General features: G+C 33.1%; 3 protein-coding genes across 4 annotated transcripts; 1 reads left to right on the forward strand and 2 right to left on the reverse strand.

Moving 5' to 3' along the window:
• The first annotated feature begins 22,053 nt into the window (after positions 1-22,053).
• LOC134709993 (uncharacterized) lies at positions 22,054-184,813 on the forward strand. The gene is made up of 24 exons (XM_063570122.1): positions 22,054-22,468; positions 26,567-26,658; positions 66,841-66,956; positions 91,752-91,829; positions 93,057-93,228; positions 93,594-93,899; positions 96,361-96,415; positions 103,960-104,030; positions 104,828-104,884; positions 106,579-106,629; positions 108,584-108,811; positions 113,692-114,318; positions 119,854-119,972; positions 133,122-134,306; positions 150,015-150,063; positions 155,829-155,927; positions 158,169-158,321; positions 160,392-160,694; positions 164,786-164,889; positions 169,306-170,538; positions 171,639-171,669; positions 172,486-172,775; positions 181,732-181,759; positions 182,370-184,813. Exons 4-24 carry the CDS (start codon positions 91,794-91,796, stop codon positions 182,702-182,704), a joined length of 5,532 nt encoding a protein of 1,843 aa, XP_063426192.1. The 5' UTR covers positions 22,054-22,468; positions 26,567-26,658; positions 66,841-66,956; positions 91,752-91,793; the 3' UTR covers positions 182,705-184,813.
• Positions 184,814-194,885: 10,072 nt separating this feature from the next.
• On the reverse strand, positions 194,886-204,850 carry LOC134709887 (uncharacterized). Its single transcript, XM_063570015.1, has 4 exons — positions 204,809-204,850; positions 203,306-204,191; positions 200,222-202,999; positions 194,886-199,768 (listed from the first exon to the last, which is right to left on the reverse strand). Exons 1-4 carry the CDS (start codon positions 204,848-204,850, stop codon positions 194,886-194,888), a joined length of 8,589 nt encoding a protein of 2,862 aa, XP_063426085.1.
• An 18,556-nt stretch (positions 204,851-223,406) lies between these two features.
• Positions 223,407-254,187, reverse strand: LOC134709994 (E3 ubiquitin-protein ligase DZIP3-like). Of its 2 annotated transcripts, none has more exons than XM_063570123.1 (5): positions 253,969-254,187; positions 236,842-237,200; positions 235,270-235,496; positions 234,242-234,448; positions 223,407-227,223 (listed from the first exon to the last, which is right to left on the reverse strand). In XM_063570123.1, exon 5 carries the CDS (start codon positions 226,850-226,852, stop codon positions 224,237-224,239), a length of 2,616 nt encoding a protein of 871 aa, XP_063426193.1. In that variant the 5' UTR covers positions 226,853-227,223; positions 234,242-234,448; positions 235,270-235,496; positions 236,842-237,200; positions 253,969-254,187; the 3' UTR covers positions 223,407-224,236. The 2 variants fall into 2 exon arrangements, with proteins under 2 accessions (XP_063426193.1, XP_063426194.1); XM_063570124.1 differs by having other exon boundaries at positions 226,313-227,223.
• Positions 254,188-279,570: the final 25,383 nt, after the last annotated feature.

Raw genomic sequence — 279,570 nt, forward strand, 5'->3', positions numbered from 1 at the left:
CTTTTTCTTTTAATTTTTTATGTATTTTCCTTTAACTGGTTGCATAACTACAAAAGTACATTGATGTCACATTTTTGTTATCAAAAAGTTCGTCAGACACGCTCCTGTGTTATCGTAATAAATCCTTCAACATGTTTGATTCAAGTTGATATTAGCTTATCATCTGCGATTCCATACACCAAACTTCAAAAGGATAAAGCACACCTACAAAAATCAAAACAAAGTTCAATTACTATAATTCACACAAAAACTTTGATAAGTCATACAATACAAGCTTTTATAACAAATAAACTAGTTTTGAAGTTAGATTATCAAGTAGCCAATAATGCTATGCAACATTGGCTCTGTAAATATTATGTTAATAGAACTCCAGTATGTATTTTTATGTTACATGTAAAAAAAAAAAAAAAAAAATTGTTTATTTTGTGTTTAGCTTAAAGTTATGTGTTTTTCTATAAACTATCTCTGTATATATTTTGCTATTGATTGTATTTTATGTATGTTTACAAATTTAATGAGTACAAAATTATTTTTTTTGACACAGATGAGTCTGTATCTGAAGTCACATTGTTGACCCAAATCATGACCTATATATTGAGGTCAATAATTGAAACGTTGTGTTATGTTTACACATTTATAATCATGATTATTATACATGTACATGTAATTGTACAAAGATGTAAATATAGAAAGAATTTAATATTGATAAAGATATCATATAAAAAGAAAAATCCACAAAGTAAGGATAAAGATAAAATCTCAAAATCAAAATTTTTGCTGATTTACAAGTTAAATATACTTTCAAACACAACAGAACTCTGTAATTATCTGACTTACCCTCCTAAAATTATACAAAATGACAAACACAAACTGTATCCATGTCTGCACTGTAAATACCAACCGGTTACAAAAATTGGAAAAAAGAAATAGAATTATTAAATGGGCTAATCAACAAAAATGTGATATAGTATTCCTACAAGAAACTCATTTCACTCAAACCTTAGAACCAAAGATAAAACAAGAATTCAAAGGTGAAGTAATCTTTAGTAACCGGTTAAGTAATGCAAGAGGGTTTGCCATATGGATAGAAAGCAGATTAAACTTTAAGATTATTGACCAATATAAGGATTCAGAAGGTATATTCATATTTTAGTTAATATAGAAATAGATGACCATATATATACATTAGTTTACCTATATGCAACTAATAATTGTAAAAAAAGAAACACCTTTTTTAAATCAGTAAAACAATTAATTGAAAATCACAGTATTGGCCAGTTAATAATTGGGAGTGACTTCAACGATATATTATCTATAAGAGATACAAAGAAAAAAGTAGGAAATAAAAAAATTGATAAACCAGTTCATAAACTTAAAATGTTAATCAAGAATCATATACTAACTGATGTTTGGAGAATGAAAAACATAAGTAAAACCAAATTTACCTGGAGAAGGAAATAATTATCAGAATCTACAAGAATTGATTACTTTTTAATAGGTGATGAAGTTAATAAAAATTGCAATACATGCGACATAAGACCAATAGTTCTACAACACACTGATCATTACGCTGTTTCATTAAAAATCATCATAAATAGAAACTCAAAAGGGTGATGTTACTGGAAATTAAATAGCAGCATCCTGGATGATGAACAGTATCAAAAAATTATTTCAAAATTGATTGATAAATATAAAACAAAACCAGAAACATCTCTCAACCTAGATATTTTATGGGATAACTTTAAAGTTGAGGTAAGGGATAATACCATCCAATACTGTAAATTAAAGGCGAATATTAAAAAGGTTACTATTGAAATCTTAGAAAATACATTAAAAACCCTATCTGAAGAAATTGATTGGGATAATTATATAAATGAGAAGAAAGTCAACCAAAAAGAAAACATTCAAAAACAATAAGCAAGTTTATATAATAAAAAATAAAGGAAATCAAATTAGATCACGTGTAAAATGGCGAAGAAGGGGAGAAAAACACATCTTTTTTTTTCTTGGTCTAGAAAAAACACGGCAAAGCAAAAAATCTTTAACTCAACTGTAAGATGACAATAATCAAGTATCATATGACCAAAACAAAATACTAAATTTGGAAGTCAATTATTATACTAAATTATATACTTCAACAAAACCCAACACAGAAAAGATAAAACAATACTTCAAAACTATCAAAAAGGCGAAATAATAAATGAATCTGAAAGTAATTCATGCGAGAGAAAAATCACTATAAGTATATGCATAGAGGCTACATGTAAGATGAAATTAAACAAGGCCCGAGGGCTGGACGGACTGAACGTTGAGTTATATAGAAAATTTTGGAAGCAAATTAAAGATTTCATTGTACCAGTTTTCAACTATTGCTATAAAAAAGGAGAATTAACAAACTCCCAAAAAATTGGAGCCATATAGTTTTTGTTTTAAAAAAAATGATCCCCTCTCCCTTGACAACTATAGACCTATTACATTATTAAACTATGATGTTAAACTACTAGATTATGCCTTAGCGCAACGACTTAAATCAGTACTACCAAAAATCATTCACTCTGATCAAAAAGGTTACATAAAAAAACCAGATACATAGGTTTTAACATAAGACAAATCCAAGACATTATTGATTATTCTGAAAAATTTAATGTAGATGGTGCAATTTAATTTTTAGACTTAACTAAAGCTTTCGACTCACTTGAGTGTTGCTTTCAGTTTGAATATTTTTGAAAAAATTTGGTTTTTGAAGAAGAATTCATAAAATGGGTTGGAACTATGTATACAGACATAAAAGAATGTATTTTAAATAATGGATGGGTGTCTACCCCCTTCAATACATTTCGTGGGATAAGACAAGGATGTCCGTTATCTTCGTTAATTTTTGTCTTGTGTGTTGAAATAATGGCAATTAAATTAACAGAAAATAAGGAATTAAAAGGATTTGACATCAAATAAGATGGAAAATCTTGCTCACTAAAAATATGTCAACTGGCAGATGATACTCAATTGTTTTTAAAAACACGTAAAGAAATAAGTATTTTCCTTAATATCATTGAAACTTTTGAAAGCGTTTCTGGGCTCAAACTGAATAGAAACAAAACAGAAGGCTCGTGGCTTATGGCTTGGCAAACTTAAAAAGTCAAAAGATAAATTTGAAAATATAAACTGGAAACAAGACCACATTAAAAGTCTAGGAATATATTTTGGATACAATTATCAAGAATGTCAAGAATTAAACACAGAAAAACAAATAAATAAATGTGAAAAATTGATTGAAGGATGGAACAAACGAAACTTAACATTAATAGGAAAAATTACTGTTGTAAAGTCCCTAATTTTACCAAACCTAACATACACAGCATCATGTATGACAATAACACATGAAATAAAACATAAGTTAAAAAATTTAGTATATAATTTTATATGGAGCGAAAAAAAAGATAGAATTAAACGCTCTATATTAAGAAAACCATATCTTGGTGGAGGATTAAAAATGATTGATTTAGATTCCTACACAAAATCCTTGCAAATGAGATGGAATCAAAATTAATATAAAACGAAAACGATAACTGGAAAATTATTCCAAGATATTATCTTAATAAATTTTGAAAATATTTTCTTTTATTCAGAATGAATTTAACAAATGTAAATTTGCTTAATAAAATAGATTATAAATCCTTGCCTGAATTCTATCAACAATAATTAAAACTTTAGGAGAAGTTAAAGGAGGTCAAACTATCACTCAATAAAACTTTCTTGAAGTTAGAAAACAAATTATATATGGAAATAATCTTATCAAAGAAAATGGGAAATGTCTAGGTTTTTTTCAAAATTGGATTAGCAGTAATATTTTCTACATCAAAAATATAATAGATTAAAATGGACACATCTCATCAAAAACTGTATTTAAAAATTTAAAGAACAAACAAGATTGGATTAGAGAATTTTCTTTAGTTCAAATTGCTATTCCAAAGCACTTGCAAAATATTTTAAAACAGGCAAGCTCTTATAAAACTGTTGATAATATAAAGAAATCAGTGAACTTAAATATCCTACAAAAAAATGAAATTTCACCAGACACGAGCAACAAAGAAATATACACTTCCTTACAAAGTCAATTTACAAATAATAAATCAACAGAAAGTTTACTATGGGAAAGAGTTCTGCATAAAAAATTTCTACAAAATTTAAATCCACATTCAACTTTATTTTTAACTACCTAGAAAATAACAAATTCAAAATGTTTAAATGGAAAATAATGCATTATATATTAGCCTGTAATGAATTACTTTATAAATGGAAAATAGTACCGAGTAGTTTGTGCTTCCATTGTAAACAACATGATGATTATAAACACTTCTTTTTTTCCTGTTCATATAATGTTAAGTATTGGCACAAAGTTCACCATGCAGCTATATATTCAGTCTTGAAAGTCTAGTAACTTACTACAAAATTGAAGAATTTGATAAAGACTATTTTGAGATGAACCATTTATTAACTTTAATTTACTTTTGAATTTATAAAGCATATTACATGTCGGACAAGAAAGACAAGATCATTGATATTTTTTAAATATTCCAAAATGAAATCAGGGATATGATTAACATAAACAAAATTAGAGAAAAAAAAAATAAGAGAATCATACTTAAAACTTTGGAATGTTTCGAATTTCTATAATTGCGATGCAAATTGCAAGCTGTGACTTATTTAATTCATGACTGAACATGTGTCCGGTCAAGTGATATGCATCAAATGAAATTCGCTATTTTACTCTTTTGTCATGTTTACATATAATTTATCATATATATTATAGCTACACTGAATTAGTATTGTTATTAGTCTACACACTACAATGCTTGGATACTGCATTCATGTATCGTTAATTACACCACGTGTACTTTCGATCATTTTTGATTTTTGGTTTGATCGCAAAAAAATACAATTCACTGAAAAAAAATTATGTTTTTCATATAATGTGTGAAAAAACAACTGTGTTACCTAATCATTTAAGACTCCTTTTTAAAATTACACGGAGTAAACTAACAAAAAAAAGAAATTCTACTGTCGGCTGTCAGTATCAAGGATCATCATCAATTTCACGGTTCAGTGTAGCTGCGGTATCGTAGCTTTTTAGGTCCTTTTGTTATTTTTTGACTATTTGCGGACCATAGAGCCACGGATTTTTCCTATTTCAAAACGTTCGGACTTGCGACTCATGTTTAGGTCGCACTTATTTTCCTAAAATTTATTCTTTATAATCCATGCAAAGCTTGTCAATATATCTAGTTCGTTTCGTTAGATATTTTTCTAGGATATGACGTACCTATTTATGTTTGAATATTCATTTCCTTAACACTATTATCTAATTATTTCCAAATGTATACATTCTCCGCCTATTTTGTTCGGCCATATTGAATCTCGTGGTGACAAGAAAAGATAACTCTTATAGGAAAGCATGTGTTAGTTTGTTTATGTGTCTTTTATTTTATTTTCATGACTTTTTGAATGAAAGTACGTTTAATTAAGGTTAGACACTAATGGAAATAATAAGTCTTTCATGGAATTTAAATAGTTAGTATGAATAAATGTTTTAAAGTCTTTTAAACATTCGATTCTTGCTTAGAAATAAGTAAACAAACCAACACATGTTTTTCTATAAGAGTTATCTGTTCTTGTTTTTCGTAGGCTTTCCTCACCTCCAACATAGGAGATCGAGGATATTTGAGTTATCTTTTCTTGATTTTCGTGACGTCACCACGAGATTCAATATGGTCGAACAAAATAGGCGGAGAATGTATACAACTAACTTAATAAATACACTTATTGAATATTTTTCCTTAAATATTCATTGACTTATTTAAGGGATACTTAATTGAAGCTGTAGATTGAGTAAACTGTTAACAGCTAAAGTGCAATAAAACTTTGATTAATTTAGAATGAAAAAAAATTTGCTCCCAACAAACTACAACCAAGGCAAATATAAGTGGTTTCTGTGTGTAAACCAAAACATAGTCTCAGCAAATCCTACTAACTTAAAGCAGAAAGACAGTTAGAATTAATAATATTATTAAAAATTCATTTGATTTTGGCTCTTGAGAAACATTCAGCATACAAACAGAATTTTGAGTTCCTGCCTGATCAAGTCAGATGCAACCTTCAGTGTTAGGAATAACCTGCCTGCCCGACAATGCGCCAGCTGGAGAATGTGAAGCGAGGGTCTGCACTTAGGTGAAGAGAATAGGCGTCTCATCGGCAGCCAGGTAGTGCAAGGTTTTCCCGGCGGGGAATAGCCCATGTACTAGTATAGTAGCAGGGGTATATCAAACTGGCACTGGAAAAAAATGTTAAAATTTGTCCACGAAATGCTTCGGGATGAATGAAATTTTAGAAATGTCCAGTAATAAAATTTCATTATGGTCCAAAAACTCAGACGGAAACAGATGGAACCAACAAGGTTTTAGAAGTTTGGATATTCACCTTCAATAAAGTCATGAGAAACAAATAATTATGAAAATATATGTTTACATACTGATTCATAATAATGCTACTACATTTATTACTAATGATATTTAGTATTTAAACATTAGAAATTAGGTTAAAATTTCTTAACAAAACTGCATACTTGTTGGGAAATCGAACATGAGAATATTATAAACAATGTTATTCAGTTTTCAAGACAAGAGATGCTATTAAAATAGAAATCGGTATCCAAATTTTGATAATGCTATAAAAAATGATATTTAGTTTTCAAACAAGAGTATGTTTTAAAGTAATGTTCAAATTTCAAAAATAAGAATTCTATTACAAAAAAAATTAAAAACACCTAATAATAATGATAACGATCAAAGTTCTACATGTTTAAAGATCAAGCATGAGAATACTATCATGACTATAGAAATGATATTCAGTTATTCATGATCAATGATGATTATGATATCGATAGGATATTCAGTATTCAATAATCAGAATTTATAAAAATGATATTCAGGATCCAATGATGAGAAAGCAATGAAAAGGATATTCAGTATATTCAATGATGAGAATGATGTATGCTAACATTGCCCATGTGAATTTTTTTAATTGTTTGTATATACATTGAACGACAAATATATGTGACGGATAACATTTTCTGACGTCAGACACGCGAATCAATGAATGTGTTTGAAGAAAGATGTTTGTTGTGTTCTGTTAAATTGTTCCTTTTGAAATTGTTACACGATGATGACTGCTGTACCCATATTTTGACTATTTTATTTATTATCTCTGTTTAGTTCACGCATCATGGTAAATATAACGGAAAATGATGAGACTGTCATCAAAGTGTGAGGTTTAGCGCTATAAAACCAGGTTAAATCCACCATTTTCTATATTTGAAAATGCCTATACCAAGTCAGGAATATGACAGTTCTTGTCTATTCGTTTTTGATGTGTTTTGTTATTTGATTTTGCCATATGGTAATGGACTTTCCGATTAGATTTTCCTCTAAGTTCAGTATTTTTGTGATTTTGCTTTCTATAAAAACGATATTCAGTATATTCAATGATGAGAAAGCTTTAAAAATGTTTTTTTGCTATATTCAATGTTAACAATACTATAAAAAGGATATGCAATATCAGTTTCTGAAATGCGAAAGCTGCACCAGATTGGTTAATAATAATTTGAACATTATAAGAAACGTATATAGTACGCAATTCAGAGTGGGGGAGAAACTACTTGTATAACAAAACAAAATTGTGTATAAAATTCCACTCTGTTTAGTTAAGGCAATTATAGTATAATCCATTTCGAGCTTAAAAGCTCTTATCATTGAAAACAACTTTATTATATGCAGTTATATATTTAATAATTCTTTCAAAGTGTTTGTCAAATTTCACAGCTATAAAGTAGTTAGATTTTGGGGTACATGTAGTATTAAATGCTTATGTATACTGATATCTGCAATTTTAACATTGTTTGTCTAAATAAAAGTTTAAGATACATTTCTACTCTACAGTAAACATCACTATATTCCAAAGTATTTATATTTTTAACATCAATAAGAAGACGGATGGAGAGTTGTCTCATTGACACTCACACCACATCTTCCTATATCTATATAGTACAATATCTATTATATCTTAAATTAATAGGAAAACTATATGGTTCCTTGGTCCTGGCATATTTTAAATGTCAAGTTGTCTATTTAAAAAGTGTATGTTGTCCAATTCTAAGGGTTCAAGTTGCTGGAAATAGCAACATCCCGAGTTAGTAGTAGGTTTACAATCAGGTTTGCTATAACATACATCTGGACTGCTTGGGCACTCAGATGAGGCTGTAATTTATCCTATATGATACATTACGAGTTACGGGAGAGGTTTTCAATTTGGTTCACAATCAATAACATATTTCTGGTCTGTTGGCACGGGCACTGATGAGGCTGTACTACTGCCTTGTTGTCAATAAGCTTTATTGTCCCATATTATCTGATTAAAAGGTTGGAGAAAAAATATGTCCACACAGATAAAGAACCTTATATACACTTAGGTCCTTGTTGAAATGCAGTGAGTCTCATATCAAAACAGTTGAATTATCGGCCATGTCTGTTGTAATCCTGTTTGAAACATAGGAACATCTGAACTTGATAAATGGAACCAGTTGCTGAATGTGCTTAAAACCACAGATAAGCTGGTGATACTAAGATAAGAATAATGGCCATATTGATGCTCCGTATATGTAGGTATGACTGAGCTACAGTTGAATAAATGTAAAGTTTAATAAACAAGAGTGGAAATTATTTGTTCCATGACATATAAGTCAAGCTGTTACATGCCACATCTAAGGTAAAATGAATAACTGATCATGTAGATAATGATTAAATCTGATGAAACCAAAGTGCATACAGGAGGTGCCTTATGTCTCAATTTCCTCAGTGTAAAAATATACAATATAAGAAATGAAGAAAGGTGTCAGTAATAGGCAATATCAAAAGCTGTACTTATGTAATAATTCTATAAATGTAAACTGTATAACAAGAAAAAAACTTTTTAACTTATTAAGAATCATTAAAATTCTGGTTAAAGTTATACTAAAAGTCAACAAGTGTCAACTTGAGTCATTCCTCAACTTTCTGAATCAGTTACGTATAATATATGAGATGCAAAAACATCTGTATTAAAGATCTCTGTATTATAGGAGAATAACCTAAATGTGATAGTAAGAATGATTAGTGTCTCTCATTCATGAAAAAACAAAATGTTATATGGCCAGCTTTTAAATAAAAAAAAAACTAAAAATAACTTTATCTAATATCTATCTTAGGATAATGAAACTACTATAATGATTATTTTGCAGAATGCATGAAATGCAGGGTATATTATGAAGAAAGCAAGCAAAAATAATATAAAAGAAGAAGTAAAAATTAAAATAAAATATTGATCACTATATGTTTAATCCAATAATAAAAAGAAATAAAAATAATCAGGATAGGTAAAATTTCAAGTGGCTGTTTTCTGAATAATTATGTAAATTGAAGAAAGTGAATAATTTGTTCAATCTCGTCTCTAATTGCCTTCAGATAATTATAATTTGCAAAGAAAACTCAGAGCACTATACCCCTGTGTATAAGAAATAAAAGTTTAAACAGTAATACTTGCCTAGAACAGTTGTATAAATGTTAAATCAGTTAAATAACACTCATGGAAATCTCTGTATGGTCACAAATATATAAGGATCTGATGATATAGATTCTGCTTCATCACATAATACTCTCTAACACAGTTAACATGGTTATTACTCCATATGAAAAATACTACACAAGTTTGCAAACATTATAAACTCAGCTGTATATAAGTTAATAAGATCCAAAGGTGAAATAAACAAGTTCATGGCGCAAGAAGTAAATATCTGAAATTCAGTATGGTAGCAGTTCAAACATATTGCAGCCACATTGTGACATTATAATGGTAAAGGTTAAAAAATTAAAAACAATTAAAACATGAAGTCCAGTTGAATAATGAATTGAATAATAGCACTGTAAACCGAACCAAGAAACCGATTATACATACATAAGACCTTTGGTTTTCCCGTTTGAATGGTTTTACACTAGTAATTTTGGGGGCCTTTATAGCTTGTTGTTCGGTGTGAGCCAAGGCTTCGTGTTGAAGGCCGTACTTTAACCTATAATGGTTTACTTTTTAAATTGTTATTTGGATGGAGAGTTGGCTCATTGGCACTCACACCACATCTTCCTATATCTATTATGGCTTTACACACAGATTAGGTACATCTAACATCCAGGGGGAGGAGACTGATCTACTGACCCTAAAATAATATACTAATTATTGTGTAATCAGTATGAACAAATTCTGGTATCATATCCAGCTTTTTCTCTCATACAGTGATTGTTTGTGACATGTATCAGATTAAGAACAGATTAGTGTGCCTCCTAGTGAGATTCCAGTTGTAACTTCAAATTGTCAATGTAGACAAATTAACCTCAAAATATAACAAGTGGTCTGTGTGTGTTAATTAATGCATCCATAATGTCAGCAGCATCTTTATCATTAAATTAATTCCTTGTAAACTGAAATGGCTTTTCTGTTTGCATAAACATTTCTGATATTACATATAAGTTAAATTTAAAAATTTCACTAATATGTCAATGAAATACCACTGGACAAAGCATATCAATAAACTATAATTGTTGACAAAATTGAAAATTGAAATGGGGAATGTGTCAAAGAGACAACAACATGACCAAAGAGCAGACAACAACCGAAGGCAACCAATGGGTCTTCAATGCAGCGGGAAACTCCCGCACCTGGAGGCGTGTGTTAGCTGGCCTCTTGACAAAAATGTATTTTAGTTTAGTGGTAATGGACATCATAGATTAGCCACTGTATGTTTCATTGTAGACAGATTTGTGTTGTGGTAAATAAAGGCAACAGTAGTATACCGTTGTTCGAAATTCATAAATCGATAGAGAAAAGCATATCCGGTTATAAACTAAAACTAAGGAAAACGTATCAAATATAAGAGAACTACGACACAACAGAAACACAACATTAAAATGTAACACACACAGAAACGAACTATAATATAACAATGGCTATTTTCCTGACTTGGTACAGGGCACTTTTACGAAAAAAATATGCAGGTCTGAACCTGGTTTTGCCAAACCACCCGCTTTAATGGCAATGTTAATTATAACATTAAAATGACAACATTACAAGACAGGACTACGATACAAATATATGGGAGAAAAAATAAAACAGAGAAACAAACGAATATTAGCCAACAAAAGGTACCAGGTTGAAAATCTAATACGCCAGACGCGGCGCGCCACGTTCACACAAGACTAACCTTCGACGCTCAGATGAAAAAAGTTTAGAAAGCCAAAAAAAAGCACAAAGTTGAAGATTACAGAGGACTAAAGGTTTCAAAAAGATGTGACCAATACAGCCAGGGTAATCTGCCTGGGACAAGAACATCCTTATTATTTAGAATAATTCATACTTTTGCAAACAGTAAATTTTATAAAATGACTATATATAATAACTATAAATAGCCATTTCATTTTACAACAAGTTAAAATTTAAATTTCAACATATAATATTGCTATTCCTAGGTTAAAGTTTGGTTTTTCATATGTGATTAGGTGTTTTGAGGTAAATTTAGACACTATGATCTATTTTTTCCAACATAATTGTAGAATTATTAGTTTCACATTGTATCAATGCTTTTATTTATAATCTAGCAAAATGTACTAGTCAATATTTTTAAACTACCGTATACAAAGCATTTATGCATCTGTAAAAAATATATATTGAAAATGATAACTTCTAATTATTTCCCAGGTTATTCTTTTCTTATGATATTTATGATATTAGTGGATCCTTTTTAAACGGTATTTAGAACATAGTGCAGTGGACTTCATTTCATGCTACTTTTATTTTTACAGTTAACAATATTTTTGTGACGAACCCAGGAGTTTTTTTTTAAACTAGAGGCTCTAAAGAGCCCGTGTCGCTCACCTTGGTATATGTGCATATCAAACAAAGGACACTCTCAAACATTGTACACGAGAATAGACTTCATGACAAATATCTCTATTTTGTTTATCTTTTATTTCTTATCTTTTCAACAAGTCTGCTCAAAACACAAATGAGGGTAAACTAGACGTCATTGAGATAGGAGACATCTCTCTGGGTCCCACTGTGAATAACGTGTGGTAAAAACATATTATCTTTACCATGGGACATATGGTTGTCAACTGAAACCAATGTTTTTGACCTTGACCTTTGAACTAAAAAGGAGACCGAAAATGTTGTTGCAGGGCGAACTCAAAATTAACCACAAAGAATTTTTGATTCATAATCATTCTTAACCCAACTATCAAAATAATCATGCAAGAAATAACAAGCGCAAAACTATGCTATCGACTGGTAAATACTTTATTTGCAGGCGCTGATGAAAAATCGCGAAAAAAAGCAATATTCACAATTGGAAAGCTAATAGGACCTTCATTGTCGTAAAGTTTTATTCTCAGCTACCGTTATTGTCATTTGCATCTAAATTGAAATATAGAGCAGACTTAATTTTATCTTAGTTATCTCTTATCACAAGCACGAAGTAGTAGAACTACACTTTTAAACTTGTATTTGGTTTGCTGCATCCAATGTATGAAATATCATTGAACATAGGTTTAACTAACCGGACAATCACTAACCGCTAATGGACATGGACGACTAAAAATGATAATTCAGACCCTCAAGTGATAAACAGTCGTTGATTGGAGATGACTACATGTAGAATTCGTGCTACTTTTAAGAGTAGGGTTTAATCAATGATTTTATCAAAGGTTCATTGATATATTCCCGAAATTGTGTAGTTATCATTGTACTTAACTAGGTTTGACATCATAACCAAATATACATATTAAGTAGAGAAAAAAAGACGTACTAAATTGAAACCTTGTGTCCTTAAACAGTTTAAATTTTTGTATTGCAAATATTCAGAGTAATGACCAGTAAAGGACTTAACACAAAGTTATGTAGATTTACATGGTTTTTTTTGCATTTGATAGACAATGCTGACATTTAAATGAGTTTTGACTTTGAATTTGGTAGGCTCATTCTAAATTAGTGAACAAAGATAGAGATGTAACTCACACTGGCAGTAAACAATGTAGGAACATGTTTAAAGAACATTCATGTATTGAAATAATAGTTTTGTATTTTGATTAAAAATAAGATCAAATGTGTTAGAATTTGATGTGTTGACATCCGTTTACGAAATTACAATTTTCATAATATAAAAAAGGAGATGTGGTATGATTGCCAATGAGACAACTATCCACAAAAGACCAAACTGACACAGACATTAACAACTATAGGTCACCGTACGGCCTTCAACCATGAGCAAAGCCCATACCGCATAGTCAGCTATGATAGGCCCCGATACGACAATGTAAAACATTCAAACGAGAAAACTTCTTTCACACTATCCCCCCTTCCATCTCCAAAAAAATCCCAGTTGATATGTATTACCATTACATATTGTTTTCATCTTCCTGTGGTGTTGTTATATTTAAAAAAAGTCTTAGGTTACATGCAACGATAAATGAACAATAGCTGATAGATTTATTTACTGCTTGTTAATTTGTTGTATAGGATATTTGAATGATAAAGAAAAAAAAATAGCAAAAGGAGGAAACTATTCGGTTTTTCCTTTCTTGAATATATGCAATGAAAGAAATGAATTAATTTAGTTTATTTCAGCAGACCAAGTGATAAACGTGGTTAAATGAAAAAACAAAACACGTTCAGATTTTGTACAATTGTCAAATACAGTCTAATCATCAATAGTCATTTGATATTTTGATCATAAGTGAAGCTGATGGGACACTCGCAAACCGTGGACATGGACGACCAAAAATTATCTTTGACACCATCAACTGATTGACAGTGGATGATTGGAGTTGACCACATGTAGATTTCGCGCTAATTTAAGAATAGACTTTAATCAATAATATTTAGCTTTAGTTATAAATTCCTGAAATTGTACAGTAATCATTGTACTTAAGTAGGTTTGAAAATTAAGACCAAATCGATATATTTAACAGTTATGGTGTACCAAATTGAAGCCTTGCATCCTTAATGAGTTTAAATAAGTGTATTTGAAATATTCAGTTTAATTACCCTACAGAAAAGTATTTCACACAAAGAAATGTAGATGTAAAATGTCTTTGCATTTGATAGACAATGCTAATATTTGAATGAATTTTGACTTTGTTTTTGGAAGGCTAATCGCAAGCTTGTAAACATGGATAGCGATGTAACACAATTAAGCAGTTTTCAATGTAATATAATGTTTAAGGAAGGTATGGAAATAATAGTTTGGTATTTTGATTAAAAATAAGACCAAGTGTTGGAATTGATGTCTTGACTTCTGTTTACGCAAAAACAATGTTCATTGATTCTATAACATTTTCCCCCTCCCAAAGAAAACCAGTTGATAACCATCTATAACCATCAAAGATTGTTTTCATTTTCCTATGGTGATTACTTTCAACGATAAATTAACAATAGCTGATAGATGTATTCACTGCCTTGTTAATTGTTGTATAGGATATGTTCGTGATAAAGAATACAATCAATAGCAACTGGAAGAAGGTATTCGGTATTTCTTTTCTTAATGATGTACAAAGAAATAATTATCATTTTTAATTTATTTCAGCAGACCAAGTGATCAACGTGGTTAACTTAAAAAAACACTTTCAGATTTTGTACAATTGTCAAATACAGTCTAATCATCAATAGTCATTTGACATTTTGTTAAAAATTTTGTTTGTTTTTAAATTCAGATCCGATCACGCATGTCAAATAATTTGTTTTAGTTCACATCAAAGTGGAAAAAAATGGGACTAGAAATACTGTGGTATTTCAAATATAATTGAATAATCGTTTGTTTTAAATTATGGTGTTGTTCTTTTTTTTAAACAGTCTTAAATTACTGTCAACGATAAATAGTTGATAGATTTAATTACTGCCTTGTTCATTGTTGTATAGGATATTTGCGTGATAAAGAATAAATCAAAGAGCAAAAGGAGGAAGGTACTCGGTATTTTGTTTTCTTAAACACGTGCATTAAAAAAATTAATAAATTTAGTTCATTTTAGCAGGTCAAGTGATAAACTATACATTCTTCCAAATAATGTTTGGAAAATAAAGTGATAAAAAAAACTTTGTGTTGAGTTGTAATATAAATTTACCTTTCCAACTCTCCCTACCTAAACATAAAATGTCCATCAAAGTCTTAGCAAATTATATGCGACTGCCATACAAATGAGATGCTTAGCTACATACAACACCAGGTTTAATCATCAATTTTCTACATAAGGAAATTCCGGTACGAAGTCAGGAATGTGGCAGTTGTTTTCCATTTGTTTGATGTGTTTAAGCTTTTGATTTTCATCATTAGATTATTTACTTTCCGTTTTGAATTTCTTTGGAGTTCAATATTTTTGTTACTAGTATATTGTTGGGGTTTTTTTTAAACGAAAGACGCAGACAGACCAGTTTGCATGACCTATTTTTTACTTCAATGGAATACGTTATAATTGGGAAACATGAGTAGTAGAAATGGACCTGTACTTGAGTTGCTGCTTCTCATGCTGAGAATAGCATTGATAATAAAAATGTATCACAAAAATACTAAATTCCGAGGAAAATTTAAAAGGAAAGTCCTTATTCAAATGGCTAAATCAAAAGCACAAACACATCAAACGAATGGACAACAACTGTCATATTCCTGACTTGGTACAGGCATTATCGTGTGTAGAAAATGGTGGATTGAACCTGTTTTTTTAGCACTAAACCTCTAACTTGTATGACAGTTGCATCAAATTCCATTACTTTAACAACGATGGTTAAATTAGACAAACAGACATAAAAGGTGAAAATGTCAAAATAGGGGTACAGTAGTCAACACCTTGTCACGATCTTAATCAGAACAAAAACAAATGAATATAAAACAAAGAGGCACAAAAAGCATACATCGCATTGAACAGCCACGTTCATTAGTTACTTTTTTTTAAATTTTATTTAAGTATGTCAAATCAACTCATATAGGATCGAGAGATTTTAAGCACTTTGACCGAATCGTAATTTAAACATTAACTCTGACATAGAATCGCATGTTTGACGTCAGAATATAAACGTCACACAGGTAGAGATATCAAATAATTCAATCTTATGGGACAATCACCAACCGGATATGAAAATGGAGTACCAGAAATGCTCAGTGAGTGATCAAAAGAGAGCCTGAAGTGATTGACAGTGACTGGTTTCATATAGAACCAGATATTTTCAAGAATAGGCTGCGTTCAAGACTTTCTTCACAGTCTCAGTTATTATATCAACGATTTGGTGAGTTATTTATTTTGTAAACTAGACTTGACCTTCTGACCATATAAATTTCGGGCAATGATTGTTTCTGACTTGAACAAAAAAAAGTGAATGATAAAAAAAAATCGACCTAAGACCGTGCGGAACCCCATGTTACTATCATGTGAAACTGTACTAAAAAGAAAAGAAATGAAGTTTTCAATGCAAATATCATAACATATTATTTGAAGGTATTTCACCATATATGTAAACCATTTTGAGGAGAGTTTTGTGATAGTTGTTTGTCCACACGTATGCGTTTTTGAAACCGTGACGGCATTTCTAGATAAAACTTTCAAATGGCTGGAAAAGGGTGAAAACAATGCAAAAAATAAAGAAGGAAAAACAAAGGCAATAAAATCAACATTATGAGATAATTAAAAAGAGGAAATGGAATATGAATAGCTCTTTTTGAACTATTATTATTTTGACAGTATGGTGATAAAACACATCTCAAACGAATAAATACACTTATTGATTATATGCTATATTATTTCAAAATACTAGATTACAACCAACGATTCATTAACAATAGATGACAGTGTTAGGTTTGTGCGTCTTCTTTATTCTATACAAAACTTGAACAATTTTAAAGAAAAGACGACAAAGAAGCATTTAAATAGTTGTTTCACGTCAGAATATAAACATCACACAGGTAGAAATATCAAATAATTCAATCTTATGGGGCAATCACCAACCGGGAATGAAAATGGACGACTTGAAATGATCAGTGTCAGTAATCAAAAGAGACCCTCAAGTGATTGACAGTAAATGATTTCATATAGAATCAGCTTTTTTCAAGAATAGGCTGCGTTCAATACTTTCTTCACAGTCTCAGTTATTATATCCACGATTTGGTGAGTTATCAATTTTGTTAACTAGACTTGACATTCTGACTATATAAATTTCGGGGCAATGCTTGTTTATGACTTGTACGACAAAAAATGAATGATAAAAAACTAGCTAAGACCGTGCGGAACCCCATGTTACTATCATGTGACACAATAAGTTCCGTTTAACTGTACTAAAAAGAAAAGAAATGGGGTTTTCAATGCAAATATCATAACATATTATTTGAAGGTATTTCACCATATATGTAAACCATTTTGAGGAGAGTTTTGTGATAGTTGTTTGTCCACACGTATGCGTTTTTGAAACCGTGACGGCATTTCTAGATAAAACTTTCAAATGGCTGGAAAAGGGTGAAAACAATGCAAAAAATAAAGAAGGAAAAAACAAGGGCAATAAAATCAACATTATGAGATAATTAAAAAGAGGAAATGGAATATGAATAGCTCTTTTTGAACTATTATTATTTTGACAGTATGGTGATAAAACACATCTCAAACGAATAAATACACTTATTGATTATATGCTATATTATTTCAAAATACTAGATTACAACCAACGATTCATTAACAATAGATGACAGTGTTAGGTTTGTGCGTCTTCTTTATTCTATACAAAACTTGAACAATTTTAAAGAAAAGACGACAAAGAAGCATTTAAATAGTTGTTTCACGTCAGAATATAAACATCACACAGGTAGAAATATCAAATAATTCAATCTTATGGGGCAATCACCAACCGGGAATGAAAATGGACGACTTGAAATGATCAGTGTCAGTAATCAAAAGAGACCCTCAAGTGATTGACAGTAAATGATTTCATATAGAATCAGCTTTTTTCAAGAATAGGCTGCGTTCAATACTTTCTTCACAGTCTCAGTTATTATATCCACGATTTGGTGAGTTATCAATTTTGTTAACTAGACTTGACATTCTGACTATATAAATTTCGGGGCAATGCTTGTTTATGACTTGTACGACAAAAAATGAATGATAAAAAACTAGCTAAGACCGTGCGGAACCCCATGTTACTATCATGTGACACAATAAGTTCCGTTTAACTGTACTAAAAAGAAAAGAAATGGGGTTTTCAATGCAAATATCATAACATATTATTTGAAGGTATTTCACCATATATGTAAACCATTTTGAGGAGAGTTTTGTGATAGTTGTTTGTCCACACGTATGCGTTTTTGAAACCGTGACGGCATTTCTAGATAAAACTTTCAAATGGCTGGAAAAGGGTGAAAACAATGCAAAAAATAAAGAAGGAAAAACAAAGGCAATAAAATCAACATTATGAGATAATTAAAAAGAGGAAATGGAATATGAATAGCTCTTTTTGAACTATTATTATTTTGACAGTATGGTGATAAAACACATCTCAAACGAATAAATACACTTATTGATTATATGCTATATTATTTCAAAATACTAGATTACAACCAACGATTCATTAACAATAGATGACAGTGTTAGGTTTGTGCGTCTTCTTTATTCTATACAAAACTTGAACAATTTTAAAGAAAAGACGACAAAGAAGCATTTAAATAGTTGTTTCACGTCAGAATATAAACATCACACAGGTAGAAATATCAAATAATTCAATCTTATGGGGCAATCACCAACCGGGAATGAAAATGGACGACTTGAAATGATCAGTGTCAGTAATCAAAAGAGACCCTCAAGTGATTGACAGTAAATGATTTCATATAGAATCAGCTTTTTTCAAGAATAGGCTGCGTTCAATACTTTCTTCACAGTCTCAGTTATTATATCCACGATTTGGTGAGTTATCAATTTTGTTAACTAGACTTGACATTCTGACTATATAAATTTCGGGGCAATGCTTGTTTATGACTTGTACGACAAAAAATGAATGATAAAAAACTAGCTAAGACCGTGCGGAACCCCATGTTACTATCATGTGACACAATAAGTTCCGTTTAACTGTACTAAAAAGAAAAGAAATGGGGTTTTCAATGCAAATATCATAATACATATTATTTGTAGGTATTTCACCACATATGTTAACCATTTTGACGAGAGTTTTGTGATAGTGGTTTGTCCACACGTATGCGTTTTTGAAACCGTGACGGCATTTCTAGATAAAACTCTTAAATGGCTGAAAAAGGGAGAAATCAATGCAATAGATAAAGAGGGAAAACAAAGGCAACATTATGAGATAATTGAAAAGAAGAAATGGAATATGAATAGCTCTTTTTGAACTATTATTATTTTGACAGTATGGTGATAAAACACATCTTAAACGAATAAATACACTTATTGATTATATGCTATATTATTTCAAAATACTAGATTACAACCAACGATTCATTAACAATAGATGACAGTGTTAGGTTTGTGCGTCTTCTTTATTCTATACAAAACTTGAACAATTTTAAACAAAAGACGACAAGGAAACATTTAAATAGTTTTTTATTTTGAATAAATTTGATTTATTTTAACAAGTTTATTTTTATGTATCCTTAGTAGTGTTTGTCAACCAGTTTGAGCCCCAAAACTCGGACATCGGGACACCAACTCCACATTTAGACCTGAAATCGGGACGCAAGCGCTATATTTGTACCTACTACGCTATATTTGGGCAAACACGCGGACATCAGAGTTTGACTTGACATCGGGATGCATACCTAAGGATATGACTCGCACGAACGTCGTATTTTGGCGCATGCCCAACCTCTCACTTAAAAAGCAATGTTAGTTAAAACATTGAAATGACAACATGACAAGACAGGACTACGATACAAATATATAGGAGAAAATATAAGACAGAGAAACAAACGAATAATAGCCAACAAAAGGTACCAGATTAAAAATCGTATACACCAGACGCGCGCCACGTTCACACAAGACTAACCAGCGACGCTCAGATGTAAAAAGTTTGGAAAGCCAAAACAAGCACAATGAATATATAACTACCGAGGACTGAAAGTTACAAAAAGTCGTGACCAATACAGCCAGTGTAATCCGACTGGGACAAGAACATCCTTATTATACAGAATAATTTATGATTTTGCCAACAGTAAATTTCATATTATGACTATATAAAATAGTTATAAATAGCCATTGCATTTCAAAACAAGTTAAAATTTAAATGTTAACATATATTATTGCTATCCCTAGTTAAGGTTTGTTTTTTCATTAAACTAGAGGCTCTAAAGAGACGGTGTCGCTCACTTTGTTGTATGTGCATATCAAACAAATGACACTCTCAAACATTGTACACGAGAATAGACTTCATGACAAATATCTCTATTTTGTTAAACTTTTATTACTTATCTTTTTAATAAGTCTGCTCAAAACGCTAAAGAGGATAAACTAGACATCATTGAGATGGGAGCCATCTCTCTGGCTCCCACTGTGAATAACGTTTGGTAAAAAAATTGTATCTTTTACCATGGGATATAGGGTTGTCAACGGAAACCCAAGTTTTTGACCTTGACCTATGACCTAGAAAGTTGAACATACGTTATGACACTTCCTATGTTGTTGTACGCTTCAAGTATACACTTTGAAATCAGAGCGATTCTCAAGATATAGATGGGACACGATCTTTACCGTAAGACATGAACTTGTCAACCAAAATCAAACATTTTGATCTTGACCAATGATCCTGGAACTTGTACTTACATATTGACAGACCATCTTGTTTTGGTTAATAGACATGTATACATTATGAATTCATCACGGTTCTCTAGATATAAAGGGGGCACAATTTGTTACGAACAAACGGACTGACGGACAGACTGATCTCTATAGGGCGACCTGCCATTCAACGAGGCCCTAAAAAATCGTCATTGTAAAGCAGTCATTCCTATGAATAGTGACAATCTACTAACTATATCAGCAAACTTTCAATACATCTTGCCTTGCTGATAATGTTTGTGCTTTGAAGTGTTTATTTAAATATCATAATTTAAATCATATAAGGCAACACGGAAAAAAATGTTTCTCTCTATAAAAAAAATGAAAAAATCATAGTTTTTATGATAATAGGCAAAAAAGAAAAAAAAAGATAAATTTGTCATTTATGGATAATAACTCCTGTAAGAATTTGTCTAAAGGTGCATTTACACGATACGATTTTCCATTCGATTTTCATTCGATTTTTACCTGTGCACCTGCTTTCGACTAAAATCGTATCGTGTGAACACTAAAATCTGAAGTCGAATGTCAAGTCGAAACGTCGTTTTGAAATCGAAACGTACGCTATTTCCATCCGACGTTTTTGCTGGAATCGGACCGTGTGAACGTCAAATCGACTTAATTTATCAGTCGATTGAAAAAATCAAGCTTATAAATTTAATCGACAAATTTAACATTTTCGCATCATTCTAAACGTTTTTAAGTCGTACGGGAAACAAAGTCGATTTTATGTGATATCTATACAAATGTGGATCTGTTTTGAAAGGTGTACTTCACTATTTCAGAAAATAAAACAGATACATGCATTTTTTTTCGATTTTCAGTTACAGTCGAAATTATGTGCAGAATCTATCTAAGTTTCAAATTTAAAAAATGCTTGGCATGAGTAAAGTTTTATCCTTTCCAGAACTACATGTATAGACAAAAGTTCACATGACATTTCATTGCATATTAAAAAAAACATCAATGGAAATTAACCAATCAAAATTAACCTCTTTTTTTCCCTGTGTACAAGCTTTACATCACTGCACGCACGGACATAACGAACGAGTTCTGATATATAAATCCGTATGATGCTTGTTTACAATTTGACTCTCTGTGCAGCGTACGGGCCTGAACGAAGAAGAATTGATAATACATGTATCGCGAAGAACCTCATTTAATGTTTATACTAGACAACGAAACAAATAAAAAGAACCAGTTTTAATTTTGTTATGATCTCAATAGCCCGATATTTCTTCTCAAAATTACAAAAAAAAACCAACATAAATTAAAACAATGTATCGAACCCTTTCCCCCCTTCCATTTAATATACAGTTCAAGTATTTGTGGTTGAGGAGTTCCAAGCACTATGCAAGTAGACAGACGAAGAAATAAACCAATATCTATGGAGTCTTCCGAGTTAACAGTACGTCAGTACTTTTATATTGTCTCGTTTTCACTAAATGTTTTCTCTTCCTGTGTTTATTACTCATCGAGCTGAGGCCTTTTATGCAGCAAGGCGTATTTCTTACGTGCTGCTCATAAAGGTAAATATGATATTAAGTTGTATGACAGCATGATCATTTTCCTTCAAAATGCTCAGAATTTTTTTTTCAACTTTTAAGAACCATGCTTAAATGCCTTTTCCAACCGTGGGAAAATTAGAACTTTAAAAATTTACTAGTATCAAAAGTTTTTAAAGAAGGACTCAACATAGGATGGATCATAAAACGGATTTCTAAAGAAAATATGTAAATGAAATAAATATTATAATGATTTTTGAAAAACACAAAATCACAATGAAAACCGGAAGATTCCATTGGCGACAATATGTCAGGAAAAGAATGACTTATTTTGCTGAAGTCTCTCCTATCGGGGAAGGCGGAAATCAATTAGCTTTAATCTTATAGTTTTGAAAACTTATAGTTACATGATTGTCAAAAGTTTTTTTCAGTTATAAAAATTTGTTTAACTTTAATTCATGACATATAGAAAAGAGGTAAATGTCGGAGAAGCGGAAACCTCTCATCATACACATAGTAACATGTAGAAAGACGGAAATTGAATCTTAAACTTTGAACTGTGTTATCGTTTTACATCATTAAAACGGAAATATATGTATCAAAAATATATAAATTTTGAGAAAAATCTATGCATTGATAATTGGCGATTCAATTATTTTATGACAAATTTACGTACGTTTTCGTCTATTTAATGTGGTTTCTATACAAATGTGCATCTTTTTTAAAAGGATAACGTTCGTAATGTTTCAGAAAATTAAACACATAAATGCTTTACTTTTTTTCCATATTTAGTTGTAGCTAAACGAGCCAACCTTTACAAAAATCTGTGACATAGCTCATTTACTTTAACTTGACCTTAATGTATTTTACTGTTTATGAAAACTGCATGTCGACAGAGAATTGCGTATTAGTAATTGAATTGTATTATATAGTCTTTTTCAAAGTCATTTCTTAAATTGCAACGAAAATAATATCGTAATGGATAACTCATGTGCTCGATTTTTGACTTGAGTAAAACGGTAACGTTCCTCAGTATGGTGTCACACCACTAATTCATTCAATTAGCATTTAGAACATGTAAATAAAATTATACGTGTATCTAAAGAGAGAAGTTGTATTAGAATTAAATTCTACACCGATATCAATAAGTTGGGTGTAGAATCTATTTTCAAAACTGTGTTTATTTAGAAAACAGAGATAACATGCCGAAAATTTTTCAAGGTAACCTTATAACTCATACTACACTCTTTATTGTGATAAATATTTCGCCAAGTTTGGATCTTATTAGTCTTAACGGAAATTACAGGTTTGCGAAGAAACATTTATTACGGCCAGTACGATCCCTATGGTAGTGCAATATGTATTAAAGATAATAATAATAAAGAAATATAAAATATCTGATGAAGTAATAAAAGGTTCAGTTATACATAAAAAAAAAATGGCTAGACGAAACAAATATTTTGGAGAATTTAGGAATAGTCCTTGGAAATTCATTATCAAATCACCATTCAATAAATAACTCAATAATATTTGTTAAAACTTTAATAATACTTGCGCATTATGATAATTTCGGAAGTTACTGCGTTTAGAAACATAAAAAACGCACTTGTTCAAATCTGATGAAAATCGAATGGAAAATCGTATCGTGTGAACAGAACGCTGTACGATTTACCTGTGCGACGGTGCCAAGTCGAATGGAAAATCGAACAGAAAATCGTATCGTGTGAATGCACCTTAACAGTTTTGACGTATATGGACAATAAGTAGAAATAATTTTTTTAACATATTTGCTCTTTTCAGATTTTTTCTATTTATAATGGTACCCCCTATGTTCTATAATTATCGAAGGTACCAGGATTATAATTTAGTACACCAGACGCACATTTCGTCTACATAAGACTCATCAGTGACGCTCATATCAAAATATTCATAAAGTACAAAGTTGAAGAGCATTGAGGATCCAAAAATTCCAAAAAAATGTGCCAAATACGGCTAATGGTAATCTATGCCTGGGATAATAAATCCTTAGTTTTTCAAAAATTCTAAGTTTGGTAAACAGGAAATTTATACAAATGACCACATTACTGATATTCATGTCAACACTAAGCTGGGCTGGTGATACCCTCGGGGACGAAACGTCCACCAGCAGTGGCATCGACCCAGTGGTGTAAATAGTTATCAAAGGTACCAGGATTATAATTAGGTACGCCAGACGTCCGTTTCGTCTACATATGACTCACCATTCTATGTTTAGCCATGTCATCCATGTTTGTTGGTAGGCGGGGTCATCCGCCACATGTGTAAAAATAAATACCCCAGTGATGATTGTCACCAAGTTTGGTAACATTTGTCTCAGTAGTCTCAGAAGAGAAGATTTTTGTAAAAGATTGAATAAATTTACGACAAACTGATAAAGATTGATTATAAAGACTAGAAACTCCATATTACTTATTAATAAGTGGTTTATTGCACATTTTGGTCTTGATAATTATTTGTAGATCTTACTTTAATCCAATAATAAATAAACAGCTGCACCACGAGCGCATGATACGCCCGTCTTCTTGTAAAAAAACATAATACATGATTTGGAATGACACGGATGTTGTACAGGAAGTCATGCTAAGTATATCCTGACTTATCCTTATTCCTGCTCAATAGAAAGTTTATATAAGAGACAGACAAAAAAATTGCTCACAACATGTTTTATATTATACCAAATTAAAGCTCAATAAAAATTCAATAACTCAAAACGAAAATATAGAATCATCACCAAAAAGTATACAGATCTTCAGATTAATATAAGTAACAAGTGTGTGAAGTTCAATGCAATAAGGATAAATAGTTTCTGAGATACAGTGTGACATATGGAACCTCACCCTTTTTATATAAAAAACTCAATTACTCTAAAATAAGATTTTGAATCATCACCTAAAAGTATACCGATCTTAAGATTACTATAAATAAAGAAGTGTGTAAAGTTTCAAGCAATAATCATGAATCGTTTTTGAGATACGAATGTGAAGAAAAAAAACCACCCCTGAGGCTGTTTTAGTTACAAAGTCCCGTAACTCAAAAAGTTTTAATCTTATTTTCACCAAAAAGTACACAGATCGTTTGACCATCATAAGAAACAACTACATGTATGTTGAGGTTCATGAAATTTGGATGAGTCGTTCTGAAGTTATGTTGCGACATGTTAACGCCGGACAAACAGATAGACGCTGGACATTGTATACCATAATAAGTCCAGACAAAATTATAGTCGGGCGTATAAAAAAGCACACAGACACTTAATCTGCCCCTTTGTTATCCCCATTGACAATAAAAAAAATAAAAAATCTTACATACTTAAAATTGAAACTTATATTTAATCAGTTTAAGCAATATAAAGTGTAAACTCGGCCGATACATAATAACTCGGCCAATATAGATTTTTTTCTGTATTGGCCGAGTTATTCTATATTGGCCGAGTTGACACAAATACCGAATTTCGGAACGTCTCTAGTTTTTACATCGAAAGTCACGATAAAAAGATTATATTCAATCGAAATAAAGTGGTAACACTCGGAAAAAAAACACGATGCTAGCCGGACACTATAATTACCGTGAACCATGGCCATCCATATTTTGTAAAGTGCACAACTGATGAAGCATCCCGTGAAAGGTTAATGGAGTTTTTGCCATTGGAAAGAATAAATAATCACCAGCCCAGTAGCCAGCACTTCTGTGGTGACAGGAATTACCATTGATATTGTCATAAATTTAAATTAACTGAACTTTTCTTTAACATTTACAAATTATTTTTTTTTTTTAAATACTTATTAAGGCTTTTCTACCTGAGGAATATATTACCTAAGCTGTATTTGACAAAACTTTTTAGGAATTTTGGTCCTTAATGCTCTTCAACTTCGTACTTATTAGGCCTTTTAAACTTTTTTTTTCAATTTGAGCGTCACTGATGAGCCTTTTGTAGACGAAACGCGCGTCTTACGCAAATACTTAATTTTAATCCTGGTAACTGTCATGAGTTTATTTATTGATTATGTCGTATTAATCAATCTAAATCTTGGATTTTGACACGTAGTATCACACAAGTTTTCAAAAACATTTCATATGTTTTAGGTCAGATATATGAAGAAGTCGAGATGTAAGGAAGTTTCAATTAGACAGTAACACAATAATAATAGAAGGAAAGATATTAAGAAGAAGTTTGAGTAAGTAATTTCTATTCAAAGTTAGATATTTCTAATATCTTAAGAACCCTATTCAAATTAACTGAGAGGGCACCAGTCTTTAACTTTAGACAGGTGTCTTAATTACAATATTTTCAAATAATAAATGTGTCTCAGTCTAGAAATGTTATGAACACCCCGTATAACCCCAATACAACTGAATCCAGACGTTGACGCGTTCGAAGCGATAATCGGAAAACAGTTTGGACGACAACAATTTCGAATGCCTCTCTAGAACTTATCTGGGTATATATGCATATGTCTATGTGCATGTTAGTTTATTTATTTAATTATACAGGTTTTGTAAGTTTTAGATATTGCATACAACGTTTGATAAAACTGCTAGATGCTAAACGCACAGACATGGTACAATTTCGTATGTTTTATGAGACAAACAATGCTGATTATCTTTTCGTGCATACACCTTTGCGTATTAATACCATAATCATTAATAAATAACTATACGTTGAATTACTACGTGCCTTCAAATGTTCCTTAGAAGTTAGAATAAACGCACTATCTTACTAAATAAGTTTTCTCTTACTGTATTGTTCGTTCCACCAAATATGTCTCGTTTGTTGTGCGTTTTTAAATAATCACTGTACAGTTCGTTGACAAAAACCGTCACAAATCACTTTCTTGTCAAGGTATTCGAGATGGTGTTGGCGACCCTTTTTCTTTATTTTATTGTAAATGTTTATCTGATAACTTAGTCAAACTAGTTGAACTTAAAATATTAGTCACCCGAAGCCAAAAGTTGCAATGTTTAACCAGCGTAAATCTGATAGGAATGTTTCTATTGAAAATTGGGACTTCCAACGTTATTCCAGATGAAATGAACAATTAATAAATATATTTCAGAAGAAACAAAGTTTCAAAAAGTATAGTTACTTTCAATAAAACTTTAATGACTTACTTTTCACTTTTTGAGGCTCTTCCAAATGCCGATGTTGGTCCAAATTCGCCTACACGAAAGTAGACATAGAAGCTTGTTGAACTTAATTTGCCGAATGCCTAAGATGGCATTTCAACTGTTTGATTTTTTATTCTTTTTTTACATATAAAGCTTTGTAGACGTGGTGTCTGACCAGTAATACAACTTTCAACCAAAGTTTCAATGAAGTGGGTTTATAAAGCAATTATTATAGTCCAAAGTACAACATTTAACAATGAAAAAAACCTTTATCGTATAGTCGGCTAAAAAGACCCCGATATAAAATAAAAATGTGAAAAAATTAAAACGAGAAAACTAACGGTTATATATTTATAACTTATGAATTTTGTATTTGTGACGGGGTTGCTTCCTTTAGAAAAACTTAGTAGATACTTAGTCAGCCGTAAGCGGTTGAGCTAAGGAAGTACTTCTTTAGCTCAGTCGGTTAGCGCGCTGCCTTGTAACACAGAGGTCCCGGGTTCGAGTCCCGGTGGAGACAAGCAATTTTGTTATGAAATTCGTGCTCTCCGGTTACATTGGCGCCCAACAAGAATAACCCACGGTTAGAAATATTACCTAGACAGGTTGAAATATAAATATAAAACAAGTTGCTTTAAAAAAAAAAAAGTCAATACGTGAACCTTAGAACTTTTTTTTAATTCTATTTTTTATTTTAAATGAATGGTAAATTATATTTCAGTGTTTCATTGTCATGTTTGTGGAGGACAATATTTTCTTTTTATTGTAAAAAAAATTGTATATAATGAGAGTGGTGTAAAATATGAGGAGATAATGTTTTTATTTCGATACTATTTTTACCAACGTGGAAGTTCAAACTACTACCAATGGATGACACTTCTAGGGTTCTCATTGGTAGAGGTAATATTTCACCTACATGTAGGTCCCTGAGTCATTTTATTTACTTTTCTATTAAAAAAAATATTGAATAGATTAGGAAGATGTGGTGTGAGTGCCAATGAGACAACACTCCATCCAAGTTCAATTTATAAAAGTAAACCATTGTAGGTCAAGTTAAGGCCTTTAATACAGAGCCTTGGCTCACACCGAATAGCAAGCTATAAAGGACCCAAAAAAATACTAATATAAATCCATTCTAAAGGGAAAACTGACGGATGAACTACTTAAGCAGATGACAACTACTGTACATCAGATTCCAGACTAAGGACAGCTGCAAACTTTTGCAGCGGGATTAAACGTTAAAGTAAGATTATTTTATTTCATAGAATGTGGAATGTTTATTCCCTACCAATAAGACAAAAGCTACTTCCTAATCATTTGTTTTATGCCATAATAACCATGTTCCACATTAGAAATGGGTTTGGATCCAGCTAATACATTCAATTTGCTGCTTACACATGTATTATACCTGACCGAAATCAGGAGCATGTTTTTTTGTTTGTTTGCATGCCTATTATCGTGTCTGTTTTCCGTTGTTTAGTATAAAAATTGGCAGTAATCAGACTAAATATTCAACGCCTTATTCATTGGAAAGTCCTCTCATTGGCAAGCATAGTTTACCAAATATTGTATAATCACATCAGTAGCAGGATAATTCGATTATTATGGCTGTTCCTTCATCAGATATCTTATACCCTACCCTCCCCCTTCTTTAATTCATAGCCAAGTCCCTATGGCAAAGCTTTTAACCACACTAGGTACACTCGATAGTTAATTGTCAAAGCTTGCCTGGGCCCAAAGATCTAGGTGGGTAAAGTTACGGATTTTTTTTCTTCGGAGGTCCAAAGTTAGGGTCGGGTGACCCTACCCTCCCTCTTCTTTATTTCATAGCCAAGTCCCTATGGCAAACCGTTTAACCACACTAGTTACACTCAATAGGCAATTGCATAAACTTGCCTAGGCCCAAAGATCCAGGTGGGTAAAGTTACGGAATTTTTTTTTCGGAGGTCCAAAATTGGGGTCGGGTGACCCTACCCTTCACCTATTTTAATTCATAGCCAAGTCCCTACGGCAAAGCTTCTAACCACATTAGTTACACTAGATAGGTAATTGCATAAGCTTGCCTGGGCCCAAAGATCCATCTGGTTAAAGTTTCGGATTTTTTTTTCGGAGGTCAAAATTTGGGGTCGGGTGACCCTACCCTCCCCTTGTTTAATTCATAGCCAAGTCCTTACGGCAAAGCTTTTAACCACACTATGTACACTCGATTGGCAATTGCCTAAGCTTGCCTGGGCCAAAAGATATAGGTGGGTAAAGTTACGGATTTTTTTTTCGGAGGTCCAAAGTAAGGGTCGGGTGACCCTACCCTCCCCCTTATTTAATTCATAGCCAAGTCCCTACGGCAAAGCTTTTAACCACACAAGGTACACTCGATAGGCAATTTCATAAGCTTGCCTTAGCCCAAAGACCCAGGTGGGTAAAGTTACGGATGTTTTCGGAGGTCCGAAGTTGGGGTCGGGTGACCCTACCCTCCTCCTTCTTTAATTCATAGCTAAGTCCCTATGGCAAAGCGTTTAAACACACTAGGTACACTCGATAGGCAATTGCATAAGGTTGCCTGGGCCCAAAGATCCAGGTGGGTAAAGTTTCGGATTTTTTTTTTCGGATGTCCAAAGTTGGGGTCGGGTGACACTACCCTCCCCTTTCTTTAATTCATAGCCATGTCCCTACTGTAAAGCTTTTAAAAACACTAGGAACAGTCGATAGACAATTGCCTAAGCTTGCCTGGGCCCAAAGATCGTGGTGGGTTAATTTACGGAATTTTTATTCGGAGGTCCAAAGTTGGGGTCAGGTGACCCTACCCTCCCCCTTCTTTAATTTATAGCCAAGTCCCTACGGCAACGCTTTTAACCACACTAGGTACACTCGATAGGCAATTTCCTTAGCTTGCCTGGGCCCAAAGATACATGTGGTTTAAGTTTCGGATTTTTTTTTTGGAGGTCAAAATTTGGGGTCAGGTGACCCTACCTTACCCATTCTTTTATTCATAGCAAAGTCCCTACGGCAAAGCTTTTAACCACACTAGGTACACTTGGTAAGCAATTGTATACGCTTGCCTGGGCCCAAAGATCAAGGTGGGTAAAGTTACGGATTTTTTTTTGGAGGTCCAAAGTTGCGGTCAGGTGACCCTACCACCCCTTCTTTAATTCATAGCCAAGTCCCTACTGCAAAGCTTTTAACCACATTAGGTAAACTTGATAGCCAATTGCCTGAGCTTAACTGGCCCAAAGGATCCATGTGGGTAAAGTTACGGATTTTTTTTTCGAAGGTCCAAAGTTGGGGTCGGGTGACCCTTCCCTCCCTCTTCTTTATTTCATAGCCAAGTCCCTACGGCAAAGCATTTAACCACACTAGGTACACTCGATAGGCAATTGCATAATCTTGCCTGGGACCAAAGATCCAGGTGGGTAAAGTTACAGATTTTTTTTCGGAGGTCCAAAGTTGGGGTCGGGTGACCCTACCCTCCCCCTTCTTTAACTCATAGCCAAATTCCTACTGCAGAGCTTTTAACCACACTAGATACTCTCGATAGGCAATTGCCTAAGCTTGCCTGGGCCCAAAGATCATGGTGGGTTAAGTTACGGATTTTTTTTTCGGAGGTCCAAAGTTGGGGTCGGGTGACCCTTCCCTCCTTCTTCTTTAATCCATAGCCAAATCCCTACGGCAAAGCTTTTAACCACACTAGGTACACTCGATAGTTAATTGTCAAAGCTTGCCTGGGCCCAAAGATCTAGGTGGGTAAAGTCACGGACTTTTTTTCTTCGGAGGTCCAAAGTTAGGGTCGGGTGACCCTACCCTCCCTCTTCTTTATTTCATAGCCAAGTCCCTACTGCAAAGCTTTTAACCACACTAGAAACACTCGATAGGCAATTGCCTAAGCTTGTCTTGGCCCAAAGGTCCAGGTGGGTAAAGTTACGATTTTTTTTCGTAGGTCCAAAATTGGGGTCGGGTGACCCTACCCTCCCCCTATTTTAATTCATAGCCAAGTCCCTACGGCAAAGATTTTATCCATACTAGGTTCACCCCATAGGCTATTGCCTAAGCATGCCTGGGCCCAAAGATAATGGTGGGTTAAGTTACGGAAATTTTTTTCGGTGGTCCAAAGTTGGTGTCAGGTGACCCTACCCTCCCCCTTCTTTTATTTATAGCCAAGTCCCTAGGGCAAAGCTTTTAACCACACTAGATACACTCGATAGGCAATTGCATAATCTTGCCTGGGACCAAAGATCCAGGTAGGTAAAGTTACAGATTTTTTTTTCGGAGGTCCAAAGTTGGGGTCTGGTGACCCTACCCTTCCACTTCTTTAATTCATAGCCAAGTTCCTACTGCAAAGCTTTTAACCACACAAGATACTCTCGATAGGCAATTGCCTAAGCTTGCCTGGGCCCAAAGATCATGGTGGGTTAAGTTACGGATTTTTTTTTCGGAGGTCCAAAGTTGGGGTCGGGTGACCCTACTCTAACCCTTCTTCAATTTATAGCCAAGTCCCTACGGCAACGCTTTTAACCACATAAGGTACACTCGATAGGCAATTGCATAAGCTTGCCTTGGCCCAAAGATCCATACGGTTAAAGTTCGGATTTTTTTTTCGGAGGTCCAAATTTGGGGTTGTGTGACCCTACCCTCCCCCTTCTTTAATTCATAGCCATGTCCCTACTGCAAAGCTTTAAAGAACACTAAAACACTCGATAGGCAATTGCTTAAGCTTGCCTGGGCCCAAAGATCATGGTGGGTTCATCTGCGGGATTTATTTTTCGGAGGTCCAAAGTTTGGGTCTGGTGACCCTACCCTTCCCTTTCTTTAATTCATAGCCATGTTCCTACTGCAAAGCTTTAAACAACACTAGAAACACTCGATAGGCAATTGCCTAAGCTTGCCTGGGCCCAAGGGTCATGGTGGGTTAAGTTGCGGAATTTTTTTTCGGAGGTCCAAAGTTGGGGTCAGGAGACCCTACCCTCCCCCTTCTTTAATTCATAGCCAAGTCCCTATGGCAAAGCACTTAACCACACTAGGTACACTCGAAAGGCAATTGCATAAGCTTGCCTTGGCCCAAAGATCCAGGTGGGTAAAGTTACGGAATATTTTTTTTCAGAGGTCCAAAGTTGGGGTCTGGTGACCCTACCCTCCCCCATCTATAATTCATAGCCAAGTTCCTACGGCAAAGCTTTTATCCACACTAGGTACACTCCATAGGCAATTGCCTAAGCTTGCCTAGGTCCAAAGATCCAGGTGGGTAAAGTTACGGAACTTTTTTTTAGAGGTCCAAAGTTGGGGTCGAGTTACCCTACCATCCTTATTATTTAATTCATCTCAAAGTCAATACGGCAAAGCTTTTGTCCACACAAGGTACACTCGAAAGGCAATTACCTAAGGTTGCCTGGACCTAAATACCCTGGTGGGTAAAGTTACCGAACTTTTTTTTAAGAGGTCCAAAATTGGGATCGAGTGACCCTACCATCCCTCTTATTTAATTCATAGCAAAGTCCCTACGGCAAAGCTTTTGTCCACACTAGGTACACTCGATAGGTAATTGCCTGAGCTTGACTGGACTTAAAAACCCAGGTGGGTAAAGTTACGGAACTTTATTTTTAGAGGTCCAAAGTTGGGGTCTGGTGACCCTACCCTCCCCCATCTATAATTCATAGCCAAGTTCCTACGGCAAAGCTTTTATCCACACTAGGTACACTCCATAGGCAATTGCCTAAGCATGCCTAGGCCCAAAGATCCATGTATTTAAAGTTACAGATTATTTTTTTCGGAGATCCAAATTTGGGGTCGGGTGACCCTACCCTTCCCCTTCTTTAATTCATAGCCAAGTCCCTTCGGTAAAGCTTCTAACCACATTAGGTACACTCGATAGGCAATTGTCTAAGCTTGCCTGCGCCCAAAGATCCATGTGGGTTAAGTTACGGAAATATTTTTCGGAGGTCCAAAGTTGGTGTCAGGTGACCCTACCCTCCCCCTTCTTTTATTTATAGCCAAGTCCCTACGGCAAAGCTTTTAACCACACTAGGTACACTCGATAGGCAATTGCATAATCTTGCCTGGGACCAAAGATCCAGGTGGGTAAAGTTACAGATTTTTTTTTTCGGAGGTCCAAAGTTGGGGTCGGGTGACCCTTCCCTCCCACTTCTTTAATTCATAGCCAAGTTCCTACTGTAAAGCTTTCAACCACACTAGATACTCTCGATAGGCAATTGCCTTAGCTTGCCTGGGCCCAAAGATCATGGTGGGTTAAGTTACGGATTTTTTTTTCGGAGGTCCAAAGTTGGGGTCGGGTGACCCTACCCTCACCCTTCTTCAATTTATAGCCAAGTCCCTTCGGCAAAGCTTCTAACCACATTAGGTGAACTCGATAGGCAATTGCATAAGCTTGCCTGGCCCCAAAGATCCATACGGTTAAAGTTTCGGATTTTTTTTTCGGAGGTCCAAATTTGGGGTTGTGTGACCCTACCCTCCCCCTTCTTTAATTCATAGCCATGTCCCTACTGCAAAGCTTTAAAGAACACTAGAAACACTCGATAGGCAATTGCTTAAGCTTGCCTGGGCCCAAAGATCATGGTGGGTTCATATGCGGGATTTATTTTTCGGAGGTCCAAAGTTTGGGTCTGGTGACCCTACCCTTCCCTTTCTTTAATTCATAGCCATGTCCCTACTGCAAAGCTTTAAACAACACTAGAAACACTCGATAGGCAATTGCCTAAGCTTGCCTGGCCCCAAAGATCCATGTGGTTAAAGTTTAGGATATTTTTGTCGGAGGTCCAAATTTGGGGTCGGGTAACCCTACCCTCCCCCTTCTTTAATTCATAGCCATGTCCCTACTGTAAAGCTTTCAACCACACTAGATACTCTCGATAGGCAATTGCCTTAGCTTGCCTGGGCCCAAAGATCATGGTGGGTTAAGTTACGGATTTTTTTTTCGGAGGTCCAAAGTTGGGGTCGGGTGACCCTACCCTCACCCTTCTTCAATTTATAGCCAAGTCCCTTCGGCAAAGCTTCTAACCACATTAGGTGAACTCGATAGGCAATTGCATAAGCTTGCCTGGCCCCAAAGATCCATGTGGTTAAAGTTTAGGATATTTTTGTCGGAGGTCCAAATTTGGGGTCGGGTAACCCTACCCTCCCCCTTCTTTAATTCATAGCCATGTCCCTACTGCAAAGCTTTAAAGAACACTAGAAACACTCGATAGGCAATTGCTTAAGCTTGCCTGGGCCCAAAGATTATGGTGGTTTAAGTTGCGGAATTTATTTTTCGGAGGTCCAAAGTTTGGGTCGGGTGACCCTACCCTTCCCTTTCTTTAATTCATAGCCATGTCCCTACTGCAAAGCTTTGAACAACACTAGAAACACTCGATAGGCAATTGCCTAAGCTTGCCTGGGGCCAAGGATCATGGTGGGTTAAGTTGTTGAATTTTTTTTGGAGGTCCAAAGTTGGGGTCAGGTGACCCTACCCTCCCCCGTCTTTAATTCATAGCCAAGTTCCTACGGCAAAGCTTTTATCCACACTAGGTACACTCCATAGGCAATTGCCTTAGCTTGCCTAGGCCCCAAGATCCATGTATTTAAAGTTACAGATTTTTTTTTCGGAGATCCAAATTTGGGGTCGGGTGACCCTACCTTTCCCCTTCTTTAATTCATAGCCAAGTCCCTTCGGTAAAGCTTTTAACCACATTAGGAACACTCGATAGGCAATTGCCTAAGCTTGCCTGGCCCAAAGATTCATGTGGTTAAAGTTTCAGATTTTTTTTTCGGAGGTCCAAATTTGGGGTCGGGTGAACCTACCCTCCCCATTCTTTAATTTATAGCCAATTCCTTACGGCAAAGCTTTTAACCACACTAGGTACACTCGATAGGCAATTGCATAAGATTGCTTGGGCCTAAAGATCCAGGTGGGTAAAGTTACGGATTTTTTTTTTGGAGGTCCAAAGTTGGGGTCGGGTGACCCTTCCCTCCCACTTCTTTAATTCATAGCCAAGTTCCTACTGCAAAGCTTTTAACCACACACGATACTCTCGATAGGCAATTGCCTAAGCTTGCCTGGGCCCAAAGATCATGGTGGGTTAAGTTACGGATTTTTTTTTCGGAGGTCCAAAGTTGGGTCAGGTGTACCCTACCCTCCCCCTTCTTTAATTTATAGCCAAGTCCCTACGGCAACGCTTTTAACCACACTAGGTACACTCGATAGGCAATTGCATAAGTTTGCCTGGGCCCAAAGATCCATACGGTTAAAGTTTCGGATTTTTTTTTTCGGAGGTCCAAATTTGGGGTTGGGTGACCCTACCCTCCCCCTTCTTTAATTCATAGCCAAGTTCCTACTGTAAAGCTTTCAACCACACTAGATACTCTCGATAGGCAATTGCCTTAGCTTGCCTGGGCCCAAAGATCATGGTGGGTTAAGTTACGGATTTTTTTTTCGGAGGTCCAAAGTTGGGGTCGGGTGACCCTACCCTCACCCTTCTTCAATTTATAGCCAAGTACCTTCGGCAAAGCTTCTAACCACATTAGGTGAACTCGATAGGCAATTGCATAAGCTTGCCTGGCCCCAAAGATCCATACGGTTAAAGTTTCGGATTTTTTTTTCGGAGGTCCAAATTTGGGGTTGTGTGACCCTACCCTCCCCCTTCTTTAATTCATAGCCATGTCCCTACTGCAAAGCTTTAAAGAACACTAGAAACACTCGATAGGCAATTGCTTAAGCTTGCCTGGGCCCAAAGATCATGGTGGGTTCATATGCGGGATTTATTTTTCGGAGGTCCAAAGTTTGGGTCTGGTGACCCTACCCTTCCCTTTCTTTAATTCATAGCCATGTCCCTACTGCAAAGCTTTAAACAACACTAGAAACACTCGATAGGCAATTGCCTAAGCTTGCCTGGGCCCAAGGGTCATGGTGGGTTAAGTTGCGGAATTTTTTTTCGGAGGGCCAAAGTTGGGGTCAGGAGACCCTACCCTCCCCCTTCTTTAATTCATAGCCAAGTCCCTATGGCAAAGCACTTAACCACACTAGGTACACTCGAAAGGCAATTGCATAAGCTTGCCTTGGCCCAAAGATCCAGGTGGGTAAAGTTACGGAATATTTTTTTTCAGAGGTCCAAAGTTGGGGTCTGATGACCCTACCCTCCCCCATCTATAATTCATAGCCAAGTTCCTACGGCAAAGCTTTTATCCACACTAGGTACACTCCATAGGCAATTGCCTAAGCTTGCCTAGGTCCAAAGATCCAGGTGGGTAAAGTTACGGAACTTTTTTTTAGAGGTCCAAAGTTGGGGTCGAGTTACCCTACCATCCTTATTATTTAATTCATCTCAAAGTCAATACGGCAAAGCTTTTGTCCACACAAGGTACACTCGAAAGGCAATTACCTAAGGTTGCCTGGACCTAAATACCCTGGTGGGTAAAGTTACCGAACTTTTTTTTAAGAGGTCCAAAATTGGGATCGAGTGACCCTACCATCCCTCTTATTTAATTCATAGCAAAGTCCCTACGGCAAAGCTTTTGTCCACACTAGGTACACTCGATAGGTAATTGCCTGAGCTTGACTGGACTTAAAAACCCAGGTGGGTAAAGTTACGGAACTTTATTTTTAGAGGTCCAAAGTTGGGGTCTGGTGACCCTACCCTCCCCCATCTATAATTCATAGCCAAGTTCCTACGGCAAAGCTTTTATCCACACTAGGTACACTCCATAGGCAATTGCCTAAGCTTGCCTAGGCCCAAAGATCCATGTATTTAAAGTTACAGATTATTTTTTTCGGAGATCCAAATTTGGGGTCGGGTGACCCTACCCTTCCCCTTCTTTAATTCATAGCCAAGTCCCTTCGGTAAAGCTTCTAACCACATTAGGTACACTCGATAGGCAATTGTCTAAGCTTGCCTGCGCCCAAAGATCCATGTGGGTTAAGTTACGGAAATATTTTTCGGAGGTCCAAAGTTGGTGTCAGGTGACCCTACCCTCCCCCTTCTTTTATTTATAGCCAAGTCCCTACGGCAAAGCTTTTAACCACACTAGGTACACTCGATAGGCAATTGCATAATCTTGCCTGGGACCAAAGATCCAGGTGGGTAAAGTTACAGATTTTTTTTTTCGGAGGTCCAAAGTTGGGGTCGGGTGACCCTTCCCTCCCACTTCTTTAATTCATAGCCAAGTTCCTACGGCAACGCTTTTAACCACACTAGGTACACTCGATAGGCAATTGCATAAGCTTGCCTGGGCCCAAAGATCATGGTGGGTTAAGTTACGGATTTTTTTTTCGGAGGTCTAAAGTTGGGTCAGGTGTACCCTACCCTCCCCCTTCTTTAATTTATAGCCAAGTCCCTACGGCAACGCTTTTAACCACACTAGGTACACTCGATAGGCAATTGCATAAGCTTGCCTGGGCCCAAAGATCCATACGGTTAAAGTTTCGGATTTTTTTTTTCGGAGGTCCAAATTTGGGGTTGGGTGACCCTACCCTCCCCCTTCTTTAATTCATAGCCAAGTTCCTACTGTAAAGCTTTCAACCACACTAGATACTCTCGATAGGCAATTGCCTTAGCTTGCCTGGGCCCAAAGATCATGGTGGGTTAAGTTACGGATTTTTTTTTCGGAGGTCCAAAGTTGGGGTCGGGTGACCCTACCCTCACCCTTCTTCAATTTATAGCCAAGTCCCTTCGGCAAAGCTTCTAACCACATTAGGTGAACTCGATAGGCAATTGCATAAGCTTGCCTGGCCCCAAAGATCCATGTGGTTAAAGTTTAGGATATTTTTGTCGGAGGTCCAAATTTGGGGTCGGGTAACCCTACCCTCCCCCTTCTTTAATTCATAGCCAAGTTCCTACTGCAAAGCTTTTAACCACACACGATACTCTCGATAGGCAATTGCCTAAGCTTGCCTGGGCCCAAAGATCATGGTGGGTTAAGTTACGGATTTTTTTTTCGGAGGTCTAAAGTTGGGTCAGGTGTACCCTACCCTCCCCCTTCTTTAATTTATAGCCAAGTCCCTACGGCAACGCTTTTAACCACACTAGGTACACTCGATAGGCAATTGCATAAGCTTGCCTGGGCCCAAAGATCCATACGGTTAAAGTTTCGGATTTTTTTTTTCGGAGGTCCAAATTTGGGGTTGGGTGACCCTACCCTCCCCCTTCTTTAATTCATAGCCAAGTTCCTACTGTAAAGCTTTCAACCACACTAGATACTCTCGATAGGCAATTGCCTTAGCTTGCCTGGGCCCAAAGATCATGGTGGGTTAAGTTACGGATTTTTTTTTCGGAGGTCCAAAGTTGGGGTCGGGTGACCCTACCCTCACCCTTCTTCAATTTATAGCCAAGTCCCTTCGGCAAAGCTTCTAACCACATTAGGTGAACTCGATAGGCAATTGCATAAGCTTGCCTGGCCCCAAAGATCCATGTGGTTAAAGTTTAGGATATTTTTGTCGGAGGTCCAAATTTGGGGTCGGGTAACCCTACCCTCCCCCTTCTTTAATTCATAGCCATGTCCCTACTGCAAAGCTTTAAAGAACACTAGAAACACTCGATAGGCAATTGCTTAAGCTTGCCTGGGCCCAAAGATTATGGTGGTTTAAGTTGCGGAATTTATTTTTCGGAGGTCCAAAGTTTGGGTCGGGTGACCCTACCCTTCCCTTTCTTTAATTCATAGCCATGTCCCTACTGCAAAGCTTTGAACAACACTAGAAACACTCGATAGGCAATTGCCTAAGCTTGCCTGGGGCCAAGGATCATGGTGGGTTAAGTTGTTGAATCTTTTTTGGAGGTCCAAAGTTGGGGTCAGGTGACCCTACCCTCCCCCGTCTTTAATTCATAGCCAAGTTCCTACGGCAAAGCTTTTATCCACACTAGGTACACTCCATAGGCAATTGCCTTAGCTTGCCTAGGCCCCAAGATCCATGTATTTAAAGTTACAGATTTTTTTTTCGGAGATCCAAATTTGGGGTCGGGTGACCCTACCTTTCCCCTTCTTTAATTCATAGCCAAGTCCCTTCGGTAAAGCTTTTAACCACATTAGGAACACTCGATAGGCAATTGCCTAAGCTTGCCTGGCCCAAAGATTCATGTGGTTAAAGTTTCAGATTTTTTTTTCGGAGGTCCAAATTTGGGGTCGGGTGAACCTACCCTCCCCATTCTTTAATTTATAGCCAATTCCTTACGGCAAAGCTTTTAACCACACTAGGTACACTCGATAGGCAATTGCATAAGATTGCTTGGGCCTAAAGATCCAGGTGGGTAAAGTTACGGATTTTTTTTTTGGAGGTCCAAAGTTGGGGTCGGGTGACCCTCTCCTCCCCTTCTTTAATTCATAGCCAAGTCCATAAGCAGAGCTTTAAACAACACTATGTACACCCGATAGGCAATTGTCTAAGCTTGCCTGGACCCAAATACCCAGGTGGGTAACGTTACAAAACTTTTTTTGGAGGTCCAAAGTTGGGGTCGGGTGACCCTACCCTCCTCCTTCTTTAATTCATAGCTAAGTCCCTATGGCAAAGTGTTTAAACACACTAGGTACACTCGATAGGCAATTGCATAAGGTTGCCTGGGCCCAAAGATCCAGGTGGGTAAAGTTACGGAATTTTTTTTTGGAGGTCCAAATTTGGGGTCGGGTAACCCTACCCTCCCCCTTCTTTAATTCATAGGAATGTCCCTACGGCAAAGCTTTTGTCCACACTAGGAACACTCAATAGACACTTGCCTAAGGTTGCCTGGAACCAAATACATTGTTAGGTAAAGTTATGGAACTTTTTTTTTAGAGGTCCAAAGTTGGGGTCGGGTGACCCTATCTCCTCCCTTATTTAATTCATAGCAAAGTCCCTACGTCAAAGCTTTTGTCCATACTAGGTACACTCGATAGGCATTGCCTTAGGTTGCCTGCACCCAAATACCCAGGTGGGTAAAGTTACGGAACTTTTTTTTAGAGGTCCAAAGTTGGGGTCGAGTTACCCTACCATCCTTATTATTTAATTCATATCAAAGTCAATACGGCAAAGCTTTTGTCCACACAAGGTACACTCGAAAGGCAATTACCTAAGGTTGCCTGGACCTAAATACCCTGGTGGGTAAAGTTACGGAACTTTTTTTTAAGAGGTCCAAAATTGGGATCGAGTGACCCTACCATCCCTCTTATTTAATTCATAGCAAAGTCCCTACGGCAAAGCTTTTGTCCACACTAGGTACACTCGATAGGTAATTGTCTGAGCTTGACTGGACTTAAAAACCCAGTTGGGTAAAGTTACGGAACTTTATTTTTAGAGGTCCAAAGTTGGGGTCGGGTGACCCTACCATCCCCTCATTTAATTCATAGCAAAATCCCTACGGCAAAGCTTTTGTACACACTATGTACACTCGATAGGCACTTGCCTAAGGTTGCCTGGACCCAAGTACCCAGGTGGGTAAAGTTACGGAACTTTATTTCAGAGGTTCAAAGTTGGGGTCGGGTGACCGTACCACCCCCTTTTTTAATTCATCGCCAAGTCGCTACAGCAAAGTTTTTAACCACACTAGAAACACTCGATAGGCAATTGCCTCAGCTTGTCTCGGCCTAAAGATCCAGGTGGGTAAATTTACGATTTTTTTTTTTCGGAGGTCCAAATTTGGGGTCGGGTGATCCTACCCTCCCCCGTCTTTAATTAATAGCCAAGTCACTAAGGCAAAGCTTTTATCCACACTAGGTACACTCCATAGGCAATTGCCTAAGCTTGCCTAGGCCCCAAGATCCATGTATTTAAAGTTACAGATTTTTTTTTTCGGAGATCCAAATTTGGGGTCGGGTGACCCTACCCTTCCCCTTCTTTAATTCATAGCCAAGTCCCTTCGGTAAAGCTTCTAACCACATTAGGTACACTCGGTAGGCAATTGTCTAAGCTTGCCTGCGCCCAAAGATCCATGTGGTCAAAGTTTCGGATGTTTTTTTCCGGAGGTCCAAATTTGGGGTCGGGTGACCCTACCCTCCCCCTTCTTTAATTCATAGCCAAGTCCCTACTGCAAAGCTTTTAACCACACTAGATACTCTCGATAGGCAATTGCAGAAGCTTGTCTGTGCCCAAAGATCATGGTGGGTTAAGTTACGGATTTTTTTTTTCGGAGGTCTAAAGTTGGGGTCTGGTGACCCTACCCTCCCCCTTCTTTAATTTATAGTCAAGTCCCTTCGGCAAAGCTTCTAACCACATTAGGGACACTCGATAGGCAATTGTCTAAGCTTGCCTGGCCCAATGATTCATGTGGTTTAAGTTTCGGATTTTTTTTTTCGGAGGTCCAAATTTGGGGTCGGGTGACCCTACCCACCCCCTTCTTTAATTTATAGCCAAGTCCCTACGGCAACGCTTTTAACCACACTAGGTACACTCGATAGGCAATTGCATAAGCTTGCCTGGGCCCAAAGATCCATACGGTTAAAGTTTCGGAATTTTTTTTTCGGAGGTCCAAATTTGGGGTTGGGTGACCCTACCCTTCCCCTTCTTTAATTCATAGCCAAGTTCCTACTGCAAAGCTTTTAACCACACTAGATACTCTCGATAGGCAATTGCCTTAGCTTGCCTGGGCCCAAAGATCATTGTGGGTTAAGTTACGGATTTTTTTTCGGAGGTCCAAAGTTGGGGTCGGGTGACCCTACCCTCACCCTTCTTCAATTTATAGCCAAGTCCCTTCGGCAAAGCTTCTAACCACATTAGGTACACTCGATAGGCAATTGCCTTTGCTTGCCTGGCCCCAAAGATCCATGTGGTTAAAGTTTCGGATATTTTTGTCGGAGGTCCAAATTTGGGGTCGGGTAACCCTACCCTCCCCCTTCTTTAATTCATAGCCATGTCCCTACTGCAAAGCTTTAAAGAACACTAGAAACACTCGATAGGCATTTGCTTAAGCTTGCCTGGGCCAAAAGATCATGGTGGGTTAAGTTGCGGAATTTATTTTTCGGAGGTCCAAAGTTTGGGTCGGGTGACCCTACCCTTCCCTTTCTTTAATTCATAGCCATGTCCCTACTGCAAAGCTTTAAACAACACTAGAAACACTCGATAGGCAATTGCCTAAGCTTGCCTGGGCCCAAGGATCATGGTTGGTTAAGTTGCGGAATTTTTGTTCGGAGATCCAAAGTTGGGGTCAGGTGACCCTACCCTCCCCCTTCTTTAATTCATAGCCAAGTCCCTATGGCAAAGCACTTAACCACACTAGTTACACTCGAAAGGCAATTGCATAAGCTTGCCTTGGCTCAAAGATCCAGGTGGGTAAAGTTACGGAATATTTTTTTTCGGAGGTCCAAAGTTGGGGTCTGGTGACCCTACCCTCCCCCGTCTTTAATTCATAGCCAAGTTCCTACGGCAAAGCTTTGATCCACACTAGGTACACTCCATAGGCAATTGCCTAAGCTTGCCTAGGCCCAAAGATCCATGTATTTAAAGTTACAGATTTTTTTTTTCGGAGATCCAAATTTGGGGTCGGGTGACCCTACCCTTCCCCTTCTTTTATTCATAGCAAAGTCCCTTCAGTAAAGCTTCTAACCACATTAGGTACACTCGATAGGCAATTGTCTAAGCTTGCCTGCGCGCAAAGATCCATGTGGTTAAAGTTTCGGATGCTTTTTTCCGGAGGTCCAAATTTGGGGTCGGGTGACCCTACCCTCCCCCTTCTTTAATTCATATCCAAGTCCCTACTGCAAAGCTTTTAACCACACTAGATACTCTCGATAGGCAATTGCCTAAGCTTGTCTGTGCCCAAAGATCCATGTGGTTTAAGTTACGGATTTTTTTTTCGGAGGTCCAAATTTGGGGTCGGGTGACCCTACCCTCCCCCTTCTTTAATTTATAGCCAAGTCCCTTCGGCTAAGCTTTTAACCACACTAGGTACACTCGATAGGCAATTGCATAAGCTTGCTTGGGCCCAAAGATCCAGGTGGGTATAGTTACGGATTTTTTTTGAAGGTCCAAAGTTGGGGTCGGGTGACCCTCCCCTCCCCTTCTTTTATTCATAGCCAATTCTATACGGCAGAGCTTTTTACCACATTAGGAACACTCGATAGGCAATTGCCTGAGCTTGCCTGGCCCAAAGATCCATGTGGTTTAAGTTTCAGATTTTTTTTTCGGAGGTCCAAATTTGGGGTCGGGTGACCCTACCCTCCCCATTCTATAATTTATAGCCAAGTCCTTACGGCAAAGCTTTTAACCACACTAAGTACACTCGATAGGCAATTGCATAAGAGCGCTTGGGCCTAAAGATCCAGGTGGGTAAAGTTTTTTTTTTGGAAGTTGTGTTCGGGTGACCCTATCATCCCCCTTATGTATTTCATAGCAATGTCACTACGGCAAAGCTTTTGTCCACACTAGGAACACTCAATAGACACTTGCCTAAGGTTGCCTGGAACCAAATACATAGTTAGGTAAAGTTATGGAAATTTTTTTTTTAGAGGTCCAAAGTTGGGGTCGGGTGACCCTATCTTCTCCTTTATTTAATTCATAGCAAAGTCCATACGGCAAAGCTTTTGTCCACACTAGGTACACTCGATAGGCACTTGCCTAAGGTCGCCTGAACCTAAATACCCAGGTTGGTAAAGTTCCGGAATTTTTTTTTAGAGGTCCAAAGTTGGGATCGGGTGACCCTACCGTCCCTCTTATTTAATTCATAGCAAAGTCCCTACGGCAAAACTTTTGTCCACACTAGGTAAACTCGATAGGCAATTGCATGAGCTTGACTTGACCTAAAAACCCAAGTTTGTAAAGTTACGGAACTTTATTTTGAGAGGTCCAAAGTTGGAGTCGGGTGACCCTACCATCCCCTCATTTAATTCAGAGCAAAATCCCTACGGCGAAACTTTTGTACACACTATGTACACTCGATACGCACTTACCTAACGTTGCCTGGACCCAAATACCCAGGTGGGTAAAGTTACGGAACTTTATTTCAGAGGTTCAAAGTTGGGGTCGGGTGACCGTAACATCCCCCTTTTTAATTCATATTGAAGTCCATATGACAAAGCTTTTGTCCAAACTAGGTACACTCGATAGGCACTTGCCTAAGGTTGCCTGGAACCAAATACACAGGTGGGTAAAGTTACAAAACTTTTTTTAAAGGTCCAAACTTTGGGTCGGTTGACCCTACCATCCCCCTTATTTAATTCATAGCAAAGTCCCTATGACAAAGCTTTTGTCCAAACTAGGTACACTCGATAGGCACTTGCCTAAGGTTTCCTGGAACCAAATACACAGGTTGGTAAAGTTACGGAACTTTTTTTTCAGAGGTCCAAAGTTGGGGTCGGTTAATCCTACCATCCCCTTATTTAATTCATAGCAAAGTCCCTACGGCAAAGCTTTTGTCCACACTAGGTACACTCGATAGGCACTTGCCTAAGGTTGTCTGGACACAAATACTCAGGTGGGTAAAGTTACGGAACTTTTTTTTCAGAGGTCCAAATTTGGGGTCGGGTGACCGTACCATCCCCTTTATTTAATTCATAGCAAAGTCCCTACGGCAAAGCTTTTGTCAACACTAGGAACACTCGATAGGCACTTGCCTAAGGTTGCCTGGACCCAAATACCCAGGTGGATAAAGTTACGGAACTTTATTTCAGATGTCCAAAGTTGGGGTCGGGTAACCCTAACATTCCTCTTATTTAATTCATAGCAAAGTCCCTAAGGCAAAGCATTTGTCCACACTAGGTACACTCGATTAGCACTAACCTAAGGTTGCCTGGACCCAAATAGCCAGGTGAGCAAAGTTACGGAACTTTTTTTAGTGAAGTCCCTACGACAAAGCTTTTGTCCTTACTAGGTACACTCGATAGGCACTTGCCTAAGGTTGTCTGGACACAAATACTCAGGTGGGTAAAGTTACGGAACTTTTTTTTCAGAGGTCCAAATTTGGGGTCGGGTGACCGTACTGTCCCCTTTATTTAATTCATAGCAAAGTCCCTACGGCAAAGCTTTTGTCAACACTAGGAACACTTGATAGTCACTTGCCTAAGGTTGCCTGGAACCAAATACTCAGGTGGGTAAAGTTACGGAACTTTATTTCAAAGGTCCAAAGTTGGGGTGGGTAACCATACCATCCCCCTTTTTTAATTTATAGTGAAGTCCCTATAACAAAGCTTTTGTCCAAACTAGGTACACTCGATAGGCACTTGCCTAAGGTTGCTTGGAACCAAATACCCAGGTGGGTAAAGTTACAAAACTTTTTTTAGAGGTCCAAAGTTGGGGTCTAGTGACGCCACCATCCCCCTTATTTAATTCATAGCAAAATCCCTACGGCAAAGCTTTTGTCAACTCTAGGTACAATCAATAGGCACTTGCCTAAGGTTGTCTGGACCCAAATACCCAGGTTGGTAAAGTTACGGAACTTTTTTTTCAGAGGTCCAAAGTTGGGGTCGGAGACCGTACCATCCCCTTTATTTAATTCATAACAAAGTCCCTACGGCAAACTTTTGTCAACACTAGGAACACTCGATAGGCACTTGCCTAAGCTTGCCTGGACCCAAATACGTAAACTCAGGTAGGTAAAAGTTCAGATGTCCAAAGTTGGTATCTGGTGACCCTATCATCCCCCTTATTTAATTCATAGCAAAGTCCCTACGGCAAAGCTTTTGTCCAAACTAGGAACACTCGATAGGCACTTGCCTAAGGTTGCCTGGACCCAAGTACCCAGGTGGGGAAAGTTACAAAACTTTTTTCAGAGGTCTAAAGTTTGGGTCGGGTGACCCTACCACCCCCTTATTTATTTATAGCAAAGTCCCTAAGGAAAAGCTTTGTCCACACTAGGTACACTCAATAGGCACTTGCCTAAGTTTGCCTGGACCCAAATACCCAGTTGGGTAAAATTACGAAACATTTTTTTCAGAAGTCCAAAGTTGGGGTCGGGTGACCGTACCATCTCCCTTTTTTAATTCATAGCAAAGTCCCTACGGCAAAGCTTTTGTCCACACTAATAACACTCGATAGGGACTTGCCTAAGGTTGCCTGGACCAAAATACCCAGGTCGGGAAAGTTACAAAACTTTTTTAAGATGTCCAAAGTTGGGGTCGGTTGACCCTGCCATCCCCCTTTTTTAATTCATAGTAAAGTCCCTACGGAAAAACGTTTGTCCACACTAGTTACACTCGATGTGCACTTGCCTAAGGTTGTTGGACCCAAATACCCAGGTGGGTAAAGTTACGGAACTTTTTTCAGAGGTCCAAAGTTGGGGTCGGGTGACCGTACCATTCCCTTTATTTAATTCATAGCTAAGTCCCTACGGTAAAGCTTTTGTCAACACTAGGAACACTCAACAGGCACTTACCTAAGGTTGCGTGGACCCAAAAACGTAAACTCAGGTAGGTAAAATTATGGAATTTTTATTTGGAGGTCCAAAATTGGGGTCTGGTGACCCTACCATCCCCCTTATTTAATTCAAAGCAAAGTTCCTACGGCAAAGCTTTTGTCCACACTAGGTACACTCTATAGGCACTTGCCTAAGGTTGCCCGGACCCAAATATCCAGGTGGGTTAAGTTACGGAACTTTTTTTGTGGTCCAAAGTTGGGGTCGGGTAACCCTAACATTCCTCTTATTTAATTTATAGCAAAGTCCCTAAGGCAAAGTATTTGTCCACACTAGGTACACTCGATTAGCACTAACCTAAGGTTGCCTGGACCAAAATAGCCAGGTGAGCAAAGTTACGGAACTTTTTTTTAGAGGTCCAAAGTTGGGGTCGGATGACCCTACCAGTTCCCTTATTTAATTCATAGCAAATTCCCTACGGTAAAGCTTTTGTCATTACTAGGTACACTCGATATGCACTTGCCTATGGTTGCCTGGACCCAAATACCCAGGTGGGTAAAGTTACGGAACTTTTTTTTAGAGGTCCAAAGTTGGGGTCGGGTGACCCTACTATCCCCTTATTTAATTAATAGCAAAGTCCCTACGGCAAAGCTTTTGTACACACTAAGACCACTCGATAGGGACTTGCCTAAGGTTGCCTGGACCAAAATACCCAGGTGGGGAAAGTAACAAAACTTTTTTTAGAGGTCCAAAGTTGGGGTCGGTTGACCCTGCCATCCCCATTTTTTAATTCATAGTAAAGTCCCTACGGAAAAACGTTTGTCCACACTAGTTACACTCGATAGGCACTTGCCTAAGGTTGTTGGACCCAAATACCCAGGTGGGTAAAGTTACGGAACTTTTTTTTCAGAGGTCCAAAGTTGGGGTCGGGTGACCGTACCATTCCCTTTATTTAATTCATAGCTAAGTCCCTACGGTAAAGCTTTTGTCAACACTAGGAACACTCAACAGGCACTTACCTAAGGTTGCGTGGACCCAAAAACGTAAACTCAGGTAGGTAAAATTATGGAATTTTTATTTGGAGGTCCAAAATTGGGGTCTGGTGACCCTACCATCCCCCTTATTTAATTCAAAGCAAAGTTCCTACGGCAAAGCTTTTGTCCACACTAGGTACACTCTATAGGCACTTGCCTAAGGTTGCCCGGACCCAAATATCCAGGTGGGTTAAGTTACGGAACTTTTTTTGTGGTCCAAAGTTGGGGTCGGGTAACCCTAACATTCCTCTTATTTAATTCATAGCAAAGTCCCTAAGGCAAAGTATTTGTCCACACTAGGTACACTCGATTAGCACTAACCTAAGGTTGCCTGGACCAAAATAGCCAGGTGAGCAAAGTTACGGAACTTTTTTTTAGAGGTCCAAAGTTGGGGTCGGATGACCCTACCAGTCCCCTTATTTAATTCATAGCAAATTCCCTACGGCAAAGCTTTTGTCATTACTAGGTACACTCGATATGCACTTGGCTATGGTTGCCTGGACCCAAATACCCAGGTGGGTAAAGTTACGGAACTTTTTTTTAGAGGTCCAAAGTTGGGGTCGGGTGACCCTACTATCCCCTTATTTAATTAATAGCAAAGTCCATACGGCAAAGCTTTTGTCCACACTAAGACCACTCGATAGGGACTTGCCTAAGGTTGCCTGGACCAAAATACCCAGGTGGGGAAAGTAACAAAACTTTTTTTAGAGGTCCAAAGTTGGGGTCGGTTGACCCTGCCATCCCCATTTTTTAATTCATAGTAAAGTCCCTACGGAAAAACGTTTGTCCACACTAGTTACACTCGATAGGCACTTGCCTAAGGTTGTTGGACCCAAATACCCAGGTGGGTAAAGTTACGGAACTTTTTTTTCAGAGGTCCAAAGTTGGGGTCGGGTGACCGTACCATTCCCTTTATTTAATTCATAGCTAAGTCTCTACGGTTAAGCTTTTGTAAACACTAGGAACACTCAACAGGCACTTACCTAAGGTTGCGTGGACCCAAAAACGTAAACTCAGGTAGGTAAAATTATGGAATTTTTATTTTGAGGTCCAAAATTGGGGTCTGGTGACCCTACCATCCCCCTTATTTAATTCATAGCAAAGTTCATACGGCAAAGCTTTTGTCCACACTAGGTACACTCTATAGGCACTTGCCTAAGGTTGCCCAGATCCAAATATCCAGGTGGGTTAAGTTACGGAACTTTTTTTTGTGGTCCAAAGTTGGGGTCGGGTAACCCTAACATTCCTCTTATTTAATTCATAGCAAAGTCCCTAAGGCAAAGCATTTGTCCACACTAGGTACACTCGATTAGCACTAACCTAAGGTTGCCTGGACCCAAATACCCAGGTGGGTAAAGTTACGGAACTTTTTTTTAGAGGTCCAAAGTTGGGGTCGGGTGACCCTACTATCCCCTTATTTAATTAATAGCAAAGTCCATACGGCAAAGCTTTTGTCCACACTAAGACCACTCGATAGGGACTTGCCTAAGGTTGCCTGGACCAAAATACCCAGGTGGGGAAAGTAACAAAACTTTTTTTAGAGGTCCAAAGTTGGGGTCGGTTGACCCTGCCATCCCCATTTTTTAATTCATAGTAAAGTCCCTACGGAAAAACGTTTGTCCACACTAGTTACACTCGATAGGCACTTGCCTAAGGTTGTTGGACCCAAATACCCAGGTGGGTAAAGTTACGGAACTTTTTTTTCAGAGGTCCAAAGTTGGGGTCGGGTGACCGTACCATTCCCTTTATTTAATTCATAGCTAAGTCTCTACGGTTAAGCTTTTGTAAACACTAGGAACACTCAACAGGCACTTACCTAAGGTTGCGTGGACCCAAAAACGTAAACTCAGGTAGGTAAAATTATGGAATTTTTATTTTGAGGTCCAAAATTGGGGTCTGGTGACCCTACCATCCCCCTTATTTAATTCATAGCAAAGTTCATACGGCAAAGCTTTTGTCCACACTAGGTACACTCTATAGGCACTTGCCTAAGGTTGCCCAGATCCAAATATCCAGGTGGGTTAAGTTACGGAACTTTTTTTTGTGGTCCAAAGTTGGGGTCGGGTAACCCTAACATTCCTCTTATTTAATTCATAGCAAAGTCCCTAAGGCAAAGCATTTGTCCACACTAGGTACACTCGATTAGCACTAACCTAAGGTTGCCTGGACCAAAATAGCCAGGTGAGCAAAGTTACGGAACTTTTTTTTAGAGGTCCAAAGTTTGGTTCGGGTGACCCTACTATCCCCTTATTTAATTAATAGCAAAGTCCCTACGTGAAAGCTTTTGTCCATACTAGGTACACTCGATAGGCACTTGTCTAAGGTTGCCTGGACCGAAATACCCAGGTGGGTAAAGTTATGGAACTTTTTTTTGAGGTTCAAAGTTGGGGTCGGGTGACCCTACCATCCCCCTTACTTTAATTCAAAGCAAAGTCCCTACGGCAAAGCTTTTGTCCACACTATGTACACTCTATAGGCACTTGCCTAAGGTTGCCCGGACCCAAATACCAAGGTTTGGAAAAGTTACGAATCTTTTTTTTAGAGGTCCAAAGTTGGGGTCGGTGACCCTACCATCCCCCTTATTTAATTCATAGCAAAGTCCCTACGGCAAAGCTTTTGTCCACACTAGGTTCACTCGATAGGCACTTGCCTAAGGTTGTCTGGACACAAATACCTAGGTGGGTAAAGTTACGGAACTTTTTTTAGAGGTCCAAAGTTGGGGTCGGGTGACCCTGCCATCCCTCTTATTTAATTCATAGCACAAATTTAGGTCCCTACGGCAAAGCTTTTGTCTACACTAGGTACACTCGATGGGTACTTGCCTAAGGTTACCTGGACCCAAATACCCAGGTGGGTAAAGTTACGGAACTTTTTTTGAGAGGTCCAAAGTTGGGGTCGGGTGACCCTACCATCCCCCTTATTTAATTCATAGCAAAGTCCCTAGGTAAAGATTTTGTCCACATTAAGAACACTCGATAGGCACTTGCCTAAGGTTACCTGGACCCAAATACCAAGGTGGGTAAAGTTACGGAACTTTTTTTAAGATGTCGAAAGTTAGGGTCAGGTGACCCTACCATCCCCCCTTATTTAATTCATAGCAAATAGGTAAAATTATGGAACTTTTTTTAGAGCACCAAAATTGGAGTAAGGTGAAAAGCAAAGTTGCGCACCCTACATTGATAATATAGTTCTCATTCATTTAACAAAAAGGAGGATTAAATCTGCGTTTTCGACACAAGTAAGTTTTCAGAATCGTTTTTGTTGAAAGGATATCGTCTAAATAGTTTATACATTGTCTATAAGTTTAATCTACAGAAAATGTTATTTTATGAACTATTTGACAGGATGCTGAAAGTAAGGAAAGCCATTTCACACAGCACATATTATCTAGTTGAAAAGTTATAAAATAATAGGAACACTGTTAACACTTCAGATGATTTAACATAACAAAGAAATGTATCAACACAATATAAACAGTCAACTGACGACAATAAATACTAAGTTGAGCGATTCATTTTTGAGGAAACTACTTAAGTCTTTTGTAAACAAATGTCGACGGTGGACGACTACGGATTACAAACGACAGACATCAATGTTCGTGAAAAGTTAACACGCACCCTGTAGGGCAGGTTAGAAATGATAGTGAATGTGTATTCATTAATACACAATATTACTTTTAACTATTATTTTCCACTAAGCAATCCTAATAACCCCGTATAGTTTAATAAGCATTCTTGTTACTGAAAAAAAAAACATGTTGTTAATGAAGCTGATAATAACAATTTGTTTTTCTTTTCTAGTATGGGACTGTAGATTCATGTGACATAAATTGTTATTTTTTAAAAAATAAAGTAGTAGGGGACATCAACAAATAAAATTGAGAATGGAAATGGGGAATGTGTCAAAGAGACAACAACCCGACCAAAATAAAAAAAATACAAAACATGTTTTGAAACTTTCCATTTATGTTCTACTGGTAAAATTATTAAGGCAGGGATTTCTTTACCACAAATTACCTGTACGCAATTCTTCCATAGATATAAAGATTTGGTTTTGAAGTTTTGCTGTACCTGTAGAAACTTATTTCTAACGGGAAAACACATCCTTATTTATGGAAATATTGTTTACCGTGTCCGGAAATTAAGAAGAGATCCTGGTAAACTTATCGATCCGCCAACTAAACTTGTTCTAAAAGTTTACCAAATCAACACTGTAATTAGATCATTGTATATTGTTTTTATTGGTTTCAATATCGACTTTGTTATCTGTAAATTAAAGGGAAACTAAATATTACTATTATGTTATATACATATACACTTTCATGAATCTACAATCTATCGATACCCTTATCTTGGCATTGCACAAGGTCATGTTTTTCTCTGACTGTTTATGACATCTTTATACTAAATAAATTTGCTGTCGGGTGTGTACTGATTGATAATTTAGTCTTAGATACATGCTTTTTTTTATCAGTTGTTAGTGGCTTTGGACTAGCGTTCAGTACTGCGAGTATTATAAGATCTGTTCTCAGTGTCTTTTGTTTTTTTTGTTTTTAGGATGTACAAGTACCAGACCACATTCAATTGTATTGTTAGTATATGTATTTGTATCTATCTGATGAGTTAAGCCTTTTTCAACTGATTTTGATAAATCGTTCTAATATTGTTTTATCTTTGTTAGTATTGTATTGTTTTAATTTTAGTTTCTTGTGTACAATTTGGAAATTAGTATGCCGTTCATTATCACTGAACTAGTATATATTTGATTAGGGGCCAGCTGAAGGACGCCTCCGGGTGCGGGAATTTATCGCTACATTGAAGACCTGTTGGTGACCTTCTGCTGTTGTTTTTTTTTCTATGGTTGGGTTGTTGTCTCTTTGACACATTCCCCATTTCCATTCTCAATTTTATATAAAACATCAAGAGATATATATTCCAAAAGGTCCAAAAAGTATAGCCATATCCGTGAAAGGAATCAGAGCTTTGCATGAGGGAGATGCATTTCTTAATTTATAATAACTAATAGTCATGTCATCTATAAATGCTCTTATTGGTTGTTGTCTTCTACCTGATGACATTAATGGTCATCTTCCTGGTTTTTCAACTGACTTCATAATGAGGATTCACAGCTGCTGTAAACAAAACTAGGACAATGCACATCCCATTAATATTCCTTCTTATAGTCTCGGCCAAGCTGTGTTGAAATCTCCTACTGTAAATACTATCTCTATGTGATCAAAGTACTCCTGTAGTGTTGTGGTTGTCACAAAGTACCTCTACAATGTAAACAAAAGCAAGGTCTAGCCAAAGTCGCTTTTTCTTTTCCTTTGATTCTCTTGAGATCTGAGTCAAAACACTAGTATGGTCAATACATCCGGATACCTCTGTCATGCCTCATTTATGAACCGATAGGTCTATGCATTATTCATTACTTAGCAGGAACCTTGTTGTTGTTTGATAAAGCTGGTAGGATTTTACCCTCGATGTTCAGTATAGAGATGGTTCAAAACAGCTAAACTTTCATGGAGTTCTCTCCCTTCGGAAATAAACTATCTATCTGTTTTAAATCATGCATCTATCATCTTTCTTCTTCTCCAAACTACTCTCAAAAACTTCTAGAATTGTCTGGTTAGGTTGGAACATATACTGTATGGCACTGCTACTGCTCTTGTTTTCTTCAAAACATCCTGCACTTTGTTAACCTTCAGTTCTGACTCATCAATTGCAAAAACACATGTAGTTATATTGGTTCCTCTGGCGTTGCCAGTTTTTTTACATTTTTCCTGATCTTCCTCTCGCCTTTCATCACTTTGTGTGTTTTTTTAAATTTTCTTTGACGTCATCCTTTGAGTTTTCCAATTAACCAGATCATCTGGCGCCAAATAATCTCTTCATAGACAGAAACAGTTGTGTTGTGGATTGAACTCGTTCATTTGCCCTTTTATTTCTGTATATATGTTACCAGTATATGTGTTATTGCTATTGTTAGTGTTTTAAATTTTCCCCAGGTTTTTTTCCTTAACTGTAACAGTGTCTAGTTGTAGAGGTAATTTTTCCTACTCCATAGCATCTCTTTAACTATTCCTAAACCTTCTGAAGTCCACTCACAGATCCCTGTTCTTCTACTGTCTGCGGTTACTCTGACTTCGTGTTCTTTCTCTTTTCCCAGATGTAATCAACCCAAAATATCTCCTTTCCTACGAAGTAAATAATGGACGTCACTGTTCTCAAATTTTCCTGCTAATTTTGCTTCTAAGATGTTTTCAATGAGATCATCATCGAAAGCTTTCCATATCACTTTGTTTGCTTTAAATGGCTACTTAATATTTTCCTTCCTTGGCGGTAACATTTCTCTATTAACTGTTGGTTTTACCAGATTTATATCTTCTCCTTCCGTGAGATGTTATATCTCTGTAAGCTGATATATGTGTGCTATCCCAACCCCACTTCGCATGAAGGTCATGATAACTGCGGTTTGCTTTCTGAATAGTCTGACCAAATATATCTGTGCGTTGTTTGCCAAAATGTGTCGGCACACATTTCATTCCACTTTAATGGATCTTCAAATATCCAGCCTTCATGCAATATCGAAATATGGTTATGTGATGGATGTATAGAGAAAGCTTCGATATCAAATCGAAATCGATTCGACTTTGTCTTATGAAAATTGTTGATATTTACATCCGGGTATGTTTTTGGTAAGGCTCCAGGTATTGACAGCATACAAGCTGAACTGTTGAAAACTGATGTAGGCACAATAGCAAAAGTCTCTTGCCATTTATTTACAAAAAAATGGAAATTATATGCTACTAACGGTTAACGAGGCCGGGATAAGGTACCGGTATTTGATGTATCCACTAACAAATGTAAAAATATCAAAAAAGTATGATTACTTCAAAAAAAAAAAAAAAAAAAAAAAAATTGGAACAGGGAAGAAATACCAACAGACTGGCAAAAGGGAATTATAATCAAACTCTCAAAAAAAGGAAATTTTGAAGAGTGTGAAAACTGGAGAGGAATAACCTTCCTATCTGTACCTGGGAAGGTCCTCTGCAGAATCATCATCAACAGAATTAAAGATGCTATTGACAACATACTGCGTAAAGAACAAGCTGGGTTCCGAAGAGGTCGAGGCTGTATCAACCAAATATTCATCCTTAGAAATATTATAGAACAATGCATTGAATGGAACAGCCCCCTATTTATCAACTTTATCGACTTAAGAAGAGCATTTGACACTATCCATCGAGAAACCTTAAAAAAGATCATGGAAAACTATGGAATCCCAGGTAAAATACTCAGGATGGTACAAGCATTTTATGATCACTTCAGTTGTGTAGTCGAACATGAGGGTAAACATTCGAAATGGTTCCACATTAAATCAGGAGTCAGACAATGGTGTGTAATGTCTGGATTCCTTTTCTTACTGGTTATAGATTGGACAATGAAGCAAACAACATAGAAAAAGCGAGGTAACAACTGGGGAAGACTAGAGGTATTAGAAGATCTTGATTTTGCAGATGAAATTGCTCTCCTATCAGCAACAAGAACACAGCTGCAAGGTAAAACAGATGATATACAAAAGTTAGCTAAAACAACTGGCTTAGAAATAAACAAGAAAAAGAGTAAAATAATGTGTGTAAAGGCAACCAATATCCAGCCGTTTACATTGAACAACGAAGAACTAGAGATAGTAGACAGCTACACATACCTTGGATCGGTCATAGATACCAACGACAATGCAACATCTGACATAAGGAATAGAATTAAAAAAGCAAGAGCAGCATACTATAAGCTAAGAATCAAAGAGCTGAAAGCTCTGAAGAAAAATGACGCCACTGTCTCTAATATTGGGATAGTTTTTATGCAAGTCTTGATTTTCACATACCGTAATTAGTTTAACAATGCAACATGTATCGTAAGCATATAATTGATATTCGTATATGTGTGTGTGTGTGAAGTGAAGGTGACAACTGGCTAGTTTTTTAAGACAAATGAATAGGTCAAGACTAGCTGAATTGTACAAATAAATACCGTAGAAAGGCTTGTATATTTCTCACTGGTACATAGTCTGAATCTGAGTCCGTTCGCTTCCATTCACGTTTGCGCCCACTCATTTTCACCCCTTTCTCTTTCACACCCTACATGTTCGCACCCAATCTTAAATGGTTTTGTGTTTAATAACTATGTAAGCAAGTGTTTTCTTATAAGTATAATTGTTGTCATTGTCTCAAAATAAAGTGAGACAGCAATTTTTTTTTGTGTTGAATAAATCTTAATTATGTTTTGGATTTTAAAGGTATTGCTAAAAATAATAATAATCCTTTCTAAATAAAGTGGTATTTTGTCAACGTTTTATTTTGTGTTGAATAACTCTTAATCATGTTTTGGTTAGTGTATTGCTATAACTTGTTTCATTGACTTGTTTCAAAATGAAGTGAGATTCTGACTATGTTTGTTTCTGCGTGTTGAATAAATTTTATCATGTTTTGGTTATATTAGTGGATTGCTATATTTTGGTTTCTATGTTTTATTGTTTCGATGTTTCAGATCAATGGGACCAAGCTGTTAAAAACAATTATCTTTTGTGTTTTTTCCTTTAAAATCTTCAATGTTTTACTCATACCAAGCTATAAATACATTCAGTATTTACACCAAAGCAATTTAAAACAACAACCATAATTTTCCAATTATTCAACTTGAATTTGAATTAAAATTGGGCGTGAATGAGTAGAGTGTGAATGTGCGAACGTGTAGGGTGCGAAAATGTATTGGGCACAAACAGACCTGATGCCACACAGTCTGAACCCCCTTCTCCCACAAAATATTAAGTAAATAATCTTTTTGTTACTGCTATCAAAGGTCTAATGAAACTCAGATAGTTTCAAACATTTGTCAAAGAATTCTAGTCAAACTGGCACCTAGTTAAATTGGCACCTGAACGTCGTAGGAAGGCGTCCCAGAAAAATAATAAAATAGCCTTGCCAGACGTCATAATTATTTGGACTAATACATGAGATATTGTGTATTTTTCTGCATTATTTTAACCAGTTGAGCATTTTACAGGATTGTTGGTTTAATGCTGTTTAAACTTTACTGAAAAACAAACACCTTTTAAAAATTTGCTAATTATTTGGCATGAAAGTTTGATTTATTGAAAGGGACTCATAGTTTTCTATTTTATTTTAATAATTGACTTGTTTTTACAATTACACAAATTGTCTAATTGTTAAAACAACAGCTTTGGTAAGGGCTTCGTTGTTTACCTTTATACACTACATATTCACTTTCGTTCCGTGGTTTACCAAAATACACAACAACATATTCACTATGTACTTGGTAACAGTAATTAATTAATTGAATAGAAAATATTATATCAAATATTATTGGATGCCGAATTGACGTCGAATAGGTGCCGATTTGACTAGATGCCAATTTAACCAGGTGCCGACTTGACTTGTACGTTTCAATTCCTCTGCGATCGTTTGCGGTATTTTCTTGAGAAAACCTATTTTCCATCATCAAAGAGAAGAAGAAACTGCTTTAAAATGATTCTGGAACGCTTCATGATTGTTAAAATAAGTTTAATTCACTCAAAAACAATTTTAAAACTTGCGATTAAACAGGAAGTTTCCAAAGCACGTGTAAAAGAAGAAATTAACCGGTGAGAGTGGAAATCCGTATATGACAGATATCCCTATAGTACGACTTTGAAAGTAAAACAGTTCAATCCTTTTGTAAAACAATCTTTAATATACCTATCACATTAATGTTTGAATAGTCTTAAGCTTATTCAAACCATATAAGTCGGTATGAAACACCAAAACGGAATGAACAATAACCGATAACGTTTTGTAGTTTACAAATTCTAAAACTGGTTCCCGTCAAACTACAACACTTTGTTCGAGTGTAGTGGAATACAAGCAAAAACCAGTGTAAACTGGGTCCTGGCTGTTTTAATACTACACAATGATGCATAATGATAACACAAGCAGATTCCAGTTTGTTTGGAAAATAGGAAATACGAAACCAAGCGCGGTAGGCAGAGCAATGTAATGAAGTTCAGGTCGGCAGTTATGGAACAATGACTGCGTCATTTTCCAAAAATATGGACATCAAACCAATACAGTAGAAACACCAAAATGAAATTTATAAAAGCAATGTGATATCAGTGTTGCTATATGGGGCAGAATGTTGGAAGATAAGCAAGAGAGATGGGGATAGATTTAACACCTTCAACACCAGGAACTTGCGTAGAATCTTTAAGATATTTTGGCCAACTATGATATCCAACACAGAACTGCTACAAAAAGCCAAAATGCGCAGCATAACCAACACCATTAAGATCAGGAGATGGAGTTGGATAGGTCACATCCTGAGGATGGACCCTTGGAATGATTGTGGAATCGCCTTGACATGGACACCACCAGGAAAGAGAAATGTAGGAAGACCAAAAAAAAACTTGGAGACGAATGGTAGATAAGGGAAGAACATAATTTGGATGGAGAACATGGAGAGAAGCACAACAAGCAGCAGCAGACAGACTCAGATGGAAGGCTTCCATTCCCGCCCTATGCGACACATGGCGCTAACGGGAGTTGTAAGTTGTAAGTAATGTTTGTTTGTGTCATGGATGTTTGAAGCAAACATTGATATCGATATAATATCATGTCAGCATTGCCTATATCGAAGATATTGATTTATTGTTACATCTTGGACATGATTGACTCACATGGCGTGACACGGTACTTGTCTATCCCAAATTCATGTATTTGGTTTTCATGTTATATTTGTTATTCTCGTGGTGTTTTGTCTGATGCTTGGTCCGTTTCTGTGTGTGTTACGTTTCGGTGTTATGTCGTTGTTCTCCTCTTATATTTAATGCGTTTCCCTCGGTTTTAGTTTGATACCCCGATTTTGTTTTTTGTCCATGGATTTATGAGTTTTGAACAGCGGTATACTACTGTTGCCTTTATGATGCATCATCTAATCAGGTAAACTTTGTGCTATTCAATTGTATATGTATTTGGTGAGGTTCAAAGCATTTTGGCATACAGATTTTTTTTTCACGAATTAAAGCTTTGCCGTAGACACTTTTGTTTACCTAATTTGGACAAATGTTTTGTCGTAGGGACTATGTTATGAATTAAAGAAGGGGGGTCGTAAGGTCACCTGACCCCAACTTTGAACACAATAACACAAAATCCGTAACTTTACCCACCTGTGTCTTTAGGTCAAGACAACCTTAGGCAATTGGCTATCGAGTGTACCCAGTGTTGACAAAAGCTTAGCCGAAGGGACTTTGCTTTGAAATAAAGAAGGGAGATGGTAGGGTCACTCGACCCAAACTTTGGACCTAAAAAAAAAGTTCCGTAACTTTTCCAACTTTGGTCTTTGAATCCAGGCAACCTTAGGTAAGTACCTATCAATTGTACCTAGTGGGGACAAAATCTTGGCCGTAGGGTATTATTTTATGAATTACAGAAGGGGGATAGTATGGTCACCCCACCCCAACTATGGACTTCAATTAAAAAAGTTCCGTAACTTAACCCACCTGGGTTTTTAGGTCGAGGAAACCATAAGCCGTGCCTATCAATTGTACCTATGTTTTTATGAATTAAAGAAGGGGATAGTAGGGTCATCCCATTTCAACTATGGACCTCATTTAAAAAAAAAATGCGTAACTTTACCCACCTTGGTCTTTAGATCCAGGACAAACATTGCACCTCAATTAAGAAAGTACAGTAACTTTACCCACCTGTGTCTTTGGGGCCAGACAACCTTGGGCAAATGCCTCATATTTGTACTTAGTGGGCAAAAAAGCTTTGCCGTTAAAAAAATTATATGAAGGAAAGAAGTGGGATGGTAGGGTCACCCTACCCAAATTCTGGACCTCAATTTGAAAAGTTCCGTAACTTTACCTTCCTGTGTATTTGGGCCCAGGCAACCTTGGGCAAGTGCATATCATTTGTACATAGTCGGGACATAATCTTTGTCGTGGGGATTTTTTAATGAATTAAAGAAGGGGGATAGTAGCGTCACCCGACCCAACTATGGACCTTAAAAAAGTTCCGTTACTCTACCAACCTAGTTCTTTTGGGTACACGCAAACTTAGGCAAGTGCCTCACTTTTGTAAGTAGTAGACAAAAAAGCTTTGCCGTAAGGAACATTTTATGAAAGAGGGGAGTGAGATGGCAGGGTATACCTTCACTAACTTTGGTCCTCAACTATAAAAGTTTCGAAACTTAACCCACCTGGGTCTTATTACCCGGGCAACCTTGGGAAAGTGCCTAGCATTTGTACCTAGTGGTTAAAAAAGCTTTGCCGTAGGGAAATTTTATGAAGGGAAGAAGGGGGATGGTCGGGTCACTCTACTCCAACATTGAACCTCAATTAAGAAAGTTGGAAAAACGTTACCAACCTGGGTGTTTGGGACCAGACAACCTTGGCCAAATGCCTCACATTTGTACCTAGAGGGCAAAAATGCTTTGCCGTTAGGAAAATTTGAAGAAGGAAAAGGTCACCCTACCAAAATTTTGGACCTCAATTTAAAAAGTTCCATAACTTTAAAAACCTGGGTCTTTTGGCCCATGCAACCTTCGGCAAGTGCCTATAATTTGTTCCTAGTAGACAAAGAAGCTTTGCCGTATGGAAAATTTTATGCAGGAAAGAAGGGGGATGGACGGGTCACTCTATCCAAACTCTGGACCTCAATTTACGGTTCCGTAACTTTATCCACCTGGGTATTTGGGCCCAGGCAACCTTGGGCAAGTGCCTATCATTTGTACTTAGTGGGTAAAAAAGCTTTGCCGTAGAGAATTTTTTTATGAATTAAAGAAGGGGGATGGTAGCGTCACCCGAACCAACTATGGACCTTAATTTAAAAAGTTCTTTTACTCTACCAACCTGGTTCTTTTGGGTCCAGGCAAACTTAGTCAAGTGCCTATCATTTGTTCCTATTGGGCAAAAAAGCTTTGCCATTAGGAAAATTTTATGAAGGAAAGAATGGAGATGATAGGGTCACCCTACCCAAACTTTGGACCTCAATTTAAAAAGTCCTATAACTTTATCGACCTGGGTCTTTTGGCCCATGTAACCTCAGGCAAGTGCCTATCATGTGTTCCTAGTGGGCAAAGAAGCTTTGCCGTAGGGAAAATTTTATGAAGGAAGGAAGGGGGATGGTAGGGTCACCCTTCTCCAACCTTGGACCTCAATTTAGAAAGTTCGGTAACTTTACCCACCTAGGTCTTTAGGGCAAGACAACCTTGGGCAAGTGCCTATCATTTGTTCCTAATGGAAAAAAGAAGCTTTGCGGTAGGGAAAATGTATGAAGGAAAGGAGGAGGATGGAAGGGTCACCCTTCCCAAACTTTGAACCTCAATTAAAAAAGTTCCATAACTTTAGACACCTTTGTCTTTTGGCCCATGCAACTTTGGGCAAGTCCATATCATCTGTGCTTATTTGGCAAAAAAGCTTAATTTGCCGTAGGGAAAAGTTTATGAAGGAAAGGAGGGGGGTGGAAGGGTCTACCTACCCTAAATTTGGACATCAATTATAACATCATCTTGTAACAGTATTAAAATATTTGACTTTTCTACTCTTTACACAAGTATTCCACATTCCAAACTAAAAGACAAATTAAAAGAGTTGGTATTTCTTTGCTTCATAAAAAAGAATGGCCAACGTAGATACAAGTATCTTGTCTTAGGAAGGGATAAATCCTACTTTGTAAAGAATCATTCTGATTCAAACAAAAAATTCTCTGAAACCGATATTATCAAGATGCTTGATTTCTTGATTGACAATATATTTGTTACGTTCTGAGGACGTGTTTTTCAACAGACTGTCGGCATCCCAATGGGAACAAACTGTGCCCTTCTACTTGCTGACTTGTTTCTTTATTATTATGAGGCTGACTTCATGCAGGAACTTCTTAGGAAGAAAAATAAGAAGTTAGCAATATCCTTTAACTCTACTTTCCGCTATATAGATGACGTTCTTTCACTAAACAATTCAAAATTTGGTAACTATGTGGATCGCATCTATCCCATCGAATTGGAGATAAAGGATACTACAGATACAGTTAAGTCGGCGTCATATCTTGACTTAAATCTCGAAATTGACAATGAGGGTCGGTTGAAGACAAAACTTTACGACAAAAGAGATGATTTCAGCTTTCCAATTGTGAACTTTCCATTTCTAAGTAGCACCATTCCAGCAGCACCTGCATACGGGGTATATATCTCCCCATTGATACGATATTCCCGTGCTTGCGTTTCCTATCATGATTTTCTTGATAGAGGGTTACTGCTCACAAGGAAGCTATTAACCCAAGAGTTCCAAATGGTGAAGTTGAAATCATCCCTTCGTAAATTTTACGGACGCCATCACGAGTTGGTTGACCGTTATGGAATAACCCTTTCACAATTGATATCGGATATGTTCCTTACGTCGTAACTACAATCCCCTTCCCTTTCATGAATTTGACCTACCGAATTAGACTTTTTACCGGATTTGTAATCACATAAGCAACACGACGGGTGCCGCATGTGGAACAGAATCTGCTTACCCTTCCGGAGCACCTGAGATCACCCCTAGTTTTTGGTGGGGTTCGTGTTGTTTATTCTTTAGTTTTCTATGTTGTGTCATGTGTACTATTGTTTTTCTGTTTGTCTTTTTCATTTTTAGCCATGGCGTTGTCAGTTTGTTTTAGATTTACGAGTTTGACTGTCCCTTTGGTATCTTTCGTCCCTCTTTTATAAAAGTTTTATAACTTAACCCACCTGGGTCTTTGGGCCCAGGCAACCTTTGGCACATGCCTCACATTTGTACCTAGTGGTTAAAAAAGCTTGCCGTAGGGGAAATTTTATGAAGGAAAGAAGGTGGATGGTAGTGTTACGCTACCCAAACTTTGAAACTGAATTAAAAAGTTCCGTTACTTAACACAACTGGGTCCTTTTGCCCAGGCAACCTTGGGCAAGTGCCTATCATTTGTACAAAGTAGGCAAAAAAGCTTTGAGTATTGAAATTTTGTGAAGGAAAGAAGGGGAATTGTAGGGTTACTATACCCAAATTTTGGACCTCAATTCAAAAAGTTCCTTAACTTTACCCACCAGGGTCTTTAGGCCAAGGCAATCTTGGGCAAGTGCCTATCATTTGTACCTAGAGGCCAATAAAGGTTTGCCGTTGGAAAAAATTTATGAAGGAAAGAAGAGGGATGATAGAGTCACCCTACCCAATCTCTTGACCTCAATTTTTAAAAGTTCCGTAACTTTATCCAACTTGGTCTTTGGGTCCAGGCAACTTTAGGGAAATGCCTATCAATTGTACCTAGTGGGGAACCTAGTTTACCGTACGGAAGATTTTATGAAGGAAAGAAGGGGGATTGTAGGGTCAGCCTGGCCCAACTTTTGCTCCTTATTTTAAATGGTCCGTAACTTTACCCACCTTGGTTTTTGGGTCCAGGTAACCTTAGGCAAGTGCCTATCATTTGAACCTATTGGGCAAAAAAGCTTTGCTATAGGGAAATTTTATGAAGGAAAGAAAAGGGATTGTAGGGTCACCATATCCAAACTTTTGATCTCAAGTTTAAGTGTTCCGTTACTTTATCCACCTGGGTCTTTGGGCGAAGGCAACCTTGGGCAAGTGCCTATCATTTGTACCTTTTGTGCAAAAAAGAAAGCTTTGCCATAGGGAAAATCTCATGAAGTAAAAGAAGGTGATTGTAGGGTCACCCTTTCCCACATTTGGACCTCAATTAAAAAAGTTCCGTTACTTTACCAAGCTTGGTCTTTGGGCCCAGGCAACCTTGGGCAACTGTCTATCATTTGTACAAAGTTGGCAAAAAAGCTATGTCGTAGGGAAAATAATATGAAGGAAAGAAGAGGGATGGTAGGGTCACCAAACCCAAACTCTGGACCTCAATTTAAAAAGTTCTGTAACTTTACCCAAATGGGTCTTAGGGTCCAGGCAAGTTTAGGCAAATGCCTAACAATTGTACCTTTTGGGCACAAAATCTTTGCCGTAGGGATTTTTTTATGATTTAAAGAAAGGGGATAGAAAGGTCACCCTTCCCTTACTTTAAACTTGAATTAAAAAAGTTCCGTAACTTAGCCCACCTGGGTCTTTGGGCCTAGGCAACCATGGGCAAGTGCATATCATGTGTACCTAGTGGGTAAAAAAGCTTTGCGTAGGGTTGTTGATTCAGGGCCAGCAGCTATTGGTCTAACTGAGACAAGTGCTTTGATATTTTCATCATAATTTGTTCACATATCAATGTTCAAATTTCATTTATTTGACCTTTCTCCTGCATTACTGAAACAACGTTTAAAAACATTGTTTTAACCTTTCTCCTACATTACTTCAACATTTCAGTTTATGAAGTACAATCAATGTATATGTTCCGGACCATATGAGTATTTGAACTATTCGCGTATGGTCATGACCATATTGGTATATACTCATATGGGCGGGGTAATTAATATATTTTCTTAAAATACTTTTTATAATCTTCATAAGGTATGACCCTTCGAGTTGTTACGTCATTAAAAATGTCATTTTATTATATTTCAATAAAAAAATAAAAAAATATAAAAAATCATAACAAGCAGTTTCACACGGTTAATTTTACTCAATATTGGTAAGTACAAAAAGAAGATGTCAAACTCAATGCACATATTGTAAAAGGAAGTTTTGTTACTTTACCGAGTCTAGTGATTTGCCACGTTTATTGTAAAAAGTAGATAACATCAACGGCAAGGACCATAGCTTGTTTAATTTGATATGTGAATATGATGTACTGCAGTTATGTCACGATATTGAAGATCTTGAGCTTCTTCAAAACACCGTAGACCCATCGGAATGGCCCAAAACCTCAATATCACTGCACGCAGCTGCAAGGAAAACTAGCTTGTCACTCGCAAGCAAAAGGTGTAACTGGAAACGTTTCGTGTTCAACCAAGACGTGCAAATTCTAAGCATACATGCAAAAATACAATTAACGATGGAAACTCAGTAAGATCAACTGGCTGTGGTTTCTATATTTAATGTTTATGTAGCCTTGGAAATGTAAAATTAATACATTTTTATGTAAGGTTATTGTATTACTGAAACGTTTCTATATCAGGAGCTCTGGCCTTTGTTAGTCTTGTGCTATTTTAAATTTTAGTTTTTTGTGTTCAATTTAAAGTTTAGTATGGCGTTCATTATCACTGAACTAGTATATATATTTGTTTAGGGGCCAGCTGAAGGACGCCTCCGGGTGGGGGAATTTCTCGCTGCATTGAAGACCTGTTGGTGACCTTCTGCTGTTGTCTTCTCTGTGGTCGGGTTGTTGTCTCTTTGACACATTTCCCATTTCCATTCTCAATCTTATTGAGAAAAAAATACCTATATGGTCCAAATACTTAAATGGTCGGCCCGTTAATAACCAAACGAGTATAATACTCGTATGGTCCGACCATGCGCGTACGGTTGACGCGTATGGTCCAAATATTCATATGGTCCGGAACATATATAAAGACTTGTGACTTTCAACGAATATTCATTCATGATAAGTATAGCCAAGGATTTGTATAGTAAGAAGGACTTATGTCTTACTATACAAGTCCTTGGTATAGCAGACTGAACATTTCGTGCGAACTCTTGTTTAAAAGATTAGTTGACGAAAACGGCCCACGTCCAAATATACATGAATAAAAAAAAGAGTACTTTCACCTTTATTTATAAATAATATTTAAGAGGCAACACATGAATTCATTAAACGATTATGAAAATAAAAATATGTCGTAAATGAAGATATGAAACCTATTGGGATAGACATTTATTTTTAAATTTCATAGATGAAAAACACGTATCGTAATACATGACTGTTTACCGTTTTGTTTCTTGTTTTTAAATTCTGTAAATGGAGATAAATTTTTAACTTGTATTGTGACAAAATGGTAGGAGCTCAAATTATTAAAAAAACTAAAAGGATTTAACACCCGCATTACGACCTTCTGTTTATTAACTTTATTGTGCGAGTCTGTTTTAGTTTATTTGAACAATTTATTCCTTTTTCTAATCAGTGATTTTATCTCTTTATTAATCCATAGAAGTTTTTGTTGTGTGTTGTTTATCATTTTTGTTTTGAAATGATCCCAAAGTTCATTCATTTTAAGTTTTTCTAGGTTCGTAATATCGTTAAGGTTTATGTTATTTAGCTTTTCTAAAACTGTTCAGAGAGTATTTTCCAGGTATTTGTATGTTTGCTTCTTTATTTTTTAAGGAAAATGCAATACAAAAAAAATCGTGATCGGAAATTCCAGGAATGGCTTTAGTTTTATTTGCTAGGGAGCTGTTATAAGGGAAAAAAAGAGATCAAGTGTGGACAGATGTTTCTGTGTAATGTGTTGGTTTTGTTACAATTTGTTCCAAATATTTGTCTTGGCATATGTCTATAAGTTGTCGACATTGTTTTGAGTTGTATGCCTTTTGTTTTATAGAGAAGTTATTCCAACCAATACCACCAAGGTTAAAATCACCACTTAGTCAAAGGCTTAATTTGTACTACGCCTTTTTTGGAGAAAGATTTTCCTTATTGTGTTAAATAGTCCTCCTCAGTTTTATTTGGAGGTTTATGAAAACTACCTATGTATTAATCAGTTGACCCTCGATCCATAGTTGTTCGCTAGTATCATCAGATTTTAAATCAAGTGTTTCTGAGCTGATATATTTGTCGGGTATAAGTATGAATACACCGCCTTTAGCGTCTGTTTTACGGTCTTTTATGTATGCAGTGTACCCTTTTGGGAAAACATCAGAATAACTTATATTTTTATGCAACCTTGATTCGTTACCAATCATAATGTCTGGTTTAGCTGTTTCAATGAGATTATCACTGTCATATTTGTTATTCCTAATTGACTGACAATTTACCACTGTGATGCTTAAAGGTAATTCTGACCTTTTATTTCTTGAATATTTGAATGACTGTTTGGTTCTTGTTTAATAGGTGAGATGCGGCTGATGGGCTCCCTTCACTGCTTTCACAAAAGGATGAATTGATAGATGACTCAAAATTACATGTAGTTCTAACCACGTAACGAATAGAAAACGACTGTCATAAAGGTATGACTTCAATACATTTTTTTTTCATAAACTGTTTTGTGACCAATATTATATTAGAATATTTCAACATTTTGTAACGCATCCGCTATTGACAGTAACTTATAACCTTTGCCATGAGTAGAAATTATGCTAGAAATAAAATACATTGTTAAAATTAAAAAGAAAAAGAATGAAACAACTACAAAACATCAAATACTCGTTGGGTTCGTGTTGCTCAGTCTTTATTGTTGTACTGTTGTTTGTATGTTTGTCTTGTTTCATTTTTAGCAATGGTGTTTTTATATACTGATGAGTTGGAATGTTCTTTTGTTATCTTTCGTCTCTCGCTTTTTCTGACACACAGCAAATTGTTTCTCTTAATAATAATCACTGCTAGTTACAGATGGGTGCGGTCCTAACCTTGACAAAAGTTAACTTAGAGTTAACTTGTTGACTGATTTCTAAGTTAACTTGAGAATTTTTAAGCAGTCAAGCAAGTTAACTTCGTCGTTGGTGGACCAGACCTACGGTCTGCTTTTTTAGGACTGCTGCAGACCTATCGACAAGTCTGCTCCAGACCAGACCTGTGGACAAGTCTGCTTTTGATCAGTCCTGAGGACAGGTCTGCCCCAGACCAGACCTGTGGACAAGTCTGCTTTTGACCAGTCCTGAGGACAGGTCTGCCTCAGACCAGACCTGTGGACAGGTCTGCTCCTAACCAGACCTGAGGACAGGTCTGCTTTTGACCAGACCTGTGGACAAGTCTGCTATTGACCAGACCTGAGGACAGGTCTGCTTATGACAGATTATCGTTATAAGACTTTTCATATCATATTTGAGCTTTCATTAAAATATGTAAACAACATTCGCATTGTTTTTCCACAGATATCATTTATTATTTACTCGCTAGATTCTACTAGATATTATACAAATGCTCTCTTTTATTTGATATACATGTATTCTTATATAAATCAAAAATGACTATACGATCACAGAGTTTTTTTTCATTAGAAGGCGGATAGAAAGGTTATCCAACGCATCGGAACAGTATTCTTATATCACGGGATATCGGCAACATTGTCTACGTTACTTCGTTCCCCGTTGTTTACCTGTCCCTTCCTAAATATTACTTAATGCATAAATTTATACTTGCATGGATATTTCATGTCCGTAAGCATACGGTGTGGTAAAACTATCAACAATCTCGTCAAATTTGTCAGATTTATCGAGAGATTTGTCATTGCCGATATTTATATGGGACGTCCTTAAATTATACTCAATGCGCACTTGAATGAAATAGTTGCCACTTGACGTTTAACTATAAACAAAATCAATCAACCGACATAATAGATTCCAAGAAGAGAACCTCGTATACTTTTTTTTATTAAATCATTGTAAATAGTACAAATGAATTCAGACATGTCAGTGTTGGTACTTTGATGATGTGGCATGATAGTTTTGTTTTACACGTACACCATCATGAACTCCTATATATGATGTGACTGTTATTATGAATAAAGAGATGAAATTCTGACATTCTCAATTTATTCAGAATATTTTTTGCATTATTGCGAAGCCTATCACAGTTTTCCACAGATTCACCTGCAAGTTACCTGTCGATTTAAACTTTTGTAAGTTCTATTGTCCCATCTAACAGATACAGCAGGTATTGTTCTCTGTATAGTTTATTCACTGGGACCTTTAAATTTCTTCTAGGAGAAATATATCACTCATTGATTAATTTACCTGAACAAAAAATTGAACTGACAATGCTGGAAATATATGTACAAATAAGTATTTATAAAACTGCATATGATGTTGTATTTATTCAATCAATAACACATTTTCAATTTGTTTGATAGAAACACTGATTTAAAAATTAAAAATTGATTTCTGATCAAATTTCAACATTTTACCTATTAAAATTTGCAATTTTTTAGTCTGTTCACAAATAAAAACTTAAAATGAAAATGTTTAATTAAAGGTCTTCATAAATGTATTCTTTATAACTGAAGAATCATGAAAAACATGCAGATTCTTTGAAACATAAATGCATGCAGTACTTAAAAAAAAATCAGAAATAAACTTTTTATAATTAAATCAGTGCTTATATTTATTGAACAGATTGAAAATATGTTATTGATATTGAATAAATACTGTATCACATGCAGTTTATGTGAGTTTATACATGTATTTCAATCAACAAAGAAGATATTTTTTTGGTCAAGCAAATTAATCAATGAGTGATAGATTTCTCCTAGAAGAAATTTAAATGTCCAAGTGGATAAACTTCACCAGGAACAATAGCTATTGTATTGATTCAATGGGACAGGTAAACTTGCAAAAGTTTAAATACCTTGGTAAAGAGCAGACGACTCTGTGGAAAACTTTCATTTGATTCGCTATAATAGTTTTCCAATATTATTGATTACATGTACATTTACAGTCCTACTAAAATGTGAACAGGAGCCCCAGGAGAAGACATTAAGGCGCTCGGTACAATGGTATGCGGGTATATAGATTTGCAAATAAAAGTGCACACATGATCAGTTTTGGTCAAATAGTTTTGTTTTCCAAGTCAGCATGAGGTATTAAAACTACTGAAATGTTATCAATATTTTGAATAAAAAGAGAACAAGCTGGTATCCTAAATTTATGCGAACAAAAATATTTTGTTATTAAATTGCAATATTGCTGTCCATTGTCATGATTATATTAAATATTGATTCCTGACATAAAAAATATGGCTGAGTCATACTATGCAGGTACGTCATGGTGTATATAGATTTACAAATTAAAGTGCACATATTGTCAGGTCAAATAATTTTGTTGTACAAGTCAGCTGGAGCTATCAAAACTACTGAAATTTTGTTACGTATCAATATTTTGAAAAAAAATGAGGACATGCTGGTATATCCTAAATTTATGCAAACAAAAATTGTTGTTATTATATTGCAATATTGCTGTCCATTGTCATGATTGTATTATACATTAAATCCTGACATAAAAAAAATGACTGATTTACTGTCCGGGTATATAGATTTACAAATTAAAGTGCACATATGGTCAGTTTTGGTGGATGCGGTCAAATAATTTTGTTGTACAAGTCAGCTGGAGGTATCAAACTACTGAAATTTTGTTACGTATCAATATTTTGAATAAAATGAGGACATGCTGGAATTCTAAATTTATGTGAACAAAAATATGTTGTTATTATATTGCAATATTGCTGTCCATTGTCATGATTGTATTATACATTGAATCCTGACATTGAAAATAAGGCTGATTTACTATAGATTTACAATTTAAAGTTCATATATGGTCAGTTTTGGTAATGCGGTCAAATAATTTTGTTGTACAAGTCAGCTGGAGGTAACAAAACTACAGAAGTTTGTTACGTATCAATATTTTGAATAAAATAAGGACATGCTGGTATCCTAAATTTATTTGAACCAAAATTTGTTGTTATTATATTGCAATTTTGCTGTCCATTGTCATGATTATATTATACATTGAATCCTAACATAAAAAATATGGCTGATTTACTATGCGGGTATATAGATTTACAAATAAAAGTGCACATATGGTCAGTTTTGGTGGATGCGGTCAAACAATGTTGTTGTACAAGTCAGCTGGAGGTATCAAAACTACTGAAATTTTGTTACGTATCAATATTTTGAATAAAATGAGGACCTGCTGGTATCCTTAATTGATGTGAACAAAAATTTGTTGTTATTATATTGCAATATTGCTGTCCATTGTCATGATTGTATTATACATTGAATCCTGACATAAAAAATATGGCTGATTTACTATGCGGGTATATAGATTTACAAATTAAAGTGCATATATGGTCAGTTTTGGTGGATGCGGTCAAATAATTTTGTTGTACAAGTCAACTGGAGGCATCAAAACTACTGAAATTTTGTTACGTATCAGTATTTTAAGTGAAAAGAGGACATGCTGGCACCCTTTATTTAGGCGAACAAAAATTTGTTGTTATTATATTGCAATATTGCTATCCATTGTCATGATTGTATTATACATTGAATCCTGACATTAAAAATAAGGCTAATTTACTATGCTGGTATATAGCTTTTACATATGGTCAGTTTTGGTAATGCGGTCAAATAATTTTGTTGTGCAAGTCAGCTGGAGGTATCAAAACTACTGACATTTTGTTACGTATCAATATTTTGAATAAAATAAGGACATGCTGGTATCCTTAATTTATGCGAACCAACATTTTTTGTTATTATATTGCAATTTTGCTGTCCATTGTCATGATTGTATTATACATTGAATCCTCGGACATAAAAAATATGGCTGATTTACTATGCGGGTATATAGATTTACAAATTAAAGTGCATTTATGGTCAGTTTTGGTGGATGCGGTCAAATTATTTTGTTGTACAAGTCAACTGGAGGCATCACAACTACTGAAATTTTGTTACGTATCAGTATTTCAAGTAAAAAGAGGACATGCTGGCACCCTTAATTTAGGCGAACAAAAATGTGTTGTAATTATATTGCAATATTGCTGTCCATTGTCATGATTGTATTATACATTGAATCCTGACATTAAAAATAAGGCTGATTTACTATAGATTTACAATTTAAAGTTCACATATGGTCAGTTTTGGTAATGCGGTCAAATAATTTTGTTGTACAAGTCAGCTGGAGGTATCAAAACTACAGAAGTTTGTTACGTATCAATATTTTGAATAAAATGAGGACATGCTGGTATCCTAAATTTATTTGAACCAAAATTTTTTGTTATTATATTGCAATTTTGCTGTCCATTGTCATGATTATATTATACATTGAATCCTTAGTAACATAAAAAATATGGCTGATTTACTACGTATGCGGGTATAAAGATTTACAAATTAAAGTGCACATATGGTCAGTTTTGGTGGATGCGGTCAAACAATGTTGTACAAGTCAGCTGGAGGTATCAAAACTACTGAAATTTTGTAACCTATCAATATTTTGAATAAAATGAGGACATGCTGGTATCCTAAATTGATGTGAACAAAAATTTGTTGTTATTATATTGCAATATTGCTGTCCATTGTCATGATTGTATTATACATTGAATCCTGACATTAAAAATAAGGCTGATTTACTATAGATTTACAATTTAAAGTTCACATATGGTCAGTTTTGGTAATGCGGTCAAATAATTTTGTTGTACAAGTCAGCTGGAGGTATCAAAACTACTGAAATTTTGTTACGTATCAATATTTTGAATAAAATGAGGACATGCTGGTATCCTAAATTGATGTGAACAAAAATTTGTTGTTATTATATTGCAATATTGCTGTCCATTGTCATGATTGTATTATACATTGATTCTGGCATAAAAAATATTACTGATTAACTATGCGGGTATATAGATTTACAAATTAAAGTGCACATATGGTCAGTTTTGGTGGATGCGGTCAAATAATTTTGTTGTACAAGTCAACTGGAGGTATCAAAACTACTGAAATTTTGTTACGTATCAATATTTTGAATAAAATGAGGACATGCTGGTATCCTAAATTTATGCGAACAAAAATTTGTTGTTATTATATTGCAATATTGCTGTCCATTGTCATGATTGTAATTATACATTGAATCCTGACATAAAAAATATGGCTGATTTACTATGCGGGTATATAGATTTACAAATTAAAGTGCATATATGGTCAGTTTTGGTGGATGCGGTCAAATAATTTTGTTTTACAAGTCAACTGGAGGCATCAAAACTACTGAAATTTTGTTACGTATCAATATTTTGAATAAAATGAGGACATGCTGGTATCCTAAATATATTTGAACCAAAATTTTTTGTTATTATATTGCAATTTTGCTGTCCATTGTCATGATTATATTATACATTGAATCCTAACATAAAAAATATGGCTGATTTACTATGCGGGTATATAGATTTACAAATTAAAGTGCACATATGGTCAGTTTTGGTGGATGCGGTCAAACAATGTTGTTGTACAAGTCAGCTGGAGGTATCAAAACTACTGAAATTTTGTTAAGTATCAATATTTTGAATAAAATGAGGACATGCTGGTATCCTAAATTGATGTGAACAAAAATTTGTTGTTATTATATTACAATATTGCTGTCCATTGTCATGATTGTATTATACATTGAATCCTGACATAAAAAATATTGCTGATTTACTATGCGGGTATATAAATTTACAAATGAAAGTGCATATATGGTCAGTTTTGGTGGATGCGGTCAAATAATTTTGTTGTACAAGTCAACTGGAGGCATCAAAACTACTGAAATTTTGTTAGGTATCAGTATTTTAAGTGAAAAGAGGACATGCTGGCACCCTTAATTTAGGCGAACAAAAATTTGTTGTTATTATATTGCAATATTGCTATCCATTGTCATGATTGTATTATACATTGAATCCTGACATTAAAAATAAGGCTAATTTACTATGCTGGTATATAGATTTTACATATGGTCAGTTTTGGTAATGCGGTCAAATAATTTTGTTGTGCAAGTCAGCTGGAGGTATCAAAACTACTGACATTTTGTTACGTATCAATATTTTGAATAAAATAAGGACATGCTGGTATCCTTAATTTATGCGAACCAACATTTTTTGTTATTATATTGCAATTTTGCTGTCCATTGTCATGATTGTATTATACATTGAATCCTGACATAAAAAATATGGCTGATTTACTATGCGGGTATATAGATTTACAAATTAAAGTGCATTTATGGTCAGTTTTGGTGGATGCGGTCAAATTATTTTGTTGTACAAGTCAACTGGAGGCATCACAACTACTGAAATTTTGTTACGTATCAGTATTTCAAGTAAAAAGAGGACATGCTGGCACCCTTAATTTAGGCGAACAAAAATGTGTTGTAATTATATTGCAATATTGCTGTCCATTGTCATGATTGTATTATACATTGAATCCTGACATAAAAAATATGGCTGATTTACTATGCGGGTATATAGATTTACAAATTAAAGTGCACATATGGTCAGTTTTGGTGGATGCGGTCAAACAATGTTGTTGTACAAGTCAGCTGGAGGTATCAAAACTACTGAAATTTTGTTACGTATCAATATTTTGAATAAAATGAGGACATGCTGGTATCCTAAATTGATGTGAACAAAAATTTGTTGTTATTATATTGCAATATTGCTGTCCATTGTCATGATTGTATTATACATTGAATCCTGACATAAAAAATATGGCTGATTTACTATGCGGGTATATAGATTTACAAATTAAAGTGCATATATGGTCAGTTTTGGTGGATGCGGTCAAATAATTTTGTTGTACAAGTCAACTGGAGGCATCAAAACTACTGAAATTTTGTTACGTATCAGTATTTTAAGTGAAAAGAGGACATGCTGGCACCCTTAATTTAGGCGAACAAAAATTTGTTGTTATTATATTACAATATTGCTATCCATTGTCATGATTGTATTATACATTGAATCCTGACATTAAAAAAAAGGCTAATTTACTATGCTGGTATATAGATTTTACATATGGTCAGTTTTGGTAATGCAGTCAAATAATTTTGTTGTGCAAGTCAGCTGGAGGTATCAAAACTACTGACATTTTGTTACGTATCAATATTTTGAATAAAATAAGGACATGCTGGTATCCTTAATTTATGCGAACCAACATTTTTTGTTATTATATTGCAATTTTGCTGTCCATTGTCATGATTGTATTATACATTGAATCCTGACATAAAAAATATGGCTGATTTACTATGCGGGTATATAGATTTACAAATTAAAGTGCATTTATGGTCAGTTTTGGTGGATGCGGTCAAATTATTTTGTTGTACAAGTCAACTGGAGGCATCACAACTACTGAAATTTTGTTACGTATCAGTATTTCAAGTAAAAAGAGGACATGCTGGCACCCTTAATTTAGGCGAACAAAAATGTGTTGTAATTATATTGCAATATTGCTGTCCATTGTCATGATTGTATTATACATTGAATCCTGACATTAAAAATAAGGCTGATTTACTATAGATTTACAATTTAAAGTTCACATATGGTCAATTTTGGTAATGCGGTCAAATAATTTTGTTGTACAAGTCAGCTGGAGGTATCAAAACTACAGAAGTTTGTTACGTATCAATATTTTGAATAAAATGAGGACATGCTGGTATCCTAAATTTATTTGAACCAAAATTTTTTGTTATTATATTGCAATTTTGCTGTCCATTGTCATGATTATATTATACATTGAATCCTAACATAAAAAATATGGCTGATTTACTATGCGGGTATATAGATTTACAAATTAAAGTGCACATATGGTCAGTTTTGGTGGATGCGGTCAAACAATGTTGTACAAGTCAGCTGGAGGTATCAAAACTACTGAAATTTTGTAACCTATCAATATTTTGAATGAAATGAGGACATGCTGGTATCCTAAATTGATGTGAACAAAAATTTGTTGTTATTATATTGCAATATTGCTGTCCATTGTCATGATTGTATTATACATTGAATCCTGACATTAAAAATAAGGCTGATTTACTATAGATTTACAATTTAAAGTTCACATATGGTCAGTTTTGGTAATGCGGTCAAATAATTTTGTTGTACAAGTCAGCTGGAGGTATCAAAACTACTGAAATTTTGTTACGTATCAATATTTTGAATAAAATGAGGACATGCTGGTATCCTAAATTGATGTGAACAAAAATTTGTTGTTATTCTATTGCAATATTGCTGTCCATTGTCATGATTGTATTATACATTGATTCTGGCATAAAAAATATGACTGATTAACTATGCGGGTATATAGATTTACAAATTAAAGTGCACATATGGTCAGTTTTGGTGGATGCCGTCAAATAATTTTGTTGTACAAGTCAACTGGAGGTATCAAAACTACTGAAATTTTGTTACGTATCAATATTTTGAATAAAATGAGGACATGCTGGTATCCTAAATTTATGCGAACAAAAATTTGTTGTTATTATATTGCAATATTGCTGTCCATTGTCATGATTGTATTATACATTGAATCCTGACATAAAAAATATGGCTGATTTACTATGCGGGTATATAGATTTACAAAATAAAGTGCATATATGGTCAGTTTTGGTGGATGCGGTCAAATAATTTTGTTTTACAAGTCAACTGGAGGCATCAAAACTACTGACATTTTGTTACGTATCAATATTTTGAATAAAATGAGGACATGCTGGTATCCAAAATATATTTGAACCAAAATTTTTTGTTATTATATTGCAATTTTGCTGTCCATTGTCATGATTATAATATACATTGAATCCTAACATAAAAAATATGGCTGATTTACTATGCGGGTATATAGATTTACAAATTAAAGTGCACATATGGTCAGTTTTGGTGGATGCGGTCAAACAATGTTGTTGTACAAGTCAGCTGGAGGTATCAAAACTACTGAAATTTTGTTATGTATCAATATTTTGAATAAAATGAGGACATGCTGGTATCCTAAATTGATGTGAACAAAAATTTGTTGTTATTATATTGCAATATTGCTGTCCATTGTCATGATTGTATTATACATTGAATCCTGACATAAAAAATATTGCTGATTTACTATGCGGGTATATAGATTTACAAATTAAAGTGCATATATGGTCAGTTTTGGTGGATGCGGTCAAATAATTTTGTTGTACAAGTCAACTGGAGGCATCAAAACTACTGAAATTTTGTTACGTATCAGTATTTTAAGTGAAAAGAGGACATGCTGGCACCCTTAATTTAGGCGAACAAAAATTTGTTGTTATTATATTGCAATATTGCTGTCCATTGTCATGATTGTATTATACATTGAATCCTGACATTAAAAATAAGGCTGATTTACTATAGATTTACAATTTAAAGTTCACATATGGTCAATTTTGGTAATGCGGTCAAATAATTTTGTTGTACAAGTCAGCTGGAGGTATCAAAACTACAGAAGTTTGTTACGTATCAATATTTTGAATAAAATGAGGACATGCTGGTATCCTAAATTTATTTGAACCAAAATTTTTTGTTATTATACTGCAATTTTGCTGTCCATTGTCATGATTATATTATACATTGAATCCTAACATAAAAAATATGGCTGATTTACTATGCGGGTATATAGATTTACAAATTAAAGTGCACATATGGTCAGTTTTGGTGGATGCGGTCAAACAATGTTGTACAAGTCAGCTGGAGGTATCAAAACTACTGAAATTTTGTAACCTATCAATATTTTGAATAAAATGAGGACATGCTGGTATCCTAAATTGATGTGAACAAAAATTTGTTGTTATTATATTGCAATATTGCTGTCCATTGTCATGATTGTATTATACATTGAATCTTGACATTAAAAATAAGGCTGATTTACTATAGATTTACAATTTAAAGTTCACATATGGTCAGTTTTGGTAATGCGGTCAAATAATTTTGTTGTACAAGTCAGCTGGAGGTATCAAAACTACTGAAATTTTGTTACGTATCAATATTTTGAATAAAATGAGGACATGCTGGTATCCTAAATTGATGTGAACAAAAATTTGTTGTAATTCTATTGCAATATTGCTGTCCATTGTCATGATTGTATTATACATTGATTCTGGCATAAAAAATATGACTGATTAACTATGCGGGTATATAGATTTACAAATTAAAGTGCACATATGGTCAGTTTTGGTGGATGCCGTCAAATAATTTTGTTGTACAAGTCAACTGGAGGTATCAAAACTACTGAAATTTTGTTACGTATCAATATTTTGAATAAAATGAGGACATGCTGGTATCCTAAATTTATGCGAACAAAAATTTGTTGTTATTATATTGCAATATTGCTGTCCATTGTCATGATTGTATTATACATTGAATCCTGACATAAAAAATATGGCTGATTTACTATGCGGGTATATAGATTTACAAAATAAAGTGCATATATGGTCAGTTTTGGTGGATGCGGTCAAATAATTTTGTTTTACAAGTCAACTGGAGGCATCAAAACTACTGACATTTTGTTACGTATCAATATTTTGAATAAAATGAGGACATGCTGGTATCCAAAATATATTTGAACCAAAATTTTTTGTTATTATATTGCAATTTTGCTGTCCATTGTCATGATTATAATATACATTGAATCCTAACATAAAAAATATGGCTGATTTACTATGCGGGTATATAGATTTACAAATTAAAGTGCACATATGGTCAGTTTTGGTGGATGCGGTCAAACAATGTTGTTGTACAAGTCAGCTGGAGGTATCAAAACTACTGAAATTTTGTTATGTATCAATATTTTGAATAAAATGAGGACATGCTGGTATCCTAAATTGATGTGAACAAAAATTTGTTGTTATTATATTGCAATATTGCTGTCCATTGTCATGATTGTATTATACATTGAATCCTGACATAAAAAATATTGCTGATTTACTATGCGGGTATATAGATTTACAAATTAAAGTGCATATATGGTCAGTTTTAGTGGATGCGGTCAAATAATTTTGTTGTACAAGTCAACTGGAGGCATCAAAACTACTGAAATTTTGTTACGTATCAGTATTTTAAGTGAAAAGAGGACATGCTGGCACCCTTAATTTAGGCGAACAAAAATTTGTTGTTATTATATTGCAATATTGCTGTCCATTGTCATGATTGTATTATACATTGAATCCTGACATTAAAAATAAGACTAATTTACTATGCTGGTATATAGAATTTACATATGGTCAGTTTTGGTAATGCGGTCAAATAATTTTGTTGTGCAAGTCAGCTGGAGGTATCAAAACTACTGACATTTTGTTACGTATCAATATTTTGAATAAAATAAGGACATGCTGGTATCCTTAATTTATGCGAACCACCATTTTTTGTTATTATATTGCAATTTTGCTGTCCTTTGTCATGATTGTATTATACATTGAATCCTGACATAAAAAATATGGCTGATTTACTATGCGGGTATATAGATTTACAAATTAAAGTGCATTTATGGTCAGTTTTGGTGGATGCGGTCAAATTATTTTGTTGCACAAGTCAACTGGAGGCATCAAAACTACTGAAATTTTGTTACGTATCAGTATTTTAAGTGAAAAGAGGACATGCTGGCACCCTTAATTTAGGCGAACAAAAATGTGTTGTAATTATATTGCAATATTGCTGTCCATTGTCATGATTGTATTATACATTGAATCCTGACATTAAAAATAAGGCTGATTTACTATAGATTTACAATTTAAAGTTCACATATGGTCAGTTTTGGTAATGCGGTCAAATAATTTTGTTGTACAAGTCAGCTGGAGGTATCAAAACTACAGAAGTTTGTTACTATCAATAATTTGAATAAAATGAGGACATGCTGGTATCCTAAATTTATTTGAACCAAAATTTGTTGTTATTATATTGCAATATTGCTGTCCATTGTCATGATTGTATTATACATTGAATCCTGACATAAAAAATATGGCTGATTTACTATGCGGGTATATAGATTTACAAATTAAAGTGCACATATGGTCAGTTTTGGTGGATGCGGTCAAACAATGTTGTTGTACAAATCAGCTGGAGGAATCAAAACTACTGAAATTTTGTTACGTATCAATATTTTGAATAAAATGAGGACATGCTGGTATCCTAAATTGATGTGAACAAAAATTTGTTGTTATTATATTGCAATATTGCTGTCCATTGTCATGATTGTATTATACATTGAATCCTAACATAAAAAATATGGCTGATTTACTATGCGGGTATATAGATTTACAAATTAAAGTGCACATATGGTCAGTTTTGGTGGATGCCGTCAAATAATTTTGTTGTACAAGTCAACTGGAGGTATCAAAACTACTGAAATTTTGTTACGTATCAATATTTTGAATAAAATGAGGACATGCTGGTATCCTAAATTTATGCGAACAAAAATTTGTTGTTATTATATTGCAATATTGCTGTCCATTGTCATGATTGTATTATACATTGAATCCTGACATAAAAAATATGGCTGATTTACTATGCGGGTATATAGATTTACAAAATAAAGTGCATATATGGTCAGTTTTGGTGGATGCGGTCAAATAATTTTGTTTTACAAGTCAACTGGAGGCATCAAAACTACTGACATTTTGTTACGTATCAATATTTTGAATAAAATGAGGACATGCTGGTATCCAAAATATATTTGAACCAAAATTTTTTGTTATTATATTGCAATTTTGCTGTCCATTGTCATGATTATAATATACATTGAATCCTAACATAAAAAATATGGCTGATTTACTATGCGGGTATATAGATTTACAAATTAAAGTGCACATATGGTCAGTTTTGGTGGATGCGGTCAAACAATGTTGTTGTACAAGTCAGCTGGAGGTATCAAAACTACTGAAATTTTGTTATGTATCAATATTTTGAATAAAATGAGGACATGCTGGTATCCTAAATTGATGTGAACAAAAATTTGTTGTTATTATATTGCAATATTGCTGTCCATTGTCATGATTGTATTATACATTGAATCCTGACATAAAAAATATTGCTGATTTACTATGCGGGTATATAGATTTACAAATTAAAGTGCATATATGGTCAGTTTTGGTGGATGCGGTCAAATAATTTTGTTGTACAAGTCAACTGGAGGCATCAAAACTACTGAAATTTTGTTACGTATCAGTATTTTAAGTGAAAAGAGGACATGCTGGCACCCTTAATTTAGGCGAACAAAAATTTGTTGTTATTATATTGCAATATTGCTGTCCATTGTCATGATTGTATTATACATTGAATCCTGACATTAAAAATAAGGCTGATTTACTATAGATTTACAATTTAAAGTTCACATATGGTCAATTTTGGTAATGCGGTCAAATAATTTTGTTGTACAAGTCAGCTGGAGGTATCAAAACTACAGAAGTTTGTTACGTATCAATATTTTGAATAAAATGAGGACATGCTGGTATCCTAAATTTATTTGAACCAAAATTTTTTGTTATTATACTGCAATTTTGCTGTCCATTGTCATGATTATATTATACATTGAATCCTAACATAAAAAATATGGCTGATTTACTATGCGGGTATATAGATTTACAAATTAAAGTGCACATATGGTCAGTTTTGGTGGATGCGGTCAAACAATGTTGTACAAGTCAGCTGGAGGTATCAAAACTACTGAAATTTTGTAACCTATCAATATTTTGAATAAAATGAGGACATGCTGGTATCCTAAATTGATGTGAACAAAAATTTGTTGTTATTATATTGCAATATTGCTGTCCATTGTCATGATTGTATTATACATTGAATCTTGACATTAAAAATAAGGCTGATTTACTATAGATTTACAATTTAAAGTTCACATATGGTCAGTTTTGGTAATGCGGTCAAATAATTTTGTTGTACAAGTCAGCTGGAGGTATCAAAACTACTGAAATTTTGTTACGTATCAATATTTTGAATAAAATGAGGACATGCTGGTATCCTAAATTGATGTGAACAAAAATTTGTTGTAATTCTATTGCAATATTGCTGTCCATTGTCATGATTGTATTATACATTGATTCTGGCATAAAAAATATGACTGATTAACTATGCGGGTATATAGATTTACAAATTAAAGTGCACATATGGTCAGTTTTGGTGGATGCCGTCAAATAATTTTGTTGTACAAGTCAACTGGAGGTATCAAAACTACTGAAATTTTGTTACGTATCAATATTTTGAATAAAATGAGGACATGCTGGTATCCTAAATTTATGCGAACAAAAATTTGTTGTTATTATATTGCAATATTGCTGTCCATTGTCATGATTGTATTATACATTGAATCCTGACATAAAAAATATGGCTGATTTACTATGCGGGTATATAGATTTACAAAATAAAGTGCATATATGGTCAGTTTTGGTGGATGCGGTCAAATAATTTTGTTTTACAAGTCAACTGGAGGCATCAAAACTACTGACATTTTGTTACGTATCAATATTTTGAATAAAATGAGGACATGCTGGTATCCAAAATATATTTGAACCAAAATTTTTTGTTATTATATTGCAATTTTGCTGTCCATTGTCATGATTATAATATACATTGAATCCTAACATAAAAAATATGGCTGATTTACTATGCGGGTATATAGATTTACAAATTAAAGTGCACATATGGTCAGTTTTGGTGGATGCGGTCAAACAATGTTGTTGTACAAGTCAGCTGGAGGTATCAAAACTACTGAAATTTTGTTATGTATCAATATTTTGAATAAAATGAGGACATGCTGGTATCCTAAATTGATGTGAACAAAAATTTGTTGTTATTATATTGCAATATTGCTGTCCATTGTCATGATTGTATTATACATTGAATCCTGACATAAAAAATATTGCTGATTTACTATGCGGGTATATAGATTTACAAATTAAAGTGCATATATGGTCAGTTTTAGTGGATGCGGTCAAATAATTTTGTTGTACAAGTCAACTGGAGGCATCAAAACTACTGAAATTTTGTTACGTATCAGTATTTTAAGTGAAAAGAGGACATGCTGGCACCCTTAATTTAGGCGAACAAAAATTTGTTGTTATTATATTGCAATATTGCTGTCCATTGTCATGATTGTATTATACATTGAATCCTGACATTAAAAATAAGACTAATTTACTATGCTGGTATATAGAATTTACATATGGTCAGTTTTGGTAATGCGGTCAAATAATTTTGTTGTGCAAGTCAGCTGGAGGTATCAAAACTACTGACATTTTGTTACGTATCAATATTTTGAATAAAATAAGGACATGCTGGTATCCTTAATTTATGCGAACCACCATTTTTTGTTATTATATTGCAATTTTGCTGTCCTTTGTCATGATTGTATTATACATTGAATCCTGACATAAAAAATATGGCTGATTTACTATGCGGGTATATAGATTTACAAATTAAAGTGCATTTATGGTCAGTTTTGGTGGATGCGGTCAAATTATTTTGTTGCACAAGTCAACTGGAGGCATCAAAACTACTGAAATTTTGTTACGTATCAGTATTTTAAGTGAAAAGAGGACATGCTGGCACCCTTAATTTAGGCGAACAAAAATGTGTTGTAATTATATTGCAATATTGCTGTCCATTGTCATGATTGTATTATACATTGAATCCTGACATTAAAAATAAGGCTGATTTACTATAGATTTACAATTTAAAGTTCACATATGGTCAGTTTTGGTAATGCGGTCAAATAATTTTGTTGTACAAGTCAGCTGGAGGTATCAAAACTACAGAAGTTTGTTACTATCAATAATTTGAATAAAATGAGGACATGCTGGTATCCTAAATTTATTTGAACCAAAATTTGTTGTTATTATATTGCAATATTGCTGTCCATTGTCATGATTGTATTATACATTGAATCCTGACATAAAAAATATGGCTGATTTACTATGCGGGTATATAGATTTACAAATTAAAGTGCACATATGGTCAGTTTTGGTGGATGCGGTCAAACAATGTTGTTGTACAAATCAGCTGGAGGAATCAAAACTACTGAAATTTTGTTACGTATCAATATTTTGAATAAAATGAGGACATGCTGGTATCCTAAATTGATGTGAACAAAAATTTGTTGTTATTATATTGCAATATTGCTGTCCATTGTCATGATTGTATTATACATTGAATCCTAACATAAAAAATATGGCTGATTTACTATGCGGGTATATAGATTTACAAATTAAAGTGCACATATGGTCAGTTTTGGTGGATGCCGTCAAATAATTTTGTTGTACAAGTCAACTGGAGGTATCAAAACTACTGAAATTTTGTTACGTATCAATATTTTGAATAAAATGAGGACATGCTGGTATCCTAAATTTATGCGAACAAAAATTTGTTGTTATTATATTGCAATATTGCTGTCCATTGTCATGATTGTATTATACATTGAATCCTGACATAAAAAATATGGCTGATTTACTATGCGGGTATATAGATTTACAAAATAAAGTGCATATATGGTCAGTTTTGGTGGATGCGGTCAAATAATTTTGTTTTACAAGTCAACTGGAGGCATCAAAACTACTGACATTTTGTTACGTATCAATATTTTGAATAAAATGAGGACATGCTGGTATGCAAAATATATTTGAACCAAAATTTTTTGTTATTATATTGCAATTTTGCTGTCCATTGTCATGATTATAATATACATTGAATCCTAACATAAAAAATATGGCTGATTTACTATGCGGGTATATAGATTTACAAATTAAAGTGCACATATGGTCAGTTTTGGTGGATGCGGTCAAACAATGTTGTTGTACAAGTCAGCTGGAGGTATCAAAACTACTGAAATTTTGTTATGTATCAATATTTTGAATAAAATGAGGACATGCTGGTATCCTAAATTGATGTGAACAAAAATTTGTTGTTATTATATTGCAATATTGCTGTCCATTGTCATGATTGTATTATACATTGAATCCTGACATAAAAAATATTGCTGATTTACTATGCGGGTATATAGATTTACAAATTAAAGTGCATATATGGTCAGTTTTGGTGGATGCGGTCAAATAATTTTGTTGTACAAGTCAACTGGAGGCATCAAAACTACTGAAATTTTGTTACGTATCAGTATTTTAAGTGAAAAGAGGACATGCTGGCACCCTTAATTTAGGCGAACAAAAATTTGTTGTTATTATATTGCAATATTGCTGTCCATTGTCATGATTGTATTATACATTGAATCCTGACATTAAAAATAAGGCTAATTTACTATGCTGGTATATAGAATTTACATATGGTCAGTTTTGGTAATGCGGTCAAATAATTTTGTTGTGCAAGTCAGCTGGAGGTATCAAAACTACTGACATTTTGTTACGTATCAATATTTTGAATAAAATAAGGACATGCTGGTATCCTTAATTTATGCGAACCACCATTTTTTGTTATTATATTGCAATTTTGCTGTCCTTTGTCATGATTGTATTATACATTGAATCCTGACATAAAAAATATGGCTGATTTACTATGCGGGTATATAGATTTACAAATTAAAGTGCATTTATGGTCAGTTTTGGTGGATGCGGTCAAATTATTTTGTTGCACAAGTCAACTGGAGGCATCAAAACTACTGAAATTTTGTTACGTATCAGTATTTTAAGTGAAAAGAGGACATGCTGGCACCCTTAATTTAGGCGAACAAAAATGTGTTGTAATTATATTGCAATATTGCTGTCCATTGTCATGATTGTATTATACATTGAATCCTGACATTAAAAATAAGGCTGATTTACTATAGATTTACAATTTAAAGTTCACATATGGTCAGTTTTGGTAATGCGGTCAAATAATTTTGTTGTACAAGTCAGCTGGAGGTATCAAAACTACAGAAGTTTGTTACTATCAATAATTTGAATAAAATGAGGACATGCTGGTATCCTAAATTTATTTGAACCAAAATTTGTTGTTATTATATTGCAATATTGCTGTCCATTGTCATGATTGTATTATACATTGAATCCTGACATAAAAAATATGGCTGATTTACTATGCGGGTATATAGATTTACAAATTAAAGTGCACATATGGTCAGTTTTGGTGGATGCGGTCAAACAATGTTGTTGTACAAGTCAGCTGGAGGTATCAAAACTACTGAAATTTTGTTACGTATCAATATTTTGAATAAAATGAGGACATGCTGGTATCCTAAATTGATGTGAACAAAAATTTGTTGTTATTATATTGCAATATTGCTGTCCATTGTCATGATTGTATTATACATTGAATCCTGACATAAAAAATAGGCACTGGCTACGGTTACATGGAAATGTAACAATAATAAAAATATTATTGTTACATTGGAGACTAATTGCCGGAATGCAAAGTTGGGTAAGGAACTGATTAATTACGAATGTAACAATAATTATTGAGGCTACAGTTACATTGCGTTATTGTTACATGGAAAACAGCAATGGACGTTATATTGACTAAACTTAAATCTTCGAATAGATTCCTATTTCCAATTTTGTATTGGGTGAAAACATTAAAACTTGGGATGCGTTTGAAACGAAACTGAAACAATATCAAGACACAAACCTACAACTTCATATATACATCAAAAGCAAAGTTTTCTAACTGTGAAATTTAACAATATTATGTACTTCTGTATGTACATGTTACGATGATGTTTCCATTCCGGGCTCAATCTCGTCCATGGAGGACGTAATTTCATTTCAAAATCAGATGGAGCTCACCCAAACCAAAGTATTGTTTTTTCCCCTTTTTTAACCAATATACCTATATACGAATATTGCTTGGAGTTTTTCATCAAAAATTTGTCGGACTTGAACATGCTCCAAAAACCACTTCAATGACTGGATATGTAGAAACTTTCATTGTAAATAAAAAAAATCAAGAAATTGTATATAAAATAAGTGTCTTACTTTTATTATCATTAGTACATATTACTAGCCCCATCATACATTGCTGTTTTTGAATTTCATGTAACAATAACGCCATGTAACCGTAGCCTCAATAATTATTGTTACATTCGTAATTAATCGGTTCCTTACCCAACAATGCATTCCGGCAATTAGTCTCCCATGTAACAATAATATTTTTATTATTGTTACATTTCCATGTAACCGTAGCCAGTGCCTAAAAAATATGGCTGATTTACTATGTGGGTATATAGATTTACAAATTAAAGTGCATATATGGTAAGACAGTTTTGGTGGATGCGGGCAAATAATTTTATTGTACAAGTCAACTGGAGGCATCAAAACTACTGAAATTTTGTTACGTATCAGTATTTTGAGTAAAAAGAGGACATGCTGGCACCCTTAATTTAGGCGAACAAAAATTTGTAGTCATTATTTAAATGAATTAAACTATTTCTGATTGTGGCTGCATAGTTCAAGGATGTATAACTAAAAAGGACGTATACACCTAAAATCAAATATACTTCTTTTCAAAAATATACATAATATGATTGAATTTGATCTCGGAATATATATATTCAGTGCCTGTTATCATTGTAACCGAGATAGTTTTTATAATAGATAGATTGTCAGATCACAGATAAATACGTGTTACGTTCTGTGCGTACTTATTTTCAAACATTTGTATTTAATCCTGTTCATAAAACGGAAGTATTAATTTTCAAATTACTTTGTTTTCGATGTTAATACTACGAAACAAAGATATTATTTTTTTTTAAATCAACGAAAAGCGGTCCTGGTTACAAGTTAACTTAGTGTTGAGCAGACCAGTCAAAAGTTAACTTGGGAACAGGTCTGGTTTTGATCGTATTTGTACAAGCAGAAGTTAACTTTGTGGCAGGACCGGTTTCCAAGTTAACTTATGTTAACTTTGTGGCAGGACCGGTTTCCAAGTTAACTTATGTTAACTTTATGACAGGACTGGTTCCGAAGTTAACTTATGTTATCTTATGACATGACTGGTTCGAAGTTAACTTATAACAATAGCGGACCTGTTTCCAAGTTAACTTTTTGGCAGACATAAAAACAGTCCTAGGACCAAGTCCGCTTTTCAAGTTAACTAGATTTTGGTCCTAGGACTGGTCAGAGCAGTCCTATATTCGGTCACAGGTTAACTTTCACCAGTCCAAATGACTGGTTATCAAGTTAACTTGCTGTACAGGTTAGGAGTGCACCCATCTGTATATATTATCAAACTTCATTAAAAAGATAAAGAGGAGTAATCTATAATGACCACATCTATTTGACATAAACTCGTGTAACACATACGATTACAGTGATGTCTGAGTTTGTTTAATAGCTATGCTTTGGGTTGATGAGGACTTCTGAATTTGAATAACTGTGCTCCTCCTGGCACGATTTGGTCGTAAGTATGCAGATAATTTGTCAAAAGATTTTTTATTTTTTTTATTTTGCACATTTCTTTTTGCAATGCATATTGAATATTTATCACGGGAAGATGCGTACATATGGATGCAATCTTAACTAAACGATTGAAGTTAATCGAATAGCATTAGTTATTACTTGTGGACTGTGTTGATGGAATATCAAAACAGCTAGAAACACAACTTGTTGTTATGTTTTATAATATGATCTATAAATAAAAGCAATAGTAGTATATTGCTGTTTGATATTTCACATAAATCGATTTAGCTGAAACATATCAGGGTCACAAGTATTGATTGATTTTTGGTGTTATGGGCTATTTCGTGACGGCCAGTTTTTATTGGTGGAGCAAACCGGAAACTCCGGAGAAAACCACCCCGTTTCGAGGGTCACAGTTAAATCATTATCTTATGTGGTAAGGAAAAACACTTTGGAAACACAATTTTGACATTATAGTTACTGGTTTTCTTTAATAAACTTAATTTCTTCAAGAAAAATATCAATCAAGACCAGACAGGTAAACTGGGGTTCAATGTTTATTGAATAAGATCAAGACAGTTGCAATCCCTGAACACATCAGGAGATAAAAACATTTAAACTTGAATGAACATAATTACACAGGTATATAAGCATATCTCTATTGATATATTGATAGTATATATGGTGATTGTCAAGATGGACCGTTTTTTAAACAATTTTAATATGAATAGGAAAACCAATAAAAAAAAGAGGATAACAAATTTAATTCATTTAAAATTAAAAAAAAAACATATTCCATTACGAGGTACACGTCTAATAAAAGAATCTGTCATGCCTGCCAAGTTTGCATATGATACATTGTTGAATGTTTGTATAAAGAATTGCGACAAATTACTAAACAAACGTATGTGCGGTCATAGATCAGACATTAACCTCATTTCAAACGACATTCTTTACCAGCATTTTAATCAGCCCGATTATTCCATCGTTTCTATGACAGTTTGCATTATCGAAAAAATATACCATTGCTCTAATAATCCTAATCTTGCGACGCCTCTCCGTAGACAAAAAGAGGACTACTGGATTAGACAATTGGGAACTGCGACACCATATGGTTGCATTGACAAAATTGATGGTAAAGGTATTCTAGTACCCTTCATGTAGTTCGGTGAATGTGATGAATATTTCAACTCTACTCCTCGACGTAGACGCAGTCATGGTCATCATCATTATATATCACCTACTCTGCATGATGTCTCTATTAAAGACTTGTGCCATTTATACAAAAGCCATTAGAAATTCATCACATTCGCACTAAACTGTATTCATTATCCCTTTATAAACTTCATGCTTTATTCAATTTATGTTTGGAAACCACTGTTACAAACCCTCATTCAAACCAATACAAAATTACAGCTATAATTTCGGATATTGCAAGTCATAGACCTTTCAAGCTAGTCTGCATGGGAAAAGACGAAAAAGAGAAAAGATCTTTCCGTAATCTTTCTTTTGCCAACAAAGGTCTCGATGGCCTCAACTTGGGCAATATCCTTCATCATTAATTAGTTCAATCGCAAATACCTCCTTCTCTCAAAGATCAGTCTGTACCAATCCTTTCTTATACTTATTGCAAATAAAATTTTCAATTACAAGAAGGCTTTGCAGGATCTCAATATTGACGACTTCAAGTCTGAACCTCCTGATTGCACTTGTGCTAGTTCCCAATTCATATATAATCCGGCTGGCCACGTTATTACCGGTGATCTCAACATTGTTAATAACACTTTCCTACGAAATGTGTTATCAAAAGGTCCGAAATATCATCCATTAATTGAAAATACAACTTTAAAATTTTGATGGATTCAGTTGAGGATTATGCCAGGCAATGGGCTAAGCGCGAGAAAGAAGACGTAGACACTCTTTCAGAATGGATTAAGGCATTGAGGTTGTTGATACAAATCAGAATTAAGAAACTGAATGGGTCTATCAATGCCCATGCTACGTCAATGTTTTAAGACCCAAATGGTGCAAAACACTTATCCTACATCCATGAAAAACGTATTGTTGCCCCCGCAGATAAAGCCTCAAACAACATCGTTGTTGGGTGTAAAACTCATTACATTAACTGCTTGATAAACGAATAAGGTATTGACAATTCACTTTGAAACTCAACATATACCCTCACGACACTTACAAAAAAGGAAATCATGGATACTAGTAATCATAGGCCTGTTCTATGTTCCTTTGGAATTTCAACCAAAGATGAAAAACTGTATCTTCCTTCTCTGTATTGGATACCAAAACTACATAAGTCTCCTTACAAACAACGGTATATTGCTAGGTCTTCCAAGTGCCCAACGAAACCTCTTTCTAAATTAGTAACATCTATTTTATCAGCAATCAAAGACGGGTTTTAAAGTTATTGTGAAACTGCCCATTCTAGAGGTGGCGTGAATCAGATGTGGATACTTAAAAGTTCCAAAGATCTTTTAGAGTACATACAATCTAACTCTCTTTCATCTTTAATAATGAGGCTGATTTCATACAGGAACTTCTTAGGAAGAAAGATAAGAAGTTATTGATATCCTTTAACTCTACTTTCCGATATAAAGATGATGTTCTTTCACTAAATAATTCAAAATTCGGTGACTTTGTGGAACGGATCTATCCCATCGAACTTGAGATAAAGGATACTACAGATACAGTTAAGTCGGCCTCATATCTTGACCTACATCTAGAAATTGACAATGAGGGTCGGTTAAAAACAAAACTTCACGACAAAAGAGATGATTTCAGCATTCTTATTGTGAACTTTTTATTTCTAAGTAGCAACATTTCCTATCATGATTTTCTTGAAAGAGGGTTACTGCTCACAAGGAAGCTATTAAGCCAAGCGTTTCAAATGGTGATGTTGAAATCATCCCTTCGTAAATTTTACGGACGCCATCACTAGTTGGTTGACCGTTACGGAATAACCATTTCACAAATGATATCGGATATGTTCCGTACGTCGTAACTACAATCCTCTTCCTTTTCATGAATATGACCTACCGCGTTAGAATATTTACCGGATTTGTTATCACATAATCAATACGACGGGTGCCACATTTTGAGCAGAGTCTGCTTACCCTTCTGGAGTATCTGAAATCACCCCTAGATTTTGGAGGGGTTCGTGTTGCTTTTTTTTCAGTTTTCTATGTTGTGTTATGTGTACTGTTGTTCGTCTGTTTGTCTTTATCATTTTTAGCCATGTCGTTGTTTGTTTGTTTTCGATTTATGAGTTTGACTTTCCCTTTGGTATCTTTCGTCCCTCTTTTATAAGCCCCCCTTTTGGGCTATTACGTGGCGGCCAGTTTTTATTGTTGAAGAAATCTAGAGTGCTACCAACCTCGATAGAGAAACTGACAACCCTAGTCAGTGTAGGTTTGAAGCGAGTGCACCCAACTACTAATACCACTCGGCCTCCAAGGCCCCTGAAAACACAGAAAACTATATTGAGCTTGTAGTAAATGTCCCGTTGGTATGTTTCTTTATTAGCCATGGCAGTTCATTTTCGACTTTTGAATTCGAATGTCACTTTGTTATTTTTTAATTAATTGCTTTATATATGTAAAACGTAACTCATTCTTCTACATTTGTAGGTTAGAATACTTATAAAACGACAACTTTTTGAGATTATTCAGTAATACATACCGGTGTGGTATAAAACAGGGACGAAAGATACTAGAGGGACAGACAAACTCATAAATCGATCGTAAATAAAAACTGACAACGCCATGGCTAAACATGAAAAACAAAAGTACACATGACACCACATAGAAAACTACAGAATAAACAACACGAACGCCACCAAAAACTAGGGGTGGTCTCATGTGCTCCGTATAAAATTCTGAATAATTTTTGATAGTATGTACATGTCATAACATAGTCTGATATTTCGTTTGTTAATTTTAGTTGAAATACAGTGCGTTCATGCAGAAACAAATATGATAAATAATGATAAAGTATTTAATAATTCTGTCGGCTTTTCAGGTATGTATGCTTTATATTTGTTTTTTATACACTTGTTCGAAGATTTCAAATTTAGAAAAAATAAGTTCCTTTTCTATTTTGATATCATTATAATTGGTTGACACAGGCTTGTTATTTTTCCACTCATATGATGCATGTATATCAATGTTAATCAACACGTCAACAAGTAACGTACAACAATAAGAGAAGGTTAACTGATTTTACTGTAAAACAGTGTTAATTTTTCCTTAGTTAACGTTATGTATTAGTTAATTTTTTTAATTTATAGAAAAGAAAATATATCATGATTGCAAATGAGGCAACTCTCTAAAAGAAACTAAATAATACAGAAATTAACAACGATATGCCTCAGTACGGCCTTCATCAATGTATTAAACCCATACCAAATAAACAGCTATAAAATGCTCCGATATGACAAATATAAAACGATTAAACAGATAAACCTAACGGACTGATTTATGTACAAAATTATGAACGAAAACCAAATATTATAACAACTGAATTAAAGGTTCCTGACTTTGGACAGGCACATACAGACGGTTTTGTATAAGAAAAAGTTGGACAATTTAAAATGTAACATTGAAGTAATGACAATAGAGTGAAACGACGTGTTTAGTTTGGTGTGTCTGATATTTTGTTTGGTTGGCTGTTTGATTATTCTCATTGTGTAGATTGACAGTCGTGATATCATGTAATACCGCTAAAACATTTTTTATCAAACACAGTGACGCTTTTCCTGTATACTAAATATCTCTACTGTACTTTGTCATTTTTACTGAAAATATATAAATGGTCTATTCATAAGTTGATACTAGGTTTCAAATTAACTGACCTTAGTTACTTTCTCCATATTATTATGTTTGACACTTTTGTGAGGTCATTATTAGAAGCAAAATTTAATCAAGCAATACCGATTGAATTATTAAACACAGAGGTAAACTGTAACTGTATGGCAGTACAAACTATATGACTCCTTAAAAATATAAATGTATATTTGAAAATAACAAATACCCTGAAAACTCTTAATAGATATTAAATACAAGATGTGTTAAACCTTCATATTTAGGAGTTCAACATGTGCAAATGGCAATTAAACAGTCTTTAATTAAATTAAATATTTTTTTGGTTTTCTTGATTTTTGTTAATGAGACAATCCTGACAGTCATTTTAAAAATCGTGAAAATATATTGAAATAAATGCCTTTATTATTTTATTCCTTTCTTTTAGGTCTTTTCTTTGTGTGACGCCTATGACTTTGCATGTCCTTCCCAGGCACACTGGGATCTACGGGCAACATCCATGTGCCTGCATCAAAGAAACTACAGTTGCTTATTTGATGTGAATCTTCAAATTAATGTTTATAGAGATAAATGTATTAGATCCAGAATTGTAGGAAAAGGTTTACCATTTAACATGTTTAATATTTCTTAAATTTGTATTTCATCATTGTTTTAATAATTTTAGTCGTATTTATCGAGTATTTTTTGATATTAACAACGATTAATATGTAAACATATATTTTTAAATTGAAATTTGCTTATTGCAGCATTGTAAATCATCCATCTTTAAAATCGTGTTTTTCTTCAATGAAATCCAGGATGCTTACAAGGACTTTATCCATTAGAATTTTTTATAATCACGAGATAGCAAATTTCGTGTCCCATTTTTAGTCAACATTATATATGTATAAACTTTGCATTTAATAATAATGTTCAATAAACTTACTTATCTAATCGAACGAATTACACCTATTCGTAATTGCAGGTTATAAATACGTCTTTCAACCAAATCCAAACAGACAAAGTTGCAGTCGTTCACGATTTCAGCCTTTCATTTTTAACACAACTGGTTACAGTGACTGTGCTTTTCTTAAATCACTTTGTTCCGGCAATGGCCAGAAAATCCATACAGATGGCACTACAAGATCCGACAGAACCTGTTCTTGTAATACAGAAAAAGGCTTTACCTTTGTGCACAGTCCCAAAAATGGATGCTACTGCAATTTATATGGTGAAGATAGTGATGATTGCTCTTGTTATTTAAGATTCAACAGAACGATTATCCGGAAAGGTGCAGTAAAATTATTGTTTTCCAAATCATTTTATGGTTAAAAGAATCAATAAAGACAGGATGTCTGAACAAAAGTACTAATTACTGCTTATGATAGTAATATATATTTAGATATGTTTTAATTTCTAGAAAAAAAATCCAATGCTTATCCCGATTAAAACAATATTAAACATTTTACAACGGTTTTTAATTGATAACCTTTAAGATAAAATAAAGATTCAACGATTAATAATTTACCATAATTTAGCTGTAACAAATCCCTAACTTAATAATATACCAGTTTATTCAGGTTACCTTTATTGTGTATAAACTATGAATGCAAAGAGCTAGTTAACAGGGCATGGGATATATTCTTGGTAAACAAGTATGCGAATACCCTTTGAATTGACTGTACATCGTATCAAAACTGATTATGTGTGATGCTAAAAATATATATATATATATAGGGTTAAAGAACATCAGTTGTTCGACCTGTTAGTCAAATGCGTTTTGTTTAAATATACTTTTTCACTTTTTTGGTCTTTTGGAAAATGTTGTTTGTAATATTCACCAAATATATATATATATATATATATATATTTGGTGAATATTACAGAGAGGTAAGAACATGTCTGTACCAAGTCAGGGATGTAACAGTTGTTTGAGCTTTTTGATTTTGTAATTTGCTTAAGGAATTCCGGTCTTAACTTTTTCTCGGGTTTCGGTATTTGTTGTTATTTTACTTGTTTCGGTGGATGTTGCCACAAGTCAAGTTTACAACTTTCACATCTAAAACTTGATTGTTAAAGATTACACTATAAAAAAAAATGTGTATTTAAAAGTTTCTGAAGAAAAAAACACATAATTAAAATCAATTCAAAACGGCACACAATTACATTGAATTTTATAGGAACTTTTGAGTTTAATGATATTTTAAGAGAATATGGCCAGTGAGCCCTATTTTTAACTAATGTTTCAGAAGCACTTATGAAATGCAAATTTTTATTTACTTTTTTCCGATTTTATTGTTAAATGTTTCCAAAAAATAGAGAGAAAAAAATCCCCATTTAAAAAAAAACTATGTGATTTTGTGAATGTCTTTGTATTCTAATGCAACAACAGGCTTAATAAACGAAGTTTCTAATATATCAAAATTTGAAAGTGCATTGACCCAGAAGTCTTTAACTCAAATTTAAGAAAAATCGTTCATAAAACAGCTAGATATCCAATTTACCTTATGATATGTGTTTTGGAGATGGCGTCCATTTCCAATGAACTAGTACATGATACTTTTATTAAGGGGCCAGCTGAAGACCACCTCCGGGTGCGTAATTATTTTACCGTGTTGAAGACCCATTGGTGGCCTTTGGCTGTGCTCTGCTTTTTGGTCAGTTTGTTGTCTCATATATTACCAATTAAAATTTTCAATTTTAGTCTTATTTACCTAATAGATATAGGAAGATGTGGTTTGGGTGGCAATGAGACAACTCTACATCCAAATTATAATTTATAAAAGTAAACAATTATAGGTCAATGTACGGCCTTCAACACGGAGCCTTGGCTCACACCGAACAAAAAGCTATAAAGGGCCCCAAAATTACTAGTGTAAAACCCTTCAAACGGAAAAACTAGCGGTCTTATCTATATAACAAACGAGAAACGAGATTTGATAAAAAAAAAATAATGCACATTGAACGACAAATCTATGTGACGTATAAAATTTTCTGACGTCAGACACACAAATCAATGAATGTGTTTGTAGATAGATTTTTTTGTGTTCTGTTAAATTGTTCCTTTTAAAACTGTTATCCGATAATGACTGATGTACCCATATTTTGACTATTTTATTTAGTGTGTCTGTTTAGTTAACGCATCAATGTAAATATAATGGAATTTGATGAGACTCTCATCCAAGTGAGAGGGTTAGCGCTGTAAAACCAGGTTTAATCCACTATTTTCTACGTTTGAAAATGCTTGTACCAAGTCAGGAATATGTCAGTTCTTGTCCGATGGTTTTGATGTGTTTTTTTATTTGATTTTGCCATGTGATAATGGACTTTTCGAATTGATTTTCCTCTGAGTTCAGTCTTTTTGTGATTTTACTTTTTTTCAAATGAAATTGATCGTAAGTTATACTCGAATAGTCGATATTTCGGATAATTTTTTTTTGTTAAAGATCTTCTGGTGAATGAGTCGATTCGCTATATTTTTGTATTTCCCGAAATCAATTGACCACACAGTTGTCCGAATGCAAAAAGATGACAAATGGACACAGGGTTATTAAAAGGAATTGAGAACGAAAGTGAATATGCATTTACCATGTTTACGAAAAAAACACATTACAAAAAAAACTCACGATAAGAATGAGAAAACAAACAAACACAAAATATGAAAAGAAAATGAAATAAAACAACAACATAAACACATCGTTCAAAGCAATACACAACAGACATTTTTTATTTTATCGTTGTTTTTTTTTTAGATCTAAGATGCTTTGAAACAATAAACATTGTATCCAGCCGTTCAGATGAAGATGCGTAAGTCTTTTCTTGTACACTTTTCATTTACTGTTTAATTTTTGATCATTTGATATTGATATTATTTAAAGTAAAAATAAGTAAATGTGGAAGTATTGCCAGTTATACAACTACTCACAAAATAATTGGATGTTAGAAACTATATACAACCATACAGCCTTCAACAATGAGAAGAAACATAAAGCCGTATAGTCAGCTATTAGGTGTAAAACCACTTATTTGGGCCCGATAATAAAATAGTACATCATTAAAACTAAATAGTTCTTCGCATGGGTGTTAATTTCAAAACAATTAGAATATATTAGTAATTTTAGGATCAATTTAAAGCTGAATGTCTTGTGAACATTGCTGACATTATATTTTTGACTTTGATTTTAAATAATAAAAACAAAATGCATGACAATGAAAAAGGAAGTTTCATTTTGCCTGTTCGTCAGATCTGGAGTTCCAAAGTTCCAGGAACTAGTTCTCTTTTATAGGCAAGTAAATGTCACTTTGTTTAGTCAATAAAAGACAACAGAATGTGTTGCTTTGACATGCAACGATTGTAATTTCATTTGCACGTAAGAGAGAAAAGTAGCCTTATACTATATAAGCAATTAGTATAAAGTCATATTAGAATTCCAGAAAAAAAACCTAAGTGACGGGATAAACTAGTTAGATGGCACAAAACCCTCTTTCTACGCTGGGACACTGGTGCAACAGTACAACAAAAGAAAACTATAAAAAAAAAACACTTAATAAAGGCTTAACTCATCAGATCGATACAAAGCAGAAAACAGAAAGAAACACAGATCGGACGTTGCAGCGTATCTTTACAAAACAAAGCAAACAAAAACGATAAGTTGATATCTGGGAATATTCGCAGTAACTGACAGCTCGTTCAAAGCAATACTAGTATGTTATATACATATACATTTTCATGGATCTACAATATGTTGATACCTGTAACCTGGCATTGCACAAGGTAATGTTTTTCTTTGGCTGTTTATGACGTCTTTACACTAAATCCATTGGATGTCGGATGTGTACTGATTGCTGATTTAGTCTAAGATGCTTGATTTTTTTATTAGTTGTTAGTGACTTTGAACTAGTGGTCAGTACTGCGAGTATTATACGATATGTATACTCAGTGTCTTTTATTTTTGCTATTAGGATGTACAAATACCAAACCACGTTCAATTGTATTTTGAGTATTTGTTTTATCCATCTGATGAGTTAAGCCTTTTTCAACTGATTTTGATAGTTCGGTCTTTATTGTTCTGTTATACCACTGTCCCATAGTAGGGAGGGTTGGGATCCCGCTTACATGTTTAACCCCGCCACATTCTGTATGGATGTACCTTTCCAATGTCAGGAGCCTGTGATTCAATGGTTGTCGTTTGTTTATGTGTTTCCATATTTGTGTTTCGATACTTTTGGACATACATCAGGTCGTTAGTTTTCTCTTTTGAATTGTTTTACATTGTCAAATCGGGGCGTTTTAAAGTTGACTATGCGCAATGGGATTTTCTCATTGTTGAAGGCCGTACGGTAACATATAGTTGTTAATTCTTGTGTCATTTGTTCTCTGGTGGAGAGTTGTCTCATTGGCAATCATATAACTTCTTCTGTTTTATATTTTCAAATGTACAACACAATGTTTAGCAATGCAAATAATCAAACTACTGTTAATATTAACAACTTTGATTGAAAATCCGCATGTTTGTTTGGCTAAGGCCATGTTCACATTGACTAAAATTCGGTATTGTGTTGGTGTAACTCACACATAAACTAAACATAATTACGTTCCAATTGATAAAACTAAATTTTTACATGTAGTTTAAATCATGTTTTGTCTACATGTAGTCGATAGTCGATGAAGGCCTTGTGTAGGTTAAGTGTACACAAAATAGGCATTCAGAACTTAAACTTTCCCATGTATATATTTTTTTAAATTGATACTAATAGCACTAATTTATTAAGTTCTTTGGGCCCAGGCAACCTTGGACAAGCGCCTATCATTTGTACCTAGTTGGCATATAAAGCTTTGCGTAGGGAAATTTTTATGAAGGGTAGAAGGGGGATGGAAGGGTCACTCTTCCTTAACTTTAACCTCAATTCAAAAAGTTCCATAACTTTTACTAACGTGGGTCTTTGGGCCAAAACCACCGTGGGCAAGTGCCTATCATTCGTAGCTGCTTATGAACAAAAAAGGCTTTGAAATAGGGAAATTTGATGAAGGAAAGGAGTGGGACGGTAGGGTCACACTACCCCATTTTCGGACCTCAATTTAAAAAGTTCCGTAACTTTACCCACCTGGGTCTTTGGGCCCAGGCCACTTTGGGCAAGTGCCTATCATTTCTACCTATTTGGTAAAAAAAGCTTAGCCGTTGGGAAAATATTATGAAGGAAAGGAGGGGGATGGTAGGGACACTACCCCATCTTTGGAACTCAATTCAAAAAGTTCCATAACTTTACCCATATGGACAAGTGCCTATCACTTGTACCTAGTGGGAAAAAGGGTAGCCGAGGGAAATTTTATGACAGAAAAAAAGGGGGTCTAAGGGTCACTCTACCCAAACTAAACTCAATTTAAAAAGTTCCATAATTTTACTATCGTTGGTCTTGGGCCCAGGCAACCTTGGGCAAGTGCCGATCATTTGTAACTCATGGGTAAAAAAGCTTTGCCGTAGGGAAAATTTATGAAGGAAAGGAGGGAGATGGTAGGGTCACCCTACCCCAACTTTGAACCTCAGTTCCTTAACTTTTGGGTCTTTTGGCCGATGCAACTTTGGGCCCAGGCAACTTTGGGCAAGTGCCCATCATTTCTACCTATCTGGTAAAAAATTTTATGAAGGAAATGAGGAGAATGGTAGGGTCACCCTACCCAAAATTTGGACCTCAATTTAAAAAGTTCCGTAACTTTACCAATCTTGGTCTTTGGGTCCAGGCAACCTTTGGCAAGTACCTATCATTTGTACATATTGGGTAAAAAGCTTGGGCATAGGGAAAATTTTATGAAGGAGCAGAGGGAGGCGTAAGTAACCCAACACTTAATTTTGGCCTCAACTAAAAAAGTTCCGTTACTTTACCCACTTGAATCTTCGGCCAAGGCAACCTTTGGTAAGTGCCTATCATTTGTTCCTTGTGGGCAAAAAAGCTTTGTCGGAGAGAAAATTTATGAAGGGAAGGAGAGAGATGGTAGGGTCACCCTAACCCAACTTTGGACCTCAATTTATAAAGTTCCGTTATTTTTCTCACCTGGGTGTTTGGGCCCAGGCATCTTTTGGCAAGTGCCTATCATTTCTAACTATTTTGTAAAAAAGCTTAGTCGTTGGGAAAATATTATCAAGGAAAGGAGGGGGATGGATGGTAGGGTCACCCTACCCAAAATTTGGACCTCAATTCAAAAAGAACCGTAAATTAAGCAACCTGAGTCTTTGGGCCCAGGCAACTTTGGGCAACTGCCTATCATTTCGACCTGTTTGGTTTAAAGCTTTGCTGAACGAGAAATTTTATGAAGGAAGGGAGGGGGATGGTAGGGTCACCCTACCCTAACTTTGGACCTCAATTTAAAAAGATCCGTAACTTTACCCACCTTGGTCTTTTGGCCCAGGCATCTTTTGGCAGGTGCCTATCATTTCTACCTATTTGGTATAAAAGCTTAGCCGTTGGGAAAATTTTATGAAGGGAAGGAGGGGGATACTAGGGTCACCCTACCCAAAATTTGGACCTCAATTCAAAAAGTTCCGTAACTACCAACATGGGTCTTTGGGCCCCGACAACCTTGGGCAAGTGCTTATCATTTGTACATAATTGGCTAAAAAGCTTTGCCGAATGGGAAAATTTTATGAAGGAACAGAGGCAGTGTAGGGTCACCCAACCCTGAAAAAGTTCCGTAACTGTACCAACTTGGATCTTTTGGCCCAGTCAACCTTAGGCAAGTGCCTATCATTTATTCTTTTTGGGCAAAAAAGCTTTGCCGTAGGGTAACATTTATGAAAGAAAGGAGGGGGATGGTAGGGTCAACCTACACTATCCGGGTTTTTGCCATAGGGAAATGTTGACGGATTATAGTTATTTTATATAGGCTTGAATCTAAAAAAAAATTGTTTAGATTAACCAAATTATTCATGTCAAATCGTTTTCGTTCTATTTAACGTGTGTTATTCTTACACTTATCGCTTTTTTAATCAAAATGTAATAAATAAATCACTAGAGTGACTATTTACTTTCGAATAATTACGTGAACTAGCTATTTCTTAGTCGAAAAGTGAATATAATGGTTATCAGCTTTTCTTTTCAATCGTATAAAATTCTATCAGTTTCTGTAAGTTTGAAGATCTGTTTGTATCGCTACACTAAGTGAGTGTAACCTGTTGTTATCAATTGTCATTATTATTATACAGACAATAACCCATCCATTATCAGAGAGAAAGGAGACAGGGTTACTTAGCTAAAAAAAAATCAGATTCCCGGCTTTAAAAAGAGTTGTATGTAATATACGAATAAATAATTAAACTTTGTCTGTGTTAAAACTAAAATACATTTCATCTTCCTGCTGGAAATGATTTGTCATCATATTTATAAGTACGTTTCGTATTATTGCAAGTCTTCGGTTTAAAGGCATAATCAGTTTGGCGCATTTTCCTTATTGTTCGCTGATTTATTGTTCGCTTGCTTGATGCACCTTATTGTTCAGTGGCTTATTGTTCGCTAGCTTGAGTTTGGTCACAGCAGTTTTACAAAATTGTTACAATGTAAACTTTTAGTTATTTATTGGACAGAAGAATGCTTCTGCTACATAAATATGGGCGTTTTTGATAATACAATGCAGATATTTTGGGTGCTAGCACCATTAAGTCATGCTGAGTAACTGAAATATTCACACAATTCTAGAATTTTAGTTAAATTTTAGACATTTTTTTTCGTGTAAAACGGAAGTGGCCGCATTCGTGTTCATCCTTAATATTGAAATGTAAGTTGTGTTTAATGATAATAAATAACATGTATAAAGGTGGAGGATGAACACAGATGCGGCCACTTTCATTTTTGACAAAAACCATCTAAAAAGTGGCATTTTTCGGCATATTTGGTGGATTTTTCATATTTGAGCTTGAATCGGATTGTTTTTAGCTCAACTGACCCGAAGGGCCTGGTGAGCTTTTCCAATCGTTTTGCGTCCGGCGTCGTCGTTAACTTTTACAAAGATCTTCTCCTCTGAAAATGCTGGGCTAAATTAAACCAAACTTGGCCACAAACATCATTGGGTATCTAGTTTTAAAATTGTGTCCGGTGACCCGGTCAACCAACAAAGATGTCCGCCATGGCTAAAAATAGGACATTAGGGTAAAATGAAGTTTTTGGCTTATAACTTAAAAACAAAAGCATTTAGAGCAAATCTGGCAGGGTTAAATTGTTTATCAGGTCAAGATCTAATTGCCCTGCAAATTTAAGATGAATCGGAAAACCCGTTGTTTGGTTGCTGGCCCTGAATTGGTAATTTTGAGGAAATTTTGCTGTTTATGGGTATTGTCTTGAATAATATTATAGATAGAGATAAACAGTGAACAGCAATAATGTTCAGGAAAGTAAGTTTTTCAAATAAGTAGAAATGACTGAAATGGTCAGTTGACCCCTTTAGGAGTTATTACCCTTTATAGTCAATTTTTAACTATTTGTCGTAAATCTTAGTAATCTTTTACAAAAAACTTCTCCTCTGAAACTACTGAGACAAATTGAACCAAACTTGGCCACAACAATCATTTAGGTAATTAGTTTAAAAATTATGTCCGGTGACCCTGTCAACCAACCAAGATGGTCCAAATGGCTAAAATTAGAACATAGGGGTAAAATGAAGTTTTTGGCTTATAACTCAAAAACCAAAGCATTAAGAGCAAATCTGACGGGGTTAAATTGTTTATCAGGTCAAGATCTATCTGCCTTACAAATTTCAGATGAATCGATCAACCCGTTGTTGGGTTGCTAACCCTGAATTGGTAATTTTAAGGAAATTTTGCTGTTTTTGGTTATTATCTTGAATAATATTATAGATAGAGATAAACAAAAAACAGCAATAAAAGAGGGACGAAAGATACCAAAGGGATAGTCAAACTCATAAATCTAAAACAAACTGACAACGCCATGGCTAAAAATTTAAAAAAAAAACAAACAGAAAAACTATAGTACACATGACACAACATAGAACACTAAAGAATAAACAACACGAACCCCACCAAAAACCAGGGGTGCTCTCAGGTGCTCTGGAAGGGTAAGCAGATCCTGCTTCATATGTGGCACCCGTCGTGTTGCTTATGTGATTACAAATCCGGTAAATAGTCTAATTCGGTAGGTCACATTCATTAAAAGGAAGGGGATTTTAGTTACGACGTAAGGAACATATCCGATATCATTTGTGAAACTGTTATTCCATAACGGTCAACCAACTCGTGATTGCGTCCGTAAATGTATTCAGCAAAGTATGATTTACAAATAAATGAACACGAGTGATATGGGCAGTTGACCCCTTTAGGAGTTATTGCCCTTTACAGTATTTTTTTTACATTTTTCATAAATTTTGGAGATTTTTAGAAAATATTTTCCACTGTAATTGTAGCATCAAGAATTTTCAGTAAAGTTAGATCTACAAACACACCACCATCATCAAAACACAATTTTGTTATGATTTTATCTGTATCCATTGTTTAATATGCACATAGACCAAGGTGAGTGACACAGGCTCTTGAGAACCTCTAGTTAATGACAAAATCAGATACATTCTTTCACATTAACTAATTGAATCAAATGAAATAGACACTTAAGTGTTTAAAAAGTGGTCAAAATCTTCCGTCAGATGAACCTGAAATTTGTGGCTAAAATCGGTCCTTACCGTACATACTCCTTATGTGTTATATTTTTTTATTTGTAACCTTTACTGTTAAGTACCATTTTTGTTTATATCTCTTTGGTGTGGCTCTGTATTTTTACAACCCGCCATTATGTTATCATGCTTTGATCATGTTTTCAATTCTTGTCTTCCATTTCGCTTTTAGCATTGAACGTTAACAACAACGTTATAGAACTGCGTTTGCTTACATCAATTATAGTATGTTTATTCATATTTCTATAGATTTTTTTTGCCGGTGACATAGTTGTTTATAAATAGTGATTAGGCTTTCATTATTGACTACTGTACCACAATTTTTTACTTTACCTTTTATGTCTGTTTTGTTTTGTCATATATGTTTGTCATTTGGAATTTGAAGTACATTTACCAATTCAGGAATATGACAGTTGCTTTCCGTTCGTTTGAAAAGTTCCAGCTTCTGTCATTTGTGAAGTGACTTTCATTTAAAAATTTCATTTAGATTTCTTTTTAGTTTAGTTATTATTTTAGTTTTAGCACATCTTTGTCACGACTTTCCGACGTCCAAAAATTCAGCAATGAAACTCAATGCTATGAACAGAACAACAACATCAAAATCAATATTATATAGACTTGCATACCATTAAATCGGTAAATTAAGAAAGTCAGCAAATAAGATTTTATATGTTTTTAATAGGTTGAATAAATCAGAAGTATTAAAGAACGACGACTTTGACAACTTCAAATACAACATAGCTTGTCCTACAAGTAAGTTAAAAGTTGATAACAATCAAGCAATATTTTATATTTATACAAAAAATAACAACAGTTCAAACATTTTATTTCTGACGAATTTTCTTGTATTGTTATAAAAATGAATAGATGTATAGAACATGTGTCAATCAATTGTATACTATGACTTGCCTAATTGGTCATTTTTTCCGGTAACCTATTTCAATATACTTGTTAACAGTAACCAGAAATATTTTACCAATCAGATTTCACAGTTAAATGGTCTGGAAATCGATCAAAAATTTTCTTCAAAAGTTTTTCAGTTAGGGGGCCACATGTGGAGCTGAAGCTGTTACCCTTCAGGAGCACTTGATATCACATCCAGTTTTTTGTGACAATTTTATGACTCATTGTCCTTAAAAACACTGTCTGTCAGTTAGAGCGTTTACTTATTTCTTTGAAATTATATAACATGGAACCTGTAAACACAGTTCTTAATCAGTAGTACAAAAAATATAAAGAGGCTGTTTCTTTGAAAGAATTAAGACTCCTTTTACAAGTGTTTCTTCTGTTAAATAGTTTCAGAGACAAACAACTTTAAGGTTGTATTTCTGTAAATATTGACAATGCAATTTCCCATAGGAACTCCTTTTACGGCTAAAACTGTACCACTTTTACTATGAAGTTTTGAAAAAAATATTATCCAAGAATTGAAAGTTCATATGCACCACAATATTTAGGTCAACATATAGGGCTGTGCAGCATATTTCAACGTTTATACGCCCTGAACTTTTCAGAGTTTAAACTAACACTGTTTTAAAATGTCATTACAGATGAATATCGCACCAAAGCAGTCGTGTGTGTTATAATAATAGTAACATTCTATCTTCGTAAGTATATGAAGTACATTCACTGTAAACCTGATATTGAATCAATATTTGATGACTGTAAAATAATACTCCATTGTATAATTTAGAATCAGAACAAAGTATCGACAGTTCAAATATCTGCAATCCTTCGATTAACAGAACATGTCAGTTGCTGTACTGCATAAAGCATGTAAAGGTTTGCTTTAAGATAAATTTTGAGTTACAGTTTGAGAATGTATACATATGCAATCTTTAAAAAAAAATGAAAAAGTCTATCATCCCAGTCTGTTTTCGTTCAATGGTATCGGTTAATAACAAGTGAATAATACAACGGGTAATTATGAACTAATGGAAACGCCAAATGCATCTCTCTATCTATAGTAAACTTAGTAATATTGATATTATGCTTTGTTTCACAAGATAGTTTAAGAAAAGTATATTAAAAATCATTCCAGTAGCAAGCCACTGACGGACTACAAACTAGAGGGTACATCTCTTTGATTTGTTATGATGTCTTTCTGATTTGTATCAATCTGATGAGTTAAGGTGGTATGGGAGTCTAAAAAAAATGAAAGAATTTGTTCATACTTTGCCAAAACGTAGTATCTATTGATATATGTTGAAAAATATAATTAAAGTGATAGGTCACCGCGCAATTTCTCAAGCTACATGATGTGACAAAATGACACATTTTATATGGATTATACAGGAAAAAACACCATTTTGTGATTAGAAACTAAACAAAATGATAGAATTGTTAAATACTTAAGGAAAAGATAGCTTTCATTCATTGAGAATATCAAAAGAAAAGATAGGGTCACCGTACGTAAATTTATTCCGGCTAAAATACAAAATAGGAAAATTCCTTGTAGAATCCTTCAGAAAATGCTATGTTTTAGAGTAAACTCCCCTTAAAATGCCAATTAAAAAAAAAATCATATTCTTATAAACTGGTTCTTTTAAAAGAGAATTCATATTAAATATCTGCATTCCTGCTTCAAATTTTGATAACTTGATAGAAAATCTGGACCTTTGGTTCTCTGTTTTTTACAATCCAAGATGGAGGAAGACATCCATACCACCTTAAGACATATTCAACTTATGATGTTAAAGTTTGTTCTTATGTTTGTCATAGGTTAAAGGAGGGTTAACATTCATCAACATGTTTATCCCAGATACATTCCGTATGTGCCTGTCCCAAGTCAGTAGCCTGTAGTTCATTGGTCGTCGTTAGTTCATGTCTGTCATATTTGATTTTCTTTAATCTATTTCTTATAAATCAGGTTCTTTATTTTCTCTATAAAATTGTCTCATATTTTTTCTTGTCGAGACTTTTAAAGCCGACTAAACGGCATCGTTTTTTCTCTCTCATTTTGATAAGAGCAGAAAAAAATACAGTTTGAATAATACAGGTAAATCTTGAAGTTTATATAAATGTAGTACGAATAAGTGAAAATTAGAAGATATTCCAAATAATCAAAGCTGGTATATAGACATGTTTATTTACTGGTAACATTCCCAAGTTATGTCTCTGTGAAATAGAATACAGAAACCATAGCTGGGAACCAGTATGTAAACAAAATTAATTTTCTATGCATATTCCAGATCTCACCAAAAGAGTCGTGGTTTGAGAACAGTTGTATTTACAAAGTGCAGTCTAAATGCATTTACAAACATGTGCCAATCTTTACATAATAATGTGATTCCCTTTTCAGTTGTGATAGGAATTTATATTCCACAAAGATTTAAACGACAAAAGTTGAAAAGTAAGTTCATTATGTATGTTTACAGTGGATATGACAATTTGATTAATATTTTCATAAGCTTCAAATATTTGATGCAACATAAAGTACCTTTAGTTTTTAGATATTAAAAAATACATACGTGCCCATGCTAAAAATGTGTCGAAGGGTTAATCTCATCTCAATACATACTCATATATATTGGTATACGTGAATATAAGAATCTTGCTCAAACAGGGAGCCTTTTTGAACTTGAATTTGTGTGTGATCGTTTGCTCTGTTTTACAAATGATACGAATATGTTCCCAAATTAGTTACTATATCCCCGTTCTCTATTCACGATGTGATCTCCCGAATTAGTTTTTTACCGTGTTTGCAATAACATAAACAACACGACGGGTGCAACATGTGAGGCATGATCTGACTACCCTTCCGCTGTACATAAATTCACCCAAAGTGTTTGATAGGGTTTGTGTTGCATGTTCTTTAGAATATTTTGTTGTATTTTGTAAACGGTTGTTGAAATTGCTGAAATGGTTGCTGTATTGTTGAAGTCTTCCCTTTAAACACATATATCAAAGTCAAGTCAAAGAGGGTACCAATAAAGATTCTATTTTCAGTGTTCCTTACAATTCTAATGAAAAATTGTTCTGAGAAATGACCTAACCCTCCCCCCTCTCCATTAGAACCCCTTTGAGAGCAACATTAATACAAAATTATCACTGTGGTCATCCAGTGTTATGACACCATAATTTTATAGAAAAAAACACAAACTTTGTGTCTTTGATGCTCTAATGCTTTAAATTTAGCATCATTTGCACGGTTCACCACTTATTTGAAAATTAGCAGGAGTGATGTCACAGATTTGACCATCATTTTAGGTATTAATAGTAATTACATTAAAATTATACAATAAATGGCTTGTTCATAAAAAGACCAAGACCATCCCCTTCTTGAAAATAGACGGTCCAACATGATGTTTGAGTTTAATGGAATTGAAAATTTTCGCTTAGACTCAAAATTGGTTAAAATACATAAAATTCATTACGGAAGACATGCTCATTGTTTAAATATAGAGGACCAAAGATAAGAAATTGATACAGACAGACAAGGATAATTTCACACTTTTTTTTATTTTGGCAGATTTTTTTTCACTTTTATTTTTTTTCTTTTCCTAGTCATATCTTTTTGTTTTTCTCTATTTATTTCAATGTTATATTAACTACTGTTGTTGAAATACAATCAGATAAGACTACAATATTTGTCTTATGGTCAGTTATTAACTGCTAGACAGGTTTCAAGTTATGATTGGCACATTAGCTCCTCCCAAACGCCTATATATTTATGCAGAATAAGAGGGGTGCAATAGGGGGTCTGTTAACATGTTAACACCTCGATTTTGTCAAAAACAGTTAACAAAATATTCAAAAATTATGATAACAGTTAACAAAGTGGGTTGAAAACGGTTAACAGATTATAAGTGAGCTCGGATAACAGTCATCAACACATTGAAAAGGTTCATATTAGGTTAACACAAAAAGGTATTACCCCTCCCCTCCCGAAACATACTTACTTTTGAGTTATGTGATAAACAATTCTTCAAAAAACCATTGTTAAACTGTACCTTAAAACCTGAACGCATTTGAGAAGAATATTTCACTTTAGTGTGGTCCTTAGATAGAATGCTTATTCTGCACATCTTTGTCGAAAAAAAAAAATTTTGACAGTCGGACACTCATCTGTGTGTTCTACGACAGGAAGAGCCTTAACATATGCATTATCTATAACATATTATAGTCATTATGGTAGGTTATTATCTGTGATGTTCCATATAGATTTGTGCCTGGTTTACGGTGCTTTTTTTCTTTCTATATTTGCTGCAACTCTCATTTTATCGTGTGGCAATCCAATCAATTTTCATCATGTTTGATCAAATACCGTAATGCATATGATTGGATTTTTGTTTTTGTTTTACAAGACGAAACAAAGAACCAATGCAACAGATTAATGCAAAGCAATGAAACTACTGAAAAAAGGCATTTTGTAAGAATTATGATAGTTGGAAAGCAATCTGCTGGAAAAACATGCTTAATGAGAAGATTACTGAAGGAAAGTACCGATGGTGTATCTAGTACAGATGGAATTGACATTGTTGTTCGTAGATGTAAAATCAACATGGAAACTGGTGAATGGAAAATCGGCAAAAGTAAGTGGTATATGGAGTTATTTTTGTTATGATTGTCCTATACAGAAAGACAATTGTAAGTCGAATACCCTGTTGCAACATAAACAAGTTAATTGAAACAGTTAGTTAGGATAATAATGATTAACAGATTTTAAACTTTTATAAATTGATTAACAAAAGTATTATTAAGATAATAACAAACACTGAGGGAATCGCATAAGTTACAAAGGGAACAATACCAGTGATGCATATATACTCAAAATTGCTTACGCAAGACATGTGTTTAGCAACAGGAGACTCATCAGTGACATTCGGATTAGAAATGTTTGAAGGCGAAATAAAGTACGAAGTTTAAAAGCATTGATGATCAAACTTTCAAAAATGTTTAGCCTAAAAAGTCTAGCGTATTAAATTATAATCCTGGTACCTTTGATAACTATTAATCTGCTTGTCAATTATATTCCTTAAACTAAGGATTTTTTTTTATCCCAGGCAAATATTATCTTAGCCGTATTTGGCACAACTTTTTTGATTTTTGGATCATCAATGCTCTTCAACTATTCACTTGTTTGGCTTCACAAATATTTTGATATGAGCGTTCTGGTGAGTCTTATGTACGTACTTATCCTTGTACCTTGATAACTTTTACATTATTCAAATTACTTTAAGACTTGGATAACCGTTATTGTCATGCCCCCGTTAAACATTTTCTTACCGTCAATATGATTTGTCTTCGTCGTAGTATATGTAACTTGCATAAAGCAGATTCAATCATTATCGATTGCAGTTCTGTTAAATACCTCTAAAAACCATTACAGGATAAATACATTTAGTCTTGATATTATTGAAGGGTATTCTGAAACTGTTCACTTAAAAACTGAAAAAGTAGAAATATGAAGTTTTAAGTCAGCGATTACATTTAAAATGAACAATGTGTAGAAAAATAATGCTTCCCCAATTTTCAAACCTAAAGAATTGCGATATGTATTTAATAAATTTTTATTTGGATACTATTTTCCATCAAATACAAAATTAACAAATCGTAACTACGAAGTTTGCTGCAAATTAACTTTCTGAAATCCATCAATATATGATTAATGCAATAGAATAACAGCTACATAAATCAAAACCCTTTTAATTATACATTATCTGACTTTTAATCGAACACGTATAGAGAAAAGTTTCAGCTTGAAATGTTTCATACTTATGACGTTTGATGAATACAAAAATAGTATAACGCTGTTCAATAGTCATGAATCGATTATTCAAAAGCAAATCCGGGTCATAAACAAAAACAGAAGGAAACCCATTAAATATTAGAGGAAAGCAACGGAAAAAAACCCAGGATATTTCAGGATATTTTTTGTAAGTTTTCACAGATCGTTTATGCGCCAACTTAATTTGTGACATTTCATGCAGTCTTATTTCATTTGTAATACATTTTTCCAAGCCTCCATGCGTAAAATGACAACTAAGATAGTTATAAGCCAAGAAACCACAATATGAAATTCCCCAGCCCATCAACTGGAAAAGAACGTCAAGTTACTGATGGATACAGATAAGGACTATGCAAGACAATGAGTATAGCGCGAACCAGACGAACAAGAACTGAACACTTTGTCTGAATGGATCATAGCAATGCAATCATGCATTTAGAAGCGCATTCTAAAACTACAATGTCCTATGGGCAAGAAGGTTACTTACCATTTTAATAATGCGGAGGTCGTGGACGCTTTAAGATTTTCTTTTTAATATGGAGAGGTTTGCCAGCCACAAAACTAGGTTCAACCCACCATTTATTCTAAAAGTCCTGTATCAGGTTAGGAAAATGACAAATATATTCTTAAAGTTCGTTTACATGTGTGTCGCTTTTGCGTTATGTTTTTTGTTGCACTTTATCGTGTCTGTTGTTTCGTTGTTTTCCCCGTATATTTTATGTGTTTCTCTCTGTTTTAGTTTTTCACCCGAATTAATGTTTTATTCATCGATTTATGACTTTCAAACAGCAGTATATACCGTTGCCTTTATTTAATCCAAATATTAGAGGTGGCTAATGTTTTCAACGTTTTAATTCAAACGTTTTTCCCGGAATGTTTCACTTAAGATGATGATTCCAATTTAAAAATGATTCCAAGATGGCACTTCAATATTGAAGCTGACGCAACTGTCTAGAATAGTTTTAATCGTAATCCTATCTTCAACAAATGTCTCTACTTATCTAGACTGAGACTTGGTTAAATAGTGTAGAATAAAACAATGATATTATTCTAATATCAAAAGGTGATTACGTCCGTCGCTAATTATTTTTTCTTGTACTTCATGACGGTTGATTTTTATAAAAAATATGATGTGTATAGTATAGGAAAAAAGATACTAAAAGGAGTAGGTTCAGTAAGACTCCTTTTTGGCCCCAAAATATAGAAGTTTTACAAAATTGTGAAAATGTAATCGTTAAGCTATTTTTTGGAAAGTAAAATGATTCTGCTACATAAATATAGGCTGTTTTTGACAATACAATGTGCATACACCCGATAGTAGCACATTAAGTCATGCTAAATTACTGAAATCTTCACAATTTTAGCATTTTAGTTAAATGTTAGACGGTTCCCGTCTTAAATGAAAGTCGCCGCATTTGTGTTCATTCATAATATTGAAATGTAAGTTGTATTTAATGATAATGCATAAAATATATAAAGGTTTAGGATGAACACGGATGCGGCCACTTTCGTTTTTGACAAAAACCATCTGGAAAATGACGATTTTTGGCATATTTGATAGATTTGTCATATTTAAGCTTGAATTGGAGCGTTTTTAGTTACTTAATTTGTTAAAATCTGTCACATAAACTTATTAAATCAATTGAAATAGACACTTAATTGTTTAAAAAGTGTCTAAAATATTTCGTTCGATGAACTTGAAAATTGAGGCCAAAATCGGCCCTTACCGGACTTAATCCTTTGTACGCAATGTTTAAACATTTCACTTTTTTTCATGCACTGTGATCTGCAATTAGTCGTTTCAATTGTCACATATATTTTTAAAAATGAAAATAGGGGAACAGTAGCCAACATTGTGTCATAATCTTCATCACTATTAAAAAAAGAGATATGACATAACACTTAAAGGCATATAGACAAAGCACATTAGCAAAAACGAAAGACAAAAACACTGGATATTCTATTTTCCATGAAATGATTTTTTTGGCTGTAGGAGTAACGATAAACATTTTACAATTTCTTAACAACTTTTACATCTCACCATTCGTAGGTCTTAATTACATTAATGGTATTTTTGAAAACACATTGTGCAGAGAACATTTGAAAGTCGTATCACCCAAGTTCCATTAAGTTAAGAAAATTTGAAACAAAATACTGTATGTCTGGTTCTATAAGATCATACGCTCACTGATTTCAAAAACAAAATGTGTGAAAAAACTTTTTTTCAAAAATTTAAAGGTATACTTACATGATTAAGGCTCTTACGGTTTGATTATGCGTAGACATTCCATTGTTATCGTGCTGTTTTATTACGGTCAATTGTCAATAATTAAATATTTTCCTCCTTTCATCAAGGTTTCCCGTCTTGGATTTGCTCATTTGTCTTTTTCATTGCTATTATCAACTAGTTCTTTATACTATGACATGTTGTCGATCGAAAATATGACGTTTCCCCTTTAGACTTTAGAAAAATAAAATTGTTGAAGAATACTTTCCACTGAAAGAAACATACTCTGAGACATATGCTCTTTCCGCGCCATTAACATTCCATATTACTTGATAATTTTATTTATTACGAAATCAGTTGGATCATTTGTTAATTCCTAGCTGATTTACGACTGACCGAGAATTTAGTAATATCTACGAGTACAGGTTCTATTCCCTTCCACTAAAAAAAAAGTAATCAGCATCAAGAATTTGATCAATAAAATAATCCGATGTCCTTTTTCAAAAAGCTGCATATATTTGAATAACTGTCTAAAAAGCAGAACTATAATAAATGAAGAATACAAAAGCATATACAGTGTAGATGTAAAAATAAAAATTAGTTTAAGCCGGCCCTTTAGATATATCAAATCAATAACAAACCTTTGCATTTGTTAATAATTATTCTTTGGTGTTGCAAATGTACTTGAAATGTTCATGATGACACTTAACAAAACTAATCAAAACCAGTGGCCATCTGTAAGTTTAAGGATTTTAACTTGTCATGTTTTGAAATTTTTGTCAGATTTTTGGAATCCTTTCGTTTTATTCATTCAAAATAATGTCAATGGACCCCATTATTCTTTTTATAAATCTTGTACATGTATTATTATAAGCCATCTGTGAAAGTCACCAAACTAGTATATATATTTGTTTAGGGGCCAGCTGAAGGATGCCTCTGGGTGCGGGAGTTTCTCGCTGCATTGAAGACCTCTTGGTGACCTTCTGCTGCTTTCTGTTCCATGCATGGTCGGGTTGTTGTCTCTTTGATACATTTGAATTAATTTTTTTTTGAGAACTTAAATTTGCCAGTGATAAAGCTATGAATAGTCTACAGAGATATGTTGTCCCACCGTAGTTTCAAGCGCTAATATCTCAAAAACAATCACATAGAGCGATATAATGTGTTTGCTCTGTTGTTTCCTTTTTAATCCCCTATTTATATGTACTAGTGTTATGAAAAAATTATTATTTTGAAACTGAGTAGCCAACTTCCTTAAGACATACAACAAGGATTATTTGTATTATCTTCATATAACAAAATGAAACTAAATTAAAAGTGGCATGCAAATTTAAAACACGTATTAGTCGACTAAATGGTCTTTTATAACATGTACTTTTAACTAAGTGTTTGCTTTAGAATTTGATTTCCTGTGGTAAACACATTTGAATATAAAACAAAACTATATGTTTTGCTAGATATTGGTGATGATAAGGTTAACCGGATACTGAAAGCACACATTTCAAAGGAACGAACAACCACAGAACGAAATCGTAGCGGAAACAGTGAAAGCAATAAAGAGACAGTATACGATAAGGATGTTACTAAAGCGGATGCAGCAACTGATGAGACTGAAGAGGACAAGCAAACTAAATCCTCTGTTTCTGAAAATGTTCTCCAACATAATGAAAACCATAAGGATATCGAAGTAAAACATACTGCAAGTTTACCTGATACAGAAATCAATGTGGAAGTAGTCCAAAACATAAATACAGATCAGACACCGGAAGGGAATACTAGTTATCATGATACCAATACAGACAAAGATTTGGAAGAAAATAAAGAAAAATGTGAGTCTTCATCCTTAAAATTGCCTGCTGAATTAATGGACAATTATTTGTCTCAGACTACTGGAGATATTCCATCAATTCATTATGCCTTGTGTGAGTTATGGGACTTCGCAGGACAACGGGAATTCTATGCTACACACCAGGCTTTTTTGACAAGTAAAGCAGTATACATTGTAGTTGCAGATATGGAGGATACTATTGATAAACAAAACATCAATCAATATATTAGTTTTACAGATTATAAGAACGTTGGAGGTATGTGATCATAATTAGAAATATAACTTTTGATGATTGTATAATAGGTAATATATATGTTATGCTTCATTATGATAGACTTTCACCTGAATACATATTATAATATAGGGTGTCGATCCTACTGCACCAAAGTAGAGTTCTTCTTTAAGGACACAGAATCAAACACTTCGTCATATTCAGAATATATATAACATCACAACCGAAAAATGAAGATTAAAAGAAACTGTATTTTAAGTCTATAAGATACTGCTACTGGATTAAAGACAAAAGTAGTATGAATTTCTTGTAACTAGTATTTATAACTTGACAATTTCTTTAAATGCATGTGGCTATAACTAAATTAAATATTGATCTTACAAAATCCAAGTTGATTTGAAAAAGTCATTAAAAAAATTCAAGTGTACTTTCACTATTTTGTCCAAATTGCAAATCCTAGCTTTTTTTTACCGAAATGACTTTAATTCTTAAGGAAGCTGGCTTGTCATTTTTTGGATTTTTTGTCAGATTTTCGGAATCCTCTGGTTTTATCCATTTAAATGCCTTGAAAAAATTTGCCCGGTTACCCCCATTTCTCTTTTTGAAATTCTTTAACATGTATAATGATAAGCCATCTGTAAAAGTCTTATAAAATTTTAATTACTTTTTAACAGTTTTTGAGAACTTTAACTTGTCAATGATAAAGCTATGAAAAGTCAAGAGAGAATATTTTCCCGCCAAAATGTCAATGGCTCATATCTCGAAAACAAGCACGGTGACCTATATATTTTTTTTTTGCTTTTTGGATTCCTTTATTAATTCCTTATCAATATAAACTAGTGTTTTGAAAAGATAATTACTTTGAAACTGAGAAGCGAGCTCCCTTAAATTTTACAGCAACACAACAAAAAAGTAAATGAAATGGGATTCAGTAAGCTTGATATATATCTGAGATAGCTGCCTAGTTTGATGAAATTCCAAGTTGATTTGAAAAAGTTATTAAGAAAATTAAAGTGTACTAGCTCTATTTTGTCCGAATTGCAAATCCTAGCTTTTTTTACCGAGATGACTTTAATTCTTTAATTTTAAAGCAATACAACCAAAAAAGTAAATAAAATGAGATTCAGTAAGCTTGATATATATATGAGATAGCTGCCTAGTTTGATGAAAATCCAAGTTGATTTAAAAAAGTTATTAAAAAAATTAAAGTGTACTATCTCTATTTTGTCCAAATTGCAAATCCTAGCATTTTTTACAAAGATGACTTTAATTCCTAAATTTTACAGCAATACAACAAAAAAGTAAATGAAATGGGATTCAATAAGATTGATATATATCTAAGATAGCTGCATAGTTTAATGACAATCCAAGTTGATTTGAAAAATGTCATTAAAAAAATTTAAGTGTACTTTCACTATTTTGTCCAAATTGCAAATCCTAATTTTTTTTACAGAGATGACTTTAATTCTTAAATTTTACAGCAATACAACAAAAAAGTAAATGAAATGGTATTCAGTAAGCTTGATATATATCTGAGATAGCTGCCTAGTTTGATGAAATTCCAAGTTGATTTGAAAAAGTAATTAAGAAAATTAAAGTGTACTAGCTCTATTTTTTCCGAATTGCAAATCCTGGCTTTTTTTACCGAGATGACTTTAATTCTTTAATTTTACAGCAATACAACAAAAAAGTAAATGAAATGGGATTCAGTAAGCTTGATATATATCTGAGATAGCTGCCTAGTTTGATGAAAATCCAAGTTGATTTGATAAAGTTATTAAAAAAATTAAAGTGTACTATCTCTATTTTGTCCAAATTGCAAATCCTAGCATTTTTTACTGAGATGACTTTAATTCTTAAATTTTACAGCAATACAACAAAAAGGTAAATGAAATGGGATTCAGTAAGCTTGATATAAATCTAAGATAGCTGCATAGTTTGATGACAATCCAAGTTGATTTGAAAAAGTTATTAAAAAAATTAAAGTGTACAAGCTCTATTTTGTCCGAATTGCAAATCCTAGCTTTTTTTTACCGAGATGACTTTAATTCTTAAATTTTACAGCAATACAACAAAAGAGTAAATGAAATGGGATTTAGTAAGCTTGATATATATCTGAGATAGCTGCTGCATAGTTTGATGAAAATCCAAGTTGATTAGAAAAAGTTATGAAAAAAATTAAAGTGTACTATCTCTATTTTGTCCAAATTGCAAATCCTAGCATTTTTTAACAAGATGACTTTAATTCTTAAATTTTACAGTAATACAACAAAAAAGTAAATGAAATGGTATTTAATAAGCTTGATATATATCTAAGATAACTGCATAGTTTGATGACAATCCAAGTTGATTTGAAAAAGTCATTAAAAAAATTAAAGTGTACTATCACTATTTTGTCCAAATAGCAAATCCTAGCTTTTTTTATTGAGATGACTTTAATTCTTTAATTTTACAGCAATACAACAAAAAAGTAAATGAAATGGGATTCAGTATGCTTGATATATATCTGAGATAGCTGCCTAGTTTGATGAAAATCAAAGTTGATTTGATAAAGTTATTAAAATTATTAAAGTGTACTATCTCTATTTTGTCCAAATTGCAAATCCTAGCATTTTTTACCGAGATGACTTTAATTCTGAAATTTTACAGCAATACAACAAAAAGGTAAATAAAATGGGATTCAGTAAGCTTGATATAAATCTAAGATAGCTGCATAGTTTGATGACAATCCAAGTTGATTTGAAAAAGTCATTAAAAAAATTAAAGTGTACAAGCTCTATTTTGTCCGAATTGCAAATCCTAGCTTTTTTTACCGAGATGACTTTAATTCTTAAATTTTACAGCAATACAACAAAAAAGTAAATGAAATGGGATTTAGTAAGCTTGATATATATCTGAGATAGCTGCTGCATAGTTTGATGAAAATCCAAGTTGATTTGAAAAAGTCATGAAAAAAATTAAAGTGTACTATCTCTATTTTGTCCAAATTGCAAATCCTAGCATTTTTTAACGAGATGACTTTAATTCTTAAATTTTACAGTAATACAACAAAAAAGTAAATGAAATGGGATTCAAAAAGCTTGATATATATCTAAGATAACTGCATAGTTTGATGACAATCCAAGTTGATTTGAAAAAGTCATTAAAAAAATTAAAGTGTACTATCACTATTTTGTCCAAATTGCAAATCCTAGCTTTTTTTATTGAGATGACTGTAATTCTTTAATTTTACAGCAATACACCAAAAAAGTAAATGAAATGGGATTCAGTATGCTTGATATATATCTGAGATAGCTGCCTAGTTTGATGAAATTCCAAGTTGATTTGAAAAAGTTATAAAAAAAATTAGAGTGTACTATCTCTATTTTGTCCAAAATTGCAAATCCTAGCATTTTTTACCAGTATTACTTTAATTCTTAAATTTTACAGCAATACAACAAAAAAGTAAATGAAATGGGATTAAGTAAGCTTAATATATCTAAGTTAGCTGCATAGTTTGATGACATACAAGTTAATTTGAAAAAGTTATGAAAAAAATTAAAGATGCCTATGGCTATCTGAATTTATATACATGAAATTATTTTTATTTTTACCTATTGTAAAAAATTTTTTTTTATTTCACAGCCAGTAATCAAACTACATAATAAGCTTGAATTTTGTAAGATCAATATTTAATTTAGTAAGATGGGCTTCTTTATACTAGTCAAAACTAAATTTGAAGGTCTAGACTAGTCGAGACAGGTCGAGACTGGTTCAGACTGAGTCGAGACTAGTCGAGACAGGTCGAGACTGGTTCAGACTGAGTCGAGACTGGTCGAGACAGGTCGAGACTGGTCGAGACAGGTCGAGACTGGTTCAGCCTGAGTCGAGACAGGTCGAGCTTTGGTCAAGACCATTTCAGACTTATTAAGTAAAGTCGAGACCTAGTCGAGTACACTTAAGTCCAGTCGAGACAATGTCGAGACTAGTCGAGTAAAATGTGTGCTCGATTTTACTGGTCGAGCACAAAAAGTGGTCAATTCAGACTCTGAGCAGTTTGTAGTGTTTGTTATCATCATCTTGGTGTCTCTTTTACAATGCATGGATATTCAAATCACCTACGTTTTTTGTCCCAATGTAAAGATTGCCTTAGTCGTATCAAAAATCCTGTTTGCTAATTCAGTAATGATTTAAATTCTAATTAAATTTGATCTGGCCTTCCAACTTGTTAGTCTTATAAATAGATAAAATCGCCCATTTAGTGTACCAAGTTGTAAGTCTGGTATTTGACTTTTGTTTATCATCCTTCCAGAAATGGCTCACAAACTGACACTTTGCCGCATAGCTTTTGATAGGCAAACGAAATATATAGTAGTAATAAAGTATTCGAAGTAGCAAAATTAGAACACAATGTTCTTTAAATTAAAATAATAGTTGGACGATCGCTGATGCAAATATATCGAGTGAACAAAACATTTATTAAGTGTTGTATACACTCATTGAATAAATGATTAAATATGACAAAACGTATGTATTTTTATACTTTAATCTAACAAATTCAAAAGAGAGGCGAACCATTCAAACGGAATCTTCTAATAAGTCAACAACAAACTGACAATGACATGGAAACAAGCGACAAACAGCCAAATGACAACTAACATTCAACAAAACCAACATTAAAATATGTTACGCAATTAAAGTACCTGTAAAAACTATATGCCATATTGAGAATTTGTATTCGTGAACAGTATTCTTTATTGGTATAGTCTATAATGAAATATTTTTTTAAACTTCGGTAATTTAATTGAAATGTTAATCAACAACTAAACATTTCTTAAACAGAACGTTGCCATCATTAACACCTGGCTGTATCCATCATTTCACCGTTAACTATAAATAAAGGCAACAGTAGTATACCGCTGTTCAAAACTCATAAATCCATGGACAAAAAATAAAATCGGGGTAACAAACCAAAACCGAGGAAAACGCACCAAACACAAGAGGAGAACAACGACACAACACCGAAACGCAACACACACAGAAACGGACCAAGCATCAGACAAAACACCACGAGAACAACAAACATAACACCAAAACCAAACACACGAATCTGGGACAGACAAGCACCGTGCCACGTTAACATCATTTCATGGTTATATCTGTCTAAAAAGTATGATTTACCTATAATTTTTTAGAAATGGTGTCACAATTTGACTTTTTGTCGCTCAATACTGAATAGGCGAACGTTTTGCTTGAAAGATTTATTTCTATTAATCAGGAATCATCGAAAAGACACTAACAAACAATGAGAAACAAAACATCTTTTTAATCTGATGATAAATTGAAGATTATAGTTGTCAAATCATCGATTGACATTAAAAAAAAATATGAAAATATCGCCGAGATATCTTTGGATTTACAAACAAACGTTGGATGTTTAAAAATATTGGACCTATTTAAATTTTTAAATACCATATAAATTATTACTTTCATTATTGTCTACTGTTATGTACAGGTTGTTGAGTTTAACTAATATATTTATATTTTGACTTAACTTTTTTGAATTTTCATATGTTTTAGAGTATGTGGATTTTTGGTATGATTCTATACACTGTTATCGGACAAATGACGAACTAGAAAATGATCAACTCAATCCTCCTATTTTATTAGTTTTTACTGGAGCAGATAAGTATAATAAGGTACTTACATTTTAGAATACGTTTCATCATGTTTTCTTAATATTTACATATCTCCCAATTAATACGATATTCCCGTGCTTGCATTTCCTATCATGATTTTCTTGATAGAGGGTTACTGCTCACAAGGAAGCTATTAAACCAAGAGTTCCAAATGGTGAAGTTGAAATCACCCCTTCGTAAATTTTACGGACGCCATCACGGGTTGGTTGACCGTTATGGAATAACCGTTTCACAAATGATATCGGATATGTTCCTTACGTCGTAACTACAATCCCCTTCCCTTTCATGAATTTGACCTACTTAATTAGACTATTTACCGGATTTGTAATCACATAAGCAACACGACGGGTGCCGCATGTGGAGCAGGATCTGCTTACCCTTCCAGAGCACTTGATATCACCCCTAGTTTTTGGTGGGGTTCGTGTTGTTTATTCTTTAGTTTTCCATGTTGTGTCATGTGTACTATTGTTTTTCTGTTTTTCTGTTTGTCTTTTTTTTCATTTTTAGCCATGGCGTTGTCAGTTTGTTTTAGATTTACGAGTTTGACTGTCCCTTTGGTATCTTTCGTCCCTCTTTTACACAGATGAACGACTTCACACTAGAATCTATGACAAACAGGACGATTTAAACTTCTCAATTCTCAATTTCCCAATCCTCTGCAGTAATGTAACCTCTGTCCCAACGTATGATGTTTACAAATCTCAGTTGAAATGGGATGCTCGTTCCACTATAAGAACTTCATTAACAGGAATGTACCCCTTACGAGTAATAAGAAGGACAGATTAAAAATGAATTCCAAAAATTAAGGAGACACTCACGAACTAGTTCATCTTCACGATATGTTTGTATCTTAACTGGCTTATTACATTTTACCAAGTCTCAGATTGTTGTGTACCATCTTTGTCGTCTGCTAAAATACCGAACATTACCTATTCCAGAATATGACTGTTTTGTCGAGCGTGAATTCGTTTTGCTCTTAGACTTGCCTCGGTATTTATACACCGCATTTATGTATTTACTTATGATGTGTCTTTCGAAAGTCTGATTAGATATTTTATTCTGGCTTATCGATTGTTGTTTGGATTCTATTTTTATTTTGTATATGTATGTTAATACAGTTGAGATAATTAATCAGCTAGTTAATTTACATTATCTTAAGTTCAGAGCAAATTAACTATATGCATAAGATATATTTGTATTTACAAAGGTTTTATGAAGAAAAAATTGATATTCTCATAAAGTACAACTACAAACTCCATTTCTAACACCATAATGTATATATATTTTTTTAATTGCTAAAAAACTATATACAATAACACCAGTACAAACTCAGTCCAATGAATTTTATATTCCATTTATTACATCTACCTGTAACATCAACTTTTGTTGCTTTGATATATTAGTGTGACGCACAATTCATTATTCTTTTATGGTGTCGGTCGTGTACTGGCGTAAATAAGTTGAAAAAGGGGAGGGGGATGAAATGTACAGTAAAAGAAAATTCAGAGCAGTGATTTCGTTTAGGCTTTGATTCTGAAAAGTGATTATTTATGTGAGAAAAAGGTGTTTTTAGAGAGTTTTTTTATTTAAGGTGGTACCCAACACTTTCCCTAAAATTAATTTGGCTCGTTTAATTTTCATAAAATTTTGACAAAGTATTTACTTTGACCTTTTAACAAAAATATAAAAATTTCTAAAATTTTTAACCAACCGTTTTGTCAGAAAAAATACACTGGTTATATAGCAGTTTGACAAACACCAATTTTGATCATTGAGAAGCTTTATATTCCCTTTACAACACAACGTAATTAAAACGTTTAAGTGATTTTACAGAGTTATCTCCCTGTAGTGTTAGGTACCACCTTAAGTAAATGTTTGTTTAAGCTACACTTTGTAAATACAGATGTTATTCAAAGCACGCCTCTTTTGGGGAGAAATGATAATTGATTTTGTTAACATACCTGTTTCCAGTTCTGATCTGAAGGTTATATCTCACATAACTTGGGAACGTAACCAGTAAATACACATATGAAAATTGTTTATATTGAAATATGTGGCATCTATAAAGTCGAGGTAGTGGTATTAAAGCAATTTAGTGTTAGTTTAAACTCTTAGAAGTTCGAGGCATATATACTTTGAAAATATGCTGCACAGCCCTATATTTTGACATTTGAAAACAAATAGTAGTGCATATGAACTTTCCTTTCTAGAATATGATTTTTTTCAAAACTTTATAGTGAAAGTTGTACAGTTTTAGCCGTAAAGGGAGTTTCTATTGGAAAATGCATTGTCAATATTTACAGAATTGCAACCTGTACAACCATGGACAATTTGTTTTTAATATCTTTTTCAGTCAAGCTATGTGACCAGCATAGGCTTAAATGACAACATAGAAAAAGAATGGCTTAATTAAGATGTTATTCCTCATAATTCATTATGCGATCGATATGACAACAAGGAGCTATATTAAATGATTAATTATATCACATCTATTTCTTTAAGCATTTTGTAATATTTTCGTCTAATAGAGCTTTCTTACAAATTGACGAAAGGTACGTATGCTTGACGAATCATACGTAAGACTCGTTTTAGGGATCCTTTATTTTGACATATTTAAATAATATTCGTGGAATTTCGGACAATTATCCTACATGCAACGACACTTATTAAATTGGACGTTTCTTGAGATATATTTAGAATTTCGGGACTTACGATAGGTTAAAATATGATACCACCAGGTCGGAGGAGATAACACTACAAGATATCCTAAATACATCTAGTAGTCAGACGAATAATATGTCCCTAAAAGACTAAAAAACGACCCCTCCCCTACTCTTTAATATTCCACTGTTGCACTGTTTAACCTCAGAAAATGTGAAAGCAAATACATTGTCTTCTTCCCTTACAGAAATTAGAAAAAATTAAAACACAAATACTCCTTGATTCAAAATTTGCAACGCTCAAAATACTAAAATGAAAATGAATAAAAAAGATGATCTTCATACTTTGCGATATACCGGTGCTCGTTTGATAATTTATGAATCATCGCCTCTCCTCCAGTAATATTCATTGCCCCCCTAAATATGAAAATATGATACACCGCAGCAATGGAACGAATATTTAAGCGTATAATTACGTTTTGCCTATAGTCCTGAACATTCATGAAATATTAGCCACTGGACGATAAGTGACAACTTCGTGTCTATCTTAAAATCTTAAAGTCAAATTTAATCCTTCGTGAATCTATCTCCTAGATATCCCAAAACATGATACTTAAATCGTATATTTTAAATGGTACTTCACAGCTGGCAAAAGAAGCTAATTTTTTTCCTTTTTGCAGATATGTGTGTTCTGTTTCACAAGTTGATGTTCGATCTGTATTTGGCACGACAGTATGCACGACTTCACCTTTCTTACTTTTTTCTCATATCAAGTTGTCCTTGTCAATATGTAAATTGTCATTATATTATTATATACTTCTGATTTGTATTTCTATTCTTATACAAAGATAAAAAAAGAGAACTTAAGCACAACATAGAAAACTAAAGACTGAAGAACACGAACCACACCATAAACTAGATTATAATGATGTAATAGACGACAATTTGCGTCTTTTTAGGAAAGACATTTGTATGGCCCCGCAACGAAGTTGTCGGTGCCGTATAGTTTTACCCTTATCCAAAGTTCCGTCATTCCGCAACAAACCATTATACGGAGTATTTTTCTATACGCCTTCAGATATTGGGCTGATTTTTGGTTTGTGAGTTAACCATAATGAGTTACAGATCAAGTTTTAGTTTGGGTCCGCTCCGCTAATTTTTGCCGAAATTACGAGAGTTTAATAAATTGATGAAAATAACAGTTATACGGACTTCTTTTTCTGAACTCTTTCAGATATTGGGCTGATTTTTGATGTGAGTCTACCATGATGAGTTACAGATCAAGTTTACGTTTTGTTCCGCTCCGCTAAGTTTTTGCCTAAATTAAGAGTTTACAACTTTGAAAATTGTTGAAAATCACAGACTGTGAAGACTGTTTTCCAATACGCCTACAAATTTTGACCTGAATTTTTATATGTGAGACTACAATCTCGTTTGTGTCCACGTGTGTTATTGAAATTGCAGATTTTTTTAAACTTTTTGAGACGGGTGGTTTTTGGTATTTGAGTTCACCATGATGAGTTACAGATCAAGTTTAAGTTTGGTTCCGCCCCAGTATTTCTTGCCAAAATAACGGGACATTGATAAATTGATGAAAATCACAGATATACAGACTTTTTTTCTAAACTCCTATAAAATTTTGCTGATTTTTGGTATGTGAGTTATACATGATGAGTTACAGATCAAGTTTAAGTTTTGTTCCGCTCGGTTATTTTTTGCCGAGATTACGGCCTATGAACTGTGATAAATTGTTGAAAAACACAGTTATACAGAATTCTTCCAGATATTGGGTGACTTTTGGTATGTGAGAAACTCATGTTAGTTACAGATTAAGTTTAAGTTTTGTTCTGCTCCGCTAATTTTTGTCTAAATTAAGGGTTTTCAACTTTGAAAATTGTTGAAAATCACAGTAACTGTTATAAAGTCTTTTTTTCTAACCGCTTCAAGATTTTGAGCTGATTTTTAATATGTGAGACTACCATCATGTTTGTGTCCACACGTGTTATTGAAATTGCAGATTTTTCAACTTTTTGAGAGGAGGCCATTCGTGTCGCTTTGACACATCTAGGTTTTTTTTAAATTTCAATTGGGTGGGGAAAAAACGTGAACACAAGTAACTTTTGAAGTAAGCGTGGATTCACCTTATACCTACAAAATAAGCGCCTGTTCAACGATATAACAATTCTATACAATTTATCAGAGAAGTATTCAGTTCCTTAATTATACTTGCATGTAAGAGTCGTGCAATTACGGTTATCTCAAGCGTTTGGGTATTTTTCTATGCATGCGTTGTGTTTCCGTTGTCTCGGGGTGGACTTGTAGTCAAACTTGTTGCTTTCCGTTATCAAATTAAATACATCTTTGGAATACCTCGCCAATCAACTATTCAAGAATTGTATTCAACGCAATTATTTGTTAATGGGTTTGAGTCCACGTCATCCACTGTGTGTATATATTGATTTTGGCCTCACATTTCAGGTTCATCTGACAAAAGATTTTGGACACTTTTTAAACACTTAAGTTACTATTTCAACTGATTTTATTAGCTTATGTGAAAGATTTTAACTGATTAAGAGAGAGGAGTTATGTGCCCTTGATGTGCCAAGTCCAGGTTTTCAGAGCTCTGAGTAAAAATATTGAATTTCCATTAATTTACTCATCTTGTGGCAGATATTTGTGGATTATAATAGTGGTAATGACTTTGTCTCTTGAATCCATAGATTTATTTGCTGGAACCTTATAACTTGAGAAGATATATTGTGTTTTTTGTGAGTAACCCGTGAGTTGTTTACATGTTTTCATAATGGCGGTAGACGCTCATAAAGCTCAAATCAAACGACACTTATCTATTCACTTTGGTATTAGTTTCACCAAGGGTATTACACATACTGATGTATTAAATGAACTAAAAACTCTGGTAGACCAAAACGAAATACAAACCATACAAATTACGGAGAAAGAATGTATAGTTACAGTACACGACCAGAACACAAAACATACATTACTTACTCGGGGGATAAACTTGAAAAACCGTTACATCAGAATGGTAGACGTAGAACAGCAAGTTACTAATGTGACTATAAAAGATGCCCCGTGTGAAATGAGTGATGTAACAATATGTGGCCATCTTTCAAAATTTGGTGATGTTGTGCAGGGGTCCCTCCGCAGAGGTCTAATTAAAGATACGAATATCGAGACCGGTACACGCTATGTGCAATTAACAAACTGTATCCCAATTATTCCAACCGCAACCAAATTCGGGAGATTTAGTGTCAGGATGTTCGCAGACAATAACAGGACAGAGTGTCCGTACTGTACGAGAACTGATCATCCTTCTTATAGATGTGCAAACAAACCCTCCCGTCAAAATCAAGCGGCACGCAAATGCTATAGATGTAATAGTACCACACATACAATAAAAGATTGTCCCCACTCCGAAAAACTATGTTATCGGTGCGGGAAAGAAGGTCATATACAAAGGGATTGTCAGACTGATGACAAAGAAATGTATGGCGAATATGTACACGACATTCAGGAAGGTAGAGACGCCAATAAAAACGACTCGTTTACCGAGGAAAACAACTCAGAAGAATTAATTGTTGAATTAAACAAAACAACTGAAACTGTGTTTGAACAAAAAAACGGTACCCTCCCAATCCCTCAGACAGTAATATTTGGTGCATCAAATTGCAGTCGCATTAGAATTGAGGACCCAAGTATTAATAATATAGCGGTATCAGGCACCACCCTTGATCAAATCGATAAACTTGTTTGTGAATCTGACAGTATAGTAAATTCTGACTATGTTACTAATGTGATTTTATCATTAGGGACAAATGACATCAGTAAGCACAGAAGTGACACCGAGCAAATAACGGCAAACCTTAGTACATGCATAGATAAACTAAAAACCAAATACCCAAATGCACGCATTGGTATCTGCAGCATTCTACCCAGAAGAGGCAAGGGCAGCTCTATACAAGCATTAAATACAGCAGCGAGGTCTGTAAATAGCTTTACACAAAAACTCTGTGTAAAAAGTCAAGTGCTAAAATATATTGATCTATGGGACGAATTTGCTCCAAACAAAACACCGTTCCGTACACTGTTTGACTTGAATGACCCAAGTGGGGTTCATATCAGCAAATCCGGTACAGAATTGATGGAAAATATTTTTGAGGACTTTATAAATTCAGAGTGTGAAGGTGATTATGAAACCCCGAGTAAAAAACGTATTCGAAGTTCTAGTTCCACTCCTGGCTCAAGCGAGAAGCAAGTTACCAAGATGCCCAAATCATATTAACTATCTATTCACAATATATATAGTACATGATTTTTTTATTGTTGCCAAAATCTAAATTGCTATAATGCATCTGTATAATTCAAGTTTGTCAATAACTTTCAAATCAATGCTATTTTTAAACAGTTTGTAAATTCCTATGTTTTTTTTATTTACATGGACACACGTGGGATATGTCATGAACTACGACCCTTTAATGTAAAATTGATTAATATTTCAATGAATTGTTGTAACTTGTGTATGTTCACCAACGTTAACTACACGATGAAACTGCAAATATGTTGTCAAAAACATGAAAAAGTAAAGTATACAACATGTTTATTTTCTTTTTTGATCGAAGAAAACAAAATTTCCATGATTATTTTTAGAAACCCATGGGGGCTTCGGCCTAGTTCACAAGTTGGAAAAAAGAATAAAGTGGTTTACTTAATTATAGTTGAAAATAACGGTTACGGGTGTATGGTCACCCCAGTCAACTGTGACGGTGTCATATGTAAGAAAAGAATATTACGATTGTAAATTTGTTGAGACTTTCTATTCATATATTTGTGTATAAATATTTTTTTATATATGTATATTATATAGCACGTAAAATGAATGAACATAAGAAAGCATTATTTCACTATATAACTTTGTATTATGTCGATATCTATTGTTAGTTTAAATGTCAATGGTATGGTAGACAATAAAAAACGAAATGCCGTTTTTTATTGGTGTAAAAAGAAAAACATTGATGTAATATGCTTACAAGAAACACATAGCTCTAGCGATGTCGAAACGAAATGGAAAAATGAATGGAAGGGGGAGAGTTTTTGGAATCATGGATCAAGTAATTCAAAAGGGGTAGCTATTCTTTTCTCTGAAAAATTTAAATTTGAAATTAATGAAACCGGACGGGATAGTATTGGTAGAACAATTTCTGTGCATGTTAAAACCCCAGGTAATAACGGGATTTTTATTTACAATGTTTATGCTCCTAATCTAGCGGGTGACAGAAAATCATTTTTTGAAAAAGACATACTTATTGATAACAATAATAGAAATATCGTTCTTGGAGATTTTAATTGTGCGCTTATTAAAAATTTAGATCGAAAACCAGTGCCTGTACGAGACGACATAGGATCACATGAATTAAAAACTTTTGTTGAACATAATGAGTTAATAGACGTGTGGAGAAAGCGATACCCTAAAGAAAAACAATATACTTTTTGCCGGGGTAATTCAAGGTCACGAATTGATTATATATTTATAAGTAGTGAGCTTCAAAATAAATCACAACAAGTAAAACTAGTTTATTTTCCGTTCAGTGACCATGATGGTGTGTTCATGAAATTAAAAACAAATGAACCAGATCGCGGTCCCGGAACGTGGAAAATGAACTCATCAGTTATTCAATCGGATTTATTTAGAAATACGTTCGAAAGTTTTTGGGGGAACTGGAAATTAAAAAAAAATCAGTTCGAAAATAATCTAGAATGGTGGGAGGAAACTAAGATAAAGATAAAAAGTATAACCATAGAAGTTGCAAAGCAATTAAACATAACAGAAAAACAAGTAAGGGAGTGGGAAAAAAGGTTAGATAATATTACGGGAACCCATCCTATCAAAAATGAAAACGAATTAAATAATTTGAAAGTAAAAATTAAAGATTATTATGCCCAAAAAGCTGAGGCAGCCAGAATTAGGTCTAAGGTTAACTGGTACGAGAAAGGCGAAAAATCAACAGGGTACTTCTTTAAACTCGAAAAAAAGAGGGGTGCTGAAAAATTATGGACTAGAATAAAAGGTTCAGACGGAAGGTATAAGGACGATATAGAATCTATCCTAGAAGAACAAGTGTCTTTTTACAAACAATTATTTACATCCGAGGGGTGGGATAGGGATGCTGCAGAAAATCTATTACAAAATATAGATCATAAACTAAGTGAGGAAAATAAAAAAATGTGTGAAATGGAAATATCTTTAGATGAAATAAGTAAGGCCGTTAAAATTTTGAAACTTGATAAATCCCCTGGGGAAGACGGAATTGTGAATGAATTTTACAAAACGTATTGGTATTTGATAAGCGACGACTTCGGGGCGGTTATTAAAGAAATTTTTGACAACAATTTGCTCTGTGAATCCCAATACAGAGGTATGATAACGCTTATGTTTAAGTCTGGGGAGAGAGAAGACATAAAAAATTGGCGTCCTATAACGCTTTTGAACACGGATTATAAAATTATTTCAAAAGTACTCGCGGAAAGGTTAAAAAATGTATTACCGCAAATAATTGATTTCGATCAAAAAGGGTTTGTCAAAGGGCGCAACATTTTTCAAGGCAATAGATTATTACAAGATGTTATAGATTTTTGTGAGTTAGAAGATGAGGAGGGTGCGATATTATTTTTAGATCAACAAAAAGCATTTGATAGGGCGGAATGGGAATGGATCGATTTTTGCTTATTAAAATTTGGGTTTGGGGAAAAATTCAGGAGTTGGGTAAAAATGCTTTTCATTAACGCTAAGACGTGCATTCATACGAATGGGTTTACGTCTAGATTCGTAGGCATAACCCGTTCAATTCGTCAAGGATGCCCAATAGCCCCGATGTTATATATCCTGCAAGCAGAACCACTTGCAGCATCAATTAGAAACAACCCTAATATAAAAGGAATAAAACTTCCTACTAGAACTGGGGACTTTATTGAAACAAAGCTAAATATGTTTGCTGACGATACTCAACTCTTTAATAAAAGCGAGGAGTCTATCGAAGAAACATTTAAAACTTTAAAACTGTACGAAAATGCTTCGGGGGCTAAAATGAATATGGATAAGACAGTTGGCATGTACTTAGGCAAGTGGCGAAATAAAAAACCAAAATTTAACAAAATTAAATGGTCTAAGCGTCCTGTGAAAGCACTAGGGGTACTACATGGATACGGGGTGGATCAAATTTGGTTAGAAAAAATAAATAAAATAAAAAGCTGTATGGAAGTTTGGAAATCAAGAGATCTCACATTTACGGGAAAAGTTTTAATTATTAAATCCTTTGTACTGTCCGTCATTGGATACGAAATTGAAATGAGAGGTATCCCGGATATATACGAAAAACAAATAAATAATATTATATGGTCCTTTATATGGGATGGGAAAACAAACCAAATCGCTAGAACAGTGTGCTGTTTACCGAAAGAAAAAGGGGGGATAGGAATGATAAACTTAAGAGACTTTATTAAATCAAAACAAGTGAAAAGTATGTACAGTATTGTCAACTCAAAAACACAAAAATGGAATGCAATAGGAAAATACTGGTTAACGTCACTAGACGAAAAATATGATACAGATTTTTTTATATGTTCTTGTTCGGACACTACATGTTTTAGGCAAATACAAATGTCCAAATATTATAAAGAACTCTTAATTTCCTGGACTGACTTACAGAAAATCCAAAAATCGGTCACGAAAGAGGACATTTTAGAAGAAAATATTTTCGGCAATTGTAAATTTAAGTTCAAGGGACATGCATTATATTATGCAAACTTTGCCTCCAGTGGAATAAAAAAAATTAAAGATATATGGGACTTAAACAATAAATCCTTTAAAACTTCTTTTGATATTTTTAAAAGTCTTAAAGATAAAAGGAATTGGATTGCACAATATAGTCGCATTAAATCTTCGTTAACACCTCAACAAATTGACGTTTTAAAAACAGATTCTAGCATACAAAGTCATTCTGATAGACCTATAAAAATAATAAATTCTTGTCAATTTATAAAAAATGGAGTTGTCGTTGATGCCAAAAAATTATGCCTTAAAGATATTAGATATTTTTATGAGAATAAAACAGCTCCAAATAGTCAGTTGAAGTGGAATTTACATTTTGGGAAGGAACTACCATGGGATTACATTTGGGAAACTTTGAATAACAATTTAGCTAACAGGAAAATTAAACAATTTCAATGGAAGTTACTACATAATATAATTTACACTGAAGAAAAATTACAAAAAATGAATCGCTCAAACGGGAAGTGTCACTTTTGCAATGAAAAAGAATCACTATTTCATCTTTTTATTTATTGTAAACTGGTGGAACACGTTTGGCGGGAAATTTTTGAGAAAATAAGGGAATTTTGTTCAAAATTAAATATCCAAAAATTACAAAAATCGGAAATAAGTATAATATTTGGGGTCATTAATGCAGATGCATCCTATACCCAAATTTTAGATACGGTGCTTATAATCACGAAATGGGTTATCTGGAAAACTAGAAATATCGCAAAATATCAAAAGAAAGGGATAAGTAAAGCGATGATTTTAAATATGATAAAACATGAAATGCAGTTTTTGCACAAATATCTTAAAACGAATACGAAGATAGAAGCCTTTTCCACTATGTGTGACATTTTTTGTATATAAATATATATTTTGCGTGGTCAGGTCAGTGTAATGACCTCTTTGATACTGATTGAACAATAATATGTACACTGCTCTCAACTCCCTACATGTAATTATTTCTGTTGTGTATGTATTCATGTATATCATCTAATTGTAACAAGACATGATGTATCATATTATAAACAAATATTTACTCACCATATCTTTGAAACTAATCCTTATTGGGAATCAAAATCATTAATCCATTTTATTTATGAATGAACTACACATGTATCCCTTTAACAAATCGCACGTGGTAAATGATCACTCGACCAGAAATTTAATGTAATTGAAATTAACATAACAAAAGACGTGATGTACGATAAAATTGAAACTGCTTAATAAATACAGGTAGCCTTTGTGAGAAATAAATAATGATAAAAACATACTTTATTCAAATAATTATATATGGTGAGAGGTATAGATATATAGATCGATAAGGACTACATGTACAGGTACATTTGTACAAGGATAGATAATATTTATAAAGGTGGATGTTAATAAATTATAGTGGGAGTTTTTTTTTCTCATTTGCTTTTTCCCCGACAAATGAGTCTGTAAAAATGGGGCCCCCTTAGTTGTTCCCTGGGCAACTGAGGGTTGATGTAACAGGTGATTATTAATAAAATATGTTAAATATTCCAAAAAAAAAACAAAAAAAAAAAAAAAAAAAAGTCGTTAAAAACGTCCCGATTCGAGCCAAATATGACAAATCTATCAAATATGCCAAAAAAACGTCACAATTCAGATGGTTTTTGTCAAAAATGAAAGTGGCCGCATCCATGTTCATCCTCAACCTTTATATATGTTATATATTATAATCAACTACAACTCACATTTCAATATTATGGATGAACACGAATGCGGCCACTTTCATTTAAAATGGAAACCGTCTAAAAAACTAAAATTCGAAAATTGTGAAGATTTTAGTTATTTAGCATGAATTAATGATGCTAGTACCCGATATATGTGCATTGTATTGTCAAAAACAGCCAATATTTATGTAGCAGAAGCATTCTACTTTCCAGTTAATAGCTAAATGATTACATTTTCACAATTTTTTAAAACTGCTTTATTTTGGGGCCAAAAAGGGTCTTACTGAACCTACTCCTTTTTAAACGGTTCTGGTAGACATCATTTCTTTAAATAAAATTATTCTAAAAGGTTACTAATTGAACACTGTAATAATTATATCATTGAAGATGTTTTTATTGGTATTTATATTGATTTTGTTATCAGTCAATTAAACTCAAAAGAAATATTATTGGTATATATACACATACACATTCATGGATCTACAATCTTTTGATACCGGTATTTTCGCATTGACAAGGTCATTTTTTCTCTGACTGTTTATAACTTCTTCACCCTAAGTGTATGAGATGTAGGATGTGTACTGATTGATAATTTAGTCTCAGATGCATGATTTTTGTATTAGTTGTTAGTGGCATAAAACTAGCTGTCAGTAACTGCAAGTACTCTCAGATCTGTACTTTTTGTTGTTTAGATATACAAGTAACCGACCACGTGCAATCTGTGCGGTATTTATATTTGTATCCATCTGATGAGTTTAGCCTTTTTAACAGACTGTAATAGTTCGTTTTTATGTTGTACTGTTACACCACTGTCCCAGATTAGGTGGTGGGTTGGGATCAAGCTAGCATGTTAAACTAAACAATAAATTACGGGTTCATATTTTTTTTTTAAAGCAACTATTTCTCGTGAAAGTCATTATAATGATTAACTGTGCTTTGTTGTTTTTATAATTTTTAGGAACAGCTAAAAGAACGAATATCAGAACTTGACGCACAGCTTAACAGTGTTTTAGGAGGGCAAAACAAATATAAGCACTACCGCGACAAGTTTTATTTATCAAATACCAAAGGCTTTGATGAAGATTTTGAAAAGTTAAGAACTTCTATCTTCGAGGCATCTACACAAATCGATGATTGGGGTAAATCTTTTCCGCTGAAATGGATACTTTTAGAACATTCAATAGAAATTATTAAGAACAGTGGAAGGAATTTCATTAGTCTAAAAGAAATGTTCCAGATGGCTTCACATCCAGAAATCGAAATCACAAAACCTGATGATATGTCATTTTTTCTTCGATTTCAGCATAATGTGGGAAATATTATTTTCTTTGAAAACATACCGGATTTGGTAATTTTGAAACCACAGTGGTTAGTTGATGCTTTCCGATGTCTAGTCTCACATATTAATGATGAAAAATTGCACAACCATAAAGACTGGACACAATTAAGCAAACATGGCAAAATAAGTGAATCGTTAATTACACAACTCTTCCAATCTAAACATGGAACTCATTTTTCAGGACAAAAAGTGAATTTGAAAAAAATAATGGAAAAACTTGATATACTGGTTAAAATTAGGGATTCGGATTTTTATATAATGCCAAGCAAAATGCCATCTTTCCCATTTGATACGGTATGCAATGATATCGGCATTCACAGCTGTAGGAGATCTTCGTGGCTTTGTTTGAAATTTCAATTTTTACCCCCTTCCTTCTTTAATCATGTCTCTGCATGGTATATAAGAAAGTACGAATCTAGCGAAATGGACAAGGATAGAGAATCATTAGCTTTATGTCGTGGAATATGCGTGTTTGACTTCGATGAATTGAGATGTGAAAAGATTCTGTTAACAATGTCGACAAATACAATAGCTCTCCAAATTTTGTCATTTTCCAAGCAACAAAAAGAATTTGGAGGCACGTGTAGCGCTGTCTACAATGAACTGAAGCTATGTATTCAAGACATAAAAAAAAAATATCCATTGAAAATATCTTTTGAACTCCATTTTAAATGTAGTACAGGCCATTTTTATCAGAATACAATGTTATATCAGGACTTGAAAAGAATTTCAGAGTGTTACTGCCCACAACACAAATCCACACATCAATCTGAAGAGATTTACTTGCCTTGGATGGAAAATAAGGTAATGTTTTGAAATTACATAAAAATCTTGTTATTTAATTTTTTCTTACTGTACTATTTAAAAGTTACGTTATTTCGTTTGATGAGCACAATAGACATAAGGAGATTTGCTATGAGTGCAAATGAGACAACTCTCCTTCGAATTCATAATTTGTAAAAGTAAACCATTATAGCTCAGGGTACGGTATTCAACACGGAGCCATGTAGGCCACATTTAAGACTTTCCTAGCAAAGAGTGTTAGGGTTTAGGATTTCGAATGTCGTCTTGATATTGGCAGGTCGCATTATCTTTACTGACGATGGTTACATATACTGTTCATTATAAGACTTTTTGAATTACAGGTCTGTATAACTAATACAGGGAAATGATTTTTCGAGCTGTATCTAAAAAACATTTTCTGTTTATTGCATTAAACTTCACACTTCTTAATTATATTAATCCAAAGATCGTATACTTTTTGGTGATGATTTAAAAATTTTATTTTAGAGTTATTGAGCATTTTTAAATGTCGCGCTAAACACTTCTCCCACAAGACGAAGGGCGTATCATGCGCTCATGTTTATTTATGTCATGTATTCGTAGACAATAAGAGCTCGGCCAGAAATTCTGTTTCTAGACAATGAGGAACGGGAAGTGTATCTTGATTTATTTCAAGCCAGGGAAATAATAGAAATTTTTGATACTTAAATGCTCAGATAAACAATATCACAGCCCGTGTGCTTGTACTCCATTATCATTTACATATAGAATAATCTTAATTAAGGATGTTTGCTTGTCATGTTTTAGAATTTCTGTGAGATTTTGGGAAACCTCTGGTTTTATTCATAAAAATGCCTCCAACAAATTGTGCAATAACCCCCATTTTTTTACCCCGTGTCTTTTTCGCCAGTTAACACAATAAAGGTGAACTGTATTGAAGTGATGGAAGATTTAAAAAGTGTGTAAGAAATATTTATGTGGATCATACATTTCATAATTGACTCTTTTTTTATTCATAGTCTTTTTAGAACCATTAAATTCTTAGATGTGTAGGGCATCCTTTAAAAAAGACTACCCTCAATTTTAAACATATTGCATATAAATTTCCAAAATGTCTAAACTGATGCAAATATTTTATTTATTTTAATTTGTAGGTATGTTGCCGTCTGTTTATTGTTTGGGTAATAAGAAACAATGAATATGGTGTATAAATTCAGGACTCAAAATTTCATCATTTGTACTTAGATGCTAAGATTTGATAAATAAATTTGTACCTGTAGAAAACGTCATAAAACGTTATGTTACTTCCCAAATTTCACGGTAATATTGTACTTAAACCAGAAAATCACTATGTGATCCATGAAAACTCATCACACCTGTAAACAAACTAATAAAAGTGTCAAACTAATCTTGCTATAAAATCTCTTAATATTGTAAACATTGGCAGTACCATCAATTTTGACATATTTTTTTTTTAATATTTAGAGATTGCCGTGTCTATATACAACACGATACATGTTCATTATAAGATTAATTCCTATTGTCCTTCTGCCTGTAAATACTTTCATTCTTGTATTGCTCTAGTTATCAATTATTTGACTCTCTATGACGGTAAAACTAAACATTTTAGCAATCATTTAGCTTTCTGTAACTGCGGGTATCCTCAAACTATACTTTATTGTATAGTTGCAAGCTGACTTAATATGTTAAGTAGTCAGCACTTCGGTGTTGACATGAATATCAATTATACGGTCGGTTTTTTTTTTATAAATTTCATGTTTACAAAACTACGGATTCTCTTACCCCAGAAATAAATTACCTAAGCCGTATTTAGCACAACTTTTTGGAATTTTGGGTCCTCAATGATCTTTAATTTGTACTTGATTGGCATTTTAACTATTTTGATCTGAGCGTCACTGATGAGTATCATATGGATGAATCGCGCGTTTGACGTTTTTTTATTATAATCCTGGTACCGTTGATAACATTTACACCACTGGATCGATGCCACCACTGGTGGACGTTTCGTCCCAGAGTGTATCATCATCCCAGTAGTCAGAACTTCGGTGTTGATATGAATATCAATTATAATATCATTTTAATAAATTTCCTGTTTATAAAACCTTGTATTTTTCAAACAACCAAGGATTTTCTTATCCCAGGAACAAATTACCTTATTTTCTATGCAGGAAATATCCTGCAATCTGATTGGTTAATTACTCCGGTGTAAATAACACCCCACCCTTTTTCACCCCTGGATAAATAAAATTTTGCCAGTTATTTTTTTTTTAAATTGCCGGATTAAAAAAAAATGTCAGCAACGGTGTGAAAATCCGTACACCCCTGATTACACCAAGATGACGAATTTATTTCATAGGAACAATTACTTTACTTATTTTTAAACCAGGACGAAAAATTGAAAATTGGTAATGAAAAATTCAATGACACTTTTTTTGTACTTCGATGTTGCATCGCGTTATCAAATTTATACTTTTTTTTTATTGAGGGAAAAATTCATAAAAAAAATGTGTGTTCTTTTGAATTTTCAGGTAAAAAAAAAAAAAAAAAAAAAAAAAAAAAAAATACATCAAGATAACAAAGATTAGCCTTAGTTGGCACAACTTTTGAAATATTGGGTACTCATTGCTCTTAAACTTTGTACTTGTTTGGTTTCATCATGCTTATACCTCTTTTGATCTGAAAGTCACTGAATAGAGGTTTCCAGATTTGCTACGTATCGGGTACGGTTGGTACGTAACACAACCGTTGGTGTTGTTTGGGAGGTTTCATTTAATGCATGAGATTATTGTATGTATCTTGATGAAAATAAAGAGTGAAAATTGCATATCAGTGATAAAACCTTAATATTTTATTTTATTACGATTTCTCTGCTTCTAGAAAACCTTGCACGTGATTTTATCATGTGTTTATACGATAAAATTTATTTTGTGCACAAGAGAATGAATCAAACAGTACTTACAGGAACTGAGTTGCCTCGACCTTTATATTCTAAATATAGATTTGCGTTTCTGTATGGCTATTGTTTTCTGTATATATTAAGAAAAGGATTTGAATAAAGAATGTTTTCTAATACTCAAATATTAATTGGAATGATAAGAAATTACTTATTAATAATATCTTACTTGTACCTTACTGGTGTCGTTAATGACTACAAAAACGAATCCAGGGGGAGGGAGCTTGGGGCCAACCCCCTTTCGTGGCAAAAATTTGGTTGATTATATAGGGAATCACTGAAGCATGAATGGAGCGCCCCCCCCCCCCCTTTTATGAAAAGTTCTGGATGCGTCACTAAACTAGTACACGTGATTATGGCAAAAATGAGTTCACAATTGTGTTGATTTCTCATTAAAATAAAAAAAAAAAATTAAGCTATTTTTTCGATCATTGCAGCAACATTTTTTCATAAAACGCAACACACATTATAAAACCATCGATCTATTTTTTCCTTATATTTTGTCACCGAACTTTTCAATAAAAGTGTTGATTATATTAATTACTTAAAGATAAATTCTAAATTTTATGACACTAACGAAAACCATTTTTTTTAGTCGAAATATTTATCATCACGATGTTACTTCATCGTGTTCGCTATTATTATTTTTATGTCACTAGATATTGTTATTACATTAATATTTGTAAATATTGTCGCGAGTAAAATTGTGTATTGCACGACTGTCGTGCCTGGGAGTAGTATAATATAATATACGAGGGGTAATGTTAAACCAATATCCATCCATTAATCCTTTTGTCGTACACCATTGCCAAAAAAACTTCATACAACACAGCGTATTTTGTTCACTGATAACGGCAATAATTTGACGCTATATTTACACTTAGTCTAATGCAATGTGAATATGTCTTTCTAACTCTTCGTACTGTTGTACGGGAAATACTATGTTGCTATATAATGTTTTTTTGCACCATTTACAACTAATTTATGGACTCAAAATTAAGGATCATTTTCATCGGTTGGTAAATGTTTCCATGTAATTTTTTCAGGTTTATATGTACTAGTATCATTAATACGATACTACTCAAAATATTTTTTTTATAAAGAAAAACTTTAAGCCCGACGGTAAAGATAATTGTCCAAAAAGGAAGGTTGTCAAGTAAATACGATATCAGCCATGATATCTCTATGCAAAATTGTTCAAATTGAAGATGTAAACGACCTTGTATTTTTTTATAATTTCTTTCCGGACGTTTGATTTTTTTTTTATCTTTATTTAATTCTCCAACATATATATACAACAGATATACAGTACTACCTGTGACTTTATCTTACTAATGGTGGCCATAAAAAATCTGTTCACCATGGTGGCCCTATATGTTCATCATCATACTGTTGCTCTTTTAATACTCATTACACAAGGTATTAATCAAAAACTAGTCAAGGATAAAGGGAAATCTTGAATGCATTGAAGTGTTAAATTATATAACTTACAGGTCATGTGTCTCAGGTAAAATATGTATGTGTTTGTCAAATTTAATAACTGTGATTATGACAAGAAATTAAAAAATAAAATGAAATAAAATAAAACTAGTTGAAATTAACAGCTTAATAAAAAAAATGTTTAGTTGTAATATTTTACCTTTTAAATAATTTTTAATCAATTAAAGTTATTTTTTTATATTTAAAATCTACTTTTTGGTAAGTGAAAAATAAATGAATATCATTTTCAAATATAACTGCAAACATTTACAGTGCCTGCTTTTTTGCTATTGACAAGGTATTTCTCAAATTATTTTTTTTAAATCAAAATGGTTTATTATTGTTGATAGACTGCATTCAACATTGTTTAACATATGTTTAAAATTGTATTTATGACTTATGCTAAATAAAATTTAGGCAATTCATTATTTCTCTAAATATTAAATAAAATATAAATATTCATTACAGCAAAATTTGATAATATTTTTATTGTCATATGGTATTTTAGACATGATCATTTTTTTAGAGGTTAGGCATTTCTTTTACTTTTTGTTTCTGGATAAGCCACATTATTATGAGAAGGTAAATAATTTTCAAAACATTATCTTAAGATGTTTTGTTAATTCTAAAATCAAGGAATATGTGTTCTTCATTGACCGATAAGTGGCAGTTTACATATCGTATCCTTTCTAGGAGATTTATACATGTTATATTGTCCACTATTTTCTATTTTTAAATTATGCCCAAAAATTCTCTACCTATTGACACAATCAAGTTCACAGTTTTAATCATAAGTTTTTATTCTTAGATTTTTCTTTAAATTACTTTAAAAGTCTTAATTCATCTTATTCCCTGCAATTATTAATTTTATCTAAAAGGCCTAGGTTGAGTGAAATATTCTTTGCAAATGTATACCAAGAATATGTATCATGCCAGTCCAGCACTATCAACAATATATTACACTGGGGGAAAAAATAGTATTTAATTAATAGACCATAAAAGTGTCACCATCTTTAGATTCACTTTATTCAAATATATACAGGATACATGATATATAAGAACATTTTTCATTATGATTAGCATTTATAATGAACATTTATCAAAATTTGATGATAACTAGGTGGGAATTTGGAAAATAAGTCTTTTCAGTGATTGTTTGTGCACAACTCATATTTTAAGATTTGAAAAAAAATTTAGATAAACAAAATTAGTTTTTTTCTTAAACCATATAATGTTACTTGAAGTTTTCCTGAGTAGTTTTAGACATGTTAGATGTTATCATATACATTTATATAAACCTTAAAATTATTAAAAGTCTCTGTTTTTCAAATGCTAGTTAATAACTTATTCTTTGACTTTTTGCCATTTTTACTCAAGATTCTTACCAAGAAGAAATTAAAAGAATACGAAACAAAAAAGTACTGAAAAAACAAATACACAAATATTTTTTTTAAATAAGATTAAAGACAAAAAAAAATTAACAGACTTAAAACAATATTTTATTCTACAATCTCAAAAAAAGGTGAAATGTCAATTTTAAAAGAAACCTGAGTTACCTGTACAGGTAAATATTAATGTACCATACCAGCTGAAAACTTCAACCCTGATTTTTACAGGTAACATAATAAGATAAAACATCAACCCATGTTTTATGACCCCCAATAAATGGCCAACATCTCAAGATTGAATACCCCAATAAATGTTCACCATTGGATGTTGACCATGCAAGAGGGTGGACATAACTAAGAGAATGTCAAAGGTTGTACTGTATTACATATAACACAAAATTATCACATGGCAATGTTATTTAAAAGTATAATGACATACATGATCAGTACAATAATTAGAAATCAAACGTTTTGACACCTTCGGTTTTTTGTAACAGAGTATTATTTTTTATAAAGTATGTCTCCCTGGTCTTTTTATTATCTTGATTCAATAACCATTGACAAGGGTTTTAGACCTCACGCGTACAGACTATACAACGATTTGGTTTTTATATTAGTTTTTTTGTGTTTTTTTTGTTATTAAGGTGGTACCTAACACTACAGGGAGATAACTCTGTTAAATCAGCTTAACGTTTTAATTACGTTGTGTTGTGAAGGGAATATTTAGCTTCTCAATGGTCAAAATTGTTGTTTGTCAAACTGCTATATAACCAGTGTAATTTTTCTGACAAAACGGTTGGTTCAAAATTTTTGAAAAATTTATATACTTGTTTAAGGGTCAAAGTAAATACTTTGTCAAAATTTTATGAAAATTAAACGAGCCAAATTAACTTTAGTGAAAGTGTTGGGTACCACCTTAAGGTTAATTTATTTTGTTCAAATTGATTTTATTTGATCATGATTTCTAAAAAATTACCAAAACAAATACAAAACTTTAACATTTTTACAATGATACATAAAGTTATAAAAAACAAAATTTATAAAGTTTTAAATTTGTTTTGTAATTTATCTTCTTTGTATCTATGTAGTTTCACGGGGAAATAACTATAAACCTTTCGTACCAACGATTACTTGCAACGGTTGCTTGAAAGCATAATCGAGGGCACACACTATTGTTTCCTACGAATACAAGAAGAAATCACATTAAATTAATCTCAAATTACAGCTAAAAATTCTCAAAACAGTTCTGCATATGATTCCTAAAACATGTGTTGATATAAAGTGTATACATCAGTAATTTTCAGAAATTAAATGACGGCTCCCACTTCGTACTACAGTTGGTACAATAGCAAATCTGGAAACCTCTAGTAAGACGAAACGCGCGTCTTGCGTATTTAATTATAATCCAGGTACCGTTAATAACCAATTAAATTTATTTTTCTTTTCAATGATTTTTTAGTTTGTGATATATTTCGTCTTGCTATTACTTATATTTACCACCTTTGATACGTATTAATATGTCGATAAATTTTCACTTCTGTACTTGTACTGGTTACAACAAATGTGTTTATTTGTGAAAAATGTTTTTGTACTTCTAATAATTTAATACAGCTAAAGGATATAAACCATTTGGATTTCAATATCTCAATAACATCGCAGTACCGTTTTTCTTGTCATTAAAAACTGATAGTGCACAATATTTTTTTATTTTTTCTTGGGGTAATGGCGGTTAATAAATCCTGAAAATACATACGTTACACGAAGTTGATAAAGCATACACTAGGGTGGTTTTATACGCCTTTCGAAATTCTGCCTGGACGTATTATGGTATACAAATGTCCGGTGTCCGTCTACCTGTCTGTTTACCTGTCCGGCTTTCACATGTCGCACCGTTACTTGAAACCCGCTTATCCAAAGTTAAAGACACTTAACAAAGTTGTTCCGTATGATGGTCAAACAATCTGTATACTTTTTGTGATAATAGGATTTAAACTTTTTGAATTACAGGTCTGTATATAACTAATACAGGGAAATGATTTTTCGAGCTGTATCTAAAAAACATTTTCTGTTTATTGCATTAAACTTCACACTTCTTAATTATATTAATCCAAAGATCGTATACTTTTTGGTGATGATTTAAAAAATTTATTTTAGAGTTATTGAGCATTTTTAAATGTCGCGCTAAACACTTCTCCCACAAGACGAAGGGCGTATCATGCGCTCATGTTTATTTATGTCATATATTCGTAGACAATAAGAGCTCGGCCAGAAATTCTGTTTTCTAGACAATGAGGAACGGGAAGTGTATCTTGATTTATTTCAAGCCAGGGAAATAATAGAATTTTTTGATACTTAAATGCTCTGATAAACAATATCACAGCCCGTGTGCTTGTACTCCATTATCATTTACATATAGAATAATCTTAATTAAGGATGTTTGCTTGTCATGTTTTAGAATTTCTGTGAGATTTTGGGAAACCTCTGGTTTTAATCATAAAAATGCCTCCAACAAATTGTACAATAACCCCCATTTTTTTTACCCCGTGTCTTTTTCGCCAGTTAACACAATAAAGGTGAACTGTATTGAAGTGATGGAAGATTTAAAAAGTGTGTAAGAAATATTTATGTGGATCATACATTTCATAATTGACTCTTTTTTTATTCATAGTCTTTTTAACGTGTACCAGAAACACGTACGTGTAGAACCATTAAATTCTTAGATGTGTAGGGCATCCTTTAAAAAAAACTACCCTCAATTTTAAACATATTGCATATAAATTTCCAAAATGTCTAAACTGATGCAAATATTTTATTTATTTTAATTTGTAGGTATGTTGCCGTCTGTTTATTGTTTGGGTAATAAGAAACAATGAATATGGTGTATAAATTCAGGACTCAAAATTTCATCATTTGTACTTAGATGCTAATATTTGATAAATAAATTTGTACCTGTAGAAAACGTCATAAAACGTTATGTTACTTCCCAAATTTCACGGTAATATTGTACTTAAACCAGAAAATCACTATGTGATCCATGAAAACTCATCACACCTGTAAACAAACTAATAAAAGTGTCAAACTAATCTTGCTATAAAATCTCTTAATATTGGCAGTACCATCAATTTTGACAAATTTTTTTTTTATTTATTTAATTACACATTTAGTTTTTTTTTTAATATTTAGAGATTGCCGTGTCTATATACAACACGATACATGTTCATTATAAGATTAATTCCTATTGTCCTTCTGCCTGTAAATACTTTCATTCTTATATTGCTCTAGTTATCAATTATTTGACTCTCTATGACGGTAAAAACTAAACATTTTCGCAATCATTTAGCTTTCTGTAACTGCGGGTATCCTCAAACTATACTTTATTGTATAGTTGCAAGCTGACTTAATATGCTAAGTAGTCAGCACTTCGGTGTTGACATGAATATCAATTATATGGTCGGTTTTTTTTTTATAAATTTCATGTTTACAAAACTACGGATTCTCTTACCCCAGAAATAAATTACCTAAGCCGTATTTAGCACAACTTTTTGGAATTTTGGGTCCTCAATGATCTTTAATTTGTACTTAATTGGCATTTTAGCTATTTTGATCTGAGCGTCACTGATGAGTATCATATAGATGAATCGCGCGTTTGACGTTTTTTATTATAATCCTGATATCGTTGATAACTATTTACACCACTGGATCGATGCCACCACTGGTGGACGTTTCGTCCCAGAGTGTATCATCATCCCAGTAGTCAGAACTTCGGTGTTGATATGAATATCAATTATAATATCATTTTAATAAATTTCCTGTTTATAAAACCTTGCATTTTTCAAACAACCAAGGATTTTCTTATCCCAGGAACAAATTACCTTATTTTCTATGCAGGAAATATCCTGCAATCTGATTGGTTAATTACTCCGGAGTAAATAACACCCCACCCTTTTTCATCCCTGGATAAATGAACTTTTGCCAGTTATTGTTTTTTTTAAATTGCCGGAATAAAAAAAATGTCAGCCAAGATGACGAATTTATTTCATAGGAACAATTACTTTACTTATTTTTAAACCAGGACGTAAAATTGAAAATTGGTAATGAAAAATTCAATGACACTTTTTTTGTACTTCGATGTTGCATCGCGTTATCAAATTTATACTTTTTTTTTATTCTGGGAAAAATTCATAAAAAATTTGTGTGTTCTTTTGAATTTTCAGGTAAAAATAAAATTATTAAAAAAAAATTAAAAAAAAAAAAATTACATCAAATTAAGGGGGCTCCTGGGTATAAATGATTTTTTTTTTCTAATATAGGATTTGGCTATATTTTTTCATAAATGAACTTTATCCTATACTTAAAAGAAAAATGAAATAAAAAAATGGGGTCACCGTTCATTTAAGCTAAAATCTGCCTCTGGAATAAGCATACATTTTTGTTAATGTCCTTTTTTTCTGTTGAACTAATAGGAGAAAAAGAGGAAATATCGAAATAAAAAAATAACCTAATATAAGAAATCGCTTAAATTTTACAATTATTTAGTTTATGTATAGCTTATTTGAAAACAATAATAAAAAATGTAGGTCACCGATGAGTTAAAAAAGATATTTCAAATTCAAGGCAAAAAAATGGCATTTTTGCACCAAAGGGAGATAATTTGGAGCTTTTTCAATTTTTAAAGTCATCTTGGGCGAAACCAAATCATTTTTTTGGGTTGTTTTTGGTACCATATCATAAAGTAACAACTAATAATGTAATAAATAAAATTTGTAATGAAAAAATTAAGGTTTAAGTTTTTGCTAAAATTTTTGTACCCACGAGCCACCTTAACAAATATTAGCCTTAGTTGGCACAACTTTTGAAATATTGGGTACTCATTGCTCTTAAACTTTGTACTGGTTTGGTTTCATCATGCTTATACCTCTTTTGATCTGAAAGTCACTGATGAGTCTTAATAGAGGTTTCCAGATTTGCTACGTATCGGGTACGGTTGGTACGTAACACAACCGTTGGTGTTGTTTGGGAGGTTTCATTTAATGCATGAGATTATTATATGTATCTTGATGAAAATAAAGAGTGAAAATTGCATATCAGTGATAAAAACCTTAATATTTTATTTTATTACGATTTCTCTGCTTCTAGAAAACCTTGCACGTGATTTTATCATGTGTTTATACGATAAAATTTATTTTGTGCACAAGAGAATGAATCAAACAGTACTTACTGAAACTGAGTTGCCTCGACCTTTATATTCTAAAAATAGATTTGTTTTTCTGTATTGCTATTGTTTTCTGTATATATTAAGAAAAGGATTAGAATAAAGAATGTTTTCTAATACTCAAATATTAATTGGAATGATAAGAAATTACTTATTAATAATATCTTACTTGTACCTTACTGGTGTCGTTAATGACTACATAAACGGATCCAGGGGGAGGGGGCTTTGGCCCGCCCCCTTTTCGTGGCAAAAATTTGGTTGATTATATAGGGAATCACTGAAGCATGGATGGACCGCTCCCCCCCCCCCCACCCCCCCACCCCCCCATTTATGAAAAGTTCTGGATGCGTCACTAAACTAGTACACGTGCTTATGGCAAAAATGAGTTCACAATTGTGTTGATTTCTCATTAAAATAAAAAAAAAAAATTAAGCTATTTTTTCGATCATTGCAGCAACATTTTTTCATAAAACGCAACACACATTATAAAACCATCGATCTATTTTTTTCCTTATATTTTGTCACCGAACTTTTTAATAAAATTGTTGATTATATTAATTACTTAAAGATAAATTCTAAATTTTATGACACTAACGAAAACCATTTTTTTTAGTCGAAATATTTATCATCACGATGTTACTTCATCGTGTTCGCTATTATTATTTTTATGTCACTAGATATTGTTATTACATTAATATTTGTAAATATTGTCGCGAGTAAAATTGTGTATTGCACGACTGTCGTGCCTGGGAGTAGTATAATATAATATACGAGGGGTAATGCTAAACCAATATCCATCCATTAATCCTTTTGTCGTACACCATTGCCAAAAAAACTTCATACAACACAGCGTATTTTGTTCAATGATAACGGCAATAATTTGACGCTATATTTACACTTAGTCTAATGCAATATGAATATGTCTTTCTAACTCTTCGTACTGTTGTACGGGAAATACTATGTTGCTATATAATGTCTTTTTGCACCATTTACAACTAATTTATGGACTCAAAATTAAGGATCATTTTCATCGGTTGGTAAATGTTTCCATGTAATTTTTTCAGGTTTGTATGTACTAGTATCATGAATACGATACTACTCAAAATAGTTAACTCCAGTTTTTCTGAGTTTTCTCTGTCGGCTTACTGCGAAAAAGATATATGAACAGTTGTGTTAATAAAAAGGGCTTGTTTCTAAAATTTATAGAGCATTTTGATTGTATGAGGGTTTTTTTTATAAAGAAAAACTTTAAGCCCGACGGTAAAGATAATTGTCCAAAAAGGAAGGTTGTCAAGTAAATATGATATCAGCCATATCTCTATGCAAAATTGTTCAAATTGAAGATGTAAACGACTTTTTATTTTTTTATAATTTCTTTCCGGACGTTATATTTTTTTTTTTTATCTTTATTTAATTCTCCAACATATATATACAACAGATTTATTACATATAACACAAAATTATCACATGGCAATGTTATTTAAAAGTATAATGACATACATGATCAGTACAATAATTAGAAATCAAACGTTTTGACACCTTCGGTTTTTTGTAACAGAGTATTATTTTTTATAAAGTAGGTCTCCCTGGTCTTTTTATTATCTTGATTCAATAACTATTGACAAGGGTTTTAAACCTCACGCGTACAGACTATACAACGATTTGGTTTTTATATTAGTTTTTTTTTTATTTTGTTAAGGTGGTACCTAACACTACAGGGAGATAACTCTGTTAAATCAGCTTAACGTTTTAATTACGTTGTGTTGTGAAGGGAATATTTAGCTCCTCAATGGTCAAAATTGATGTTTGTCAAACTGCTATATAACCAGTGTAATTTTTCTGACAAAACGGTTGGTTCAAAATTTTTGAAATTTTTATATACTTGTTTTAGGGTCAAAGTAAATACTTTGTCAAAATTTTATGAAAATTAAACGAGCCAAATTAACTTTAGTGAAAGTGTTGGGTACCACCTTAAGGTTAATTTATTTTGTTCAAATTGATTTTATTTGATCATGATTTCTAAAAACTTACCAAAATAAATACAAAACTTTAACATTTTACAATGATACATAAAGTTATTAAAAACAAAATTTATAAAGTTTTAAATTTGTTTTGTAATTTATCTTCTTTGTATCTATGTAGTTTCACGGGGAAATAACTCTTAACTATAAACCTTTCGTACCAACGATTACTTGCAACGGTTGCTTGAAAGCATAATCGAGGGCACACACTATTGTTTCCTACGAATACAAGAAGAAATCACATTAAATTAATCTCAAATTACAGCTAAAGATTCTCAAAACAGTTCTGCATATGATTCCTAAAACATGTGTTGATATAAAGTGTATACATCAGTAATTTTCAGAAATTAAATGACGGCTCCCACTTCGTACTACGGTTGGTACGGTAGCAAATCTGGAAACCTCTAGTAAGACGAAACGCGCGTCTTGCGTATTAAATTATAATCCAGGTACCGTTAATAACCAATTAAATTTATTTTTCTTTTCAATGATTATTTAGTTTGTGATATATTTCGTCTTGCTATTACTTATATTTACCACCTTTGATACGTATTAATATGTCGATAAATTTTCACTTCTGTACTTGTACTGGTTACAACAAATGTGTTTATTTGTGAAAAATGTTTTTGTACTTCTAATAATTTGCTTCAGTGATTTACCTTACAACGGACGAACACTTGAATGTTTAAAATGTTTATACCAGTGCGGTTATAATCCCTTCGTAAATTTTACGGACGCCATTACTAGTTGGTTGACCGGTTCGAAATAACCGTTTCAAATGAAATCGGATATGTTTCTTACGTCGTAACTACAATCTCTTTCCCTTTTCATGAATGTGACCCACCGAATAAGACTATTTACCGCAGCATATGAGATAACCCCCCCGAATTTTTGTTTGGTTTGCGTTGCTAAATCTTTAGTTTTCTATGTTTTTTCTTGTGTACTATTATGTGTCTGTTTATCTTTTTCATTTTTATACGTCCGTCGTCTTTTAGACGGGGCGTATTATGGTATACCGTTGTCCGTTCGTCCATCGTCCACACTTCGGACAATAACTCAAAAAACACTTTCACCAATTTCCATGAAACTTAAGTGAATTGTTTATATCTATTGACGTAAGCTCCCTTTCGTTTTTTTTAATTTCAGATTTTAAGTTTTGGATATATGGGGCTTTATTCATAAAAAAGGGGGGACTTTTAACACTTCGGACAATAACTCAAAAAGTCTTCCACCAATGTCCATGAAACTTTGATGAATTGTTTATATCTATTGATGTAAGCTCCCTTTCAATTTGTATAAATTTCAGATTTTAAGTTTTGGATTTATGAGGCTTAATTCATAAAAAAAACTGGGTATTTTCAACACTTCGGACAATAACTCAAAAAGGCTTTCACCAATGTCCATGAAACTTTGGTTAATTGTTTATATATATTGATGTAAGCTCCCTTTCAATTTTTATAAATTTCAGATTTTACATTTCCGTGTTATGAATTTTTATGCTTAAAAAAGGGGGGTTTCCAATTTTGGGACAATAACTAACACTTTCACAAAATTTTATGCAACTTTGATAAATTATTTATATCTATTGACCTTAATAGTGCAAATTTTTTGTGCATTTTTATTTATTATTTGGGGGGGGGGGGGGTATTTGACAGGGCTCACACTATTTCTGGTTGATCATATAAATTCATTTAAAGCATAAAAGGGAAGTTTTAAAAGAACAACGGGCGTATCATGCGATAAAGCGCAGCCCTTTATTACCCATGGCGTTGTCAGTTTATTTTCGATTTTTGAGCTTGACTGTTCCTCTTGTATCTTTTGCCCCTCTTTGATGAAAATACAAACCATAGTGTCAAGTTAATAATTTACAAAGTAATTTTCGTATGTGGGTTGTTTACATATATTATCACTGGAAGAAAGTGGATATAGTCATTTTAATCTAGCTCATAGTTATGAAATATCGTGGGAAGTATTATTTTGCCGGATACATATATGCCGATATTAAAGACATAGCCTTTCAGACTATAACTTGATTATAATACACCATATGACTTGATTAAAGTTGCGTGCAATCTTAGTAGGGGCAGTATGTATTTGTTTAGATATCGAATAACACTTGAATATCTAAAGGTGTATATCAAAACACTTTTTTTGAGACCATCTTTTAGTTACATATGGTTCTAGTTTTATATCCAAGATAATTCTTGGGCGCACTTACAATTCCTACAGAATACGATAAATTCAGGTTTAACCAACCATGTTTTCGCAAAATGCCCTGTACCATGTCAAGAAAATGACCATTGTTACATTATAGTTCGTTTATGTGTTTGTTACGATTCGGTTGTGTCGTAGTTCACTTATATTTGTTACGTTTTCGTCAGTTTTAGTTTGTAAGTCGGATTTGTTTTTCTCTCTCGATTTATGATTTTTGAACAGCGGTATACTACTGTTGCCTTTATTCGTCATAATAATCAGTTAGATGTAAACGTGTATTTCTCTTGTAAACATTATGGACTATGATTGCCACAAATTACATGGATAACACACACTTTCTTTGTCATTCCTCATTTATTGTATTTTAATAATAAATTAAAGCTTACTTTTAAACTAATTCAGCTTAATTTATGACTATTGTCATAATTTCATATGTTTTAGGAAGCGTCTGGTGATTCCTACAGATTAAACAATACAGCAGAAAAAAAAGGTATGTGTAGTGAATCAACGGTTCATTGTTTCTACTATGTTGTTGGAAATTAACATACTCTGTAAAGTTGTCAAAAGAACCACCATTACAACATAGACAGAATATGATAATTTTATCAAATGTGATTAGTAAAATAATAAGATTCCATGGCATATCTGGGAAGTTCAGTTCTTCACGTTCTGTCATTCAAATAATTTCCTTAATCTAAGTTTATCCAATGAATCATGTTTAATACGTGTTTGCCAACTTATATAGAATTACACTAAACATACCAAAAGATATAACACTTTCACCAATGTGTTGTTTTCCATTAACTAAAATAAAATTGCTTGACTGTTATAATAAGAACTACAGATGCCTTACATTTTCCGTTAGAAGAAAATATAAACAATTCATAGGCAGATTTGAATGCAGATTAATATTTGTAATATAGATTGTGTCACAGTTTAGAATATATTTTCCCTGAAATAGCATAATCATTGATTGTTGGTCATTAATCCGAAATAGAAATGAACGATTTAGAAATTTTATTGGTCCTATTTGGCAATTTGAATGCTGAATGTAATATCAAAATGTTTAAGTACAAATTAGTGCAGCGGTTTCAATCATATTTCAGACGAATTGTAGACATCCTGCTACAAACATTAAATTTGGCATATACCTCCCTCCACTATAACTTTTTTTAATTCAGATAGGGAGGCATTTGAAAAAATATTTTCACTTCCGGTAAAATCAAAAATGGCATATATCATACTTAAAACAGCCTAAAATCAAATGCTGGTATGTAAAAAGGTGTTATTATTATGCTTTTATCCTAATATTTGGTACAAACCTTTGTTATGTACTACTTTTCAATGTATTATATAGATTAATTATCTCCAAAAACCCTACTTCCGATAAATCTAATATGTACTAAAATAAGCGTATTTTTTAAGTAGGGTAATTGAAATGTGTTTAAATGTATTGCTAATAACATTGTATTGTGCAGTAACCTTTCTTTGGCGATTCTGATGGATACAATATATATAACATATGTCTTTAACCCCTTTGTCCGGTAATATCCAATATGGCGGACATAAAAACATCAATTTTTAATTTTAATATTCAACTTTTTCAAAATGTAAAAAATAAATATTTTTGTGCTGTTCATTTATTTTGTTGCTTTAAGTTATCCTGAAAACCAGTAGTTCTCTATAATATTTTAAAAAAAATAAGCAAAATTATAACACTTCCTTTAAAAAAACTATATGGCGTAAATTTCAAAGATGAGTCCTAAATACATATCCTCGATGTATAGATTTGCATAGATTGATTGAAACGAAATAAAGTCACTATTCAGGTTTAGTTTTCTGTAATTAGTTAATACTTCAGTTTCTTTGTGTATATCTCTTTCATATTCATTCGGTAAAATTTACTGTTTGCAATAGCATGAATTGTTCTATATAATAAGAATGTTCTTATCCCGGGCATAAAAACAATGCCGTATTTGGCGAAACCTTTTCAACTTTTGATCTTCAGTGCTGTACAACTTTGTACTTTTTTCACTTTCGATCTTTTATATCTGGGCGCCACTGGTGAGTCTTGTGTGGACAAGGCGCGTTTTTGGCGTATTGAACTTAAACCTGATGCTTTTTGTTATCTATTAATCATGTTTTCTTTGTCTCATATGTTCTCCTATTTATTTGTATTGTAGTCCTGTAATATTATGTTGTCATTTCAATGTTATATTTAACTTTGCCATTAAAGTGCGAGGTTTGGCATGCCATAAAACCAGGTTCAACCCACCACTTTTATACCCCTTTAAAAGTGTCCTGTACCAAGTCAGGAAGATGGTCATTGTTATATTATTGTTCGTTTCTCTGTGTGTTGCATTTTAACGTTGAGTCGTTTGTGTTTCCTCTTATTTTTGAGATATTGAGATAAGACGTGGCACGGTACTTGTCTATCCCAAATTCATGTATTTGGTTTTCATATTATATTTGTTATTCTCGTTGTGTTTTGTCTGATGCTTGGTCCGTTTCTGTGTGTGTTGCGTTTCGGTGTTGTGTCGTTGTTCTCCTCTTATATTTAATGCGTTTCGCTCGGTTTTGGTTTGTTACCCCGATTTTGTTTTTTGTCCATGGATTTGTGAGTTTTGAACAGCGGTATACTACTGTTGCCTTTATAAAGTACTAAAACATTTCTTTAATCACTATTACTTTGACACAAACACATGGTTGTTGTTTTTCATAAGGGTTTCTCGTTTCTCGTTTTTATATAGGTTAGACCGTTGGTATTCCAATTTAAATGATTTTTAAGGAGAGGGCTTACATAGGCTATATAGCCTGTTGCCCAATCCAATTAAATTCATTTGAATAAAATATTGTTTAAATTAATTACATTGAATGATTTTACTAAAGTAATTGTTGAGGCCTGTTATAGCTTACTGCTTCATGTGAGCCAAGGCTCTGTGTTGAAGGCTGTACCTTAACCTATAATGGTTTACTTTTATAAATTGTTACTTGGATGGAGAGTTGCCTCATTGTCACTCATACCACATCTTATTTGATTTTTTCATGTGATTATGGACTTTCCAAATTGATTTTCCTCTGAGTTCAGTATTTTTGTGATTTAACTTTTTCCTATGTCTAATTATTCACAATTATCACCACAAACACTTGAGGCAGTGCACGGGAGACCCGCTTTTTCACAATTACATCGACCGGGGCATCCTTTCTTACAGCCACAATGTACAAGCTACTGACAAGATGCTGAGGCATTAGGAAAAAAAATATTAAAGAGGGTTCTATTGGATCCTTTTGTCCCTTTGCCATCCAATAGCGCCTAGATAAGTAGCTTAAGAGCCAATTTCATGCTCGTCCCCCTTAACTCCCGCCTACGTATTTTGCATGTTTTACATGCTGGAAAAGACTTATACCAAATTGAGGGAAAAGCTTCAATTACCCTCCTGTTTGTGCAAATAATTATTTTCGTGTTAGCTGCGTTAACCAAATCGGACAACTTTGTGCGATCTTACAGTAAAACCACCGTGATTTAGTGTAATAAATCATCATTCTTAATGTAAGAGTCAATTCGTCAAATGCCATCGATGACTTCCATGCAGTCTTTTTTTTTTTATCTTTTCAAGCAAACAGAGAACCGTATCACAATCGGTAAATGCATGGATCACAGGAAGTGAGTGTGTGAGATTCTTTATTTCCTAGTGCATTCGAAAGATCATGGATAGATATTTATCCATAGCTTTTTCCCCTACAAAACAAAAGCTTTATTTCGTCTACCACGATGTCACGGAATAATTTACAGTAATGACACTATCATCATGTAGTGGATAATATAGAACAACCTAGGCATGTGTTGCTACAACTACCATACGCATCTAAAACATCAACCATGTTACAGTTTCAATGTGTTTCGTAATGTAGGGATATAATACCAAATCAGCATACTCGTTAGGAATCACCTTGAAACTGTACCAACAGTGGATTTAGTCTCGGATGCGTACATAGACAATAGTTTAAAGGCTGCTACAAGAAGCTAGGAGAAAAGGAAACCGAACGAGTCCAGGGTCAAAACAAATTTCTCAAAATGTTTCGGAAAGATTTCGAGAATAAGAACGAAGTTTTTAGTTTTAATTCATAGCAGCTTGTTCAATAACATTTTTAGGAGTTGTAGCAACAAATGCATATATATAGTATGTTCTGTGTTATCCATCACATAATGAAGTTTAGTACCATGTTCACAGTAAGAGGCTGACACTAGAATCATGATGCATGTGTCTGATGCAAAACACGGACTTAAATGAGTCATGAATCAAACAGTCAATACTTATGTTGCTGTCAGTGCTGTTTTGCTATTCCATGACATAGGGGCAGACGAACTTTGGCTTGCTATAGAGATCCGGAGTGGGACAAGCTTTTGATATATATAACAACCTTTCAAAATTAACTAGGCATTGAGTGATTACATGTTTGCTGGAAAAGGAAAAAAACTGTGTGCGTTACATGGGTGGCGTTTGAAGATGTGACTTCAGCATTAAGAATGATGATTGATCAGCCAACACCACCAGATATGGGTTTGATTCTGTCATTGGCAGAACGATACATGGTTTTACTGTCAGATCGAAAAAACTCATCAGATTGGGTTAAAGAAGTGATAAAACATCTGTTTTGGAAGAAAAGACTTATTAAGGCTTCTCCACGACTCAGTGCAGTCTTTTTCAGCATGTCAAACATGCAATATACCATGGCAGGTGTGAATGCGTAGCAAGCTTAGAAATGGATCTTATTTTATCTAGTCCAGACGCTTATAAATGGCAAAGGGACAAACATGATCCATGTGAACCATTTTGGACAACTCTGTGGGAGTCCTCTTCATCTTGTCAAGACCTTGTATATTATGGATGTCACGGTCTTTCAAAATCAGAAAATAAGACCTATCGTGCACTGTTTTATGCGGTTGTGGTGGTGATTGTGAATAAACATGTATTTCCTGCCATACATTAGTAATTCTTAACATGTTATATTACTTAAGTGACCTAATTGTGTTTTCATCAATCTATCCCAATCTCTACATCGAGGATACAGATTGAGGAATCATCTCTGAAATTTATGCCTTATGTGCTGGGTTTTTTTACCGGAACTTCTGTATTTAAACATTTTATACATAATAGTCAATTTATTTTTTTTGAAGATAAATTCGAGCCAAAAGTTTAGTGACCGGCGCAAATAAAAACTCTTTTTTTTTACATTTTGAAAAAAGTTGAATATTAAAATTAAATGCTGGTATATATATATATATATATCCGACATATTGGATATTACCGAAAGAAGATGTTTTAAAGACATATTTCCTATATATTGTTTCCATAAGATTCATCAAAGAAAGTTCCTGCACAATATAATGATAGTAGCAAAACGTTAAAACACATTTCAATTACCCTCACTAAAAATACGCTTGTTTTAGTACAATGTGCACCATGATAGATTTTACCGGAAGTACAGTTTTAAAAGTCTTGTAATCAATAAACTAAGTAGCACATAACAAAGATGTGTGCCAAAAATAATGATAGTAGCATGATGTTAATAACCTTTTAACATATCAGTCGTCAATTTTGGGCGGATTTAAGTATAATATCCGCCGTATTGAATTTACCGGAAGTGGTGCATTTTTTCCAATTGCCTCCCTATCTGAAAAAAAATAATTATACTAGATGAAGCTTTTTGCAAAGTTGCATGCTTGAATCGGGATGTTCACAATGGTTCACGAATCCGCCGTACTAATATAATGAAGCTGTTGGAATATGATGTCAACCAGTAATATTAGGTCGAATAAAATACTTATATCATATTCAGTTGGCATTGATTCTATGTCTGTTACTTATTCATGTTTCAATTTCTCTTTTATTGATCCTATATTATTTTATTTTCTTACACGTTGGTGTTAATTTAATTGAACCTATACATGAAAGTAGAACTATAATGTATTTGTTTTGTTTCTTAATATATGTTTTTTTCAGAATGAATCAATAGTACGATTTTGTCTGCACTTTTTATTATATCATTTGTCTAATGCATAAAAGAAGCGAATGAGAACGGATGAAACATACGTTTTCCTATCAAGGTAGATATGGCTATCCCATAAACGGTGTTTATAATTTTGTTTTTATAGATCAAGGAATTTCGTTTGTGGCATATCTTTGGTTATCTGCTAAATTAGTTAAATTTAAACTTAATATATATTTCGTTTTATGTTTTATTTTTTTTCAGACAAGGATATTCAACTGCCTTGGCAGGTTGACGGTGATGAATTCCAGAGAATGTTGTCACATGGGACATATCTGTCTTACGACAATCGCTTAACTTTAGGTAGAAAATATATAAAATAAATAATTTGAGAATTTATTTCACGTCTGTCAGATATTTCATACAGCAATAAAGAGTAAGACATCAGTGATAAACAATGTGTGCAACACATTATTTTTTCAAACTGCAAGGACGTCCCTACCTGTTGAATCCGCTTTCTTTTTCGGTCACCACCATGAACTCGTTGATTGATACAATTTGTCACTTTGTCAAATTGAGAAAGACGTGTGTTCGCACTCATAGATCAGGAAAGGACGTCTAATCTGTTAAATCGTAGGGTGAAAAATATATTTTGACCAACCATTCAAACTTTTAAACATCGTCTTCGAAAACCAGTATGTTCGATCGATTATGTACAAGTAAAGGCAACAGTTGTTTACCGCTGTTAAAAATTCATAAACCGATATAGAAAAAAAATTAATCCGGGTTACACACTAAACTGAGGAAAACGTTTCAAATATAAGAGAACTACGACACAACAGAGACACAACACCGAAACGAAACACGCAGAAAAACTTTAATGTAACTATGGCCATTTTCCTGCCTTGGTAGAGGGCAAACAGTACAAACAATTATTTCATTCGAATCTACCTGTAAACATTATATTATTTGACGCCATTTTATACAAGGTAAGAGTTGTCTCTGTGATATTGTTTTACATCATATTTTACTAGTATTGTTTTCGTATTGTGTCACAGATCAAATGTATTCGTTAAGTGCAGTGTATGTTTATCTGGTGTTTTTTTTTGTTTATATGTCATTTTAATCAAGTTAAACCATTTCAAATTATATTTAGAATTGTTACACTACTTTTTCAAGTTATTTTGAAAGTTAGCGCCCGCTGCATTTATATGCATTTTCCTAAGTAATAAGTCTGATGTTCAGGGGTTGTCGTTTGCTGATTTGGTACATAAACGTTTCTCACTTCTTGTTTTTAAATAGAGAAGACCGTTGTTTATCCTGTTTGAATTATTTTACACTTGTCATTTTTGGGCCTTTTATTGCTTGCTGTTCTTTGTGAAACAAGGCTCTGTGTTAAAGACCGTACTTTGACCTGTAAATGTTTTTGGTTTTTTTTACATATTTTGACTTGAATGGCGAGTTGTCTCATTTGCACTCATGTCACATCTTCATATTCGGATAAATCATATTTTTTCTCTTTGCTCTATTTGTTCTCAATCAGCTTAAAATATTCTTAGGTATACAATTTACAAGTGTGTTGCCATTTTATAAGATCAACTGTATTTGAAAACTTTATGTCTATTTACCTCTAAAAACATTGGTCACAGTCTACGACTAATATGAATTTGTTTTAAAAAATGCTTTTTGCCATTGATGTCCGATGTATGTGTTTTGTTTTACTGTACGGGGTAATATATAACTACATTATTATTGAAATACTTCGAGTCTTGTCAGTTTACATACTTAAATTATCAAATTGCGATGCTAGAAACTAACATTGTAATTTAATGAAAAAATAGGCTCCGTTTTGACAATTCGTTTACTTCCTCCTTGACCGATTGTTTCCTATTATCATGATTGTTATAAAATAGGTTTAAGTCATTTTCACATCGTTAAATCAAACTCTTATTTCGTTAATCTACCAAACGTGTTTGCGTCATTAGTAAAAATATAATACTTTATGATTACCGACCCAATTAAGGTCTACATAACGCTCAAATACAGTTAGTATAAATACAAAGTATTAGTGGTCAAATAATGGTTGCGTTATGTTTTTAGTCATGAATTATACAATGTAACTCTTGTGTAGTTTTGTAAAATGAAGTGCAAACCAAAAGTACCGATGAATGTGCCAAAAACAACTAAGATGTTTAAGAGTAGAAATCTGATAATTCAATATTTTGTAACAAGATATTAACCAAAATATATCTTACACGAAACATATGCGTTTCGTATGATTAAAAGAGGGACGAAAGACAAAAGAGGGACTGCCAAACTCAAAGATTGAAAAGAAACTGACAACACCATGGCCAAAACGACTTATCTGCCTAAATGCTTAGCCAACAATCTAATCATAGATTAGCGACAGGTTTTCCTGTCTTTTCAGTTTATTTTGTTTGATGTATCATGCTTTCATTATTCCTTTCATACATAAAAACTTCCTTTTTTGCAGTTCTTCAATTTACCGATTGAATATAATTGAATAATATAAACCATTTTGTTGACATTATACTTGTCTTTATATTTAGATGTTATATACCTTATTTTTTCTGTATGTCAAAGGTGGTCCATGTGAGGCTGGGAAAAGTTCTTTAGCAAGCTTGCTTATTGGCAAAGAAATTCCTCTAAAAAGGAATTTAAAAGACGGAATCGGTATATATTTTGGGAAGAATGGTATTGATATTGAAAAGAAGAAAATGGTTCGACTTCACGGGGGTATGTTTGCCATAAGGTTTATCGTGTTCCTTTTCAGATTTTTGTTTGTTTATTTTGCAATAATATTAAATAATCTATCGTTTTTCTTAACTCAACTTATTATCTGTCAACCAAGAGGGTTTAAACAAAAATTCGAAAAGGATTAAGACCTATCACAGAACGTATCTCTAGTTATACATTATCTGCCAAATAAATGATGACTCAGTCATAAAATAAATGATGACTCAGTCATAAAATAACAGCAGAGAAAATAATGAAATCTTGATTTGATGATTGATGTTTGATGTTGATTAACGGAAAGCGGTTTTTTGGTTGACCAAAAAAGGGTACGTCAATTTTGGCGGTTTTTATTTTCACAGATTCTTAAATTGAAATCAAATAATTAAGAGAACACTGAAATGGTTATATTTGTAAGTTTTGAATTTTGCCATTTGATTACGGTCTTTCCGTTTTGAATTTTCCTCGTAGTTCAGTAGTTTGTGATTTTACTTTTGTCTTTGTACAATGATGGCTTTGTCTGATTGAAGGCTAATGTATTTTAGTAATTAAATGTTGATACAGATTAGGACTACCGGCAACTTAGATATTTGTCATAGGTGTATAATTCCATGTACATGTTACGATTGATTAGTTACGAAATTGACTGGACCTTAACTGTACTATGTACTAATTATTTTATTAAAAAAACGAAACTGACTTTCAACTCTTATAATGATTTGATCATAGAAAAATAGATTGTTGTATTACAACACTGCTTCATCTATTAGAAAATACCATGCTTTAGCACACATTTTTTGTGGATTTTCATTTTTCCTACTTTTTTTTTATTTGTCAAATTAACAAATGATTAATCAAAAATAAATGTCAAACGGAAATTACCCGCTATGCGGTATGTTGTTGTCTTAAGATTTCAACTCGATAAAAGACTCTCGTGATCATCATGTTGTGTGGTGGTAATCTTTCACCTTACTTTCAGGGTTAATGAAAGAAAACATTCAAATACTACCCTCGCAATGAAATGTATTACAGGTACTAGAACTTGGGACAGGCACATACAAGCCTATTACGACAAAAAAATCAATTTTGATTATTGTGCAATGGAATAAATATTTGGAGAAAAAAAAACCAAGCAGTTGTAGATTTTTCGTAGTAATTTTCGTTTCTATATAAAAATTAAAGGTGGGTCCAAAGATACGAGAAATCACAATAATGAAACACATTTTTTGTCCCTCCTTCAACAATTACAATTATAAATACCCGCCAATATACAAATAGTGATTTTTTTTCAATAAGCCTACACATAATTCAATTGCTTTACAGTAATTTGTATATTTAAACATGTATTTTTTTGTACCATATCGATTTTTACATTTCGCCATTGCACAATTCAAAACTGAAAGTTCCTAATCAAATTGCAAAATCAAAGGATAAAATCCATCAAACGAATGGAAAACAATAATAGAGTTTTTAAGCTAATTGGATATGTACTGATTGGTATTAAATGATTTTTTTGTTAGTTTTATAAAGCTTTGTGATATAGTTTTGTTTTCAGTAATTACTAGATTTGATATTTCTGTCTTATAAAAGGCAACGGTAATATACCGCTCAGTAGAAATAAATCGATTAATTGAAAACAAGGTTCAACACTTTAATAGGTACAAAAAAAATGTATGAGCAAATAGTTCACATATAATTTGAAAAGAGTTGATGTGAAACAAATTTATTTTTATGATAATGGAAATAAATTGATATGTTAGATTTTGGAAGGTGTGTACTTTATCGACGAGATATTTTTTTCTGACAAAAAAGGAACATGTTTCCTTATAGATTGCTCAAGCGCACCCTTATCTCAATATTAAAAAGGGACGACGACAAAAACTTTTTTTATTAGAGGATTAATAATCTAATGAATTTCAAATCAAAAGTATAGTAATGACCACATTTTTTGACAGTTTCTATAGAGTAAATAGTTGGTCGTTGAAACTTACCAATGAACAACATTGAAAGGTCTTATGATTTGAATAAGGTTTTTAAATTTCCAATTTGTTCAAATTTTAACAACTATTTTAGGTGAACATAAACAGGAGGTTTTGGCCAAAATACTTCTACCTACGCTTTTTGACAATAAGGAGTCTGAACGAATTACAAAACAGGAAACAACACTTCAATCAGAAATTTTAGAAGAAGTGAGAAATGGGAGATATAGTACTAAAATAGCATCGTCAGACCTTATCGATTTTGGTGGGCACATATCATATGATTTGACAAATCAACTTAACATGCCACACCGGGGTTCATTTTTGTTGATGTTTGATGGCAGATTCGGACTAAATGATCAACTGGACGAATATTCAAAAGGGGTTACAGCTGCAGGTAAGTAGATTCTAAAAGTGGAAATGATCTCTCTTCTTGTATATACGTTGCTATTGGGTTTTCATGCTTCCTTAAAAAAGTCAGGCCATTATTAATCATTAGTTAGATAGTATTAGCTATGTCTTTGGAACGCCACAGCTGTTTTATGTAGAACTGTGTATTACTTTATGTTGTTTTGTTATTACTTGATGATAGTTTGTCTTTACTTCATATGGTTTAACATTACGTAATGATGTTATGATATCACCTACAGAAGAAAAAAAAATTGTTTTTAACGATAAATGTATCTATAAATGTACAGCCTGTCAATATTACGTTTACACTGACAGCAGCAATATAAGGCGAGACACAGGGTTCCGCGGAATAATTTTTAAAAACCTCTATACGACTGATTCTATTCGAGAACTAAGGGAAAACTACTGCAGGACCAAGCGGTTATTATCGTCTGCCGTTGCTCTTTTTCATACCAAATAATTCTGAACTACCACTCGAACTTGAATTTGAATTTTAACTCAATTGATAGCGATACCCATTCATATCACATAAAACAAACGCGAAATTTAAATCTGTTAAAAAAAAGATCAGGCTTTTTTCACAATGGTCATGTGATTTTACTTCATTAAGTAATGGGACATCAAATAATGAAACAAACACATCATTTAGTGTAAAATCGCCAAATTTTGAAACACTATTACGTAATGTTTAAACCTTGTATAAAATAGGCAAAACATCATCACAAAAAACAAAACCACATCATATAATGACCCAACAACATAACGTTTAGTCACAGTCACATCAACTAATGTTAAAACGACATTGACTAATGACACAACCTCATTAAAATAATGGTGAAACTACATCGAGTAATTACAAAAACCATATTGAGTAATGACAACACTACATCAAGTCAATACGAAACCATATCGTGTAATATCGAAATATCATTAAGTATTGACTATTCAATATTGAGTTATATCAAAATATCATAACGTAATGTCAAAACCATATCAACTAAAGACAAAACATCATTAAGTTATAGAAAAACAATAACGTAACATCAGAGTTCCACATTAGACAGCTTTGACATTCTATATATGTCCGTCATTCCACTCGCCCGACAATCAATCCTTCTTTACGCCCTTCACTTTATCCTTCCGTCCGCTCGTTATTAATTTTGTCTATCTTTGACCAGTCAATCTAGCATAAATTTGACCCTTACCTTGAAGTATTGCAACAGAAGATTTTAAAGTTTTAATCTTTAGCATTATACCCAAAATGTTTACAGAAAAAAGTCAAATAAAGTCTTACCTGAGGAAAATAAAAATTCATACAAAATCATAACTTAACTGCTTCTGTGCTACATAATGTGTTGCTTTTTGACATTGTAGCCATCTATTTAGTATAACAAACAACTCTGAAGGTGTTTTCATATCTTTTATCAAGCTACGACCTAGATTTCATAATTCATTAGTTGACCATTTATTAAATTTTTCACCATGTCAAGGTAAAGAATCTTAAATTGAATAATAACTAATTAAGTATATATTCTTCTTTTTGTGGTGTTACGTTTCTTTAAACAAGGTAGATGCTGAACAAACAAACAAATATAAACAATACCAAATATTTACATTATTTTTTTAAATTGGTCTCAAAGCCATAAATGTGCAATTTCTTGAATGGAATATGTGACAAAAAGAAGACCCATAATACTTTGGTTTTGTATCCTTTATGAGCAGACAATTATATAATATAGTCAATAACGAACTAATTACGAACTTATAACGCCATCAAAGTATCATACTTTACATGGATTCCAGACAATCAACCAAAAACTGACAAAAACGTCTCAATTGTGCGGAGTTACCATCATTTCCAATGTTAAATTAAATACTGATTTTGATTTTTCCTCAAGTTAGATTTTATGGGACTATTTTGTGTGTATTTGGGTCTAGATGCTATAGATTAGAACTGAAATTCTCTCTGTTGCAATTAGCTTGAGGTTCAAACTTAGATTGACTGGACTATCTTTCTGCTGTGTCCGCAAAAAATGTTCCTTTATATAAATGTTACTCTAATCTAAACATATTTATTTATAGTGGATTGGGAAACAAGTTTTACAACTTATATTAATCCCTTTCCACTTTGCGGGTGCGAGTGCTGCCTTGTAGCGGCATTAGCCTACTCTTTTTCGAAATCTACAAGGGTGTCTTTAACGTGCAAGAGATATGGCTCTCTCTTAACACGGGCCAGCCATTTATCGTCCCCGTCCGACGGACTATCATCGTTTCCTCAAGACCATACTCGCAAATGGTGTCAAGGGAGAGCCGAAAATTGAGTTCCTGAAATTTTCATCCCAAACGGGAATCGAACCAGGAACCTTTGTGTTAGTAGTCCGATGTACTTACCACTACACCACGGCTCCCCTGTTAAATGTTGAAGTATCCTGTAATGATTTGAATAAAATTATATTGGGTAAAGCTATTTGCAGAAATGAATGAGTCTATTATTCTTTAGAAAACAATTCACTGTGAATAAATTTATACATAGTATTTAAATTATACTTTCAGATGAATGATCTGCAATAATAATAATAATATATGTTTGATAGTTAATTGTAGCATATTTATGTGTTAAACCATTAATTTTGGAATATATTGTGCATACTTGGGAGTTCCAGTTGGCAGTGCTAGCTTTCTATTTGTTCCATTCCGAGACTGGATTATTAGTTTAAGATTTGCAAACATTTAGTAATGTCGTTGATTTTTTTTCCGTGGTTGACCAGTATTTAAGAAGAGAAAAGAATCTGAATTAGATAATGGGTGTTTTGTTATGTTGGACGGTATTGGAATTACATAATTTGTTAACTACGGAATCAATTGCGATACGAAGCGTGAACGGAGGGTTGAAACACAAAGCAATTTAAATATCGTAACGGCGTCATGTTAAATTTTATTTTTTTTTTTTTTTTCATTGATTTTATCTTTTTATTTTTCATACATCATTCATCGTCAGTTGATTTAGACAGCAAACAACTTATTTCTTTTAACCGCATATCATTCAAAAGAATGTCCACAGCCATAAAATCTGCTATAATATCGGTCAAGTACGTGTGTTTTGTTTTGATTTTGGTTTCAATTGGGTGTTTGTTGTTAGTTTCTTAAAATGAAATTCAAAATTTTTTCACAGCTTTGGGAATAACAAGTTCCACTTTCTGTCATGGATAAAAAATCATCTGGTTTTTAATTTGTTCTAGAATTCATATTTTAAACAATTTATTTATCCGAAAAAGAGAGAGCTAATTTAATTTTGGATGAGTCGTAAATAGAAATTAAAAACCAATTCTTCAAAGAACAATTGAAGGTCTTTCCACCTGGATAATAAGAATGAAATTTAAAAAAAGATCTTAGAAAAGGTCACTCCTTGTTGATATAATTTGGTACCTCAAACTGATATAAATAATAAAATAAGATTAATAGGTATATGCAACCTTAATTGTCTTATATAGAACAAGAAAGAATTTAAAGCAAAGGTCAACTTCTAGAAAGTCAGGTTGACCTTTGACCTTGACCTCAATATCAAGGTCATAGATCAGTTATCTCAAATCAAAAGACCCCAGGTCAATCACTTGTATGGTTGTGGAAAAATACCGACTTCAAATTCAAAAGGGGAGAAAACTCCTATAAGGGTTGACCAAAACACTTCGACTTAAATGGGTTGAAGTTGCCCCTTATTGTAAACAGTAATTTGGCAAACACATCATATCATTAACTGTTACAGTTTCTATTGAATATAGATTACAAGAAAAATCCAAAATTTATGATATGACCCTGACCTTCAACCTTGACCTCAAATTCAAGGTCATAGGTCAGTGAACTCAAAACCCCCATTACTCTACAACATCATTGGCCAAACGTCCATTCCATATGTTGTAAAACAAAAAAGCATCTCAGACGGCAGAAGAAAACAAAAATATGAAAATAAAAACAAAAGGTCTTTCCACGAAAACAGGATAGACCTGAAAAGCGAGGCTAAATTAAGGTAGTACCTGAAAGTCATACAAGATCGGTAAATAGTTCCATGTTCTATTTCAGTCATATTTACACGTTGGGTTGATTCTGTTTTGAACAACACTGAAGATAATGAAGAAAACATGCCAATGATTCTGTTCGCAGCAACACACAGAGACCTATGTAAGGTAAAACAGCAATTTAAAGAAGAAAGAATGTCTCACGCGCGTGTAAATTATGTAATAATGAACATAGAATTATCAAAACAAGTTTTGTCAAATATCAATATTAAAATATAACACGCAGATACTGGATATATATCATAAAGATCTACATATACTGGCCACAGAACAATTACACTGACTATATGGTCAACATAGACCAGATACAGGATTAGATAAACCGGCTTCAGGTTTATATACACTGTCTACAGTAACGGATCCAGGGAAAGGGTCCATGGGTAAAACCCACCATTTTAGACAATCAAAGCAATTGAATATGGAAATATGGTTGGACCCCCCCCCCCTTTTGCCCCTTTATCCTGTGTATAGACATGGCTACAGTTCTACATATACTGGTAATATGTTTATAGATACTTGTTATAGGTCTACATAAACTGAACCAGGGTATGTAGATAATGGACATAAGTCTACAGATACTGGCTACACGTCTATTGAAACTGGTTATATGTCTATAATTTAGATACAAATCTTTAGATGCTGTCTAAAGGTCTGAACATGTCTATATATATGTTGGACTAGGAACCGTGATGGTTTCGCTGAAATGCGTTGATCTACGCTGAAGTGCGTTGGTTTACACGCTCAAAGAGGGACGAAAGATACCAAAGGGACGGTAAAACTCATAAATCGAAAAATAAACTGACAACACCAAGGTCAAAATTGAAAAAAAACAAACAGACAAACAATAGTACACACAACATAGAAAATTGAAGAATAAGCAACACGAACCTCATTAAAAAACTAGGGGTGATCTCAAGTGCTCCGGAAGGGTAAGCAGATCCTCCTCCACATGTGGTTACCTTCGTGTTGCTTGTGTTATAACAAATCCGGTAAATAGTCTAATTCGGTAGGTCAGACTCACATTCATGAAAGGGAAGGGTGTTGAAGCTACCACGTAAGGAACATATCCGATATCATTTGTGAAACGGTTATTCCATACTGGTCAACCAACTCGTGATGGCGTCTGTAAAATTTAAGAAGGGATGATTTCAACTTCACCAATTGGAACTTTTGGTTTAATAGCTTTCATGTTCGCAGCAATCCTCTATCAAGAAAATCATGATAAGAAATGAAAGCGCGGGAATATCGTATCAATTGGGAGATATATACCCCGCATGCAGGTGCTGCTGGAATGTTGTTACTTAGAAATGGAAAGTTCACAATTGGAAAGCTGAAATCATTTCTTTTGTCGTAAAGTTTTGTTTTCAACCGACCCTCATTGTCAATTTCTAGATGTAAGTTAATATATGGGGCCAACACAACTGTATCTGTTGTATCTTTTATCCCTAGTTCAATGGGATAGATGCGTTAAACATAGTCACCAAAATTTATATTATGTAGTGACAGAACGTAATCTATATTGCGGAAAGTAGAGTTTAAGGATAATGCTAAGTTCTTATCTTCCCTCCTAAGAAGTTCCTGTATGAAGTTAGCCTCATAATAATAAAGAAACAATTCGGCAATAAGAGAGATACAATTGTTACCAATTGGAATGTCGACAGTCTGTTGAAAAACACGTCCTCCGAACGTTACAAATATGTTGTCAATCAAGAAATCGAGCATCTTGATAATGTCAGTTCCGGAGATTTTTTTGTTGAAATAGAGCGATCATTTACAAAGTCAGATTTATTCCTCCCTAAGACAAGATACTTGTATCTACGGTGACCATTCTTTTTTATGAAACAAAACAATACCAACTCTTTCAATTTGTCTTTTAGTTTGAAATGTGGAATATTTGTGTGAAGTGTAGAAAAGTCAAATGTTTTAATACTATTGCAAGTAGAAAGAAAATCAGAATGTATGTACTAAAAGATCTTTGGGAATTTAAAGTATCCAGATCTTATTCTCTCCCCTTCTAGAATAGGCAGTTTCACAATAACTTCGAAGCCTGTCTTTGTTTGCTGATAAAATAGATGTTAATAATTTAGAAAGAGGTTTCGGGGAGCACTTGGGTTACCAAGCAATATACCATTGTTTGTATGGACATTTATGTAGTTTAGGTATCAAATACAATGATGGAAGATCTAGTGCATCATCTGTGGTTGAAATTCCAAAGGAACAGAGAACAGACCTATGAATATCTAGGATTACCTCTTTGGTAAGTGTCGTGAGGGTATATGTTGAGCTTCCAAGTGAATGTCATACCTAATTCATTTATCAAGCAGTTAATGTAATGAGTTTTACACACAAAAACGATGTTATTAGTGGCTTTATCTGTGGGGACAACAACATATTTGCCATGGAGGTAGGATAACTGTTTTGCAATATTTGGGTCTTTAAAGATTGATGTATCATGGTAATGGATAGACACATTCAGTTTCTTAATTCTAATTTGTATCAACGACCTCACTGCCTTCATCCATTCGAAAAGAGTGTCTACGATTCTTTCTCGATTCGATGGTGACATTGTGACTCTAATTTGTTGAGTTGCGACTTTCTGCCCATGTGAAATAGAGTAAGAAGCAAAATGTTCCTGAAATATCTAAATGAAATAACATTATTCAGATTTGACAAAGGTAGCTGCTAGCCTCGCATTCGAAAGATTTTTTAATTTCTATCGATTTAAACCAAAGACTTCAAAATCTTCATTTTGTTTTAATTTATTTTTAAATTGCCAATTATTAGAAAGGTAGACAGTGGTATGGTGTCAGAAAATATATCGTAGTCGAGACGTATAAAGGTCTTTATCATATACTTAGACAAAATAATGATAAAAAAAGTTTATTACATGCTTCGACTGTTATCACATGCTTTTCCGCAACGTTGTCGCATGGCTTTCCAATGATACTCATCGAATTCCGGGAAATACACCTTAATGCTACGTTTGCAGTAAAAACATTACAAAGTAGTCTCAAAAGTAATTATAAAATTGAGAATGGAAATGGAGAATGTGTCAAAGAGACAACAACCCGACCGTAGCAAAAAAACAACAGCAGAAGGTCATCAACAGGTCTTCAATGTAGCGAGAAATTCCCGCACCTGGCGGCGTCCTACAGCTGGCCCCAAAACAAATATATACTAGTTCAGTAAAAATAAACGCCATACTAATTTCAAAATAGTACACAAGAAACTAATATTAAAATAATATAAGATTAACAAAGGCCAGAGGCTCCTGACTTGCGGCGGGGTTAAACATGTTTGTAAGATCTCAACCCTCCCCCTATACCTCTAGCCAACGTAGAAAAGTAAACGCATAACAATCCTCACATTAAAATTCAGTTCAAGAGAAGTCCGAGTCTGATGTCAGAAGATGTGTATAATGGAAAGTACATCGTGTCAAATAATATATAAAAAAAAAAAAAAAAAAAAAAAATATTAAATAAATGCATTTTAGCAGTTTCAAACATAATTTAAAAAGTTACTTTAAAAAAAGTTGACTTTTACAAACAGTGTTCATTACGTATATTTTTTAATTACTTTTTTGTTGATTCGTCCATATCAGAATGTTTTTCTTTTTTTTTTGTAATTGCATATGAAAAAAAGATTGCATATCGAATTTACTAAATGTGGGTTCCAACGTCCGTGAACGTTCACTCTTTGAACTTAAACCACGTAAAAGGATCATTATATTAATCTTTAATTTTTCTTCATTGTTGAAGCATATGATATAAAGATATTAACATGTCATCTTTTATATCGCATGTAATATCAGCGCTCGGGCCATACGGATTTTGGGCTGATATTGAAACTACAGCTGATAATACATGCCATATAAAAAATGCCATCTAAAAAAAGAAGTGCATCTTATCTGATCTTCTTTGAAACTGCATATCAAATTGACCAAAATTTGAAATCAGCATGGTATACATGTATTACATCTTCATAAAACAAAGCTGTACATATATATCCGAAGAATTTTTGTAGAGAACAGAAATTGCAATGCCGTACACATTGTTTAGTAGCTCCTTGAAACCTCAGTGAAATTCTACAATAAAATTCTGCTCAGAGATTAAAATACAAAACTGTGTTACAAACTGCTGCTGAAAATCTACATTGTATTAAAATGATTGATAAACGTGTTTTGAATGTACATCGGATCAATTTAATCTAAAGCATGCACTGCTCGTGAACTGTGATCAAAACGTCAATGACATATAATGACAAAACAAATACATTGTGGGTATTCCGTCGCTAAATATGGCCCCTTTAAAGAAACACAGAATTGATTTATAATTTGTAAAGCTTTTAAAATGCAAATTTCTTTTCATTTAACTTTCCATCCTGTATAAGCACTTTTTGAAAAAGAAAAAAGGATACTCTGACATCCACGAATTTATTTCAAACTCATTTCAACCTTCATTTTGTATACCACCACACCTTTGGTGCACCATAAAACAACGTTTGGTATTCATTCTATTTTCCCAGAAAGACGTTGCAGAGTTGAAAGGAGGTTTCATCAGGGATATCAAACAGATATTCTCTCTACACAAGAAAAGACACCATATATACCTGGATGATGTGTTTTTTATCAACGGAATTGATCAAAGCGACCCCGAAATACAACGAATGACACATCAGGTCGTCATGTTTGCAATGCAGCAATCATCCTGGGGCCAGCGACAACCTATGCAATGGGTTCCGTTAGAGCTTCAAATTTCCAATATGAGAATGAATAATATCATATTTATAACAAAGGACGACCTATTTAATGTCAATATGCTGAATGGCAACCTGGCCTTGACTGATAATCAACTGAACGACTTTCTTTTAACCCAACACTCCCTTGGTAAATTAGTGTATTACCATCTTCCTGGTTTAGACAACTTCATCATCATTCAACCTCCTGCATTGGTTAACATTTTAAGGTCATTCGTGACAGATGAGAAGTGTTATCCGGACGACCCACATATTGAGTCCATACTACAAACATTGAATGAGACAGGGAAAATCTACCACAGAGATCTTTTTAAGGTTTGGCAGCAAGAAAATTTTCATCAATACATGCAAGATGCTTCCGTCAAAGAATTTGTCTTAAAGCTTCTAGTCCATTTAAATATTCTGATAATCTCTAAGAAATTAAAGCAATCTCCTAATGATATGTACCTTGTACCATGCATGATCAAAACCATCCGACCTGACTTTGATAACATGAAACACAAAGAGAATAAAACAATTTGTCTTGAATATTCATTTACCAAAAATTCCATTCCAAATGCTCTAGCTTACAAAGTGATAGGAGCAGTAATGATGGCTTGGCCACTGAAAGAAGAAAATAAAAAAACGTGTCTATACCACATGGCGGCCATTTTGAACGTTAGTGAAAATGATGAACTCCGTATATGGTCAGAAGACAACCGAATTAAAGCAAACTTAACAAACCAAAGATCGTTACTCAACATTTCACCAGACGTTGCAGCAAGTATACAAGAATGCTTAACGAAAATTATTGAGTCGTCCCTGTTGTTATATTTAAACAGTCTCGGTAAGAAAATTAAACCAACAGCAGTTTCAGAACTGTACACCTTGAGCCTAGGTGTTCCGTGTGGCAAAAGTGTTTGCTTCAAATCTATACACGATGTCAAAAAAGCTGATTCTTGGAAATGTGACAGGGACAAAACGCATAACACAAAATATTTACTGTACTGGATCTTTGATAAGGTAATGCATGTACCATACGGAAGGGTGAATTATATTTAGAAAATTTTTCTTTCTTAGTCATTACGAGTAACTTCGTGTTAATTAGTATACACAAAACTTCTAGTATAACGAAAAATAAAAGCTTTCAATCTTTCGAAAGAGGAAAGAACGTAAACCGCCGATGAAAGTTATCAGTACAGTTTCAGCATTTAAACTTTACTTTTATCATATATTTTTTTTAAAAAATCATCTACATGACTTATACATATACATATATATACAGTAAGATATATTTACACTGAGGAATTTGGAAAACAAGGTTTGTCTTATATTAATCCGTCTCCCTGAGCATATAAACTTTGTTGAGAACAAGCATCTGCTGTGCCCTTCTCTTCTTAATCATACCGACTTCAAATTTAATTAACTTTGATGCACCCTTTATAAAACTTTTAACTCTATTTTGTTACACACATGTTGCTTCACGTTTTTAAACATACCTGTGTGACGTCAAACGCGCAATTCTTCGTAAGAGTAAATGTTAATCTACCCACGTGTCAGTCAGAGTAAGGATTCGGTTACAGTACTTAAACTCTGTTAATCATTATTGTCGGAATTAACAAAGATAAATAAAAAAGTATAACAAAAAAGCAATGAATTAGGTTGTTAAGTAATTTGATGTATGCCTTGTTGTGCTTCTTCGTTACATTTGTTTGTTTTTATTGTGATTAAGATGATAACACAATGTTGACGGCTGTTCCCCTATTTCTAACATATTTACCTTTTGTGTCTGTTTGTGTTTTCACCCATCGCTGTCACTATAATGGAATTTGATGCAACTGTTTCACAAGTAAGAGGTATAGATACCTATAAAACCAGGTTTAATCAACCATTTTCTACATTAGAAAATGACTGTACCAAAACAGGAATATGATAGTTGTTATCCATTCGTTTGATGGGTTTGAGCTTTTGATTTTGTCATTTGATAAGGGACTTTTCTTTTTCAATTTTCCTAGGAGCTAAATATTTTTGTGAATTCTCTGTTCACATCTTTCTTGTAGTATCAATTATCGATGTTTTACTCATGCTCATCAAACTAATGTATAGTTAAATCTACTTTTCAGTCTCAAAAGATGTGTGCAGCTGATTGTAAAGGTGAAGTAACAAAATAAAAGATATTATATGTTGTTACAAATTTGTACGATAAATGCAATTAAAACAAAACTTCTAATTAAACAAAAAGAACAAGAAAAAAGTAATAATCAATATAAATTCACATCAGTCACCGTCAATTCTATGTGTTTGACTGGAATACAATTTTTAAGCTACATTTATATAGATATTGCAAGTAATAGTTATGTTTAATGCAGAATCTTTAGATACATTTAATATTTCATTTCTCCTTATTTGTATAATTGATTTGATCATTATATCATTCTGATTTTATGCAATCAATTTCAAATTAGAATGTTCCTTACACTTTGAGTACAAGCAATCAATCTTGGTTGACTTTAAAACAATGCTTTTGAAAATGTATTAACAAAGGTACATATATATTTAAAAGAAGGAATTCCAAAAATAAATGAAACAATTAACGCTCGACTGTATAAACCAACAGAAAATAAAAGGTTTTTTTCTGAATTGGTACATGCATTTTTAGAAAGCAAAACATGTTCACAATAAAAGAAGGCGAAATAGTTCCGAGAGACAGCCATACTCATAGATCGAAAACAAACTGTCAACGCTATGGCTAACAATGAAATAAACAAACAAACAACTAATAGTACACAAGACACAACATAGCAAACGTAATACTAAGTAACACGAACCCCACCCAAAAACTATGGGTGATCTCTGGTGCTCGAATTCCTAATTATCCGTATTGTCCTAATTATCGTTGAAATAAGTTCAATGAGTTGAATTTAATCTTGTTCTTTAGATCGCTTATTACAACATATGTTTCTATTTCAGGTCTCAGTAATGATGAATTGAGAACACAACCAAGTAACAAGCATCTTGTTAGACTGGGAAGTCAGATAGATATGTGTGTATTTAAAGAGTTCTGCATACATTTGGGAATGGCAATAATACAATGGGAAAACACTGTTGATATGTATGGTAGTCACGGTAGAGAAGGGATAATGTTTATGGCACTTTTTAAATGGAAGTTGTCAAAATTATATAACCTTGAGGAACCTTCTTTGAAAGATATTGAAGACGCCTTGATAGCAACGGGTTTGGACAAGCATTTGATTTGTCAGGTATAGAATATATTTGTTGTATGACTTTTATATCTTCAAACTATTTACTGATGCAATCTTAAGTTATTGTTTTATTTGAAAATGCTTTAATTTTTTGAAAGGATGCATTTATAACACATAATGTTAGCTATGTGTAGATACCTATTGATTTACCAAAAGGTAGTTGCAATGAACTGTTATTGCCATATAAAAGTATGTATTTTTTAAGTTAACATTTGGTTTGTGTTCATAAAGAATAAGATTAATCGATAACTCTCTGCACTTTTTAACTACCGATATCAATATAAAGCAGTGTCTCGTTAAAATGTAAAAAAAATATTGTTGTATAATAAAGACAGGGATTTAATATATATGTTCCGGACCATACGAGTATTTGGACCATACGCGTATGGTCATGACCATATGGGTATATACTCATATGGTCCGACCATACGCGTATGGTCGGACCGTACGCGTATGGTCGGGGTAATTAGCAGGTACATTTATGCTTATCTCTTTATATAACCCTTCTAGTTGTCACGTCATTCAAAAGACACTACCAAAGGTCATTTTTTCATTAAAAATTTGTAATATCAAGATTAACAAATAAAATAGGCAGTTTTACACAATAAATTTCTTCACTAGTCAAAACTTTAGTAAACACATTTTTTTCATTACCGTTTCGTATTACGAGTGAATGGCAAAATGTCGACCTGGGAAGATAACTTCCAAAAATAGCTTAATGAAATGTGACACAAGAAGTGTTACTATATACTGACGTAAAAGTCGACAGGATACATGTAAAGAGTCTAATAAATTGCTTACTTTTGAATCTTGATATTATTAGCATTATCAGTGCAATATTCATAATTTTTTATACTTATACGTGTTTTGTTTTAATAAATGAATGACGTCACCGGCAAGGACATTAGTTTATTTTTCAAGTTAAATTTGTCTGGTAATATGAAGTACTTCAGTCATGTTACGATATTGGAGATTTAGAGCTTTTTCACCGTAGACACATTGAAATGACTCATGACCCAAGAACATTGAATCAGTCAGTGTTGATCTCAAAAGTACAAAGTAATCTTTATATTTAAAACGCCTCGTTTCTTGAACGACAGTGTAGAGAAAAGAAATTTCAAGACATTTAATGAAAAAAATATAGCGTACTTTTTTCATGTCTATGCTGTTACCACCAGTTTTGATTAAATACACCAACAGTATACTTGTAAAAAGTGCAATAACGTGTTGGAAACCAAATTCACAATAGAAAAACATAATCACTTCACCAAATGGAGTAGTTATTTCACAACATCAATCAAAAACGAAGAAATTTGTCTATCCTGTTATGTCTATCCTGTTACTATGGTTGCTATGGTTACAGTAACAGGATAGACAATTGTAGACAAAAAAGTCGTTATTTTTTTTTATCTAAACATATAGGTGCAAAACGAATGAAATATTTCGTTGTTTGAAGTCATCTTAAGGTTATAACGTCTTAATATTGAACGCCAAAACTGTCTTGTTATGACCATTTTCATTATATGATGTGCATTTACCTTTATTTGATGTGCATTTACCTTTATATGCTGTGCTTTTACCTTTATATGATGTGCAAATATCCTTATATGATGTGCACATATCCTTAGATGATGTGCAAACATCATCATATTATGTGCAAACATACTTAAATGATGTACAAATATACTTATATGATGTGCAAACATTCTTGTATGATGTGCAAACATTATTATATGATGTACAAATGTACTTATATTATGTGCATAGATCCTTATATGGTGTGCAAATGTACTTATATTATGTGCAAAGATCCTTATATGATGTGCAAATATACTTATATGTTGTGGAAATTTCCTTATATGGTGTGTACATATCCTTATCTGATGTGCAGTTTCCCTTATATTACGTGCAAACATTTTTATATGATGTGGTTGTGTCATTATATTATGTGCTTGTAATCTTATATTATGTGGTTAGGTTTACTTCATTTTATAATGTCGAAACGTCATTATATGGTGTGCTTTCATCGTCGTTATGGTCAATGAACATGATTACGATTAGAATGATTACTGTTTACGTCATAACTGATTCCGATCTGCTTCTGTTAACTATCAACCCGGCTCAAGTATGTGTCTATCGCTAGCGAAAGTGCGATTTATAGGAGAAATGAGACAAAGCAATTTAACAAAATCAGCGTTTCAAACATTTCGGTTGAAGATTATTTAGATCAGTTAATACAGGAGCTAGATGAAGAAATTCCCGGCTATGGTGAAATTGATAACAAATTTAAGAGCCTTTTATAGCTTGCTATTCGGTTTAAGCATAGGCTCCGTGTTGAAGGTCGTACTATGACATATAATTGTTTCCTCTTACAAATGGATGGTAAGTTGTTTCAGTGGCTCTCATACCACATCTGCTTATTAATATTCATTGCAAAAGACACCATTGAAATCACAGTCTGTTTCAAAAATATTTCATAACAAAAGCTATAAAATTATCTAATGATGCATAATATGGCGAGATGGTTTGTTTTGTAGAATGTTATTGAATAATGATTATCTGTAAATGGTAAGATGTATAATGTAGTATTGAATATGTACAATGATATTAAATCTAGTCTATCATATAATCTATGCTTCTAAAGGAATAGACCGATTTCTTTGAGCCGCAACTCCTCTAAAACCATACCAAGTCGGAAATATTTGTGATATGACGTTTACATGTAGTGTTTTTTACTTTTACTTTTTCTTTGAACCAATCTTTTTTTCCACAGAAAACGCCAATTATGTGAGAAAATACCCAATTTCGAAGACTGCAAGCTTATATATATAATAGTCGACGTAGAGCCCGCGAAATGCGAAATGGCAATGTGGGTAATTATAAAAAAAGAAAAAGTGGTATCTTTGTTAATGAGACAACTCTCCACAACAGACCAAATGACACAGAAATTAATAATTATACATTGTAGGTCACCATACGGTCTTCAACAATGAGCACATATTGGCATATACAGATTGTTTATTTTCAACTTATTTAAATGGAGATTTTTTTAATTGCTAATAAAATTCTGAAAGATGAGTACTAGTATGTCAACAGATTCGGAGTAGCGTCAACGATTTCTGAGAAACAAGGGGTTAATTCCTGATGAAGTGTTTAAGATTTAATTTTCGTCCGATTAGATAGGATTTTCACCATTGTGGTACATGTACTTATTTTTCGTAGACGATACAGTTATTGAGTTAAAAGGGTAAATTTAGGTTATTTATTATTTTTATTTTCCAACCGAGATGAATGGGGTGACGCCCGTCTTTTGCATTTTGTTCCTCTTTTTTGTCTCTTTAAAAAAAATTAGAATAAAAAGCATCAACTTTGTCATTACTGTGTCCACCTTATTACTGTGTCATGCTAGTTCACCCGAAATGGATTAAAGGAGATATTGAATGAACCTGAATTCGGTGCATTACATTTACGTGCAGTTTTTTCTCATGTTTTTGTGCATATTTCACAGTTTCAACTATAGATGATTATGGGTGGATTCTTGAGGTCCAGTGGGAAATTGATGTGTGCATATTCGTACAAGAACATATTAATGTGATATGAATATTAACCCTGTTTTGTACTAGACTGACACCCTGAGCCGGATTTTTTAACATGCTAGTTCAAAAGGTAGCATTCCGAAGGAAGACATTTATATCACCTTACCCGGACACAATTTTGTGATTCCGAGCCGACCAGCTTTTGCTCTTAATCCTTAATCCCGCGTGCTTATATAATTAGCTGGGAAGCAGCATGTACATATACATTTTAAAGTCTTTGGTTTTGACAGGGTCGCAGTTCGAACCCACGACCTCTCTCACTCAAGGTGAACATGCTGCGACGAAAGTACCAGCCATGCAGTAACCCGCAATATAAAAGGTTTCGAGGGAAGCCGCTCATATACTAGTATACACTTTAGACTCAATTAAACAGGGCTAACGTACCGACCATTGTTTTTTTTATGTGAGTGGGGGGGGGGGCAAGTTGTTTTGTAAATGTTTGATTCTAAATTTCTTGAAATAGATTTTATCTTTTGTAAATGTTTGATTCTAAATTTCTTGAAATAGATTTTATCTATTACAGAAGGGAAGCGAAATAGTTTGTTTCCATTTGAAATGAGGAAAAAATAAAACAATGATGAAACTTAAAAACAAAACATGTTTTCAAACTAGAGTTGGTGTCTAACTCATTTATTTATTAATATAAAATGTACAAATCATCTGTTTAAGCTTTGGATATAAGGATCTGACAACACGTCATTTTATTTTCTGTCCTTGTATATCAATCTAATTAAAATATAGATCTCCGATTTCGTTATACTACGTTACTACATATGTAGTTACGTAGTATAACGAAATCGGAGATCTATATTCTAATTAGATTGCTTGTATATATTACATCAGCCAATGAAATTTCAGCCTTCAAATTTTTGAAGGTGTGTATCAATCCAACAAAACCAGAGAATTGAGCGTTTTTAATCTGGTGTCTAAATGAACTTATAACACTGTATTTTTTTTTTTTACTGAGACCTGTTGTTCTCTTACAGATAGAGAGTGGTGTTTTGAATTTTTCAAAGTGAAGATTTACGGCAGCGGCTTTTAATATATTGCGTTTATCCTGGAAACATAATAGATTTTAAAAAAAACAAATACTGCAATGTGTCTGAATTATACTCTATAGTAAAGGGTTTTTTTTGGACAATTTTGGCTTTTCAGAGTTTTGTTGTTTTATTAGCTATTATCTTGATAACTAATAATAGAGAAAACTTTTCTTGCAAGGTATAGACAAGAACATATATAATCAAATTACTCAAGTATGAAAGTTGTTTGCGACTTCAGGGAACTTAGTTTGGATTTGCCGTTTGTGGTTTCATTAATATTTACCACACCTTCATTCAATAATAGCATCAGATGACAAATTCTCTGCGAGAAGAAATTGTTGAAACTAAATTTTCAGGTTTTAACAATTCATGTGAGCGAAACGAGGCGAAAAGATTGATGCCTACGGTTGACGAAGAATTCGCCCAAAAATTATACTGCGGCAAATTTATAACTAGATAAAATTGAATGCCACTTTTCCATTCCAAAAATGATAAAATGAAAGGCCCCCTTTATTTCTTCCTATCTATCCCCTCATTTTTTTTGGTTACAAATGACCGGTTTCTTATATGAGCCATTACTCTATCAGAGTCCGATTTTTTCCCAATTGTTTGTGTCTATCATGAGAATATATAAAGAAAAACTCGAACAGCTAAAATGATCAGAAAGGCAATATTTACATAAATGAAAATACTAAACTTCGTGTATTATTTTCTTATAGAAAAAATGCTAACGTTAGAAATACCAAAATTGACAAATATAATGCCTTCCCTCGTTAAAACGATCATAGAGCATGACATAAAAGAATTATTTATTAAATTTAATAACCGTAACCGTATTGTACACTTCGTATGTTTATTATTAAAGACCCGTCGATTTAAAAAAAAACTTTGCAATTCATATATACATTTTGTATTTTAACAATTTTCCAACAGTATCAGATGTGTTTTTTTGCATCTTAAAACGAGGTACTAACATGCAAAGGTTTATCTCAAGTTTCAACCATTTTCCAAACGGTAGCTACCGTGAGATTTGATCCTAATAAGTAGTGACGGTTACTCCGCAGAAGCAGATCGGAATCAGTTATGACGTAAACAGTAATCATTCTAATCGTAATCATGTTCATTGACCATAACGACGATGAAAGCACATCATATAATGACGTTTCGACATCATATAATGAAGTAAATAAAACCACATAATATAAGATTACAAGCACATAATATAATGACACAAACACATCATATAAAGTTGTTTGCACATTATATAAGGGAAACTTCACATCATATAATGATATATACACATCATATAAGTATATTTGCACAGCATATAAGTATATTTGCACACCATATAAGTATATTTGCACACCAAATAAGGATCTTTCAACATAAGATAAGTATATTTTCACATCATATAAGAATGTTTGTACATCATATTAGCATATTTGCACATCATATAATTTTATATGCGCATCATATAAGTATGTTTGCACATCATATAATGATGTTTGCACATCATATAAGGGAGTTTGCACATCGTATAATGATGTTTGCACATCATATAAGGATATTTGCACATCATATAAAGACGTTTGCACATCACATGATTACAAGTGCACATCATATAAAGGTAAATGCACATCATATAAAGGTAAATGCACAACATATAATGAAAAATGGGCGTAATAAGACAGTGTTGGCGTTCCATATCTTAATCTTCCCAATTAGGTGCAGGTGCAATACTGATATCGGTAACAGGATAGACTTTTATATAGTAATATATCAGAAACGTACGTTCCTGTTACCAATGAAATATAAAAAAAAAAGTAAACTAACTTATGAGGGATTTACTTGATGTTGGGTTTATTTGAAAGGGTGAAAAAATGCCGAACAATATAAATTGCTATCTTAGACTTGCATTACTGGTGGTAATTTTTACAACCTATGAAAACCATTTTTAGAGGCATTTTTCAGTACAACCTGGAAAATTGGCAAATAATCTATCATATTACAGAATGAATATATATAGAAGTTTATTCTATTGAAAACCATCTAATTGTCTACGTAAAACAACTTAACATTTTATCTAAACCTTTTCTTAATAACCCAAAATGTCTTTTGAAAATGGTAACAGGATAGACAAAATAATGTACCACCGATCAAAAAATGTTTCAACATATTCTGGTATGATATCAATAAGATTGCATCTTTTAATATGTTGTTCTTAAAGTAATGTTCTTTTGATTTGCTTATGTAGAGGGTTGTTTGAATAAGTAACTTTTAATATTTTTTTCAATTTCAAAATTCGACATTTTTTGAAAATGACCCATACAATAAGCGATGAAAACTAACTTACTTTGGCATCAATATTTAATGTTATTTAAAATGTAAATAATACATTTGCATGTAGCAATCATTGTTATTTTATAAAGTTTTCTCATGCATATTATTGAAAAATATACCTATATGGTCCAAATACTTATATGGTCCGGCCCGTTAATAACCAAACGAGTATATACTCATATGGTCCGACCATACGCGTATGGTCGGACCATATGAGTATACGCATATGGTCATGACCATACGCGTATGGTCCAAATACTCATATGGTCCGGAACATATATACTGATACTGGTCAACTATTTTTTATAGTTTGTCTTATGTTGTACTTTTACAACACTATCCGAGGTTAGGAGAGGATTCAGCGCTCACAAAAATGTCTATCCCCGCCTCATTCTTTATGAGCCTTTCTAAAAACATGAGTCCAATGAATGTCGTTGATTCATGTTTGTCATATTTGTTTTCTGTACACTGATTATTATTATTAATATTTTTTATAATAATATCATACTATTAGTTTTCTTAATTAAAACGCTTCATATTTTTCATGTCGGGGCATTTTATAGCCGACCATAGGAATTCGATTTTTCTCATTAGTGAATAGCGTACTGTTGCCCATATTTGCTTTCATCTAATTTACTTGAACTTCGGTAGATAGTTGTCTCATTGCAGTTATGGGGAAGTGCCACTTTTTCACGTCGCATGACTACATCATATTTTTTTTTCGATTGTTGTTAAATCGGATTTTGTCAGGACAAGACCGTTTCAAACACAAAACTCAGATGATATGTAGTAGATAATAATTACGGGACTACATAGTATGCCTGGTACTTGAATATGTAAAAGTATAACTTCGTGTGTGTCTTTTAAAGCACTTAGAGTAATCATTTGTTAATTTGGTGGTTTCTGGTTATTGAAAATAATGTAACGTATTGTTAAACAATTGGTTGAATATCAACACTCTTGGAGTATGCTAGCAGATATGTTTAAAACTCTTTATTGATATTGCTCATATTTTATTATAAATACTCTATAATGAGATTTTAAAACTATTGATTTCAACTTCAAACAAAAAAAGACGTACCGGCCCTCTTTTCTTTATCCCAATTTGGATTTTTGAATTAGTCAAAGTCTTTTGATAACTAGTTGCCGTATATATTTTTTTTTCTGGCTGTCCAAGCTCATATTGCCAATAATTTTAGTGATGTTCATATGTATTTTTCAATCGTTTATGATACAATGCATGCTGTGTTACCACGTCGAAGCTTGTCCATAACCGTTCACGATTTTGAATACACGTTACAATATGGGTATTTTTCAACAAATCCTGACATATGTTATATAAAAGAGGGCGAAAGATACCAAAGGGACAGTCAAACTCATAAATTGAAAATAAACTGACAACGCCATCGCTAAAAAACGAAAAAGACTAACAGACAAACAATAGTACACATGACACAACATAGAAACAAAGGAATAAACAACACGAACCCCACCAAACACTAGGGGTGATCTCGGGTGCTCCGGAAGGGTAAGCAGATCGTGATATATTAAATAAGTTGGTTCTAGAAATATTGAGAAAAAGAAAAACAGTTTTCGGACAAAAAAATAAATTCAGTAACAATACATGTATAGAAGTATACCAATTGCGTCTTCATTCATAAGTGGAAGAGCAATATAACCGACGCAAACTGTGGAAAAAAGCAGAGGTATCAATATAAATGCATAGTAAGTCTAAGTGATGAGGTTTTATAACTGCGTATTTGATTTTACCTTACAATTGTTTAAAGTAACTGTAAATTCACAAATGTTTGATCGAATTTATTTAAAGAATGATCAATTATTACGATTTCGGGTAAAACTGCATACAGATTTATATATCAATTATCAAAATGCGAGTTCTTATTATTGCTATACTTAACCCAGTCGCACTATTCGCATTTATGAAAAACGCAATTATTTCTTCCTTTTTTGTGTCAGGTTTTTAGAGAAGATACAAAGCCTTTAGGTAAGAACAAAATTAAAAGACAGCTATTTAATGTTTTACCAAAAAAAATTTGTATAAAAATTTCAGGAAAAATCCATTATTCGTCTCACGGTTTGAGAGGTCAAAACATGTTATGAAGCTTACTTACTTGGCAAGGAAGAATTTAAGATTGTGACCAATGTTTCAAAGATTTAATAATCAAATGTTTACATTGTGCTCCGTCATTGGTATTACCGCCGAATAGTCAAATATTATCTTATACAAAAGAAGTACTCACTTTTTGCATAACGAATGCAATTTATAAATGTTAAGTAAAAAAGGATACTCTAAAATATTAAGTTTCTTTTTTTTTAATTGTATTTGTAAAAATACATAAAATTTCTTTCTTAAGTTATATGTATGCATGTATCTGATGATTCGTTATCAAATAGAAATACTTATTTGCTGTCATAAAATTTGCAATTCCTATATTTATTGTCTAAATGGCAGCCTGGCAAGAAGAATTGATGTGCAATACTAAAAACATTTTGCCGGTTTTAGTTTATTTTGCATCATTAATTCTTACACTATTTAGATAAAAAAAAAATCCAATGTTGTTCCTAAAATACACTTATTAATTATATATTGTCAGGTATTGCAGGCTTCAATCTCCAAGAGATCCCAAGTGATAAAGTTTTAAAAGAGTTATCATGCCGAGTAGGAAACTGTGCTATACAGTTAGGAATAGAATTAGGAGTAAGCTTCGATGAAGTTGAGAACAGTTTGTTAAGGTTTCCAAAAGATTTAACTGGCTTGATAGAAGATATATTAAAGAAATGGAAAGAAAAGTCCAAAATCAAGACCTTTTTAAGTTTGATGTTAGCTCTCATTCGAGTCAAAGGAGGCGGGGTTCAATATTTACTCAGAATGTCAGAAGAAATGCTTATCCAGCATGGAAAATCCACAGAACCTACCACTGTGACTTAGACTTCATTTTATATTACCCTACTCTTTATGAATATTATAACATTAATGATATATACATACCTCATAAACACACCTTAAAAGAGGGACGAAAGATACCAAAGGGACAGTCAAACTCGTAAATCTAAAAAAAACTTCCAGGAGATTATTCTTTGCAAGATGTTTGCATCATGAATCCACAACAGTAAAATTGTTGACCAGATATGTCCATTAAACATATGCATACACCTGTGATTAGGATCAACATCCAAACAACTAGTTGATTCCTTCTACAACTTTGCAACTATAAATAGCGCGACAAATTCCCGCAGGTGTATTCTTGTTTTCTGCTTGTTATTTTTAATCTTACATAAAAGAGGGACGAAAGATACCAAAGGGACAGTCATAAATCTAAAACAAACTGACAACGCCATGGCTAAAAATGAAAAAAACAAACAGAAAAACAATAGTACACATGACATTACATAGAAAACTAAAGAATAAACAACACGAACCCCACGAAAAACTAGGGTGATCTCAGGTGCTCCGGAAGGGTAAGCAGATCCTGCTCCACATGCGGCACCCGTCGTGTTGCTTATGTTAAACTATGCTGCTTCGTTCGCTTTTCTTCTACAAATAATATATAAATATGTATTTTCAATTCCCTGGCATTTAATCTGAAACAATTAATTCGTGGTGCTACTCATAAAACAGGTAAAGAACTATGCCAGCGCGTTATTTGGCAACCAGGTAAGCCTCCACAGGTTTTTTTATCTGAATAAATCAAAATGGTCGATACTGCATTTAAAAAGCTCCTTTAAAATATAAGACATACTCTGGTCACATGGTCTGCTTTGATTTTTGTCCTCTTACGTTATGGTTGGTGTATCCTCTTGACTCGATAGACATATAAATCGTCTAACAATATTGTTTCATATGCAAACATAAATATCATTATTTGGAGGGAGAAAAAACTTAAGATTAGCAAATCTACGAATCAGACTTATACACAAACATCAGGTCCTTTTCAACTGATGTTTATAGCTTGCTCATTTGTTAAACTGTTACATTACTGTCTCCAGTTAAAGGGGCTTTGACAAAAATTAAAATGTATAACCCTGTCACATGCTTGATGTGCATGTCCCACGTCAGGAGCCTGTTGTCTGTTGTTGCTATCTGGGGTTTTTTTCCTTAATTGTTTTTTACATGATAATTCATGCCGTTGATTTGAATTGTTCTACATTTATCAGTGCAGTAACCTATAATTGTTTACTTCTATATATTTGGTTAAGATTTGTGTCAATGACAATCAAACAAATCCCCCTTTTAAAACGAGATAGCTCTTTATATTTAATGTGTTACGTATGAAGAACTTTTCAGATTTATCTTCATGTTAGAGTGTAATTTCATCTTCCACTGTAATCAATTTTGTCACAATTTAGTTTTGTTTATCGTCTGTTAGAGTCATTAAGTCAAAGGGCTGTCCTGCTACAATGTATAAAATATTAGCATATATTATGTTCTAGGTCACGTAGTAAATACTTTTATATGAATTTTAAGTTTTATTTGAAAGCAAAGAGTTGGAGAATGTTTGGAAATTCAGGTCAGTTGGAAATATTTGGAGACTATGAAGGTTAGTTGGAGAAATTTTGAGATGATTAATTAAGATTTATACTATTCTGAGCAGATCTGGACAGTACCTCTGTATATTAAAAGAAAGGTGTGCTTTATGATTATTCATTTGTATTAAGTTTTGATATTTTGTCCGCACAGTCCTTGACACTGTTGCGTGATTTGTGTTTGATCAGTTCTAGACATTGATGCGTGTTTTTGTTCGGTCAGTATTAGACACTGGTGAGTGGTTTTAGTCCATACATTAATAGGCACTGTAGCGCGGTTCATGTCCGCATAGTAATATACACTTTGCGTTGTTTACTTTTTTGTGCACATTATTAGACACTGTTCTTTATTTTTGTAATACAGCATGAAGATAATCCATTTGTGGTAGCTGGTCAAAGCAATTTTCGAAGATTGTCGGATGTGTAAATCTTCGAATAATATCTTTTGTAAACTGTATATTACGTAAATATTCGCTTGTAACAAATTATAATAAACAAACGATTTGTTGATTTACTAGTTTATTTTCATTTTTCTATAAAACTTCGCATCACGAGATTATATGTCGCCAAGTTATCCTTGTATTTCAATGTTCAACGTCTAAAAGTGTTATGATACTCACAGCCATAAGGTTCATTTTAAACAAAACACTTTGATATCGAACAATATATATATGGCAAATACGTAAATACTCAATGGGTAACATGACAAAAGGTAAATATTCTGAAGAGCTATTAAGGAGTTTGAGCCTTATTATCTTCATGACGTTTAATTTCATCAACAAAAGGACTTTATCGAGCTTGACATTGGTCTTGCGTTTTAACCAGGCCGTAAAAAAATCACTATATGTTCTATAGTATACGGTTAGACTAATCCACTGTTTTCTGGAACCAGGAAGCGATTTTTCATACTGTTATTTATTCCCAGCGACTATTTGAATTTTTCCTCTCCCTTGTCAATTGTTTGACCGTATGATAGTGTGTAGTTGTTCTGATGTTTCTAATAGCTCTCTCACCTCGTTACAAACTTTTAATACTTGTGTTTGTTATTTCTGCAGTAGTCGACATAAACTTTATTTCTGGACACGAATATTTTTGTTTCAAGAAAATCATTTTCATATCAGACCTGTTAAAAGAGACGAAGGATACCAAAGGGATATTCAAACTTATAAGTCGTAAATAAGTTGATGAATACAAAAGCAAAAATCAACAGACAAATAACAGTACACACAACAACATGAAACCCAAAGATTAAAATCACGAAACCAACCAAAAACTTGGAGATGGTCTCAGATACACCGGGAGTGTAAGCAGATCTTGTAACACAAATTTACTGAGTGTAAACATTGACATCGTTAATATTAAGGGTTACATTGTATACACCTAAATGTTGAAAATTAATGGATTGGGTGTGTTGTCCCTGCTTACCTCATGTTGTGTAATAAATCCTATTGCTACCTAGATAGAGTTGATCGTGGAAAATTTTAATCCCAGTGAAATTCTGTACTAACTTAAGGAATGACGTTCTGTGTATCACAACTCCTGGTTATTTCCTAGTAAGCTAGCTTTCCTTGAACAGTTTAAAAACACATTATCTGGATCAACTTTTATTCATACAATATATATTAAAAAAAATAGATGATTATTTCTTTTTATCTAGATTTAACTATGAGGACATTTGGTTAATACTCTGTGAGACTTATATCCACATAATTCAAAACCCATTTGTTTAAGGTTAACAAGTCTTCTTATAATGGCATAATTACTTCAATTTGTTTACTAGAAATAACTTTATGTTACTGTAAAAAAAAATATTTTCAAGAGGTATATGAATGGTACCGTCTGCTTTTACATACAGTCTACCTCTTTTCGAATCAATTTGGTCAGCACCCTGCACAAGACATGATAGTGTCGATAGGGGGTGAATCATTCATAATTGTTGAAACTGGACGTACTTGTAGGTTAACCTGAGAGATGAACTTGATTTTTCTGGTGATAAAAATATAGATAATTAAATTGGTTGTCCAATTCCAAGATAATCCGGACTAAAGTAATACAATATGTTTGTGTTCTCTGTTGGTTGTTTTTCATTTCGACCAAATAGTGTGTTGGCTTCAACATCGATTTCCCGTTTCCTAGACAATTGTTTTACTTTTTCTTTTTTTTCTCTTTTGTTTTTGCATATTTTCTTTCAATAAATTAACTAAAAATGGAAATGGGGAATGTGTCAAAGTGACAACAACCCGATCAGATAAAAAAAAAAAAAAGGTCACCAACAGGTCTTCAATGTAGCTAGAAATTTCAATACCTATTTGTGAAACATCTTAAATTGAAATTCTGCCTTTAAAGCTAAAGGTTTGATAATATTTGTTACAGTTTTTGTGTCTCTATGGCATTATGTTGTTTTTCTTTCTGATGAAATGTTTCCCATTTCTGGGGATCACTACCATATGCTTGGCTATTCATTATAATATGAAAATACACCGTTTAAAGTAAATATATATATCAAAGGTACCAGAATTATCATTTAGAAAGGTAATTATTACTGTTCCTCTCGGAAAAGAAGCCACCATTCCATAGACTAGTCAGAATAGTGTTCATCTGCGATATTTGATTTGGTTTTTTAAATTCAAAATTCAGTTCTCCTTTCCAGCTACAAAGAATCTTCTATGTGTACTAAGTAAAGTTTTTTTTCTTTATTTTGACTGCATGCCAAACATTTTTTACCTTTTTCAGCATTTGTCCAATCTGTTATTTAAACTCTATTAATTGTACCATCCAATATCCAACACACTGTACTTTACTTTTAAATTAACTTCTTAAACCAAAAGGAATACTTCTAAGGGAAACAATACCATCACCATTTGAAAACATTACAAGTCGGATGCTAATCTTGATGTTGACTAAATATTATTGAACGTGTTTATAATTATGTTGTATCTCACTGGCTTTAACCCATGACCCAAAACCTTGTTATTTCTCCAATGCTTCTGGTTCTTGAATTTTTTACTTACATTCTAAAAGATTTTATCCATCTTGACATTTCTGTTCCGTTTTTTAAACTCTTTGTAACTTTGCGTGGTGAAATGATCCCGATATATTTGACCCAATGATAACAATGAGATGATAAATATCAAGATTTTCGCTTTTGATACGTCATAGAATTCCATTCCATTTCTCTTGATATCTTTTCAAATGTTTCAAGTGATATTTACGGACATACTCCCGTTTCAAATGTTTCAAGTGATATTTACGGACAAACTCCCTCATGCGCAATTTGTTGTTGATGTTGAAATTCTTCTTCTTCTTCTTTTTTTTTCTTCTTCTTCTTCTTCTTCTTCTTCTTCTTCTTCTTCTTCTTGTTTCATTTATTAGAAGTAATTATTTTAAACTAGCTTTCAGTAACTGGGAGTACACTTAAGGTAGATAGGGTGTCTTCCTCCATCTTGGATTTGGAAATTCAAGAAAACAAAGTCTAGATCTTTAATAAAATGTGCAAATTTTAAGATTAGTAGATAATTCAGGTGTAAGAACTTTCATTTCAATATAAAAAATGACATGTTTTATCATTCTTATGATTGTATTTTACAAAAAAAAATAGACAACTTTTGTTTGATTAAATTTTTTCCAACTTTACCACTTGAGGGGAGGTAACTCAAATTCAAAAGGCAGATAATTCAGATTAAGGTAATTTTACAATAGAATGTGTTAGAAATTTACATATATTATAACGTAGCAAGAAAACGGGTCCGGTGACCCCACTTTTTCTTTTTCTTAACTGAAAGCATTCTATTAAAGCTATCTTTTCATATGTTATCTCAAAATTCTATGGTGTAGTTTATGCTTTATTGCAGAAAATTGGGTTTTCCATGCATAATCCATACAAAATCTGTCAATTTTGAAAAGCGTGTAGCATTGAAATAAGCCCGGTGACCCATTCTTTTTATTAATATTTTACAAAATATATTATATATAATACATTTTGGTAAACTATTAAAAAATTCTATGGATTATAATTAAGACACCTACTCTACCTTAAACTGGTATTATAGTTTCCAGCTCCTTCTGTTAGTTTTTATTTGTCGTTAAGATATGACAAATAAATCTTACAAAGACTCATTTTTATCGTTTTTACAGTTCAACTGTTATACCACTGTCCAAGTTTAGAAGACGTTAAGCAACTATCACTATAGTTCAGGGGTTGTTTATCATAACTTATACGATTTTGGGTTTACTTGTTTGACTTGTTTTACATAGAGTCACGTTGGATCGTTGAAATGGTAGTTTTTCGGTATATATTATTGCGCAATTTTCAAGGCCGTTTAAGAGTAGGTATCTATCCTGTTACAAATTAAATTGTGCGTATTTTTATTGTGTTTTAATTTTGCGATTTTACTACCTTTATAAGCAAAAGGGGAGGTTTGCATAAATAAAACTGGTTTAATCTTATTCTTTAATATCTGTACCAATTCATTCTATCTGAAATATATGTTGTTTATGGTTGATTATATTTTCTCCACGGGTCACTTTTTTGGTATTATGTGTGGTCTGCCTGTTCGAAATCAGGAATATGTTAGTTGTTAATCATTCGTTTGAATTTTTGATTTTGTATTTTATTAGGGGGTTGGTTAATTTTGTTATTTTACTTTAAACTGTTCACTGTTTCAGTAACTCAAATAATGTTTTAATGTATTATAAACAATTTTGTATGCATATTTTCTTTACTCATTAAGACTTCCTTCATTGATGATGGCTGTTTATAATGAGTGATGCATGTCTTTAACTCTCTTTACGTTGTCCATAGGCAATAACATTTCGACGTAGCCAGTGTCGAATTCTTTTGACATCGTCTTTTGGCGTTATTTTTTTTTCATTTTGATTTATAGAGTAGTTTTTTTCTACGCGAACGGCATTCACAAGGGCGGTGACAAGGAGCATATTTTGATAATGCTATATTGACTGATTATCTTTCTATAAAAAATTGCATCTTGATGAACCAAGAAGATTCACAAATGTTCTTTTCAGTTGTTTTTCAACAAATTTTCCATTGTAGCCTCTGTTTCGCAGTTGTAATTTAAGTTCTGGTCTATGTTTTGATTGTCATCTTCATTTTCACAAATTCTTCTTAATCGTAATGCTAAACCATATTTACATGCCCGATTTACTTTTTTGGATAGCATGATTTGCTATGAACATAATATGTGTATCAGTTGGCTTTGTATAAAGGTCTGACGATAATTTACCATTTTTTATTTTCACAAGTGTATCTAAGAATTCAATCTGATTGCTGTTATACATAAGTTCCACTTTTATTTTGTCATTAATTGAGTTTGCAAAGTAAATAAATTCTTTTTAAGTTTTTATTCACCATCAGTCCAAATTCCAAAACCATCATCAATCAACCGTTTTTAAAACAATGGTTTCTCTTTGAGTTTTTCCAGCGCTTTGACCCATTGTCGCATATAAGTACATGCAAAATATATTCCTTTAGCCACACCTTCATTTTGCAGAAAAATCTCTGTCAATCAATCTGAAGTTATTCCCCTCTAAAACTAATTTTATAATTTTTAGGATATTCTTTGGCATTTCTTTGTTTTTCTATTGTATAAAGAGCTTTTCTACATACTTATTTACCTTCTTCTTTTGGAATAGTTGGATATAATTTTACTACATCGAAACAAAACAATATGCTGTTTGTTTGGTATTGGTTGTTTTACTTTTGAAAGTTTATCTAAAAAATGCGGTAGTACCTCTTATATAATTTGGTGAGTTGTAAACAAAAATCATTTATTGGTTTTCAAATATTTTACAAAATATCCTCCCATATGCAACATAAAAATCTGTTAATTAAAGCACATGATGGGAACAGCACCCCATAAATAACCTTAATTATTACGAATTATAAAAGAAAATTATTGTAGACAAAAAATGTTAGTTTGTTAATTGCACTTATTTTTCTTTTTTTAAATTTTCCCAGCTTACAAGTATTAAATACATACTCCTTTTTTTCTAAAACGAAGGAATCCTACCAATTTATCTGATTTGAAAAGTTATTTTAAGAAAAATAACAGAAGAGGAAGATTTTTTTTAGTTTAAAAAAGGAAGAAAGTAAAAAGAAAGCACTTTTAACTGCAGACTCATTAATAAACTGAAGTTTCTCCTCTTTAACTGAACATTGACTCTTCTTGGTTTATCAATACAAATACATTTGTACTCCTCTAAAAACTACTGGTGATTATTTTAAGTGATATTAGCATACAAGTTTTATAGGAGCAGACAACTACATGTACTTAAAAAAAAAATTCTGTATTTTATTTTGTCTTATTTTGTCTTATTTGTTATATATTATTTTTTGACAGACTAAGACATGACTATGTTATTTTCACCATTAAAGGCACTTGGAATGTTGGGAGGCTCTTTTCTGGTGACATTGAAAAAAAACAGGATAAAATCTTCATAGACTCAATTTCAAAATATGACCTAGCATTCCTTGTAGAAACCCATTTTGGTTATACCTTTAATAGCAATATAAAAAATGTGGGTACTTTCAACTTTTATCCTGTATGTAGATCTACCACTAAGGCTAACAAAAAGTAAAAACACAAAAATACCGAACTCCGAGGAAAATTCAAAAAGGAAAATCAAAAATCAAAAGGCAAAATCAAAAGTCCAAACACATCAAACGAATGGGTAACAACTGTCATATTCCTGACTTGGTACAGGCATTTTCTAATGTAGAAAATGGTGGATTGAACCTGGTTTTATAGCTAGCTAAACCTCTCACTTATATGACAGTCGCATCAAACTCCATTAAATTGTCAACGATGCATGAACAAAACAAACATACTCAAAGAGTAAAAATGTCAAAAATAGGGGTACAACAGTCAATATTGTGTTATCATCTTAATATCTCTACATAAACAACAAATGTAACAAAGAAGCACAAAAAGGCATACATTAATTTAACATTCTCATTTTGCTTTTCTTATACGGCTGAATTTATCTATGTAAAGTCTACCCATAATGATAGAAGGTTTCTTTACTGGTTTAAAAATGCGCGTTTGAAATTCGCACAGGTAGACATAAAAATAATTTTGTCGTATGACGGCATACATAAATGAAGACTTACGTAAAGTTGATATAACAAAAACAGACTTAACAGTAAAAGTAATAATAATAAATAAAATAATGGTGTGGTTCAAAGTATGACGGGATACATAAGAACAGTTTCACGTCAAATACGGCTGAATTTATCTATGTAAAGTCTACCCATAAATGATAGAAGGTTTTCATTACTGGTGTAAAATAGCGCGTTTGAAATTCGCACAGGTAGACATAAAAATAATTTTGTCGTATGTCGGCATACATAAATACAGACTCACATAAAGTAGATATACCAAAAACCAGACTTAACAGTAAAAGTAATAATAATAAATAAAATAATGGTGTGGTTCAAAGTATGACAGGATACATAAGTACAGTTTCACGTCAAATGTATATCATGAAAAACAGACTAAACAGAAAAAGTAGTGTTATTGAATAAAATAGTTTTGTCATTCATAGTATTCAAGATCCTTAAGTAAAAGTAATATCAATCAATGAAATAATTTCAAAAAAAATCAATAGACATTATGGTGGAATATCCATTTTGAGAAAACCTCATATAAAAGATCATGCCAAAATTTTGAAAAATTCTAATTCTGATTATCAATGGATTAAATTAGGAAAAAAAATGTTTGGCTTTCACAGAGACCTAGTATATATTTGTGTTATTTATAACCCACCTGTGACATCAACTTACACAAAGAAAGGAGATATAGAACTTTTCGAATGTCTAGAAGATGATATCACATTATTTTGTAAGATGCCGATATACTTCTTTGTTTTTAATGCCAGAGCTGGATCACACCCTGATTTAATTATACAAGATGAAATACATTTTCTTCCTTTATACAATTCATATCCTTTGGATAACAATACTATGTGGCGTAAAATCAAAGACAAAAAGCTTGATTGTAGAGGGGACAGATTTATGTGAATTTTGTATTTCTCATCAGCTCAGAATTTCAAATACACTGGTATTAAAGAGATAATCGTAACTGCAATTACGATTATCCCAATATGGCACCAGCAGATATAGTTAAAATCTTTACAGTCATTTTTCTCAAATGCAGCATGTTTTTGTCAATAGTTACTCAATTATGGCATAATAGGGTATCAGCAGTGGCTTCCCGGGGGGGAAATGTCACATATAGCCACCTGCAATAAATGATTTAAAACAATATTTTCCACATTTACTTTGTTTTTATTCAGGACAAATCAATGTTTTTTAACAGTCTTCCCAAATCTGATGTAGGGTGACACATGTGTTTGCCCGACAATTATTGCCATATATCATAACTTCCTTTCAAATTGCCTCTTCGCTCATTTCCATATTTTGTGAGATTCCTTGTTTTTTTAGTTTTCTTTATTTTAACATAGTTCGTGTTTTCCCATTTCCAAATTCCTCGAAGCTTGTTGAACCTTCCAATTTTATGATAATATAGTATGTAGCTGTTTTCATTAGAACTATTATTAATATATGCACAAAAAGAAGATGTTGAAACGTGATTTATCCATCACCATAATTTAATCATGTGCTATCATATATACGTTTGTAGTGTCACTAACAATAAAACACTATCCAGTTACGATTATCTTCACAGTTTGCAATACCATAATTACGATTATCTTTTTCCGAGCTACGATTATCATCCCGAATTTTTCAACGGCAATTTTCAAAGCGCTTAGACAATTCCAGTGCACCGTTACGATTCAAATATGATGTAATGGTATAGAAAAACCTTGCAGCTGAGTAACTATTGACAAAAACATGTGTTTCTTTTTTTGCTACGTTAAAACGTTTAACAGCATTAAAAAACAGGTTTCATGTAAATGCACAGGCGGGAACTGCACTTCTGAATGTAAATGTAATTGCCAAAAGATGTTGTGCAATTCCCGATGCCATAATTCACCACCTGCTCAAACGAAATAAATCATATAGTACCACTTAAGTATTTTATAAATAAGATGTACTGTGTGGTCATTTTATAAAAATTATGTTGTGTGTATCAAAGCTTTTTCCACCAAAATACATATTATAAATCATTGTACAAATTAAAAACCAATTGTTCAGAGAACAATTGAAGGTCTTTCCACCCAATAAGATATATATGAATGTTAAAAACAGCAAACCTCATTTAGAAATGTAATTTTCAGTGCTAACTGATAGCTTTGGGCATTCTGAATTTCAAAATATTTACTTTTCGGCATATAAGTAAAAAAGTAGCCACTTTGTTTACCAAATTCATTTCCAATAGTTTTTCAAGATCATATGGCTTACAACACAAATTTCTATAGTTTTATCATGCAGAAATTTAAAGTTAAAGCAAAGGTCAAAATCAGGAACGTCAAATCAAACTTAAACCTTGACCACAATTTCAAGATCATGAAAAATGGGCCTCAAATCAAAAGACTAAGTCTCTACTAAAGATTGTTAATTAGTTATATTAACATACAGTTAATACTAGATATAAAAGTGGCAATTACTCCTAGTTAATGTCTACGTACCTTTTCAGCTTAAATTTTAAAAATCTGTCACAACTAACAATTTTCTCTAAAAACACCAGATCCACATTTTTTTTCTTTGCTGACTTATCATTATCAACTATTTCACCTCATGGCATTTGCAATTTTATATATAAAACAATGCACATGAGCTAAAACAATTGAGATTTAAATCTCTCTTCTCAATGCTAAGAAAAACTGTCTCGGGAATGTTGATTTTTATTCTGAAAAAAAAATATTCATTAACACTTTTTTCCATTTAAAAACATGATATGCTGATGCTTAATATCATTATTCAATGTTACCACAATTTTTGAATCCTCAAATTTGATTCATTGATGGTAAAGGTGAGACTTAAACACAACATTATGAAAAAAAAATTAAATAAATTAATAGAAACACCTAGACTGATTGTTGTTTGCTAAACATGCCGTTGCAAATATTCAGCAAGACCAAACACTGTTCACCGAGACTTGCCAGGGCCCTGTTTGTTATCAGCACTTAATCATGCGCAAGTGCTGATATCCGCCTCCTACGACGGGGACGAAGGGTTGGACTTTAGGAGGCATTATTTTTATATTTTTTCTGTGTTTGAAATCAAAATTAAAATTACTTTTTTTAATATTCAAAATCGAAATTAAAACAAACTGTTTTTCCTTGAACATCTTCATATACAAATCTGTGTTGAGTCTTCAACTTTTAAGTACTATTCTAAGTGCCTCATGGTAGCTGTAATATGTGGGAATTATTGCAACTGATATATCAGGACATCCTCTGACATACACATGATCAATAAGTGTACCACCCTCTGTTGTTGGACCATTGACAAGCTGGTTGAAACCTTTTGATTGCATGAAGTTTAATACTGTATAACATCCTTTTAAAATATCTTGATTAAAATCGCCAATAATTACAATTTTTTCTGATAATTCTTGCAACTTACAGATTAATGTTGCCAAATTCTCCAAAAATTTTCCAACATTTTACTTCTGAGTTCTGTAGATCGTAGCAACAAAAATATTTTCAGTTGTTATCTTGAAAACTATACATTCTAAGTTTGAGGCCAAGTTGCATAGTTCAGTTTCTGATGAATGTTTATAAAATACACACACACCACCATGCTGCATATCCTTTAAAGATGAATAGTAAGAATCGTCATTTTCAAAAGCTTGAGATCGCGGCAAATGAAAACCATCATATCCAATCATTTCAAAGCAAGCAAATTCCTGATCAGCCCAGGTTTCAGTAAGACAAATGTAATCGACACCCATAAAGTCTGGATTTTGTTTAAGATCTTCTGCATGGGTCTGCAAACCTTGAATATTGTGATACATTATCTGGACAATATCTGTATGTTCCTCTCTTTCATTCTCAACTTCAGGTAAAAATCTTGTCATTTCTGAAACACCCTTTACAATATCGGGATCACAGAAAATTTTCTTGTCAAGTTTTTCCGTTACTATGCTTTTAATATGAAGACCTGATTTCGAGGTAACTCTGCTAAGGGCAACATATGCTTGACCATAAGTGAAACATTTATTCAAATCAACAACACATTCTTCAACTGTCAACCCTTGAACTTTATGAATAGTGCAAGCCCAGGCTAGTTTCAATGGGAACTGTTTACGTACACAGGTACTTAAAGGAATGTCTTCACTTGAAGGCTTTAATCCAACACAGCGTTTTCCGCAGATGATTTTTTGTAACTTTGTATTTTTTCCAACTCTTTCATTGTCAAAGAGAACAAATATGGCACTTGGGAGTGAATTAGGTGAGTAGTCTTTGATAGAAATTACTGTTCCCATTACTCCATTTACTAAACCATCTGCTGTGTCCTCATTCTTGATAAGCATTACTCTTGCTCCCTCAGCTAAAAGAATAGATATTGGAAGACAGACATCTGACTTTGTACAATGGATTTTTTTTAGGGTCAATTTTCCTGATGTTTTGTTTTTTTCATAGTCTTCTGCTTCAATTAATTTTGATTCTGTACACAATTTCAAAATCATCTCCTTGTTAAAAGTATCAACCTCTGCATTTGTTGAGTATATGTGTAACACTTCATCAGGACCATCACCAATACATTGTTTTAAAGTATCTTTATCAGAGTATGACAAACTTTCATTTTTCTGCTTTACACGCAGTCTGTTTAATAGTTTTGCAAACAAACCATCCTCACGTTGACGCATTATTTCGTCTAATTCAGCAATTTCAAACAAACCATTCCATAACTGATTTGAAGGATTCGAGGGATCATCTACATACAATTTGTCTACCCTTTTTGTTCTAACAGGTGGTAACTGATAAAAATCACCAACTGCAATTACTGAGACACCTCCAAATAAACAATTGTCTGGTCTTTTTTTCACTTGTCTGAGTCTCTCATGAACGAAAAACAACAACTTTTTGTTGACCATTGAAATTTCATCAATAATCAAGATCTGTAAGTTTTCTAACTTAGTTCGGAGCGAATTAATTTTGTCTTCACTTAGAGTTGCGTGGTCAGGTGAAAGTGATTTGAAAATGCCGAGAGCACTGTGAATTGTCAATCCGTGGATGTTAAATGCAGCTGTTCCAGTTGGAGCTGTTAATAGAACTGTGAGATCATCTGGATTCTCTGAAGTTTGTGCTAAAATTCTAGTTGCTTCATATTGTATACACTTGATCAAGTGACTTTTACCCGTTCCAGCTCCTCCTGTAATGAATACATGTAAAGGCTTTGGTGTTTTTCCATTTGCTTTCTGAATGCACCAATCTCTCACTTTATAGAGAATTTGTCTCTGCTTCACATTCAAACTTCTGAGTCTTGGGATAATTTCATTTTTTGTGAGGGCAACTGACAGCAGATTAGTTCCAACAGATGATGAGCTCTTTTCATTATTCAAATCGGGTATTGTTGCTTCTGACAAATCTTCTTCAATCACACTTGTTACTTTCCCTTCATCAATACATTCTCTTCTGTTCAGTTCTGATTCTGGACATAATTCACACCATGCATCTTCTTTTGGATCTATTTCATGCAATTGATTTTCTGCGTCCTCTAACTCTTGACCAGTTTTCACAAAATCTGCCATGTTTTTGATAACAAATTCCTTTACAGAAGTCAAAGTATTATCCCCTGGAAACTTAACTCTACCACAAGTGAAGAAATTTTCATATGTATCAAATAGTGGAGGTTTTAACTGTTCATCATGCCTGTATGGTAAAAAGAGTTGCAAAATGCTTTGGAAGTATTTCTCAGGTGAAGTTTCCTGTGAGAAACGTGGATATTTGATAACTGCCGGTGAGGTTCTTGTGCGCTTTCTAATATGTCCTAGGTTGCCATCAAGTTTGAAGGTTGTTTCTTCATTAATTTTCTGGGGTAACTGTGACTCTCCTAACACACTGTATTCAGAACCGAACCTTGCAAGGCACATTTTAATAAACATATCAATGTGTGGTCTACCTTTATACCTATCAACTAAATTGTTCATCCATATTTTATTTTCATCATCATTTTCATCTGCACTGTCACTATTACTCCTTTTTCTGTTGGAAGATTTATAACTTTGTTGTTTCTCTAGGTCTTTCAGAGGTATGCTCATTCTACATGGATTTTCACCAACAGGTATAAATTCTACTTTTCTAGAACATTCTCTTAATCTTAATCCAGTAACTCTAAAAACAGCTTCTTGTGCACTAACCTCTCTATGGTGTAAGTATGAAGTTCCAATTTTTTTCATAGTCTGTTGTGCATTTAAATTTCCTTCTTCAGCTTCATTTTTGGTTTGTTGGAGGAGTAATCCTAGTTCTCGCTCAGATTTACTTATGTAACTTATAATGTATACAACACAGGAAAATGCATCCAAAATATATTGTATGTCCATGTTTGCATTCCAAGCCCTTAAAAGATGTGGATTATACTGGTTGGTGTAAATTTCATTTGGCTCACGTTTAAGAACTACTGTGTTTCGATTGGTGATGAAACGAAAATACTTTTCAAAGCTTTCTTGAGTAAGACCTGTCTTTTTGAAAATTTCAGATACATCTAAGTTTTTATCTTCATGCTCTTTTATAACTGTCCACAAGCCAGACAATATTTCTTTTGCTACTTTTTCGTCCTTTTTATTTTCATTATCTGGTTTACTTGGTTCAGAGATGAATGTTTTAGTTGAAGGAGGTCTTGGAAAATTAAAACGACATACTGTTCCTTTTTTCTTACAGGTTTTTGAATGATTTTTGCTGTGTTGGTGTACTTCCATAACAATGTCATGTAATTCTTTATCTACATTTTCATCTGGTATCTCACATGTAACATACTTGTCAATAAAACTCATAACTTCTTCATTGTCATCTTCACCATATTTTGGAGCATTTTCTACCCAAAACAAACAATGGGTGTGAGGAGAACCTCTTTGTTGAAACTCAACTCTGTAAAAATAGTCAATTATTTTCCCTATTGGTTCAGCTTCTGACATGATAACATCCTTTAGAAATGTATTAAATCTATGATTAAACATTCTTGCTGCTGTAACAGGATTGCTACAAAGAACTTTACATTTTTCATCCCATGTCATATTTTCCGTATTTCTCAAGTCACCCTGTTGTTTTAATATTGTATTAACAATTTCTGACCATCTGAAGTCTGCTGGTGAAAAAGAACAGAAGAATGTTGGCACACCTAACTGTCTGATCATTGCAAATATATCTTTCTGTGAACTTTGCCAGTATGGGGGAGTTCCTCTAATAGGTTTTAAATACTTAATAGCTTCATCTTTTTTAAACAGCTCTTTCAAGGTTTCCTTATTGCACAGCATTTCTCCAGTAACTTTCTTTCCCTCTTTAGAAAAAGGGCATTCTTTTCTGAGAGATACCTGTACATTTGAAATCACACTGTTGAGTTCTGTTAAATATTGACTGAAAAATATGTAGGATGTATCCCTTGCAAACCTGTTTTCAACACTCATCAATCGAAGATTAAAGTACCTTCCAATGGTCAGTTTTTCATCACGGATTTCATCAAATGTATTTTTTCCTGTTGGAAAATGTACAGGAAAAGTTTTAGCTTCAATTCCTGATTCTTGGAGAACACTAAGAGGACTGTTATTTTCTGCTGGAGCAAGGTTAAAAACTTGGTCAAAGCATAAATCTAAAGCCTCTTGTCCAATATCAGCAGGTTGTAAACAAGTATCTAACTGAACACCACGTAATCTATCATCAATGTAGCTAACAGGTTCGCTTTCAATTTCTTTTTCATTGCCTGTTGTAGAGGACGTTGTTTTAGTTTTTTCTTCCTCTTTTTTATTTTCCCTCACTAGCTCAGTATGATCAGATTCAGATTCATCCTTTTCTACTTGATCATCATTTAATTCAGGAATTGGATTAATCCATTCATTGTTGATAGCCACATCTTTATACCATATGTTTTGATCTTTTAAATACAAAAGAGCTTGCTCTAAATGGTTTGGTCTTACAAATTGATATTTGTCATATCCTTTGTAGCTTAGCTTTCTCTTTAACTTAACTTTCAGTAATAGACTTTCATTTTCAGATCTGGGTAATGTGGAAGTTACTTTTTTCAAATCAGATGGCACACACACTACAGGTCCATGAACACCTTTTTGTCCTCCTTTTGGTAAAGCCATTATTTTCATAAAAGGAATGTTCTGGGCAATAAGTTGTTGCTCAATTGAATTAAGCTGTTTTAACTCTACTGGAACATTTTCTAGTAATAGACTATTTGAAAAGGAATCAGCAGGTATTTTACCTTTCAACATTTTACGATGACAAGTATAACAGATCCACAAACTTGTTCTACATGTTCCTTCAAAAGCACAATTTGTCTTGCAATCATCTGTACATTTGTGTTGGTATTTATCTGTTGTAACTAAATCAAATATAGAATTATCGTAATAATCCTTTTTGCAAATCTGTACTTGTTTTTCAAAAAAAAGCCTCAAACAACAAGCACAAACACATTCTGGACCTTTGTTAACTTCATCTTTAAATTTTCTTATTACCTCAGTTATTTGCTTGTTTTCTAATTGAAGATTTTTACGACGTACTGATGTTTGTTGTTTAATCTTAATTTTGTGTGCATCATCATCTGCATACTTTTGTATACTTGCTTGTTTTACATGTTTCTTGTGACTTTCGTCTTTTTTATACTTTTGTATACTGGCTTGTTTCACATGTTCCTTGTGACTTTCGTCTTCTTTATACTTTTGTATACTTGCTTTTTTTACATGTTCCTTGTGACTTTCATCTGCTTTATACTTGTGTATACTTGTTTGTTTTACATGTTCCTTGTGACTTTCGTCTTCTTTATACTTTTGTATACTTGCTTGTTTCACATGTTCCTTATGACTTTCGTCTTTTTTATACTTTTGTATACTGGCTTGTTTCACATGTTCCTTGTGACTTTCGTCCTCTTTATACTTTTGTATACTTGCTTTTTTTACATGTTCCTTGTGATTTTCATCTGCTTTATACTTGTGTATACTTGTTTGTTTAACATGTTCCTTGTGCTTATCATCTGATTTATACTTTTCTATACTAGCTTGTTTCAAAGTTTCTCTGTACTCAGGATCTTCTTGATATTTTTGAATTCCTGATTGTATTAAAGCATCTCTGTAAACCTGGTCTTCCTTATATTTATTAATTCCTGATTGTATTAAAGCATCTTTGTAACCCTTGTCTTCTTGATACTTATAAATTCCTGATTCTATTAAAGCATCCCTGTATTCTTCATCGTCTTGATATTTTTGAATACCTGCTTGTATTAAATTCAATCTGTATGTCTCATTTTCTTTGTATTTTTTAATGCCTAAACATAATTTTTTGGAACGTATTCCTTCATTCTCCCAGTATTTTCTTTTTAATGTATTAGTTTTTCTAGCTCTAAATGTGTCATCTGTCCAGTACTTGATCCTTTCTTTTTCAGCTTTAGATAAACCTTTTGATTCAGTATTGCAGTCGCCCAAATTGTAAATCGAGCCAGTTGTCTGGTTTTCATCAACTTTCATTTTCTTAGAAGTGACCTCAGATTTTCTATCAACTTGATACTTTTCTGCATAACTTTGTCTATATTGTAATGGATTTGGAGAGAGTGATTTTTGAGTAACATTTGTGACGACTTCATAATGATTTATATCTCCTTTATGTTGAAGATAAATTGCCTGATCATTAACACAATTATTGCTGTTTATTTGAGATGAAGAATACTTAATCCATGTACCATTATAAAAAGTATAAATGTCTGTTTTAAGAAGGTCAGCACAAGCTAATATTTCCAGTTCAGTTCCCCATACATGTTTTTCTTTCATTTTCAGTGTTTGTATATGTTGTTCTACCGTTATAAAACGTGGCTGTAAAAATGACCTGAATATTTCTGTATTTGTCATCAAATGATCAACTATTACCTTTCTTACATTTCCAAAGAATTCTTGTCTATTAGATATTGCATATGAAATGGCTCTAAAAAGACAATTACCATCACCTGTGATAGTCTTTGTAGCAGATGGTGGTCCCATGTTATGTATGTTTGGTGTAATCTTTTTGGATATTGTCTTGGTTGGTATCTTGGCGATAATACAGAGCTTCCTCTTTGAATCTGTTTTCAGAGGTTTGAAATCATAACAATTATTTATTGTTGACAAAATTTCAACATCAGATTCATTATCTGTAATACCCTCATCAATGTGTACTACTTTATTTTTCTCAGTGACAATACTTTCTTTACAGCTTATGTTAGTTATGAATTTTTCTGGTGAAATGTGGTCATTCATAATTAAAATTTCTGGAGTTTTGATAATCTCATGGCTGCTTTTGTTTTCCTTTTTTGGATTTTCTGAAATTTGAGTGTTGCTGGTGCTAGCTTGGTTATAACTTTCTAAAAGTTCATTACTGTCAGTGCAGTTTTCAATACAAATACTGACTCCTGTTACCTCATACCATTGATTTTGGCTTGATCCAGCCATCATGTTGCAACAATATTGATAAAGATGATCTAGATTGTTTAATTTTAAAAGTAAACTTTTACCATCACTGTCCTGTAAGCCAAACTTGTTTCGTGCATGGGAATCAAACAAAAGTAAATCTTGATTGTGTTTCAAGGCTAAGAATGTTGTATCATATGCACATATAAAGCAAGCATCATAGTCAATTAGAGATTCTTGTAAAGCTTGGTCTAAAGGCAAAGAGTTTCCAAATTCACTAAAATCTAAAGTTCCATAGTTATCAATGACAGCTGTTATTGATTCTTTTCTTGATATTTTCAGTAATTTTCCTGACATTTCTATCATTCCAGGTAGGTCTGATACAAGGAGATGAACATTGTCACCATGGATATTGCTGTATATTTGGTTTCCCTTGATCAAAACATTATCTATATACATCTGATCCCAATCCTTTAAACTTTTTAATTTACTGTGAGCAAGAGCTGATAAACAGTTTGCAACACATTGTTTCCCACTGTTAATTCCAAATCGGATATCTCCTTGGTGAAAACTACCTTGGACTACAAAATTTCTATCAACTGATCTTCTAACATGGCTAACCTCTATACTGTTTTCGGTTATTGTACCTTTGTTCTTGTGACTATACAGCTTTAACCCATTATTCTCTTGTTCAATGTCTATAATAAAATTACCATTACAATCAAGTTGTGTATTGTCAGTTTCTACAATCATGCTTTTATCTACAAATTCTTTAAATCTTTTGTTTTTCTGCATGTGTATTTGTTTCATTTTAGTGTCGCTGAAAGTATTTCTATAATCTGGATCAGCTTCGATTGAATCATACAAATTAGATTTTTCCAGTTCACATGTTCCGTTATATTTCACATTTGATTTAAGTAATTCAGAAAACGTATTAGATTTAGTTGCTTGAAAATCCAAACTTATTTCAACTGATTCAGAATCCATATTTAAATTCAATGCTTCAGAATCCATGTTTAAATCCATTGCTTCAGAATCCATGTTTAAATCCATTGCTACAGAATCCATGTTTAAATCCATTGCTTCAGAATCCATGTTTAAATCCATTGCTTCAGAATCCATGTTTAAATCAATTGCTTCAGAATCCATGTTTAAATCCATTGCTTCATAATCCAGATTTACTTTAACAGATTCAGAAAACAAATTTGATCTCATTGTTGATTTCAATGATTGCCTTAATTTGATTGATTTGTTTAAAATAAATGATTTAGTAGATTTCATTTCATTGATTGATTTTTTCGATCTGATTGATTGTTTCAATTTGATAGATTCTTTTGATTTTGTTAACCCATTATATTTAAAGAATTCAGTAACATTTGGACAGTTTATAGAGTTGACGCTCTGATCTTGTATTAAAGGACAGTTTATAGAGTTGACGCTCTGATCTGATTGTATAGGACAGTTTACATAGTTTATAGAGTTGACACTCTGATCTTGTTTAATAGGACAGTTTACATAGTTTATAGAGTTGACACTCTGATCTGATTGTATAGGACAGTTTACATAGTTTATAGAGTTGACACTCTGATCTTGTTTAATAGGACAGTTTACATAGTTTATAGAGTTGACGCTCTGATCTAATTGTATAGGACAGTTTATAGAGTTGACACTCTGATCTAATTGTATAGGAGAGTTTATAGAGTTGACGCTCTGATCTAATTGTATAGGAGAGTTTATAGAGTTGACGCTCTGATCTGATTGTATAGGACAGTTTATAGAGTTGACGCTCTGATCTAATTGTATAGGAGAGTTTATAGAGTTGACGCTCTGATCTGATTGTATAGGAGAGTTTATAGAGTTGACGCTCTGATCTGATTGTATAGGACAGTTTATAGAGTTGACGCTCTGATCTGATTGTATAGGACAGTTTATAGAGTTGACGCTCTGATCTGATTGTATAGGACAGTTTATAGAGTTGACGCTCTGATCTGATTGTATAGGACAGTTTATAGAGTTGACGCTCTGATCTGATTGTAAAGGACAGTTTATAGAGTTGACGCTCTGATCTGATTGTATAGGACAGTTTATAGAGTTGACGCTCTGATCTGATTGTATAGGACAGTTTATAGAGTTGACGCTCTGATCTGGTATTATAGGACAGTTTATAGAGTTGACGCTCTGATCTAATTGTATAGGACAGTTTATAGAGTTGCCGCTCTGATCTTGTTTTGGACAGTTTAGAGAGGTGACGCTCTGATTATTTCTGCAAATGAGGTTCAGTTCACCAGCCTGCTTCAATCTCTGCTCTCTCAGTTTGTCCCTTTTTTCTTTTCTTTTAGAATCATAATTTTTTCTACCTTTGCGTGGCATTGTCTACAAAATAAGAAACATATACAATTAATGTCAAACAAGTTTATTACGTTAAAGTGACAATAAGAGAACTTTTTGCACAAAAGCGTATAGATTATAAAAAAAAGAATTGAATTTATTTACTCCAATATTTAGAATATAAAATTTATAAATTTCGAAACAAAAATTACTTCAATAGACACAAATGATAGATAAACAATTCACCAAAGTTTCATGACGTTTTTAATTTTTCTGCCTGTATTTTTATAAAAAAGGAGTATGCAAATATGGCATGATGACACTTTTATTGATTATTTATATGTGCTGTACATGTGTTGGATATTTTTTTCTAAAAAGGTAGAACTCAAGATGGGGGTGCTCCTAATTACAGAGGCTTACACAAAGAAAATATTTACTTCTGGTTTACTATTTTTCAATGCATTATAGGGAAATTAGTCAAAGGGTCAGTTTAAAATCTTTTCACAAATGACGTCTTGTCAAAATCAAAACATATGAATCAATCTTTTCATTGTTCAATCCAGATTGAGTAGAATTATGATATCGATACAAATATCATCAAGTAAAAATAGTTAATAAGAATAAAAAGAGAGGCACATCCAAGCCAATTCTGGACTTTATACCTCTACATTATTATTTACTTTCTTCAATTTTCTTGTAGTCATTCATTTACCAGACCATGGCGTCATCCAAAGAAATGAAAAGGGGGGGCATTGGGTCATTTATTTGGACAGAAAAAGGGCATGGCATCTGTGCCTGTCCCAAGTTATGAGCCTGTAATACAGTGGTTGTCGTTTGTTTATGTGTTACATTTATGTTTTTCATTCATTTTTTGTTCATAGATTCGGCTATTAGTTTTCTCGTTTGTTTGTTTTACATTGTCATTTAGGGGCCTTTTATAGCTGATTTTGTGGTATGGACTTTGCACATTGTTGAAGGCCATACAGTGACCTATAGTTGTTAATTTCTGTGTCATTTAGTCTCTTGTGGATGGTTGTCTCATTTGTAATCATACCACAACTGCTTTTTTATATAAACATGCCTTGGGGAAACACTTTTTACTTCAGTACATAAATATATATATAAACTCACCACAATGTCAATTACATTAGTTGCAAATAAATCTGAACTTCAAAACAGCTACTTAGGTCAGCTTTAAATTTTATCAAGAACCTCTGTTACAACAACAAGTTAGAAGTTAAAAAGTCCTGTAAAAAGAAGAATCATTATTTTTTTTTATTTCAACAAATCTATCCACCTTGTATGAAATGTGTTTGTCATAATTTATTTAACTGATTGTCTCTGGTAAGCATTTATTTATATTGATTGGCCCAGTTAGGTCATTGCCTGTTTTTCATACTAAAATAAATGGGGAATGTGTCCATAGGACACAGATGATGCCCCTGCATATGACATTCTAACAGGACATCACTCAAGAACAGTAAAACTTACGCTTCACAAATTTAAACTTGCTTTTTGTGTGTGTAATAAGCATTGTGTTAAAGTTTCAAAACACTTTGACTGAGGTAAACATAAGAAAAGGGAACTAAAAGGAATAAACATAATTTTTTCCATTTGTTAAGGGCATAACTCTAGAAGGGTACGAGTGACGCCACCCAAATTCATACTTGATCTGGTTACTATTTTGTGGTAATAAGCATTGTGGTTAAGTGTTGGTTGAGGCAAACTTAAGTTAGAGAAATGAAAAATTCAGCATCTTTTCATTTAAAAAAGGGCACAATTCAAGAACAATAAAAGTGATGCCATCTAAATTCAAACTTGATCTGGGCCAGGTGAGCTAAAACTTAACAGCTTAACTCATTCAAAAAACATAGTATCTAAAATGACATTGATTTCATTTTATTCATAAAAATGGTATTATGATAATAACCCTGTCTGATTGTGGATCATGCTATAAATTGCAGCTTTTGCACTTATTTTTTATATCAACTAGAGCCCTTGATAAAGATTTATAACTAAAAATTGACTGTAAGGGTCGGTTGAAAACAAAACCTTACGATAAAGAATATGATTTCAGCTTCCCAATACGGTCAATAGTAACACTTAGGGAGGCTGAGATAATCACTTTGTAAATTTTATGCCATCACCAGTTGGTTGACCGTTATGGAATATCTGCTATATATATAGATAATATCGGTTATATTCATTATGTCGTAACAACAATCCCGTTCCCTTTTCACGATTGTGACATACCCAATTAGACGTATTACCTTGATTTGTGACATTTTTCATGTTTTTACCTGTTGTTTCTGTTTGTTTTGTTCACGCATCATTTATATCAATATTATTAGATTTGATGCGATTGTCGTACAGGTGAGAGGTTTAATTAAGCACTTTAAAACCAGGTTCAAGGTTCAATCCCCCATTTTCTACATTTAGAAATGCCTGAACCAAGTCATGAATATGACAGTTGTTGTCCATTTGTTTGATGTGTTTTATCCTTTGATTTTGCCCTTTGATTAGGGACTTTCTGTTTTGAATTTTCCTCATGTTCCTCAGAGTTCAGTATTTTTGTGATTTTACTTTCTTTTATTAAAGAATCTTTAATCTTGTATTACCATTTCTTGCAAGTACATGCAAATGCATGAATATCTGATATGAATATAGTATATTAACTTACCACAATGTGAACTAAATCAGTTCTAAATAATAGTAAATTTTGGACAGCTATTATGATCAACTAAAACTGTCACTTCACTTCAACGAGTCAGAAGATAAGAAAACGCCTGTAAAAAAAAGTACAATGTAAAATTACATACATTTTGAATGTTTCTTTCAGAGATAGATCTAAGTTTGTCTATCATCATCTTATAAATAAAATGGTATATTAATTGCTGATTTGAAAAATCAACTGATAATGTATTACAAAACCAATATAAGAATTTTATATAAAACTAGAGATTCACAAGAGCCTGTGTCGCTCAGCTGTGTTTACTGATGATTTGGAAATCATGTAAAATATGGTTAAAACATAATTAATAGTATTAGATATTGGATATTATTAAATACTATAATCTATAATACTAAAATTACTAGGTCCAATTTGTCAGCCGTCATCACGTAAAAACGACCGTCACGAATCAAAGAATTCAACTTTATATATAACTAATTTTAATATAGTACAAAGATGTTGATTAAAAACTACACCACTCCAGGCCCTTTTGTTTTCCACGTAATTAATATTGCAAATAATTAAGAAGTTCCAGGTCAAGTCCGATATCGATACCAATAGTATATTCACCTGTTATCTATTACCTTAACTGTACGCTCCGCATCTGACAGGCACACCAACAAACGGTGTATTCAGGATTGATATGCTATATTCACGGGTCATAATCACAGGGTTGACACTTCTAAATTGTCAAATTGTTACAGGTCTATTGTAGAAACAATAAGAATACTAAAAATCTGGACTAAAGAATAAGGCGTATAGATACAGTTTTCAATTTGTTAGCGGGCATGACGTAAAACAGCGAATCAAAGAATTCAACTTTATTTATAACTAACATAGGACAATGCTGTTGATTAAAAAATACTCCATTCCAGGATCTTTTGTTTTTCAAATAATTAATATTACCAATAATTGATAAGTTCCAGTTCGACGGGTTCAAACAAAAAGATTTGAAAGCAGAGAAAACTGTGTATCTAATTAATCGGCATGACTTTATCAGATGACAATACTAATACTAAAATAAGGCTTGCACATAGTTATATACTTTAATTCAGTCACGGACCCGTGATATCACAGGTGAGTTCTAGTGATATGTAAGATAATAAGCTATTGCAAAATACTGTGCAATTGAAAATTTCTTGCTATTGCACAATACTTAATATAATAATTTTGGACCCTGATTTGGACCAACTTGAAAACTGGGCCTTTTATAGTGTTTCCTGCAGCTTTTAAAAAGGGCAGGGTAATTGTTAGCTCAGAGGGCACATTAAACCCGATGGACAACAATTTTAGGGCACTAACTATAAACAGGCAATTTCTATAAAATGGCTATAAAAAGGACATATATACATCTGTAATCAATCATTAAAACAAAAGTTAAACAAGAAAAAGTGTATACATGAAATATTTAAAACAATAAACACAATTTAGCTAGCTAGCTCTACATGCTCTAGCTAGAATTCAAAAGGGGCAGGGTGCCAGTTTTTACTGTATAGGTTGTTTTTTTTTTAAATAAAGATATAGTATAATCATAAATCTAAGTACATGTTTAGATTCAGCATATCAAAGAACCCCAAAAATTCAATTTTTGTTAAAATCAAGCTGAGTTTAATTTTGAACCCTTTGGACCTTAACGTAGACCAATTTGAAAAAAACAAAAATTCAGAATCTGAATACACTGTTAGATTTGGCATATATATATCAGACATTTTCAGAGAACCCCAATAATTAATTTTTTGATGAAATTGAATTTAAATTTAATTTTGGCCCCTTTGGGACCAAAACTATCAAAATCAATCCAAACCTTCATTTTGTGGTAATAAACCTTGTGTTAAAATTTCCTAGATTTCTATTAACTTATAACATGTATAATAAAGTAATTGTGCAAAAACAAAGAAAAATGCTAATTTGGGACCTGTTTTTGGCCCCTTATTCCTAAACTGTTGGGACATAACTCCCAAAATCAATCCCAACCTTCCTTTCGTGGTCATTATCCTTATGTTAAAATTTCAAAGATTTCTGTTAACTTTTACTGAAGTTAAAGTGTGAAAACCAAATGTATGCGGACGACAACAACTTGATACCAATACAGACCAAAAAATTTCAATTTTTGCGGCCGTATAAAAAGTATTATATGAATATTTCTTAAGGTGGTACCTAACACTTTCACTAAAATTAATTTGGCTCATTTAATTTTCATAAAATTTTGTAAAACTATTTACTTTGACCCTTTTACAAAAATATAAAAATTTTAAAAATTTGAACCAACCGTTTTGTCAGAAAAATTACACTGGTTATATAGCAGTTTGACAAACATCAATTTTGATCATTGAGAAGCTTAATATTCCTTTTTCAACACAACCAAGGTTGGCAAAAAAGTGGTCAATACTAGTATTGACCATGCCAGTGGTAAATACCGGTATTTACCTGGAAATACTGGCAAATACTGGGATATACCGGCAAATACTGGTCGATTGGAATTTTGAGTGGTCATTACTATAAAAAAACACTATTTACTTGGTCAATTAATTATAATTACAATTAATAATTAATTTATAAAGAAAGTGTTCAAATCGTTTTTAATGCTTTCATTTCTAATTCTATAGTAAATTCAAAAAGGGATCTACATTGATAAATGTGTACATAATATACAAAAGATAAAAACTTTTTGTCCCTGCTTTAAATTTCCATTCCCATGCAGCATGAAGAAGGTTTTAATCTCACAGTTAAATAGCTATAGACAGGAAATAATTTATTGTTCAAGGGAGTCTTCATATATCAATTTTATTACTTTCAACCCATGTACTGTCAACTTTTATTGGAGGCTGTTGTTTTAGTAATTAAATTTTCACACCTAGCAATGCCAGGTGATAGGTAAAAAGACCCATGTAACTTCATTTACCTGTAGTTCTATTTACCTTTAATTTTAATTACCTGTAAAATCATACATTTTGAATAAAAATATATTGATTGAAACATGTTGAAATAAAATATAAAATTTGTAAATTCTTAAGTATGCAATATCATTATTCATAAAAACTAAATTTTAAATCAGTAAGAATAAGTGTTATAAATGAATAAAACATATCAAATTCATTCATTTTATAAGCTGACACATTATATTTGTCTTTTGATCAAGATTTTACTTCAATCAATAGTAGAAACAACCATGAAAATTTCAATTGACCAGTATTTGCCAGTATTGACCACTTGGGGAGTATTGTCCGGGGCGGTAAATACCGGTAAATACCACTGGTAAATACCGGGGGTGGTATTTACCGCCCAACCTTGAACACAACGTAATTAAAATGTTTAGCTGACTTTACAGAGTTATCTCCCTGTAGTGTAAGGTACCACCTTAATAACATGAAAGTTTATCAACAACATCTTCATCACAAGCACATTCAAAACCATATTTACTGATTGTCACGAGAGAATTAATAAACAGCTGCGCCATGAGCACATGACACGCTCGTCGTCTTGTGTGAAAGTTTTATGCAATAATCATAAATAGTTTCTGAGAAAAAGTATACAGATCTTTAGATTTATATTACAAAGAAGTGTGTAAAGTTTAAGCAATAATCACAAATTGTTTTTGAGATTAGGTGCTACATGTAAAAAAAAAACTCCCCCCTTTTTTTACAAAATACTAAATAACTGAAAAATAAAATTTTGAATCATCACCAAAAAGTATACATATCTTTAGATTTATATAACAAAGAAGTGTGTAAAGTTTAAAGCAATAATCATTAATCATTTTTGAGATATGGCGCGACATGTAAAGACACCCTCCCCTTTTTTTACAAAATACTATCTGTCATTGAAATAAACAAATATCTGATTATACATGTTAAAACGTGCTCAATCCCCATGCTTTTTGTGATTCGTTTATTATAAGGTGACAATCGGTAAAACTCGGCTTCAAAACACGGCATTTTATGAGCAACCATATTTGTTAAATCATAACAAACAGAGTTCAGTTTAACCAGGTTTCACTGTATATTATTTTGAGATGAGATATCATATACAATAATTCAAGATGAGGGGTCAGTAAAAGCCTTTGGCTTATGTAACAACCCAAAGATAAATGTATAAAGGTATATAATACTTGAGCATGAAAACTCACAAGAAAACGATAAATATAATTTAATAAAATATCTTTTCAACACAAGTTAAACGTTCTTCTTCCAGTAACAACTAACAAGTGCATTCAGTTAGTTTCATTTGTATTTTTTTTAATGTTATACCGTCGTTAATATGGTGACGGACATTTTTTATTTTCATTTTTTCTGTACACTCTGAGACTACATGTACTATAACACATGTGTTATAGGGAAAACGGTAGAATTACATTTTCCCAGCATTAGGTTGGCCTTTTAAATTTGTGTACCCAAGACAGGGCGTAGGAAGTCAACTTAAGAGTGCTGTGATTGGATGTAAGGGTACAATATATTTTTTTATTTATCTATTAATAACTGCAGTGTGTATATTTACAATATAAATTTTAAAACCTATTGAAATATTTTCTATAGAATTATTCGAAAAGGCTTCCAAAATTTCATAAATTTGGTGTAAAATGACGGTGGGCATGGATAACATAAACCAGCTCCGTTGGAAATTGGGAATCCATGACAAAACGCTCCACTGGCAGATCGCACCACTCCTAATCACCCCACTTTTTCACAAACTCGCCCCATTTCATAAAAAAACGCCCCACTCTTGTTTACCAACTCGCCACACTTATGAAAAAAAATCCCAGTGCAAAAAGGTTGAACAACATACCCCATATATGAAAAGGGTTGAAATCCCGCTGAAATAAGGTTTGCAATTTAGCCTCACTGGCATGACTGGGGACAAATAGATAAACCACAATGAATTTATTAGTGTCAACTCGCCCCACTTATGAAAAAAAGATGCAATCCTGTTGTATATCTATGTCCCTGTCCCACTCTTATACCTATGAAAACCTTTGTGAAGTGCACACGCTATAACATCAAACTGCTTTTAATTGAAATCCTTCAATTGTATAATTATGATACAATACACCTTATCGCTATTAGCCTACTCAGCCGGCAGACCCGGCCGCTAGACCTTTTGACACATACAACAATCACTTTTCCATTGTGGCGTCAGATATTTTGTTTTATGATGTCAAAATTTTACGGGAACCTGTGTGATATCTTGTAATGGCGGACAAATAGTGAGAAGGTGTATTAACAGGTTTTTTTCAATTGCTATACAATTAAGCTTACAAGTATACAAATTAACAGGATTTTACCCTTTTCACAAGTGAGGCTAATTTCTAAAAAGTGGGGCGAGTTGGTAAACCCGTTTGGGGCAATTTTTTTAATAGTGGGGCAAGTTGGTGAAATAATGGGACGATTTGGTGTGGGGCGTTTTGCCAGTTGGGCGATTTGTCCTGCTTCCGAAATTGGTCATGATACTACATGTACTATTTGGCTTCAATTTTTAAAATAGAATAATAAAGTACTAACACCACACATATCATCGTGTAATGTGTTTTCGTACTAATAACAATTTTCGCTGCTTACGGTTTTCACTGTTGAGTTTTTATTTAGGTGTTTACTCAAATTTAAAAAGCATGTCCTGTAGATTGATTTTAGGTATCTAGTTTTTTTTGTCAATGCTTACTACGACTTTTTACTGTTTCCGATTACTTTGCGATTTTTGTATGTAAAAAAAACGGCGTCATATGTTTTCGTATGAAATAAAAATTGGATCAGTACACGGGCAGGAAATGACTACAAAATCCGGAAATTAATATTTTCTAAAGTCGTGGTTCTGGTGATCGCTTGAATCATAAAAAAAGTTATTTAATACTTTTCACTACTAAAAATTACTGGTAAATAGTGTAAGGTTGGTGTTTTGTGTGCTGAAATATTTAGATTTTGATTAATTTCAGATGTGCACCTGGTTTTTACAAAATACCTATTATTTTTAAAATAAAATGCTGTTTTCAAAATTTAGGATTAAATATAAAAAGTTAAGACTGTTTTCACCTTCATGTATCAAGGATGTATAAAAAAAATTGTCAATGAAATATTGAATAATTAGATTTTGAACAACCATTTTATACAAGAACCCTGCTAATTTTAACTCTATGGTTTGTTATTAAAACTGCCAAAAAAACACATGACAGTCATATGTCTTGAAAATCCGGTGTCTGACTTGCAAAAAACATATCTGGACTTTATTTTAACCCTTCACAATTTTTTTCTATAGCTATTCTAGTGATGCATATTTTTGACATTAAATAAAAATGGCTAAATAGGTCAGTTTTATTTAATTTGTTCTAACGTCTTTAAAAAGCGACGTTGAATATGTTTTAAATATGTCAAGTTGTAGTGGTGTTGTTGTTCTAAATATAGAAACCGAAAAACACGCCACAATGTACGCGTATGCAGCCGAAACCGACGAAATGTGGTTGATACGAAAACATATGACATACGAAAACATATGACACGACGATAACTGTTTTATCCAGGTTTTTATTATAAAAAGTGGGAAATTTAGAAAAAATGTTAGTATTGTCGCCTATGGCTGAATAAATAGTACCGTTTTCCCTATAGTAGTCTCATGTACATAATGTACACTCGATAAACTTTATAATTTTTTCAATTTTGTTTTGACTTTTGTCTTTTGTGGTGTCTCGTGTAAATTTTAACCTACTTTCTGTATATCTGCAGGACGATGAAAATCTCAGTTTCTTTAAATAAATATCTATTGAATACTAATCAATTACTGAGAGTCTAAGATACAACTATAAACATGATAAACTGTACGTGCGAAAGCATGTAATTGTACGAAAATCGGAAATCGACAACTGTTTCTAATATTCAATACGAAGTCGGTTCCGATTCCGGAATTAAAGATGTAAGTGCTTTTCGCTAGTCCGAGTCGCTAGTAGACTGAGTAAATGACATGAAGCATGACAACTTTGGTCAAAACTAATGAGTTACGACATATCTCAAAGGCTATGGAAATATGTTGTCTATATCATATATGGTTATTGAAAAGAAAAGAAAGCCAAAAATCAAAATTTAGAATATGACCTTGACCTTTGACTTTGACCTAATATTCATTTATTTGGACCAAGAAACTCAAATTTAAAGACCCCAGGTCTTTATCACTTATGGTTTACCAGTTAGAAATGCAAATCACTTATATGAAATACATAAGGGGGAATAACTCTCATATGGAGTCTCTGGATAGCTTCGGTGTAAATGAATTTTCTTATCCCAAAGATGTAACGAGCAATTTGGTAAAATAAGTTTTTTGTTATCTTTTTCGGTTGCGAAGGAGTAGTGGCCACAAGAAAAACAGTGTTTGGGGAGATAACTCTTACAACGTAAAGTATTTTGTTATGCCGTTGTCAGTTTTTAAAGCGTATAAACTACATGATCTCATATTCCAAATATCTAAGCGACATCTTATGAAACAACAATACTACGCAAGAAAAAAATTGGGCGGAAGAAAAAAAAAAAATAAAATAATAATAATAATTAAAAACCAATTGTTCAGAGAACAATTGTAGGTCTTTCCACAAGTAAAGATCTATTTTGATATTGAAATATGAAAAAAATCAGTTGAAAATGTTAGTTCCTATGGCTTTACGATGTACATGTATTTATATGAATTTAAAGCAAAGGTCAAAATCTAGAACGTCATATTAACCTATGACCTTGACCTCAATTTCAAGTTCACAAACCAAGGACCTGAAATCAAAAGACCCCAGGTCTTTAATATGTTTGGTTTATTAGTAATATCACTTTACGCGTGATTCTAAATGTAAGATTGTCAAAAACTCCCATTTATTGTCTGCGCACCCTATCAACCAAAATATACAAGTAAGGAAATGTCGCAACTAACAATTTATGAAAAATTATTTGTCGATATGTCATAAGATATTCGAAAATAAATGAAAATAAGCCAAAATCAAAAATTTAGAATATGACCTTGACCTTTGACCTTGACCTCATTTTTATCATTTTGGACCAAGGACCTCAAATCTAAAGACCCTATGTCTTTATCACTTATGGTTTACCATTTAGAAATGCATATCACTTAATTAAATGGAAAAGGGGGAATAACTCTCATATGGAGTCTCCGTAAAGCTTCGGTCCAGATGAATATCCTAATCCTGAAGATGTAACGAGCAATTTGGTAAAATGAATTTGTCGTAATCTTTAACGGTTGCGAAGGAGTAGTGGCCACAAGAAAAACAGTGTTTGGGGAGATAACTCTTACAACGTAAAGTATTTTGTTACGCAGTTGTAAATTTTTAAAGCGTATAAACTATACGATACCATATTCCAAATATCTAAGCGACATCTTTTGAAACATCAATAATACGCAAGAAAATAAATTAGGCGGAAGAAAAAAAAAAAAAAAATAATAATAATTAAAAACCAATTGTTCAAAGAACAATTGAAGGTCTTTCAACCAATAAGGATCTATTTTGATATGAAAATATTAAGATTCAGTTAAAAATGTCAGTTGCTATGGCTTTATGATATAAAAATATGAATTTCGAGCAAAGGTCAAAATCTAGAACGTCCAATTAACCTATGACCTTGACCTCAATTTCAAGGTCATAAACCAAGGATCCCAAATCAAAAGACCCTAGGTCTGTATTATGTATGGTTCATGAGTAATATCACTTAACGCATAATTCTAAATATATGATGGGCAAAAACTCCCATTTATTGTCTACGCACCCTTCCAATCAAAATTCATAAGTTGAGACATGTCGCAACCAACAATTTAGTAAAAAAAATTGTCGAAATCTAATAAAGTTAATGAAAATAAGAGAAAATAAGCCAAAATCAAAATTTAGAATATGACCTTGACCTTTGACCTTGACCTTATTTTCATTTTTTTGGACCAAGGACCTCAAATCTAAAGACCCTAGGCCTATATCACTGATGGTTTACCAGTAAGAAACGCATATCACTTATATCAAATGCATAAGGGGAAATAACTCTCATATGGAGTCTCCGCATAGCTTCGGTCCAAATGAATATTCTAATCCTGAAGACGTAACGAACAATTTGGTAAAATAAATTTGTCGTAATCTTTTACGGTTGCGAAGGAGTAGTGGCCACAAGAATAACAGTGTTTGGGGAGATAACTCTTACAACGTAAAGTATTTTGTTACGCAGTTGTAAATTTGGAAAGCGTATAAACTATACGACATCATATTCCAAATATCTAAGCGACATCTTTTGAAACATCAATACTACGCAAGAAAAAAATTAAGGCGGAAGAAAAAAAAAAAAAATAATAATAATTAAAAACCAATTGTTCAGAGAACAATTGAAGGTCTTTCCACAAGTCAAGATCTATTTTTTTTTCAAAATATTAAAAATCAATCTAAAATGTCAGTTCCTATGACTTTATAATGTATAAATATGAATTTAAAGCAAAGGTCAAAATCCAGAACGTCCTATTAACCTTTGACCTTGACCTCAATTTCAAGGTCACCAACCAAGGACCTCAAATAAAAAGATCCTAGGTCTGTAATATGTATGGTTAATGAGTTATATCACTTTAGGCATGATTTTAAATATAAGATGGGCGAAAACTCTCATTTATTGTTTACGCACCCTTCCAACCAAAATTTATAAGTTACAACATGTCGCAACTCACAATTAAGTTAAAATTATTTGTCAATATCTTTCACGGTTGTTGAAAATAGAGAAAATAAGCCAAAATCAAAATCTAGAATATGACCTTGACCTTTGACCTTGACCTTATTTTCATTTTTTTGAAACAAGGAACTTTAATCCAAAGACCCTAGGCCTATATCACTGATGGTTTACCAGTTAGAAACGCATATCACTTATATCAAATGCATAAGGGGAAATAACTCTCATATGGAGTCTCCGGATAACTTCGGTCCAAATGAATATCCTAATCCTGAAGTAGTAACGAGCAATTTGGTAAAATAAATTTGTCGTAATCTTTTACGGTTGCGAAGGAGTAGTGGCCACAAGAAAAACAGTGTTTGGGAAGATAACTCTTACAACGTAAAGTATTTTGTGACGAAGTTGTAATTTTTTAAAGCGTATAAACTATACGACATCATATTTCAAATATCTAAGCGACATCTTTTGAAACATCAATACTGCGCAAGAATAAAATTTAGGCGGAAGAAAAAAAAAAAAAAAAATAATAATAATTAAAAACCAATTGTTCAGAGAACAATTGAAGGTCTTTCCACAAGTCAAGATCTATTTTTTTTTCAAAATATTAAAAATCAATCTAAAATGTCAGTTCCTATGACTTTATAATGTATAAATATGAATTTAAAGCAAAGGTCAAAATCTAGAACGTCCTATTAACCTTTGACCTTGACCTCAATTTCAAGGTCACCGACCAAGGACCTCAAATAAAAAGTTCCTAGGTCTGTAATATGTATGGTTAATGAGTTATATCACTTTAGGCATGATTTTAAATATAAGATGGGCAAAAACTCTCATTTATTGTTTACGCACCCTTCCAACCAAAATTTATAAGTTACAACATGTCGCAACTCACAATTTAGTTAAAATTATTTGTCAATATCTTTCACGGTTGTTGAAAATAGAGAAAATAAGCCAAAATCAAAATTTAGAATATGACCTTGACCTTTGACCTTGACCTTATTTTCATTTTTTTGAAACAAGGAACTTTAATCCAAAGACCCTAGGCCTATATCACTGATGGTTTACCAGTTAGAAACGCATATCACTTATATCAAATGCATAAGGGGAAATAACTCTCATATGGAGTCTCCGGATAACTTCGGTCCAAATGAATATCCTAATCCTGAAGTAGTAACGAGCAATTTGGTAAAATAAATTTGTCGTAATCTTTTACGGTTGCGAAGGAGTAGTGGCCACAAGAAAAACAGTATTTGGGAAGATAACTCTTACAACGTAAAGTATTTTGTGACGCAGTTGTAATTTTTTAAAGCGTATAAACTATACGACATCATATTCCAAATATCTAAGCGACATCTTTTCAAACATCAATACTGCGCAAGAACAAAATTTAGGCGGAAGAAAAAAAAAAAAAAAAATAATAATAATAATAATCAGAACAAATACAATAGGTCTTTCCACGGAAAGGTGGAAAGACCTAATAATAATAATAATAATCAGAACAAATACAATAGGTCTTTCCACGGAAAGGTGGAAAGACCTAATAATCAGAACAAATTCAATAGGTCTTTCCACGGAAAAGTGGAAAGACCTAATAATAATCAGAACAAATTCAATAGGTCTTTCCACGGAAAAGTGGAAAGACCTAATAATAATAATAATAATCAGAACAAATACAATAGGTCTTTCCACGGAAAGGTGGAAAGACCTAATTATAAGTGAATTTTCGTTAAATTTTATACAAATTATAATTTGTACAATTTTTTGGTACAAATTATAATTTGTACAAAATGATAACTTGTACACAACATATCCACATTTTGAAGCCTATACCTGAAAATTAGCAAAATCGTAAGAAACTTAAATTGAGGAACGCCGTTTTTGTTACAGTACTAATCATCCCCAAAACGTTTTTTGATCTTTAGATAGATATAACTAAGAATTTTGTAAAGTTTAAAGCCATTATCATAAATCGTTTTTGAAATACGGCGCGACATGAGAGCACCCCTCCCCCTTTTCTTTTACAAAATACTCAATGACTTAAAAATCAAATTTTGAATCTGACATCACTAAAAAGGATATAGATCTTTAGATTAATTAAACTAAGAAGTGTGTTAAGTTTTTTTAAAAGCAATAAATCATAAATGGCTTTTGAGATACGGCGCGACATGTGAAAAAAAACACCCCTGTTTTAGTTACAAAGTCCTGTAACTCAAAAATGTTTAATCTTATTTCCATAAAAAATTATACAGATCGTTTGACCATCATAAGAAACAACTTCATGTACATAACAATTTAAAAAAGTAAACCATTATAGGTCAATGTACGGCCTTCAACATGTATGTTAAGTTTCATGAAATTTGGATGAGTCGTTCTCAAGTTACGGTGCGACTTCTTTACACCGGACAGACAGATGGACAGATGGACATTTATATATCATAATACATCCAGTCATAAGTTTGACGGGCGTATTAACACAAAAACAGAACAGCCATAACATTACTTCTTATACTAGTATTCGAATGTGCATTTATTTTGTTGATAGTTTGATACCTTGCCTAGCTAGATGCTTTTCGTAATTATATACATGTACAATGTACGTGGTTTTTTTCTTGGTTCGGTGAAACTACTATTGCACATTCGATTACCGGTAACAAGTTAAAATATACCAATATACAATACAATAGATCTAAATACAGAAAGCTCTCAGTTTTCGGTTTCGGTTAAACTAACCAATGAATGAATATCTTGAATCAACAATGTGTCCCTGATTGCTCTCTAAAAAGTGGTGTAAGACTAGGTTTAAGATTTAGTCAGTTTCTGTGTACCAGCTTACTACTATTGGTCGGACTATTGGTGATTCGGACCAATAGGGTGTCGGACTAATGGGGTATCGGACCAACGGGGTGTCGGACCAATGGGGTGTCGGACTAACGGGGTGTCGGAACATCGGGGCTGCCCCCAATCATCAACTTATAGCAGTGTCAAGGGTATGATTGAGATTTCATAAACGTATATATGCATGTGTGAATCCTTTCGATAAGAGAATAATCAGTGGTTGTCTCAGGGCATATCTAAACGTTTGCGAATTTGAAATTAGGTGTTTTAACTGACGGACTAAAGCTTGACATGTTATAGAGGGGTACTCCTTATAGAAAATGTATGTATATCGACCTCTTGATGTCTATTTTGTGTGTTGTGTTGATGTATAATTGATGTATATTTCTAATCATCGTCTACTTTAACCCCCCTCCCCAAGGGTGACTGGGGAATAAAAATATGGTCACTTGGTCTTCTTCCGACTGGCAGTAAAACGCTTGCCAAAGTGGGGCGTCCGTTTGATCATTTTTGGGTTAATCAGCTGAATTAAAAAGCTTTTACTCTGATAATATTGTAATCTTCTGAAGTCAAGATTTTCGGAGAAATTTCAAATGAATGAAATCGTACTAGACATACTTTTAAATTTATGATAAGAATTGATGTTAAAAATTTAAAACAAATCTTTACCAACTTTTTATTAACTAAACAACGTGTGACAAACATAACACACGAACAATACAATGATTTAAGACATTCAGTGAAATAAATCATAAAATAACAGAACATATATTAATAGATAACACCCCAGTGCTTATAGTTTCACCAGTTAAACATGTTAGAATAAAACTTTAGTCATGTTAGTAAAAAAAATGATTCTGCCCTGCGGTATTACTAGACAGTCTAGCCTTATTTGATCTCCTGTGATGTTTGAAAAAAAGGAAACAGGAAAAAAGACCATTTGTTACTTTAACTTATTCTATAAAATATGGCCAAAAAATACTTTTCGACCATATATATCAGAAAGTATTTAAAAAAACAAGGGGGAAATCCTCACATCGAAATGCTAAGAATGTCATGACCTCTTTCTCCTAGTTTGTACGAAAACAACTCATCATAATTGCTTTGTGAACTTAACCATTATTTTTGCTTTTTTAAATATTGTTTAAGATAAGACTGCACACGCTGAATCGTCAAGACTATTTTCTTGGTCATTATAGGATAATGCTGAAGTTCTATAAGATAAATGGTTTACTATAGGTCTAGCACAAACTTAACTAAATTTTTGTGTATGATGTCATGGTCATAGAAACACTGGCATATTTACATTTACATCTTACAATAAGGAGTATAATGGGACGCATTATGTTGCTTTAAGAAACAAATATAATAACATGATTAACACGACGGGTGAAACATGTGGAGAAGGATTTGCTTACACTTCCGGAGCACCTAATGCCAATCCCAGTTTTATGTGGGTTTCCTGTTGTTTAGTCTTTAGTTTTCTATGTTTTTTCTTGTGTTCTATTGCTTGTTTGTTGGTCTCTTTTCATTTGTTAGCTATGGAGTTTAAGTTTAATGTATGATAATGCATGAAACTTGCAAATGCCAACATATTGCATACCAAATATCATTAACTTAAAATTAGTGGTTCATCTTGAACTGACACCATCACAAACTTATCAATTTAAACATGGCAAAAGTTTCGAATTCGATAGACAAAGACTTGGGGAGGGGGTAACTACTATGCATGATAATGATATGAGCCAATGCTGCATACCAAATATCATTTACCTACCACTAGTGGTTCTTTGAAACTAACCTAACACAAATTATTACATCCATAAAGTTAGCAAAGTTGCAAAGTCACAAGACCATGCCTGGGGTTCGGGGCCAAAAAATATTCATAGTAATGAAATATGACAATGATAAATTTGCTGCATGACAATATATAAATAACATATAGCAGAGAGGATAATAGAGCAGATTTGTATCACGAGAAAACATCAAAGCCGTGGTTGACAATGCTTTTTCGAGAGCCTCTCAGCTATGTGTTATTTAATTTATTATACTGAATGTCCATTTGTTATTGTCTTTTACCGATTAATTTTATTTTAAAAGCAATTTCTATAATATCACGTACAAAACAACGTTACGGATATTAGAAAAAAAAACAACAGTATGTTTTATTTTTTCTATTTTGACAGTTAAATAACTAAATCTGAACCTAAACGTAAAATTTAAGCATTGTATTCAATTACTTATTGTTGAGTTTTTAATTGGTATGGAGAGGGTAACATTAAAAACAAATGCCACCCGCTCAGCTATGTGATAGAGTAAATCAACACCCTCGTATTAGCCAATCAAAATATGGCATTTTAACATGAAGTACAAATAATTATATTGATCTACCACTAGTGGTTCACCATAAACTAGACATAATCACAAACTAACACATTGTTGAAGCTGCTGCAGCCGCCAGAAACTGCAAACCTATGTCTCGCTTTTCACTCATTAGCATTCAGATGAGCAGTTAACTAAAATTGAGAATGGAAATGGGGAATGTGTCAAAGAGACAACAACCCGACCAAATAAAAAAAACAACAACAGAAGGTCACTAACAGGTCTTCAATGTAGCGAGAAATTCCCGCACCCGGAGGCGTCCTTCAGCTGGCCCCTTAACAAATATATACTAGTTCAGTGATAATGAACGCCATACTAATTTCCAAATTGTACACAAGAAACTAAAATTAAAATAATACAAGACTAACAAAGGCCAGAGGCTCCTGACTTGGGACAGGCGCAAAAATGCGGTGGGGTTAAACATGTTTGTGAGATCTCAACCCTCCCCCTATACCTCTAACCAATGTAGAAAGGTAAACGCATAACAATACGCACATTAAAATGCAGTTCAAGAGAAGTCCGAGTCTGATGTCAGAAGATGTAACCAAAGAAAATAAACAAAATGACAATAATACATAAATAACAACAGACTACTAGCAGTTAACTGACATGCCAGCTCCAGACTTCAATTAAACTGACTGAAAGATTATGATTTCATCATATGAACATCAGGCACAATCCTTCCCGTTAGGGGTTTAGTATCATACCATCATAACATATATGAGAAGAACATAACCCGTGTCATGCCAACAACTGTCTTTAGAATAAATGTGTTTAGTTCCGACGCAAAGACCTTATCAGTGACTCAATATTAACGCAAAAATATGCAATCTTTAATGACTTGACAACAGTATCGTAATTATATCCCTTCTTAATATGTCTATTCAAAGGTTTTGTAAGTTTCTGAGGTGAATACTGACACCTTTGTGCTTTATAAAGAATATTTCCATAAAAAAGTGGATGTGAAATACCTGAACGTATAAGAAGTCTGCATGTTGAGCTATATTTACGAATGATGTCTTTATACCGATGATAAAATTTAGTAAATGTTTTGACTAGTTTGTGATATCGAAAACCCTGGTGTAATAATTTTTCAGTAATACATAAATTTCTCTCGTTAAAATCTAAAACATTGTTACATACACGAGCGAATCGTACAAGTTGAGATATATAAACACCGTAAGATGGTGACAAGGGAACGTCACCATCTAAAAACGGATAATTAACGATAGGAAATGAAAAATCATCCCTTTTATCATAAATTTTAGTATTCAGCTTTCCGTTAATGATATAGATATCAAGATCGAGAAAAGAGCAGTGGTCATTGTTAGCATTAGCTTTATTTAAAGTAAGTTCAGCAGGATAAATTTCATTAATATACATACTGAAGTCGTCATTATTGAGAGCCAAAATATCATCCAAATATCTTAAAGTATTATTAATTTTTTTTATCAGATGTTGTTTCGATGGGTCATTGCTTATTTTTTTCATAAATTGTAACTCATAACAGTACAAAAAGAGGTCCGCAATAAGTGGTGCACAGTTAGTCCCCATTGGAATTCCGATAATCTGACGATGTACGGAATCCCCAAAGCGAACAAAAATGTTATCTAGTAAAAATTCAAGGGCATATATAGTATCAAAGCATGTCCAATCAACATATTTTTTTTTTGTTTATTGCTTCTAAAAAATGACCTAAAAGAGTTTGAACATAAATATTCACATTGTGATTTTTTGAATGCCCATTTTACTAGGTGTGTGATGATTTTTTTCTTAATGAGAATGTGAGGCAATGTGGTATACAGGGTAGAAAAATCAAAACATTGAACAGATTCAAAATCACCAACATAAGCATGCAATTTATCAAGTACTTCCAACGAGTTCTTGACACTCCAAAAGTAATTTATTCCACTATTTTCGAAGGCCTCATTTGAACAATTTATTATAAGGTTAAAGAAAAAATAAACACAAGAAGAAGTACATATGCTTTAAAATAAAATGTCTCCCGGGAAATACACCCTTTTAGCATTACTTTTTCAATTTTGAAATTCTTTCTGTCCTCCTTAACATTAGCATGATAGGATGAACGAGAGTTTATAGTAAAATTCATACATATGAAATGTAACAACATTAAAAACATGGAAACAATTGACCAGTCTAAAGATTGTGATTCTACTCTGAGTGTACCATAATATTTATTTATTCTTGGTTCAGCAACACACCTAACGGAGAAATTGACACCATTTCTATAAGTAATAGGAGGGTTTAAACCTGAACATGAGATGTGTGAAAAACTTACTTCTGAACAGTTTAAAGCTGCTTTCATGTTTGTATATATATCCAATGTATTTATATCGCTTTCGATATAAAGATGTTTATCAACTGCCAATTTGCCCAAAATAAAAACAAAATATTGACTAAAGATATAGAAAATACCCAAAAAAAATAAAATGTAGCCTATCTTCTCTCTTTTCCTATCTTTCAACAACATAAATATAACATACATCAAAAGGCAGATGATTTCGAGTGGCTCGTAAAATATCAAAACAAAACATTGCATGAAAAACAAAGTGCTGGCTTTTAAAGGTGTGTATGCATGGTACACACATGCACCAATTAATATGAACGACCCAAATCCGATTAATACAAAAAGAACAAAAAAAAACAGAACCCCTCATGTTAAACCTCACTAAAATTAATGACCAAAAAGGTGCAATAGCGAGTATTATAACGTATGGGATTCTAATCACTTGTTCCAATGTAATCTTATACGATTCTGTAAAGCAATCGGATACATTTTTACCGACGTTCCGATCATATATAAGGGAAAAACCTATTATAAAACCTATAGCGAATACAGAAGAGGCAAAAGAAAATACTGCACGAATCTTCTCAAGTGATTTTTTACATTCCGCACTATTGCTTATGTTTATATCTGTATCACAAGAGCTATCAATTAACTCTGATGCTGAAATTGACATGTCGTTAAATAAATAAGGATTTGCTCCATTATGTAGCAATGTTTTTATACAATTACTGCGTTCCTCTTCAAAAAGGCCATTGTTTAAAACGGAATGTAAAGGCGTATTTCCTGCACTGTCTGGCAGGTTTACAAAGTCACGACATACATTTCTGAAAGCAGTTTTCAACGTGAAATTATAACATATGGTACTGAAAACTGATCGAGGTGAGTTTTCATACTCTCTCATCTCATTTGCGTTTTGATTCGTCACCAAACACTGGTTTTTAGAGCTATGACTGAGCAATAGTGTTGTTGCCCTTTCACTTGTTGCGTAATGTAAAGGGGTTCTATCAAAATCATCACGAACCTTAACATCAGCTTTATTACGAAGCAAAAGAGATAGTATTTCGATATTGTTGTTTATAACTGCTATATGAACAGCAGTTAGTCCGTTATTGTCATATACGTCTACTCTCGGTGTCGGTTTTCTGCATAAAACTTCTCTTTGGTCATCTTGGGTAAATTCAACAGAGTAACAATCGTTTTGTGGCAATTCGTCTTTTAATATAACCTTCACAGCTTCTACATTATTTAATAATACAGCGTAATGTAGTATTGTCCATCCACTCCTTGTTTGATAGTCAATATACTCGAATGGAATATTTGAACCCAGTTTTTGCAAGTCATTGTGTCTGACTGCTTTATGAAACTCTGTTTGATTTAAATCATATTCAAGAATTAAACTAGTTAATTGCTGATTGTTTGAAGTGATTAAAATTGGTATCTTCATATCAAACCATCCTCGATGGTTAACTAATGCTCCATTGCATAAAAGCAAATGTGCCATTTCATAGTTATCTAACTTGACTGCTATGTATAGAGGTGTTTCCCAAAACTCGGAAAAACAGTTAACGTCTGCTCCAGTACGAATCAATTCTTTTACGATATCTAAGCTACCACCGAGAACAGCTAGTGGAAAGAAGGGCTTTGCCAAAATTCTTGGCAGATGAATTTTACTAAAAAAACTCTGTTGTCTTGAAGGGGTCATCGCGCTCCATGCATATTGGAAGAATTCATAACGACCAAAAGCCACAATCCAGTGTATAATTGTACTATTTTCCAAACCAGCCTGCATAACTCGACTAATGGCATCTTTGTTAATTTGGAATTGATGATTGGGGAAAATCTGTAAAATCTTTTGAACGGTAGATTGAAATCTCTCCATAGAAAAATACTTGTGATAATCTAAGGATCCTTTTTTGCTCTTATTACTTTTTAAAAAGGTTCCAAATATACAAACAAAGTTTCTATTCTTAAAAAGATGACTCATCACCAAAGATGAAAATCTCCCATATTTTAATTCAGTCCTAAATCTAGTATATAATGGTATACGATGAGCATCATTCAATTCATCTTCCCGAATATACACAATATTCTCATCAACGTTTTCAGTTATGCTTTCATTTGAATGTATTCTTACTCGATCTCTTATGAAAAGGATATCGCATTCTGTAAACATTTCCTTGGGATACAAAGTACAGAAATGAATACCGACAGTCTCTTCAAGAGCATCGTGAATAAACTGGAAATTGAAACTATCTGTTGTAAAATATGATCCTAAAGCAAAAAGAGCGCTATCTTCAAGTTCTTTCTTAGAAATGCTTCTTTGAAGTCCGCAAGTGTACATTATTTTGTATATTTTTTTATCGCAGTCATTTGAGTCCATTTTAAACATATTTCTACTAAATGTCCCATTAAACAACATGCACAGCACCAACATGCAATATAAGTTCTTATTTTCATGAATCATTTGATCAAGTTCGTCTTTTAATAGTGATAACGGTTTCCTGAAGAATTCAATTTTTTTTCTGAATCTGACCTCATTATTTGACACTAATTTGCAAAGAAGAGGGAATGCATAAATCGTTTTACACATTTCATCAATCTCTTCTTGTTTAGTTTTGTTTTCAAGATTTCTTTTAATAAGATGTTTCATTAAAATGTTCTGCTTTTCCTCTTTTGAAAGGGCACACGACTCGTGCTCTAAATTTATAACTGCTTTGTTTAAAATTGTCGATGCATTTTTGAATCTGTTATTGAGTGTAATTTGTAACCTCAATGTACACATTATTTTCTTTGAACCTAATTCTGTGTCCAAGCAGCTTATAAGCTTTTCGTTTTTTCTTTCCCATTCATCAAGCCGGGTCGGACTTAAATCGTATTTACCAAGTACGTCATCAATTAGAAACAACTGTTTTTTTTATTTTTTTTTTTATTCAATTAAATCCTCTGGGGACTCCACAGGAACAATTTCAAATCCCTCATCTTTAAATTTCAATGCAATATGTCGGATGGTTGCAGTCTTACCTAAACCTGAATTTGATGTCACCACAATACAGTTACAATCGTTTATTTTATCATCAACAAGTTTAGATCCCTGTGTCTCCAAAAAACATTCGTCATCTTTAATCCATGCCTCAACCAAATTTGTGTTCGTATCTGAAAAGATTCATGTTTATTTAAATCAGCATATTGAGCAGGCACTCCAAACAAGAATATTATCCACAGACTTAAGGTTTTGAATTATCTGACACAAAAAAGAAAACATCTGTTTAATGTAATTGTTTGGTTGTTCTTTACATTCTAGGTTGAAATTGTTGATTGTTTAGAAATGCATTACAAATTCAAATTCAACAACTGTTTGGGTCAAGGTTTACTTGACTTTTTAAATAAACACACTCATTTGTCGCATGAATGGTAGCGTGCTAAATTTCTCAATATATCTATAATTATCACGGACCTACAGAAGTACACAAATTGCTGTTACAATCAACTTGCTTCAATCATTCTCTCACATAAACCTACAATTTAAGCATCGCATTAACCTATACACATACCCTATGTCAATTTCGATATTCTAAAATTAAAATTAACACTAAAACTTCTGAACCGTCATTCCTTATCTTTTGCGTAACAAAAATTATTGTTCATTTTATTAAGAGTTTAGAAAAGTGTATAAATTGAAACAAGTTCTGATATGACCTGCTTATGTCACTTTGTCAACAACACTGTGATAACTTAACTTAAATAGCAAAGACTTCAAGATGTACAATATACGTCCCAAGTAAAGACATGTTTCGTAAAATATGTTTGCTGAAAAAATTGAAAATTGAAATTGAAATAAGAAAAAAATGATTTGTATTCCTGTTCTTACGCATAACGACCAGAATTACTGCATTAAAGTTTTGTAAAAGACAACGCCATGGCTAAAAATGAAAAAGACAAACAGACAAACAATAGTACACATGACACAACATAGAAAACTCAAGAATACATTACACGGACCCCACCAAAAACTAGGGGTGATTTCATGTGCTTCGGAAAGTAAGCAGATCCTGCTCCACATGTTGAACCCGTCGAGTTGCTTATGTGATAACAAATCCGGTAAATAGTCTAATTCGGTAGGTCACATTGATTAAAGGGAAGGGAGTTGTAGTTACGACGTTAGGAACATATCCAATATCATTTGTGAAACGGTTATTTCATAACGGTCAATCAACTCGTGATGGCGCCCGTAATTAGTTATCAAAGGTACCAAGATTATAATTTAGTACGCCAGACGCGCGTTTCCTCTACATAAGACTCATCAGTGACGCTCATATGAAAATAGTTATAACCCGAACAAAACAAAGTTGTAAAATTTACGAAGGAGTGATTTCAACTTCACTATTTGGAACTTTTAGTTGAATAGCTTCCTTGTGAGCAGCAACCCTCTATCAAGAAAATTATGATAGGAAATGCAAGCACGGGAATATCGTATCAATTGGGAGATATATACCCCGTATGCAGGTGCTGCTGGAATATTGCTACTTAGAAATGGAAAGTTCACAATTGGAAAGCTGAACTCATCTCTTTTGTCGTAAAGTTTTGTTTTCAACCGACCCTCATTGTCAATTTCTAGATATAAGTCAAGATATGAGACCGAATTTACTGTATCTGTAGTATCCTTTATCTCTAGTTCGATGATATGGATGCGTTCAACATAGTCATCAAATTTTGAACTATTTAGTGAAAGAACATCGTCTTTATAGCGGAAAGTAGAGTTAAAGGATATTGCTAACTTTTTGTCTTTCTTCCTAATAAGTTTCTGCATGAAGTCAGCCTCGTGACAATACAGAAACAAGTCGGCAAGTGGAGGAGCACAGGTGGTTCCCATTGGAATGCCGACGGTCTGTTGAAAAACACGTCCTCCGAACGTAAAAAATATGTTGTCAATCAAGAAATCAAGCATCTTGATAATATCAGTTTCAGAGAATTTTTCGTTTGAATCAGAGTGATTCTTTACAAAGTAGAATGTATCCCTCCCTAAGACAAGATACTTGTATTTACGTTGGCCATTATATTTTATGAAGCAAAGCAATACTAACTCTTTCAATTTGTCTTTCAGTTTGGAACGTCGAATACTTGTGTAAAAAGTAGAAAAGGCAAATGTTTTAATACTGTTACAAGTTGAAAGAGAGTTAGATTGTATGTACTCTAAAAGAGCTTTGGAATCTGATTCACGCCACCTCTAGAACAGGCAGTTTCACAATAACTTTGAAGCCCATCTTTGAATGCTGATAAAATAGATGTTAATAATTTACAAAGAAGTTTCTAGGAGCACTTGGAAGACCAAAACTTGTAAACTGTAAACTGTTCAAAATCTAAATAAACCATTTTCCGCGGAATTTATTTAATCTTTTTGGTTCGTTTTTTTTCTTTTTGAAACAAAACGTCATAATAATGAAAACTCTCTTGCTGCAAGGTATATTATATAACAGTATGGCACGACCTCCAAAAATAAAAAAAAATAAAAACAGATACTAGTATAAGAAAAAAGACAAATAAAAAAAGTAGAAATTCAAGTTCTTTTCTAAAATCTAATATTGGTCTGGTAAGTTTGTCTCACTTGGCGTCCGTCTGTCCGCTTGTCTATTTGTCAACTCTTCACATTTCCCTCGTCATAACTAATATATACTTTGTATTGCATGCATGAGTGTATGTACTCTATATTGAAAATGATGATTATTATGGTGATTTTAGATTGTTGTCAGTAATGGATTTATATAAAAAGAAGATGTGGTATGATAGCCAATGAGACAACTCTTCACAAGAGACCAACATGACACAGAAATTAACAACTATAGGTCACCGTACGACCTTTAACAATGATCAAAGCCCATACCGCATAGTCAGCTATAAAAGACTCCGAAATGAAAATGTAAAACAACTCAAACCAGAAAACTAACGGCCTTATTTGTGTACAAAAATAATGAAAAACAAATACGTAAAATATAAACAAACGACAACCACTGAAATACAGGCTCCTGACTTGGGACAGGCACATACATACATAATATGGCGGAGTTAAACATGTTAGCGGGATCCCAACCCTCTCATAACCTGGGACAGTGGTAGAACAGTATAACATAAGAACGAAATATTAAAATCAGTTGAAAAAGGCGTAACTCATCAGATGGACAAAAATACAAGTGGACGGACGGTTTAAGTTTGAAATTTTAATTTCTCGCTAATTTAACCACACACATGTCTTGCCACGCTTGTCTTTGCGATATATCTTCATTGCACCCACTCCAGAAGAATATTTCGATAATTTTACCTCAAAAATTTTTATTGCGCCCCCGCCCTTAGCGAAAATCCTGTATCCGCCCCCTGATTGATGAAACAGAAGATAATTTTGATGATTAAAATTTACTTAATAATAATAACGTAACTATTTAAGATTAACCAAATATACAGGTGTTCATTTTGTTGTCTCTGTATGATATTCAACTGTGGATTTGACGGTATGTTACTAAAGAAATTATGATTTTAAAATTACAAATGTTGGCATTGAGAATTAAAAGGATTAAAAACAATTTTGTAAGAAATTACATGTATTTAAAAAATATGTTATGCTAGATCTATACTCATTGAAACATTTTGATATAATCGTCTAATGGTAAAATTAAACAGACACATGACACGGCATACTTTGGTTGAGTTTCCAATAACTGTATTGTTCATATCAAATTCCAAATGATTCATGCAAACAAAAGATTTGGCTTCGACAGCTATATCGCTCAGAATAAATTTCAAACATAAGGCACATGGCCATGTGAAAATTTACATCCAATCTATGGCTTTTATAAAATATTTCGTAGACTGAACATAAATCAATTTGGTATTATTCCGTTTCATTTAAGTGGCACTAGCTAAAGCTATGAGATTTGAATTAGACGAAAAACTAGAATATACATTATTTTATATGGTTCAACAATCATTATTAAAAGTGAAATAATAAAATAATAATTCGTTTTCAAGGTAGTTAATAACTGGAAGTGTTTAACGACCTGGACTGGCTAAACAGCCCTCGTACGATCGGCTCGGTGCCCGAAGGCGTTTGGTGAGCATTTAAATATTTTCTGCCGTGGGTCAGTAACCGGTGGAAGACGCCATTTTGGTAGGTCACCATCTTGGTTTTGCTAAGTAGTTTTTTGTTTTTGTTTGTTTACTATTTTGATGTTTCTTTACAGTCGATACTCCACAACGGCTGTTTTCACGGTCTGGTTGATCAGTTGGGCGGGGGTGGGGGAAGGAGGGGGTAACTATTTTTTTTGGAAGGGGTGTGCCATTTTTGCCTTAAAAACGTACCCAATTCCGTACCTATAGTTATATGACTATTTAAGAAAGAATGACCTATACTTATATACAATATTTAAAATATGACCCATGCTTATATAAGCACTAACTCATCATCACTCATAATTCTTAAATATACCAGCTACCCTTCAATTTTTATACATGAATTGACATCGTTTGGTGCACATATATTTTATCGTTATATATACGCACGGATTGTTGGATATATATATAGGAAGATGTGGTGTGAGTGCCAATGAGACAACTCTCCATCCAAATAACAATTTAAAAATTAAACCATTATAGGTTAAAGTACGGCCTTCAACAAGCCTTGGCTCACACCGAACAACAAGCTATAAAGGGCCCCAAAATTTCTAGTGTAAAACCATTCAAACGGGAAAACCAACGGTCTAATCTATATAAACAAAACGAGAAACGAGAAACACGTATATATTACATAAACAAACGACAACTACTGTACATCAGATTTCTGACTTAGGACAGGTGCAAACATTTGCAGCGGGATTAAACGTTTTAATGGGCCCAAACCTTCTCCCTTTTTCTGAAACAATAGCATAACATCACAACATAGAAAAACTTACGATAAAATATCAATTGGCAGACTTAACTCAATCAAAAAACGTATGATTACACAATGAACGAATAAATTTGATCTGCGATATCTGAATACAAATGCACAGTTAATTAAATATTAGAGACAAACATTCATGACCAAAAGGCTAACAAACAAATTCAAACACACTGAGAAATATTTAACCAATCAATGTTCACTTTAGAAAAAAACCGTTTTTTATAACCTTCAAGTTTATACAAATGTTGTAAGAATAAGTGAAAAATTGAAGATATTACAAATAATCCAAACTGGTATACAGACAAGATCCATATAAATAAAAAATGACAAAAAAGCATTATAAACAGTATCAACAGGTCGAATTAACAAGAAAATACGATTTGAGAGTACTGGCAGTTACTGACAGCTAGTTAAAAGCCAAAACCAATTAATAGTAAAAAATATTATGTATATATGATATGTAGATCATACCACAAATCAATATACAGTTATCAAACGTAAATGCATTTTAATATAGAATGTCATTAAAAAGGAGGGTAATTTTTATATAAAATCTCGCAAAATTATGACCCATATTTTTGGCATATCCCCGTATACCCAATAATAAGGAGCTAAATATGCCCCCGGTCGTGAGCTGGACAACCCGCTAACCACGACGATGTGTTATTGGTAGATGAATCATTGACTCTGTAGTAGATGACTGCAATTGTACTGTTTACAATTGCAAAACTACGATACAATAGCCCTCGGATGTCTGGGTAGCATGTGACACTCACTCATTCAGCTGATCCAGCACGTCCTTTCATCTATAAGGACTGAGACGTGACTGGAATGTTAAGGTAGTTCAGGGGTATACTGCGATCTTGAATTGTACAATCACGGTAAATAGTCGGTCTAGTTCTTTGTCAAAATCTGCAAATGCAGAGACTGATGTGCAATGTATTGGTTATACTGGTTATTTAAATAAATAGTAAAATCACAAAAATACTGAACTTAATGGAAAATCAATTCGGAAAGTCAATAATTACATGGCAAAATCAAATAACAAAACGCATCAAAAACGAATGGACAAGCACTGTCATATTCCTGACTTGGTACAGGCATTTTCAAATGCAGAAAATGGTGGATTAAACACTTAAATGACAGTCTCATCAAATTCCGTTATATTTACATTGATGCGTTAAATAAACAGACACAATAAATAAAATAGTCAAAATATGGGTACATCAGTCATCATCGTATAACAATTTTTAACACAAAAAATATCTTACAAAACAAAAGAATACTTATATATTCATTGCATTCTCGAAAATGAATAAACAAATGCCAAATATTTGTGCTGATATAATTTTTTTTCTTTCAAATAGGCCAGTTAAGGGGAGGCAACCCTTTTAGTACAAAATGTATACTGGACATAGAGGGAAATGTCATGTTTTACTTGTAGTAAGAAAACAAGTTCGGTGACCACATTTTTTCTTTTTGTTTTCTTAAAATATATTATGAAACCTATCTTCTCATATTTCATTCAAAATGTTTGATAGATAGATTTCTTTGTATGCACAAAAATGTGTTTTTCCATGAACAATCCAAGCAAATTTTGGACAATTTTGAACGACTCCTATCTTGATAAATAGCGCAGTGACCCATACTTGTTATCATTCTTTTTAAAAAGCATAGTAAAATCTTCATTTTTGCGATGTATAAGAAATTCTGTCTTTTTTTTTTTAACCCCTGGACTACCTTAATAGCAAATTTTTGTCAGAATAAGAGAAAAATATCGCTTATGAATTATTCACTTGAAATTAAATAATTCGACCTTATTTAATCCGTATTCATGTGACCATCAATTTAACCCAATAGCTAAAGATTGGTTACGCATGTATAAATCATTGTCACACATAAAAAGGAATATAATGTCAACATTGAAATTAAACAAAGGTGAACTATTTCGTTGACTGAATCAATCCACAAAAAAATGACTTATTATATCATCATTTCATATATATTTACGATGAAACCAAAACAATTCTAATCTACTTTTTTCAAATCTCGTAGCTAGTGGCCCTTAAAGAGAAATAGATATAAACGGACAATATAAGATATTCAAACTTAATTCAGTTGTTGTCATATTAGATGCGAAATATTTCATGCAAGCCATTTTCATGTACAATTCAATTACAGTATATTGAACAGTAACCCAGCCTCCATTTAGTCACTTTTAGAGTGGGGAAAATTTAATCAAACCTGCAATGTTTTCTGGAATTTTTCCTTCTCTGTAAAGGGAGAACTCATTTTCTATTTGTTCTTTTTCTTTTTCACAATCCAGGTATTCTTGTTTCAGTTGATTCCGTTCTGCGTTAGCCAAGATGTTTGCTTGTTCCCCATCAAGATCGTAATTCAAGATTTCACTGACCTCGTGTGGTATTTGACCCTTATTTAAGATGTTAATGCCTACAATAAAAGTGTTAAAACACGTGATTGATAATCATATTATCACTCAAGGTACTCAACTTTTCAATCCTTCTATCACAATGATTATTTTTTTTTTAATTTGGTAATTCTTTATAGTGTGAGCCATAAATGTTTAATGAAATCTTTCAACAATTAATATTTTATGCGGTAAAGTATCATACTACAGTAAAATGAAAGTGTCCCCTTTTTGAAAAAAAAAGAACTTATGACAAAACTAACCGCCTTCCACAGTAATGCTTGATATATGAGGAATGTATCGATGCGACACAGATGCTGTCCCCGCTGAATATTATACAAAGTTCTAAAGGAACATTACTGTAAACAGTAACAGTGACACTACCATTTGTACTTTATCTGAGTTTGGTGGTAATAAGTCTTGTCTACAAGTCTCATAACGTTTTGTTGAGACAAACTCATGTTAGAGAACGGAAACTAATTTTGGGACGTACGGACAGACGTATGTACGGATATACGAACGTACAGATAAAAAAGGTAAACCTTAATGCCCCCTCCGTTATGACGATGGCATACGCATTTATAGTTGTGCTCATGTGTTTGTGTTTACAACCTGCCATTTAGTTATTTGTAGTGAATGACGTGATCTAGTTTATAGCATATTCTTTACATATGGCAGTGTGTGTAATCGACATGAACATTGTCAGCTTGTTTTCAGAGTATCGTTAGTCGAGAGACTAAGCGGTGAGAAGAGAAAATACAACTATTATGTTATAAGGACCGATATAGAGGGATGAATATTGGATAACATATGCATACATTTGTTTTTGGTTAATACAACCTACCTTTTCAACTTGAGTCCATTTGTCTGTAAATTCATTGGAAACCATGCAAGTGACTGTCGCATGGGCTAAATCATTTCTGTACCATTTCAGTGTAGCCAAGTCTGCTCCAGGTACCGTGTCATTCGGATGTGGAAGTTTATCCCATCCATTGATGGGTGTAGCTAAACCTCCTAGATTGCGTAACAGACATATCACCAATGTCAAATCAAAGTCCTTGGATGAGGTAGCTATAAAAAAATACAATGTAGGTCTACAAGAGAAATTGTAATAAAAACCGGTAAAAAAAAACTCTGAGCAAAATTCAAAACGGAAAGTCCCTAATCAATTGCAAAATCAAATGATAAAACACATCAAAGGAATGGACAACAACTTTCATATTCCTAACTTGGAACTGGCACATTCGACTGTAGAAAATGGTGGATATAACCTGGTTTTATAGCGCTAAACCTGTCACTTGTACGGCAGTCGCAACAATTTCCATTATATTGACAATGATGCGTAAACAAAATGTCACAAATACGGGTGAAAAAAAAACCCAGACCCAACCAAAAAGTAAAGGTGATTTCATGTGATCCGGAAGGGGAAACAGATTCTGATCCACATGTAACACCCGTGCCGTGTTGCTCATGTTGTTACAAAGCTGATAAATTGTCTAATTCGGTATGTCACATTCGTGAAAAGGAAAGGGGATTGTATTTACGACATAAGAAACATATTCGATATCATTTGTATAACGAATATTTCATAACGGTCAACCAACTCGTGATGGCGTCCGTAATATTTACGAAGTGATGAAGACAACCTCACCATTTGGATATCTTGGTTTGAAAATTAAAATCTCACAATTGGGAATCTGAAATCATCTCTTTTGTCATTCCAATTGAATTTTTCCATACTTCTAATATTTACGAAGACCTTTCAATCGTTGGAATACATTATAATCCACTCCATTAAATGAGGTAGAAATAGCATTATGTCATAGTTCTGAATATCAAGTTAATATCACAAAAGCTGCGTCGGATAGAAATCAACCTTATGCAAGATCATGTATACATATATCTATAAAATACATAGATAGATTTCGGAACTTTCAAATGCGAAATGAAATAATGATGAATTAAGATATGTTTTGAAAGGTTCTTACATATACACCTTTTAATATTTGTTTTACTTTACTGAAATCAGTTATGGTTGCTATTTGTAGATCTTATTTAGCATGTTCAGTGTAATTTGATTCACTGCTTCGATCGACAAAATATTATCCTTTTAAAGGTTAAAACAATGATTAACATAAATATTTAATCTATGATATGAAATCAAACAGACCTAGAAAAATCCGATTGGACAATTTCACTTTCTATATTTATATGTATATCGCTTAAATGATCATCGGAGGTCTACGGAAGTCAAATCGATAGATGGCGTTTAGGCTAAAATATACACGAAACGAGGCTACATATTATCGAGCCCATGCCCTGTAAATTATTAGCAATGAAAATGAGGCCAAGGTCAGATGATACCTGCGGACAGTCAATGCATGAAAACACTTACTGTTTAGTACATTTTACTTACATTTCGTTCCCACAGGCATCGGAGGAAGATAGGGTGGCCATACCGTTCCAGGGACACTCCTTAATATTTCGAATTGGACTGTATTGATTATTTTTGATTTTTTCAACTTGATGATGTCATTAATACGATTGTTGATAGTTTGAGGTAAGTGTGCTGGTGGAAATACTCCATCAAAGAATCGTCTAGCAATATCAGGAGATACTTTGAAATTGAGCAAGAAAAATCTGGTGAAGTTTATCTCTTCTTCTGAAAGTTGTGACGTCGAAGTCATGATGAAACTTAAAAGCCTCTAGGTAACAACTTTGATCCAATGTATTCAGTTAAGAAAACTGTCTGCCTTCTTTACCAGCATCGATTATCTGTTAGAAATATAAAATTGTATAAAAGCTAATAACGAACATACCAAACTTCGAGAAAAATTCAAAATGGAATGTCCCTAATCAAACGGCAAATACAAATTCATAACATTCTTCAAGATTTCTAAAAAACCTAAATTGTTTTAATGCTATGTCTCATTCTTTCAGCGTATGATTTGTTATCATCTCCTAGATATCTTCTTTATATTTACAATCAAAATAATACAAAATATGGACATTGACTAATATAAACAACGACAACACTTCTATTGTCTTTGAGTCGAGGCCTAGTCTATGTTACACAATTCATTGTTTACTTTTTTAAATTGTTATTTGGAAAGAGTTGTCTCATTGGCACTCACACCACATCTTCCTATATCTATTGAAAAGACGAATAATACAAAAGGAATAGTAAAACTCAAAGTTGGAAACACACTGAAAGTGCCACGGCAAAAAAAAAAGGTAACACTATAGTCAAGACAATCCGGTTATGCAGAACATTTTTAATCCTCAATTAAAAGAGGGACGAAAGATACCAAAGGGACAGTCAAACTCATAAATCTAAATTAAACTGATAACGCTATGGGTAAAATAAAAAAAGACAAACAGACAAAGAATAGTACACATGACACAACACAAACTGCACAATAAACATTTTGAGTATTTAGGCCACGGATATCATTTTTATCTTTTCTTAACTATTAGTATACAAGCGTAATTGTGTTTGAGCAAATTGATAATTAAAAAAAAACAATGACAGCTTGGATATCAGAGGATTTGTGTCATTAAAGAAAAACTATTTTGTAACGATGTAACCTTATCTAATGATAAATATATTTGGTGTATTTACCTTCTTTTGATTGGTTAAATGGTTAAAAGTATTACTTTTATTTTTCAATTTTGTAAAGGTTTATGGCGACACGCCTATTCTGACGTTGTGTATTTATACGCCAACATGTGTGTACGTTGTTATTGTTCTTTGAGCCTTTTTTTATAGAAATTTATTTATAATGAATGGCAATAATTTATTTTGAACTTATTGAACAATACAATTAATGTTTGACTCTTCACATTTTACCTAATTAGTTCAATGTGAAGAGTCAAAAACAATTTTATGGTTCAATAAATTCAAGTTGATAGATTTTTAAGACAACAAAATATTTATATAGAACTAAAAAGTGATATATTTATCATAACTTAATTGAAAACAGGAAACCTGGAATCATCGTTAAAAGTTAATCTATTTGAAACATCACTTGCGAAATTTTATAAGGAAAATCGACAAACGTTGATGACATCATATGATATGTCATAGAATATAAATCCAAGCTGTCTTATTAGTTGATGATTGTAAGATCATCATAAGTCATGTCGCGGGGTGTTTTAAGTTTACGGCAAAAGTTATGATGTATCGTAACTTGGGACACTTTCGAAAAACACATATATTACGACTATGACATGTCCTAAGACCATCATAAGACATGTCTTAGTCATAAGATACTTTCGACAACAAGGCCTCAGAGTTGAAAAGATTGTAAGTAATATGTATAACAACTTCTACAGGCCCGAGCCAATTTGTGAAACCTGAACACTTTCAGACACATAAACAGTGACAAGCAAATTTCATTTTTATTAAATATTGCTTCAGACGGAAAAAATGTCAGCCAAAAAAAAACAACGCCTAAAACTTGATATGCGAATTTCAAAGTTGAGATATGATTGCTATGAATAATTAATAACAAGAGATCTGAACAGCTTTCAAAGCAAGACGATGCTCAAACACTTTGCAGTTGAAAGTATCAAATTACCACTCATTCCTATTGAAGGTAGCTTATGAACTAGAGACTCCAAAGAGCCTGTGTCGCTCACCTGACTCGACTTTGGTTGATAATCATGTAAAAATAACAGATACCCAAATGATTAGATTGAGACCAAGTTTAGTTAAAAATTGGGCCCGTAATTTAATATGGTGGTCCAAACTAAATAGTAAAAGATAAAATAACAAGAATACCAAACTCCGAAAAAAAATCAAAACTGAAAGGCTCTAATCAAAAGGCAAAATCAAGAGCTCAAACTCATTTAATGAATGTATAAAAACTTATATTCCTGACTAGGTACAGGCATTTTCTTTAGTAGGAAATTATGAATTGAACCTGGTTTTAACCTCTCACTTAAACAAAAATGTAGTATAGTCGCATCAAATCTTGTTATATTGACAGCAATGCGTGAACAAAACAAACAGACATAATAAGTTAAAATGTCAATATCACAGCAGTCAACATTGTGCTATTACTCTAACCACAAAGAAAACACCAAACAAACATGTAACAAAGAAGTACACAATGGCATACAGACCAAGCACACCCTCTTTGTGCACGTGATGTTGAACAATTTTCAGACATGCAATGCTAAATACTATTATTGCTCATGTTAGTACATACCATGGTAAACTCCACATCTATCGAGTAAAAACATTTATACTGAAAACTTGGACTTTCACCTGATGAGAAAATATATGTTATTATCTGTTTCAAACCGTGTACTTTCATAACTTCAGAAAAAGCGTGGGAAATACTAAAACTGTGACAATTGTTTGGGATTATAAAGAAAACCACTTGACTGAAAACTAAGTGAAATATAAAGTCTCGTTCTCAATGACAAAACGGAAATCCTATTTCGATACTTAAAGGTCAAGTACGAAATACATACGTGTATAATTAGCTTTAACTTTTAAAAAAGCACAAACTAAATTTTAATAAAGCTATTTTTTCTATCTAAAATATAAATTACTTGGTATTAAGGTTGTAAAAAATTAAATCACAAAAATACTGAACTCAAATCCAAAAAAGAAAGCCCCTAATCAAATGACAAACTAAAAAGATAAGACACATCTTCTTTATACCCATGAAGTAGAGAGTTGGGCATTACGTTTTCTAATTCTGTCCGTCTGTTCGTTAGTCCGTCCAGTCTTAAGTTCAGTTTTGGTTCATGTAGTTTATTATGAAGAAATAAAAAAAAACATGACCATTATTCATTACATCTTGAACTGTTTGCATTATATCGCAGATCACTGTTTAAGACGTCGGTTAGAAATCTGAAATGTTCATTTAAATAATTAAAGATTGTTTGACTGAAAATTTTGATTAAGAAAATTTACCATGAAGATTTTGTAACAACGACTTAAACTCCGTACATTGTGCGGTTACCTTTTACAAATTTTGTGAGAGATGAATGTCAAAAAAATTTTGTTTCTTTCTTCTTTCTTACCTGTTGCCTTACATTTATTTTAAATGTTTTTATTTTATCTCATTTAAGGTTTTGGCTTAAACTGATTTTTTTACTCCGTAATTTAATCACATCGCCAATATTTTAACCTAGCTCACCAGCCCAGTAGACAGCACTTTGGTATTAACATGAACATCAATTATGTGGTCATTTTTATAAATTTCCTGTTTACAAAACTTTGAATTTTTCGTCCAAGGAACAGATTACCTGAGCTGTATTTGGCACAAAAAGTTATCTAAAGTATCAGAAGCACAACTGTTTGGAATTTTAGATCCACAATGTTCTTTAACTTTTTACTTGTTTGGTTTTATAACTATTTTGATACAGTGGGAAAGCCAGTGACATTGAAGAGCTACTTCCGGTAGTCCCGCGGGAAAGGGGACATAATCTAAAAATTTTGAGGTGGCGCTGTAACCAGCGTGTAAACAAAAACGTAGCCTGTGCTTCAGACAATAAATCTATTAAAACAACTTATCATCCATCAGTATTTGAGTTTAATTTTTCATTAGAATAGATTTTGTCAGACGACTGCCAAATTCGGTATTCAAATAAGTGCTCCGTTACTGAAATATGATAAATCATAAGACTACCTCCGTTGATTTCCAAAAAACCGCGGGTAATCCCCACGACTACAAACAACTGACACAAATGCATCCTAAAGCTTTTCATTGGTCGAGATATAAATAAATGTGACCTAGAAACATATGGGCACATGACTATGTACAGGATTCCCCGTCACTCTGAGTCTTGTTTACATAATAAATACTTCAACCGGAGGTCAAAATTCAACATTTTTCAAACGTTTCGGGAGTTATTTCGGTGCAAAATCAAGCAAATTATGTCAAATTTTACAGATTTTAAGCACAAAATTGATTGAGACAACGAAGGGGGATGATGTTTTCAGGATTTTAAATATATTTTACTTAAAATGTTGAGTGGTTGAAGGCTTTACAACGTCATTTGTTGATGTTTACAAGTTGCTCAAACTCCTCGTATCACATTTTCTGTAGTTATTTAATTATGCTGCTGATGTATAACAGATTTTTGGGCGAGATTTATGTAGTACATTGAAACTGGTTTAATCTATGAACGAATTTGTCCATATAAATAACTTCCACTGTCTGGAAGTAGACCTACCCCCTTTTTTCAACAACAAAAAATTCAGTTAGTCAAAAGTTGTTGTCTGAATAAGCATGCAAAAATGCAAAGTGTAAGCACTCAGCTAGTCTTTGTTTTTAGCCAATTTTTAGGGTAATGGTTACAGTCATTCTTTGATTCTGTAAATTATTATAAATCTGACTGTTTCAACTTGTCAATTTTAAAAAGTACAGGTACCAATCAACAAATATTGCCTGCCTAAACACTCACACATGTTAATAAATGTCTGTCCTTATCATGCTTATCAAGCAACCTGATGTACACTGTGAGTCTGTGACCAACTATTCATGTTTGAGTGTTTCTGGGCCCTGGGGCATATTTAACTCTTGAGAACTTGGAGATAAAAATTCAATATGAATGCCCAATGCCTAGTACATCAAATTCTTAATACATGTTAGAGCTATATGACCATTTAAAGCATTAACAAAATGCTTTGTCACTTCCAAGGTCTACTTTAAAAATGGTATATGAATGTCTCACTCTGATTTTGGTGATCCTGTTTTGTTGCATTGACATAACTGCTTGACCCACATTTTTATTTTAAACCAGTTTACAAGAAAACAAATCTTGGACACAGGATCTATAGTTTATTAAGAATCATACTATTCCTATATCTGTGTGCTGATTTTTCTGCAATAGAATACCTTTTCACACATTTTACTCCATTCTAAAAGCACACAATTGCAATAATTTGCAAAATCATGTGTTAACATATCCAGGAAAAAGGTACATAGACATCTCATTCATAATACTACACAGGGAGCAGGATCTGCTTACTCTTCCAGAGCACCTGAGCTCAATTATATGTTGTGGGTTCAAGTTGATCAGTTTTATTTTTTCTAATTTGTATATTAGTTTAAACTTTTCATCAAAAAGTCTGAAAAAAAAATATGTATCTACTGAAAATGATTTATTTAGATGCAGGGGTTACCACACTTTGAAATCTACATGCGATTGGAAGCAAACAGTGAAAAGTCATGTCATGATAGGCTACTTGAGAGACCTCACTATGTCTAGGAGAAGTGAACAATTCTAGAAACTTTCCATTTAAGTCATTCAAACCTTATAAAGAATAAAAGACCATCATTTTGACTTTTATATCTTTTATTTTTCTTATGTCTCAAATACTACAGTACATACATGTATATGTCTGACACCAGTGACCGATCAAGAACTTTTCTATTGTGGGGGGGGGGGTTGGTTGCTGCTGCTGACTAACTTGGGAGGGGCCCGCTCCAGTGATTCCCTATTTAATCAACCAATTGTTTTCCTATGAAAGGGAGCCCTATGAATATGCTAGCTTTGCATCAATGAATCTCAGGTTTTTCAATGACATTAAGTAATATTGTATTGCAACAGTTTAGTGTCTCATGTACATTTACCCCACGTTATCAATATAAAATGGTGGAGTGTTTCACATTGTATGTATATTTGAAAATATAAAAATGTTTAGAAATAAAAGTTTATTAAGTGATGAATAAATACAAAGTCATAAAAATAATGTTAAAATGAAAAATATGTAAAAAGTATTTTAAACAATTAAGGAGAACAATTATTAAAATTAAAAAGTTTTTTTAAAGTCAAATCAAGCCAAATAGTCCTCTGTCCCATACATGTAAATCCTCAATATAGAAATCCTGCTCTTCTTATTCCTATTGTTATCTGAAAATATATAATTTATGCAGATGATATTATCAAATAAATATAATTTCAAACTTCTCTAGAGTTGCTGTATGATCGGTAAATTATAATATATTTTAATTGTCTACTGACAAAAACATGCTCTTCTGAGGTCCCAATTTAAAACAAAAATGTTGAAAGGAAATAATGGAATCCGAAGGATCAATTCCGAAATCCTGAGCTAAAAATACCCAATCCAGACGTCCCGAAAAAGGTCCTCTAGAAAAGGTAATACTTATACACACCAACAGATGTTTGGAAAAATTTTCTACTTATAAATTCATTTACTTTAGTATTTAAAATTCATCACCATAATAACATATCAACCTCTTTAACAGATATAAATAATGTTTAAATAAAGTATAACATAATATGCAACATTAAATTATCTTACAGGTATCTGTTATTTAAAAGATAACTTTTCATTCAATCATTCATATCATATCTTTAATTCTTTATACCAGTAATTGATAATAAATGTATCCAATGCCAATAAAACCTGGCCACAACACCTAGCTAATACTGAAGGTGGCAATAAAATTCAACAATAAATCACATATTTTTTTTTAGCATGGAAGGAGGGACAGAATTTATACTTTCCTACTGGTGAATATTTCATATACCTGAAATCTTTAAAAGATACTAAAAAACACCCGTGATATCGCGGGTCTGTGAATGAATTAAAGTATATAACTATGCGCAAGCCTTATTTTAGTATTAGTATTCAAGTTGTCATCTGAATGAAGTTGAATTCTTTGATTCGCTGTTTTATGTCATGCATGCCCACAAACAAATTGAAAACTGTACCTATACGCCTTATTTTTAGTCCAGATTTGTTATCTTTGAAAGTCATACTGATTAAAATACTACAATAGGTAACAATTTGACAATTTAGTAGTGTCAACCCTGTGATTATGACCGTGTATATAGCATATTAATCATGAATACACCGTTTGGTGGTGAGCCTGTCAGATGCGGAACATACAGATAAGGTAATAGGTAACAGGTGAATATAGTATTGGTATCTGTATCGGACTCGAACTGGAACTTCTTAATTATTGGTAATATTAATTACGTCAAAAACAAAAGGGCCTGGAGTGGTGTAATTTTTAATCTACACTTTTGTACTATATTAGTTAAATATAAAGTTGAATTATTTGATTCGTCGTTTTTACGTGATGACGGCTGACAAATTGGACCTCGTAATTTTAGTATTATAGATTTTACATGCCCATATGCAATATTGAGCAAAAATAATAGTACTGTTGTTCACATAGACAAGGGTCTGGATGGGGTCTTCTGCATTTCTTTATCATTTAATCTTTTAGTTCATTGGTCTCTATTTTTTTTTATACTTTTTGTCCATAATTTTTCTTTCCTCAATATATAAATTAGCACATCAAAAGTTCAAAATGATTATGGCCAGACCTCTGGCTTGCTGCTAGGAATATTTTGATTTTTTTCTGGGATGCATAGGACGGTGTCCCAGAAAAAAAGTAGTCTATGGTCCACAAATAGTCAAAAAATAACATAAGGACCTGAGAGCTACGGTTCCGCAGCTAGCATGTCATTTGCTCTTTTTTTTTTACTTATTTTATGGTAAATTTTCTCTATTCTTGTTCCTTTAGTAACAATTCTCTAATTCTTTATACGTTAGAATAGTCATAGTTCCCAGTGGCAGATCCAGGGATAGGGTTCCAGGGATTGGAATCTCCCTTTTCTGGGGACGATCAATGCATTTGAATGGGGACATATAGTTGGAAACCCCCTTTATCCTGGGGATAGTTATTTTTTTCCTATATTTTAATTTTGTTTGTTTTTTGTGTTTTTTGTCACACTTTTTGGGTTCAAAAATAAGAATATTAACCTTTTTACTATTCGAGACAACCAAACAAATCAGCACATTACACAGCTGTAACACTTTAATTAAAATTTAAATGCTAACATTGACCTGCCAAAATTGAAGTTTTATTCAAATTGAAGTCTCACGCTGGAAAAGGGGCGTTTATTTACATGTGGTCTACGGAAATTTACTGGATTTAAGAATCGAAAAGAGGCAAACATGTAGCCATAACCCGATCAGATCAATAAATCATGTTATGAATAGTATTAATATCTTTCTACTAACCATTAAAAGTAATAATACTAGGATTTCGTGAGCTCAGAAACCTTAATCTGTTGAAAAATGGCGTCGATTTGTGTGCTTCCCTTTCGCAGCCTCAGTTACAATTTGACACGGAGTGATGGGTATTTATGCAAATATTTAGGGACTCCTATCATCATAGATACTATTTTTGGTCATTTTATATTTAAATAGCCAATAGGATGCAAATGTGTCAGTTATTTTCAGAAGGGGAAAACACCCGCCATATTTTTATCCCCAAATTAACAACGTCACTTGCCATTTTCAGATGTTCGTTTCTTGTAAAATAAAATCTTCTATGAAGAAAAAATAGCATGGTCACCTGTAAAACTTACCTATATAACTAATTGATGATGAAATGACACAAGTTTAATTGTCTTTAATGATAAATTTCTCGAAAAATCACACGTACACGATGTAAACAAATTGCCGCGATGGCGCGATAGTGTCGCCCTCTATGAAAAATCGCGATTGTCGCCCTTGATTTTCTGGCCTTTACGTCATATGGAAGGAGGCGCAGAATCGATCCGTGGCTTTCCCACTGGATATGAGCGTCACTGGTGAGTCTTATGTTGACGAAAAGCGCGTCTGGCTTACTAAATTATAATCCTGGTACTTTTGATAACTATCATAGCAACTTTAATATGTGTGGTTATTTACAAAACTTAAAATGACCAAATAAATTTCTTAATATGAAATATTTAAATCCATTCAACTTCTTGTGTTAATTGTAACTGTTTTGCATCAATCGTGGATCAATATTTATATAACAACAGTACACACATTTGCAAAAGGTGTAGATTATATTTGATTTGTTAAAGAATTTTCCTTTTTTTGCAATTATTTGACATTTTTAATCAAAGTTATGATTATTATTATTTTCCTTATAACATTTATGTTAGTTATTTAGATATTTTTAAGTGGCACTTGTAACCTATTTATAGAAACTCTAAAGATAGAAATAAGCAAGGAAATCAATAAGATAGTACCATCCTTTAAAACAATCAAATACTACAATTGCATTGGTCGAGATCACATTGATTTATTTAAACTTTTTTGAACCATCAAGTTCTAAAATTTGATTGCCTAGAGCATTGTTATATGTTTTATGTTTATCTCCCTGTTCATTACATATTCTTTTAGTTATTTCCAAATATTAGGTTTCATGTGGATTTGTTTTTTTTTTTATTCTTTGCTCCTGCTAAGTATTTTTTTTTAAATATAAATACAAACGTAAAAGACGACCACATCAGACACTGTAGGATTAAACGCCTTTTTTAAGGCATTTATTGGTGTATAACTCGACCAATTCACACACAAATAAATAAAAGGACTTTTTTACGTAATTATATATCTATGTGGAGTATCAACCCGAACGATACTCTGTTTCAATGAAATATGCTCCAAGGTATAAAATAATGACTTGTGTGAGGTCATTATTATCCTTGAAAAAAATGCAATCTATAAGTTTCTTCAAAATTATATTCGTATGATAGTTTGTTTATTTTTACTGATTTTGGATTTTTTTAAAGTTCAATCTAGTATATACGGGCGCCGAATGGGACTCTTGTGGTTTTGTACAAAATTCAATTCTGTCATAACAAAATCATTTTTGTCTTACAAAACTATGTGCTACAGACTTGTTTTGTGAGAACTTCAATTTTGTGATGACAAAATTCATATGTGTAGACAAAATTCATTTTTGTCATGACAAAATTCATTTTTGTAGACAAAATTCATATCTCTCATGACAAACGTCAATTTTGTCTAAAAGGTATGCAAATATAAACATATTTGCATACAAAATTGACTTTTGTTACCTGATATGGAAATTAAATCACTAAAGTCAATTGTGTGAGGTAAGATTCAATTTTGTGAGACAAAATTGACTTTTGTGAAACAAAATTAACTTTTGTGAGACAAAATTAACTTTTGTGAGACAAAATTGACTTTTGTGAGACAAAACTCAATTTTGTCATTTTTGTTGAGACAAAATTCAATTTTGTCATTTTTGTTGAGACAAAAGTCAATTTTGTTAATTTTGTTGAGACAAAAGTCAATTTTGTCATTTTTGTTGAGACAAAATTCAATTTTGTCATTTTTGTTGAGACAAAATTCAATTTTGTCATTTTTGTTGAGACAAAATTCAATTTTGTCATTTTTGTTGAGACAAAAGTCAAGAGACAAAAGTCAATTTTGTCATTATTGTTGAGACAAAATTCAATTTTGTCATTTTTGTTGAGACAAAAGTCAATTTTGTTAATTTTGTTGAGACAAAAGTCAATTTTGTCAATTTTGTTGAGACAGAAGTCAATTTTGTGACGACAAAATTCATTTTTGTGACGACAAAATTCAATTTTGTAACAACAAAATTGACTTTTATGAGACAAAATTGACTTTCGTGAGACAAAATTTACTTTCGTGAGACAAAAATCAATTGTGTTGAGACAAAATTCAATTCTGTCAATTTTGTTAAGACAAAATTCAATTTTGTCAATTTTGTTGAGACAAAAGTCAATTTTGTCAATTTTGTTGAGACAAAAGTCAATTTTGTCAATTTTGTTGAGACAAAAGTCAATTTTGTTAATTTTGTTGAGACAAAAGTAAATTTTGTCAATTTTGTTGAGACAAAAGTAAATTTTGTCAATTTTGTTGAGACAAAAGTAAATTTTGTCAATTTTGTTGAGACAAAAGTAAATTTTGTCAATTTTGTTGAGACAAAAGTAAATTTTGTTGAGACAAAAGTCAATTTTGTGTAACAAAAGTCAATTTTGTGTAACAAAAGTCAATTTTGTGTAACAAAAGTCAATTTTGTGTAACAAAAGTCAATTTTGTGTAACAAAAGTCAATTTTGTGTAACAAAAGTCGATTTTGTATGCAAATTAGTTCACAGAAACCAAACTAAACTAATTTGAATACAAAATTGACTTTTGTCGCTCAATTTTCAAATTAGGTAACAAAAGTCAAGTCTGTGTAACAAAAATGAATTTTGTCATGACAAAAGTGACTTTTGTCCGCTGATAGAGAATTTTGTATGACAAAATTTTAAATTTGTAGTATGATACAAATTTTGTTAAACTGAACTCATTTTTGTTGAACAAAAGTCACTTTTGTCCGTACAAAATTGAATTTGAGTATAAAACCACAAGAGTCCCATTCGGCGCCCCGTAATATAGGTGTAAAATAATTAGTCATTGCCTGCATTTTAATTTTAGAAAATAAAAATGTGAAGTTTTGTTTTGTTTATTTATAGCTACCATACAGATACATTATCATATATCTAAGCTAAATTGTAATGCAAAACTTTAAAAAAAAAGACCGCTTTGACATATTCGTGCGTAAGATTTTGAAAACATTATTAATTCAAACTTATTAGAAAATCCTACTGTTACGTGTACATGTATCACGATTTCGTTCTTCCTTGGAATCAGTTCTTTACCTTTTTACACTTTTTTCTACCATTTACTCTACCAAATGATCAACTAAAAAAAAGATTCTTATAGTCTATTAAATAACATCCACGTATCTCAAAATGGTGTCAGGGGGGATTAGAATGATATCTTGATTATCTGTTAAAACAAGTAGGAAAAATATAGCAATGCATTACTAACAAAGCCTCTTTGTGTTTTTCATACACCCTTATCGGATGGTAGCAATTCATTTGTGTCTTATTTCATGCAGTAACAGTAGTATATGGATAATCTATAATTTTTATATCTAGATTAATTATTGAGTTTTCTTTCACACTTTCAATGAGCAGTAGGGTGTATTTAAACCTGAAAGCATTATAAAGGAATATCTTACTTTAGTGTGATCGGTAAAATAGGATTGAAAGCTTTGCAAATCTTTATGAAAAATAATTATTTTTTTTACGACATATAAGAGGGTATAGAGTTATATCCTGATTATCTGTTAAAACAAATGTTTTGCTATTCAAAAGCAAATCATTCTAAATATTTCATTCGATTCAATTAAAATGGTTGAAAAATTAATTGATTTTCCGCGAAAGAACTGTCATTACAAATAGAAAAAGAATAGCACCCTTCCTTTCCATAAACTAAGTTGGTACAATAAATTAATAACAAAGCGTTTTGTGTTTTTCATTCTCCGTTATCGGTTGGTAACAATTCATGGGTGTCTTACTTCATGCAGTTACAGTAATATTTGTAATGAGTGTGGGTAGTAATTTTTAATGTTTATATCTAGATTAATAAGTGAGTTTTATTTCACATTTTCAATGAGCCGTAGGGCGTATAAAAACCTGAACGCATTAGAAAAGACAATCACACTTTAGTGTGATCGGTAAATAAAGGCAACAGCAGTATACTGCTGTTCAAAACTCATAAATCCATGGACAAAAAACAAAATCGGGGTAACAAACAAAAACTTAGGAAAAAAGGATGGAAAGTTTTGAAAATCTTTATAAAAAATAATACGTTTTTTTAACGTATGTAAGGGGAGAGAGGTATAGAACTATATCCTGATTATCTGTTAAAACAAAGGTTTTGCTAATCAAAAGAAAAAATTCTGAATATTTAATTCGATTCAATTTAAATTGTTGAAAAAATAATTACTTTCTGCGATAGTACTGAAAATAAAATATAGCACCCTCCCTTTCCATAAACTAAGTTGATACAATAGATAACTTACGAAACGTCTTGTGTGTTTTATACACAGTTATCGAATGGTAACAACTCATTTGTGTCTTTCTTCATGCAGTAACAGTAATATTCGTATTGTGTTTGGATAATAATTTCAAGGTTTATATGTAGATTAATTAGTGAGTTTTATTTCACACTTTCAATGAGATTACAAAGTAGTGTACAAAACAATTATTTGAATACTTAGATATAAGAAGATGTGGTGTGAGTGCCAATGAGACAACTCTCCATCCAAATAACAATTTAAAAAGTAAACCATTATAGGTTAAAGTACGGCCTTCAACACGGAGCCTTGGCTTACACCGAACAACAAGCTATAAAAAGTAAAATCACAAAAATACTGAACTCAGAGGAAAATCAATTTGGAAAGTCCATAATCACATGGCAAAATCAAAAAACAAAAAGCATCAAAAACGAATGGACAAGAACTGTCATATTCCTGACTTGGTACAGGCATTTTCAAATGTAGAAAATGGTGGATTAAACCTGGTTCTATAGCGCTAACCCTCTCACTTTAATAACAGTCTTAATAAAGGGCCCCAAAATTACTAGTGTAAAACCATTCAAACGGAAAACCCAACGGTCTAATTGAACGTATATTGTGTAAAATAATAATTAAAAAAAAAGAATATTAAATAAATGCATTTCAATTTAAAGTTTTACTGAAACATAATTTAGAAAGTTTCTTTAAAAAAGTTGACTTTTCCAAACAATGTTCATTATGTATAATGTTGAATTATTTTTTTGTCGATTCGTCCTCTGTTGAAGCACATGATAGAAAAAATTCATATTGAATGTATCAAATTTTGGGTCCGACGTCCGTGGACTTATTACTCTTTGAACTTCTTTTCGGGAAACTCGTAAAAGGATCAATATCTGAAATTTTAAATCGGTTATTTTTCTCTACTGTTGAAGCATATGATAAAAAGATCATAACATGTCATTTTTCATATCGCATGTATTATCAGCCCTCGGTCAATATCAACCCTCGAGCAATGCGGCTCTTAAGCTGATATTGAACCTAGGGCTGATAATACATGCGATATGAAAAATGCCATGTAATAATCTGATATAATTAGTGCGTTTTATTTCACACTTTCAATGAGCCGTAGGGAGTATTAAAACCTCAACGCATTAGAATAGAACATCTAACTTTATTGTGATCGGTAAAATAGGATGGAAAAATTTGCAAATCTTTATTAAAAAAATTTTTTTAACGTATATAAGAGAGGAGGGGTATCTGTTAAAACAAATGTTTTGCTATTAAAAAAGAAAACTATTACATTTCATTAGATTCAAATTTTATTGGTGAAAAAATAATCACTTTTCCGCGATAGTACTGTCATTACAAATAGAAAAAAATATAGCACTCCTTCCTTTCCATAAACTAAGTTGAGAATTATTTCCCCGAGGGTATCACAAGCCCAGAAGTCAGCACTTTTTATGCTGACATGAATTGTCATTGATAAGGTTATATTTATAAATTTAAATTTTTTTTGAAATATTAAGGCTTTTCTACCTCAGGCATAGATTACCTTAGCTGTATTTGGCAAAACTTTTAGGAATTTTGGTCTAATGCTCTTCAACTTCGTACTTTTTTTGGCCTTTTTAACTTTTTTGGATTCGAGCGTCACTGATGAGTCTTTTGTAGACGAAACCCGTCTGGCGTATATACTAAATTTAGTCCTGGTATCTATGATGAGTTTATTTACTGTTTACAAATTTTAGATTTTTTGAATAGATTAAGTTAGCTGTATTTGGCAAAACATTAAGAATTTTGGTTCTCAATGCTCTTCAACTACGTACTTTATTTGGCATTTTGAACTTTTTTGGATTCGATCGTCACTGATGAGTCTTTAAGTAGACGAAACGAACGTCTCCCGTAAATACTAAATTTAGTCCTGGCCTCACGGTCATAAAAGAGGGACGAACGATACCAAAGGGACAGTCAAACTCGTAAATCTAAAACAAACTGACAACGCCATGGCTAAAAATGAAAAAGACAAACAGAAAAACAATAGTACACATGACACAGCATAGAAAACTAAAGAATAAACAACACGAACCCCACCAAAAACTAGGGGTGATCTCAGGTGCTCCGGAAGGGTAAGCAGATCCTGCTCCACATGCATCACCCGTCGTGTTGCTTATGTGATTACAATCCGGTAAATAGTCTAATTCGGTAGGTCAAATTCATGAAAGAGAAGGGGATTGTAGTTACGACGTAAGGAACATATCCGATATCATTTGTGAAACGGTTATTCCATAACGGTCAACCAACTCGTGATGGCGTCCGTAAAATTTACGAAGGGATGATTTCAACTCCACAATTTGGAACTCTTGGTTTAATAGCTTCCTTGTGAGCAGTTACCCTCTATCATGAAAATCATGATAGGAAATGCAAGCACGGGAATATCGTATCAATTGGGAGATATTTACCCCGTATGCAGGTGCTGCTGGAATGTTGCTACTTAGAAATGGAAAGTTCACAATTGGAAAGCTGAAATCATCTCTTTTGTCGTAAAGTTTTGTCTTCAACCGACCCTCATTGTCAATTTCTAGATGTAAGTCAAGATATGAAGCCGACTTAACTGTATCTGTAGTATCCTTTATCTCCAATTCGATGGGATTAATGCGATCCACATAGTCACCAAATTTTGAATTGTTTAGTGAAAGAACGTCATCTATATAGCGGAAAGTAGAGTAAAAGGATATTGCTAACTTGTTATCTTTCTTCCTAAGAAGTTCCTGCATGAAGTCAGCCTCATAATAATAAAGAAACAAGTCAGCAAGTAGAGAGGCACAGTTTGTTCCCATTAGGATAACTTTCGAGCATGATTTTTGTACTCAGACTCGAAAATCAACCAATCAAATTGCTCGATTTAATGTTTCGAGCATGATTTTTGTGCTCCGAGCACTGAGCAAAGTTTTATAGATATAGGAAGATGTGGTGTGAGTGCCAATGAGACAACTCTCCATCCAAATAACAATTTAAAAATTAAACCATTATAGGTTAAAGTACGGCCTTCAACACGGAGCCTTGGCTCACACCGAACAACAAGCTATAAAGGGCCCCAAAATTACTAGTGTAAAACCATTCAAACGGGAAAACCAACGGTCTAATCTATATAAACAAAACGAGAAACGAGAAACACGTATATATTACATAAACAAACGACAACTACTGACCATCAGATTCCTGACTTAGGACAGGTGCAAACATTTGCAGCGGGATTAAACGTTTTAATGGGCCCAAACCTTCTCCCTTTTTCTGAAACAATAGCATAACATCACAACATATAAAAACATACGATATGCCTTCAAGGCCTGGTATCTATGATGAGTTAATTGGTACAATAAATTACAAAAAAGGCGTCTTGTGTTTTCCTTACACCGTTATCGGATGGTATCAATTCATAAGGATTTGGGTCATACAGTAACAGTTATATTTGTATAGTGTATGGATAATAATTTTCTGAGTTCATATCAAGACTAGATTGTGAGTTTTATTTCACACTTTCAATGAGCAGTAGGGTGTATTTAATTCAGAACGCATTATAAAGGAATATCCCACTTTGGTGTGATTAGTAATATAGGATGGAAAGTTTTGCAAATCTTTATAAAAATAATAATTTGTTTACGGTGTATAAGTCAGATAATGCATATTTTAAGGTTTTTCTTGTCTAAGAACACACCTCGGGTCCAGTATTGCTACAAGAAAGACCTCCCGACGGTCGGTCTTTCATTTGATCAACCCTCTATGATATAAGTAATATACTTCATTTCGCGAAGAAAAACATATTTTATTGGATGTTAATCTTATAAACATACATGTATATCTTACCTTAGTGTACAGCGGATTCCATGATCTCCACTGTTGACAGGAAGGAAATTGTACGGAGTGTAATTTTTCGTGTGCACATCTTCACTGACCACCCCATGTATAAGGAAATATTTCAGTAGATATCTTCAAAAAATTATTCCAGTTTTGTTACTCTCTATACTCTCATTTTAATACAAAATCTCCAGTTTACCACTTTTATTTTGTACTACCAAATATTTTTAATGTTTCTTAATTTCTGTTAATAAACCACGCATGTAACAGTTATACATAAACAGTCTGCTTGATGTTATACTGTGTAACTAAAAGTAAAGAAAAAAGGAAATAATACTGAGAAGTGTATACATGTGTTGATGCGTCATCAACCTCACTTGAGTTTGTATAAACAACATTATGTCGTATAAAGCTTTCGAACTTTGAACGCCTATAAATAACTAAAATATCCATTTTAAAAAATTTCAAGAATTTATAGAGTCTATCTTAAAATGAGGGTACTTTTTTTCTAAAATTGAGGGTACTTTTATATGGCCTTCCAAATACCGTTTCTATCCCTTACATCACTGAAAAGACATTTATTTCGAAATCCGGACTTGGTGTACTAAAAAAATATTGACACCTTATGTTTGTGGCATAACATCGTGGCCACAAGTAAAAACATTCTGTTTAGTATTGAATTTATATTAAGATCCATTTTGTTACATCTTGTGATCAATTTTATTTGGCAATCGACAATGGCTGTCAGCAGGGTTAAATAACATCAGCTGTTCGACCTGTTAGCCAAATGCGTTTTGTTTGAATTTTCTTTTAATTTTTTTGGTCTTTTGGAAAATGTTGTATGTGCTGTTTTTAGACCCTTCTACAACGAAATTTGTTTTACATGCACACGTATAAAAATTGCGGTTTTTATCCAACGCAATCATATGTTTGAACGTAGTTTTCAATTCAGACTCGTTTATATCTTTTCGTTCATTACCAAGAATTAGTCCGGTTTAAGGGAGGTAATCCAATCTTGCCAATAAATTTATTTCAAGGACTGATTACTCTAGCATACGTTGTTATCAATCCATCCCAGCGTGTGTGGTTAAATATCGAGGTCTGGCAATATGCCAATAAGATTCTTTTACTTTTTGTCTCTTATCTTAAATTCATGTTATAAACATACACAACAAATTTTCTGATTATATCATGGAAATTGATAATATTTTTTTTTAGATTCCTAAAATAGTTCGTAAACGTGACCCGTTCTTATGAACGCATATATAACAAGCTACTGTCCTTTTGGCACATTCCCTGTTTCCCCTCTCTATTTTATTTCAGTTTTGAGACGTTAACTGGTTGTTACAATTAACAACGTGTCTTTTGTTTTAAATTTTATATTACATGTTAGTTCTGTTTTAAATTAGATTTTTCATTATCATTCTTTTTTCGAGGAATGAGAGAATTGGTTTTACATAAAGTGTTTGTTTGTTCTCCACATAATATTTCGCTTGTAAAATTTGTAGGTCGGTTTTTGTCCTTTTTTCCTTTTTGTGATTTGAATCTTTAACATAAAAGTTTGCCAGTTAAATAATTATAGCTCTCCATTCTTTTGCTCATTCAATAAATCGACAATCGTCTATACTCGAGCAACATTCATCAAAATAGTCACGTCAATAGCATGACATAAATGTGTTTTGAGTTATGATAAACGATGGTGTAAACGGCAATGAGACAGCAACCAAAAGACAAAAACCAAATAACGCCACGATGGCAATACTCAGTCTACATGGTCCTGGCTTGGTACGGATATAATCATACAATTCGGTCATATTATTCGCACATGAGTTGCATTGAAATAAGTATATTTTTCTCTACGACAATTTTTTATACCCAATCTAATACTATATGTTAACGAAGGAACCATAGGACGATAGGCTTTATTACAATTCAATCCCATTGCAATATTATGAAAAGTTATCAATAAAATGTCTATACACGTAAAGAAAGTAATGCTTACGAACAGAAATGGTTGTATTCTGACTGTAAAGACGCAGCTCGTTTTTTCTGACTTGAACGCAAACCGAAGTTGTTCAGGTCCTATAACTATAAAAGTACAATACTTAATACAATTTTCAAACTTTAATAACATGACGGCCAATGAACTCAGGTTGTGAATACTTTATAGCTAGTATGCAAAATCTACTTAAAAGGGTTGTGGGATACAAGAGAAGTTGACTTATGACTCACAAGTCGAAAACAAACTTAAAAACACTAACATCGGCATGGATGGAAAGTAAGGCGTAAATAAATTGACATATGGAATAAAATAAAATACAAGTTGTTTCCATCGAGAAAAAGAGGGGGAATGTCTTTGCCAAAAGCACCATTATGAGAATTGTTATCTGAAATTTACCTTATAAATATATTTGCATTATAAACAACTCTTAATGAAATAAACTCGCTATGTTTTGACACCAAGCAGTCTTAATTATGCATAGAGGAGAAATAAATAAACCAAACTCAAATTAATCTTGCACAAATATGAGATGCGGTGCTTAGAAAAAAAAATTCTAGCAAAAAGTATCAATATTGTTCCGATCGACTGCCAGTTGTTTACCTCCTTGAATATCACATGTATGATGTACTCCGCTGGAGGTTATCAAACACCTTACTTTTCTGGCAATATGACAAGTGGACAACGCAACTACCGCATACTATGAACAGATCATGGAAGTATTATATTGAAATTTTACTTCTATGTCCAGATCAAGGGGATTCTAAACTGGTCAACCATTTCATCTAAAGCACCACCCAAAAAGTGATCTCTTAAACATGCTTCAAAGTAAAAAATGACACACGTACTATCGTCTGTGTTAAATTTTAAAGAAAGGATATGACACTGGTCATTCTTTTTTTGTGAAGAGAATTGCTGTATTTATTTTTTTCTCTTTCAAGAAATCATCAAACTATATAGTTTTGTCATAAACTTTATATAGTGTATAACCGATACAGAGAAGCTCTACGTTATTATAATATCAATTATCAGTACTGTTTAGCCATCATATCAAACAATTTTTGAGAAAAATATATAGTCATTCATGCTTTATGTGATTATTTTCATTGTTTCGTACACAGAATCTCTTGACTATATATAAATATAACATGATGTATGATGGCCATTGAGACAACCATATACCAGAGTCGATCGCCTACTCTTGTTTAGTGTGTCCTCATGTACCTGCAGCTCTCTTTTTGATTAACTGATCTAATCTGTTTTGGTTTTATATAAATAAACTCATCATAGATACCAGGACTAAATTTTGTATATACGCCAGACGCGCGTTTTGTCTACAAAAGACTCATCAGTGACGCTCGAATCCAAAAAAGTTAAAAAGGCCAAATAAAGTACGAAGATAGAGAGCATTGAGGACCAAAATTCCTAAAAGTTTTGACAAATACAGCTAAGGTAATCTATGCCTGAGGTAGAAAAGCCTTAGTATTTTAAAAAATTCAAAAATTTGTATACAGTAAATTTATAAATATAACCATATCAATGACAATTCATGTCAGCACAAATAGGGCTGACTACTGGGCTTGTACCCTCGGGGAAATAAACCTCCAACAGCAGTGGCATCGAATCAGTGGTTATAAATAAACTTATCATAGATACCAGGACTAAACTTGATATATCCGCCAAACGCGCGTTTCGTCTACAAAAGACTCATCAGTGACGCTCGAATCCAAAAAAGTTTAAAAGGCCAATGTGTGATCCTATCAAAGAGATTATGCTATTGCCTTATTTTGAATAAGACAAATCAAGGATTTGTATAGTAAGCTGGTAAAACTAATAAAATGTTCATGTAAATAAATTTTATACACATCGACTACAATGTATTTCAATTTTATTTTTTTTAATTTTTTTTTTTTGGGGGGGGGGGGGGGTAGAACATTAAAGTGCATCATGGATTAATTTCAAACCAATATTTTTTAATCACATTTAATTTTTTACTTTTTAAATCGATTTTTTGCATTATATTTATACATGCGTATATACATGTAATTTAAGTTGCAGGTAACGTGTACAGTAAAATTTATAAAAAAAAATAAACCAGTTAAAACAATAAAAAATTAGTAATGTTAAATACAATAAATCTATTTTGTGATAATGATATATATACAGCGCCGCATGACATCTTATATCTCGTGTGTATCATTTTATACCAATCGTGACGCTCTTCGTTGAATATTTGTAAGATTTTCATGTTTGCATTAAATATGGTATCAAGAGTAATATTCAAAAGATTCTGCAATCTTTCTACTTTCAAATGATAACAAGGTCAAATAAATGTTCTTTGATTTAGTATTTAAAAATATTTTATAAAGATGTGCCCTTATTGGTTATCAATTGCTTTTTACCATGTAAGTATTTATAATAATGACTGTTACTAGATTTAAATTGGTATCAAGAGAAAAAAATCCGAAAAAAACAAATTACCTGTTTGCTTAAATATTGACGAACATATCGAAACAAGGTCAAACCAATATTTGTATAAGAAAATGGTTAAATCGAAATATATTTCACGTTGACTTCTATATACCAAATTCGTATATAAAACCTATGGCCCATGACGCATGCGCATTACCGACCGGACTGATTCTTGACAATGGGAAAAATATTTACACCTTATGTTTGTGGCATAACATCTTGGCTACAAGTAAAAAAAAATTCTGTTTAGTATTAAATGTATATTAAGATCAATTTTGTTACATCTTGTGATTAATTTTAATTGGCAATCGCCAATGGCTGTCAGCAGGGTTAAAGAACATCGGTTGTTCGCCCTGTTAGTCAAATGCGTTTTGTTTAAATATACTTTTTCATTTTTTTGGTCTTTTGAAAAATGTTGTTTGTGCTGTTTTTACCACGAAATTTGTTTTACATGCACACGTATAAACACGAAGACAATAAGTTTAACACGGTTATATAATGTTACGAACACACAAAAGTTGTTGCGAAATTCTTTAAATGATATTATCAAGGAAACGATCGGTCAATTTTCTGACCATTTTTTGAAAAAAAGGCCATGAAGATACAATTTGGGCTTACCTCTTTGTGACTGTTTATTTAACGCATCATGTAAATGTAACGGAATTTGATGAGACTGTTATTAAAGTGAGAGGGTTAGCGCTATAGAACCAGGTTTAATCCACCATTTTCTACATTTGAAAATGCCTGTACCAAGTCAGGAATATGACAGTTCTTGTCCATTCGTTTTTGATGCGTTTTGTTTTTTGATTTTGCCATGTGATTATGGACTTTCCTAATTGATTTTCCTCTGAGTTCAGTATTTTTGTGATTTTACTTTTTTTTAGAATGATAACCAATTAGAGGTTGAGGCGACTGCAAAAGCGAAATAGCTTGTACTTTGTTTTTAAGTACTGTCTTATTAGATTAAAGATTTGTCCAAGGTAGTTTTTGATGAAGTCCAATCAAATTGAAACTTTCTAATGTTGATGCATAATTAGAGTTTTGACTCCAATTTCACGGTCTACTGAACAGAGAAAATGAAAGTGGGAGTGAGACACATTCTTGTTTTTCCTGATAAAAAGAGATAATTCAATATAACAATTAGGAGATGCATGTAAGGTTACAACAATCCATCTTAGTTCTAATATGGTGGATATAAGCAATTTAAGGCAACCGTACGGCCTTCGACAATGAGAAAAACATATACTGTATAGTCAGCTATGTTTATTTTGTTAGAAAACGTGTTATATGTGTAGGTTGCACGAGATCTGCTTCCCTTCCGGAGCACCTGAGATCACCCCTAGTATTGGTGGGGTTCGTGTTGTTTATTCTTTAGTTTTCTTTGTTGTGTCATATCTGTACTATTGTTTGTCTGTCTTTTTCATTTTTAGCCATGGCGTTGTCAGTTAGATTTATGAGTTTGACTGTCCCCTTGGTATCTTTCGTCCCTATTTGCAGTATGTAATTTACTGCTCATGCAAAATAGCTGATCTTTTATTTTATTTTAAAATAAAATGCCACACAGAAATATCTGTCAAAGAAGTTCGTGAAATTGTAAATAAATGGAAAAAAGTGTATATTGCCTCCAAGAATAAAGGTTATGAAACTGAGTTCAAAAATACCTTTTTGTACTTTTTGTATTTTCTGTTTTCTATTTGTACTAGACAACGTGAAGTAAACACATCATATCATTACATTTTTCTGGTTTAATACCCTCCCCATAAAAAAAATTGAATAAAAAGACATTTAATTAAAGCAAAATTTTATATTTCTAATTTATGAACTTAGTCAAAAATTAAAGAGCAGGTTTATTTTTAATTAACGCATCAAAGAAGGTAAATTAAATAATATGATTCCTAAAAATTATAAGCATTTTTTGGAACAAGATAATTTTTATTATTACATTGGTTGCAATAAATTACATTGATTTCCCAGTTAGAAAAAAACCGATAATTTCACATGTGAAATAAACGTGGTTATTTCACTCTCTGACGTCATACCACAATAAGCGTTGTCAAGACGTCGATAACGTCGGATCAAAACAAATTGTGAATGCGTAGGAAAACATATAGTTCGCGATCCTTTCATTTTCTACATTAATTTCATTAAAAAAAGCCATTAGCCAATGTAATAAAAAGTATAACTAATCGCCGTATTTGAATATCAAAAATAAGACAACTTGTGACCGAACGCCGCTATGGAGTAAACTCGTGCTGCGCACTCGTTAAATCAATGCGTCGTTCGGTCACGCATTGTCTTATTTTTGATATTCAAATACGGCGATTAGTTATACTATAAATAGTACACGGCAAGAACCTCATTGAATTAATTATTTATTACGCGTACGGAAGTTTAAGGTTACAGAACATATGTATTACAAATTGCTATTACATCCAGGGTTATAACCATATTCACAAAATCAAAAATAAGTTTCAGACTCATGGATATTCAGTTAAACTTATGCCCAACATTTATGGTGAAAACAACTAATCAAACAGATGCGATATAATGATTAATATACGACTGAAATATATAAAATAGCAATTATAAAAAAAAATCAAATATCTTTATTCATAAAGATCGGAAGTTCAAATTCTTTTCGAATCATAGTTTGATTTGTTTTTTGGAATATTTTTCTTGATGCTTTTCAAATACAAATACAAAAACATATGTCATATTTTGAAGCAATAAATGTTTAGGGAACGAATTCCATACTTTACAAAATAAACCCCATTTCGGCTTTGGAACGAATATGTCGGGTATTAAATGTTGACTATATAAGTCTACTTCCCGTTATACCGTTTTCCTACCAGCAATTGAGTTGTTTTTATTAATTTCATTAAAAAGGTAGGGAGGCGCGAGTCCCACTCCCGCTGCTAAGCCAGTCCAAAACAACGACATTTAGTCACCAGATATTCAGTGTTGTTCAGACAACTTTCAAATATCTACAAAAACCACAAGAGTATTTGGCAAACGAGACGAGGAAAAGAACCATCGAGTTTATCAATATAGCATTCATAGTCCCTTCCAAACAAACCTCCCTTGAGAGGTACAAATGTATGATCCCTCAACAACAACTATAAATCCCGTCACAACATAACCTTATATGTCTGATACTTTCGTTATTTATAGTGGAATGATACAGAAAACAATATAACTTAGTAATAAATCAACATATATTAGACGAGATGGATGTCAAACCGGATCACACATCTCTTTATTAACAATTTTAATAAAATAAGAAAGTTTCGAAATTTCGACAATATCTATTTTCTTTGACAAATTATAAGATCTCCGAACTCAAATGTATTTGGACGTTATGAAAATTACTAAATATAAGATTCAATTGTTGACTTATCAATTAAAAGATTTAAAAACTGTGTTGTTTAAAAAGGGTTAGACTGTGACAATGGTGGATTTTATAGCTAGCCAAACCTGTATCTTTTTTGTAGCTTCTCCATATATTTGGTAATATCAAAGGCTCCGGAATTCTAAAGGGGGTCAATCAGAATGTATTCGCATCGTTCCTAGAAAATTCGATACGCATCATAATGTTGCTAAAAAAAGTAAATAACAAAAATGCCGATCTCCAACGATTACTTTGAAGCACGGCTATGATTTCTGGTAAATCAATGTTAAGAGTTAAGAAAGAGGTTTCGTGGAGCACTTGGAAGACCCAGCAATAAACTAATTACGTTGTTTAAAGGATGCTTATAAATTATTTAGTTAAGATATCATATACAGTGAAGGAATGTCTAGCTCATTATCTTTGTTTAAAATTCCAAAGGCACAGACCTGTGAATATCCAGAATCCCAGCAGTGTATGAAATGTTGTTTATACAGAAAAATGATGTTACTTGGGGCTTTAGCTGCAGGGAAAAAAGCGTTGTCATAGAGGTAGATAAAGGCAGCAGTAGTATTCCGGTATTCAAACGTTAAAAATCGATTGAGAGAAAAAAAAATCCGGGTTACATACTAAAACCGATGGAAACACATCAATGGTCAGAGAAAAAGAAAGCAAAAACAGAAACACGTACAAAAAATCCGGGTCACATACTAAAACCGATGGAAACACATCAATTGTCAGAGAAAAATAAAGAAACACTGAATTGCAACAATAAAAGAACGCCAATATACATAGCAACCAACTACTGTAAACCATTTTTTTTCGCGGATACTTTATTTCGCGTTTAATCTTTACTAGCTCTTACCGCGGCGATTTAATTTCGCGATTTTCAAACTTGTTTCTGTAGTTAAATAAGGATAGTTTCATGATATGCATATTCGCGACAACTAATGTTCGCGTTATTTTTCTACTCGAGAAAGTCGTAAAAATAAATTGCTCACGAAAATTAGTTGGTTTAAAGTATTAGATAACAACTGCAAGGACATTTTAAGAAAACAAATGGTCTGTCAAACTTGATTTAATAGCTAGCCAAACCTCGCGCTTTATGACACTGTTAAATATATATTCCTAAAATGACAACACTACGTGACAGTAATACAGCACAAATACATGCAAGTACATTCATCACAGAGATACACATAAACAAATAATAAATTAGTCGACACAACATGCAAACCGCAGAAAACAACGAACATATTCCATGAAATACAGACGTCAAATGATATCATAAACAGTGACGATACGACGTGTATTTAGGAACGTTACTTTCTTTACAGATTGATAAAATGTGTGTATTCATAGAGCCATTCAGTTTTATTTTATAATTCTGTTTGTATTAACGATCTCACAGCCTTAATCCATTTTGGAAAGAGCATCTTCGTCTTCTTTCTGGCGTTAAACTAATAATCCGATGACTGAATTCATCAGTATTTTGAAATTGTTTTTCGCATAGAGTATTGATGACAATGTCTAGGCCTGTCAGATTATATATGAATGGTGAACTAGCACAGGTACAAAACGGAGGTTTAGACTTGAAGTCGTCAAAATTTAGATCCTGCAACAAATCTAGGTAATTGAAATTTTTATTTGCCATTGGTTGGTTTAGGGTAAAGAAATGATAGGTACAGAATGATTTTAGTAACAGAAATGGCTTCGAGTAAACTGTATTATGATGAAGGATGTGGGGAGGGTATGCAGATCCTTCTGTAACAGGTGAATTCGTCTTGTTGCTGACGTAGATAAATATTCGGTGGTGTCACATTTGAATATAAAAGAAGAAGATGTGGTATGACTGTCAATGAGACAACTGTTCACACGAGACCAAAATGACACAGACATTAACAACTATAGGTGACCGTACGGCCTTCAACAATGAGCAAACCCTATACCGCATAGTCAGCTATATAATAAAAGGCCCCGATATGACAATGTAAAACAATTCAAACGAGAAAACTAAAGGCATTATTTATATAAAAGAATGAAGACTGGATACTGAAAAGAAGACGAGATTGTCATAATTTGTATTTGTATTGTTACATAGATATAGGAAGATGTGGTGTGAGTGCCAATGAGACAACTCTCCATCCAAATAACAATTTAAAACGTAAACCATTATAGGTTAAAGTACGGCCTTCAACACGGAGCCTTGGCTCACACCGAGCAACAAGCTATAAAGGGCCCCAAAATTACTAGTGTAAAACCATTCAAACGGGAAAACGAACGGTCTAATCTATATAATCTAGTTTTGGTTTGTTGCCCCGATTTTGTTTTTTGTCCATGGATTTATGAGATTTGAACAGCGGTATACTACTGTTGCCTTTATCTATATAAACAAAACGAGAAACACGTATACTTATATTACCTAAACAAACGACAACTGCTGTACATCAGATTCCTGCCTGACTTAGGACAGGTGCAAACATTTGCAGCGGAATTAAACGTTTTAATGGATCCAAACCTTCTCCCTTTTTCTGAAACAATAGCATAACATCACAACATAGAAAAACACACGATAAAATATCAATTGGCAGACTTAACTCAATGTACGTCGTAATCTATGAAACAGATGTTCCATTAAAGAGAACCTACTTGTGGATGACGTCCGTACAATTGCAAAGGGATGACTTCAATCACTTGGAAACCTTTGTCTGAGTGCCAAAACCCTCTTCCAAAGACGTCATGACAAGCAAAGCTCATGAATATTGCATCAACTGGGACTTATGTATCCCATTTGCAGGCGCTCCTGATATAGTGCTACATAGAAATGGAAATGTCACAAATGGGAAGCGTTTATCAAAATGTTTTGTTCTCGACCGACCCTCATATCTTAATGTAAATCAAGATATACTAGTATAATTTATACTTTGTATCAAGATCGATGCGATAGACGCGTTATAATAAAGGCAACAGTAGTAAACCGCTGTTCAAAATTCATAAATCGACAGAGAAAAACAAAGCCGGGTTACAAACTAAAACTGAGGATTTAACAGTCATCAAACATTGGGTTATTAAATGTGAGGATACCATCTATAGAGCGGAACATGAACTTAAATGATAATGCTTGCTTTATTGCGTTCTTTATAAAAAGATTCTATTTGAGATCTTCCTACTATAAATAAAGGAATAAGTTGGTACAATCAGGAGCACACTTAGTTGCCATGGAGAATATTTTTTATTGAAAAACACGTCCTCCAAACGTAATAAAACGTTTTTGTCGATTAAGAAAGTATGCATCTTGATGTCATTTTCATAAACCTATACCAAACCAATTGCAACTAAAATTTTCAATTACAAACATGTTTTACAGAATCTTAATATTGACGACTTCAAGTTTAAAACTCCTGATTGCACATTTGCTAGTTTTCAATTCACATATATTCCGGCTAGCCAGGCTATTATCGGTATTCTCAACATTGTCATTTTAAAAAGACTTTCCTGCGAAATGTCCGAAATATCGTGAGCCTAAATCCATCAATTAGAAATTCAACTTCAATAAAAATGATGGATTTAGTCGAGGATTAAACCTGGCAATTGGCTAAACCCGAAAAAGAAGACGTAGATACTCTTTTCGAATGAATAAAGGCTGTGCGATCGTTGATACAAATTAAGAAACTGAATGGGTCTATCAATACCCATGCTACGTCAATCTTTAAAGGCCCAAAGATTACAAAACACTTTGCCCACATCCATGACAATTATGTTGTTATCCACGCAGATAAAAGTTAACCCCAAACAACAGCGTTGTGTGTGTAAATCTAATTACATAAACTGCTTGATAAATGAATATGGTATTGATAATTCACTAGGTCACTCAACATATACCCTCATGACCAAACTATTCCAAACTAAAAGACAATTGAAAGAGTTGGTATTGCTTTGTTTCATAAAAAATAATAGCTAACGTCGAGACCAGTTTCTTGTCTTAGGGAGGGATAAATCTTTTTTGTAAAGAATCACTCTGATTCAAACCCATAAAAAACTATTGAAACTGACATTGTCACTGTGCTCGATTTCTTCATTGACAAAGAGGAACGAAAGATACCAAAGAGACAGTCAAACTCGTAAATCTAAAACAAACTGACAACGCCATGGCTCAAAATGAAAAAGACAAACAGAAGAACAATAGTACACATGACACAACAAAGAAAACTAAAGAATAAACAACACGAACCCCACCAAAAACTAGGGGTGATCTCAGGTGCTCCGGAAGGGTAAGCAGATCCTGCTCCACATGCGGCACCCGTCGTGTTGCTTAGGTAGCAATAAACAGTTAGGAAAAAATACTAAAATTTGCCCTTATGAATTTTACCATTCCCTTTTCATTGCTTTCTTGCAATATCAAGCTTACTGTTTGTGTCATATATGGGCATATGTATGTAATCAGAATCTTCCATAGATTTTATTTCCAGTATATAAAATGGTAAAATATAATTTCTTTTTGGTGTATCCATGGCAACAATCTGCATTTATTTGTTATGAAATATTGCAAAAAGGGGGGGAAAGATGTCACATATTTCCCCAAAATTTGGCTAAAAGTAGAATTTCAATCGCTTGAAGTAATACCTTTTCTGAAACTGTGTACATATATCATTCAGCAAATCCAATGAAAATCATATGTCTTTCGTCTCATTTTTTTGTAAAATTGCGTCAAAAACTTCGTGTAGAAAAAGAGTGTTTGTAAACAGTACATTAATTTCTGGACCGATAACCGGTCTAGCTATGAAAATACGGACTGTCAAACAGAAAACAGCCCATAAAACATGTAAAAAATAATCTTGATGCTCTTATAAACCACCTTTGAAGGCTAAATTAGCACTCATCTGTCTAAAAATGAATTTTATTACACAATAACTTTCCTATTTGAAAAATTCACAGGGGCCATAATGCGAAACTAAACCCCTAACTGTGTATTGCTACCTTAATAGTAAATATTTTTTTCAAAGTCTCCCTTTTAACTTATTTTCTGAGTTCTGCTAGCTAAAACGAGTAAAATGGCCTTTTATTTTTGAAAATTGGTTGAGTAATGAATATTTTATGAAGGTTAGCAGTTGACCCTGAAACGCGACAAAAACTGATTTTAAGAAAGGTGCCAAGTCAAAGTGTAAAATCTTGTCTCTACCTCAATTTTTAGCCAAATCTTAAAAACTGTACCTCTTTTGTCAGTTTTTTAATGTTGAATATTATAATAAGATCTCTGATGATGCAACATTGTACAAAATTTAGCAATTTTAAGCATAAAAATGTTAATCTTTATGCTTATTGCATACAAAAGACTTGATTAAAAAAATTGTTGATAGGGAATCAATTTCTTACATCTGATTTAATTATACATTTAATATATGCCAAAATGTAACATGAAATCTTGATAAAAACAATAATTATATATATTCGCAAGAAAAAAACCAACGCGTTAAATACTTGGGCTACTACATGCAGTCCAATCCATCAGAAGCAAACGTTAAGCCGATAGAGTACAAATATAAGCCTAGTGTCAAAATGTCTAATTTTGGTTGCTAAGGACTGTAAACAATAAAATTGACACATATTGTCATTGTTAAACACTTAATTTACTCAGAAGTTGATTTTGAATCTAAATATCAATAGATTTGTGGCATGAAAAGTCTTAAAGTATACAATTCTGAGCTTGGTAAGTATGCCATAAGGTAGTAATAAACAGTTAGGAAAAAATACTAAAATTTGCCCTTTGAATTTTACCATTCCCTTTTCATTGCTTTCTTGCAATATCAAGCTTACTGTTTGTGTCATATATGGGCATATGTATGTAATCAGAATCTTCCATAGATTTTATTTCCAGTATATAAAATGGTAAAATATAATTTCTTTTTGGTGTATCCATGGCAACAATCTGCATTTATTTGTTATGAAATATTGCAAAAAGGGGGGGAAAGATGTCACATATTTCCCCAAAATTTGGCTAAAAGTAGAATTTCAATCGCTTGAAGTAATACCTTTTCTGAAACTGTGTACATATATCATTCAGCAAATCCAATGAAAATCATATGTCTTTCGTCTCATTTTTTTGTAAAATTGCGTCAAAAACTTCGTGTAGAAAAAGAGTGTTTGTAAACAGTACATTAATTTCTGGACCGATGACCGGTCTAGCTATGAAAATACGGACTGTCAAACAGAAAACAGCCCATAAAACATGTAAAAAATAATCTTGATGCTCTTATAAACCACCTTTGAAGGCTAAATTAGCACTCATCTGTCTAAAAATGAATTTTATTACACAATAACTTTCCTATTTGAAAAATTCACAGGGGCCATAATGCGAAACTAAACCCCTAACTGTGTATTGCTACCTTATGTAATTACAAATCCGGTAAATAGTCTAATTCGGTAGGTCAAATTCATGAAAGGGAAGGGGATTGTAGTTACGACGTAAGGAACATATCCGATATCATTTGTGAAACGGTTATTCCATAACGGTCAACCAACTCGTGATGGCGTCCGTAAAATTTACGAAGGGATGATTTCAACTTCACCATTTGGAACTCTGGGTTTAATAGCTTCCTTGTGACCAGTAACCCTCTATGAAGAAAATCTTGATAGGAAATGCAAGCACGGGAATATCGTATCAATTGGGAGATATATACCCCGTATGCAGGTGCTGCTGGAATGTTGCTACTTAGAAATGGAAAGTTCACAATTGGAAAGCTGAAATCATCTCTTTTGTCGTAAAGTTTTGTCTTCAACCGACCCTCATTGTCAATTTCTAGATGTAAGTCAAGATATGAAGCCGACTTAAGTGTATCTGTAGTATCCTTTATCTCCAATTCGATGGGATAGATGCGATCCACATAGTCACCAAGTTTTGAATTGTTTAGTGAAAGAACGTCATCTATATAGCGGAAAGTAGAGTTAAAGGATATTGCTAACTTCTTATCTTTCTTCCTATGAAGTTCCTGCATGAAGTCAGCCTCATAATAATAAAGAAACAAGTCAGCGAGTAGAGGGGCACAGTTTGTTCCCATTGGGATGCCGACAGTCTGTTGAAAAACACGTCCTCCGAACGTAACAAATATGTTGTCAATCAAGAAATCAAGCATCTTGATAATATCGGTTTCAGAGAATTTTTTGTTTGAATCAAAATAGTTGCTACGTTTGGAAGAGGTGTTTTTCAACAGACTGTCGGTATTTCAATAGGAACCAATTGTGTCCTTCTTCTTGCCGACTTGTTCCTTTGTTATTTTAAGGCTGACTTCACACATGAACTTTTTATGAGGAAAGATAAGAAGTTATCAATATCCTTTAACTTTACATTCCGCTATATAGATGATGTTCGCTAATTAAATAAATCAAAATTTGGCGATTATGTTGAACGCATCTATCCCATCGAACAAGATATAAAGGATGCGACAGATAAAGTTAAGTTTGCCTCATATCTTGACTTACATCTAGAAATGGACAAATAGGGTTAGTTGAAAACAAAACTTTACGACAAAAGAGAGGATTTCAGCTTTCCAATTGTGAACTTTCCTATTCTATGTAGCAACATTCTACCAGCGCCTGCATACGGAGTATATATATCTTCATATTGATACGATATTCCCGGGCTTGTGTTTCCTATCATGATTTCCTTGATATAGGGTTGCTGCTCACAAACTATTAAACCAAGAATTCCAAAGGCAGAAGTTGAAATCATCCCTTCGTAAATTTTACGGACGCCATTACGAGTTGGCTGACCGTTATGGAATAACCGTTTCACAGATAATATAATTAAGGTATGTTCCTTATGTCGCTACTACAATCCCTTCCCTTTTCACGAAGATTGTGATTTACCGAATTATACTATTTACCGTGTTTGTAATAACATGATCAACACGACGGGTGCAACATGTGAAGCACGATCTGCTTACCCATCCGGAGCACATGAGATCACCCCCAGTGGTTTTTTTTGGTTGGGTTCGTGTTGCTTAATCGTTAGTTTTCTATGGTGTGCCATGTTTACTATAATTTGTTAGTTTGTCTTTTTCTATTTTTTTAGCCATGGCGTTGTCAAATATTTTCGATCTATTAGTTTAGTGTCCCTCTGGTATCTTTCTCCCCTCTTATAGGGATTTTTGTTTTGTTTTAATCAGTGTTATTATTTCAAAGTAGCATGTATCCTTCTTTCAAATAGATTATATTTCATTAGGGGGGGTGTAAAAATTGATTAAAAGTTGAGTGTAAAAAAAAAATCCTTGTATTTATTAAAAAAATAAAATGTTGGTGCTTTTAGTAGGGGGGAAACTTTTTGTTTGGAGGAATAATAATCCCTCAACCTGGTAAAATGTGTGTATTTGATATTTATAGTATTCTTTTGTTGCAAACACTATCTAGCTATTTAAGTTTTATAGCTAAAAAAATGTCACTTATTGGTAATAAATCCTAAACCTACGGCAATAATTTAAGAAGTTTTGACTTACTTGTAGATCCTATTCTGCAGGATTTTTTTCTTCTTTTTTTTTCTTTATTTTTTTTTTTAATTTTCTCTCTTATACCTATTTTTGTTTTATAAAAAATGCCAATAATCATAATAAGGGGAAATAACTTCAGTAAAGGAGTTGGATGACAATTTTGGCCATGATGAATTAGTTGCGGATCTCAATTTGCTGTATAATCTTGTTCTTCAAAATTACTATCCATATACTACAATGTACAGTATCTGCAAATACTAAGGAATTTAGTCTTTCAAGGGAAATAACTCTTATAAGAGGTCAATTGGCGATTCATGCCGACTTATTTGCATCTCATATTTTGTTGAAACTTTTTACTATTGAAATATTCTCTCTATGATTTGTACAATTTCCTTTATAGACATCCTATACGTTGCTATATATGTAAATCTTATACAAACTAAGTTCAAACGTGTTCATTAGTCAGTTTTTTGTCCTTTATGACTTGTTGTTCGATGTGAGCCAATACTCAGTGTTGAAGACCGTACTATGACAAATGATTGTTCAATGTTTGTATATTGAGACTTGGATGGAAAGTTGTCGCATCGGTTCTCATACAACATCTATCTATATATACATGTATATAGGAAGAAATGACATAATATTATAATTTTAGTTTAATTTTGTCTATGCAAATTAAGTTTTCTGTAATGACATGTTAACAAATATGTCATCATACCTAGAAAAATACTGTACTGTAGACATTTATTACTTTCTCATTATATATCTCATCAAAATCGGACATAAAATTTATTGTTTATGCTCCACTTAGTGGCATTGCGTTTTCTAGTCCGAACTCGAGTTCGTCCGTGACCAGCTTTAGGTTAAAGTTTTGGTGAAAGTTCTTTGTTTTATCGGCGGATCCAGTGGGGGTAAGGCGGGCTTCTGTGGGGAACATTTAAATAATTATATAGGGTCATGACTGAAGCGCACCCCTTTCAGGTCAGTCAGTGTTTTACAGACTTGGGGGTAGCTCTAGTAGCAAGGACTATATTCGCCAGATAAAAACACATCTGCTTCCATTTCTACATTTTTAAAGTATCATCTTTATAAACAGGATCCAAATGTTACGAAAATTAAATAATGTATGACGCAATGAGATAAACCGCACGTGCTTCTGGCTTAAAACAGGTTTAAAATGGACATGTAGACATTCATTAATAAATCACACAAAGACAGTACGTACACGAGACGAGACGAGACATGGTCTGTTCTTCTTTCCAAAAATTCAAGTTTTAGAATTTGGTGCAATAATCATAAATATTTGTAAACGTTCAGCTATAAAATTTAAAAAAGACAAAACAATTAAAAGTGTTTAAGCATCATGGCGGCATGTCAGGATCCTTCACTGGCATCAGGAACAGTCGGCCAACTTCATCAGTAAAAATATCCAAAATCCGTTGAAAATAAAATCCAAAAAATGTATAAATCGCTATTCACTGATCGTTTGGGATTCCATCATATAACAGACTTGTGGGCTAGCTCTGGTAGTCAGGATAAAGGCGATTATATACGAACAGATAAAAACACTTCTGCTTCCATTTCTACCTGTTTGTTAATCAGACAAAGATGACGTCACAAACAAAAATCGTGACAAATTACTGACAAAAGGGGAACATCTCACTCTTACACACAGAAACATAATTCGACCATGCATGCTGATATAAACCAAGTGGACCCCCCCCCCCCCCCCCCCCCCCATAAAAAACTCTATAGATCCGCCCTGTGTTCCCTGTATATTATGATCTTTCCGGCTTAAATGATAGTGCCCGCTTCAGGTCAGTTGAGTTTTTATTTTTGGTCAAGGTATTTTTTGATGAAGTTGAAGTCCAATCAACTTAAAAAATGATAAGATTTGTTCATACTTTGCCAAAACGTAAAACGTAATAAAAATGATAGGTCACCTTGCATTTTCTCATGACACATTTTGTATGGATTATACAGGGAAAAAAACACCATTTTGTTATTAGAAACTAAACAAAATGATAGAATTGTTAAATACATCAGGAAAAGATAGCTTTCAGACATTGCTTTGAGAATGACAAAAGAAAAGTTAGGGTCACCGTACGTTTTTTCCGGCTAAAATACAAAATAGAAAAATTCCATGTAGAATCCTTCAAAAAATGCACTGTGTTAGAGCACTATGGTTTTAGAGTTACCTCCCCTTAAAAGACCAATTTAAAAAAACAACCAAAATTTGTTAACATTTGCAAAAATATTAATATTATAAGTTATATTCTTGTAAATTTGTTCTTATTAATGAAAATTCACATTTAATATCTGCATTCCTGCATCAAATTTTGCTAACTTGATGGAAAATCTGGACCTTTGTTTGTTTCTCTGTTTTTTTTACAATCCAAGATGGAGGAAGACACCAATACCACCTTAAAACATGGTACACATTTTCCCTATGATATGATCTTTTTTTACTATGGGGACGAAGTCCCCAATTACGGTAGAAAATTCAAAAATTAAAAAAAAAAAAAAAATCGGGAAAATTTCCCGAATTTTTCATTGTACTAATGAACTCAAAATCGTTAACTTTTTTTTCAGATCTAGTTCCTGTTCCGGTTTTCCCGCATTTGCGCAGAAATCTGTCTTGTTTGCATGAGACTTTGATTTTTTTTTATATTTACCAGTCTAGTAAAACATAAGATTGGATCTCAATACAAATTCAATTTTAATAATTGTTTGATATGAAAAAAACGTTACGTTTCCTGATGAAAGCGTTTCTTTTGTTTACATCGAATATGACGTCATATCTTAAAGAACGTCACAGCTAATTCCCTAACAACAGAACCAAAATCGGGAACGTTACGCACGGTATTTCCTTCTCTTTTATCAACATTTTGAATTAAAAATAGTTTCAACTTTCAAGTTTTTATTAAATCAGGAAAATCAATACAAGTATAATGATGTCTTCCCCCACATTAACATGATATTACATCACATGAATAAATATATATTATGTATGACAAAATATCAAATCAAGGTTAAAAGAATAAAATTACAAAGATTCAAAGCATAATTGTATGTAATGGCATATATTTTTTGTATCATCAATATTTTGTGGGTTTAGTAAACTAATAATGGTTTCCATAACCTTTTCAGGGCACAGATCTTGTGAATTAAAATTTAGTTTATTAAATAGTTGTTTTCTATAATTTTCAAATTTTTTGCAATAAATAAGGAAATGTTTTTCATCTTCTATTTGATTGCAGTTAGAGCATATTCTGTTTTCTCTCTTAATTTTTGGTCTGAAATATCTACCCTTTTCAATCAAAAGAGGGTGGGAACTAATTCTTAATTTTGTAAGATTTCTTGTTATATTAGGAGAACATTTATAAGATAGATAATTTTGCAATTTAAATTCTTCTGAATAAATATTGGCATAGAAATGTAATTTATTGTCTTGTTCAATTGAACGTAATTTTTCTAGATTATGCAAAGTGTTATTAGAATGTTGGTTATTAATATTTTCCTTTAAGTTCTTTAAATTGAGATTATTGTCTGTTAAATTATATTTTTCAATAGAGTTAGAGATAAATTTGTGCCAAGATCTGTGTCCATCAGTATATAATGAATGATCTAATTTATATGTTTCACTAAGCAATCTGTCAGATGGAAGCTGTTTAAGTCGATCATAATATTTAAGGGCTAGGGTTAGTATATGATTCAAAGTAGGTTGTCTTCCTAATTCACACTTCACTGCCATATTTGAACTTCTCTTGTGAACTCCTAAAATATTTTTACAAAATTTATTATGAATTTTTTCAAAAGGTAATTTATCAATATTTGAGTCTTTTATATTGTTGTCACTAATCCATATTTCAGATCCATAAGTACTTATGGGTTTTATAAGAGTATCAAAAAGTTTTAATTTTAGTTTATGATCTATAGTATTGAATCCAAATGTCTTAGAATGCAGAGAAAAAAGTGCCTTTAGGCTTTGTTTGTATAAGTGTTCTGCAGCATGTTTAAAATTTCCATTAAAGTAAATGATAATACCCAGATATTTATATTTCTCAACAATTTCAATTTCTTTGTTATCATAAAAAAAAAAAAAAATTTTAAATCTTTTTTACCTTTACTGAAGATCATAATTTTTGTTTTATTTAAATTGACATTTAGCTTCCATCTATCACAGTATGTTTTTAGAGAATTTAAACAGGATTGAAGACCTTCTTTGCTTTCAGATAGTAACAGTAGATCGTCAGCATATAATAAGCAATTCATTCTAGTGTCTATAAGCTGCACCGGAAAACATGATTCTTGGGGGAAAATTGAATCAATGTCATTGACATATATATTAAATAAGAGGGGGCTTAAGCCATAACCTTGTCGCACACCTTTTCCTAATTTAGATGGCTCAGTAATAGTGTTATCTTTTTTTACAACAAATTTTGCATTATTATACATATGGTGAAGTAATTGGAAAAAATGTCCTTTTACTCCCAGTTTTAAAAGTTTTTCAAATAATCCATCATGCCAAATTGAATCAAATGCCTTGGAAAAATCTACAAAACAGGCATATATCTGTTTTTTTATTTTTAAAGATATATTTGTTTAGTATTGTCTTTATTGTAAATATATGATCAGTTGTACGGTAATCTGGTCTGAATCCAGCTTGAAATTTGTTATATAGATTATGATCATCTAGGTATCCATTAAGTCTAGTTTGTAATAAGGAAGTGAAAAGTTTTCCGAAGCAGCTTGTTAGACCTAGGCATCTGTAATTATCACAACAATTAATATCACCATTTTTTTGTATAAATGTGGTACATGAGATATTCCAGCAATCTGGAAATACACCCGATGACAAAATCCTATTAAATAAATTGACAAAGGAAGGTAATAACTTATTTTTACCATATTTTATAAATTCGTTAGGAATCAGATCAATGCCTGGTTGTTTATTGATTTTTAACTTATGAATACCTTTACGGACCTCTCCACAAGTAAAGGGAAAATCTAGAGGGCCTGTATCTGAAAAATCTTGAGCTGTAGGTATAAAATTGGGGTTTTCATGTTTATCTGCTGCATATAAGTCTTTCATATATTTGTGCCAATCAGAGATACTAATTGGATTAGTTTTAACAGTATTATTTTTTAATTTATCAATAGTTTCCCAAAACAATTTTGGATTATTTTCATGTAGAGTATCAAGTTTTGCAACTAAATCGTTGACAAACTTTTGTCTTGCTAATTTCAAAGATTTGTTATATTCTTTGCGAAGTCTATGAAAATAACTTCGTATATATGCATTATTTGGATACTGTTGCATTTTCTTGCCTAAATTGCGAAGTTCTTTTTTCATAATAAAACAATTACCATTATACCAGTTATGCTTCTTTTTCTTTTTTTTCTTTTTGAATAATTTGAATTTAAAAGATTTCTTTGCAGCTTTAATCATGATATTAGTTAAATGTTCAGTTAAAGTATTAATATCTTTTTCTGGATCATTGACTTGGAGGAGAAAAGATTGAATATCTTTCTCTTCATCATTTTCTAGCAGAGATATGTATTCATTTTTTCCATCTTCAACACAAAATTTTCCTGGGATCGGAAAAGTAAAATTGTAATCTTGTTTGGAGTTATTGTTTAGATAATTAAAAGTTTTCAGACTAAACCATACAATGCAATGATCTGATAGTTCATTATGGGGAAGTACATGTAGAAAAGGAAAAATATTTACTATGTCTTCACTGACAATAACATAATCTATATTACTTCTACCATTTGGACAAAAATAGGTGAAGTTACCTAGGGAGTCACCCATCGCTCTGCCATTAAGAATTCTCATTTTTTATTCAATACAAAGATCAATAATATTTTTGCCTTGTTCATTTACAATTGTATCCATGTTTTGTCTTATGGTTAATGGGTCATCTACAGAGTAGTTTGTTGGAAGATAATTATTATCTATATGTGAAATGTGGTCTAGTTCAATATAATCAAACAAATCTCCAGTCCGGGCATTAAAATCTCCCATTAAAACAACTTTCCCTTTTTGGACGAAGTTGTCTATAAAAGTTTTTCAAATTTTCAAATAAAGAATCATGATCAGGGGAAACTGAAGCCATTCTTGGTTTAATATAAACAGTGCAAATATAAATGTCATGGGGTAAACCCAGTTGAGTTTTATTTAATTTTATCCATATATAGTCTTTAGTAGATATAACTTTATCTATGATTTTTAAAGTTGAAAGTTCTTTTTTATAATATACTATAATTCCGCCTGATCGTCTACCTCTTTTACCCTTAGCTTTAGTTGCATGAACTGTAATATGTGAGTAGCCAGGCAGAGAAATGTTTGACTCCCCAGATGTCCAAGATTCTACAATACTAAAGATATCATATTTGTTATCAGCAACAATATCATTTAATTTTTCAATACGAAACCCATTGATATTCCAGCAGGCTAGATTTAGCATGATGATAATTATATATGTAAGTGAAAAATACAGGTATATACACTCAATAAACTCAGACTTCAAATACATGTTTGGTCAAATAATTAGATTTTATACATAAGATCTTCAAAAGAAAAGATAAGATGCTACTTGCATCATATTTATCTGTGCAGATAGAAAATATTTTTTGTATTAGGTATTTATCTATAACGTTCATTACATACATGGTAACTGTAGTAAAAAATTTACAAACAGAAAAAGAGAAAAATATAAAACAGTTCAAAAATGATATTTGAGTAATTAATTACCGAGTATCTCAAAATTTTAAATGTACACTATAACATCTATTAACTACAATGTTGTTAACAAATTATATATTCAAAAGCCTCATAATCAGTTCACGGTCTCTGAACCAGTTGGGTTGACTAGATTCTGGAGGGACTAGTGGTCTTTGCTCACGGAAAGCATTCGCATTTGGACGATCATAAAATGAATGTTCAAAGTTAGCTGGCGAAAAAAGTCTGTTCGGCATGGTATGTTGAGGTGGTAAGTGGTTTTTGCGTGGAGTTGTTAATTGATGAATATTTTCAGATTGATTGTAGTTATGGTAGTCTTTTAGTCCAAGAACTTGATTCATGTGGGATTTTATTGCACGCACAAGTTCAAAATTTCCACTGATCGATAGGTGTACTCCATCAGTATGATAGTAACGGTGGTTTCTAACATTGATGTTGTCGTTTCGGACTAGGGAAAGAGAGTTTGAAATTAGGCGTTCGAGCCTCGTGTTCACTATATCTACATCTTGGTTAAAAAGTTCTTCATTGAGACGATGAAATAAAGGAAAAACATGAATGTTAGTATTTGGAAATCTGTTGTTGACTAGATTCTTGAGAGTACTGAGGTGTTCTGCTGTGATATCTGGTGATTTATTCTGTGAAAGATCATTGCTACCAACCATGACAAGAATGTTTTTGGCTTGAATATCAGTTTGTTCAATATATTCATGGGCACCTTGAATAGTCTTTTTACCTCTTGGGAGAACGTGTACATTTACTTTTCTGTACCTATAAAGTTTGGATGGATCTAGATCTCTTCCATGAGAGTCGGTTATAATTAATGCGTCTAGCAATTTGTGATTAACTATATTTCTGGTCTCTTCTGTATTTTGATCTTCTAATGCACTAAATCTGTTGTGTGTTGACACATTGACTTTCACATTATCACTTACAACTGATTTTGATTTATCCTTCTCATGTGTTGGTTTGACTGTTTTGCATTTTGAGATTGTGTTGGTGACTTGATTTAATTCAAGTTCTAGTTTATTTATAGTTTCTTTTCTGGTCTCTGAGACAGCTTGTTCTTCTTGAAACTGACCAGTAAGAGTGCTTTGTTCAACTTTCATGCCTAAAATAGTTTGTTCCTGAATTCTTAATTGTTCCTGAAGATTTGCAATAATTTTGTTTTTCTCAGAGAGGCAGGTTTTTAGTTCTGATATAATATTGTTTTTCTCTGTATTAAAATGTTCTAATGCTTCAGTGTTTTCTTTCATATGGGATGGGTTGGTTTTTGATTGCATTACTGTTATTTCACAAAATTGTTTTTGAAGCGCAGAGGTCAATTTAATGATTTTGTCGTTGAATTTTTCTTGATTTTCAAATTTTTCCCATAGTTTTTTAATTTCCTTATCTGGATTCTTTTTAGTTTTCATTTTTGGGGTGCTTTCAGCTAGGCAACGATGTAGTTCAGCATTGTCGAGGTCCAGAATATTTTCTTGGGATATTGCTGGTGTGTGAAAAGTGTCAGAAAGAGAATCTGTTTGTGAAACTAACTTCATAATAGTTACGTCAGAAATTGTCTGTTCTTGGACGTTTATATCGTCAGTTTGTTTTAATTCTTTGAGAGTAGTCTGACTATTATCAAGTGCCGGTTCGTCTTTATTTTCTTCTATGTTGGAGTGGGTCATGTTTGATACCTCGCTTTTGTTTTCACTATTAAGTTTTGAACTTTTATTTACAAATTGTTTCAAGACTGGAAATTTATTTGTGCCAAAATATTTGTAATGTGTTCCTTGCACTGTAATTGTTCCTGTGCTTAAATGAATTGTTAATGTGTATATTCTGTGATCTATTTCTTTACTTCCTTTAATTAGTGCATCAACATCTATTTGTATTTCTTCACGAGTGTCTGATGGTCGTTTATCTGTCCAGTTTATTAAATAATTTGGGTCACTTCCGAGTTGTTTCCAATATCGGAGCATTAAAGCTTTGATCCATATTATGAGACGGTTTCCATCTGTTTTGAAACTGTACATTTTAGCAGCATTTCTGTACTGATTTGTTTTGATTTCTTCGTAAGGAATGTCTTTGTTTTTCGAAACATGATCAAGGGGAGGTAACTTGATTTCTTGAGCAAAACTCGTTTTGTTAAAGTTATACGATTCCTCGTCGAATAAGCAATTGGGTAATTTCATTTTGATGGTTGTATTGTTTCTTCATAAAGTAAAATTGAGAGGTCTTGAGTGCATAATACCTTGTATTCACTGAAAACTTCGCTTTGCAATTTTCATGGCACCCGCCATTTTTAACCGGAAGTATCTATTATTAAATTCCTAACGAATTTATAAAATATGGTAAAAATAAGTTATTACCTTCCTTTGTCAATTTATTTAATAGGATTTTGTCATCGGGTGTATTTCCAGATTGCTGGAATATCTCATGTACCACATTTATACATAAAAATGGTGATATTAATTGTTGTGATAATTACTATGCCTAGGTCTAAGAGTGCTTTGTTCAACTTTCATGCCTAAAATAGTTTGTTCCT

Source organism: Mytilus trossulus, chromosome 3 (genome assembly GCF_036588685.1).
Source record: "Mytilus trossulus isolate FHL-02 chromosome 3, PNRI_Mtr1.1.1.hap1, whole genome shotgun sequence".
NCBI classification, from domain to species: Eukaryota; Metazoa; Mollusca; class Bivalvia; order Mytilida; family Mytilidae; genus Mytilus; species Mytilus trossulus.

Bases quoted from the DNA above. Each gene is read 5' to 3' on its own strand.
- LOC134709887 (XM_063570015.1), bottom strand. From the start codon at position 204,850: ATGACTACAAGAAAATTGAAGAAAGTAAATAATAATGTAGAG. The intron at 203,000-203,305 runs GTGTCAACTCTA...AATCTGTTAAAG, and splicing joins TCCTATTAAACAAGATCAGA to TAAATCTGGATTATGAAGCA. The intron at 199,769-200,221 runs GTATACAAAAGT...TATTTGATTTAG, and splicing joins GGAACATGTGAAACAAGCAA to TTACAACAGATAAATACCAA.
- LOC134709994 (XM_063570123.1), bottom strand. From the start codon at position 226,852: ATGTGTACATTGAGGTTACAAATTACACTCAATAACAGATTCAAAAAT.
- LOC134709993 (XM_063570122.1), top strand. From the start codon at position 91,794: ATGATAAAGTATTTAATAATTCTGTCGGCTTTTCAG. The intron at 155,928-158,168 runs GTAGAAAATATA...TGTATGTCAAAG, and splicing joins CGACAATCGCTTAACTTTAG to GTGGTCCATGTGAGGCTGGG. The intron at 172,776-181,731 runs GTATAGAATATA...TTTTTGTGTCAG, and splicing joins ACAAGCATTTGATTTGTCAG to GTTTTTAGAGAAGATACAAA.